Source organism: Dasypus novemcinctus, chromosome 9 (genome assembly GCF_030445035.2).
Source record: "Dasypus novemcinctus isolate mDasNov1 chromosome 9, mDasNov1.1.hap2, whole genome shotgun sequence".
In the NCBI taxonomy this organism is placed as follows: domain Eukaryota; kingdom Metazoa; phylum Chordata; class Mammalia; order Cingulata; family Dasypodidae; genus Dasypus; species Dasypus novemcinctus.
In genome coordinates, this window is record NC_080681.1 from 6,062,526 (window position 1) to 6,350,883 (window position 288,358).

General features: G+C 48.1%; 2 protein-coding genes across 2 annotated transcripts; both read right to left on the reverse strand.

The window, feature by feature from the left end:
• Window positions 1-363: 363 nt before the first annotated feature.
• On the reverse strand, window positions 364-47,365 carry CD101 (CD101 molecule). Its single transcript, XM_058302983.1, has 9 exons — window positions 47,277-47,365; window positions 37,328-37,708; window positions 35,587-36,003; window positions 33,700-34,086; window positions 27,864-28,247; window positions 26,789-27,193; window positions 22,642-23,052; window positions 12,013-12,408; window positions 364-3,047 (listed from the first exon to the last, which is right to left on the reverse strand). Exons 1-9 carry the CDS (start codon window positions 47,317-47,319, stop codon window positions 2,818-2,820), a joined length of 3,054 nt encoding a protein of 1,017 aa, XP_058158966.1. The 5' UTR covers window positions 47,320-47,365; the 3' UTR covers window positions 364-2,817.
• An 8,920-nt stretch (window positions 47,366-56,285) lies between these two features.
• PTGFRN (prostaglandin F2 receptor inhibitor) lies at window positions 56,286-139,404 on the reverse strand. Its single transcript, XM_058302984.2, has 9 exons — window positions 139,282-139,404; window positions 106,196-106,567; window positions 103,232-103,645; window positions 98,225-98,605; window positions 81,643-82,068; window positions 74,910-75,329; window positions 65,532-65,639; window positions 61,142-61,447; window positions 56,286-59,722 (listed from the first exon to the last, which is right to left on the reverse strand). Exons 1-9 carry the CDS (start codon window positions 139,328-139,330, stop codon window positions 59,556-59,558), a joined length of 2,643 nt encoding a protein of 880 aa, XP_058158967.1. The 5' UTR covers window positions 139,331-139,404; the 3' UTR covers window positions 56,286-59,555.
• Between the last annotated feature and the right edge of the window lie 148,954 nt (window positions 139,405-288,358).

A 288,358-nucleotide genomic window follows, 5' to 3' on the forward strand; every position in this document is an offset into this window, starting at 1 on the left:
TCTGGCTGGGTGATCCTAGATCAATCCCAGCCTCTCTGAGCTTTAGTCCCTCACCTATAGAATGAAGATAGCAATCCCTCCAGCATGAGACTGAGACGATGAAAAGCTTCTATATACTTGTAAGGAGTTACTATATCACATCACTTTTTACCAATGTACCGACCTGTGGCCACAGATCAGTTATTCCTGTACATGTTTTAACAGACTAAAAATAATGAGAGGAGACATCACGCCTCATCCACCTCTGTGTCAACCTGTCTTGCACAGAATGGAATCCCACAGATGTGATGAGTGGCTGGTCCACGGTACGGGAATGGTAGAAGGGATTCAGACTTCAAGAGAGCTTAGACTAGACACCAACCCTGAGCGTCCAAGATCGTTTATTAGTCAGATATACCAGATTCAGGTACAGTGGTTCTGATCATGTTTTCCGGGAACATAACACATTGCTAAAGACAGACATTAAAACAGAGCAGAGGTCAGCAATCTTTTCCTGTCGAAGGCCAGATAGTAAATATTTCAGCTTTGCGTGCCACACGGTCTCTGTGGCAACTACTCAGCTCTTCCATTTTATTGCAAAAGCAGCCATGGACAATACATGAACGAGAGGGCATGGCTGTGTGCCAATAAAACTGTGGACAGGAGTTGGCTCATAGGTCATCATTTGCCAAGCCCTGAATATGGGTTGGTTCTGTTGCCAAAGAGGATTGGTGTTTTTTTGTTTGTTTTTAAGGAGGCACCGGGGATCAACCCCAGGACCTTGTACATGGGAAGCAGGTGCCCAACCTCTTGAGCTACATCTGCTCCCACCAAAGAGGATTTATAACATAAAAAGCTGAAATCAAAACTGGGTGGTGAGATAGAATGGGGAAGTTGAAAGCAATGAGTGAAAAATAAAGTTCTCCACTAAGTTTCAAAAAATTAAAGTGAGCCAGTATATAATTAAAGAGTTGGTTTAATGTTAAATGCCCACTGAATTGAATTGAAACAAAGTTTATTGTAGAAGCTCAAAAAGGGGAGAAAAAAAAAAAGACTTTGGGATTTTAGTTGCATGAAAACTCACTATGTACAAAATAGGGCACTCTGGTAGCTTAGAAAGTCTAACGTGCTCTAGGTTCTGTTAACGAAAGCAGAGCATCTGCGCAGACAAGCTCATGACCCGGGAGGGCCAGGCCGTGCCTGAGTGCGGGTTGGCGCACGAGCTCCCCAGGCAGGAGGGAGCACCGAGTCTACCCGGCGGGTCTCTGGGTCTCCGACAGGGCTGCGATTCCGTTCTCCTCCCCTTCAAAATCCCACTTACAATACGAGTCCCTGAAAAGCGGGTGGGGGGGGTCGTTGTGCTTTCCCAAGAAGTCTTAACGTCAGCTTTGTTACCTGTAAGATACGGCCCCTTGCCCGCGGGGGAGAAACGAATGTGTTGACAAGTTTAAGGAAACTTCTGGAGTAGTTAAACGAGGCTGGAAAGGGGATTTAAGGAGCCCGCAGGTCTGCAGTGCAAGGGCCTAGAGCCACCGAGGATGCCCTTCAGAGGAACAGAGTATGTTGGGGAGGACGGGACCCGTGTGCCCGGTAAGATGATTTAAAGGAAGCTGCTCTTGGGAAATGCACATCACCGAGTGTAAACGCAACCCTTTGGGTCACACAGCCCATAATCAGACGTGTTTTCTCCAGCCTGTGGGCGGCACTGACTGACTGCCAATCCTGGCTACGACAAGACCTGAGCAGCTTTTTTTTTTTGGGGGGGGGGTACCCGGGGCCGGGGAGTGAACCCGGAACCACGCACATGGGAAGCAGGTGCTTGAGCCACATCTGCTCCCCGCGCAGCCTCTGAGAAAAGGTGAGGTGAGCACAGGCCCAGTGGGGTGTGCTGGGGCGTTGAGAGCCTCAAGCCCGGACGCTTCCCCGCGCTTCTCTCGACTGAGAAGAGCCCATCCAGGGGAGCCAGGCTCTTAGCGCTGACCCCGGAACGCCTCCCCCAGGGCTACCTCAACATCCTTTCCACTATCCAGGCCTGTCAGGTCAAAGCACAGGCACTGGCTGCAAACCAGGAGCCAGACGGGCCTTCGGGGGGAGAGAGGGAAGACAGGAGGACCAGGAGCGGAGAGGGGCTGACTGAGCACCACTGCATGCAAGTAAAAAAAAGTTTTCCCTCAGCATTGGTTTACTTCCCTCAGCGTCGGTGTAATACATCTTACAGACCTAAAACATTCAGGCTGCAAAAGGTTTCATTGTTTTGTCAAATAACTTGGTGAAGCGTCTGCTCTGCAGAGCTCTTGAGGCGGCATCTGTAGACCGGGAAGAAAACGGGACTTCTGCCTGAAGGAAGGTAGCTTCCAGCTGGGGAGGCAGATCTCACAGACCTGGAGAGCACGTTCTCCACTCTTTATGCCGTGCTGACATCACGCCTCTTACCGAGAGGAAAAAGGTGAGCGGGAGCCTTTGCGACTGGAGCGTTCCGAGCGTTTCCAGGGGAGACAGTGGCACAGGAGGGGCGGGGAGCCGGCCAGGGCTTTGCTGGTGCTCTCATTTCACCGTCCCGGGGCGGCGAGAGGGAGGCTCTCCCCACCCCTCTGTAGATGGGGAACCTGAACCTCAGGAGGCGCGCTGGGTATAAGACGGGGCAGCGACACTGCCGCCCGGGGAGAGGCAAGGGGCGGACGAGGTGACACAAAGAATCCCTCGACGGTGTGAAGGAATGTCCCCTCAGGCCCTTCCGTCACTGCCCGCGGCCACGGACGTGGTGGAGGGCAGGAGCCGAGTTGCCGCCCTCCGGGGCAGGCCAGAGGAAGCAGCGCTCTTCCCCAGCTCCTCCAGGACTCACAGGCCGTCATCTTCCTCTTCCTCTCCACTCCTGCATCCCGCCTGCCTCAAGTCCACCCAGAGGGCCTTTTCTTTCTGGGCCTCTAGCCGCAGCCTGGATAACTTCCTGACCTTCCAGGCTAAGCACAGGAGGGAAACGAGCAGGAGCAGCAGCATAACGAAGGGGCAGATGAACAGGAAGTAGAGTAAAGGGGTCGAGGAGCAGATCCTGGAAGGAAAGGTGGGCTCTGCAACCAAACGGAGAAAAAGGAAAGAGAATAATTAGTTGCCAACTTATTTGTCCTAATCAGTTATAAACACTCTGGGATTTATTTCTACAGGCAAATGCATGTCTAAAAAATGGGGTCACACAGCAATAGGCCCTTTAAGTCATACGGGGGGAGCAAAGGAAATAGAGCTGGAAGAACAGAACGCCTTCACCCCGAGAAGAGGATGCTTTTCCTACGTGCCCCATGCCCAGCCATTTCCAGCCACTGGAGGTTCCAATGACCTACTTAAAGTGAGCAGCCAGAAAGCCAAGCAAGACAAAACAAAGCCTCTCCTTTAATCTTCTTTCCTCAGAAAAGATATCTATAATTCAACCCTTGTTCCCAACCACGTTGCCCGTCCTGCATGTCTAACAGCTATTCCCACGGCTGCTTCTGAGACAAAACCAACCGACCCAAACCGCTGCACTGTCCTCACAATGCAACTGCACCAGGCCCTCCCGGCCTGACCAAGGCTGCCTCTCCAAACTGAGCTCCCATTCCCCAAGCAGCCCCACTCCACTCCTTTCCCGTGCTGCTCGTACTGTCCTCACTTCCTGGCTGCTCAGAACCCTAATCCTCTGGGTCCTTCAGGGCTCAAAACACACTCCTTCCCTCTCTGCCCCTGTCTCAGGAAGCAGCCCATTGTTTTGACCTCTTTCTTCCCGATTAACCATCTCTTTTTTTTTTAAGATTTATTTTATCCCTCCGCCCCCACTGTTTGCACGCGCTGTCTGTTCTCTGTGTCTGCTTGTTTTCCTTTTAGGAGGCACCAGGAACCGAACCCAGGACTTCCCACAGGGGAGGGAGATATCTAATTGCCTGAGCCATATCTGCTCCCTGTTTGTTGCGTCTCTCATTGTGTTTCCTTGTTTGTCTCCTCGTTGGGTCAGTTCATTGATGGCAGCTTGCCATGCCTACTGGTCACTTCAGCTTGCTGTCTTGCTCGTCTTCCTTAGGAGGCACTGGGAATTGATCCAGAACCTCCCATGTGGTAGGGGGGCGCCCAACTGCCTAAGCCACATCCTCTTCCCTTAACCATTTCTTGTATTATTATAGTTACTTAGCATGTCTCAGAGTGCCATTTGCCTCTATATCATCCACAGGACTTAGCACATGTGCTCAATAACTTTTGCTGATCAGAATTAAATTAGATTGATGGGCAAAATATACTATCTAAAGGCATGCTGAAGCAGATGACCATCCACCAGCTGCAATCCACCGGGAAGCACTATGAGACACAGAGAGTGGAGCTCACCAAGCAGCCCTGAAGTGGCTCCTGGCCGCACAGCCAGGCAGCAGAGGTGAGGTAGACCCGCAGACCTCAGGCGCTGGGAAACGATGCCCTTAGCCACCAGTCAAAGGACTGGCTTCACAGCCTCTTGACGGAGAAAGACACACGCTTAAGGGGATGCCAACTACTAAATATCGTCTTCCAAACACATTTATTTATTTATTTTAAAGATTTTATTTATTCATTTATTTCTCTGCACCCATTTTGTTTGCATTTGCTGTGTCCATTTGTTGTGTGCTGGTCTTCTCTTTCTAGGAGGCACCAGGAACCGAACCTGGGGACCTCTCATGTGGGAAGGAGGCACTAATCACCTAAGCTGCCTCCGCTCCCTGCTTTGTTGTGTCTCTCATTGTGTTTCCTTGCTGTCTCTCGGTTGGGTCATCTCACTGCGTCAGCCCATCGCGTCAGCTCGCTGTCTTGCTCGTCTTCTCCAGGAGGCACCGGGAACTGAAGCCAGACCTCCCATGTGGTAGGCGGGAGCTCAGTCGCCTGAGCCACATCTGCTTCCCTAAATACATTTCTTATGACAGGGTATTTAAAATTAGGCTAAGCTGAGGCTAATAGCAGCTGTGGTTTTTTTTTTCAAAATTGTAAAGACATAAGCAATTTTTACCCTAAATGTTAAGCTACAGGATTCATGGGGTTACAGATTCTTAGAGAAGAACACAGGTTTATAGATGATCATTTTGGTCAGCTTCCTGCCACAAGTAAGAATTCCAGTTTTGGCCTTACTGGATTTTATACCTTGGAGAATATCTTTGTGATGGAAGTCAGGAAAGAATCTAGACATTTGTTCAACTCTTGTATTGTGAGGTCCTTGAGGGTAGGCCAGTGTCTTGGGCATCTTTCATTTTGTGCGGTGCTTGGTCCACAGGTCCTCAGTGGAGACTGATGAACGAATGGATTGCATGAGCAAATTCCACACACGGGAACCCACAGGGCCTGCCACGTGTTACATGAACTCAAGACCATCCCTGAACATTAGTCTGGCAGCTCTGGGTAGGACCAGCAAGGAGCTTCAGGGCTTGTTGCCTGGATTTTCAATGGTTTCATTTGTATTCTCTATCCTAAATGTGGTTTTTGTTTTTGAAAGGGTGTGCAATGATAAAGTTAGATTTCTGAGTTAACAACCACTCTATTATTTCCCTGACCCCTCTCCCAAAAAGGCCCTACTTAGCCACGATAATTCTCCCAAGTCTTAATGTGAACACATCTGAAGTCTTATGGTTAAGGAGGAGGAGTGGACAGTAATGCTGAAAGAGAATGGAACCTTAAGTCCAGTGATGGAGAGGAAAGAGCAGCGAATGAGTACCTACATCTCAAGAGCGGGGCTCAAATCCTGCTTCTCCAACTTATTAATATTGACACTAGACAAGTGGCTTTTCCTCTCTAAATCATGAGTTGCCACATCAAGCAAATGGGGATAATAATAATCTCTAGAGTCGTGATGAGATAATGCATAATAAAGCACTTAGCATAGTGCCTCACATTTGTTGAATCAGCAAGCAATAACTATTAGCTAGAACGCTACTGAGAAAGCAAGGAAAATCACAGGCCACCTTCTCCCAAGAGAACGGGCAGAGAGTAAGGCCAGAGCCTGCTGGTTTCTCCCCCAGGGGCCACGGGCCTGACCATGCTCCCCACAGACCAGGCCTCTCCCCAGCCCTCTGACCCCTCTGTCCCCAGGACTGGATGACATCCAGCCAAAAGTCAAATGATTAGCCAGGAGGCTCTGGCTTCCTTTTCCAGTCATGGGAGGCAAAGAAACGTGAGGTGAGAGTCCATGAGGCCCTATCTCACAGTTACTGGATGGCAGTGTGATGATGGGGAGGCGAGACCAGCTGGTGGGAGGAGGACGAAAGCTGGTCCTTGGCTCTTCGGGCACCCAGAGGCTAACCTTCAGCCTGGAGACACTTCCAGAGGGCTTACTGTCTTAACGGGGAGGGGGCTGCTCTGCTGTGGAGTGTTCTGCCATCACAGGTTGACAAAGTGCTCTCTTCACAGCGCGGATTTGGCCAACTGCTAGCAAACTGTCCACTCCAGTGCTTCTAAATTACCCCTTTGGGGAGGGCTGTGTTTGTTCTGGGTCCCGCATTCATCATTTCCTACCATCTGCTTCTCACCCATATCTGGATTAGAATTAGTGACATTCAAAACCATTAAGGGTTGGCAATCTGATTCAATCCAAGTAAGTGCCCAAGCCAAAGGACAAGCCCTGCAAAAGCGCCAAACTGTAATGAGGCCACTTCATCAGGAGGTTTACTTTGTAACTGGCTTTACCTACTGCCAAACATGCCTTTTTGCCAGGACCTCAGAAATACTGACAAGCAGCCGGCTCCAGAGGAGAGGTACGGGATGATGACGGGACTACCAACTCCTCCCAGCCCCCAAACCACAAAATCGGGCAGCTGACCACACCGTGTGTGGCCACATGGGAGAGTTGACTCCCGTCAAAAATAAGAGCAGGGTAAGGTAACCTGATGCAAGTGTGCCCCGCAGGAAGTGCACCCCGACACATCCTGGCGGGCCCAGGTGAAGACTGGCTTGCTCCTTCTTTCACCAACTACTTGTTGAGTTCTATAGGCCAGGCCTTGTTGGGGGCCCTGGGGAAGCACAGATAAAGGGGAGGGTCTCTCTAGAAACCGCAACGTGGTAGGGCACACATCGCCTTTGAGGTCCCATTTTCTAAACAGATCCTTACCCAGGAAAAGCTGGGAAATAATAACAAGTTCCATGGAACTCCAAATAATCCAGTTTCATGAAAGCCTTACAGCACGGCCTATTATTTAGTCACAGAGAATGCTCTAGAAGATGTTTCTATCTGGGGTATGAAGGGAAGGTGAAAAGAAAACAAAAACACGCAGGTAGTAGTCCCTGCCTGGGCTGAGTCATTGGTAAGGAAGTAAGAAGGAGAAGGAAATGCAACATCCGTGCTCCCAGGGGAGTGCGTCAACTTTTCTGCCACCCACTTCACAGTTCTACTTTGTAGTCCTAAAACTAACCCAGCCTGGGATAGATAAATAGAGATGGTGGAAAACCAGGTGAGAAGCAGGAATCTGTAGTGCGTTATACGTGACTTGGCTTTTGTTAATGCACAGAACTGGTACACACCAGCAGGGCAATTACATTGTGATTCCATAAAGGTCCGAGCTTCTTCTATGCGCCAGGCACTGTGCCAGGGCTGGGAACAGACATGGACAGTCTCTGCCTTCTCAGAGGGGATAGTCTAGGAGTGTGATGGGAACAGACATCGACAGAGGGGATAGTCTAGGAGTGTGATGGATGTTAAACACGTTATTGCAGGTGTTATTGTAGATGTTAACCAGTAAAGGTCACGTGGAAGAACATTCTAGGAAGGAGGTAGCATGTTCCCAGCAAGCTACTGGACTGTCAGTCACAGCCCCTGTCTTCCGCCCTGCATCTTCCTCCTCTCTGCTGACTCTTCCCTATACTGTAAATGTCCCCAAGTCCCTGCCATCTTCAAACCAAAACAGAACAAAGCAAAACTAAAACACCTTCACTGAGACCTCTTGCCCTCTGGTTATTGTCCTCTCTTTTTCTCTTTACATCAAAGCTCCTGAAAGAGTAATCTCTATTTGATGTGTCCACTTGCTCACTTCTTAACCCACTGCTGTACGACTTCTACCATTCCTTTTCATGTAATTGCCCTCTATTGCCAAACCCAATGGCTATTTTCCCATTCTTATCTTATTTGACCTCTTTGCAATATTTGAGTCTGTTGACTCTCCTTCCTTCTTCATACCCTCTGCCTTTGGTTTCTCTGATACCACTGAACCCTGGTTCTCCTCTAGCCTCTTGGCCATGCCTCCTCCACCTCCCTGCTAAGTGGAGGTGTATCTCAGGTCCATCCTTGGGCATCTCCTCTCCTCAATTCACATTTCCTTGATGACCTCTTCTGAACTACTGGCCAGAGTTGATGACTCCTAATCTGTAACTCTGGTGCAGATCCCATGTGGAAGTCCAGATGTCTACTGGACAGCTCTCCCAGGTATTCCACGCGCAGCTTTTCCCCAACTCACTCAAAGCTGAAGCCTCCTCCCTCCAAACCATTCTCCTGTATTACCTCTCTTGGTGAGTGGCCCCACTATCCACCTGAGCCAGAAAGCAGGCATTAGTCCTTGATTGTCCCCTTCTGCTCACTTACCCTCTACCCATAGCTAATTGGTCTCTATATCCTGTACCTTATACCTCTTAATACCTAATACCTGTTCTTCTCTCAGTCTGCTCTGGCACTGCCTGGATTCAGGCTTTCATCCTGTCTCATGTGGATTCCTACAAGCAATTTCAAATAATCCTCCTGCTCCAGGTGTGTCCTTCCCCCCGTTCACCTTCATACTGCTCCCAGTGGGAGCATTCTAAAATGCAAATCTGACGCTGTCACCTGCCTGCTTGACATCGTTCAATGGCATCCCATGACTTTCATGACAAAGTTCACCCTTCCTAGCTGCGTATAAAGGATACGTCTGACACCTGCTCCCTCCCCACCTGCCTAGCCTCATCTCTCTCCCTGGTCCCATGAACCAGGCGTCTGCCGTCTGCCCCTCCTGGCAGCTCCCTGACTGTAACGTGAAGCTTCACATCTTGTTATCATCCCACAAGCCATTTCCTTTTCCTAAAATAGGCCTTTTTCTTTCATACTCTGGGGAACCTTCTCAGAGCTCCTCCCCACCCAGCCCTTTCCCAGCCCTGCTTCTTTTACCATCCCCCCGCCCCCCCCAGCATCCTGGGAGTGCTTCTTTCACGGCACGTCTCACGTTGGATTTCATGGCCCCACCAGGCTCTGACTTCTGTGGGAACAGGTGCGGGCATACTCGTTTTTGTATCCTCAGAATCTCAATAAATACTCATTGAATAAATCAAAACACTTATCACATAGACGGATATATACGTGTGTGTGTGTGTGAACCATGTTTGGTGGCATAAGGGAAAAGGGAATTGTTAATATTTGTTGAGCACTTTCGATATGTCAGAAACTGTGCTGAGTACTTTATATGTATTTATCTTACGATCCTCATTTTATGAGAATGCTGAGGCTCACAAAGGGTGAGTAACCAAGGTATGACTTCACAGCTTGTAGGTGGCCCAAGTTAAGCCTACTATTTTCTTATTCCAAATCCTGGGAATGTTTTATCCCACACACTAGCTACCAGCAAGGCAAAGGAACCCAGGCGCTTTATTACAGGGATTTCCTTGGGAATCCTGACTTTAGTTACAATGAAAATCCTCCTTTTGTCAACCTTCAGGTGGTGGCACAAGATTTTTAAGTGTCTTCAATTCTGAAGAATACAAATACAACTCAATTTTTAATGCTTTCTTTCCAGAGTTCATCTTTTTAAAATCTTGCACCTGCTTTACAAGGATTCCACAAACCTTAACAGTGTATGCATGCTATAATGAATCCTGACTGCCTCAGAGATGTGCTTCTTTTGTCACAGAATATAGACTTTACAATGATTATCCATTTATTCAACTGAAAAAAATGCCAAACTGCTGTTTCTACAGAGACTTTGAATCCCAGTGAGAAAATACATACAGAATATGCTCAAGGGTGTTGGACTTCCTATAATCGTTGGAATGGAAGAAAGTTTGATAAGGGAAAAAATTCTGCTTGGACACTTGGGAAGACTGAAGAATGACAGGGGAACAGGACAATGAAATCTCAGGACCGTATCAGATAACTTAGACTTCCACTCTAGAAGCACTGCCAAGGCTGGAAGCAAGCTGTCCCGACTTCAGAGAGCCGTCCCGACAGCACTTTCTCCCTCCTAAGGAGCCCACCACAGCTAGGGATGTGCCTTAGACGTTACCGTTACTGGCCATTGACTTTCCCTGGTGGGGGGCACCGAGATCCTGCCCTCCCTCTCCAGTGGCCCTTTCTACAGTGACTGTGAGCTTATAGTTCACATCTCGCCTTCTCAAACCCACCAGAAAGGAGCAGCTGGGAGAATGATCTGCTTACACCTGCCAGCTCCTTGATCTCCAGGGAAGATTTAGCTAGGCTGGCTGGGAAAGTTTTGCTTTAATTAACAATTGTGGGAAGCGGATTTGGCCCAGTGGTTAAGGGCATCTGTCTACCACATGGGAGGTCCGCGGTTCAAACCCCGGGCCTCCTTGACCCGTGTGGAGCTGGCCCATTTGCAGTGCTGATGCGCACAAGGAGTGCCCTGCCATGCAGGGGTGTCCCTGCGTAGGGGAGCCCCACGCGCAAGGAGTGCGCCCGGTAAGGAGAGCCACCCAGCACGAAAGAAAGCGCAGCCTGCCCAGGAATGGTGCCGCACACATGGAGACCTGACACAACAAGATGAAGCAACAAAAAGAAACACAGATACCCGGTGCCACTGATAAGGATAGACGCGGTCACAGAAGAACACACAGCGAATGGACACAGAGAGCAGACAACTGGGGGTGGGGAGCCGGGGAAGGGGTGAGAAATAAATTAAAAACAAAACAAAAAAACAATTGCTTGATATATGCCCGTACTAAGGTCCAAGGTTGCCCTCTCTTCCCTCTTGGCCTTTTGTACCACATCCCTCCTGAGGCCGTGCAGAAGGCTGAACAGGATGATCTTCCCACGTAAAGTAGGGTCAGCCTCCGGCCAGTGATTAACAAGCAGCTATCTTCCTTGCTGGAGACTGTAAACGAGTTCTATGGGTACACACTGCCATCTTGTTGCCTTTATGGTGAAATGGAAGAGGCACGCCAAACGGCCATCATTGTCAAAAGTCCTGGTTGTTTGCTGCACATAGAGAGACAAGGAGCTTGGCACTTAATTTGTTGACAAGGTCTTTTTTTTTTTGACTTGGAGCATTTAGGTGTAGCTGCTTTTGGTTCAGTCAGATCAAAATATAAATTCACCCAGCTATCTCCCTATTTCTCATTTCATCACAGAGCAGGTCAGCACTCCCAAAGCAGAGCGTCAGCCAAGAGGTAAGGATGTTGACTCCACATGTTATTTGGTTATTTAAAAGGGTACGGGGAAGCAGATGTGGCTCAAGCGTTTGGGTGCCTGCCCACCACATGGGAGGTCCACGGGGGTTCAGTTCCCAGCACCTCCTAGCGAAGACAGCAAGACAGCGAGCTGACCCAGTGGGCTGATCCAACAGGCTGGCACCACAGGCTGGTGCAGCGAGCTGATGCAACAAGATAACACAACAAGGAGACACAAAGAGGAAACCCAACAAGAGACAAGAGACAAGACAAGACAAGACAAGAGCAGGGAGCAGAGGTGGCTCAGGTGACTGAGTGCCTCTCTCCCACATGGGAGGTCCTGGGTTTGGTTCCTATTGCTGCCTAAAGAGAAAATGAGTAGACACAGCAATGTCCACACAGCAAATGGACACAGTGAACGCAGACAGTGAGGAGGTGGTGGTGGGGGATAAATCTTAAATAAATAATAAGGTACAATGCTGACCGCTTTTTTTGTCTGGGAGGCGAGGGAGGAGCAACTCAGATGTCCCTGACATTTAAGTGGCTGTTTCCAAACCTCACGCATACTTTGCTTGAGTAAATAAGTTACTATTGAGAGAAACTTGAGGGAGACTTCAAAGCGTCTGCAGTCTGGGAAGGAAGGCCTAAGAGGGGAGCGAGATTTTCCTGGCACACGAGCTGGGCAGCAAGTTAACCCCTAGTTACCTGAGGGCAGTACCGTGAGCACCGTCTGCCCTGAGTCGTCGGAAGCTTGGCTCACCCACTTGCGCGGGTTTCCGTGCAGCTGCCATTCTTCCACCCTGCACCAGTACACGCCAGCGTCCTGCCTCTCCACCCGCCGGAGCGTCAGCACGAAGGCCGCGGGGGACGCACGGTAGCAGTGCAGGGCCTTCCTGAGCCCGTCTTCGCCATACTCCAGCAAGCCATCGTGCTGCAGGTGCACCAGCTTTCTACGCCCTGAGTTTTCTCTCTTCCAGAACCACGTCACAGAGAACAGCGAAGCTGCGGTGCCAGAACTCTCCAGGTTGCAGTGAATGGCCACCTCTCCATGCTCGGTAGCGTTCTCTGCCCAGTCCCCTTTGGAGACACGCACCTCACTTCCTATGAAACAAAATGGCCATAATTAGAGAAGAACCCAAACTTTCAGCCTGGAGAATTTAGTTCTCACCGGGGAGATCCCATCTTAGATTCTTTAGACAATCAGTACTTCATCTTTTTTTTTTTAAACAAATTGATTTTATCGTACATATTAATAAAGCATACAATTCATCCAAAGTGTACAATCAATGGTATTTGGTAAAATCACATAGTTGTGCATTCATCACTTCAATCATTATTAGGGCATTGCCATTATTGCAATAATAAGAAACAAAAAACAGACCAACCAACAAACAAGAAATTACTCACCTCAATCTCTCTATGCTTCCCTGGCTATACATAGCTGTTATTTCTATTCTTACACAATTATTTATTTAGTTATTAAGCAGTTCTACTGAGATATATTCACATACCATACGATCTATCCAAAGCATATAACCAATGTTGTGCATTCAACACAAAAAATTTTAGAACAATTTCATTATTTCAAAAAGAAAAACTCCACAGCCATTAGCAGTCCTTCCCCAGCCCTACATAACCTCTAATCTAATTTCATCTTTATAAATTCACTTATATTTACATTTTATATAAATGGAATGATACAATATATAACACTTGTGTCTGTTTCTTCCACTTAGTAGAATATTGTTTATTTTTTGTCTGATATTAACATCTTGTAATATTAACATTTATTTGTTCAGCTTCAAAGAAAAAGTCTTATATATACAACTTTACTCATATTCATATTTCACATGCAGTTTTAGTATGCTATAAAGTCCCAAATTACATTTTTTAGCTTTTGATTTAGTAATATATATGACCTTAGACTTTCCAATTAAACCACTTTCATACCCACAAAACAGTACTGCTAGTTACAAGCATTATGTTGGGCTTTCACCTTTTCTATTCATTTCCAAAGATTAACATACATCCTTTTTACCAATTCTGCACAAGTTAACCCTCAGCTTTCCATTCTCTAACCTCATTCTATTTTCTGGTGACCCACATTCAAGTTAGTAAGTCAATGAGATTACACAATACATTTAGATCATAGTAGTGCAATCATGCAGTATTTGTCCTTTTATGCCTGGCTTGCTTCACTCAACATAATGTCCTCCAGGTTCATCCATGTTGTCATACGCTTCACAATTCTGCTTCTTCTCACAGCTGCATAATATTCCATTGTGTGTATATACCATAGTTTGTTTATACATTCATTGATTGATGGACACCTTGGTTGTTTCCATCTTTTGGCAATAGTGACTAATGGCACTATGAACATTGGTGTGCAGATGTCTGTTCATGTCACTGCTCTCAGTTCTTCTGGGTGTATAACCAGTAGTGGTATTCCTGGGTCATGTGGCAAATTTATAGTCAACTTCTTTAAGAACCGCCAAACAGTCCTCCACAGTGGCTGTACCATTCTACATTCCCACCAACAGTGAATAAGTGTTCCTATTTCTCCACGTCCTGTCTAGCCCTTGTAGTTCTGTCTTTTTAATAGTCTCCATTCTGATAGATATGAAATGATATCTCATTGTAGTTTTGATTTGCATTTCCCTAATTGCTAGTGATATTGAACATTTTTTTAATGTGTTCGTGATATTGAACATTTTTTTAATGTGTTCTTTGCCATTTGTATTTCTTCCTTGCACAAATATCTATTCAAGTCCTTTGCCCATTTTTCAGTCAGGTTGTTTGTCTTTCTATTGTTGAGTTGTAGCATCTCTTCACATAGCATTGATATTAAACCCTTATCAGACATGCAATTTCTAAACATTTTCTCCCATTGTGTAGGCTGTGTGTTCACCCTTTTGACAAAGTCCTTTGAGGTCCTTTGAGGTGTAAAAGTATTTAATTCTGAGGAGGTCCTATTTATCTATTTTTTCTTTTGTTGTGTGTTTTTTGGGTAAAAGGTCCAAGAAATTATCACCTACTGCAAGGTCTTTGCTACATTTTCTTCTAGTAGTTTTATGGTCCTGGCTTTTACATTTAGGTCTTGATTCTTGTATAGGGAGAGAGATAGGGGTCCTCTTTCATTAGTTTGGTTATGGATATCCAGTTCTCCCAGAATCATTTTTTGAAGAGACTGTTTTGTCCCATTAACACGGACTTGGTAGGTTTGCCAAAAACTAGCTGGCTATAGAGGTGAGGGTTTATTTCTGGGCTCTGAATTCTATTCCACTGATCAATGTGTCTATCTTTATGCCAATAGCACACCGTTTTGACCACTGTAGCTTTGTAATACATTTCAAGGTCAGGCAGCGAAATTCCTCCCACATTACTCCTCTTTTTAAGAATGCTTTTGGCTACTCAGGTGCACTTTCCTTTTCAAATGAATTTGGTAATTGCCTTCTCTATTTCTGTAAGGTAGGCTGTTAGAATTTTGACTTATTGCATTGAATCTATAATTCAGTTTGGGTAGGATGGACATCTTTATGATGTTTAGTCTTCCAATCCATGAATATGGAAGGCATTTCCATTTATTTAGGTCTTCATTGATTTTTTTTTTAGCACTGCTTTATAGTTTTCTGTATTCAGGTCCTGTACTTCTTCGGTTGAATTGATTCCTAGGTATTTGAGTTTTTGTTGCTATTGTAAATGGATTTCCCCCCTGATTTCCTCTTCGGATTGTTCCATACTATTGTATAGAAACCTTATTGATTTCTGCATGTTGATCTTATATCCTGTCACTTTGCTGAATTCATTTATTAGATCAAGTAACTTTGTTATAGACATTTCAGAATTTTCTAAATATAGGCTCTTGTTATCTGCATATAGTAAAAGTTTTACTTCTTCTTTTCCTATTTGGATGCCTTTTATTTATTTATTTTTCTTGTCTAATTACTCTAACTACAACTTGTAGTACAATGTTGAGTAACAATGGTGACAATGGGCGTCCTTTTCTTGTTACCAATCTTGGAGTGAAAGCTTTCAAGCTTTCCCCATTGAGTACGATGTTGGCCATGGGTTTTTCATATATGCCTTTTATCATATTGAGGAACTTTCCTTCTATTCCTATCTTTGGAAGTGTTTTTATCAAGAAAGGATGCTGGATTTTGTCAAATGTCTTTTCTACATCATTTGAGATAATCATGTGGTTTTTTTTCCCTTCAATTTGTTAATGTGGTGTATTATGTTGATTGATTTTCTTATGTTGAACCACCCTTGCATATCAGGAATAAATCCCATTTTGTCATGATGTATAAGCTATTTTATATGTTGTTGGATTTGATTTGCAAGTACTTCATTTAGAATTTTGCATCTATGTTCATCAGAGAGATTGGTCTGTAATTTTCTTTTCTTGTAGTCTCTTTATCTGACTTTGGTATTAGGTGATGTTGGCTTCATAAAATGGGTTGGGTAATTTTCCTTCCTCTTCAATTTTTTAAGAGTTTAAACAGGATTGGTGTTAATTCTTCTTGAAATTCTTGGTAGAAATTTCCTGTGAAGGCAGTTGGTCCTGGACTTTTCTTTGTTGGGAGATTTTGATGACTAATTCAATCTCTTTAAATGTCATTAGTTTAAGTCTTTGTATTTCTTATAGCGTCAGTGTAGGTTGTGCTTTTCTAAGAATTTGTCCATTTCATCTAGATTGTCTAATTTGTTGTCATACAGTTTCTCATAATATTCTCTTATAATCCTTTTTATTTCTGTGGGGTCAGTTGTAACTCCCCTTTTCATTTCTGATTTTATTTATTTTATCTCGTCTCTTTTTCTCTTTGTTAATCTAGCTAGGGTTTTGATTTTGTTCATTTTCTCTATTGTTTTGTTATTGTTGTTCTCAATTTCATTTATTTATGCTCTAAGCTTCATTATTTCTTCTCTTCTGCTTGCTATAGGAATGGTCACTGTTCTTTTTTTAGTTTCTCCCGTTTTCCAGTAGGTCTTTTATTTTACTTCTTTTTCTTTTTAATATAGGCATTTAGGGATATAAATTGCCTTTGCTGTGTCCCATAAGTTCTGATAAGTTATGTTCTCAATTTCATTCATCTCAATATATTTACTAATTTCACTTGCACTTTCTTCTTTGACTCACTGATTACCTAGGAGTGTGTTGTTCAGCCTCCACACATTTGCAAATTTACCTTGTTCCAGTCTATTATGGATTTCCAGTTTCATTCCATTATCATCTTAGAAGGTGCTTTGTATAATTTCAATAATTTTTATTTTTATTGAGACCTGCATTGTGACCTAACATGTGGTCTATCCTGGAGAAAGACCATGGGCACTTGAGAAGAATGTAGAACCCACTGAGTTTGGATGCAGCATTCTACGTATGTCTGTTAGGTCTAGCTCATGTACCATATTGTTCAAGTTCTCTATTTCCTTGTTGATCTTCTGTCTAGTTGTTCTATGTAATGATGTGAGTGGTGTGTTGAAGTCTCCAGCTATTATTGTAGAGATGTCTATTTCTCTTTTTAGTTTTGCCAGAGTTGGCCTCATGTATTTTGGGGCACCCTAGTTAGCTGCATAGTTATGATTGTTATTTCTTCCTTGTGGATTGTCCCTTTTATTTAATATATAATGGCCTTCTATATCTCTTACAACTTTTTTTGCATTTAAATCTGTTTTGTCTGATATTAGTATAGCTACCTCTGCTCATTTTTGGTTACTGTTCACATGGAGTAACTTTTTCCAATCTTTCACTTCTATCCAGTTTATATCCTTGGGTCTAAGGCAAAACTCTTGTAGGCAGCATAAGAATGGCTCAAGTTTTTTTTCCTCCATTCTATCAGCCTATATCTTTTGATTGGGGAGTTTATCCATTTACATTAAAAGATATTACTGTAAATGCATTATTTACTTCCACTATTTTATCCTTTGGTTTCCATATGTCTTATTTTTGTCTTTTTACTCTTTTGATTATCCTTTCTGCTATTCTTTCTTTTATACTCTCTTCCAAGCCTCTCTCTCCTGTCTTTTTCTTTCAGGCTGCAAGGCTTCCTTTAATATTTCCTGCAAAGTTGGATTTTTAGAATGAACTCTCTTAGTTTCTGTTTGTGAATATTTTAAACGCACCTTCATATTTGAAGGACAATTTTGCTGGCAGTTTTTCTCTTTCAATATCCTAATTGTATCATACTACTGTCTTCTCACCTCCACGGTTTCTGATGAGAAAGCCACATTAAGTCTTACTGGATGTCTCTTGTACATGATGACTTGCTTCTCCCTTGCTCCTTTATCTTTGATATTTGACATTCTGAGGAGTAAGTGTCTTGGAACAGGTCTATTTACTCCAAGACAATTGGGGGCTCTATGCTTCTTGGACATGTAAGTTCATTTCTTTCATGAGAGTTGGGAAGTTTTCAGCTATTTCTCCCTCAAATACTCTTCCTTCCCTTTTTCCCTTCTCTTCTCCTTCTGGAACCCCATGACACGTATGTTGTTGCATTTTGTGTTACCATGCAACTCCCTGAGACCTGCTCTATTTTTTCCATTCTTTTTTCTCTTTATTCTTTTTCCTCTTCATTTTCAGGTGTTCTGTCTTCTGAATCACTTACTCTTTTTCTGTCATTTTGAGACTGCTGTTTTATGCCTCTAATGTGTTTTGATCTCACCTATCCTTTCTTTCATTCCCATGAGCTCTGTTACTTTTTTATTCAGGTTTTCAAATTCTTCTTTGTGCTCACTCAGTGTCTTTTTGATGTACTTTAATTATTTGGCCATATTGTCATTCAACTCATTATTTTGATTTTGGATATTTGCTGTCTCAAATCCTACATTTCTCTGGGGCTTTGATACACTGTTTTTGGGGGCCATTTCTTCCATTTTCTTAGTATGGCTTGTAATTTTTTTGCTGCTGTCTAGGCATCTGATTAGGGTAGTGAGTTTACTCCGATGCTCAATTTCTCCCTCTATTGTGGGGTTTTACTGGTGGGGGCTGTGTGTTACTGCTGTTCTTTGATTCTTGATTCCACCTGTTCTGGGTCTTTAGGATTGTCCCTGTCAGTAACTCAAATTTAGGTCCTGGACCCAGTAATCGGTTGCAGACTCACTTCCTAGGGCTTTGAGGAGGGAGGCTGTGGAGGCCAGAAAAAGCCTCTTATTTACTTTTAATTTCCTCATGCACTTCCTCGGTCTGCCAGCAGATGGCACTCTTTAGCAGCCCTCTCAGTTCAAAGCCAGGTCTGAGTGTGTTCACCGCAGCCGGGACTGGATTATCGTTTACACGTTCCTTCCTGGAGGCTAAGAGCCTACTAGTTCAAATTTGCTCAGAGGCATTCCCAAGGCAAACAATGAGGCGGCCCCGCCTACCCTGGAATGGCCGGTGGGACCCAGCCAGGCAAATTAGTGGATCGAAAGCAGAGTCAAAAAGAAGCTGCTGATGTGGGAGGAGTGGGGGGTGGGGTAAACGGGAAGCGCTTACATTATTTAATGTTACAGTTATTGTGATCTATGCATCTTTAAAAAAAACAGTTAAAAAAATAAAGCCAACTCAGTCTTGGCTGTGTCCCTCTCTCTCCCTTTTCCTGGAGAGGCTGAATCCTTTGTAGCCACAGGCCCCGAGGCCTGGGAATTCGAAAGTGTCTATAGGGTGGGAAGGACGCTGGCATTTGCAACTGGGCTTTTAACTCGTAGTTTTGCCCCTCTCTCCTCCGGGCATTGTCCAGGCTTCCCCAGGTGTCCTAAACCCAAGGAGATTTTTTTTTCCAGGCCATTTCTGCCTGTCCTCTAGCTACTTTTCTGGGAAAGAAGAGAGTCCCGTGTCTTTCCAGTCCACCATCTCCAGGCCTTCATCTTTAACACTTTTCCTTGACCCCTTGTTCTTCTTTCATATTTTCCTAGAAAATTCTCCATATGAATCACTCCAGACACTGGCCTCTAATCCCACCTCTCGCCTTCAGGACCCTGCGCAGCCTCAGCTGGGCCCTCTGCCCTCTGCTTTTACTTCTCCCTGGTCAACTCCTTCGTGGACTTCCCAGAGGCAATATTTAAAACTTTCAGCCCTCCCCTCATTCTTAGCAAATACCCTCTCTCAGGTACCCAGATATCATCTCAGGCTTAGACTGCATTTGGGGTGGGGGAGGCTATCTGGGACATTGGCTATTTTTATACAAGTATTTGAATACCACCTAAGGAGACTATTTAAATGATTGAATCAGACCACGTTTGATTTTGAAATTTTCCCAACCCCCCCCACCCCTACTAATGAGCAGGTGAGGATTTGAAAGGAAGGCCTGAGTGGTTATAAACAAAATAAAGAAATTACGGGATGTGTGAACATTTTTCAACTCCACCACACACATATTTATTAATCTGTCTTTGGAAAAACATTTTTCTCTGCTCCTGGAGTCTTTCTTTTTTTTTTTTTTTTTTTTTAAAAGATTTATTTATTTATTTAATTTCCCCCCCTCCCCTGGTTGTCTGTTCTTGGTGTCTATTTGCTGCGTCTTGTTTCTTTGTCCGCTTCTGTTGTCGTCAGCGGCACGGGAAGTGTGGGCGGCGCCATTCCTGGGCAGGCTGCTCTTTCTTTTCACGCTGGGCGGCTTTCCTCACGGGCGCACTCCTTGCGCGTGGGGCTCCCCTACGCGGGGGACACCCTTGCGTGGCACGGCACTCCTTGCGCGCATCAGCACTGCGCATGGCCAGCTCCACACGGGTCAAGGAGGCCCGGGGTTTGAACCGCGGACCTCCCATATGGTAGACGGACGCCCTAACCACTGGGCCAAAGTCCGTTTCCCCTGGAGTCTTTCTTATTCACCATCGTGCTTCCCTTCCCTTCCCGGCAAAGCATGGGGACATCAGCACATGTGATCCCGCCCCTGCTTCCTCACTTCAGGTTGCGCCCTCCTTTCCTGAAACCCAGCTCCCAGCCCCATTTCCGGACCTCAGCAAAGGTCCTCAGTGAGGGTTCGTCTTCCCCGTCCAAGTGACCCTCTCGTCTTCCTTGTCCTTGCCGGGGTCTTTGCCACTGAAGTTTATTTTCTGCTAGAACTCCTCTTCTTTTGACCTCAGAGAAAATGCCCCTCCGACAATTCTGACCGGTCCTTCTCAGGATCTTTTCCTGGTGCCTGTTCTTTAACCCCCTCTTTAAACCAACTGCCCACCCACAGCCACGCCCACACCACAGGTACGTTTCGTTTATTATAAAAGAATTTGAATTCATTACAAGTGTACTGAACTTGGGAGACGTCACATGAAGAGGTTTTAGGCATTTCTCGATATACTAGAAGTTCTAGCGGCACCAGGCCATCATTTCTACGTGGGAAGCGCTGGCTTAAGTCAAGAAGTAGCTGCCGCCTTGAGAGAGGCGCGTACACACGTTAGGATTTTGGCGTGGGTGAATGGGGGAGAGTGACGCAGTCACACGAATGGGGAAGTCAGAGGCGTGAAGGAGTCTTGGGCGGGGCAGAGCTGATGGTAAATGGATCATGGGTCACGCTGTGTTTGAGGGTCTCCGGGGTACCCGAGTGGAAACTGTACAGCAGGCAGCTGGGTCTAAAGGCCCGAAGCTCAGTACCTCAGGGCTAGGTATACAGACTTGGCGTTACTGGTGTGGGCTATGGGTGGGAGGCTCTTTGTCTCTTCGGAGATAATCTAACTTGTCCTGACTTGTGGGTGTGGGACAGTGAGAGGCTGCAGTCCTGCCCTTGGTGACCGTGGCAATGACTCCAGTCCTGGGAGGCCATTTAGCGATGCAAACTCTATATACATACCAGTCAGTCCAGGGAGACTCTGATGGTGGTGATGCCGAAGCTTAAGGGAACTTGGACCTGGCCTCAAATGGGAAACAGAATATAGCCTGTGCATAAATTCAAAATAGTCTAATTCTGTATCCAAACGTGCCTAGTCTCTAGGAATCCAGTTAAGTGATCTAGGCCCTATGGGTTTTGAATGTTCAGAAAGGATGTAAGACTGAATGTGTATTCAAAGTTGCACCCAGACGGAATGTGGGCAAGATGCTAATTCAAGCTCACCTGAGGTGTGAGCGATATGTTAATTCAAAACCTACCTGGTACTCAGGCAAAGACTTAACTAACAAAGAAAGTGGTTTTCTTTGACAAAAGCACCGTCTGACTCCCCACTCTGTATAAAAGGAACTTGAAAATCTTGTTCCAGGGCTCGGGATGGAAACAGAAAGCTCCTGAGTCTGGCCCCGCTGTCAATAAATCATTTTTCCTTCTCAAAGTCATTCCTGAGTCCTGGCCTTTCTATACGCAAATAATTGAACCTCTCTCAACTTCTACAACATTATCATCTCAAAGGTGGGAGTTTAAAACAGGGCCGTATTTTTAAAGTACTGAGAAAGGAGAGAAGAAGGAAAGCAGACCAGGGGTCTATTGTGAGGAGCGCCCGCATTTGGCCAGGAGAGGGAAAGGAGCCCGAAGAACATGGAGAAGGTGCAACAGAGGGGCAGAAAAAAGTGCCCCCCCCTCTACTTGTTAGGCCCTGCTGTCCCCTGTGGAATGTGAGCTCTTAAGGGCAAGAACAGTGCCTTATTTATCTTTATATTCCCGGGGGCCTATGTGTAGTAATGTTCAGTCATCATCTTACTTTTTGATGTTCCATTGAAAACAGAATATTAAGTTCCCAGCCAGATCTATGTATTTGTACTGTGCTCTTGGACCTCGGCCAGCTCCTGAACTGTAGCTGGGACATTCATTTAATTTTAATCAACACTGGAGGTGACCTAACTAATGCTGAGAGACCTAATCACCACATCGAGACAGCCGCACTCCAAGGCCAACGCAAACGGATGGAACTTCCATTACGTTTTTAAAGATCTCCTGAGGAAGAGAGTCCCTCAGTAAGCCATTCCAACAGTTAACTACTCTTACTTGCCTTATGTTTAGGCAGCCAAATGTTGAAAAGCAATTTCTCCGCACATCCCTATAGAGTTGTACAGTTTCTGTTCGCAGTGGGAGAAATATGCTTCGTATTACTCTTCCTCTGCCAAATTACAGTAGAGCCCCACTGGAATGACACAGCTTGTTATTAGAGAGATCGGGAGATACGGTACCCCAGGTACCGTAGACCAGGCTGCCCGGCTGAGAAGCAAACCCATCAGAGGGACCTTGTTCCATCCCAGCTCCTGAAACCTCAGATTGATTCGCTTTCAGTGACCTCCCCTCTTTGCGAGGGCTACCAGGTCCTCGGTCATTGCTTAGGTGGGCTCTCTTCCTATGACACGGTCATATTTTTACCCTCACATAGTCACACCATAGAACAGTTGCCCAAGAAAAGATGGCAACCCTACAGAAAGATGTGGGAGCACACACTCACGAGATGTACCTGTGGGCCTGAGTTTCAATTCTGTTGTCCCAGACTTCTGTTCTCCAAGCTTGTGCCAAGCACCATCTGCAGACAAGAGCCATTCCTCCACAGTGCAGCGATATTTGCCCCGATCGCTGTCATCCACATTTAGAATGTGCAGCAGAAACGACTCTCGGGAATTTTTCTCAGTGTGGAATTTTTTTTTCCTCTTTGGGTTGTGAATTTCATCCCCGTATTTTATAACATTGGTTTGATTCATTTCCAAGATCCTCAGCCAGGATGCATTAGCAGAAATGGGGGAAAAGTACCAAATAATGGCCAACTGAAGGTTTCCTGTGGACCGGGACAAGATGCTACAATCTATTTTGGTGTTGGAGTTGATGGAGATCTCTTGAACGTGATTGCTTGGATTCACTTTCAGTTTGCTCTCTAAATGAAAGAAATGGAGAAGGTTACTCTTGCTACTTTGCTACAAGATGGAATTTTAAGGCGGGAGGGACATTCGAGGTCAAGTAGGGCAGTACCTGCTCTATCCGTTGCGTGTGTGAATTCCCTCTACAGCAGTCCCCGCCTGCTCGCTCGGCCTCTGAACAGCTCACTCTCTGACAGAACAGTCATTCCACCTTCAGAAAGCTCCACCACTAGAGACTTCTTTCTGAGGCAAACTTGAATTTGGTCTCTCCATAACTTGCAGTCATTGGTCCTCACTCTCCTCTGGGAGGGAGGGGGAGAAGCCTCCTGCAGAAAGGCTAGGCTTTTTCCTGCAGAAAAAGCCCAGTCTCCTTTCCACGAGATAATCCAGCAGCTAAGCATGGATCTCTCCTCCGCAGCGTTTCATGAATCAAACTGAGGGAAAGTGGTCCTATCAAAGCTGAGTGTGGCCCCTCTCCAGAGTACTTATGGACTCACAGCTTGCCAAACCTCGGCACACCTGCCTTCGACACGGGTGAACAAAAGGAAGTCGTTTGGGGGCTCCTGAAGCCGTCTGCCTTGCTGCAGCCCCCCAACGGTGGAGCATCGTAGGGACACAGCGCTAACCACCCTTGAACCCCAGCAGTTTTTCTGCTTAGTCAGAAAGATGAGTGATAAAAAAAACTTGCTTCTAAATTGTTTCCTAACTCCTTGCTGACATCATTCTTTCTTTTGTAACTGTTTATGGATGTTGCCAGTAAGTCCCTTCATTCTTCCTTCAACAAATATTAAGCACCTACTGTATCATGTGTCAGAATATTCCAGACTATGGATACCCTCTCCCATGGGTTCACCATTTAGAGAGAGAGACAAGCACAGGGACAAAAGATTAGAGATTATAGCAGTGTCACACAAATGGGACAAAGATAGGCAGAGGGGCTATCCCAGCACACAGAGGACCCCCTAATCCAGATATGGGGGTGGTGAAAGAACACTTCCAGGAGGTAACTCTGAGCTAAGTCTTTTTTTCTTATCCTCCCCACGCCCCCCGGCATGGCTGCCTTGCCTGTCTGCTGGTTGTCTGCTCGTCTTCCTCAGGAGGCACCAGGAACCCAACCTGGGACCCCCCATGGGGGAGGTGGGTGCTCAGTTGCTCGAGCCACATCCACTCTCCCTGACCTAAGTCTTAAGGGTTAATAAGAATTAGTCTGATGAAAAAGAGGTTAAGGAATTCCAGGAAAAGAAGCACCTTGAACAAAGACTTTGAAAATGAGAGAGAACAGGAATTATCTGAGGAACTGGCAGTAGTTCAGTGTGGCTGGAGCACAAATTCAAAATGCCAAGTGGCTGGAGATGATGTTGGTAAGACATAAAGGCATGCACTGTAAGGGAGCTTTCATGCCGTGCTATGATGTCTGGACATGAGGTAGACATGGAGGAGAAAAAAAGAGCACTTGTGGATGATCCAGTGTAGTAAATTGAATTACGTACCACAATTTAGACAGGTTCTTAATCTTAAGCTTCATTTCTGTGAGCATGAACCTTTTTTTAAATAGGATCTCTGGAAGATTTTATTTTTAGTTAGGATGTGGCCCAACTGAATGAGGTTGGGTCTTAATCCAGATTATTAGAGGCCTTATAAAGAGTACGAAACTGGAAAACAGAGTCTGAGAAAGCCATGGGGAGGAGCTGGCAGTCAGTGAAAACTCAAAGGAGAAAGGAGGGGATATTGCCATGTGATGGGAAATCCAAGGAACCCAAGGATTGCCAGCCAGCCGGAATGCCACTGAACCTGGGAGAGAGCAAGCCTCTACCCTGAAAGCATGAGACGAGAAATGCCCATTGTTCAAGCCAACCTGTTGTGTGTGCATTTGTCATAGCAGTCAGGCAAGCGAAGACCCTCAGGGTTCCGGTTACTGGGAGAGGGGTGGGAAGGGGGCCGTAGGACACAATGAAGGAGCAGTGGCTTTGGAGGGATAATAACAGTGGGTTATGATTTTGAAGGGTTGAATGTTGATGTGCCCTGGAGGCAGCTGGATATATGAGTCCAGAGGTGAGAAGCAAAGGTCTTTGCAGGATAAAGGATTTGGGAGTTGTCAGCACATAGGTTCTACCCGTTGGTAGGGATGAGCTCGTCTCAGGAAAGTGTGTAGAATGAGAAGAATGCATGCTGAAGACGAAACCCAGAGGAACAGTTCTTTTTTTAAAGGAGAATTCTGCACAAGAGAAGCAACAGTCAGAGTTTTATGAAGAAGCCCAAGAAAAGCTTGTGTCTTGGGGGCTGTGATAGGTTGAATTCTATTTCCCTGAAAGATCTGCTGAAGCCCTAACCGCCAGTATCTCAGAACGTGGCCTTATTTAGAAATACGGTCTACACAGATGTAATCAAGTTAAGATGGGGCCTCCCGTGTGAGAGGCAGGCACTCAACCACTCGAGCCACATCCACTCCCCTTCTCTACCACTTGTACATTAACACGTGGAGTAGGGTGGGCCTTTAATCCAATATGTCTAGTTTTTATAAAAAGAGGAGAAGAGACACAAACACAGAGAGGAGAAAGCCATGTGAAGATGGCAGAGATTGGAGAGACGGATGCATCTGCAAGACAAGGACCTCCAAAGTCAGCCAACAAAGGCCAGAGCCAGAAGAGGCAAGGAAGGACGCTCCTCTACAGGATCCAGAGGGAGAATGGCCCGGCCACCACCTTGATTTTGGACTTCCAGCCTCCAGAACTGTGCCTCAATAAATTTCTATTGCTTGAAGCTACCCATTTAGTGGTCATTTGTAAAGGTATCCCTAGAAAACTAACATAGGGATCAAGGAAAAGGAGAAGTTTCAAGAAGAAAGGACTGGGCCAACAATTTCAAATACCACAGAAAGGACAAATAAGTTAAGACAAAAATGATCACATGGTGATCATTACTGTTACCAAAAATATTACTCAGCAGCAGAGAATGAAGACGCTGCCAGGTGTGAGCACCTGCACAGGGTGTCAGGCATGGTGGTAAGCACATTACATAAGCCATCACCTTTAAAAGGCATATCAGCAATTTACAGAAGAGGTAACTAAGGCTTGGAGAAATCAAGGAACTTGTCCAAAGCCATGCTGTTATCAAGAGCCTGACAGAGCTAAATGCCTTCAAAGTCCCTTGAACACTCTACCTGTCCTAAGAGAAAGCAGGTTATGAGAGAAGGAAAATGACACAACAGAAGTCCGCCTAGGTGTGTCTTACCTGTATTCTTTATGCTCTATTACCAGTTGGCAAGGTAGATTGTATTTGACTGTAATCATGAATGCTCTTCCTCTTACACGTCAACACGTTAAAAATAGGTAAATGTCTATTAATGGGATTGGCATGCTCTATAGAGTAGGGGTGGCCATCCAAATGTGTCCTAACTGGTAAGGTCTGGGCAAGGGCCAATGAGAAAGGAAGCCTTGCCACTGCAGCTCGGTCCTGGAGACCCTGCCCTGCCACAGCCTTTAGTTGCTGGGTTGCAGAAAGGCAGGGAAGGCACACGAAGTAACAGTTACTACCAGCCAGGGTGGAAGTATCTCAACGTTTTCACAACAATATGGCCTGCCATGCACACCAAGGCAGTGTTAATTTAACCTGGACACCACTCACCAGAAGGGGCTTACTGATACAGTGCAACCACGGGCGTGGGTATTTTATGTTTTGTTTCTATAACCTACACAAAATTGGAGAAATGTTTAAAAAAAAAAAAAGCAGTTATTAGTTTCAAATGGAACTTACCTGGTAAAGCGACAGTGATGCTCAAAGGGTGAGAGACGGCAGAAGCCCTCACGGGGCTGTTTGCACACGGGGAACTGCTGCCATAAACTTGCACTTTACACTGATACACTCCGGCCTCCTCTTCGGTGGCGTCATGAATGAGGAGTTGAGACTGAAAGGAAGAGCGTGAAACCTTCGTCTTCCTTTGGAAGTGGGACAGGGAGTCCCCCCATTCCACGGTGCCATTGTGGGTGATGCGAATAAGCTGAGAGAAGGCTTGAGACCTAGCTGGCTGGAACTGCCACATCACAGTGAGTGGGACGCTGAGGTCAGAGTAGCCGGCCCCCACCACGCAGGACAGGTCAAAGGTGCCAGTCATTCTCACTTGCGGTTGACGGCTCATCAGATTAACTTTTAAACTTGATTCTGCAGGCAGAAATGGAAACACAACTTCTAAGATGTTTACCAAATCTAAGTACAGTACTTTCAAATTTTCCTAGCTGCCACTGAACCATGCAATTGTACATTTGGAATATCGTATATTTTGAGGATAGAAGTTGATCCACAGTAAAGTCCGTCCTGAATTCTGACCTCCATTTTCCCAAGTTGTCCCTCCTCTAAGACTGTTCTCACCAGCGACAACAAATAGGCAGTGTTTCTCGAGACTGCTGCTTGGACAGCTGCATCTGAGTGGGTGGGGAACTCCCCAGCCAGTGATCTGGCTCCTTCCCTCACCCCCACTCGTGGGTTCTGCATCAGATCCTTCTGCACATGCTGCAAGAGCCCCTGCAATCCCAGGGCTGCCGCTGGGGAAAGCCAGCATGTGGAAGGCTTGGCTACCAAGCACACTCAGTGTATCTTTTCTCTAAGCTGACTCCAAGTCACAGGATTTTGTCTTTAGTCTAGAACAACAACTTACACATTGTATTCTAGAGATGATCTTCATGAAGATGAATAGGTTTTAGTGATTGCTTGGTAGATATGGTGGCCAGAGATGATGCTGTGTGTCCTGGGACACACGTAGCCACAGTCAAATCATAATGCCCCTGCAAAATCAGGGGACTGGACTTCAGGAAAGGATTTCTTTGACACTTACCCAGAGATTTCACAGTGACTGAAATCTCCTGAGCCCAGCTCGGATCTCTCTCCTGGTTCTGGGTCTTCTCGGACACTGTGCACTTGTACGTCCCACTGTCGGTGACGGCGGCGGAGGCGATCTCCAGCTGGAAGGTGGCCCAGCCCACTTTCTCCAGTCTTATGTCCCCACGGCTGCTGGGTCCCCCGTAGGAGGCTCCCCGCTGCAGGGTGCCATCCAGCCCCATGCCAGCCACCAGCTCCAGCTGCGTCTGGTTCCGTGCCAGGTGCCACCAGGTCACGGACAGAAGGCTCTCCGCTCCCCCCGCCCTGCAGAGCAGGACCAAAGCCTCTCCTTCCCACACGGTTTGCTGCTTGTTCTTGGTAGACACTTCCACACTTCTGGCTGTGGATCACAGATTTTATAGCAAAAAAGGTTTCAGTTAAATGAAAAACTTTTCTAAGACAGCGAAGTCTCTCTAATTAGGATTTGATCAGTTTGTGACAAATCAGGTCAGGCTAGTACCTCTTTACCACCCACAGATAAAAGGTGTGATAAACCCTTAGTGGAAACAAGACAGCAGAAACAATATCCGGAGAAATTGTTTATACCTAAGGAACTTATAATTAGCACTTACTTTTATAGATTGGTTAATTCAGCCTTTAAGAGCATCTAGTTGGTCCACTAAAGAAAAGCCCAGGACCAGACGGCTTCGCTGGTGAATTTTACCAGATATTCCAAGAAGTATTATCCTGCTCAAACTCTTTTAAAAAATTAAAGACACGATTAACACTTTCTAACTTAATTCTATGAGGCCGACTTTGCTTTAATACCAAAGTCAAAGATACCACAAGAAAAGAAAATTACAGAATAATATCACTTACGAATACAGGGATTCAACAAACTACTAGCAAACTGAAAACAACAGTGCATTAAAAGAATTATATACCATGATTAAGTGGGATTTACCCCAGGTATGCAAGGGTGGTTCAGCATAAGAAAATCAATGAATGTAATATACCACATTAACAAAACAAAGGGAAAATACCAGATGATCATCTCAATGGATGCAGAAAAAGGATTTTTACAAAACCCAGCATCCATTCTTGATAAGCTACTCAGAAAAATAGGAATGGAAGGAAACTTTCTCAAAATGATAAAAGTGGCTATGAAAAACCCACAGCTAATATCATCCATATTCAATGGTCAAAGACCAAAAGCTTTCTTCCCTGAGATCAGGAAAAACTTTCCCTATTTGTAGATCACGTGAGCCCATCTAAAGAAAATTCTGAAAAACCCACAACAAAGCTACTAGAGCTAATACACAAGTTCGGCAAAGTGGCAAGGTACAAGATACAATGCACAAAAATCAATAGTTTTTCTAAACACTAGTAATGAACAATCTGAAGAGGAAATCAAGAAAAAAAAATTAATTGAAAATAGCAACTAAAGAATCAAATACATAGGAACAAATTTAACCAAGGATATAAAGGACTTGTACACAGAACACTACAAAATGTTGCTGAAAGAAATCAAAGAAGACCTAAATAAATGGAAGGAGATTCCATTTTCAGGGATTGTTAGATGTCAATTCTACTGAAAGCAATTCACAGATTCAATGCAATCCCAATCAAAATTCCAACAGCCTTATTTGCAGAAATAGAAAAGCCAATCATCAAGTTTATACGGAACAGTCAGGGGCCCTGAAAAACCAAAGCCATCTTGAAAAAGAACAGTTTGCGTACTCACACGTCATACTTTTATAACTCATTACAAAGCTACAGTAATCAAAACAGCATGGTCATGGCACAAGGACAGACACATTGACCAACAGAACTGAACTGAGAGTTCAGAAATAAACCTTCACATCTAGGGCCACTGATTTTCGACAAGGGTGCCAAGTCCACTCAACAGGGAAAGAATAGCCTCTTCAACACATGGTGAGGGGAAAACTTGATATCCACATGCAGAAGAACAAACGTGGATCCCTACCTCACACCATGTACAAAAGACTAACTCAAAATGGATCAAAGGCCTAAATACAAAAACCCAAACTATAAAACTCCTAAAAGAAAATGTAGGGAAGCAACTTCAGAACCTTGTGTTACACAATAATTTCTTAGACTTTACACCAAAAGCACTACCAAGAAAAGAAAAAATAGATAAATGGGACTTCACCAAAATTAAAAACTTATGTGCATAAAAGGACTTCATGATGAATGAGAGAAACTAGTTGGAAATCACAGATCTAATAAGGGTTTAATATCTAGAATATACAAAGAAATCCTACAAATCAACAACAAAAAACACAAACAGCCCAACTGAAAAATGGGCGAAAGACTTGGAGAGACATTTCTCCAAAGAAGTTATACAAATGGCCAAAAGGCACATGAAAAAATGCTCAACATCATTAGCCATCAGGGAAATGCTAATCAAAACCATGAGATATCATTTCAACTCACCGGAATGGCTACTATTAAAAATGGAAAATAACAAGTGTTGGTGAGGATCTGGAGAAATTGGAACACTTGTTCACTGTTGGTGGGAATATAAAATGGTGCAGCTTCTGTGGAAAACCAGTTTGGTGGATCCTCAGAAAGTTAAATATAAAATTACCACAGGCCCCAGCAATACCCAAAAGTATTGAAAGCAAGGACTCAAACAGATATTTGTACGCAAATGTGCATAGTAGCATTATTCACAATTGCCAAAAGATGGAAGCAACCCAAGTGTCTTTCAACAGATAAACCAAAATATATCCATTTATGAATACAATGGAATATTATTCAGCCATAAAAAGGAAAGAATTTCTGATACAGGCATCATGTTAAGTGAAATATGCCAGACACAAAAGAACAAATATTGTATGATCTCACTTACATGAAATAATTAGAATGTGCAAATTCAGAGAGTTAGAAACTAGAATACAGTGAGGGTGGGGAATGGAGTTAATGCTTAACGGGTGCTGAGTTTCTGTTTGGCATGATGGACAAGTTTTGGTAATGGATGATGGGAATGGTGGCACAACATTGTGACTGTATTTAACACCACTGAGTTGTATATTTGAATGTGGTTAAAATAGGAAATTTTAGGTTGTATATATATTACCAGAATAAATTTAAAAAGCCATAGAACTGTACAACCCAAACAGTGAACCCTAATGTAAACTATGGACTATAGTTAATAGTATAATGGTAATAATAATCTCATCAGTTTTAACAAAAGTACCACACTAATGCAAAATAATAATAGGGAACATTGTGTGTGTGGGTGTATGGGAACTCTCTAGTTTCTGCCTAAGTTTTCTGTAAATCCACAATTTCTCTGATTAAAAAAAAAAAGAACATCTAGCTGGAAAAACATCTGGTAATATTTTGCAAGATTAATTAGCGTGGGTGTACGAACCTGAAAGCAATGAAGCTGTATTCATACAAATTTTCGGTTCTTTTAAATTCAGACTTTCATACTTCAAAATGACCTTCCTTTCCCTACTTACATTTCCCTAATCAATTTTAATTAATATGTGTTTTGAAAAATGAAGAAACGTTAATTAGATCTGTTCACAATATTACTATTAAAACAATTACTTGGGATACATATTTATATATTTGTTTGTTGGTAGAAGGAGAGTCTTCTTAGGTCTAAAATATGGTGTGTGGTAGACTGAATTATCTACCCCCCAAAAAAGGTCTGTTATTAATCTTAATCTGCTTTCCTGTGGATCTGGACCCTTCGTAAATGGGACATTTTAAAGATGTTATTATTAATTAAGGTGTGGCCAACTGAATCAGGATAGTCTTCAGTCTGTATTACTGGAGCCTCATAAAGAGGAACCAGAGGGGAGCAGAGGTGGCTCAAGCTTTGGGTGCCTGCTTCCCACGTGGGAGGTCCTGGGTTCAGTTCCCAGGCCTCCTAAAAACAAAAACAAAGGAAAAACCAACTCAGGGGAGCTGAGCTACTGTGGCTCGGTAGTTGAGCTCCTGTTCCCACATGGGAGGTCCCAAGTGCCTCCTTAAAAACAAACAAACAAGCAAATAAATGAAAAAACCAACTCAGGGGAGCCGATGTGGCTCAGTGGTTGAGTGCCGGCTTCCCATATATGAGGTCCTGGGTTCAATCCCCAGCCCCGGTGTCAAAAAAGAAAAAAAAGGAGGAGCCAGAAACCAGAAGTCACTGGAACCAGAAGGGCAGACCCAGGAGGGAGGCAGATGCCAGCCGAAGAAACCCAAGGATGTCAGCAAGCCAGCTCCAGAGCACTAGGACTTTGCGGAGAACATACAATCTTGCAGACTGATGCCCTGATTTTGAACTTCCAATATTTCCGTTAGGGAAACCCAGTCTGTGTGAAAGTGTGAAAGTGTGAATGGACAGCTCTCAGATGGGAAATCTAAGACATGTAGAAATGAACATTCATTCAACAAACACTCCCTGTGCAAGGCCTTGCTCTGGGTGCCTGAGGGTGATGCAAAGATCCATCGGGAGCAAGTGTCCTCGGCAGCTGGCCCGTGTTTAAGGCCAGGCCTCTGGGGTCAGAATGACGCTGGGCAACTCGCCAGAGCTCTCGGAGCTTCAGCTTTTTTTCCTGCAAAAACGCGGGTCATACCAGAACCACCTTTCTGCACCGCTGAGGAGACTGGATGAGCGGCACATGCAAAGGCTGAGCAAGAGGACTCGGGAGAGGTTAGTTACCGGCATTCGTGTTATAATGACAGGCATTAGCGAAAGCAGAGGTGGCTCAATGCCACCAAAGAAAGAAAATAGAACTGCAACTAGAAATCTAAATAGGATCTCAATGAAGGTGCAAACTGTTCTTCCCTGCTGAGAAAGGAGTTTAGTCTTCTACTGTTTTATATACACAAACACATAAAGTACAAAGGCAGACTAAGTCTACAAATAGGTACCAAAAAATATTAGCCAATCTGCTTCTAATGTTTGGATGTTAGAGGCCTGATTATGCTTAAGTTGTTTTTTTTTAAATCAAGGTAAAAATAGAGTCACGTAACTGAAGTTTAGAAGCTAGAGGGAAAATTATTACTCCCAATATCACCGCATGAACATAACCATTATGATAGTCTCCGCTCACACCATTTTTTAAAAAGGAGGTTTCTTTAGTTCACTGGGCTCATTACTGCGTCTCGGTGATAAGTAACACACTTGCCAAGTGGGTGTGAGTTATCCATTCCTACTGGCGGTGGGTAAATATCTATAGGCAGAACAATAGCACTCGGTCTACACTTCTAGTAATCCACGTGGGGGTGGTCTAACCATTTCCCGGGTCCACCCCTTGGGGCGGGCCTGGCCGCAGTCTCGGGGCTCCTGACCTGCACACCACGCGGCATTCCTTTGGCACCGTGTCCCACACATCGCGCTTGAGCGACGTTGAGCTACGTCCGGGGGGGGGGGGGGCCGAGACCCCCGAAGCAGAGGCTGAGCGCCGCGTGAGTACGTCAACCGCCCACGCGGTGTGCCCCGAATCCTCCAAAGTCAGACCAAACGTTCAGCGTGAAAAACCGACACCCACACAGTCCCGGGCCGGCCCCTGTGCGCCACGGCGTGGCACCTTCCTCCCTGGCAAGCAGGGCGCCAAGAGGAAACGTCCCCTCGGAGAGGCGCCAGCTAGCAAGCGCAACAAGGATTCCTTTACTCGCCATTTCTCTTTCTCTTCGGGCAGCTGGTCTTCGTGGACTTTGAACGGCATCAACACCCGGCTCAGAGGACCCTAATACGTGCCTGTTTTCTCTCCCACGAGCCCCGGCGGCGATGCCGGCGTGGCTGAGACGCGCCAGCCTTCGTGGGCTCGAGCAGGGCCGGGCGGCTTCCCCTTCCGCGCATGCGCAGCCCCGCCCGCGCCACCTACCTGCGGGCGCGCTCAGGCGCACGCGGAGGTCGGGCGACGGCCGGCGGCGCAGGGCCCGCCAGGGGCCCCCGGGCGCGCGCGCCCCCGCGGTGACCTCGCAGCGGTAGGCGCCCTGGTCGCGCGGGCCCGCGGCCGCCAGGCGCAGCGAGAAGGCCCCGGCGCCGCGCTTGGCCGCCTGCAGCTGCCCGCGGCCCGCGCGCTCCTGGTAGTCGGCGCGCAGGCTGAGCACGCCGGCCGCGTCCAGGCGCGCGATCTCGGCGTCCTCCAGGAACCAGGCGCCCTGCAGCTGCGCGTCGCGCCCGCCGCCCGCCGCCAGGCACAGCAGCTCCAGGGGGCTCCCCGCCGAGAGCGGGCCTTCGGCCGTCAGGGTGACGTGCAGGTCCGCGTCTGGAAACCGAAACAAGCAGGGGTTGAGAGAGAGCCCTTCATCCGTCCTGTCAGGAAGAGTCCCTACCCCCTCGCGGCGTCTGCGGGAACCGCCTCGTCACGTTTGAAGCGCCCGTAAAGCCCCCACAGTGCACGGAGCCACGGATGTCCTTGGCTAGCCCTCAGCTCGCCCAGGAAGGACAGAGGCACGCTTTTCCAAATGCAACCCCAATAAGCCGTCTGTAGGCAGAGATGTGTAAAGTGCACAGTCATGTACCATTTTCATTTAAATATTTCCCTCCGTTGCACGGCTGTAGATGGTGCTCCTTTTTGGTGGAGGATACCAGTGGAATCTTCCTAAGTTAAAAGCACACGTGGCGTGTCCACAGGACTCGCCGAGTGTGTCTGGAGCGCCTGAGGCCAGCAGGGCAATTTCGAAAGGAAGAGAAAATTACTCTTCTTGAAAAAGAAAGAAAATGATCAGCCACCTACGTGCTTCTGAGCAACCCCTCCCGACTGGACTAAAGCCTGAGCAGGGACACGAGGAATCGCAGCGAAGCCTCTCTAACTTGGATGAAAGTGCCAGTGGATCGTGATGCCTGACAGCACTCTGAGCTGGACAGGGGTCAGACAGCAGGAAGGAGCAGCGCTGTGGGAGGCGAGACTTCAAGGGAGAAACCTGAGCTCTTTCGAGGGGCTGACATCTTTCGAGAGAGAAGGCCCTGGCTTGGAACGCCAGCCCCCTGTCCCGGGCCGGAGAGCCGAGGCAGGGGCTGAGCGTGGGTGAGCCTCAGGGTCCTGCCTTCCCAGGGGTGAGTCCTCGCCCCGCCTCCCAGGGAGGTTGTGAGGATTAAGCTGATAACCTGGAGAAAGCACTCAGGGGCGTGGGAAGAAGGTCGCAAAATCCGCTTCCCTCACTGACTTATGGACTCTGTCTAACATTTAATGGATCTTATCTCATGTAAAACCTCCCATGGACTTTTGGCAATGGAGGGTTTTGAGGGGAGCACAAGACTATGAACGTAATTATCAGCACTGAATTATACATTTGAATGTGGTTAAAAGGGGAAATTTTAGGTTGTATATATCTTATCAGAATAAACATTTTTTCAAAAATTCAAGGAACTGCACAACGAACCCTAAGTTAAATCATAAACTATAGCTATAAAAAGTGCGTTAGTCAATTGTAAAAATGTACCACACCAATGCAAAGTGTTAAAAATAGGGTGGTATACGGGACTTCTCTATTTTATGATTCTGTAAACCCATAGGAATCCTCTATTTTATGCATGGTTTTTTTGTAAGCCCATAACTTCTCTAATAAAAAACAAACGATCAAAAATGCCCCATGGACAAGGCCAAAACCGAATGTTCTTCTTAGCTATACTTCCCAAGTGGTCAAAACAAAATTTACTCAATTTTCTAGACAATTTTTAGGGCCAAGAAAATATTAGGAAAAAATAAGATGATACCCCATAAATACCCACCGCTAGGATATTAATGAATTTCCTAAGGTTTTACCTGCAGGCTGAACTCCCAGCGTTGTGTGATCAGTCTGCTTTTTAGTGATAGAAGTCCAGGTTTTATCCGGATCCTGAATCCACTCGATTGCCTCGCAGAACAGCTGGCCTTGATCTGAAGGCTGGACTCGCCCTATGGAGAGCCTGAAGGTGGTGGCCCCCACCTTGTCGAGCCGCACGTCACCTGCCGCAAACCTCTCTGCGTACGAGGACCCAGGGATCAACGTAAAATCTTTGGAGAGGGAAATCACCTGGGTGGCTGGGCTTTTCCCTCCATCTTGCACCAGGTACCAGGTGACAGAGAGGTGGGTGTGCTGAGCTGTGGCTTTGGATACCTCGCAGGTAAGTTCCAGTGGCTCACCTTCCTCTTTACTGAGCGTCTGGGGCCTCATGACGGCAGAAAGGGTATCTGGAATAACTGGAAACAAAGGAATGGCGGTAATCTGCCAGCACAGTACCGATGGACCAGCCTCCGGACGTGATGCTGGCGCCATGGCCCACCATCTGTGAAGCAGACACTTTCAGTTGGTTTTCCAAGAGCCATGTGTTTCCCTATCACCAGTGGGAACACTGACATCTATGTACAGTCTATGGAATTTGGCAGAACTAATAGCTCACCGATGTATGGACCCTGGCTTTGCTTTATTAACCTGTGCTGTAACCGATTTATCTAACAAGACATGGAGTGTCTGACAAGCACTGGGATCTACAAGATCCGGACTCTGATCCTAAATCTGTTCCTATCTGACTATATGAACCTAATCTTTCTGGCAAGTCACTTAAAGTTTCTGGGCCTCAACCTGCTCCTTTATAAAATAAAGCTCATAAATAATCGAGCATAATCCATCAGAGACAGAAATACCATCCTTCCCAAAGGGTCGGTAGCTACCCTACTACTCTACCAGTCTCTCCTTCCTCCAATGAAATCACAGTCTAAGCTTATGTTAAAGCAACACTTAAATTCAATCGGGGAACGTTTATTGAGCACCTACTCAGCGCTATTCACTGTGCTAAGAACTGAGATAAGCTTTCTCTTCCCAAAGAGCTCAGGCTTTGGTAGAAGGGAGATATATAAATATATCCAGCATGTAACTGGATGAATGCTAATAACAGCTGTGTGAGCAGAACAGTAAGAGGAAACAAAGGTGGGAATACAGACTGAGGTAGTCAGGACGAGTTCCCCATAAGAGGTACTATCTGAGTTGGGTCCTGAAGTATATGTAGGAGTTCGCTGAACTGAAAAAGTGCTGATAGGTATTCCAGGCAAAGGAATGAAATGACATTTGCAAGGACCAAGGTCCTCTCTCATAAGTAAATATGCCAGAGAATGGTTGTTTGAGAGTGAAACAATTCCATGTGAATGGCTTCTTACCTGTGTTAACACTAGGTCTCTCATCGAGTCACCACTCAGCTCCCAAGGACAGGTACGGTATGGGGAGAACACTCAAAGCTTCGTCTAATGCTGCTGCTATTATCAGCCTGTAGGCAGCTGTGAACAAGGCTCTGGGAAGACTATGCACTGCCTAAATCTTCACAGCGAAGATGACTGATAAAATTAACATGACCGTTTCAGAGACTATGAGACACCTATTTGTGACAAATCTCCAAAATATACAGAGCTGCATATAGGCTCTTTTACCAAAGCAAATGGAATGCTATAAAGTCGCCTTGCAAGGCACGATGGTGGAGGCGGAAACTCTGGCTTCTTGGGGACTGGCTACAGAAAGGGGCAAACAGCTTACCAGTTAGATCCATCGTTGCACTGTAATTCCCAAAGTATTTTGCATCCGTGCTTGGTGTGTAACACTCATACTTGCCGGTATCCTTCATCTGGAGTTTGGAGATGTGCAAAAGGACCAAGTTGCCCCGGACCCTCTCCACATAGATTTCCTTCTTTCGCACACGCTGTGCATACATTGCGTAAGAGAAGCTGTCATCCTTGGTGCTAACGAGCTGGACTTCCTGTGCTGGGGCCTTTGGCAGGTAAACAGACCACTGGAAATGCTGCTCGGAGGGCCCCTGGAAACCAGTCACGTTGCAGCTGATGCTGGCAGGGTAACCTTCAGCTCTAAACAGGGGTCCTTTCTGAACGTTTACTTGTCTCTGGCCAATGCTGATCTTAGCTTGCAAGTAGGAGAAAGAAAGAGGAATAAAAATAGATTAGCACTCCAGTTCCCAAGGTAGCGCATTATGTAGTTCCCTGTGTTACAATTCTGGTAAATGAGATACAGGTTATTAGCTATCATCAACTCAGATGTTCACCGACTTCTCCGGCTGAGCAATAGTGCAGAGGCTTGATGAGTTCACTGTTCTTTTATAACTTTAACTTCCAGAGTAATCTCTAATCTCTTTAAAAAAAGTTTTAGCATTGTCGATGTAACATGGTCGCTTCCATAAAATTTATCTGTTTATCTAAATCCTTGGATTTTAATGTAAATTCAATGCATGGAAATTTGCCTTTTATACTATTTTTTTAGAAGATCAGTATTTTTTTAATTTTTTTTATTTTTTAAGATTAAAAAAAAAATTCTCTCCCCCCTCCCCCAGATGTCTGCTCTCTGTGTGCATTCGCTGTGTGTTCTTCTGTGACCACTTCTATCCTTATCAGCGGCACGGGGAATGTGTATTTCTTTTTGTTGCGTCATCTGGTTGTGTCAGCTCTCCGTGTGTGCGGCACAATTCTTGGGCAGGCTGCACTTTCTTTCACGCTGAGCGGCTCTCCTTATGGGGTGCACTCCTTGCGCATGCGGCTCTCGTACTTGGGGGACACCCCTGCATGGCAGGGAACTCCCTGTGCGCATCAGCACTGTGCATGGGCCAGCTCCACATGGGTCAGGAGGCCTGGGGTTTGAACCGCGGACCTCCCATGTGGTAGATGGACGCCCTATCCATTGGGCCAAGTCTGCTTCCCTATACTATTTATCAATTGGGAAAATAAAGCACCTACTTCCTCAAGCCTCAAATTCCAGCATACCTGCCACGGAGGCTGTTTGCACAGACGCTGCTGGAGGGGCAAAGTCCACATGCAGAGGCACTTGGTACCTCTTGCTGGTGGGTTGGAATGATTTGTAGCTCTTGGCCAGATGTAAGACTAGCTAAAACGAGCATCTGAAGAGGCAGCCAGCACTTTCTTTCTATACCTTGGATGGTTTTGGGGTTTTGCAATTTTTTAAAAGAGTCACTACACTTTTACTAAAAAGCTTCATTTTAGATTGCTGTAAAGTCTAGCAGGATCTGGAATCAGAACTCATTTTAGATTTTCTCTTACCAAAAGTTTTCGATTGGGACCACTATGGGATGTCTTCTGTGGGAACAAATCTTAAGTATTAGATCTAAAGGAGGAAACTTGATTAAATCATAACAAGGTACAATCAAAATCAAGCATCTTTTAGAAATTGAAAGGTATTTATTTATCATGATTAATAGTGAAAGTTAGTTTATTTTATGTTATGAAAGGACAAAGAATAAATGGTCGAGATCTTTTATTAGAGGCCGAGGGCCCAGTGGAAGGGGAGGGCAGGGTCCAACAGGGAGGGACTGATGGTATTATGGAATTAACAGAGAGGTGTTCATAAGAAAACATGCAAGACACAAGCATATGCTGAATTTAGTGAATCCACACAGACTAAAGTAAAGGAGGGATACGGATGTGGCCCAGGAGACTGGGCTCCCACCTAGCACAGCGGGGAGTCACTGGTTTGGATCCTGGTACCTTCTAAAGAAGACAGCGAACTGGAGGGATGGGCAGGCGCGGCAAGCTGACACAACAAGGTGATGCACCTAGAGATGTGGGGAGGTAATACAGAATGAGAGACACAACAAAGCAGGGAGCAGAGGTGGCTCAAGCATTTAGGTACCTCCTTCCCACATCAGAGGTCCCGGGTTTGGTTCCCAGTGCCCCCTAAAGAAACAAGGAAGATGAACAGACACCAAAAATGCAAACAACGAAGGGGTGGGGAAAAATAAATAAATAAAATAAATCTCAAGAAAAAAAATTAAGGAGACTAGAGTGGGGGAAAAAACAGTGAGGGAAAAGAAGAATGACATCATATACATGATAAGGTTTCGTACAGGCATCTGGGATGAGGACTGTTCTGAGGGCTAATAGAGGGCCTTTAGAGAGGGCAGAAAGCACCAACTGTTGCCAGGTGGAGTCAACTAAAAAGTGCACATACGTAGGCTCAACCCAAAACTGATAAAGCGGACATCACCCGGATCGCCAATCAACCAACTCCAAGGATTTTCAGCAATAAGTTAAAATATAGTAAATTTTCATGTGTTGCAGTTAGCATGATATAATTATATTACATTCCTTTGTAATAAGTACTAGGAATAGAAGTTAAACCACTTTAGAAAATTTTAAATTAATACCTACTGACGTGGTTTGGTGCTGTGTGGCCCCCAGAGAAGCGTGTTCTCAGGCTTAACCCATTCCTGTGGGTGTGGGCCCCTCGTAGGCAGGACTTTTTGAGAAGGTCCTTCAGTTAAGGTGCGGCCCAGCTCAGCCAGAATGGGTCTTAGTCCTATGACTTGAATCCTTGATAATCAGAATGAAATTCAGACAGAGAAAGCCACAGAAGGAGCAGCCGGAAGCTGAGCACCAAGGGAACCCAGAAGAGACGGGAGAGGCGCAGGGAGGCGGCCGCGTGCCTGGCCATGGGACAGGCGAAGGCCCAAGGGTCACCGGCAGCCTCCCAGAGCGACTGTCGTCAAGGGAAAGCATCACTCGAGCAGCCTGGATCTGGATGTTCTCTTAGCCTCAAAACCACGATAATAAATCCCCACTGGTGAAGCTGAACCATTGCATGGTATTTGCTTGAGAAGCCAAAGGAAACCAAAACACCTGCCAAGAAGTTACGCTACCAAGGCAGTGTAAAGCTCTTCAGGGGTGCTGACATACGGCTTAGAGCCACGCCGTAGAGAAACATGCGCTGCACACACGCTACGTGTGGAAGCGTTCAGAGCCGCGCCGTCCGTTATAGCCCCAAACGAGAGGCAACCCCTAGGTCCATCGCTTGTGATATGTTCATAAAATAGAAAACCATACAGAAATGAAAATGATGGAGTTACAGCTATTTGCAATAAGATGGGTAATGATGTTTAGTGAGCAACGCAAAACGCTTTAGAATACTTGTGATGATATAAAGATTGACTCTCCTCATTATAAAGTTTTAAAACTGGCAAAACCACACTATATTGTTTAGGGACACGTGCACAAGCAGTAGAGCCAAAGAAGAGCAAGGAAGCGGTAATCATGAAAGTCAGGGAAGTGACTGCTTGCGGGGCGAGGGAGAGTTTGTGATCTGAGGTGATTCTAAGGTCCTGGTAATATTCTACTTCTCACCTGAGCAGTGATTACATCAGTTTTACTTTGTACTTATTTGCTCAGCTTCAAGTTTATGGTTTATAATATGCAATGTTTTTTAAGAATATGGTTTCTTAGGTACCACTAACCTGTCTCTCTCAGGACATGTTTCTGCAGACAATATTATTTTTGGTGGGTAGGTGATACTTCCCCTTTTCCATTATTTTTCAGGGAGATGGAGATCATATTTGAAAATTTTAAAAACCAACACTTTATTTTCAACTGTTTTATTTGCCAGTTCAATAACTATTTATTCACATGTGTATGGGCTGTCTAAAATACGAAGATGAGTTTGGGAGTTTCTGACTCCTGGATTTTATGCTCTAGCCAAGCAGGATGGTCGTCACCCCTCTCTGAGAGAGATAATAGAAGTGCTTGGAGGGAAGCGGACTTGGCCCAGTGGTTAGGGCGTCCGTCTACCACATGGGAGGTCCGCGGTTCAAGCCCCGGGCCTCCTTGACCCGTGTGCAGCTGGCCCACGCGCAGTGCTGATGTGCGCAAGGAGTGCCCTGCCACACAGGGGTGTCCCCCGCATAGGGGAGCCCCACGCGCAAGGAGTGTGCCCCGTAAGGAGAGCCGCCCAGTGCAAAAGAAAGTGCAGCCTGCCCAGGAATGGCGCCGCACACACGGAGAGCTGACACAACAAAGAGAAACACAGATTCCTATGCCGCTGACAACAACAGAATTGGACAAAGACGACGACGCAGCAAATAGACACAGAGAACAGACAACTGGGGTGGTGGGGCGGTGGGGGGAAGGGGAGAGAAAGAAATCTTTAAAAAAAAAAAAGAAAGAAGTGCTTGGAGGAATCGGAAGGAAGGAGACTTGCATTTGCTTGGCAGGGTTGGTACAGTTCTATGGAAGATGGCGTTTGAGATGGACTTTGAAGGACTAGAAGGATTATGCCAGGGTAAGAAGGGAGACAGGGCCTTTCAGGTGAAAAAGCCTTCATGACAAGACTGTGAGACAAGAATCAAAGACTTGTTGGGGAACAAGGAGTAATCAGTTGGAATGGGAGAGGGTTGCATGGAGGCCAGCAGGAGGAGATAAGACCGGATAGGAAATTTGAGTCCAGAGTATGAAGGACTTGATTTCCATGTTTAAAAGTATGGACTTGATTCATTAGGCAATGAGAAAACCACTGAAAGAGTTTGAATGGTCTTAGGAAAATTCATCTGACCTTTGTGTGTAAGGTGATAGAAACCAGACGTAGACAAGAAATAATTACAGTGCTGAGAAGGAGGTAACGAAGGCAGTAGGGACGATAAAGAAGGGACTGTAAGTAAAGAGACGCTGTGGAAATAAAATGGATAGAGTTTTACAGTGTTTGGAGGTAGTAGGGGTGGGTGGAGGGACAAGATGTAGAAAGAAATCAGAGATAACACCCAGGTTTTTGTGAGGCTGACTGGAAGAATATGGTACTCTTAGCAGAAATAAGATTTCAGAAAGAATTACTGTTGTGTATTCAGGGTAAGGCGGAAAATAATGCACTCAATCCTGAACATATTAAATTTAGGTACTATGGGATAAACATAAGCTGTCCATAAATTCCTGGAAATAAATATATCTCTTTTCTATCCATATATCTCTGTCTATCCATCCGGTAAAGATAAATACAGATTTAAAAAGGAAAAAAAAAAGATTTAATTTTCTCTGGTTAGAAAAGGGAAAGTCTTCTTTCCTCCTCCCTTTTCTCTCAGCATGTACCTCCGAAAATTTGCTGCAAGTTTTTCCTCTGTGCCTTTGAAATGTAAATACATCTTTCTTAAAGATTAAAGTAGCCTCTTGCAAGTTTCACGCCGGGAGAATGTTTCCTCAAGGAAGGAAGCCAGTTCTGTGAGATGTACTCAAGGAATGTTATCTCCCAGTTTCCCGGGAAAAGCTAGAATAACCTTGGGGGGACTCCAGGCTCCAAACTGTAGACTTACTTCTAGTCCTAAAGGGAGGAGGAGTATCTTGAGACCATGTAGGTTAATAGGTTGTGTCAGCTTAGCTACATAAAAGGTAAGCCTTCTGCCTCTGCCATCTCCTTAGTGGACTTTCTGTGAGGCATCCCATTCTGGTTTAATGCTTATTCAATAACAAAATTTGGTTTTCTTTCTCTTCTACCTTTTTAGAGAGGTTTTTTGAGTTGGGAGAAGATGTTGCCTTTAATTATATTTCCCCAACAGTACTTTAAAATCTACTCAACCCCTTGAAAATATTTGTGAGCTAAGCTTCTCCAAGAACTCTGTGATGTTCTCATATTTAGCAATGTCAAAAATCCGAAGCGGTTGATCCAGACTTGAACCCAGACTGGAAACTGCCATCACCTCTGCTGTCTTCATTTGTGTCTCACTGCCTCCTGCTGGTGCCGGCTGGAATGTGGGGAGCGATTTGTGCATGTAAATGAGGGCAATTTCACGTAAATACTGGAAAGTGCCAGGGAATCTAAGGAAAAGGGCTAAGAAGGGCTATTTGGAGAATCTCTGTATCTGGGGGGTGCAATGAGGAACTAAAAGAAACACAAAAGAAAGAGTAAGGGAGGTGGGAGAGCAGCCTGGACAGTGGCTTAGAGACCAAGGAGGCTAAATGTTCCCGGAAGGGCTTGTCACAGCACTGCCAGGTGCTGCTAAGGGGCCCGGGGCTGAGAACTCTCAAGGCAGAGGGAAGTCCATTCTGTGTGATGAGGAAGATGCAGTGGAGACCTTTGTCAAAGAGATTTCGAAAGGGCAGAAGAAACGGGTTTCCAGGGATAAGAAGTAACTGCAGGAAGTATAAACGTCAAAAAGTTTCATGGAGGGCGGTGGACTCGGCCCAGTGGATAGGGCATCCGTCTACCACATGGGAGGTCCGTGGTTCAAACCCCGGGCCTCCTTGACCCATGTGGAGCTGGCCCATGCACAGTGCTGATGTGCACAAGGAGTGTCCTGCCACGCAGGGGTGTCCCCCCGCGTAGGGGAGCCCCACGTGCAAGGAGTGCACCCCTTAAGGAGAGCTGTCCAGTGCGAAAGAAAGCGCAGCCTGCCCAGGAATGGCGCCACACACACGGAGAGCTGACACAACAAGATGACGCAACAAAAAGAAACACAGATTCCCGTGCCGCTCACAACAACAGAAGTGGACAAAGTAGACGCAGCAAATAAACACAGAGAACAGACAACCGGGGTGGGGGGGGGGGAGGGGGGGGGAAGGGGAGAGAAATAAATAAATTTAAAAAAAAAAAGAAGTTTCATGGAGAAAGGAAAGAGAAGAAGATGGACATAAGAAAGAGCAGCTGGACGGGGAGAAGTGGCGAGGGCCGAGATGGAGATGGAAACTTGGTACGTTTATGGGCAGAGGGAAGAGCAGTCATAAGAAGGCGAGAGGGAGGAAGCCAGAGAGAGGATGACACTGGAGGGAGGTCTGAGTGGAGGCCTGAGGTCTAGAACGTGGTTGGGGCGGGGGCGGGGGGCGTGGATTTCTCAGAAGAGTGAAGGAAACGTTTTGGGGGTTCGTGGGCATTTTTGAGGTGGAAAGGAATGACTGACAGAAGTCGATTCAAATGGCCGCACGTTGGGATCGGACACTGGACGCTTTTGTTGTAAATATCTTCTCTGTGGTCCACTTATTGTTTCATGATCATATCGCTCCCACGCCTAAAGGGTAAAATACCTCAAAAGACTGCCCCCTTGCTTTTTCTTTTACTGGACAGAGGGTTAGTTACCTCTCTTTGCACACCACCTCAAATTTTCATTGGCTGGAACACAAATAAGCACTTAGTTAACAATGGAGACACTTTTTTTTTCCTTTTAGTTTTCTTAGAGCCACAATTTTGAAACACTAAGAATTCCTTGATGGTACTGGCTTTCTTAAAAAATATTATTGGGATTGTCAAATTCACCATTTCTTTATTATTTGAGTGGAAACTATTAGGTTGAACCAGATGAAATGGCCTCTATGTGACCATTTTCCATACTCAGAAACAGCAATTTCAAATGGTTCCACCTTATACAAAACCCACCTGGGGAACAGAATATTTTATAAGCAACTTCTCTTCCTTTATACATATAAAATCCCTGTATACTAGAGGAAAGGCTAAACTTCCACCCACAATTAAGTGGAATCTTTTTTTCTTCTTTTTTTTCCCAAGAATAGCATCTCAGTGGGTAAAACAGCCCCCTCCCAGGGCCTCCCATGTTAGAGGCCTGTATTTGTAGGGCAGCTAGTCAGGCTAAGGCGACCGGGCAAGAGCTAAGCCCCAAAGCTAGTTTACCCTTGGCATTGGCCTCTTCAGCACCTCATCTTCGTCAGTACCATCTTCTTATGGGATTAATCAGTTTGATGTTTATTTTTTTAAATGCAACTGGACAAAGTATACAACTGCTAGTGCAATTTATCAGTTGGTCGTCCTTCAGTTTCCTTCATTTCCCCTTTGTATTTGTGATGACACATAGCAGGTGTCCAAAGGTTTTCCAGGTTACTTCCTGATTTATGTAATCTCCACATAAAAACTGTGGTTGTATACAAAACGGGCGTTCAGAATGAGTCAGAATTTGGAAGAAATAAAGATTTAACCCCGTTTAGGTAATAGTTCAAAGGGGTTAAGGAAAAGCTTCCAACTTCCTGTTTTTACACCTTGTTTACTAATGTTCCTTCCCCATAAACCTTCCAGCCAGCTCACAAAGGGAAAAAAAAAAAAAAAAAGAGAAAGAGAGAATTTGTAATTCTCTTATTGTGCAATGGAAGCCCACAAGGCCAAAACACTGTCCAAATGCACAAAGCACACGGACTCGAGAATCAGGCTCAGACAACTGAACAGGACAAACAGAAGCGTGCCAGCCCCGCCAGGATCCTCAGCAGCCCACCTACCTGTCAACACCGGCCAAGCGAGGCTGGTGGCATCGGTCTGCCAGCAGCAGGTCTGGTGACTTCCTCTGCACGCCACCCCTCTCCACCCAAGGCCCTCTCAGAATCCCATCCAACTATCCAAAGTCCCTGGAGACATAAACCCCATTGAACTCAACTAATGTTTATTAAGCAACCCCTTAGCGTTGCATACTCTGCTGGTCTCTTTTCATTCTTTAGCCACGGCCTTGGACACACTGATGACAGCTGGTTTAGCCCCTATATTGTCCCTGCCATTCAAGTCCCTGCACTGTCTCAGTCCAGGCTCTCGAAAGCAGGGGTTCAGAACCTGGGGCCCCCATCGAGAATTAAAGAGTCCATCAATGGGAATGCAAAAAATAACATGTCTATTTTCACCAACCCCTATGGAAAATTGTGTTTTATGAAAGTAGGACAACAAACCACAATGTTATTAGCAATACCTGTGTCTTTGCCACCGATAGCAATCACAGATATTTGCACATCCCACTAAGTTGTTGCAGATATCTTGAAATGTTGTTCATACGCATCACTAATTGGAAGTTTGGTCATGAAGAGACCCCCCTCTAGAGTTTAGCTAATGTGTATAGAAGCCCATAAATTGCTGTATCATGATTTATTAAAAGTATTTTGATAACTGCATTCCAATATGATTTATTTCCCCTGTAATCTTAAGTATTTTATTTTATGCTTTTAAAAATAATTCTGAGGCAGGGTCCATAACCTTTCCCAGATGCCAAAGGAACCCAGGGCACCGAAAAAGCCCTTGTCACCTGTGCTACCTGGTCTGGAACTACTTCATTCCCTGTCCTGTTCATCTGATTCTCCTGTCCACTTCCAAAATTCCCTCCCCCCACCCTGCTCTAGAATGTGTAAATGTCTCCAGCCACAGCCGCTCCGGATGCCTCCAGCAGAGCCAAACGAGTCTTTCTGCCGCCTTTGGAGTCTTTCAGTAGTCAATCCCCTCTTCAGTGCGTAAGTAAAGTTCAGACCCTTCTTTGAGCTTAGCCTAAAACGAGTACATGCTCTCGTAAACTTTCCTTCCACTCGGCCCCATGCCCAGGGTTCCCTGATCAAGTCAGGCATCAGGCATCAGGCAAAGCTTAAGGTCTCTTCTGGGTCTGGGAGCAAAGCCTTTTACTCTCTCTCTCAGGATGGTTTAGCCCAGGAAGATGAAGTAAAGGCAGGGTCAGGCAAAACTTGCAGTCCAAATACACAAACATAACATGAACCAATGTAAAACAAAGAAAACCCAATGGGAGCAGTGCACGGGGCTTCAGTCAAGTCATTTCATCTCCCTGGAACTCAGGGACATCTAGGTAAGCCAAGAACCATGATCGTCAAGTGAAAAAACATCATCAACACCAGAAATGTCTGACCTACTTGCTCCTGCAGAGACCAATTTGTCCTGCTCCATTGCCCAACAACCCCCAGGGGACGAGCTCCAGCGATAATAGAAACACTAGCATTATGAAACTTACTCAGGAAGAGAAGGAAAGATGCCACACGTGGGGTGTAATCCATTTAGACCAGCACAGACCTTTCCTGGTAGTGTCTGTCGACGTTTCTTAGAAGCTGGTGGCAAATGCGATGTTCTTGCTACAAAGGTAAAGAGGAAGCAGTAGTGCGGTTTTCAGTCCACTGAGAAGCAGAGATGGCTGCAAAGAGGCAAAATTGGTTGCTGTATATGGTTCTTTGCTAATCGCTCAAATTGGGGGTAAAAAAGTTATCTTTGTGGTTAGGTAGACAGACAGAAATAAGAGAAGATGAGTCTCATTCCGGCTAAGTGTATATTAAGTAATCATGAGGGAACTGAGAAAAACTAAATAAATCAAGAAGGAACCAGAAATTTCCTTTTCTTGATCCTTACTCCCCTTCCATTTGGGGCAGAAATGAGAGCAGGGACCCAGGAAAATTGGCACGTGGGTTAATATGAGGGGGTGATTAGGGCAATAGGGGAGAATCAGATTTCCTAGGTTTGCACCCAAACTCTATTTTTAGTTTCTATGTGACCCTAGAAAAGTTAATCGACCTTTATTGTCATCTGTGTCTTCTGTAAAATGGGGATACTGATAGTATGTACCCCAGAAGCTTGCTGGGGGTGGTAAATGAAATAACTCACTGGAAGCACTGAGAACAATACCTGGTGCATATTAAGCGCTCAGTGAACATTAGCTACCATTAGCGCCATCCTGGGACATTTAAGTGACTCTTCACAGAAGGGGTCTCGGCACTGAGGATGGGGGAGGGGATGGTACCTAAATGCAGCCGCTGGCACTGAATCCAGGCCAGCCCGTGCCACTCTTCTTGGAAGGCAAGACCACACAAGGGGTGAGCTCACTGAGGAGAGCAGGTCTCAGTTCAAGCCTAGATCTAAGAGCTCGGAGCTCGGGAACAAACGGGTCGGCTGCGGGCTGGGTGCAGGCAGATCCCTGCCTCGTCTGGCCTTTGTTCTCAGGAAGCTTCCAGGCCACCAGATAATCACAATGCCATCGGGCAAGTCCGACAGTCAGTGTGGCATCTAAAGGGGAGGGGGCCTTTGGCGGGCAGGAGGGAAGAGCAGGACGGATCAGGCGGGGCCAAATGAGACAGCGAGAGAGGAAGGTGGCCAAGGAACAGCCGGGGAGAAACTGTCGCATGCAGAGGGATGCACAGGCAGCACCCCCTCCCCTGCCGCTGGAGTAGGTGAAAGCGTGAGCCTGGTGGAAGGGAGAAGGGTCTATCGAGGCAACTTGGGCAGAGCCTCGTGGGCCTTGCATGCCAGGTCTAACAGTCTTGCCATTCACCCCGCTGCAAAGCAAGTTAGTAAGGTTTTTGCAGGAGCATGGCCTGGTCGGATTTTTCTCTCAAATTGAATTCCATACCTACGTATGGCTTACTGGTTGAAAAGTGGAGATGAGAGCCATGGCTAGAAGCAATAGCTGCTGTTACAATTTTGCAGTTGTCTGTATGAGGAATGATGAGGGCTGAATTAGAAGGGATGGATGAAGAAGTGAAACATTTACCGAGCACCCCTCTACGACAGGTACCCTGCCAGGTGCTAGAGATCCATACATAATCTTACGGAAGTTGGTGGTGACAGTGGAGTGTGGTGGAGATGAGCAGGAAACAAATGAGAACATGGATGGGCATCATACAAAGTGCAAGAGGTGAGGCTAAGAGAAACACAAGTACTGTAAAGGGAGAGGCGTAATTGAAGGAGGGAGAGAGCATACTAGATTTAGGGAGAATAGAAAATCAGGGTAATTTTCAGGGGAAAGGTGGCATTTCAGCATAAGATTTCTTTTTCTAGTGGGAACTGCAGTGGAATGGAGTAACATTCTACAAATTTACGTCTCGAAGCCTCTAACCTTTATCCTTATAAATTCTTTCTTTTCCTGTGGTTTTACTCATTAGAAATTATATTTGATCATTAGCTCCCAAGGCCAGTTGACCTACAAATAATAATGCCATTAGTGAAAGGCCCTACATTCCCCCTTTCAAGGTACTAGGCAAGGCTTAATGGATAAAAGAAGTCGAAAACGGGCCCTCCCCTGCAGGAGCTTGGAATCTAGTTTAATAAACTGAACTTAAGGTACAGTAGCCAGGGAAGCGGACTTGGCCCAGTGGTTAGGGCGTCCGTCTACCACATGGGAGGTCCGCAGTTCAAACCCCGGGCCTCCTTGACCCGTGTGGAGCTGGCCCATGCGCAGTGCTGATGCGTGCAAGGAGTGCCCTGCCACGCAGGGGTGCCCCCCGCATAGGGGAGCCCCATGCGCAAGGAGTGCACCCCATAAGGAGAGCCGCCCAGTGCTAAAGAAAGTGCAGCCTGCCCAGGAATGGCACCACACACACGGAGAGCTGACACAGCAAGATGACCCAACAAAAAAGAGACACAGATTCCCGGTGCCGCTGATAAGGATAGAAGCGGTCACAGAAGAACACACAGCGAATGGACAGAGAGCAGAAACTGGGGGGGGAGGGGAGAGAAATAAGAAATAAATCTTTAAAAAAAAAAAGATACAGTAACCATATAAGGCAGCATGTGTTGACTTCCATTTCATGGTTTAGGCAAGAAATATTCTAAGAAGTGATAGGCTAACGAGAACTGTGGGCAGGTAGCAGCCATGGACAGTCATTCAGAAGGGCTGGTTTGGTGTAAGTCCTTGGAGATGTGATATGACTCAGATAGGCAGGGAGGAAAAGAAAGGACCTCCGGAAAGGAGAACTGACCTGTGCCAAGGCCCAGGGGCAAGCATGTGCAGGTTCTATTTAGGGAACAATAAAACTGCAGTTTGACTCGAAGGGAGCCTTCAAAGTACCTCTCGGCTGTTAACTATAATAGCAGTGAGGGGGGCAGATGTGGCTCAAACAGCTGTGCACCTGCCTCCCACATGGGAGGTCCCAGTTTCGGTTCCCAGTGCCTCCTAAAAGAAGACAAGACAGGGAGTAGACACAACGAGCAGAGGACAGGCAGACAGGAGAGGGAGCCATCTCAGGGGGTGGGAGAAATATCAGTGAGACCCGAGGAAACGGGATTGGGTCACCTTTTCAGTTGGAGGAGTTAGGGCTCACCCGCAGGCACCAGCAGTTTAGGCAAGTGCACTGTACCAGTTAGTTACTGCTCTGTAATAAACCGTCAGGAAACGGCGGTGGTTTACAACTACAAACATTTATTTTTGCTCCTGCGCCCAGGGCTCGGCTGGTACTTCTGTTCGTCTGGGCGGATTTGCTCACTGGTTCTCGGTGGGTCAGACGGCAGGACCGGGCGGGCCGGGGCTTGGGCCTGATGACCGTGCGCTCTCCCACGGCTCTCTCACCTCTCTGGCAGCTGGCTAGCAGGAGCAGTTCTTTTGTCCAAAAGAACGTGTGGAAACACACCAGCACTTTTTAAAACTTCCACTTGTACCGTGATTGCTAACATCCCCCAGCCAAAGCAGGTGACACCGCCAAGTCCAAATCCAAGAGATGGGGACAGTCTCCACCTCTTCTGGGAGGGGAGCCAGCAGAGGAACAGGGCGACCGGAGAGGGAAGGGACTGGGCCATCAACAGTCACTCTCCCTTGTGCACCGAAAGGGCATTCTTTTAGAAATAGGCACTGACAGTCATTCCCAGGAGCACTGGGCGCCCCTTATCCACGGGACACATGCAGCCCGGGCAGTGCTGTGCAACTGCTCACTCCTGACCGCTGCCAAAAACATTTTTTCTTCTTTCCATTTTAGCGGCTGCATTTCTGCCAGAATTCAGCAATGACAGGATGATGTCACTTCTTTTCTGGAAGGTAAAAAAAGCAGCTTTCTGTTGTCAAGGAAAAAAAATTAAAAAAAGGAAAGGAAAGAAAGAAGAAAGACCAGTGAGAGAGACAGTGATTCTATTACCTTGGGAATCACTGCACGGCAATGGAATCAGCGGAAAGGAATGTAAAAGCCTGTTTCCTGATTCAGTGGGAAGTAGAGGGCGAGTGCTGGACGAAGCAGCAGAGGAATGTACCGAAGGAAAACTCTGTTCTGGTTCCTGGAAGATTAATGAAGAGAGCTGTATTTTTTCCAGGTTTGGCAGGCTGGAATATAATCCCACCGAATCACAGGAACTGCAGGTATCGCGGCCTCTGCCATGAGCATCCGGGCCCAGGAGATATTGAAGCAGGGACCTTTCACTAGTCAGGATCCGTGTGAGGCCTTACACAGCTCCATAAAATAACTTTCATAGTGTGTGGTACATTTTAGTAATCCCATTTTATAGATGAGGAGACCGAGGCTCAGAGTTATCAGCCATCCTATTCAAGATCTTATGCCTAGATTCTTTTTTTTTTTTTAGGTAGCAGGGGCTGGGGATTGAACCTGGGACCTCGTATGTGGGAAGCCGGCGCTCCATTTGAGCCACACTAGTGCCTCAGAACTGTTCTTTTTTCATGTTTGCTTGTTTGTTTTTAGGAGGCACCGGGAAGTCAACCTGGGAGCTCCCATGTGGGAAGCAGGCGCTCAACCGCTCCCGATGGCTGGATTCGAAGCCGATCTTCTTACTTGGTTCAGCGCTCTTACTATCACACCCTCTAGCTTGTCATTCACGCTTTTCAGAAGGGTGTGTGTGGGGATAGTGAGTGCAGGGGGGAGAGGGGGAGGGAAAAACCCAAGGGGTTAGCAGGAAGCAAATCATTACTTCTCCCCTTTTCCCAATTGAGCACTTATAACTTAGGTGACACCAACTGACTTCAGACTCACAGCCACAGGCAAAGAGCACCGAGGGGCACGCTGGCGGGGACCCAGCCTCCTCCGTCAACTCCATCCAGTGGAGGAGGAAGCCGAGCCAGGGCCCGGGAAGCACGCTGAAGCACTCTGGCCGGGAGGGTGCCACCGCGCTCAGCCCTGCACTCTTCCTTCCTGCCCGCCCAGCCTCCAGGCCCCTCTCCAGGACGGACAGCAAACCAGGTGGCGAGGGTTCCAGGGGAGACACAGGGGGGCGTGAACCACGTTCCCACCCGCAGGGGCAAGGGCGGGGCAGGCAGCCGGGGAGGACCGGGAGCAGGAAGTTGCTTCCTGGAGAAGAAGACGAGCAGCAGACAGGATTGCTAGGTTTTTAGTGAACACCCCCTTGGGAAGGTCTGGTCATGGAACTTCCTGCAAGGAACGACCTGACACCCAGCACTGATTTTTTTGTAAGGGCAAAGGACACAGAATAGGTCCTGAAGCGGGAGAGCAAGAAGGTGTGGTTACAGGGAGCTCCCAGTACCTGGGCTCCAAGTCCCTCCTGCTCCCTTAGGGACAGGCTCCCCTTCACTGCTGGCTGTGGCACCCAAGGGTCTCTACCTGAGTTCCAAACCCCTGTCCTGCCCCACCCGCTGCAAACCTTGGCCTCAGGGGTGGCTGCCATTGGTAACGCTGCTTGGAATTCTTTCCTCTCTCTGCTCCGTGGTCTCCTCCCTGGAGGGTCTTCCCAGGCTACCTCTTTCGTTGCAGCCTTCTCCAGGGTTCTGTCTTCGGCCCTTCTCCCCTCACCCTCCTCCTCTCATCGCCCACCTGTATACTGACAACCACAAATATTCCTCCAACCCCAATTTCTCCCTTAAGTTCTTCTTCCAGACCAGGGATCCAGCTGGTGTTGAACATCTCCTCTTGAGCGTCCTTCAGGGCACGTGAGCTCAGGTCTAAACCTGAAATCACCGCATTTTCTGTCGCTGCTTTGTCCATTGTGGTTGAGTGCACCAAAGTCCCACACTCAGCCTCCGCGCTCCATTTCTAGTTCTAAAGCCCTAGCAGTTCGTCTTAAAATTTTTTGTGGATTCGATCTATCCGCAGCTGTTGTAACTGAAAGCTTCAATTTTTCACCTGGGCTAAAGCAGTCCAACTGACCCTCCAGCCTTGCCTCTCCCCACCTCAGAGTAATCCAAAACGCAAATACACCCACGCACGTTCTTCATTCACGCTCTTAAATGGCTCCCCCAAATAGCTCTAGAGGGTCAAGTCCAAACTCCTCGCTGTGACCTTTTGAGCCGGCCCTGGGGAACGCTCCTACCTCCTTTGACCTTCACCCTTCAGGAGTCCGGAGTCCCTTGTATTTCCCTGCACGTGTCTTACTATCGTTTCCCTCTTGTCCTCTGCAAACGCTGCCCCTCTGCCTCGACTCTCGCCCCACCTCCACCTGCTGTAAATGCCTACTCATCTTAAAGCTTTAACACCTAGGTTTGCATTTCCTACCTTGACACCGTGGACAGAGTTCATCGCTCTCTTCCCTGCGCTATGTCAGTGAACTTGAACTGAATCTTCTATAATTCTACTCACTATAACGGTAATCACAGGCATTGTTTGAATCCCTGCCTCTCCTTCAGGACCATGGATTTCATAAAGGCAGGGTCCAGTTCTGACTCAGCTTTCTCTCCATTCAGTCAATCCTTACGGAATGCCCAAACTGTCGAGGCACGGAGGCAGGTGCAGCGATTGTGAGCACACATGGGCTTTGCAATCAGAAAGATCTGGATTCAAATCTTGAGCTGATTACTTAATTTCTTTGTCTCAGTTTTCCCATCTGTAAGAATGGAGACAGCAGTAGAAACCCTCGTATCTGACATAATTAGGGCTCTGATGACTAGAAGATGTCAGGTAAGGTAAGGAATCATAGAAGGATTCCTATGTATCTTAAACACTTTATTTTCACTTAAACCATGCCCATGTCCAATTATTCAGCAATCGCTCAACACAGGCCCTGGTTTTTCCTTGGAGAATGGGTCTGTTTCCTGTCATAAACCAAAACCATAACAGCTTCTTTATAGCTTCTAGTTTTGCCTTTAAAATGGAGTAAGAACTTAAAAAATATTCATGAGGCCAATGGATATAGACTCCTTCCACGTTTTGGAGATTTACTCCCCCCCCACCCACCCCAATCTTTCTTGGTTGTCTTACCCATACCTAAATTGACAGCATTTTTAAAAAAAAGTAATTTGCCTCCATTGATTCTTTCCAGAGAATTTACCTGTATTGACACCTCCTTCTTCTTTGGCACATACATCTCATTGGTTTATACACTATTCAATTAATTTATGTACTCATAGTAACAAGCACTGTTGGAATAAATAGGTTGGCAAATAAACAGAACAGAAGGGACTCGGGTGAGCCTCACCTCTAGGGGGAGGGGAGAAGGTGCGAGTAGAGCCACCGAGCACGAGAGCGGTTACAAGCCCCCAGCGGTGAGCGTGCCATGCACATTGGCCTTTGGGTTAGAAGAAACAGGGGGGCCAGCAGTTAACAGACTTGTGTAGTAGCCACCTCGGGGCGACCCGAAGAGTGAGACATCTACACGGCACTCATGGTACACAGCACACTGCAAGAATTCCAGCGTTAGTTATCGTCACAGTTAGGCACTGGGGTCACAGGTGGTCAATGTCCCTCCTGTTATAGCCCTTTCAGATCTGGGGCACCTGTCAGGGCATCTGTATTAGTCAGCCAAGGGGTGCTGATGCAAAGTACCAGAACTCTGTTGGCTTTTATGAAGGGTATTTATTTGGGGTAGAAGCTTAGTTACCAGGCCATAAGAGTCCAACTCAAGGTACTATAAGAGGGACTTCCTCACCCAAAGCCCGTTGCAATGTATTGAAGAAAGATGAGGGGGCGATGTCTGCGAAGACTCAGCCTTCCTCCTCCCTCTTAAGGCTCTGTGGGCCCAGATCTCCTGATCTCAGCTGCAGGCTGGCATAGGGCTCAGTTCTCTTCCCGGGGCTCGTTTCTTTCCGGGCTCAGCTTCTCTGTTATCTTGAGAAGGTCAGCTATAGACTATGAGGCTCGTCTCTCTTCCTGGGGCCTCTGCCGTGTCTAAGGAGCCACCTCTCTTCCTCAGTGTTCTTCTCTGTGCGTCTACTTCCCTGTGAAAGCCCATTTTACCAGCCCGCCAAGAGGGTGGGCACGCAATGCCAAGCTGCACTTGGTTCAATCAAAGCCCTAATCTTAACATAATTTAATCAGACACCTCAGCTGAATCTAATACAAAGGGCATCACACCCAGAGAAACAGAGCAGCTTACCAACACAATATCTCTTTTTGGAATTCATCAATAATGTCAAACTGCCACAGGTTCTTTACCTAGTCCCAGCCTCCAGCAACCTACAGGGGAAGTAGGAGTTAGATACATGGAAAGAAGTTTCCAGGCAAACCAACAGTATGTGCCTAGGCCTGCAGGCAAGTAAATGGAAGGTTTCCACGTGCCCGGCACAATGACTAGGACACACAGTAGGTGTGCAAGCAGGCTTTTGTTTTGTTTTTAATTGAAAGCAAGAAAGGGGTCAGTAATAAGTCAAGGGCTGCTAAAGACCAACTCTGACCCCACCAGTGTCTCATGTGAGCAGAACTGTCCTGGTTCGCTGAGAGGCCTGCGACGATGGGCCATTTCCGACCGCACAGCATGAACCGTGCAGTCATCAACTCCAAGAATGTCCTACGGACCAGGCCAGAGCCAATCACCGGGGCACGTCAGTGTCTGGGACACACGCTCAGACCCTGAAGAACTGCTAACGTGAGCTGGTCGCCGCTAGCACACACAAGACACAAGGAACACCCAAGGGGCCAGCTGGAGCGGCCAACAGAGCTGCTTGCTTTCCCATCACGGGGCCGGTACCTTCTGGACCGGTTTGGCTCCAGACCAGGGCATGAGTCAGAAAAGCCATTTTTTTCCAGTCCTGGTCACTGAGCTTTGGTGTGTGTTTCCTCTTCTGCAGGGAGGAGCAATACCTCACTTCTCTCTTTCCTGATGGGACACCTGGAAGGTCCTGAGAATTCACCGGAAGACCGAGAGGACATCACACGCAGCAGGTCCCAGACTCACCTTTCCTCTTGTTGGGGCGGGAACCTCAGCGGTGAGCGCCATTAAACCCACTTCTCTAATCCGCAGTGAAAACCCACAGTGCTGTCCTGTGACTCAAAGGGCTCAGCAGGTGCTAAGGCTGCGAGAGAATATTCAGGCAGGCCCTTCACGCAGAAGGGAAGAAAGACGAGAGGCCAACACCAACGTCCTCACACAACTGCACTTTAAATTAAACTTCCTTTAATGAAATAAAAAACAAACGGTGCGTTGCATAATATCGGTGGTCACAGTATAAAACAATACAATTAGGTCATAGAACATTGGCTATGGACAAAAATACACAAGACCCTTTCTTTGTCTACGGAAAAGTCTGCAGATCCATATGTGCCACACTGAAAAAGGAAGAAAGTCAACTTTTTTTTTTTCTCTCCTAGAGACCTGCACGCAATAGTTACACACTGAGAACTGGGTCAAACCTTGTAGGAGAACTTACCCAACTCCCAGTTCCCTTCTTCCTCTCTGGTCATCAGGGAAGCTAAAAAAGAAAACATTTTCTGAAAGTAGCAAGTCATGTAGTATTGCTTATTGTTCTTGCCTAAAAGGCTCAGTCTTTGGCTCACAGGTGTCTATGACAGAAACCACGGCTGCAGGTGGTCTGCAAAGCAAGAGATAAGAGCCACCAGGGCTGACCGACGAGGGGCCTCCTTTACCAGGATTGTAAAGAGGGAGGAAAACACTCAAATAAATACATTTCTAAGTCGAGATTTAAATCCAGTTGGTGAGTCCGAGTTCCACTGTCCCATGAGGAATCTGAAAAGTTGTTAAAAACAGAGTTCCGGTATTTCTTTTTTAAAAAAATAAAAAATAAAGTGGGGGGCGGGGAAGAGTGAATGTAAACATGGTAAACAAGTGAAAGTAATTTCGAGGTTTCTGTCTCAATGTAGCTTAGGCTCCTTCTGGGGACATTTTTATGATAAGAAAAAAATCCAAACGTTTATACGGTTTTCCCTTTGCTGGGAAGTGCGATTTCACCGTGGATACTGGGGCCGGGCCTCCTGTCATTCGCACAGTGCCTCTGGCAGGAAGGGACATCTTCCAGAAGAGCACTTTGTGGGCAGCCCATTGGGCACAAGAAAAGAGTGTATCTTACACTTTAAAAAGACACATTCAGGCCAGTTTATTGCCCTGGAGGGAACCAGGCCGCGGGGCAATGCCCTGGGTCCAGGGCCGCCTTCCTCCTGGCCCCAGGCGATTGCAGTTTGGCCAGGCCCCTGGGCTAGGATGGGGGGCAACGCCCTAACATTCCCAGTCCCCAACAGCAGGATAGGTTTGAACGGACAAAGGGGGGCACAGAGCACGCGTCCCCTGGTCATGTGCAAAGCCCATCCCTTCCCTCCTGCTGGGGCCTGTGCAGCCACAATCCAGAATCTTCTTTTAACAAAATGCGATACCTGCAAGGGTTCAAAGGGCACCGGCTTTTATTCAGACAGCACCTGCTTATATTTGCTCTCTCTCTAATTCCCGTTTGCATGGTCGTCCCTGACCCACCTCCTCTGAAATAGTGCACCTGCGAGGCGACACGGAAAACGTCTACCTCTAGTGCTGCTGGGTCAGCCTCCTCTTCAGCCGCTCCCTGCCTGGTGGCCGTACCTGCTGCCCGTCAGCTGCTCCCTGCCTGGTGGCCGTACCTGCTGCCCGTCAGCTGCTCCCTGCCTGGTGGCCGTACCTGCTGCCCGTCAGCTGCTCCCTGCCTGGTGGCCATACCTGCTGCCCGTCTCCCAGCGCAGGTCCCGGGGCCCGGAACTCGTTTGTGCTGCTACTACGAGCACGGAATCTAGAGTTCCTATCGCCTGAGTAGACCCCTCAGAGGGCAAGGCAGAGGGGGCGCTCGGTGCACGCCCACCTCCTGGGGCGACAGGGCGGTACGCGTGGAGGGAGGCTGCGAGAGGAGCCGGGGGCCCGGCTTGTCCGGCCAGCTGGGACAAAGAGCCGCACATGAATGGCCATCGTTTTGTATTACTTTATTGCTCAAATCAAAAGAATCTTTTCCCCCTTTGGAAGACAGCAGTGTTGGCGCCTTTGGAGCCAGGATAAAAGCACAGAGGATGGCAGTGTTGGGCGGGAGTCACCAGGGAGCCTCAGGGAGCCCCAGGGGGATGCTTCCGGAAGGCGGGGGCTGTGCAGGGCTCTGGGACCCTTAGGGGAGCCAAGGCTCCAGGGGGGTGGCTGGCGGGGCAGAAGGAGCCAGGGACGGGCAGCGTCTCTGTCGGCCACTGTCCTGTGTCCTGCTGGGAGCAGCTGCGTGGAACAGACTGCCCTCAGACCCGCCCTCCAGGCAGGTGACAGCATGACACATCGCTAGGCCTGGCCTGGGTTCCTCAGAAGCAAGCAAGCGTGCCACAAAATACTCCCTGTCACACTAGGCGCCCGCCTGCCCTGGCACCTTGGGGACGGAGAAAGTCCAGGAAACGCGCGTCCTGCTGGGGAACTCGCGCTCCCTTGGAGTCAGTCTTGCGCAGGGTCAGGTGCCCAGGCAGCCCAGGCGGGAAGCGGCGCGCCTGTGGCCGGTGGAGGCCGAGGAGGAGGGTGGGTCGGAGCGGGCTGGGCACCGGTGCCCGCCATGGGCTGCCCAAATGGAACTTTCCAGAACCTCTCTCCTGCCCTCCCTGGGGCCCCGCGGGGACGGGAGCCTCGGAAACGCTGCTGCATGCTCCCTCCCTGGCCTCCCCTCGTCCTGCCGCAGCCCTGCTCGTGCCCTGGACGCAGGCGGCTGTGTGTCCCTTCCTCGGAGTCATTCTTAAGGCGAAGGTGGCAAGGTAAGGTGCTCGGTGGAGAGCCAACTGTGGGATGCCAGGGCCGCCGTCTCAGCGCTCACATGTTAGGAAAAGAAAATGCAACCGAAATGGAGAGGGGCAGAGCGAGGGGGAAAAAGCCTTTGGGCTCAGTGAGAAGTTACAGACTGCAGGTTTAGATTTCCAATGTCGTCTAAACCCCTGAAACAGGGGTGCCGTGTGGTAGGAGATGCCACAAGTGGCCTTGGGCACCGGTCTGCGTCGTCTCAAGGCCGGGAGCGCTCCTCGCCTGCTGCCGCAGGAGCCAGCTCTCGAGCAGGCAGCCACATTCGCACCCAAGACAAGGAACCCCGAGTGCCACCGCCCCTTCCTCACCGCAACCCCGCGACACTAAACAATATAAACACACGAGAGTCAGAGGATCTATAAACCATGGGAGGAAAAAACTTAGACCAAGGTTAACCATGAAAAAGCTGCAGTCGGGAAAGGCGCCCCTCGACCGTCATGGAAGAAAGTGCCGTGGGGGGGGCGCGCCAGGCGCTGGCTAGCGTGTCCGCGCGTGGACCCTGCCGTGCAGAACAGAGAGCGCACAAGTCCCCGAGACGAGAGGGCCGGACTGCGTGGGTACACGCCTGGCCGTGACGTGCCGCCGGCCCCGCCGCGCTGCCCGGAAGGCCCTCTGTGCCCCTGGCTGCGGCCTGCTAGTCCATCTCCATCGACATCAGCCGGCGCCGCTCCCGCCGCGTCTCCTGTACCTCCTTCTTGCAGCACCAGTGGGAGCTGCAGTATCCGATGAGGCAGGACAGGAGCCCAATGAGTGTGGACAGGCCGATGCCGATCAGCAGGGGGTACTTGAAGGCGGTCAGCACTGGGGGGGACAGAGCAGAGGGGACGTCTGGTCAGGGCCTCGGGGCACACCCCGGCCGCCCAGCCTGCAGCGGGGATCCCCGAGGGGCCCGGCCTCCTCCGGCCCCCGCTTCAGCGTCCACCTTGGCGCTGGGGACGGGAGCAGCTCGTCTGGAGGTGCTGACAAAAGGAGCAAACGTGTCTCCACCCAGGGAGGAAAACCAAGAAAGCACAGAAAAAAGAGATGTCATTTGATGTTTTGAATGTCAACTTGCTTTTCAGGGTTTTGGCAGGGGAATGACTTTTAAAAGTCAGTGTAAGGGCATGGCACATTCAACAGCAGATGCATGCTTAAAAAAATCAATTAGATGCATCAAAAAACTGAAGTGTACTAGGGGAGCTATTTTAAGGAACACTATAGTAAATTAGCTAGCAAAGTGAATAATCGCTTGCTTGCTTGTTTGGTAAATCTGGGTCTTCATATGGAGTTACTTCAGGCGAGGAATTTCTGAGATATGAGTTAGTATCAGCAACCCACCAACATTCCAAATCCCATCTCTCACTCCCTGTAAGTACCAACGCTCCCTGGGCAGATGCCAGGCACGGCGCTCAGCGCTTTACATCTGATGAGGTTTAATTTTCTCATCGGCTCCCAAGAGATCACTCATGTCTAACGAGAGAGTGTCCAGGGCTCAGAAGGGCTAGGTGAGCAGTGGAAGGGCCAGAGGTTCCAACACAGGTTTCCTCTAAACCGACATAGCATGAGGGAAACAAAATCGAACCTTCCTCTCATCTCAGAGGCATCTGGAGTTTAATTCTCTCCATGCAGTTATTCCAATTAGCATTTATTTTCTGAAGCTTTTTGCAGAGGAGAGATGTTTCCCATTAAGTGAGGAACAACTGTCCCCACTCTGGGATGCCCAGGGAGCGGAGGGGTGAAGGCAGCCCTGGTGGTCAGAGTGGACCAGTGAGAAGGAAGCACTCGCCCATCTCGGGGCTCCGTGAATTTTCCCCTCTAGGCCAGTCTCTACAAGGCAAGCCTTGCTCTTCAAAAGCAAAACCAACAGGAGCGCAAGGGTGGCAAGCCCTCAACCGATCGCCCCGCCTGGAGGCCCGAACCCTGCCTCGCCCTGTTTCTCCATCTCTGCCCGGCAGAATTCATGCCAGCCCCAGGACGCAGCAAAGGGGGTTTGCACAGAATTTATGGAAGAGGCAAGGCACTGAAAAGCTTTCCAGGAAGCCTTGAAAATCACCTCCTGATGACGCCAGGCTGCCGAAGCCAAGCCTGCCCATGCCCTGCCTGGGTCCAGGGCTACAGAGAAAGCAGGACAGGCTGGGGCAAATCCCTTCCACCGCGGGGCCCTGGCTGCCACACGTCGCGGTGCAGCGTGGAGAGAAGACCGTCCCCAGACCCAAGGAGAACCGGCCGCGTCACGCTCACCGTCCATCTTCACGGTGACGAAGAGGGGCTTGGCGCGGACCTGCGCCTCCTCCTGCCAGGAGCCCGTGGGCGACCGCACCCACGGCGCCACGGAGCAGTGGTAGTTGCCGAAGTCCTGGTCCTCGGCGCCGTGCACCTGCAGCAGGAACTCCAGCGCGCCCACGCGCTCCAGGCTGACGACGCTCTTCCAGGCCCTCGGGGCCGTCGTCACGATGCCCCTCCGGTCCAGGGAGGACAGGAAGACGGGGGCCTGCTCCGAGCCGAAGGAGTGCACCGCGAACCAGGACACGTCGAAGGCCATGTCGTCTGCAGGTGACACCCCCGCCCAAACAAGCCCGGGTCAGCGCGGCGGGCGGCGGCAGGCGTGAAACCCCTCGCCCAGCCGCCGCGGTCCCACATGCCTCGGGAACACCCCACGACGGGGCTGCGGTTAGGATGCCCACGCCACGCTCGAGAAAATTCCTTGTTCAAGGTCGCCCGGCCAGGAGGCGGCAGAGCGAGAGGCGGGGTGCGGGGTCCGGCTCGAGGCCCCTCCCCGGCCGCCACCCAGCGTAAGGAACCGCAGGGGGAAGAAGTCAGAGCCCAGGGGTGTCTCCCACAGAGAAGAGGACCCACCGAGCTGGCACGGGGTGACATCGCACGCCCCGCGTCCCCAAGAGAGCAGCGTCCTCTGACGTTGCCGTCAGAAGAACCCCAAAGCGGAAGGGCGCGCACGTCGTAAAGAACAAAAGGGACACAAAATAAATGTTAGCGCTGTAAACAGCTTAGATTTTCTTTCTCGGCTGTGTTTTCTTTCTCCCCCTGCCGAAGCGCTTAAGTTCAAAACAAGAGGGAAAAAACCATCAAGCTGAGAAAATTGAACACAGTTTAACAGTCCCAGAGAGCAATGCTGTTCGAATCGTAAAGTACTCTGCAAAATTAACGTTCTAACCGCCTCGGATAAATTAATACGGGTGTGAGAAAAGGAAGGCTTTGACACAAGTGGTAACTGGCAAAGAACGTGAAAATACATCACAAGCTCTCCACCTCTCCTCTGTGCTGGGACCAAGTGGTGGCACACGGGCCAGGCTCGGGGCTGGCCATCAGCTGAGGGGGGCCCAGGACCCCAAGACGCTGCTTTATCTTCAATTCACCCAACAAGGCTCTTTCCAGGAATGTTAAACAACTCGGTTTTTGTGAAACAAGAAATAATGTTTATTCATTTAGCAAAAATACACTAAAACCTCAAAAAGCACATTATACGGCCAATACATTGTTTTCAGATGCCTACCAATTAAAAAAAGAATGCCTGTAAAACTAAAAGCAAGAATTTTGAGCAAAATCACCCAAGTGAATCCTTTTCCACTTACTCTAAAGGCCACAGGCAAACGTCCAGGGCCCCTCCGAGACCACCCCTTTCTACCCTGATGCTCAGAACATCTTCCTTTCCCCCCACCAGCCCCTAGCACGGGACACTTGATTTGCCCCACGGTGGCACTTGATTTGCCCCATGGTGGCACTTGAGCTCAAAGTCTTATTGTCCCCAGTGTGTAAATCCTCTCTCTCCAAGAAAACAAACTCCCGGGGCGGAGGGCGTACAGTAAGCAGCCTCGGGACCTCGCCATGCCAGGGGTGGTTGGCCCCGGACGGCTCCCACGCGCTCAGCGAAAGCCCTAACTCCGCGCCGCTGTGGCCTGCACGCGACGGCGCTCACGGGGGCAGAAGCCCTCACTGGGCTCCCTTTTACTTGTGCCCAGACTCGAACTGCCAATCCCCACTGGGCTGGAGAGTGCGGGGGCCAAGCTCCAGGGCCAGCCGGCCCGAGCTAGCAGTCCAGCGCCACCACTCCTGGCCGCCTGACCTGGGAGAGCCGCGTCAAGTTCACGGGAATGAGGTTTCCTCATCTGTGATTATATTTACAAAAGGCTTTCAGCAGCGCCTGGAATGTAGTACGTGCTCAATGAACGCTGGTCTGCCCTGAAGACCCGGGAGGTTCACGGTCTACCTACCCTCCACAAACCACCTCCTGCAGTGGGTGCTCTCGGTGCCCTGGCCAGATGAGCTGGGGCGCTGGGTCAGGGCTCTCACGCCTGCGCCCTCCTCCGGAGGCTTGCCTTGGCCGGCAGAAGCCACCTCCTGGGGTCAGGGGCGCCCTCACTCTCTGGCTACCCAGCCTGTGGCCAATGGCTGACAAACGTGGGGACATAAAGGCCCCCAGGGGCCCAGACTCCGTGGTCGGGTTCACCCTCCGGAGCTCCTGTGGCAGCGAGCCTTGCTTTGAAGTCCCACGTTTGCCTGGCTTCGTCCCTTGCCCTCTCGGAGTCTTCTGCTGGTGAAGAGCATGCCCTCAATTGCTGTCATGCTTATCCCAGGCTTTGCTTCTGGAGAATTCAACCAGAGACCCCTCCTCCAAAGGGCCCGGGTCTACCCCCCACCCTCCACACAGGCCCTCGGCCCTCCTACACAGCAGGTCCCTTCAAAAAGAGCGCTCCCTCACAGCCCACAGGACACGCGAGGAAAAACTAATTTACAAGCCGTGTGTAATTACTCAGAATCTTCCACCTACACGGTCCAACAGGGCAAAGTTCTAGGAACTGTGACTCCCAAGATAAAAGCTACCTATAGCTTTTGCAATTACGTGGGAGGATAAGACTTTCACATTAAGGGTATAACTGGCGACTCATTAATTTACCGAGAGGTAACATTTAGAGGAGTTATTTTTGTATGTATCATCAACGAGGGTTAAGGTAAAAATGCTATTACGTTATTCCACCTTTTCAGAAGACTCTCCTTCCCCTTTTCCCGGCAGTCTCCTTTCCCTGCACCTTCGTTCTGGCTTCTGAAACCTGCCCTGTGTCCTCACTCCTCCACACGTCAGGAACAGGAGTAGCAGCTCCTTCAAGACCTGGGCACCTCATTCCTCACCCCATGAACGGAGCTGGCGTTAGGTGTCTGTCTTGCTTTTCCTTTCCTCAAGTCTTCCCACTAACTCTCTCCTTTCTCCTACCTCTAAAGCTCACCCGTGCTCAGCTGCACCAACAAAGCCAAGCTTGGAATGAATCCACTAGTCTGGCCAAGTCCAACTCACTGCCTGTTTCTGTAAATAAAGTCTTCCTGGAAGACAGCCGTGCCCACGTGTTTACTTACCATCGACAGCTGCGCTCGTGCTCCACCTGCACCGTTCAGCTGCCACAGAGACTGTCCAGGCTGCAAGGACAAGGCTATTTCCCCCCTGGAGACCTCTGCCATCCCCTGAGCCCGTCGCCACCTGGACTGAAGGTCCCACAGGAGCCCAGGTGGGAGCCGTCCCAGTCTCTGCTCCCGAGACCCCAGCTATGCCCAGTGTCCAGCTCGCGGGGCCCTTCAGGGTTTCCCTGCGGCGTGCTCCACAACCTGCCCCTCCGTACAGAATGAAAGCCTGCTTCAGGTCTTCTTCTGGGGCCACACTGCCAGCAGACTCCACACAGAAGTTTGTGAACCTGCCTAATCTGACCTTTTCAAGGTTCAACCCCGTGAGAAGCTGCAGCTGGGCTTACTACGGGGTAGGGCAGTAAGGAGAACGTACAGGGCCACAGGACGCAGAGGAGAAAGGGGCAGTCCCCAGAGAACGAGTTAGGTTCGTCCCGGGATCTTAGGAACAGGCAGGGCTGGGTACAGACCTGCTTACTAAGAGACGCACGCTGAGTGCATTTAATGACCGTCGAGACCTAAGGGTCTAAGGATGGCGGACAGAAAAGAGACACATCGACCGGCCCCTGAAGGAGGGCAAGCAGGAAGGGCGTAAGAGTGACGGCATCCCACTGACAATGCCAGCCTTTTCTGCCAAGAAAAGATGTACAAAGACTTCCTAAGCATTCCCTCTCTACCAGCAGCCCCTGGTCACCCGCTGCTCCTCGACTCACCTCTGCATCTCTTTACAGCATTTATCACTGGATGGCATGATAGTATATGGTGATTTCTTTCTTTTCTCTCCAGCTAACTAGATTGCAAGCTCCATGTGGACAGGCGTTTTAAGTATTTCGTTCACTCCTCTAGTCCCAGCAGTTAGAGCAGCACTATACAGAAAAGGAGCTCGGGAAATATTTGAAGGGATGAAGAATGAGTGAAAGACGCAAGTGAAGGAGCTGGACTCTGCCGGTGGGTTTAAAACCAGCTTGAATCAGCTCCAGAATTAGCCCAGGGGTCACCCTGGCAGCTCAGATGCAAGTGTTCGGATGTGTTTCTAAGTCATCTAACAGAGAGATGCATCCATTCGACAAGCTAACATCCACTGAGTAGAAAGCATTGAGCTAGGGCAGTTTGGGGACAGAGACAATCCAGTGCTTGTCCTCTGTATCTGTGTAGCACAGTGGGGACAGGAGAAGTATCCACAAAGAGCCACATGGAGAAGGAAAAGGATGGAGAAAAGTACCTGGGTCCAGCGCTGCTCCTTCAACAGTGACGATGCAGAACAACTTGATCAGCTCTCCCCGGATGACAGACGGTGTCTCCGAATGCACAGAGGCATTAAATATCGGACCTGGAAGAAAGCAACGCTGGCCTCATTATTCTCTTTCGCACGTCTATTCACGATTCCATTGTTGGTGCTCTAATAGGCAAGTGACTGCGGCTCCCATTCCTTGGACCTGATCTAGAAACTCATGAAGCAGAACGTGTTCCGGACTTGCTTTTCTTCTGGTTGGAGAGATGTGCGTGAGGCACATCCAAATGAGGGTCATCTTAAAATGACAACCAGGGAGCGGATGGGGCTCAAGTAGTTGAGCGCCCGCCTCCCACACAGGAGCTCCTGGGTTTGGTCATGGTGTCTTCTAAAGGAAACGAGCAAGACAGTGAGCTGACATGATGGGCTGCCGTGCTGAGCTGATGTAACAGGATGATACAACAAAATGATACAAGAAGACACAACGAGAAACCCCATAAGGAGGGAGTGGATGTTATTCAAGTGATCGGGCTCCCCCCTCCTAGATAGGCGTTCCGTTCTGGGTACCTCCTAAAAGGAGATGAGCAGACACAGAGATCACAAAACGAACAGACACAGAGAGCAGACAGCGAGTGCAAAACAACGTGGGGGGAGAAAGAAAGAAATCTGAAAAAAAAAAAAAGTAGAACTCCAAGAACTCTTCCAAAAGAGTTATTTTTGCTTCTGCATTTCCCCTTCTCTGATGATAACCAAAGTCTCCTGTGAAGACACCCCCAACTCTGGCCGTGCAGCCTTGGTGGATCTCAGCTCACGGTGGCTGCCTGGGAGAACGGCAGGATTGGAGGCAGACTCAGGACGCCTCCCGTCCCGATGGAATGAGTGGCCTCGGGTGTCAGGTTGGGTGCCGGGGGGTTGCTCAGAGGCAGAAATCCAGTAAGGAGACCCCACGCCAAAAGGACAGCTCTTTCCTCGAAGTGCAAGGGGAGGACTGAAGGCCAGACCCCGAGAGAGTCTAGATGCTCCCTTAAAACTAGCCAGCAGGCATCTTCAGGACCCGGGGTTTCCCAGACTTTACACCCGCAGCACGAGCAATGAAGGAAAAGGGCTGAATGGGATCCCATCAAAGTGAAAGACGTTCATGCATCGAAGGACTTGATCGTGAAAGCAAAGTGACAGCACAATGGCAGGAAATATTTGGAAACCACATATCCATCTGATAAGGGTTAATATCCAGAATATTTAGAGAAATCCCACAACTCATCAGTTGTTGTATCCTAACCTAAAATCTGCCCACTTCCCTAGTAACAGCTAACGACACAAGACCACAAGTCCGCCCACGAGTCTCTGCCAACCCCCAGCCGCCCCGTAACCATCACTCCTCCTGCTCTACCCCCGCCCCCCTCATTCTCTATATAAACCCCTGCACTTCCGTAATAAATTAGACTTGCTCTGCACTCCAGACTGTCTCCGTGGTCTCTCCTTACCACGTGTCCTCCCACGCCTTAGAAGCCCCGCTCTGGCCCACTCCTCGCCTGGGTCTTAGAGCATCATCGTCGGCCGTGCCAGCCCCTCCGTCTACCCCCGCTGACCCCCGACCCCTCAGGGAGCGAGCAGCCCGTCAATCAGTGAAAAGACAATCCATTTCTAAAATGGGCAAAAGACTTGAACTGGCATTTCTCCAGAGAAGACATATATATATACTAAAAAGTGCATGAAAAGATGCTCAGCATCATTCATTAGCTATTAAGAAAATGCAAATCAAAACCACAATGAGATACCATTCACACCCAGTAGAATGGCTACTATTTAAAAAAAGGGAAAATTACAAGTGCTTGGAAGAATGTACAGAAATAGGAATACTCATTCACTGTTGGTAAGAATGTAAAATGGTACAGCCGCTGTAGAGTAGAGTTCAGTGATTCCTCAGAAAATTAAATACAGAATTACCATCTAACCCAGAAATCCCACTTCTAGGCATATACTCCCCAAAATTCAAAGCAGGGACTCGGACAGATGTTTGCACACAAATGTTCAGGGCAGCATTATTCACAGATGCCAAAGATGGAAGCAAGCCAAGTGTCCATCAATTGATGGATGAATAAATAGACTGTGGTGTATACACATAATGGAATATTACTCAGCCATGAAGAGGAATAAAGTCCTGATACATGTGACAACATGGATGAACCCTGAAGACATGATGAGTGAAATAAGCCAGACACAGAAAGACAGATATGGTATGATCTCACTGATAGGAAATAATTAGAATAAACAAATTCACAGAGTCAGAAGCTAGAGTATAGGTTACTAGGAGATGGGGTGGGGCTAGGAAATGGAGCTTCAACTGCAGAGTTTCCATTGGGGATGATGTTTTGGTAATGGATGATGGTGATGGGAGCACAACGTTTTGAACATAATTATGTTGAATTATATATTTGAATGTGATTAATAGGGGAAATTTTAGGTTGTGTATATATTACTAGAGTAAAATCTAAAGAAAAAAATAACCAGGGAACTACACAACACAAACAATGAATTCTAAGTTAAACCATGAACTACAGTTAACAGTATAATTATAAAATTTGCTCTCCTCAATTGTAACAAATATAGCAGCCTAATGCTAATGATAGGGTGCTATCTGGGAATCCTGTATTTTGGGCTTGATTTTTCTATAACCCACAGCTTCTCTAATTAAAAACAAAAACAAAACGATAAAAACTACCCAGTAAGATTTGTCCTGCACACTTCCCTGAGAATACCACGCCTCCCCCTCCAATATCCAATTCACTTTTATAAAATACCTATTTCCTTTTCCCAAAAGCCAAAAGCTGTTCCTCGGCTGAGCATGCTAAGCCCTCCCAGCACGCTCTGCTCGCTGCGGGGCAGGGGTGCTCCCTTGAGGTTTCTGAGTTGTAAGGTAACGAAACACACATGTGAGCATATGAGGAATAAAGACTGAGTACCTAAACAAAATTCAGGGCTAGAATCTGATAACATTTACCATAGATTCAATTTTATGCATTCCACCAAAGGCGTAATTATCACGCTATTTGATCACTAGGCACAAATAATTGACTTGTTAAATTAAAAAAAAAAAAAGTGTGTCTTACATGAAAACTTCTGAGGCTCTTACCTCCTCCCTAGGCAGAAGAAGGTCTAAGTACTGTATTTTTTTTTAAAGCCCTCATGACTCTCCTTTAGGTGAGAGCATTCTATAACGTTAAGCCAAGCTGATCCTAAGAGCTCAAAGTTTACCTTTCCTAATGCCTAAGATCTAGGAACAAGCAAACCTGAAAGAAGTTCCAGAATACCAATGCTGTGGGCGTCCCCTTGGGTTTCGCAGGAAGCAATGATCAATGGCTCTGGACCCTGATTCCAAAGCTCATCAGAAGGTAGAAATAAAGGTGCGGTCACTTTCTTAATCAGGTCGTCAGCAGGAACCCCAAAGTTGTTTTTTTTTTTTAACTTCTAAAAGAAATGACCATGAGAGTGAGGAGTCACGTAGCCAATGAGACAGAGAACTGAAATGGCTGTCGTGGCAGATGGAACCACAGAGGCTGTCCACGTCCTCCTGCTGGACCTGTGGGTGTGGACTCGTTAGTGAATACGATCTCCAAAGGTCCTCTCTGGAGGAGACCAAGCGAGCCAGGAGGGGCCTTCACCCGTACGACTGGAATCCTTGGAAGAGGAGGCCATCTGGACCCAGCCAATCCGGAGAAGCCAGAGGAGTCAGAAGGACACAGAGCCCAGGTGAGGTGGCCAAGGCCAAGACCCAGCCCACCAGGATGCGAGCCTGCAGGAGGCACGGCTCGCCAGCTGGACTGCTAGCCTCTGAACTGCGAGACAAGAACTCCTGCCGCCGAAGCCAACTGCCCTGCGGTACGGCACGGCCGCCCCGGCAGACCACGCGTAGGGATAGGAGATGCCCGCCTCCCCCACACTGACTATTTGTGTAGAGTGCTGGAAAGGGTGGGGTGGAATTGGCCAGCAGTCCATCCCGGAAGGTTCCGCTCAGCACACACTGGGCTCTGGGCGTAGGCACCACTAACCTGCGTATGTGCGGCCTCCGCCGTTGCGTACGTGCGGCCTCTCACTATTGCATACATGCGGCCCCCTGCCGTTGCGTATGTGCGGCCTCTCACTATTGTGTACATGCGGCCCCGCCGTTGCGCACATGCGGCCTCTCACTGTTAATCATTTACTAGGCTCTGTGCACCCTCAAGCTGCTCTACGCATTAGTTAAATGCCCTCTCTGTGCTGCCTAGCCCTATATAATCTTTGTCTTCCTGCTGTACAGTAATGACCTGACTGGCCATCATCAGGACTGGACGCGTGAGTAAACAAACGTTGCGACTGCGGCTGGCCTCTCCTTGTGGTTTCTTTGGAATATCAAAGTACTCGGTCGGCCCTCCCAGGCTTGACTTCCCTGTGTTACACCAAGACAGTGATACTTTCATTTCAACACGATGAGCAATGAGACAGATGTTGAGATCGCCTTCCCAACACCGAGGACAGGAATAATCGGTGTCTTGCTGGGAGAAGGTGGAGGAGACACGTGAAGGACGGTTGTAGACTAGGGAATATTAGAGGGCCAGGCTCTGAATGGTCCGAGAGCAGCAGGAGGGCCCTGGACTCCAGGGGGTTCACAGGGACAGGAAAGAGGACAGAGAGACGTCAAGGGCTTCTAGACGGCGGTCCCTTCAGTTAGCTCAGCCCTGGACACAGCTCGCTCAGGCCACCCTGGCTCCGCTCCGTCTGTGCAGGGAGGTGGGACCGGGTGAGGCCAGCTGCTCGGCGCTGGCTCGGTGGTGCTGCCTGAGGGGCGCTTCTGGCCTTCCGCGGTCAGCTGAGCGAGCAGGCCAGCAGCAGCCAGGGCGGGGAACGGAGGCACACGTTTTTCTCTGACTAGGGATCTCACCGTAAGAAGTAAAACTAGACCAGGGGCTTTCTAAAGCGCTCAGGGCCCTGGGAGGAGAAGACAAAACGGCACAACAGAACGGATCTGGGGTTCTCTTTAGTTAATTTGAAGTAGCAAAGAGAGACAACTACTTTGGACAGATTTCACTGTCTTTCCTATTTCCAAAGGGAGGCTCCAGCGCTTCCTGGGTCACGCAGTCTGCTCCTCATTTCCCCCTCGGTCATGGCTGTGGGAATCAACAGCGCGTTTGTGCCCAGCTCACAACGAAGACCTTCACTGTGATCAGCTGCTCGTGGAGTGGACTTCCTGCTAATGAGACCAGCAGCGCCTGTTAAGATGGGCCATTATCCCAGACTCAGAAATATTTTCATTATGGTCAATTTCTGTGGTAACGCTGTTTTTGTGAGGGAAGTTGTCTGGTTAATGTCCCAGACGAGGGACTACGGCACAGAGAATTTAAGGGAACAACCAGAGTCCGCAGGGGTCCCCCACTCCTAGCCTGAGAGACGACACAGACTACTTAACTCTTCCACTATAAGCAGACACACCGTGCCCTGACCCCAGCCCTAGGAAGGGCTGTGAGCTGCAGCGCTTTTGAAAGCAAAGCAGTGCCGACCATTTACACGTCATCACCAGGGTTCCCCGCCAGGTGCGTTCTAGCACACATGGTCACTGAAGTTGGCGTTTATCTTGAATTTCTTATAATGTGGAAAGTGCATATCTTATCCTCTTCAGGAGCAAAAAGCAGGCCATAAAATTTTGTATGCACAGCCTGATCTCAACGTCAAGGAGAAAACATGCAAGGGGGAAATTCTAGGAAGACAAACAACACAAACTAACAGGCTGGCTGGAAAGATTAGGAGTAATTCTCTTTTCTTTCTTTGTACTTTGGTCTACTGTCAAATTTCTGTACTAAGGAGAAATAAACATGGTTCTCTAAAAGGCCCAAGCACCTTTCCTCACACTGAAACCATCTTCTCCCTCTGACACTTCTGAGTCAGTAACCCAGGGCAGCTTCTCCTCCTTAAACTGTGAAACCCGCCCTGACAGCTCTGTGCGTTAAATAAAACTAAACTAAAATCGTAAAGGTTCTATTCCATCTGGAAGCTACAGCGAGTTTATCTGTTCCTCTGAAATTGAAAAGAACAGGAGAAACAGAATCAACACCCATTCCTCACCCAGAAATACAACAGGAGTTTGTCTCCCCTCTCCTACATAGTCTAAAAGAAACATCAGATAAGGAATGTGAAACAAGAATGGAAGTAACGCCTACAGGCAGAAAACAGATACTCAAATAAAGGACAAAAACCATAAGATGATCTTATCTTAACACACAAAAAAAGGATTTGACAAACTCCAACATGTCTTCATCATAAAAAAACAAAAACCAACCAACCAAACAAACAAAAAGCACTCAATAAACTCAACCTGACCACCCGCACATTTGAACACCCACAGCCGGCATCCCACGAATGGTGACATAGTGAAAGCTTTTCTCCAAGGTCAGGAACCACACAAGGATACCCGCTTGTGCCACTTTTACTCAGCTCTACACTGGAGGTTCTAGCCCAGGCACTTAGGCAAGGAAAAGAAAGGAAAGGTATTCAGTTTGGAAAGGAAGAAGTAAAACTCTCTCTTTTTAAAGATGACACGATCACGTATTTAATCCTAAGGAATCTGCTAAAAAACTATTAGAATTAATACATTCAGCACAGCTGCAGGATATAAGACTTATAATAAAAAGACAGACAGTCATAGGCATTGGCCAGGATGTGGAGAAACTGGACTCCTGGTACACTGCTAGTGGGAACAGTAAAATGGTGCACCCACTTTGGAGAAAATGCTGGCAGTTCCTCAGATGTTAAACATATGACCTATACCACTTGGCAATTCCTCTTCTAGACATATACCCAAGAGAACTAAAAGCGTATGTCCAAGTAAAAACCTGTACACCAATGTTCATAGCAAAATTATGCATAATAACCTAAAAAAATGGAGGCACCAAATGTCTGTCAGTTGATCAGTGGATTAGCAAAATGTGTACAGCCATACAACGGAATATTATAAAGCCTTAAAAATGAATGAAAAAACTGATACCCGCTAATACAAGTATGAACCTTGAAAACATTTTCCTAAGTGAAAGAAGTCAGATACAGAAGGTCATATATTATATGATTCCCTTTATATGAAATTTCCAGAAAAGGCAAATTCACAGAGACAGAAAGCAGATTAGCGGCTCCCAGGGGCTGGGGGCTGGGGGATAGAGAGCGACTGTGATGCGGTATGAGGTTTTTTTGGGGGGGAGATGAACATTTCCTGGGATTAGATAGTGGTAACAATTGCACACTTAGTGATTATATTAAAAGACAGTGAATTGTACACTCTAAAAGAGTATATTTTATGGTCTGTGAATTGTATCTCAATAAACCTGCTATTAAATTTTTCTTTTTAAAACCCAGGTATACAAAAATGGCCTGTACTTTCTCTGCTCCTTCCAAATCTAAGGGTTTAAATCAGTATTCATCCTTTATTAATTTTAAGGTTAAAAGATGCCAGAAGATTATTTCATTATATTCTACAAAAAGGGATAATAACTCAAAATACTATTAATAGGAAACAAACTTTAAAAGGGCCTCGTGGGAAATGGACTTGGCCCAGTGTTTAGGGCGTCCGTCTACCACATGGGAGGTCCGCGGTTCAAACCCCGGGCCTCCTTGACCTGTGTGGAGCTGGCCCATGCGCATGGAGTGCCATGCCTCGCAGGAGTGTCCCCCGTGTAGGGGAGCCCCACGCGCAAGGAGTGCGCCCCGTAAGGAGAGCCGCCCAGCGCGAAAGAAAGTGCAGCCTGCCCAGGAATGGCGCCGCCCACACTTCCCGTGCCACTGACGACAACAGAAGCGGACAAAGAAACAAAAAGCAGCAAATAAACACAGAGAAGAGACAAACGGGGGGGGGGGGGGGGGGGGGGATTAAATAAATAAATAAAATAAATAAATAAATCTTAAAAAAAAAAAAAAAGGGCCTCGTTGGCCTTTACTATAAATGCTAGTCATCTAATTGAACACATATCTTGTATTCATTACACTGATTCAATGGATTCCTTAATTTTTACAGGTGAGTATGAATTTAGAACTCTAGATTTAGAATCTAGAACTTTTTAGCCAGAACCGAGGCAGATTTAAGGAAAAGATTTGGTATTAAAATCACAAATAATAACATTTCCCATTGATATTCTAAGATTGGGACCAGAATTTTTTTCATCTTCCTGTAACATACATACTCACACACAGAACTTTATCCAAGGATCTTAATGAACTATACAGGTAGACAAGAAATATTTCTGAATATTTGAGATGTGCCTTGTTTCTATTTTTTTTTAAAGTGGCTTTTTCTCTTACAGCATAAAAGCATCTGCTTACCAAAGATAAAATCAATTCAAAATGTCCTCGTTTTAATTAACTTTCCCACAGATAAACACCTCTAGTAACTCTTCTATAAACCCGGGCAGGCGGATGTTCTCATGCATACATACCACAGCAGCCCCGGGGATCTGGCTAATTTCTAGGAAATCTTTTTCCAATCCGAAAGCAGGGTGGGGAACATGGCTGGAGCGCTCATCCCAGGAGGAAACACTGCTCGGAAGCTGGGCTAAGAAGAGCAGCTTTGACCTTCAGTGCAGATTCCGTCCGGTGTTAACTCACAGGCCAGGTAGACTGAGGACCTAGCATGTGACCTTGGCTGGCCCTTAACTGCTGCAATATCTCCTCCCTTTATTCACTTATCCTCTACCATGTTCCCTAAAGGAGCTGATTCTCCATTTACCTCTTAAAAAAAAAATGAAGGCAAGAAATGAAGACACTTGTTCTCGCAAAAACGTGTACACAAATGTTCACAGTAGCATTAGTCATAATAGCCCAAGAGTGGGAAGAGTCAAACGGCCATCAGCAGATGAACGGATAAACAAAACGGAGTGTGGAGACACCAGCAAGTATTATTTAGCCATAAAATGAAGGGAGGACCCACCCCTGGTTCAACATGGCTGAACTTTGAAAACATTACGCTCAGTGAAAGCTGGTCGCTCGGCCCACACGCCGCACGGCTCCATTTAAACAAAGCACCCAGAGCAGGCAGGTCTGCAGAGACGGAAAGTTGATGGGGGGCTGCCAGGAGCTGGGGGTGGCTGGGTGGTGAGGGTGTCGGGCTTGGAGAGGCAGTGGTTGGGGTGACAGCTAAGGGGTACGGGCTTCTTTATGGGGCAATGAAAATGTTCTGAAACCGATTATGGTGATGGCTGCACGACTCTGTGACTTCACTAAAAGCCACTGGATTATACACTTTAAAGGGATAAATTGTAAGGTATATGAATTCTTCCTTGGCAAAACGTTAAAGACGGGGGACCCTGGATGAGAACCCCCAGGTCCCTTCCGGCCCGATCTGAGCCCCCCGCTCACCTGAGGTCTGGAAGTCTATCTCGATAGGATTGGAGAGACCGGTCGCCGCTTCCCGCCACAGGCTGCCTCCGGCGGGGGACCAGGCCGTCACCAGGCAGCGGTACAGCCCCGCGTCGGACACCTGAGTCTGGTACATCCGGTAGCGAAATTCATCCTCCTGCACTTTTTCCAGCACGACGCCGTCCACCCGCGACGCGTCCGTCCAGTTCTCCAGCCTCACCACGGAGTCCCGGTCCAGGGAGATGAGGTACCTGGTCTCGTTGGGACTGGAGAGACCCCCGGCGGGCTTCTCCGCCGTGATGAGCACCGAGTAGCGCGGCGACTTAATGTTCCTGGAGGACACTTTGCAAGTCATTTCGAACGTGTTTCCCGCGGCAAAGAAGGGCTTCAGCTGCCTGGCCTTCACCACGAGCACCGAATCTGCAACGAAGGACCAGAAGGAGGTGAGTTCCAATGGGATCAGTTGAAATGGACACACATCGAAACACAAAACGGTCATTTATTTGCAAATGGCCACGAGAGCTCTTAAAAAAATTTGGAAACCCAGAAAGAAAAGCATTTGTACCTGCAAGCAGGATGAAAGCGACCCCCCTGGATGAAGCAGAGAAGCCTGAAACCACGTAATGGGAAGAGGGAACTGATGGTGAGGATACGGATTTAAGGAGCTTTAACTCCTTAAGAAGCTTTCACCAGAGAGTGAACCCTGAGCAGCCGGGCGGCTCGGGGTTCCGGAGGACATGTGCCTGCAGCTGGGGACACGGCTGGCCGTGACTCCCACATCAGGCTCGGGCGGCCCCCCGCCTCTGAGGTTCCACGGGGCACAGGGAAGGCGCTCCTCGCTAAGCCAGCCTGCCCGCAGCTGAGCCTTTTCGTCGTCCGACGGCAACGTCGCCGAGCAGACCCACTGCTGAAATGACCGAATCATATGCTTTTGGACATCTGCTTCCTTCCATTAGGTTTACACTTTAATTTCAGAGACGCTTTTTTATTTTCATCTTTTTATTTTCAAAAGGAGGTACTGGGAACTGAACCCAGGACCTTGTACATGGGCAGCAGGTGCTCAACCACCGAGCCACACCTGCTCCCAGAGATGTTATTTTAACATTTTGAGCAAGTGTCTATGGCTACATGAACTTGAGGTTTAAGTTTGTCACTCTCTATTTCTTTGTCAAAAAAAAAGAGAGAATTCCTCAGCATTTACCTATTAAGATTCATCGACATTGAAAAGCACAATGTCAGACACTTATAAGGTACTTAAATATTTGTTGAATGGGTGAATAAATGAATCAGAAACATCCTTCCTGTCCTTTAATAAGTCATGAGCCCTATCACCAGCTCAGGTGCAGAGCGAGAGGCTCCTGAACGCTTGCCCCAGCCTGCCAGCACATCTACTAGGCACACGGCCTCTCCAGAATCACTCGTCCTGCGCTTCCACTGAGCAGCCCACGCGCTCGCCTCATTCTTCCGTGTGTTTGGTCATCCATTCATTATTCAAACAAGTAGTCACTGCGGGCCTTCCACATTCCAGGCACGGAGAACACATCAGTGAATAAAGCACACAGAAAGCCCTGCCTTTACGTGTTGGTGAAGGAAGACAAGCTAATTAATTGAGTAAAATCTACGGCATGCTTGAGAGAAGGTAAAGCAGGGAGGGAAGAGAGCAGAGAGCATGGAAGGTGTGTCTGTAACGCCCTTGTAGCTCGTGTCCAGGGACAGGCCCAGGGAAGGTAACACCTGACGGCGATGAGCAGTGAGCTCGGTGTGCATCCGGGGAGTGCTCTAGGCAGGGACAAAAGCGGGCGGGCGGCCGCAGGCAGCAGTGTCCTCGTGTTTGAGGGACCGTGGGAAGGGCCGAAGGGCTGAGGGCGGGGGGCACCGGGCAGGGCTCTGGGTGAGGTCAGAAGGGTGTTAGGGGAGGTAGGCACAGGGTGCACTGGCCACTGGCAGGACTTGGGGTTCTGCTGTGAGATGGGGAGGCTTTGGAAGTTTAGAGCAGGGGAGTCTCACTGCTGATCTCTATTTTAACATGGTTTATTCTAGCTGCTGTGTACAGGGGCAAATGCACCAGTTAGGAGGCGGGCGAGTAATGTCCAGGCAAGAGATGACGGCGGCCTGGAAACAGTGGAGGGTGACGCTAATAAATTTCAAAGAACGAGGAGTCGGGGATGGCCGGGACATTTCTCATCTGAGCAACCAGAACGAAGGAGTCACTAATCGTGCTAGAGAAGCCTCAGAGAGGAAAGGTCTGGCAGAGGAGACCAGAAGTGCCTTTTGAAAAGAAGCTTGAGATGCCCAGAGATGAGGAGAAATGTCAAGGAGGCAAGAGAAGAGTGAGCAGGGAGTTCAGGAAAGAGGTGTGGGCAGAAAAGGTGAAGCTGGGAGTCGCCGGCTGACAGACGGTAGGTAAATTCACGAGCAATGAGAAGAGATCATCACAGGGCTGAGGCTCAATAGAAAGAAGTCCAAGGGAGTTTAACGTTTGCATGTGTGGAAAATGAAGAGGAATCAGCACAGGAGGCTGAGAAGGAGCAGCTAGTGAGGTTGGAGGAAATCCCAGAGAGCGTGAGGTCCCAGGAGCCAAGGAGCAGAAATGCTTCCAGGAAGGGGGATGGTCAACTGTGCTCAAATCTGCTCAGTCAAATAAGAAAGGTGCCACTGGATTCCGCATCGTGTTGCTCACTGGGGATCCTAACAGGAGCGGTGTGGGCAAACCCCGACGACGGTGCGTGCCGGAGAGGACGGGAGGAGGGCAAGTGCAGACCGCGACTGCAGGTAAATGAAACCCTCATCTGTAGAAGGAAAGCGAGAGTAACTGGATGAGTAAGGGAGGTGGGGGCCAGACGAATGGTGGGGAAGGAGGAGCAGGGTAAGTTTAGCAATTTTTTTTTTAAAGACAAGAGACCTAGCAGTGTGTTTACATGCTGAGGGGAAAGATCTGGTGGAGAGAGAAATACTGCCGATGCAAGAGCGGCGACCACAGCTGGAGCTGAGCCTGCCTGCTGAGAAGGGCCGCGCGCTGCGAGGCAGGGTGGGGGAATGTGAGCTCCGCGGCGGGGGTAGGGGGGTGAGGATCCTCTTCTGATGGCTTCTGTTTTCTCCTGGGGAAGAGGAAGCAGGACCAACAGCTGAGAGGAAAAGGCTGGGAGGGAAGCGTTCAGAGATTTGCAGAGAGAGAAGAGGTACGAAATCATCATTTTGGAGAGTTGGGGAGCAGAGGCAGGATGACTTCCAGGCCGTGCTGAGAGTCCCCCGCCCCCCGAAGTTAGTGACCATGGACTTAAAGTGAGACCAGTCAACATGTCTGAGTGTTTTTCTCCAACCACAGTTTGCTCTGTAGATGCAGGGAGGGAGGGAGCAAGAGTTGGATTTAACTGGGCTGTGGTTTAGCTAATGAGTATCATACAAAACGAGGGGCCAAGGCGCAACCCAGCAGGCTAGAAACGGAGGGAGAGTGCGTTGTTTCCCCCCACCCCTCCAGACATTTCTAAGTGAAGGAGGGTGCTATTAATAATTAATTGCAGGATGACAAATGCAAACAGACTTCCCTGGGGGGAAGCAAGCAACTGGGCTCCTGTCTACCACATGGGAGGTCCAGGGTTTGATTCCTGGGGCCTCCTGGTGTAGGTAAGCTGGCCCGCGCAGGAGTGCTGGCCCGCGCAGGAGTGCTGGCCCGCGCAGGAGTGCTGGCCCGCGTGGAGTGCTGGCCCGCGTGCAGTGCTGGCCCGCGTGGAGTGCTGGCCCGCGTGCAGTGCTGGCCCGCGTGATGAGCTTGCCCAAGCTGAGAGCTGGCCTGAGAGGAGTGCTGGCCCATGCAGCAAGTTGGCCCAAGCAGAGAGCTGACGCAGCAAGATGACACAACAAGAAGACACACACAGGAGAGAAAATGAGAGACACAGCAGACCAGGTAGCTGAGGAGGCACAAGAGATTGAGGGCCTCTCTCCCATGCCAGAGGGGTCCCAGGATCAGTTTCTGGTGCTGCCTTAAAGAGAAGAAAAGCAGACACAGAAGAACGCATGGCGAATGGACACAGAGAGCAGACAATGGTGGGAGAGAGGGATGATAAATAAATACATAAATCTAAAAAAATAATAGACTACCCTGGGCAAATGGTCAAACTAAATAAGAGGAAGGGAAGGATACAGTGGAGGAAGGAGGCATCCGGGGGTGGGGCTGATGGACTGCAGCTCCTGGCTGGGTTGAAACACTAGAGGGAGGGACTGGGAGAGACAGCCTCAGACGCCTGAAACTGAGATTACAGGGGGTTTCGGGGATCAGAAGTGAGCCCACCAGTGTGGGAATACGCAGGGGAGGGAACGGTCGAAACAGGCTGGAGGGCATGGAGAGAGGAGGGAAGGAACCAAGGAGAAAAGCTGAGCTCCCAGACAGGAGAGTCACCGTGTGAGCACTGGAAAACTCCCACCCCGGACTTCAGATACCCGAAGCGCGGGGCATCTGAAGCGCGGGGCGGGAGCAGAGCACCGGTACTTTTCAAAAGCTCCTCGGCAACTCTCCTGTGAAGCCACGGAGAGAACCAGTGCTGCCCGTGGAGAGGGAGGCCAGGGAGGCGAGTGAGGCCGGAGCAGACACGAAACAGCTGCTAAAGTCTCAGGGGAGGAAGGGGGAGGAGGCCTGCTGGCAGGAGGGCCTCAGGCAGAGGGGAGAGGTGGGGAAGCTGCAGTGAGGAGCAGGGTGGGAAGTAGAGTGCCATCACTCAGGGCTGGAAGGGACAGGAAGGCCGAGAGTGTCGACTGCCAGACAGAGAGAGGCATATTCCAGATGCGTGCAGGACACAGATGTCCTGATGCCTGAGTGCAGCAGGGTCCCGTGGGGACTGGGGGACGCAGAAGGGCCGGCAGTGAGTCTAGAGGTACGGAGGTAGAGGGCTGCGTGGTGCTCAGCAACGGGGCACGGAGGGCAGAGGAGCCCTTGGGCTTACTGCCGCGATGGGCAGAACACGGATGAAAGACGAGCTGGGGAGCGGATGCAGCTCGGTGGTTGAGCGCCTGCTTCCCATGCACCAGGTCCTGGGTTCAATCCCCAGTATCTCCTAAAAATGAAAGCCTGATGCGCTTAGCCAGATTCCCAAGGCAGTTGTTTCCCTTAAGATCTTGTCACCTTGCCTAGAAACAATCTCTAGAGTGGATGACTGCCCCGAGGGGCAGGCACAAGGGCCCGTAGCTACCCACATGCTCTGCGGCAAGTGCCTGGTGGAAACTCACAGGTGCTGACGGGAGCCAAAGGCCTGTGTGCACTTGGCCCGAGACCACCTGGCCAGGCAACTGAGTGTCAGTGGCTTAGCCCGTGCAGTGTCAAGGCCAGAAACACAACACCTGAAAGAAGACGGCCCTCTGCCACTGGTCACTTCCCTGCTTCTCCCTAGAACGCAAGAAACTCCCCAGCTCGCCTTTCTCCCAGCATCACCATTTTAAAGGGGTCTTAATATATATAAAAGCAATAGGCATTAGCACCCACTCTGGAGACCACGTTTCTTGGATGCCCAGTGTAAGTGGAAACCCGCAGCTTGACCATGCATCTGAAAACATGCCATGGGATAACATAAGCAAAGCGAAACAAAACACAGCACCAGTGCACGAGCAACAAAAGAAAACAGATAAATGGGACCCTCCTCAAAATTAAACCCTTTAGTACCTCAAGGGACTTTGTCAAAAGAGTGAAAAGGCAGCCGACTCAACAGGAGAAAATATTTGAAAACACATATCCGATAAGGGTTTAATATCCATGACATATAGGGAGATGCTATAATACAACAATAAAAAGACAAATGACCTGACTGAAAAATGAGCAAAAGACTTGAAGAGACATTTGTACAAAGAAAAAAATACAAATGACGAAAGGACACATGAAAAAATGTTCAATGTCACTAGCGTTTATGGAAATGTAAATCAAAAGTACAATTAGGGAAACGGACTTGGCTCAATGGTTAGAGCATCTGCCTACCACACAGGAGGTCTGCAGTTCAAACCCCGGGCCTCCTTGACCCGTGTGGAGCTGGCCCATGCGCAGTGCTGATGCATGCAAGGAGTGCCCTGCCACGTAGGGGTGTCCCCCATGTAGGGGAGCCCCATGCACAAGGAGTGTGCCCCATAGGGAGAGCTGCACAATGCAAAAGAAAGTGCAGCCTGCCCAGGAATGGTGCCACACACACAGAGAGCTGACACACAAGATGATGCAACAAAAAGAAACAGATTCCCGGTGCTGCTGATAAGGATAGAAGCGGATACAGAAGGGCACACAGCGAATGGACACAGAGAGCAGGCAACTGGGGAAGGAGGGGGGGAGAGAAATAAATGAATAAATAAATCTTAAAAAAAAAAAGTACAATGAGATATCATGTCACACCTATTAGAATGGCCACACACACAAAAAAACAGGTCGAGGGAAGTGGATGTGGCTCAAGCAGTTGGGCGCCCGCCTACCACACGGGAAGCCCCAGTTTGGTTCCTGGTGCCTCCTAAAGAGAACAAGCAAGACAGCGAGCTGACACAACGAGAGAAACAACAAGCAGGGGGCAGAGGAGGCTCAAGCCATTTGGCGCCTCCTCCCACATGGGAGGTCCCAGATTCGGTTCCTGGTGCCTCCAAAAAAGAAGACAAGCAGACAGCCAACAGACACAGAGCAAACAACAAGGGGGTGGGGGGCGAGTAAATAAAGTAAATAATCTTAAAAACAAACCACAACGGCACAGACCGAGAACAGGAGCGGAGCGCCCACCTTCTGCTGCCCAGAACACGTTGACGGGCTTGGAGAGCACGTCCTTGCTCTTTGCCCAGGTGTCGTTCCTCTGCTTGGCCCAGGCCGACACAGCACAGTAGTAGCTGCCCCTGTCCTCCTCCGTCGTCCTTCGGATCCGAAAGCTGAAGGTGTCCACGTGCTCCTTGGAAAAGATGAACTCTCCGCTCTGGGCCCGCTGCGCGCTCCTCTCTCCATACCTGAGCGTCCAGTCGCCGTCCATGACCGCCAGGAGCTCGCTGGTGGCCGCGTCATCGCTGCGCCGGTCCACCCTGTGGTACCATGACACCGCGAAGCGGAAGCTCGCCTCCGCGCTCCTGGCGTCCACGATGCGGCACTGCAGCTCCGTGGGGTCGTCGGAGAACTCGGGGGCCTTAGAGACGTTCAGATACACCTGGTAGTTTGGTTCTGCACAAGAGAGAAGTGAGAGAAAGCAATCAGAACCACCGATTAAGAGGCAGGAAGAGACGGGGAGAGCTGGTTTATACACGGCACTGCGGCTGGGAAGGCTGGTCTAGGGATGTAAGTGGGAAGGGAAAGAAAGCTAGAGAATAACTAAGGGGCTGAAAAGCACAGGGAACCCAGAGGTGGGTGAGAAAGGGGTTGAGGGGACAGATGCAAGAGCGTCCTTCTGAGAGCGAGAACGGACGTATGTCGCTATTGCAGGGTGGTGGGAATGTGGAGAAGCACGGGAAAATACAGTTAATGCGACTTCTGGACTAGGTAACAGCAGTGCTATAATATTCTTGCATCAATGCCAAAGATGTAATGTGTTAATAATACGGGGGTATGGAAAACACATGTCAAATGTATGCCGTGGCCCGTGGCTGGTGGTAATAGTCTGATGATGTTATCTCATGATCTGTAACAAATGTTCCCGAACGGCGCGGTGTGTCGGTGAAGGCTGCTGCGCTGGAATTCTACACATGTGCGTGACTGTTCTGTAAGCTCACAACTGCCGTAATAAAAATACATTAAAAAAAAAAAAGGAAAAAGGAGGAAACTACTACTCTTGTTTTGACAATTAAATGCCTATCCCATCGGTCACAGTAACAGAAACGCGAGTTTCTGCGTTGGATGGGAAGGATCCTGTAAGAGTTTGTTGTTGTCAAACTTGTTCAACAATGGCCCTCCGCTCCCCAATAAACCTCCCAAGGCCAGAAGTCAAATCTCCCTGAAGAGAAGTCTCGGCGCCTCGAGCCTGCCCCAGGCTGGAGACCGCTGTCAGTTTCCCATTCGTTCTCAGCATCACCTCCTCTGGGAAGCCTTCCTAGATTATGAGAGGGTGGCACTCCTTTTTCTGTGCTCCCATAAGCCATGCATATAACCTTGGAGTCACCACAGTTATTACTCCTTCTTTGAGGTCTCATCCCCAAACTCCAAGTACACTGCCTTGAATGCAACAGGCACCCAATGCATGTTTGCTGCATTCACGCTAAGGTTTTCAGATAAGGCTACATTTTTCTTCCGTAAAACCATGGCTTTCAAGAGAAAAACAATTCTATCGAAACAGAACTTTCCATTTGCTACAGCTACAGTCACATCACCTGCTCCAACTGTTCAGTTTTCTTTAACGTTGCTTTTATTTATGACTCATATGGATTATAAACTGCTGAGGTCAAGGAACTGTTCTGTGTGATTTACACTTCTCCTGAAATTTATAACATCATGACTTCTCCAAGAAATGATTCAGTGGGCCAGGAAATGGAAAGAACTCAAAACCCTCATTCCCTTCAACGCCATCTTCTCCACAAGCATTTAGTTCCAAGGGAGGACGGGCCCTGCGCCGTGTGAAGTTAGGGCAGCGTGCTCGTGCCCGCCGTGCGGGAGCCACGCCGCGTAACGGGGGCTCTCGGGAATGCCGCGGGCTGGTCGAACGTGAGAGCTGGAAGGGCCGTCCAGCCTCCCCCCGGAACAGGCTGGTGTGTGAGGGCGCACAGCTGAGGTTTCTGCCTCCTGGGCAGAGGGCCAACACACCACACTGCACCTCTAGCATCAGCTGACTGTGGGACAAGCACAACCGACCTGTCCTAATACCACACTACGCAGGAGAAAAGCAAGCTGCAAATTACCCTGCCTTCGAGACATTTCAGACGTTTTGTGTGGATTTCTGGAACAGCAATTTGTGTGCCCACAAGGACAAGTGAGTTCAACTACTGGCCAAAGGACCTCACTTCTCCTGGGCCTGTCAAGACTGACCCAGAGGGAAGTGGCTGCAGCTCAAGTGGTTGAGCGCCTGTTTCCCACGTGCGAGGACCCAGGTTCGATCCCTGGTACCTCCTAAAAACCGAACAAAAAAAAACAAACGAACAAGAAAACCAACTCTCACTGGGGAGCTTATGTAGCTCAGTGGCTGAGCACCTGCTTCCCATGTACAAGGTCCTGGGTTCAATCTCTGGTACCTCCAAAAAAAAACCCAAACAAACAAAAAAATCCTGACCCAAATCACCACCACACCAACAACCCTTTCCCAAGCAGCAGTAGCTGTGGCTTATGGAGCCCCAACTCCATTTCCAGCCCAGCACGGAAGGCCCTTCACCGGTGTTATCACAGGAACCTGAACAACAGATGTGAGGCAGGACCGAGTGGTCAAGAGCCAGGGTCTGGAGCCAGACAGACAGGGTTCGAATCCCGGCTCTGCTGTTTACTTGCTGTGTAATCTTGGGCAGGGTACTTAACCTCTCTGGAGCCTCATTTATAAAAACAGGGATAATAATAACAACCTCATAATGTTATTGTGAGGATTAAAAGGTAAAATGTACATAAAAGTGCTTACACTGAGGCTTGGTACACGGTATCGCCATGTGTGTGCACGTGTGTGTGTCCAGATACATGTATACATATGGGTTACATACCAGATACATGTATTTGTGGACTACTATTCATAATTCCCATTTCCTACCTGAAAAGTCAGGGGTTTAAAGAGGTTGATAACTTGTCCTCATAGCTCAAAAGTGGCAGATTTAAACCTGGGGGCTGGATCCTTTCTACCACCTTTCAATATGCATATACTCACCCCTCGGATGAACTAAGCTGCCTATCTTCCAAGCACCACTGACTGATCTAAGGATTCTTGGACAACTGAATGCCAAGCCTGCCAAGAACACTGCTAAGTTCCTGCCACCGGGTGTGAGACCCAGGAAGACAATTTCCCTAATGGGCCATCACGTCAACCTGACTAACCAGTGCCACCTAGAAGACAACGAAGCTACCTGTGGGAACGGTCCTTTTGCCTCCTGATTACCGACTCTTTATAAAAACAAACCCTTCAGGACTTCGGGAAGATGGCATCAGAGTTGGTAGGCAGGGTTCAACTTTCACAAAAAAACAGTAGAGGAAGGGCAAAAAGCTGTCCAACGTTGCTGCTTTGGTCAACAGACCAGGAGAGTGCTGTGCACCTCCAAGAGGAGGAGGGACAGAGAGATGCAGAAGCTGAAATGAATACTGTGAGTCACTAAACTCCAGCAGCTGGGAACCATACCCATCCCCCATCCTGAAGCAAACAGCCTGGATAAAACCCATGGCTCACTGCAGCCAACTGAGAGGGGAACAGACTTCTTCCTCCCTGGGAAGAGGGACAGTGCAGTGGAGGGCGGACAGTGGTTTCTCTTCATTGAGTTTGGCCAGCAGAGACCTCTTTGAATCCTGGCTCTGGCCAGAGCAGAATCACAGGCAAGTAGAGGTTCAAAAAGACACCTTCAAGGAAAGGTTTACTGGTGAGCACCATCTGCTGGCCGACTGGGTAAATGCAAGGAGAAAGAATGCTTTTAGGAGTTGCTCATCCCAGACCCTTGGATCTGCAATGCAATAGCTATCCCTGGCCCTGTTATGATAAATTAAGCTGGGCAATTTTAGAGAATTCAGAATAAGTTGAACTAAAAATCAAAGAAGAGTTGTGAAATACAACTACTAGACAAGAGAGAGAAATTGACCATTAGAGTAAATTCACCAACATATTCAGATGCCTAGATATCAGCAAAAAATTACAAACCATACTAAGAAACAGGAAGAGATGGCCCAGCCAAAGAGCACATCAAAAATCCTGATGAGACACAAGATTTAAGACAAGAAATCAATGATAGTCACACAAGTCTCCTAAATCAATTCAGGGAGTAAAGGAAAATATGATTAAAGAGAGAAAAAAATATTAAAAAGATACTGGATGAGCATAAAGAATAATTTGAATGCTTGCAAAGAAAAATAACAGAACTTATGGGAATGAAAGGCACAATGGATGAGATTTAAAGTATTTTAGAATCATATAAGAGCAGATTTGAATTGATGGAAGACAGAATTAGTAAATTGGAGAATTAAGCACCTGCACTTGAAAAGACATGAGAAGAAGAAAAGAATGGGAAAAATGCAACAGGGTCTCTGGAAATTGAATGACAATGTGAAACACACAAACATATATGTTATCAATGTCCCAGAAGAAGAAGAGAATGGAAAAGGGGCAGAAAGAATATTAGAGGAAATAATGATTGGAGACTTCCCAACCCTTATGAAAAACATGAATATCAAAAGCCAGGAAGGATCACGCAACCCAAACAGAATAAATCTGAACAGACTTATTCCAAGATACCTACTATTCAGAATGAAAAATACCAGAGATAGAGAGAGGATTCTGAAAGCATCAAGAGGAAAACAAGGTATCACATACAAGGGGACCTCAATAAGACTAAGTGCTGACCTCTCCTCAGAAACCATGAAGCCAATCCATTTTTGTACAGAGGCCTGGGCAGGGAGTGGGAAGAAACCACGGAGGCAAGAAGAAAGTGGTGTAATGTATTTAAGGTACTGAAGGAAAAAAAAACCCGCCAGCCAAGAGTTCTTTTTCTGGCAAAACTGTCCTTCAAAAATGAGGTTGAGTTTAAAGTCTTCAAGAAAAACAAAAATTGAGAGAGCATGTTACAAAAGACCAAATTCATAAGAGATAGTAAAGGAAGTGCTATAGCCTGAAAGGAAAAACCAAGGTTTAAAGACTTGGAGAAGTATACAGAAATGAAGACTATTAGTAAACATAACTTAAAAGGTAAAAAGACACAAAAGTAAGATATGACAATGGGAAGCCAAAGGATAAAATGGACAAAGTAATGTCTTCACAGCAATAATACTGAATGCTAATGGACTAAAATCCTCAATCAAAAGATGTAGACTGATAGAATGGATAAAAAATTATAAACTATATGTTGTCTGCAAGAGACTCACTTCAGACATAAAGACATACTTAGGTTGAAAGGGAAAGGTAGAAAAAAATATTCCATGGAAACTGTTACCAAAAAACATGGGGAGTAATGATACTAGTAGCAGACAAAATAGATTTTAAATGCAAAACTGTTATGAGATGAAGAAGGTTATTACTTTTTAATAAAGGGAGCAATTCACCAAGAAGAAATAACTATAAAAAAGTATTTATGCACCTAACATGGGCATCCCAAGATATCTGAGGTACAACTGGCAAAACTGAAGGGAGAAATAGAAGTCTTTACAATAATAGTTGGAGACTTCAATACACCACTCACAGCATTGGATAGAACATCTGGACAGAGGATAAAGAAACAGAGAGTTGAATAATATGATAAATGAACTAGACCTAACAGACATTTATAGAGCATTACACTCCAAAACAGCAGGATATACATTCTTTTCAAGTGCCCATGGATCCTTCCAGGAGAAACCATATGTTGGGTCACAAGACAGGTCTCAAAAAATGTAAAATGAATAAAATTACATAAAGCACTCTCTGTGATTATAGTGGAATAAGGTTGGAAATAAGTAACAGATGGAAAAAAGGGAAAATTCACAAATATATGGAGATTAGACAACACACTCTTAAATAATCAGTGGGCCAAAGAAGAAATTGCAAGGGAATTCAGTAAGTATCTTGAGATGAATGAAAATGAGAATTCAACATATCAGAACGTATGGGGCACCACAAAGGCAGCGCTGAGAGGGAAACTCATAGTCCTCACGCTTACATTAAAAGAGAAGTGCGAAAATCAAAGACCTACCTGCACACCTGGAAGAACTAGAAAAAGAACAGCAAGTTAATCCCAAACCAAGTCTAAGGAAAGACTACTAAAGATCAGAGCAGAAATAAATGAAAGCGAGACCACAAAAACAAAAGAGTCAGCAAAATTAAGTTGATTCTTCAAGATCAACAAAATGGACAAACCCTTAGCTAGACTGACAAAGGAAAAAAGAGAAGATGCAACTGTATAAAATGAGAAATGAGAGGGGGGACATTACAACTGACCCTGCAGAAATAAGAGAGACCATTAGAGGATACTAGGACCAAACACATGCCAACAAAGTACACGATGTAGTTGAGATGGACAAACTCCTAGAAACACACAAACCACCTACACTGACCCTAGAAGAAACAGAAGACCTCAACAAGCCAATCACAAGAGAGTGATGCAGTCATCAAAAACCTCCCCAAAATGAAAATCCAGTACCAGGCAGTTTCACAGGTGAGTTCTACCAAGCATTCAAAGATGAACTAATACCAATCTTACTCAAGCTCAATGGGAGAAAATATTCAGAAACCACATATCAAACAACCAGTCTTATTAGGAGGAATATATTCAGAACTGAAAGGAAGGATATGAACTGACATTTGCACACCAATGGGGTCATAGCAGTATTATTCACAATCGCCCAAATGTCCATCAACCAACTAATGGATGAATAAGATGTAGTATATACATACAATGGAATACTATTGAGCTGTAAGAAGAAATGAACTTGGGATGCATATGACAACAAGGACGAACACTGAGAATATTATGCTGAGTGAAATAAGCCAGGCATAAAAATAAAAGTATTCTATGGTCTCAGTAATATGATTTAAATATGAATAAACCCATGGAGGTAAAATCTAGAGTAAAGGTTATAAGAAGATGGAATGTGGGTTGAGAATGGGAGCTGATGCTTAAGGTATGCAGAATTTTTAATAAAGTAAAAGTGGGGAAATGAATAAAGTTGATGGTAATACATTATAGTGAGTACAACTAACAATCGGATTTATAAATGTGATTATGCCTGATAAGGGTAGTCTGTAGACATAAGTATCAACTGAAAGGAAGCGAGGGAATAATCTAGGGATTTCGGTGGTGGATGGAGACTGTAGTTAATAGTATAAATTTAAGAAGTTCTTTTACAGTATGTTAAGAATATGGTAATACCCAGGAAATTACAAGTAATGTAACTTATGGATCAGAGTTAACAGTAACACTGTAATATTTTTATAGCAACGGCAAAGAATATATCAATTTTAAGGTACAACAATAGGGGGTATAAGAGGGTAAGGGATTTTTCCTTTTGGAGTAATGAAAGCATTCTAAAATTGGCTGAGGAGATGATAGCAGAACTCTGTGATGAAAATGAGAGCACACACTGAGTGGATGGATTATACAAGCACGGGCTGTTTAACAGGGATCCTGTGGTGGAAGATGGACTGTGGTTTACAGGACACACATGAGAGCATTCTCTCAGGAACTATAACAAATACAGAACACTAATACAGGATGTTACTAATCAGGTGGGTTGGGGAAAAAGACACCAAATGTAAGATATTTGCTATAATTCATAATATTTGACAATGCCCTTTACTAGTTTGTAACAATCAATGCAGGGTGTTGGTGGTGGGGTGTTGAATGTTTGTTCTGCAAGCTCACAGCGTTCACGGATGTACGAGGGATATATGTCAATAAAATTTTATTTAAAAAAAAACTTCTGAAGGAAAAAAGTAAACCCTTCACTCCTTCATCGTTTACATCCATCCCTTGAGCACATTCTTCCAAAGTGGCACCTTTTCAGAACCTGTTGGATGACACGTGTTTGAGAGGCGGGGACCTGACAAGCGGCAGTGCTCAGACCGTGGAGCGCATGGCAAAGGTGTCAGAACGAGCTCCCCGCCAGCCACCAGCGCTCTCGCCCTCTCCTGGCCACCACCCCCCAAGCTCCCCCACCCAGAAATCAGGGCCCACCTGCTCCCCTGGGCTTGGGTCTGGCCCCAAACGCTGGCACAGAGCTGTGCTCCCGGCACCTTGCCTTGACGGTGCGACGGAGTCCAGAAATTCTCCTCCTCCCCGCTCCCCTCCGCCAAGGCACGAAAGCCCGCTCCAGAGAAGCCCAGCCGCCCCCCTGCCCAGCGCCTGTGCACTTACGACGCTCCCGCGGCGCCTGTGCCCTCGCCCCCTGCCCCTCTCCACTCTGAGGCCACCTCCTCCAGGGCCTCTCCTGCGCTCCAGGCACATCTGAGGCGGAGGAGAGTGACAGCCTTAGGGCCATAACACCCTGGGCCGCCCTCGCTGCCTCCAGCCAAGGTCACTGTGTTACAGTAACACCGATCCATGGCCAGGCTGACAGCCCTCGGGTCCCCTGCCCAACCACCCTTCCGCCGTCTTCCTCCTCCCACCGGCTGAATGAAGAGCACACTCTGGGAAGCGGATGTGGCCCAAGCGATAGAGCCTCCGCCTACCATATGGGAGGACCCGGGTTCGATCCCTGGGGCCTCCTGGTGAAAAAGAAGAGAAAGCGTGCCCACGCAGCAAACCGGTGCCCACGCGGCAAACCGGTGCCCACGTGAGTGCCCGCGTGGCAAGCCAGTGCCTGTGCGGTGAGCCAAGTGCCCATGCGAGAGCCACGTGGCGAGCCAGTGCCCGCGCAAGTGAGTCACGCAGCACGATGACGATGCACCACAAGAGAGACAAGGGGAGTCAAGGTGAGGCACAGCAGAAACCAGGAACTGAGGTGGGGCAATTGACAGGGAACCCCTCTCCACATCAGAGCTCCCAGGATCGAATCCCAGTGAATCCTAGAGGAGAGAGAATGAGAAGAGAAGACAGACAGCAAAAACAGCCGGGGGGCGGGGGGGGGGCACGGACACGGGACCGCAGTATACATAAATAAATAAATAAACAATAAATCTTGAAAGGAGATACGAGCGCACACCCCCCAGCCTGTCCTAGCCACCCCACGAGTCCGCCCCGCCTGTGCGGCCCAGGGGCCCACGGGCTTCCTGTGCGTTTTCCCGACTCCTCTCCCAGGGCAGCGCTCTCCGTTTCCTAATGCTGCATGTGCGTCTGGCTTCTCGGCCTTTCCCCCCGCTGATTCCTCGTAAGCTGCCGAGTAAATGACTGAACGGGCTCCCCTGTTCCGCGCCGCTCCCCGCCTGTCCAACCCGCCTGTCCAACGTGGAGAGATAAATGGGCGTCCAGCGGAGCGGCAGCAGGGGTGCGTCTACTTGGAGGAATTCCCGGTTGGCGTGGGACAAAAATCCCGTCACTGACCCGCTGGGTCTCCTCGTTCTCCCTTAAAACGAAACATTAGACTTTGGAAATGCCTCAGTTCAAAGGCCGAGTCCAACAAAAACAAGTGGAGTCTGGGTTTGTGCTGACAGGGGCCACGTTCTCGTGACTTCAAGACCGCGCGAAGGTCAGGAGGACTCTTCCCAGCTTTGTGGGTCCACTTGAGACCTCAGCTCCTGGAGAAGTTACCGACCTACTACGTTGACGGTGGGAATACAGATGGGTTCTTCCTTCTTTTCGTTTTTGGTGCACGTGTAGACATTTTCCTTTAATGCTGTTTCACAATTTTAAAAATTATTTACAGAGATGGTGTCTCACTCAGCATCTTACTCTACAAATGCTCACAGAGCTCCTACCTCCCACCAGGCTCACTGCTCTCCAGGGATTTTAGCTGAGCCCTGCCTTGAACTTCAGCTACTGGCCCTTCTGTAGGCTCTTAGAGGACTTGCCCTCCTCAGCCCTGCGTGCTATGCACGCGGTGCTGTGTACATCAGAGACACTAACAGACTTGTTGAATTGAACTAAATTTACTGTTTTGCATAAAAATGCTTATTTTTGACATAAGCCTTCCACTTCTGATTACTGCTACATTCTGTTTGCTCTCATCAAGAAATGAGCTAAAAATGCAATGGTGGTTATGGTTTAAAAATGCTTAAAGACGCATACTAAAGTGGTGAGATGAAATGATGACAGGATGCTTTAAACTCCTCCAGAAGAAATATAAAAGTGTGGGGGCGGTGGGGGTGGAGATGCACGAGTGTGTCTGGAGGAAGGAAGAGAGATGAAACAAGATTGGCAAAATATCAGTAACTGTTGAAATAGGATGGTTCTTTTTACTTCTGTGTGTGTTTGAACATCCCCATTTAAAAAGTTAAAAACAAACAAAACCAGCCCACACAGGAAGCCCTTCTACGGATCCTGAGTTCAACCCCAGCACCACGGCCAGCATTCCAAGAAGTGGGAATCCCGCTTCCTAATCTGGCTCCCACGCTGGTGTCTGCTCCTGCCGCTATCACCTTCTGAGCTAGAGTCCAACAGAAAGACTTCGCTCTTTGAATAATAAAGCCTCCCATGTTAGAACTTTCAAAACAGGGGAAAGCATCCAGAATCATCGGCCAGCTTTTAAAAACCAATCACCTGTGCCTGCCGGGTGCAGGGACTTGGACTGGGGGCCTTCGCACGGCTCACCTCCTTTTCCTCTCCCAACAGTTCTGTAGGGAAGGGAGGTATTATCCCCAACGGACAGAGGGTAGTAACAACAACCGGCATTAGCCGAGCGCTTTCTAGAGCCCAGGCACCGTGCTACTCGCTTTCCTTGCATTCTTGCTGAATCCTCAAAACAACCTTTTGACTGCGAGAGCTACTATTTTCATGTATGTGTCCCAGATAAAAGCAGCAGCAGCCCAGAGGAGCTAAGTTAGAAGACCGAGGCCTGGCAGCGTGTTTGAGTGGAATTACAGGTGTGCCTGGCGTCGCCACAGGCTGAGCGGCACGACCGCATGACATTCCCAAGGTCATTAACGCTTTCTCAAAGCCTGCCGTGTCCCAGGTGGCGAGAGTGATGCTAACAGCCGAGGCACTAATCCTCAACTGTGGAGCATGGGGCCGTGTTCCAACACCCCCTTGGAAACTGAACTTGGTACAGCCAATTAGATGAACGGACCCGGTGCACAAGTTACAGGAATGAAGAGGACGCGTGCCCCTCCCCTGCTGAGGGCACGGCTTTACTATCGTGAACTGTGCGTGGACGTTGGAGGCACCTGAATGTGTTGACTAACTGTCAAAAAGATTTGCCCCTGTCGTCATTTGTAAAGCAATTAAATATTTTCCACCACTTAAAAAGAGAAGGCTATATTGAAGGCATCAGGTTGACCGAAATGGGCCAGGCACAAAAGGACAAATACTGGACGCTCTCACGGATATGATATTATTAGAATATGCAACTCCAGAGAGTCAGAAACTAGAATACAGGTGAGCAGGGACAAGGGTGGGGTTGGGAAGGAAGAGTTAAGGCTTACCTGGTACAAAATTTCGGTTGTGGGTGAAGGAAAAGTTTTGGTAATGGCTGGTGGTGATTCACACAACACTGTGAATTATATATTTGAATGTGGTTCAAAGGGGAAATTTTAGACTATCTATACATTACTAGAATAAAAATGTAAGGAAAACAACGTAGGACTATATTACACCAACAGCCAGCCCTAATTTAAGGTATGGACTATAGCTAATGGTATAATTACAACAATATTCTTTCATCAACTGCAACAAAAGTGCCACAGTAATGCACGGTGTTAATAATAGGGAGAACTGTGCGCATGAGGGGGCAATATATGGGAACTCTACTTTTTTGCGTGATTTTTATGTAAACCTACAACATACTCTAATAAAAATAAATTAAAAAGCTGAAAATAAAGTGCTATTGTTTTAGGGGGCACTTGATCCCACCCCACCCCCTCAGTGGAACCATCCTTACAGGGTTCTACCAGCACTTGCCGATTCAGAGCAAAAAAAATAACGTCATTAGAAAGGAACACCTACGTCCCACCCCCAAAGTAACACTCACGGTTTCTCTCTTCCCAGAGAAGGAAGAGTGAACTCCCAGATCTGGGGGTGGGGGCGGGGGAGGAGCTGGGCAGGATGGGGGGCAGGCGGCTCTCCCCCGACCAGGGCTCTCCTTGGGGCAGCTGCGTCAAGCACACACCTGTTGCTGGGCTCCTCTGTGCTCTAAGCCCGACTCTCCAAGTCGCGGATGTTGGGAACTTGGTGGAGAAGGACATGTTATATACCACCCCCTCCAACATGAGCAAATCATCACCACCACTCCCAGGGAAATGAAGCACTTAAGTGCCCGCACTTTATCGACGTTTCCCCACTAAAACAAGACCAGAAACATCAGGTGACACAGCTGCGATGACATTCCCAGAAGGTGGTGGAGAGAGTCTCTAAGGCTCGAGCTCTTACGCACATGCACTTCCGCCTTCAGAAAGAATCCTGGGCAGACCACTCTTAGGAAGTGCCCTTAAAATTCTACACATCTACAGCCCATCTCCCACAGAAGGCACAGAACTCTAAAGTTCCTACCAGGTACTCAACAGATTAACAACTCCTAAAGAAAAAGAATGAGCTTCCTCACCCGCAGGCAGCTGGAAGAGGGGATGGTCCCAGGGCGGGGAAGAATGCAAATCAGGTTCTTAAGCCTTGGGGGCAGAGTCAGCTCTGCCTCCCCTCTGCGCCTCCCCGTCGGAAGCCACGGAACCCTCTCCAATTAGCACCACAGAGGTCTGGTACTTCAGGCAGCGAGCTCAACCGTGAACTGATTAGTATCCAACTCTTGCCAAAGGCTCATTTAAGACATCTGATAGCGGGGAGAGGTGGCGTAATGGGCAGATTAACTGGCCATTCCTCTAGATTCTCTAAGTCCTGGCCACATACTAAATTGGATCAACACAAAGCAACACTTGTCTGCCATGGTAATTCAGCTTCTTACAGAAGCTCCTTCACACACTTAAGATTTATGCCCTTAGCTTTTATAGAGGCTGGATATAAGAAACATCCATTTAAACAATCATTTAGGGTCTTTTGTAAAAGAACAGTGGAAAGCACTGTCCATTATGTTCTCCAATGCCCCTTAAATGAAAAACCACATGATGAATTCAGTGCCAAGAAAAAGTTTGTCTCTCTGAAAGAGTTGGTATGTTTTCTTTCATCGGGTGAGAACTGTATAATCAAATCTCCTTTCTGCCTCAACTCTCCAAAAACTCGGAGGCAAATTCAAGGCTCAAACAGAGTAATTCATCCCAACTACCTTACAATACCTATTCTTGGATTTATTATTATTATTATTTTTGCCTCTTTTGACCTTGATTTTATTTTTATGTCTCCTTTAAAATTGGGCTTCATTTGCAAGCAAACTTAAATCTGTTTCCTCTCCCCTTCATATAAATAAGACATAAATCCTAAGTAAAAAAGGCTTTTTACCCTCTACAAAATCAACATGGTCACAGCTGCTGCGCGCTCCTGGACTTGCCCGTGCCATCCCCGCCCAAGCCCTGATCGGAACAAGAGGCGACCCCAGCCGGCTCAACCCACTTCACCCGTGGCAGTGCCCCAACCCCGAGCACATGAGCACAGAACCGCCCAGCTTTTAGGAGTCTGCGCTCCAGGGTTTCAAGAAGTGACATTTATGCCCAAGGCCCAAACACTTCCACGTTAAGAAGATGACAATACTTGGAACTCACTTACTCGGGACCACCATTCTCTGCAAGTCATCTGAAAACATCTCTTGAAATCAAACCAAGAAGCATTAACCGCTAGGGGAGTCTCTATTTTCCAAGGATGGTTGCTGCAATATTCCCCACCCCACCCGCTCCTCTGCAGTGCAACCTTGCCACTGCTCTCCCAGGAAGAGACCGGGGCTACTTCTCCACTCCCTTGAATTTGGGCAGATCCTGTGATGACTCTGACCGACAGCAAACAGCGGCAGTGCAAGTGTGCCTCCCAGGCCTGGCGAGTGCCACTTTCTGCCTCGTGGAAGGCAGGAGCCGTGGAAGAATGAGAAGCCTACACCACATGGAGCGGTGCTGGAGGACGAGACTCCTGTGGCAAGAAGAAGGCCCGGGAGACGCGCGCGGAGCCTTCCCGAGGTGGGTCCTGGTTAGGGCCCCAGCCCTGACCGCTCTAGCTCCCGCCACGTGGACCAGAGGTGAACTCCAGTTGAGCCCTTCTCAGAGTCCTCGCCCTGGAAATCACAGGCAAAACAAAAACTTCCGGGATGAGATTCCAGATACAAAATAAGATGACCCATATAAATAAAGTTCTCGCACGCCGCCGCCCCCCTGCCCCGGCTTCCAGTCTCTTTCTGGCCACTTCGCCGTTACTTCCCCCAGGGTCTAGCCCCACACGGTATTTGGCAGGGGGGCTACATCCGCATACACACATCTAGAGACACCCACACAGTGTCAGGGCAGGGAACAACTGGGGAGGCCCTGGAGAAAGATGAGCTGCTGTCCTCACGCCCGATTCATCTCCTGACCACTGTCCAAGCAGCTGCGGCGCTGTGAGTCACCGGCACAGGAGAAAGAGGGAAGAGAAGAAAGGAGAATGCAGTTGTTTTCACTCTACTCATGCTCCTGGGAGGTTTACTCACGTGAGGATATCTGAGAAACGTTCTACGCGTTGAGCATTATTGCTTTCCCGGCAATTCTCCTGTTTTCCACGCACATATTTTAGTATATATAATTCACATGCTGGTACTGGTTTATTGATCCATTAGACCAATACTTATTGAGTGCTATTATGTACAAGGGCAGTTACAGGCTTTCTCAGCGTCCAGGAGGAGCCCTGCGGTGCCTTCCACGCAGTGGTTCCGGCATATTCTGCAGGAAAACAATGGCAGGATCCTTCGGCTGATGACCGAGCCCTTCCCACAGCTTAGGCCTTCGTTTCCTCTCCGTCTCTGGGGAACACAGTCACCACGAAGCCCTCCCAGGTAAGGGAGCTCCCCTCCCAGGAGCCCCCCTCCTGCCGTGGACAACCCCCGCCTCTCCCCCAGGGCACGGGATCAGTGCCCCAGGACTTCAAGGGAGCCTGCAGCGGGAGCGCAGCAGCGCTTTCTCAAAGCACGAAAAGTGCCCGAGCTGCGGTTCAGAAGCGGGGGGGGGGCAGGGGGAATGTGGCAGCACACACAGGGCCCTGAGGATCGCAGCTGGACGCCAACTCTCCACTCCCGATGAGAAATCTCCTTCTGGTGCCGACAACATCTGCTTTATTTTGAAGGTTGCTAAGGAGAGCTCTGGCTGGGCCAACACTGCTGCAGCGCAGACCTTCCCAGCGAGCCTCTGCTCGGGTTGGGGCGGCGGGAATGGAAGCGCACCCCACGAACACAGCCCCTTCACTAGCGGAGCCACAGAGCGCGCCCTGCTGACGGGCGGCCGCAGGGTGCCCTGCTGACGGGTGACGGGCGGGTGACGGGCAGTCGGGTGACGGGCGGCCGCGGGGCGCCCTGCTGACGGGTGATGGGCGGGTGACGGGCGGCCGGGTGACGGGCGGCCGCGGGGCGCCCTGCTCACGGGGTGACGGGCGGCCGCGGGGCGCCCTGCTCACAGGTGATGGGCGGCCGCGGGGCGCCCTGCTCATGGGTGGCGGGCAGCCTGCCTGGTCTGAGTTGGAACCAGACTGTACCTCCCGCTCACCAACCTCTTCTTTCCTTCTTCCCGCCCCCTCCCTCCCCAGCCACCAGATAGAAGCTACTTGGGAAGAGGCGGGCATTGAGTCCCCACTCTTCCAGGAGGGTAAGTAGAGTCCTGGGTCAGGGCAGGAGGAGGCTTAGGCCGACAGAGGAGGACGTTCTCTCCTGGCCTTTAAAGATCCGTTTCATCTCCTCCTAATAATCATAACAATGCAGAAGGCTGCCACCAGAGCCAAAAAAAATTTTTTAAACCCAAAATAAAAAACCTCATAGAATGAGTGGGGGGCCCATCCCCTCTTAGTTACAATGGGGTTGGGAAGCGTCCACAGCCCCTTCCTGCCTAGTCTACCTGCAGTTACAAGATAGTAACAAAAATTACGAAAGCCTGGTCCAATAGCTTAGGAAAAAAGAGACAGGAAGAGAGGAGTAGAAAAGGGAAGGGCGTGACAGTGACCTTGGACAGGTTGTTACGGGATGAGGGACGAGGTGGTCACCCGCTGGGGGCCACTTTGCTCCTCCACCGTGGAATTGTACCTGGTAGGAGAGAGCCCACCAAGGGGCCGGGGAAGCGGGAGGCTTTTAACTGGTATCTGCAAAAAACTCATTTTCGGATTCCAGGGCATTCAGTGAATTCTAATGCTGAAGAATGTCTTCTCTCTCCCTGAGCCTGGCTTGGGTAAAAAGCACCACCTCCTGCTAGAGAATGCCCAGGAGTCCAGGAAACAGGAAGGAAGAGTGGCTGCTTCTCCCTCCAACAGAGAGCCGCGCACCGCTGCCCCTACCTGGCAGGTCTTGACAAGAGGAAGCCACGCCCCCTCGGACGAGGGCACGGAGACCACTGAGGTCACCCCATCTGAACCTGCCCTTTGCCTGCCAGATGCTACTGCAGCCGGCTTTGCTCCCAGCCCAGCTTGGGATCTAGCCCCGTGCCCCTCACGGCAGCGGTCAAAGGCCACTGTGCACGTGGGCCGAGAGAATGCCAGCAGCATGCCCACTGCGCACCTGACGCCTCCAGGTGTTCCGAGGGGGAGGAGCCAGAGGGCCGAGCCCCCCCAGCACTCACCTAGCCGGGTCACATCCACGCCAGCGGGGGCGGACTTCGCCTCGGCCACCTTGTGCCAGCTCCTGTTGTGCCCGGGCACCCAGAGCGCCACGTGGCAGAAATAGTAGCCGGCGTTCTCCTGGCTGACGTCTCGCACCAGCAGACGGTAGGAGCGTGCGTCGACGTGGCTCAGGGCCACGCGCGGAGAGCTGCGCACCAGGGAGTCCCTGTCGGCCCGCGCCAGCAGGTGGAGGCCGGGCAAGGCGCCATCAGGCGTCCTGCTGAAGAACCAGGCCACCTCGGGGCGGACGTCGTCCCCGCGGTCTGTCGTGACGTTGCAGGTCAGGTCCAGCTCCTTCCCTTCGGCCACAGACACGTTCCTGGCCACGGCTGCTCTCAGGACTTAGAGGAAAAACAAATACATCTTAGGAAGGCTGGGTCCTGCCTGGCCCTTCGCATCCCTCCCTTCCGGTCATCTGCTTTGTGGCTCTTATTGGAATTAAACTTAGAAGCCTTTGGACAGCGGTGTGTGAGAAATAGTTACAGAATAATTAAGGACACGCAACCCATTTGTTTTTATTCTATAAAATTAACAAGAACAGCACATACATGGTATCTGTCAGGCACTGTTCTGAGTGCTTCACAAATACTAATCTTCAAAACAAACCCTGTGAGGCAGGTACTGCCGGTATCCCCATTTTACGGATGGGGAATCTGAAGCACAGGGAAGTTAAGTAACTTGCCCAAGGTCACACAGCCAATAGGCTGCAGGGCAGGAATTTAAATCTAGACAATTTTTAATGGCCTCCATATTGTTTAAAAAGATATCTGCTGAAGCATGGTAAAACTAAAATTATACTTTCTCCTTGTGTATAATAAGGCTTGGGAGACTTTACAGAGAAAGGACAACTCAATTCTGACTGGTAAATATTGCCAATTGGGGTCTGGGGACTAGAGGCTGGAGGTGGGAATAAAAGCGAATCCAGGGTAAAAGAGGGAAAAACCCTAAACAGAAGGACCTGGGATGTCAAACCAGACAACTTTCCTAATGAGCCAGGTCTTCAAAATATAACATACCATGGAGCAGGTGCAGCTCAGGGGTTGAGCACATGCTTTGCGAGTACAGGGTCCCAGGCTCAATCCTGGTACCTCCTAAATATATGTATCTATAAAATACAATCAGAGCATCCCTACTCCATGAGACACGCCCACCTTAAAATGCAGCAGAAAACATATACCCTAAAACCAAACGCAGTGCTCTAGGGATCATCCACGCACTGCCCTGTCTCGTTAGTGTGGGTAATGAAATGTGGCCAATATTGAGACGCAGCACCGAAGTACTTCATGTCCCCGTCTCGAGAGAGATCTAGTTTCAGCATTCTCCTGCCAAGGCTTTTGACACAGAAACACTTTACTCTATTCAGGGTTTTTTTTTCAGAAGTTAAACAGCTGTAATCAGAGCAGGGAAACATTCAGCTGACGACAGTGCTCTGGGCACCACGACTTAGGTGATAACTAACACCTCCGGGGGAACCCAGGTGGAGACACACTCTCCGTCTTCCAGCAAGAGTCGCTCAGCATCAGCTGCCGTCCTCACCAGCCTGGCAACGAAGGCTGGTGCCTGGTTCAGAAAAGAGCCAAACCAGAAGCCCCTGTCTTCCAGTCTAAATTACTTCCACATGAACATTTTCAAAGCTTGACAACATTTGAAATAAGCGTTTCAAGGCCAAGTTCAAGATGCACCTTTACAGAAGGCAGAAAATGAGATAGGCACAGTATTAAAAAAAAAGAATTTAGAAGTCCAATTTCTCTGTCAATTGAAAGGAAACTAGAGAATAATTAGGTAGTGTGTAATAGTGATTTTGGTGGTGGATGATGATCCCAGTTAATAGTATAAATATAAGAATGGTCTTCTTTTACGAAGTGTTAAGAAAGTGGTGAGACATGGGAAAATTACAACTAATGTAACTTATGGACAATAGTAACATTGTAATATTTTGCAGCATTGGCAAAGAAGATATTTCAGAACTAAGAGACAACAACAGGGGGCATAAGGGAGTATGGAAATTTTCCTTTTGGAGTAAAGAAAACACTCTAAAATTGACTGCGGTGATGACAGCACAACTCTGTGAAGACAGTGAGAGCCACTGAGTGTACACTTTGAGTGGACTGTACAAAGCATGGGATTGTATAAAACAGGGAATCCTGTGTAGAATGAATGGGATTGTGGTTAACAGGACAAATAAGAAAACGTTTTCTCTTGAACAGTAACAAATATATAATACTAACATAGGGTGTTAATAATTGGGTGGGTTTGGGGGAAAATACGCCAGACCTAAGACACCGGCTATTGTTAGTAGTAACATCTGACAATGCTCTTTCATAGTTGTAACATGTTTCACAGCAAGGCAAGGTGGTGGTGGAGGAGAGATGTATGGGAGCCTTGTATGACGAGATGCGTGTTTGTTTCGTAAGTTCACAACTTTTATAATACATTCATTATTTTTGTATGTTCATGTACGAATGATATATTTCAATGAAATTTTATTTTAAAAAATTTGTAAAGTCCATTTCTCACCTCCTCCCTCCCTCCCTCCTTTGGAAAGGCCAAAGTAATCGAGGGCCTCTAGTAATCGAGGGCCTCTTCTGAGAGGACTCAGCAGGGCAAGGGCAGCCGTAGCCTGGTTTTGTAGTTAGGGCTCTTGGTCAGACACCCCAGAACACGACTCTCTGCCCCCAGCCATCGACTGGACGAGAAGGAAGCCTTCTGCGGCAGTCACGTCTGTGAAGAAGTGGTCACTGGACAGCTGCGGATCCGCGTATGGAGAACACGGGCTCTCAGCTACAAGAACTACTGGCAGGGACGCGTCCTCCATGGTATACGTCCCTTGGTGATTTTCTCCCTGCAAGTCACTGACCGCAGGTCTCGCGCCGCCAACCTCCTTTTCTGCTACAGTTCTGATGTGGGGGAGGGGCACAGCTGGGGGACAGGACAGAGCAGGACGAAGTGGGGGAAGAGCCAGTCCTAAGGACACATAGTGCAAGCGGGAGCTCAGACAGAGCCTTCGGTGGGGCAGGCTTTCTCCTACTGGATACAACTGGATACATAAATTAGACACCAAGATTTGCATCGGTAAAGGGGGGAAGATTTCTGTATAGGTAACACACCAGTGTTGCTTAAGTACCTTTGTGCCATTTATCCTAACAATGTGATCAGAACATGTAAGCAGCCAGCTAGGGACAGTGCAGGTGTTGACAAGAAGAAAAAGAAAAACTCTGCCTGAAATTTAGTGTCTCCCTCCATTAAGAAAGCAAGCAACAAATCAGGATAGGATTACTTAGGACTTTGCCCCAACAGAAATCACAGGTAGTTCATATCGCATCACAGTTGTTGCAATTATCCTGAAACAGCATTTCCACTCACTGGCACTTAGTGCATTACTAAAGAGGCACAACACGACAGCATAACAATCATTTTAAAAAATATTTTGATAACTTCAATACAATTGCTTTCCTTTGTCATTCTATATATTGTGTTTTCTGCATTAAAACATGTTAATTCTAAGAAAGGGTCTGTGGGCCTTCACCAGACTGTCAAAAGAAGCCAGTGATACAAAAAAGATTCTGAAAAGTGAGAGCCAGATGTAAAATTACCTGCCTAATAGGCTCAGGGTACTCAAATCTTTTAAGTCGATATTATAGGTTTTGTGGCTTGTTTGAAATAAAAAAGTATCCTTGCAGTGGAAAACCCTGAAGAAAAAGGTATCTTGCTGCAAATCGGAAGCTCTCAACCCTCCTGCCTCACTAAGTGGCTGCTTGATGCCAGCTGAATAGCTGCAGGTGTCTCAGGCCAGACCACAGGCAGATCGCTTCAGGTAAAGGCGGCCTGAGCGCCTGTGCCACCCGCAGCCAGGACCGACAGCCCCCGCTGCGGCCAGAGCAGCTCCCGCCTCCTCCACGGCCCTGCTTCCGCCACCTCCTTCCGCCAAGCCCAGCTCCCGGGGGGTGGTGGGAGGACAGAGAAAGCAGTGGGGCAGAGCGGCTTGCGGAGGCAAAACAGTGTGCACTGTTTTCAGCTTTCCTTCCCATCGGAGCAACAGAGCACCCCCACGCTTAGGCCCGGGAAGGGGTCCAGCAGGGTCCCCCCGGTGTGCACAGCACGCCGCAGCAGCAGGGCAGCAAGCCACACACGCCCGTGCCCCTCCCACGTCCCCTCGCGGCGGTGTCTAGGCCGTTTCACTGAGGCTGGAAACGCCCTGGGGTCTGGGAGAGACCCTCAGACCCCAGGGCCGAGCCCAGAGCGGAGCACCTGGTGAGTCCGTCGTGCTGGCTGAGCCGGAGTCGACCGTGGTGGTCTTTCTTATTTCCCTTTCATTTTTACGGGGTTTCTAGAATGCCCTTTGTATTTTCTTAAGTGCCTGTCCCAGGAACCTTGTTTCTAAGGCTGAGTCCCAAATGACAGGGCTTCCTGAGCAGACCCCCAGGCTGGAGGCTCCCGGGGTATGAGCGAGAAGGGGCTGAGCCCCCGAAGTCCTCACTAATGGGGGACAGCGGGTCACGGGGGAGCTGGGGGGCAAGCCTGGAGGACCCAAGGAACACCTGGGGATCCCCAACAGCTGTGGGGTGAGAAGAGGCAGGGCCGGGGGTTCAGGAAACACCAAATGAGAAAAAGCTAAGGCAGCAGGGGTGAGGGGGGGCAGCTCCAGCCCCCCGAGCGCCAGGCCCGACCGCGCTCCAGCCGCAGGGCGGCTGCACCTCCTCTTTTAGTGAAAGAATTGTCTTAGTCACGTATGCTGCAGCTTCCCACAGGTACCAACTCAGGTAAAATGCACCTGCAGAGCACCACTACAGAAACCCTCCCCCAACCGCCTGTGCCACCTTCTCCCTCACGCCCAGTGGTTAGGAGGCTTTGCAAGGGGGGCAGAAATAATTGCCAGGAAAGGCTGGGGAGCCCAGGCGCGGTTCTTTCTATCACCGGCGGTCGAAGGGCACGGCGGCACCTGCCACGCGAGCCTTCCCGAGACTCACCTGTCGGCTGGATCGCCACGGAGGCCACGTCCACCGTTTTCTCTTGGATTTCCTGCCAGGTGCCCTGCTGTCCGATCCACTCGCTGACCACACACTGGTAGGTGCCCTGGTCAGCGGACAGGGCTCGGGACACGGAGAGGCGGTAGATGTCGCTGCCCACGGTGTCCAGGCGCACGTCGCCGCTGCGGCAGCGCTGCTCGTAGCCCGGGCCGGCGCGGAACCGGCCCTCGTAGGTCAGGGAGAGGACGCTGCGCCGCGCGGGCCCGCGCTGCAGCTCCCACTGCACCGAAAGGTGCGTGTGCAGGGGCGAGGCCGTGGACGCCGAGCAGCGCAGCTCGAAGGGCTCCCCTTCCCGCAGGCTCAGGGCGGCCGCGGGCTGCTGGCCGGCGCTCACGTGTAGGGCGTCGGGGAGCACTGTGGGGGGAAGACAGAGAGCTGCAGGTGCACCGGCCGCCTGCTCGGCTGACACGGCCGCCTGCCAGGACTTGCTGGCCTTGAGCCCCCACGGCTGCTGTGACCCGGAGAGCTCCCTCCTCCCTGGCCTAGCTGGACACCTTTGTGCATTTTGACACCTCTATCCTTACAAGTGGCTTCCTAATTGAAGACAGAAAAGTAGAGGCACAAACAAAAGCCCTGCTAAGGGGCGCGGGTGGGGCTCAGTGGCTGAGTGCCAGCTTCCCACATACGAGGTCTCAGGTTCAATTCCTGAACTCCTGGGCCTCAAAAGAAAACAAAACAAAACAAAACAAAAATCCCTGCTAGAAGTGTGGGGAAAACTCTGTCACCAATGCCTCGGGTATGTGCCCCTGCCATCCTTAGAGGAAGTTACTTTCCTCCTCTATGCCTTGATTTCCTCATCTATTAAAACAGACCTACCTCGCAGGGTAGAGGTGAGGGTTAAACGAGTTAAAGAATTGCCCGGAGCGGTGCCTGGCACTTGGCAATTACTATGAAATGACTGGCTATTATTATCAAACACTCATCTGATTAGGACACAGGCCTGGGCAGTTAAGGCAGCAAGAGCCAGAGGGGACAGGACGGCGTGAATCACCCGTGTTCAGAGACCTGGGAAATGCCCAGGAATGACGAGGGCACCAGACCGCACCCAGGGGATGGACACGTGCCAGAGGATGCTGAAGCCGAAGGCCTTGGAGCCTCGTGGAGAGCTGGGGCTTCGCCAGGCTTAGGAAGGGGGGCTCCCGCAGCACGCGCTGCGCAGAAGCCCCCACACGCCACGGGGCCTGGGCCTCGCCACCAGCTTTTCCTGGGGCTGGATAAGAACATCCTCCAGCACCGCTGCTCCTCTCCTCTGTGGTTTTCCCCCCAGCTCCACTCCCAGAACGTATGCCGCTGTCCTCGAGGAGGGCTTACTGTGGATTCCAGAAAGAGCCCACACCTGAGAGGGACACAGGCCCATTGCCACGCTGGTAAACGCCCGTGTGGACCCCTCAGCCTGGGAGCTGCCTACCACGACTCGGGGCTCGAGGCCAGTTCACCCGTCGGGGCACACGGGAAAATGGGCTCAAGCCGAAGGCCAGGTGGGCACTGGACCGCGCCTGGAACCACCCAAGGGGGCCCCAGAGCAGCCAGCCCGTCTCTCTGTCTCTGACCGTCCATCTGCTTCCTTGACCCAAGGATGCCTCCTCTCAGTCCTGCCTTCCAAAGGCCGGGAAGAAACAAAAGACACTGGGGGAAACTCCGCTGCCGTCCAAGCTTCCCCGTGAGAACTGGCAGGGGAGCAGGGGCCGGGCTGACCTAACGTGTCCTTGAGGAGCACAAAAGCCACGCAGAGTCAGCTCCAGGGCAGGGAGATCTTACCCCACCTTCTTTAAAGAGCGTATTTGGGATTTTCTATATGAGTAAGGAAGAAGTAATGGAAGAAGGAGAAACCTGATGTTTCAGTGTCTTAATGTGCGTGACGTTGTCTCCCCTCCTGAGTCTCCTGAGGAGCAGTATCTGACACGGTCTCCATCTACTAATCTCCACCATCACCCACGTCTGTAAATACGTTCCTACTCTGACGTAAACCCTTTTTGGAACAAGGCATGATACAAACAAATGCATAAGTAAGTACCAATAATAATAACAGTAGCAATAAAAATGTTTCTGTTTCGCTAACCCAGAACTAAAACGGTCTGCTCCTGCTGTCTACCTAATTAACTAGGGGATTTTAGGCAGGTGACTAACCTACGCTCTTCCATTTCTTCACGTGTAATTTGGGAAATACCATGCCTCTCATCTTCATTGGGTTCAGATAATGGAATGTGTGCGTAAATCTAAAAGAACTCGGAAAGTGAAAACACAGCGCAACATTCCAGCCACGGATCGTGTGATCACTGGCACAGCTGGGTCAACTTTGCGCCCCATCTGAACCTGGCAGTGACCAAATCACTCCTTCTCTGCATACAACCCGTAACAACTTCTGGTACCAAGCGACGTTTAATTACGGAAAGCCGGCGGAAGACAGGAACCTAAAGTCTCTCTCATTCCCACGGAGAGGAACCCCATTGCCGTGACCACTGCCAGTCACCGGTCACCTTCATGGAGCGTCCACCACGGCCCCATGCTAAGGCCCGGCACCCGGGACTCGGGCTTCTCAACTCTAAGGCCGGTGCTGTGCCACCGACGCAGAAGCGGTGCCTCGGGAGCCACGTCACGCGCCCACGGCCTCACAGCTGGCGAGCGGCAGGGAAGGGCCAGGGCCTGGGCTGGCGGAGCTCAGGCAACCTGGCTCCAGGGCAGGTTCTCCACTGTCACAGGTGTCGCCCGCAACCCACAGACACCGAATGGCCCCTGAGCATGCCGCGCTGAACGGGCCTGCCCCCAGGGCACCGGGTCCACCGCTGCCGTCAATCAGGGACCAGCTACTACTCCCCGGGACACGAGGGCACGGAGCCCAGGGGCGCCCCTCAGCCCCGTGGAGAGGACTGGCCGCCCCGCCGACGCGCCCCGCGGGCTCCGTACCTTCCACCTGCACCGTGGCCTCGTAGTTGCCCTGCACGGTGGCGTCGGTGCTGGGCGTGGAGCACCTGTAGAGGCCCTGGTCCGAGGGCTGCACGTTCTTGATGTGCAGCTCCACGGCGTCGTTGGTCGTCCTGCTCAGCAGGATCTCGCCGCGCTGCAGCCGGCCCTGGTAGAGCTGCGCCGCGAAGCCCGCCTCCCAGGTGCTGGCCAGCGCCACGAAGCCGCCGCCCGCCGCCGCCGCGAAGCTCCAGTCGAAGTTCTGCTCGCTGGGGCCGTCGTAGTCGCTGACGTTGCAGGGGATGACCAGCTCGGTGCCCGCCACCCGGACCAGGCTCCCCGCGGGGACCCGCACCACGCGCCCTCGGCACAGAGCTGCAACGACAAGGGGCGCACGCGGGTCTTCGGCCACGGCCTGCATGAGGCAAGCGTGGGCCTGCCCGCGGCACAAGGGCAACCCCCGGGGAGCGGGCGAGCCACCCAAGTCTGCAGAAGGAGGCCGAGTCCGTTCCCAGTCCCGCCACGGAACCCCTGAGACGACCGCCTCGCTCGCGGCCAGGGTTCAGGGAGGAAGGAGCGAGCAGGAGCAGGCTGACGGGCCTCGCCACCCCAGCGAGGGTGCACCTGCAAAAACCAGCCCAGGTGCACGCTTGCCGTGGCAACAAAACGAGTCAGGACTAAGGGACTAAGGGCCACAGGCAAAGGAGACCTCCATTCCGTCTGCTCGTAATCCTCTGTTTCTGCTCTGGCAGTTGATGAAATGGGCACTTGATGAAAAAGCCCATTTTCATGCTAGTTCTACCATGGAAGGTTCTGGAAATATTAATTCAAAACAAATACATTAAAAATCTATTGTAATTCCTCTGCTATGAATTTATGGAACAAATGTAACTGAACAAGTACACAAAGGATATCTGGTGTGGTGGTGTTTGAGATAACAAAAACTCTCAGCCACCTGTCCGTCACTAGGAGGCTGGTGAAATAAATTAGCATACATCATATACTAGAATACTATGTAATGGGTAACAATATAATTTGGGACAAAAGTCAATACTTCTATATCCACTGAATTCTTTTTAAGCAATATAAGAAAGTTACAGGAAATAATTAATTGTATGATTATTATCTGATTACATTTGCAGAGAAAGAACTATAAAGAAATGGATAAACATACATTTTTACGATGTTATATGCATAGAGATTTTTAAAGGAAGGCATATATTACTTTTCCCTTTTAAAAAAGTAATGATTTAGTTAAAGACGGGACATGAAAGAAAAGACATTGGTGAGCAAAGGAAAGCTTAATTTTAACGATGAAAATGATAATAATCTCTTCACTAAATGCCACTGAAAAAGCCTCATCTTGCACCAATAAAAGCTAACTCAGTAACAAATAAAAAGGAGACTAACAGGGGCAGATGTCACTCAGTAGCTGAGTGCCTGCTTCCCTCACACGAGGCCCCAGGTTCGATCCTAAGTACCTCCTAAAAACGAAACAAACAACAAGCCAACAGATGAAAAATCCAACTCAGGGGAGCCATGTGGCTCAGTGGTTGAGCACCAGCTTCCCACACACACAAGGTCCTGAGTTCAATCCACAGCCTGGGTACCTCAAAAAAAAAAAAAGTAGGCTATCCATAAGCCTGCAGAGCTTCTTTAGTCTGTGACTATTTAATATACCATTACCCCTCAATGTGATGCAAAAGTATTTCAGGTTTCGTGTGAAAGGACACAGCTAATCAAGTATTTACATTTCTGCCCATTCTGTATCACCCCCCCTCATCCCTGGAGACTACTCCCTGGGGCTCCTGAGATGGAATTTACTATGATGGATGCCAATTTTTAAATCCTAGAGGGGCCTGCTGATAAAATGATTTAACTCTGGTTATCTGACATTGCCTATAAATTAATTTTAAAATATGACGACTCTACCAAGTATTAATTTTCTATTTTCTGGCTCATTTCCTTCTTCATACCCCTTGCCCTCATCTAAATTCAGAATGAGGATGCGGAAGCAAAAAGGGAGAGAGCAGAGCGCCCCACCTGGCTGGTTGCTGGCTGGTGGGGAAGCAGCCACTGGCTGCAGGGGGTCCCAGGGCAGGAAGGGCAGGGCATTCCCTTCTCCAGGGGCAGGTGGCTCGCTGGCCCCTGCAGGGCCCTCGGGGACCCTCGCCTGTGAGTGCTGCCCTTTAAGAAGTCTTCACTGCAACAAACCCCAGCATAACTGTGTAGTACATTCACTGCCTGAGCTTAGCGTTTCAGTGCAGGTGCAAGGAACGTGTATGGCTCTTTCTCGAGGTCCTATGCACGAAAGCAATAAGGCAGACAGGAGAAGGCGCAGGCCATGAAATCGAGGAGACCCAAGCTCCAAGAGACTTCCCTTAGCTCTGGTTTCCCCATCTACAAAAAAGGGCAGGAGGGAGTCAATGAGATGATGAGAGAAAACGCATCGCTAAGAGCCTGCCACAAAAGTGAGGGCTCAATGAAACAGGAACTTCTATTATTTCTTTTCAATTTGGCATTTTTACCATTGTCGCTCATTTTTCACTGGTTTGATTCATGCTCTTCAAATTCTGGGATACCACCCATTAGTGCAGGGGTTCTTAACCGTTTTTGTTCCATGGACCCCTCTGCTAGTCAGGTGAAAACCAGGGACCCTCTGCTAAGTCTATGCTGTACTGTGTATTATTTAATCACACCCGCACCAACATGTCCCCACAAGAATGACGTGTTTCTGAATTTCAAGTCAAGCTCACGGACCCCTTGTTAAGAAGCCCTGTAATAGTGGGCTGGGCGATGAAGTTAGTGTTTATGATGAGCGTGGTGTTTTGTTTGTTTAATGAAATTCAAGATATTTTCATGATGAAGAGTGTATTTTCATTTGGGTCAGGGTCATTAGAAGTTGAGAAACATTTTTTCGAAGCCATTCTTGGGGAAACGGACTTGGCCCAGTGGTTAGGGCGTCCGTCTACCACGAGGGAGGTCCGCGTTCAAACCCCGGGCCTCCTTGACCCGTGTGGAGCTGGTCCATGCGCAGTGCTGATGCGCGCAAGGAGTGCCCTGTCACGCAGGGGTGTCCCCCGCATAGGGGAGCCCCACGCACAAGGAGTGCGCCCCGTAAGGAGAGCCGCCCAGAGCGAAAGTGCAGCCTGCCCAGGAATGGTGCCGCACACACGGAGACCTGACACAACAAGATGATGCAACAAAAAGAATCACAGATTCCTGGTACTGATGATAAGGATAGAAGTGGTCACAGAAGAACACACAGAGAATGGACACAGAGAGCAGAAAACGTTGGGGGGTGGGGGAGGAGATAAATAGAAAATAAATCTTTAAAAAACAACAACAAAAAACAAAGCCATTCTTGCTTTCTCCACCCTTTATGATTTACTTCTAAAAGGGAAAAAGGAAGCAGCCATAAAAGAAATATTGCAGGGACAGTGTGGATGGACTCTGAGCAGGGAGCTTAGCTGCTTCCCGCCCCAGTCCAGCCAGGGAGGGTCCAGAGCTATCTCCAGTTCTAAGAAAAGCTTCTGAACCCTAAATTGCTCTTCTTTAAAATGAAATAGTTACTGGTGCTGGTAACTCAGAAGAACTTAGGGCCTCACTGCTTTCTGGGGCGCATGGTAGAACCAGAAGCCTGCTAGAACACCTGCTGCCTTCCCAGAGGGAACGCAGTGCCTGCAGGACGACATCCCACTGCTTCCAGCAGACTCGCAGCAGACCTGCCCAGCCCTCCCTTCCTTCCGGGAACCGCCTCTTGGCTGGGCTGCCCAAACCACGTAAATCCGAATCCTCCCAGGCTCTGCTGCTGAGGCTTCTAAGGACACTTGCGCTTTCTTTGGAGTAAGAAGATGGTTTGCTCCGATTTACTCAGAAGCGGCACGTGGGCAGCCCTCCTGGCCACACAGGTCGTCGGGAGAAGAGACGGAGGCCAGTGCGGAGACCAGAGAGCGGAGAGAACACGCCTTAGTGCCCTGCAGGCAGCGCCCCCGCCCCGGAGCCAGCCCTGCCCTGCCGTCGCTGCCCGGGCCCCAGCCACACGCCCGGCTCTGCGCACACACAGATGCTTCTCCTGGGCAGGTCAGCTCTTGCCCTCCACCCCCGCTCCTGTCCCTTAAGGTGATTTCTGCCCCTGGTGCTGGCTTCCTAACACAGCTACCCAGCAGTGACCAACACTCTGAAGCCATCATCGCCACAGTTTGAAAAAGGGAAAGAGATGATCACTTTTTTAATATTTAACTTTAGAGACGAAACCATCTAATTCCAATTTCTCCCAATGAGACTTTTCAGAAGGAAGAAGGACCCTGTCGAGCCCTTGAGAGACGATCCAGCCTGGTGCTCGACCGCTCTGTGCCCCGTTTCCCCACCTGTGACGTGGAGGGTCGCCCGCCCGCCCCCCCCGGGCTGTGATGAGGATCGAGTGAGCCGAGGCATCCGTGGCACCTGCGACAGCAGCCGGCACGGGGGGACGCGCCGTGTCCACTCACACCTTGCTTCCCTGCAAGGGTCCAGAGGCATCTTAAGCCCGCCAACCCTCCCCGTGCCTGACCTCAGCGGCGGGGCAGCCTGCCCAGCCGCGCCCTTGGGCAGGGACAGCAGCCCTCCAAGGTCCCTATCTTCATGCCTGCTGCTCCCTGCCTTACTCTCCAATCCTCTCCCACCACCGCCACGCCGACCTCAACACAGGACCCGCGCCACTGCACCCGAGAAAAGCCCGTAACAGCTCCTCGCTGCCCGCAGGGCAAAATCACCACCGCGCGCCCCACCGCGCCCCCCTGGCCCGCGCCGGCCCCTCGTCGCAGGACTGCGACTGCTCCCGCCAGCCTCCCGGCTCCACGCCAGCCTCTTCTCGGCCCAGCAGCCGGAGGGACCTTTCTGGAGCGTTTGCCGGGCTGCTCTGCTCAGAACTGGCCGGCCACGCCCCCTTGTTCTGATGACAGGTGGAGACAGCGCAGGCTCCCCATCCGGCTCCTTCACTTCTGGGACCTCCTCTGCTCTCCCGGCTCCCTGCACTGCACCCCAGCCCCGCTCCTCGCTGATGGCCCTGGAACCAACCAAGCCCTTTCCAACCTCAGGGCCTTCCCATGGCTCCTCGGCCCAGAGCACAACCGGACCTTCGCCCTGCTGGCTCCTTCGCCAGCCTCAGACCTTTGTCCCACGGCTCCCTTCTCAGCCAGGCCTCACTGACCACCCTAATCCCTGCTCCTGCGAGGTTAGGACTCATCACTGACACACGTGGTGGGCGTGCCTCTCTACTGCCGATGCTGTTCAGTGTTGGCTCCCCGCTTCAGTGTAACTTCCTTACTAGCAGTCATTTTGATCCGTTCAATGCTCAATTGCCAGGGCCTTGAACGGGGCCTGGTATACAGTAGTTGCTCAATAAATGAATGAATGAATGACATACAGAGCATTTGTGAGCTGGCCCAGGGCTAACAGTCCAACTACATCTCCTGCCATCCTCCCACTCTCCCATGTTTATACCCCAACGAAACAAACCGCCCTTGGTTTTCTGAAAACGCCCTGCCCTCTCCCGCTGCACTGCCTCTGCCCCGGGCTTCCCTCACCTGGAACGCGCTCCCACCCATCTCTGAAGAGGACGCTGGGAGAACAGCTGTGGCACCACCTCTTCCCGGCAGCCCTCCCCGCCTCCCCTGCCGTCACTCGGGCACTCCTTCCTCCACGTTCCAACTCAGCCTGCAAGAGCACACCTCGCCACTGGCTACGCTATCGTGCCTCTGGGAAAAGCAAGGCAGGTGTGAGCAGATGCTTGAGAGATCAAATCCTGATCTGAAAAGATATAAACCAGAGCAGAGTCTTGCATGCAGATCTACGAAGTCCTGTCATCCGTGTAAATCAAGATTTTAAATTTTGGTTGGAGAATTTCAACTTGCCACCAGCAATCTGGCATTTAGGGAAGATTTCCTTTAATATTGTTAAATAACAGCTAATGATATTTAAAAATAAGTGTAACTTGTAAGAAATAAAGCATATGGCTCTTTTCAAATGAAAATGAATATCTACAAAGCCACACATTGCCAATTTTTGTCAAAAGCTCTCTCAGTAACAGTTGATAACTGAGGGAAAAAGAACAAAATTTTCCTTTGGTTTTCCAAGTTTCCAAGTGTTTCAAATTAGAGTTTCAAACACTTCTGTTTCTGAACTGTATTGGTTTAGCTCTCCATAAAAAGTTTTTACTACATTATACCTTAAAATTATGGCTTCGTTTTTTTTTTCCAGGGGTCAATATAAGAAAGCTTCATATGACAAAAATTACATTATCAGCCTTAAAAGGACTACTGAGGACACTATTGTGTTGTCTGGTGACACAAGAAGCTGAACAATAAAATCCCCTTAAAATTTAGTACCAGAAAAAACACGCTTGTTGATGGATCATTGTGTGCTCTTTCCCAGAAAACAGAAACTATATAGATACCTCTTGCCTCTCAAGCCAGGAACCACACAGCCCCAGAGTACCTTGGACGCGCAAGACAAAACAAGGGTACTTTAATATCCGCATTACACAGCGCTATTACAGTGTCCAGGCCAAACCTTCAGCAATCCCAATTACTAGCGTTTCAGCACCACGTTGCAATGCCTGATGCGCTTAGAGACCTCCTTAGGCAAGCCTCACCACCTCTCCCCTCCATCCCACCGCCTCCTGTAAAGGTTAAGTTCATGTGTCAACCTGGCGAGGTGATGGCGTCCAGTCGTTTGGTCAAGTAAGTACTGGCCTGATGGTTACTGGGAGGAGACTGCGTGGATTTCAATCATTAGTCAGATAATTCCATCTACGGCTCGTTGCATCCAATCGACAAAGGATACCGCCCTCAGCTGAGAGGGTCTCCTCGTCCAACCTCTTGGAGGTCTTAGAGGCAACCTTGAGGCTACCAGCAGTAGAAGGGGGCTTCTAACTCTTCTCCAGCCAGCCATCCTGTCCTGGGGATTTCCACGTCAACCTCACTGAGCTTCCAACTCGCAGCCGGTCCTGTGCAACTCAGGCTTGCCAACCCTCAAGGTCGTATGAGCCAACTGTGATCATAAACCTCATCCTGTCAGGTGCTTCTCGGGAGAATCCTGACCAATACATCTCCTGACTACTTTTTAAAAAAATTTTGCCTAAAACTACAAAGAAGAAGAAAAAACCTAATATAATTATTGCTGCTAACTTCACCTCTCTTTTTTCTATCCCAGTTTCCAAGACCGTCTTTCCTTAACATATACAAAATTCAGGGAAGCGGATTTGACTCAACGAATAGAGCATCCGCCTACCACATGGAGGGTCCAGGGTTCAAACCCCGGGCCTCCTTGACCCGTGTGGAGCTGGCCCATGTGCAGTGCCAATGTGCGCAAGGAGTGCCCTGCCACGCAGGGGTGTCCCCCGCATAGGAGAGATCCAAGCACAAGGAGTGCACCCCGTAAGGAGAGCTACCCCACGTGATAAAAGTGCAGCCTGCCCAGGAGTGGTGCCGCACACAGGGAGAGCTGACACAGCAAGATGACACAACGAAATGAGACACAGATTCCTGGTGCCACTGACAAGAATACAAGCAGACACAAGAACACACAGCGAATGGACACAGAGAGCGGACGACTGGGGAGGGGGGAGAGAAATAAGTAAAAAATAAATCTTAAAAAAAAAAATCATTTCTTTTGTGCCTTGGCTTCAAAAAAGTCCAGCGCTACATACGATGGTCAACCATGGCAACCATCCATAGTTTAGTTTCTCACAGTCATCTCCTCTCTCCATCTCTTCCTCTGCTCTTCCCGTGGCCCTTGTCCTTTTGAACTTGCTCCCTTCTTTTAACATATTTATTGCACCTGGATATGTATTTCATTGTAAATTGCCTGAAATATTTTGTGGGGGTGGGGAATGAGTAGGGTGTAAATGCCCAAACACCAATAATTGAGATTTCTGCTTTCTGCCATAATAAGTGTCCCTCTCCCCTGAGAACACTAGGAAAGACAGAAAAAAGGAAAGAAAGAGCTAAATGAAGGCATTGGGGAGCCAAGCTCAAGGCGACAAGGTCACAGAAACGCAGTGACATGGGCCCTAGGCAGTCCAATGCTTTTTCTCTCGAGACGTTTGCCAATTTTTAAGTGGTGTAGGTGAGAGGCGGAGTAGAAATTAGTGGCTCAAAGCTTCCAGCAGCTCACGGGGCCAAGATGACAACAATCAATAGGACAAAAAGTGGGAAGAGAGGTGGGATGAATGGAGTGTAAATGTTCCAAAGGTCTTGCATTATCCGAGAAGCAGAAAAAGCCCCAATTTTCAGTAAATACTAAAAAGTCAACAATACATGTTCTAATCTAGGGGCTCCTAACCTTTTTTGCTCCACGGACCCCTTTGCCAGCCAGATGAAAACCACGGACCCCTTACTAAGCCCACCCTACACTGTGTGTGATTTGATAAATATATCACACACACACCCACACGTCCCCATAAGAATAATGGGTTTTTTTTTTTAAATTTCAACTCAAGCTCACGGACCCTTGGCCAATAACCCCTGAAATCTCTAGAGTGATCACAAAAATGAAAGAATGTATAACCAACAAACTAATGGGGATGTGGAATAATAAAAATACTTGGTGAATCAAAGAAACCATAATTTCAGACAACTATTTAAGCATTTCTCAAATGTTTATCCTGTCATGTCCCTTTGCCTGATTGTCAGACCGTCAGACTTCTGTCAACAACAAAACTGAGACAGAGTAAGAGTGGGAGTAACAATGTGCCCGGGACCTCCTCTACGGCAGGTACACAAGCGACCTCAAGCCACAGATCCCGAGGGTCGATGTCAGCACAGGCACGCTGTACTTTCTGGAAACCTACAGCTTCTCTACTAAAACAACACAAAACACACATGCACACGAAATACTACACAGGTTTGAGAAAACCAAGACTCAGAGAAGTTCAGTACAGCTGAAGGTCAAACCAGCTCCTACGCCAGGACTTTAACCTAGGTTTATCTGACCTGTACAACCCAGCCACAGATGGGCTGGGCCGGTTTGCCTCCACCTGCTTTGCTGATATTACCACCTGCTGCTGCTGCTGTTGTTTTTCTCTTTATTCTGAGTAGGAAGAAGAAAGAGCTTGAAATTCTCTAGGAAATATCTCAAATCTTCCCAGGGCAACCAGAAGCAGAGAAGGAACAAAGTAACTCAGAGAGGAGTTCACGTAGGGAAGAAATATTGTATTTTCTCCATATGAAGTAGATTGAAGAGAAAAAGAGAAGAAAAGGTTAACAATAAGCTTTTGTTTCTTCAAAAATTTTTTCTGACCCACCAACTTCATCACTTTAAGTGATACCAGCCCTAACATCATCTACATTCAAACTCCAAAGAGGGGAGAGCATTCCTCTAAAATCATAGGGGAAGGAGTTCTGCAAGTCCTCTGCCGGGCTTCTCAATAGGACAGATAACTAACAACCAAGAGTTAGTTATTTACAATTTACTATTTTCCCCACCGTTGGAGTACTCAGAGAAAGTTCAACTTTCTTCCACCACATGGAACGGATGGGAGTAGGCAGAACAAAACGGCAAATTTTCCAAAGTAAACAGAGAGACACATTAATGGACACTAAACTTTATTTATGTACCCTCTTCCTTATGACATCCATGGGAAACAGAGTTTATTCCTCAGGTCATCACCATTACTCTAAATCAAGACCTGCAGAGTACGGCATATTTGCAAAGGATTTTTGTAATTGTCTCTATTCTTGCTCAAATGTTATCATCTCACCAGCTGCCCAGGAGTAAATAATCTGACTTTTCAATCTGAACCATCTGTAAGATAAGTATCAGCAGTCATAGGACCTCGTGGGACAGGGAAGGCTGAAATACTGAAACTGAAAAAGTTATGGTGAAAAGGATGCCCACATCCCCTTCCCTGGCACCTTACAAGGCCTGTAAGAGGCTGGGGGCCCGTGGATTTCCACGTGGAATTCCCAACCCAGACGTGAGCGTGCCCTTCAATGAAAAAAACCAATACACAGAAGCTCGCACTTCGTAAATCCTTACAGAGCCGTTACTGGAGGGCCTGACTCAACAAATGAGAAACCTCTGAGTCCCCAAGGCAGCCACTAAGAGATGTGGCAGGAGGGGATTGCACCAGCTTTCACCCAGTCCCTGAGTGACAAAAATGCAGTATGCACACATTAAACAGTTACAGCCAGCAGAGAATGCGTCAAGTCACACATGGCACTACTCAAGCCCATCTGAAAGCAAACAAGGTTCTACCGGAGCAGCCTCATAATCATTAAAAAAAATAAAGGTTCAGCTAAGACCTCAGAGATACACCAGACAAATGTAAGATGATATTACTCAACAAACACACATTGTACAAGCAGCCCCTGTGCTAAACGATAGGCGAGAAAAGTAAATCGGCCTCTGGATCTTTTAAGGCATGTATGGCTTAAGAGTCACAGGTATACATGAAAATTGTTAGATAGGAGATAAGTAACTAAAGAGAGTGTCGAAAGAAAGCCATGGTGTTTCCATCTGAAGGGATCAGTGAGAGTTTTATGTAGTTTCCACATCTGCAGTGAGCCTGGAAAAGCACACCGAATACAAGCTATGGACTCAGATGGCAGTAACATTATGACAGCGTTCTTTCATCATTTGTGACAACTGTGTCACAACAATGTAGGGTGGTGGCGGTGCCGGGATGTGTGGGAATCCTGTACGGTATGCGTGGTTGTCTTGTAAACGCACAACTTTGCTAATTAAAAAAAAATTGTTCTGAGCCTTTGAAAGATGTTACGGAGGGGCAGCTGGCGAGGGGACGCCGAGGCAGAAGGTCAACAGAGCTGGAGGACAGCGCCTGAGCACGGCCAGAGGAGGGGCGCGCCGGCGCAGAGGTGGGAGTGCCGAAAGGCTGGGTGATTAAAGCAGCTGTGGGGAGCAGCCTGGAGGAGACACAGGCGGCCCAGGGGTCGGGTGGGACCTCTAGGAGATGAAAGGAGAGGAAGAAGGAGACAAGGGCAATGCAGGGAAGGGAAAGGCGCCGCTGGGAGTCCTGCTGGAGAAGGGCAGCCCTGGGCGCGGAGGTCAGAGAGAAGCCGAAGGGAGGCTGACAGCTGGTCAGGGAGCCTGGTGGGGAAAGTGAGCTGGTGACATGGGGACAAGCTGAAACGCCTACCAGGCAGCTGGAATGAAGTTCCCAAAAGATACAGGAGCCCAGAGTGAACATGTTGAAGAAGGAGATGAAGAGATCTACATAAAGGTGAAGATGTGGGGGTCTAAGAGGTCACCAAGCAAGAGGGTAAAGAGAAGGGGGGTGGGGGATAAAACCACGGGTGCCTGTATTTAAGATATAAGCAGTGGGACGTGGATGTGGTTCAAGCAACTGAGTTCCCGCCTACCCATGGGAGGTCCCAGGTTCGGTTCCTGGTGCCTCCCAGCGAAGATCAGCAGGACAGCGAGCTGACACAATGGGCTGGCGCAGCATGCTGACATAACAAGATGACGCAACAAAGAGACAAAAGAAGGAAAACACAATGAAAGACACGACAAAGAGAGAGCGGAGGTGGCTCAAGCAATTAGGTGCCTTCCTCCAACATGGCAGGTCCTGGGTTCAGTTCCGATGCCTCCAAAATAAAGATGAGTACACAACAGACACAGTAAAGCACAAACAATGAGTTTGGGGGGGGGTTTAAAAAAATAAATAATAAATCTTAAAAAAAAGAAGAAGCTATAAACAGAAGAAAAATAGTTAGCAAGCAAAAGAAAAGGAACAGTTGCTAGCTAGGAAGCAAACCAGAAAATTCTTATGTCCTAGCAGCCATCAGATACGAGAATCTCAAGAAGGAAGGGGCAAGAGTACCACCCACGGGTTTACTTAAAGACATCTGCTTGCACCTGCTCTACTGCAAGCTCCATTCAGGAAGGTTCTGTTTCCTATTGATACCTGCATCCTATACAACATCTAGAGCAGAAGCCCGTTATGTTTCTGGCTGAAAAAAAGGAACCAGCAAGTATCAAACCTGCAGAAAAGTCAAAGAAGTTGGGTGCTGAGAAAAGACAACTGAATTGATGACTAAGTGACCACCAGTAATCCTCAGATAAGTATATTTTCTTGACTTCATAGAAGTCAAGTGGAGAGGATGAGCCAGGAAAAGGGACTAATCAAAGATGTGAGGAAGAGAAGGCACAACTATAGAAAGATCCTGAAGCAGAAAAGAGGAGATGAAGGGCACAAGGAGAGGTTTGCCTTGGAAAGTCAGCTGCTAAGTTCCTCTGAGCACCTTTTAGGCACTGGGGTCACGTGGCCAAGAGTCCCTGTTCACAAAGAGCTTGCCTTCTAGTAAGGAGAGAGTGAGCACTGATAAATGCTATCAAGATAAAGCCGGAAGAGAAGCAGATGTGGCTCAAGCAACTGGGCTCCTGTCTACCATATAGGAGGCCCAGGGTTCGATTCACGGGGCCTCTGGGTAAAGATGACCTGGCTCACGCAGAGCGCTGGCCCACGCAGAGAGCTGACACAATAAGATGACGCAACAAAGAGACACAGAGGAGCGATGACAAGAGACACAGCAGACCAGTTTGCTGGGGTGGCACAAGAGAATCTGCGCCTATTTCCCACTCCAAAAGTTCTCAGGATCAGTTCCCAGAGCCGCCTGAAGACAAGCAGAACTGTACAGAAGAACACAGTGAATAGACAGAGAGCAGACAGCAAGCCCAAAAACAATGGGGGGGGGGGGGGAAGAATAAATAAAATAAATAAACCTTAAAAGAAAGAACATAAAGGCTTACTGCCATTTTGGAGGTGGAGAGTAAGACAGAGAAGAGCCAAGGATGCCCAGGCTTCCGGTTTAAGCATCTGGGTGCATGGCGATGCTATTTACTAAGATAAGAAGTAACCACAGGGAAGCAAATTTGTATCAGGCAAAGCTGGAATTCTCTTCTGGCTACTTTAAGCTTGAGGTGTCTATTGGGCATCTAAGTGGAGGTGAAATAGAATAGGGAGTTGGATACAAAAGTCTGGATCTCAGGGGAGAGGCCTCAGCTAGAGATATTCACTGAAGATTCATCAGCACACAGGAAACAATGTTACATGATTCCGTTGCTGGATGGCTCTGGGTTCTGGGCTTCCGGTTTCTTGGCTTCTGTCGCATAAAAGAATTGAAGGACATGCCATAGGGTAGGCAAGGGAGCAAAGAGTTTATTAAGGCACAAGAAAACGACAAAAGTACACGGTCCAAGGCATGGATTATGGGCTACTGCAGGGTGAGCTGCAAGGGGGACCCCAGGCCAGGGCTTTTTAAAGTCTGTGTGCTGCTCTGATTGGTTGTCCCACCTGTCAGTTCTCAGGGGGCCAATGGGGAGGCCTTTTGAGGGATCCAGGGCTTGCCTGGATCTCATTCCAGGTTCTCCCGGAATCTCTCAGGAGGTTTCCGGGTGCGGTCTCATGGCCGTGTTGTCTGTCAGCCATGCTGTCTGCCGGCCATGTTGCCTGCTGGGTCTTTAGCTGTGACCCAAGCCTTCCCTTTCCGTATACTAACCTGCCTCGATTCCACGTACATGAAATAGCTAGAATAAGCAAATGCAAAGAGAGGGAAAGTAGATTAAAGGCTACCAGGGACGGGGGAGGGGAGGGAATAGGGAGTTACGGCTTAGTGGGCCCAGAGTTTCTGTTTGGGGTGATGAGAAAGCTTTGGTAATAGATGGTGGTGGTGGCGGCACAACATTGTGAATGTAATGGATACCAGTGAATCGGGCACTTAAAAATCATTAAAATGGGAAATTTCATGTTATATATATGTCACCAGAGTAAAATTTTTAAAGAAGAGTCACCTGCACAATGCCGGTTTTTAAAGTACAGGGCTACAAAGGCAAGGGGGTACATAGAGGAGAAAAGAGCCCAAGACAGAGCTTGATACCTCACTTTTCTCAGAGGTTAGAAGGAGAAAAGGATGGGTGAAAACACAGAAAAGTCCTGAGGTGAAAAGCTGGAGGCCCCTCATGTAGGCTGGTCTCCACTGTCTCAATAAACCAGCAGAGAAGATGCTGAAGGCTGTGGAAAACTTTACATAAACATCACAAAACGAACCCAAAGGAGTGCTGGTGCAGTAAAGACACCATGACTGCTGGAGCCGTGGGTGGGCAGGTCTTGAGGTTTCCTCTAGCAAGATGCTAAGGCTCAGGCTCTGAGAAGACAGGTGGTGTGGATTACTCACACACGCACGAGGAACGGCAAAGCAGACCTGGCAGAGGGTGCTCCGAGGGCAACAAGCTCACTGCTGAAATGCTGACCACCAGGGTCTGCCCTGGATTTGGACCAAGGAGAGTGTGACTGGCCTGGGGGACTGGACAAAGAGGGCAAGTTCAAGACCAAGGAAATCCCAAGGAGGACTCAAAGTAGTGAAGGGAAGAGCCTGGGGTCCCAGAGCGAAACATGGGAGCAGACCATGGAAAAATGGAAAGGATTCTGAGGGATGACAAGGTCCCGGGTGTGGCCTCGTATCTCACAAAGTCGGCTATTCTCCCCAGGGGCAAAGATCACCAGAGGAGAGGCGTTCCAAGTCCTGGCTTGCAGCTAGCTGCAGGAAAAGAGGGAGTGGCAAGGCGGTTACTAGGAAGTGGCCAGCAGCAGGGCTGAAGAAAGGTGGGTCCAGTCATTTAAACCTGGTTCGCAATGAACAATTCAATGACAGTTTCTTTATCTAATGTCATCTGGAGTCATTCACACCCAGTCATCTTCTTTCAGCTCTCAGACCGGGATGAGCAGGAGGGTAAGTATCTAGTTCCCCAGGTCAAATGAGAACTTGGTGAGAGAAAGATGTGGCACTCCATTAGAATGGACAGGCTCTTCGTGATCAAGGCAACTTTGTTTAGCTTTTGCTGCCAAGATAACTATCACCTCGCATGCTCTAGACAGCAGTGGCAAGAAAGACGAACGAAATGCAGTGCCACCAGCGACTCAGGAACACCACCGCAAGCCACTCTGAAAGACCGGACCATTCTCTGAGCTCCTTAGCAGTGATGCACTAGATCTTACCGCTAGCCATCGCCTCCACTGCCATGGCCTCTGCGAGGTCCTGGGAGGCTGGAGTCATGCCACAACTTTCAATCTACATTATAGTATTGTAGGCTTTTGTACCATGTCAGGTTGGCTAGGCCAAACTGCATTTTTCAGAGTCCAGCTGCCTGTACAGTTTCAGACTAGACTTGGACTAAATCAGGGGGTTTATAACCAGGGTCCATGGGCCAGATTTCAGGGGGTCCATGAGCTTGAATTGAAAGTCAAAAAAACATTATTCTTACGGGGATGTGTCGGTGCAGGTGTTCATATAGTTATTAAATAATACACAGTGCAGTGTGGACTTAGTGTGATTTTCCTTTTGATGTAGCGTGTTCTGAGTGCAGTGGATTACTGCCTGCGGAAAAGGTCGATAAGGATGGCGGAGATGGTTTAATGACGCCGTGGGAAAACTCGAATTTCTAAACAGTTGCCAGAAATGACCCATTCGAACAGACATTGAACCGTGCTAGGTTATCAGGTATTGAAATTATGGGCAAGTTGTAAAACATAATTTTGAATAACCCTAAAATTTAAAGACAAGCTGATGTTGAATGTCATAGAATTATCTGCTGCTACATTCTGAGAAGGGGTCTTTGGTTTTCACCCAACTGCCAAAGGGGTCCTTGGAACAAAAAAGGTCAAGAGCCCCTGGACTAAAGAGAAATTCATGAGAGAACTGGGAGGTGGACGTCCGGTAGCGGGCATCACGTTCAGGGGGTCATCACAGTTAAAGGTGACGAAAGAGACGTAGACACACCAGTGGGTGACAGTAAGGGTCGGCTTCTCCTCACTTTTCTTAGTGCGCCTCTTTTCCTCCGTACTGACCAACAGGACCCCAAGACCAGCAGACGCTTGGCTGCAAACTCAGACGTGAGGCTGTGAAGAGGCCGGAACCCTTCCACAGGCCCACGCCAGCCTCCCTTCAGTCTCTCTCTGCCTGGCTCCCAGATTCCTCCGCCAGCTTAGCCTTGTCCACCCTTGCCATCTTCAGGAGGGCTGTCGGTGGTCCTTCCCTGGCCTCCAACTCCCCCACCAGAACTTCCCTTCCCCAGCTCCTCCCATAATGTGTAAGGCCGAACCCCTCTAAGAAATGCCTTAGGCCACATAATAACAGTGGGTGCAGTTCTCTGATGGAACCCTAGCTGATAACAGTCAACTAAGCTCTGAGTAGACAACTCTGCCCTTCAGGACTCGGTAATTGATAAAAACCACACTGACATTTATGGTTTTGCTTTGCAGTTTGCAAATCATGTTCACATGATTTAATACTCAACCTTGAAAGGATTAAATAAGGAAACTGGGGTTCGGAGAAGTAATATGACCAAACAACAACATCAACAAAGGAGATGCAAAAACCACTTTGAGGCAATCTACACTGGTGAGGAGCCAAAATAATTCAATAACCATGAAATGATTTAAACAACTCTGTCCAAGGACCACAGACAGAAAAAGCTGAGGCAAGATCTATCTACAAGGATTATTTCAGAGCAATCTATAAAATTAACAGCTGCTGGAGGCCCAAGCACTGCCCTGCATGCCTCGCTCTCAGCCATTTTCACTCCTCTCCCTGGCTTGGCCGACGCAGCCTGCCAAGTTCTGTGGGAACACCTGGTCCGCCTTTCAGCCTCCAGTTTAGAGATAATGAGGGGGCGGGGCCACTGGGTACATAGATTCAAACTGGATTTAAACTCTCGTGTGGGCATGATAAGCCCCTGAGAAAACTGTTGGTGAGATGCTCCCCTGCCCCTACCTGGGACAGCTCTGTCACCTCCCCGCTAATTTACTGTTTGCTACACCCCTTTCTGCTCTTCCTTTTCCCCATCCGTCCCTCTTCCCCGATGACGCTCTAAGCCTGCCCTGGACACTGGCAGGCGTCGTGCCCAGCTCCCCCGGTGGGGCTCACGTGTCCCTGGTGAGTGACATTGTTTGGCTTGCAAGGAATTGAAGAGAAAAGAGCTCTGGGTCCACATGCTCTTTAAGGAAAAAAAAAAAACTTTTATAACAATCTGACATTCCGTTCTTTCATTCGGCAAGTCTTCGCTGGACACCTACTGTGTGCAGACCCAGACCAGCAGGTGAAGCTGATGAGCCAGCACCTCGCGAAGGGCCAGGCTGATCAGGATGGCAGAGCAGAGCCGCTTCACCGAAAAGCCGTAAAGAAAGGACTTGGAGAATCTTCCAAAACATTAAGAAAACAAAGGAAACGAGGGACTTAAGAGTATTCCAGGGAATCTAGGCCAAAAAAAAAACAGCAATTCCCCTACTCCATGGGGCTTACTCCTCAGGTGACACCCAAGGCCCTTCACAATCTTACAGCTTTTCTCTCTAATCTCACCCCTTTCCCACTAAAGACCAAACAACTCAACTCTCCACACCAGCCACAAACAGTTCTCTTCATTCCTTAAAGGCTACCATGTCCTTACAAATGGGTATGCTTCTTGACTGGTGCCGTTCTCTCTACCTGAAACAAATTACACACGCCTCCTCTGCCAGACAGAAACGTACTGCTCATCAGGACCCAATGAGGCGGCGGACCTGGCCCAGTGGTTAGGGCGTCCGTCTGCCACATGGGAGGTCCACGGTTCAAACCCCGGGCCTCCTTGACCCGTGTGCAGCTGGCCCACGTGCAGTGCTGATGCGCGCAAGGAGTGCCCTGCCACACAGGGGTGTCCCACGGGCAAGTACTGCGCCCCGTAAGGAGAGCTGCCCAGCGTGAAAGAAAGTGCAGCCTGCCCAGGAATGGCGCCGCACACACGGAGAGCTGACACGGCAAGATGACGCAACAAAAAGAGACACAGATTCCCGTGCCGCGGACAAAGAAGACGCAGCAAATAGACACAGAGAACAGACAACTGGGGTGGGGGGGAAGGGGAGAGAAATAAGTAAGAATTCTTAAAAAAAAAAAACAGACCCAATGTGTGCACAGCGAGTCCTCACTGCTGAAGCTTTTCCAGATCCTTCCCCCAGCTGGGGCCCCACCCCAGCTCAGCACACGCCAGGCCACCAGCACGGCCACCCCAAGCTGCTAGGTGGTGACCCTGTGGCTCGTCCCCCATCCCTCGCTCAGGGAACTGGCGAGCGAGTGGCTGCCATCACCACTACCTCCAGGAGCTTCCCGGATCTGGGAGCCAGAACTGACCTCGGGGTCATCGTCGAGGTGTGCGAACAGGAGTCACTGCATCCCCCTACTTCAGAAACGCCCCTCCTCAAGTCCCCAGCACCTCGGGAAGCGACACCGTCTTAAGCGTGCCAGCCGGAATTCTGCCCCATCAGGGTCCACTACCATTCTGCCCTGCGGTTAGAGACCCCAGCTTCTGGGTGTTCGGGGTCCTGGCGGCAGGCTTCTAATCCAAACGGGAATCCAGAGCCTTGAAGGACACTTAAACAGGAAGAGGGGTGCGCACTGGTAGAGGAGCACGTCAGCTCCTTTTCCTGCAAAAGCACCTCTGCCTAAGTAGCCCCGAATGCCCACCCTCTGCTCTAAAACGGGGGTTTTAAATTCAAAGAAACACTATTCTTGTGGGGACATGTCGGTGCGGGTGTGACCTATTTATTAGATAATGTGCAGGATAAGAGAAGCCAACGTGGCTCAGTGGTTGAACACCAGCTTCCAGGGTTCAACTTCTGGCCTCAGTACCTAAAAAAACCCATATATACGTGTATATATCGGGAAGCGAATGTGGCTCAAACGATTGGGCTCCCACCTACCATACGGGAGGTCCCTGGTTCGGTTCCCAGTGCCTCCTACAGAAGGCAGTGAGCCGGCAGGACGGGCAGGCGCGGTGAGCTGATGCAACAACTTAGCAAGAGACGCAAGGAAAACATAATGAAAACTACGACAAGCCAGGGAACAGAGGTGGCTGGAGCGATCAGGCGCCTCCCTCCCACATCGGAGTTCAATTTCGGGCTCAGTTCCCAGGGCCTCCTAAGGAAATAAGGAAGATGAACAGACACAGCAAATGCCAACAACAAAGGGAGAAATAAAATAAAATAAGTCTTTATAAAATAATAATAATCTGCAGTATAGTGTGGACTTAGTAAGGGGTCCACAGTTTTCACCTGACTGGGAAAGGGGACCGTGGAACAAAAAAGGGTTACGAGCCCCTGCTTAAACCTACAGCATTTTTTTTTTTTTTGGTCTCTAACAATCCTTGAGCTCTTCTCCCGTGCTTCCTCTCTTCCAGAGTGTATGTCATGCCTCTACAGCTAGAATGCAAGCTGCAGGAGTCCAGGGGCTGCGTCCACATCTTTATGTGCCCAGAGTTCTAAACTACTGCCTGGCACAGGGAAGAATACAAATAACAGCTCTGAGCTAGGGAGGCAGCACAACGAGGCACACGCCGGGGGCAGCGGCACCAGCGCCCCTCCAGACGCAGGTCAGAGCCGGCTGCGTGCTCGAGCAGCAACAACAAGCAGACACCCCAGGAGTGGACCACAGCAGCCACCACGGGGCACCTGCAGCACGCACTGGAGCTGAGGACGCCGGCTTTTCCAGCATGTGGATAACCAAGACGACTCCCAGGAAGGGAGAGGGTGCCAGCTGGAGACAGGGAAGTTTGTGTTCACCCCACAAAGGAAGGAAGGGGTGGAGGGGCCGGAGAAGCCAAGGATTATTGTGTTTTCCACACAAGCTGCCAAGGGGAAAAAAAAACAGAAGAAAATCCACATGAGGAAGGATAGGGCTTTCTCATCCCTTCTTTTCAGTGTGCAGACTTCATTTTCTCCTCATTTACCCCCCAAACCTCTATCTTAGAAATGACATCACAAGCAATTCTTTTTGACATACTGTGACAGAAGCAAAAAACAAAACAAAACAAAAAAGACAGTGCACGTACTATGGGGTCAGAAAGCACAGAGAACCTCTGCTGCCCCGCTCCGAGTAAAGGCTGGCGCTAGAGCAGATTTTATACCTGCATGTTAAGCTCGTGTTATGTGTGCAGATGATGGACAGTCATTCACTCACAGGCCTTCTAAACGCATCACTTCATCATCAGACTTGAGTTCATACTGATGGGGAACAGACGGGGCCCCGCTGCCAGTCCGGGGTGAGCCAGACAACCGAGCACAGGAGCACAAAAGGACGGCCGTGCTCTAAGGAAAGGACGTGGCTCGATGAGCGCGACAACAGAGGCGCCGGCCAGCCCGGCCACGCTAGCCGCACCTCCGGGCCAGAGAGCGCTCTCACCTCTCCCGGGAAGTGGAGCTTGACTTGAGAGCAAAATGATCAAACAGTTGGCAACAATTCCAGGGCAAACGAGAACCAAAGGGAGGCAGTGTGTGTAAAGGTCACATATGGCATTTCCAAGAGTGCGGGATGCTGGGGAAAACGCCACGGAAAAGGAGTCGTCAAAACTTGACTACGGGGAGCAGGTGTGTGTAGCTCAGGGTTTGAGCGCCTGCTTCTCATGAACGGGGTCCCGGTTCAATCCCTGGGACCTCCTTAAAAAAAAAACAAACTTGACTGTGGGCTTAGTTTTCATGTGCTTTCACAAAGGGTTTTGAGGCCTGAAGGCCTTAAATGAACACATTTAACGGAACGCAGAGCTTGCCAGATGACTGCCACTTTCGTAGGCTCAAACGCACGTCCTCCGCGGGACCGCCACCTTCAGGCGGGTGGTAAGCTAACTCGGTCTCACCACCCGGGGCCACAGCCACGGGCGGCAGTGGATGGCACCTTGCTGCGCCTGTGACGCTCTCAAGGTGGGGTAAGAGCCCCTTCGCCCAGCTACTCACAAGCCAGGCATGCACTGAGCTTTCTGGACTCATCTCAGCGTTTCGGATCAACGTCCTTGAGGAATAAACTGTTATTAAAGTGGGACTCCAATGAATAGATCACGTGATGGCTTAAAACCGCCTTTCCACAGGAAACCAACTAAAAATCCTCCTTCCTCCCCTAAACCTGGTCTGTGGTCCCCATCAGGTGATAGTCAGTGGAAGAAATGCTCTGAAAAACGACCTAAGGGGAGCGTCAGGAATTGCTTCCTGAGCTGTCATCCTGTAGAAGCACCACCTGAAACACATTATGGCCTGACTTGTCATCTAACTGGGCAGGCTGGCTCCCTGGGAGCCCCAGGACTCCCCAGTGTGGGATCTGAGGACCTGTTCACACACTTCCTCTCCACCAACCCCCTCCCCAGGGTTTAATATACTTATCCTCTGAGGCCCCTCCTGCTTTTCCAGCTCAAGCCAGCCAATCCCCGAATGGGAGGACAACCTGGCCGGTTATCTCCCCCACCTCTGAGAAGCCACGCCCATCATCTTCACACCTGACATGCTTTACCTGCCCCTGTCCCACCTGCCCAACGGAGCTCCTTCACATCACCTCCTGGCCTCCATTTCATCCCTGTCATTCTGACAATGCCCACTCGCATAGCCATCTAATAAGTCAACCACTCAGACCTTTAACAAGCACTTGCAGGGGAGCCGATGTGGGCCAGCAGTTGAGCACCTACTTCCCACAATGGAGGTCCTGGGTTTGGTTCCCGGTGCCTTCTGAAAGCAAACAAACAACAAGCAAACAAACGAAGAAGCCGACTCAGGGGAGCCGGTGTGACTCAGTGGCTGAGCACCAGGCTCCCACGTATGAGGCCCTGGGTTCAATTCCCCGCTCTGGTACCTCAAAAAAAACAACAACAACAAAACACCTACAGACCATTCTGCTGCCCTCAGAACGCCAGGAACAACAGATGCCGATGTTAACAAGACGGGACCCAAGGTACAGGACGAAGGCCTCGTCTTGCAGCGTAGTCATAGTTGGCCGCAACTTCTTTACTCCTCCAAGGTCACAGCGACAGTTCACGTCAACTAACATTACAAAGCACCCACCACCGGCCAGTCTGCTGGGCCCTGGGGTCCTTCTTTTTTCTGTTGCTACCATAGTACCTTCTATTTCCTGTGCCCCGACTGTAGACGTACCTCCTGACTCTGCATGTAAGATGGTGCTAACAGGTGCCTCTTCCCTCTGCCTCTCCTCTCTCACCCCTTTCTAACGTCCATAAGCTACGCCTTTGTTCCAAATCTACATTTTGTTCTGTAAATGTAATTAAATCGTCCATAGATTGATTCTAAAGCCAATCCAGAGTTCTGCGGGTGGTTTTTCTTTTTTTTTTTTTAACCATGTTAAGTATTGACTCTTGTGGGCCACAGCAGGCCCCAGATGGTAATTCCTCTTTCATGAGTTCAGGTTCCGAGCCCTGGCCACTCAGGGACCAATGTTCAGCGCTGTGTTCTCAACCTGGAAATTATTGTAGGGATTTGCCAGCCAAAGAGGATGGAGTATAATGTCTTCTAATAAAGAAGAAACCGTGTGGATGTGCCAACCTTCAGTAAACGGAAAAATGAGTATCTGAGCCAAACTTGTTTTGTTATTTTGTTATTGTTGTGCCTTTTTTTCCCTACTCCCCACTGCAATATAAGTAAAGTGGCAGTGGCAGTGTACTAGACAGACCCCAACTCAGCTAACATTCTGTTCTTAGCGCATCCTAGAGAGGCAGGGCATTTATAAGGCATCAAATATCACCACTTTATCTCCAGGACAGCACAAGATAGCCAGCTCTTTCAAACGCCCCCCAGAACTGACTGCCAGAGGATTTTTGGTAAGCCTCAAGGACACTGGCATCCAAGATGAGCGAGATAACAGCACGGGGCTTAGCAGCAGCAGCAGCAGCAGCACCACAAGGGAGCCAGGGAAGGCGGGCAGCAGCCCACGTGCAGTGGGGACTGAGGCTGTGAATGCAGACTGCTACCAACACTGCGGGTTTCCCAGAACGTGTCCTTTTCATTGGGACTGTGTCCAACACCAGTTCAAACTTTCCCTTTCAGACGAAGGGGAATAAAAGGAGGTCCCAGGAGCAGATGTAGCTGTGGTTGAGCGCCTGCTTCCCATGTACAAGGTCCCGGATTCAATCCCTGGTACCGCCTACAAAAAATGTACTGCAGAGAAAGGAGGTCCCCAAACACTGGGAACGCATTTCTTGATCAATTAAGGCCACTGATTGGAGTGTTATAAAATCCAAAGGAGTGTCGCTTTCTGGACGTATCTCCAGATGCCTGCATCTCATCCTGCAGTGATCTGGAATGTTTAAGGAAAAGGAGAGCCCACAGGGCACAGCCATCTACCAGGCTCTTCCAGCACTCACAGGCTAAACGTGGAAGAGAACACGAGCCCCACTGCCGGAGCGTTGACACTTGATTACTGAACCAGCTTACTCAAGGCTGACATCCTCAATCAAACTACAAGAAACAGCCTGTCCGCCAGAAATGCTTTATTGGTTTTACTGTTTCTGGGGAACCCTGACTTTCCCCCCAAATCTGCCTGACAGCCCAGTTACCCTGGTAGTGAGGACACGTGCTAGATTCCAGCATACCCCCAAATCCATGTCCTTTCCAGCACCTGTTCACCTTCCTTGGAAAGAGCATCTTTACAGATGTGAGCAGTTAAAATGAGGCCATTCTTAGTTAAGACGGGCCCTAAATGCAGTGACTGGCGTCCCTGTAAGAGAGGAAGAGGACACAGAGTCACACACAGAGGGAAAAGGGCCTAAACAGACTACACAGGACCCGGAGCGATGGAGGTAGAAGCCAAGAGCATCAAGACTGCCGGCAACCTCCAGAGGCTGGGAAGAGGCCGGGACGGCACTTCCCCAGTGCCTCCACAGCTGACACCTTGATTTCAGGCTTCCAGCTTCCCAGGACTACGAGAGAATCGGTTTTAAGCTACCTCGTTTGCAGTACTTTGCTAGAGCAGCTCTGGGAAACTAGTGCAGGGCACTTCCGTAACCTGGAGAACTGGTGGAAATGCCCACCCTTCACAGCACAGGAAAGGAGCTGGAGTGAGAAAGGAGCTGCTGACCCAGGGACAGAACAAGCAATTCCAAGATCCCCCCTCGGCACCCACCCCTCGGTGGAGGAGGGGCCAGGCAGCCGCGAGGACGGAGCACGGGCGGAGGGCAGGAGAGCTCGGCAAGGTGGGCCAGGCGCCCGGGCAGCTGGGGCTGGGCCAGCAGCCCACATGGCCGGCAGCGGGGGTCAGCATGGATGCGAGGAGTGCTGGAGACGAAGGGGGCCTTTGGGATCAGCTAGCCCTACCCCTTATGTTACGGGGACTAGGAGCTACTGAGCAACTTGTCCAAGGTCACAGAACCAGCGAGGGGAGTAACTACAGCCAGAATCCAAGCCTCCTGTCCGAAAAGACAAGGAAACCAATGTTACCAGATTTTTGCTAATGATATCAATTTCCTCCCACGTGTTTGAAGATATCTTTTGATGCTGAACAATCTGGACTCACAGAGGCAGAAGAGGGTGGCGCAGGTATGAGCCCACACCTGGAGCCAGAACACCTGGATGTGAATCCCAGCAGCTCTGCCGTTCTCTGTGTGCCCTCAAGTAGGAGAGCCACCTTTCTGTGACTCAGTTTCCTCATCTATCAAATGGGGGTAATAGCAGTACCTATAGCATGGGGTTAGGAGGGCTACTGAATGAGTCCACCTATGGAAAGTGGAGTGCCTTGCACAAAATAAGTGCTAAATATAAGGGGTCGCTATTACTGGGGGAGAAAATAATCCCGATTGGTTCCTTCCCAGCATACCTGTCCCCCAAACTCCAATCACCTTAGTCACGGGTTACCATCTTTTTCCTAAAAGCACTGGGGGGAGCGGAGGTGGGTCAAGCCAGTGGGCACCTCCCTCCCAAGTGGGACGTCCCCAGTTCGGTTCCCAGTGCCTCCTAAAAAGAAGACGAGCACACAACGAACAGACACAGAGAGCAGACAGTGAGCACAGAACAACAAGGGGGAAGAAATAAATACATAAAGTAAGTCTTTTAAAAAGCACCTGGGGCTAATGCTTCTAAAGCGTTTCACTGTTGTCTCTGTCCACTCAGGCCCATTCTAATCAATATTAGGGCTAAATTCATCAAATGGAATAAGCGACAAAAGAAAACTCCAGATGATCCTTCTTTTGGCTACTGCCCACACAGCCTAGCACCACCGCCAGATTTCAACTTCCAAACCCTCCAAGTCAGAAGCTCTCCCTTTTTGACCCTGACCTCTTCTGTCTCGCCGACCTCCTCCCCTGGCCCTCTTTAGATGCCTTCTCACCCTCTTCACACCCTCTAGTCCCTCAATCCTCGGCAGATTCATCAGCCCCTGCAGCTCCACTCCCCCTCACTCACCTGCCTACCCCACCTGGACTTACAGGCCAGCCTTGTCTCTGAGGTTCTCACCAGCACTAGATCCCTCTGTCCTTTACTCTCCCACTCTCATCCCATGGCAAGACCACACCACGTCCCTCCCTCCCGCTCCCAGGCTGCCAAACTCCGTAGGCTGAAGTCGTGAGGCCCGGCTCACCGTCTGCTCAACACGTGCTGTCTTCCCACGGAGCTCAGCCCTCGCCTGCCCTCCTCCAGCCCTGACTCTGCTCATGGCCTTTGCCAGAGAAGTTAAGAAATGTGGCCAATGAACAACAGGTGGTATACACACAGTGGAACAGTATTTAGCTGCAAAAAGGAACGAAGTTCTGATACATGTTACTGCATGGATGAGTCCTGAAGACATCATGACTGAGTGAAATGAGTCAGACACAAAAGGACAACTATTGTATGACTGCACTGATAGGAAATACCTAGAATACGCAAATTCATAGAGACAGAAAGGAGACTGGAGATTACCAAGGACTTTGGTAGGGGGGGATGGGGAGTTATTGCTTAGCGGGTACAGAGGTTCTGTTTAGGGTGAAGAAAAAGTTTTGCCAATGGATGGTGGTGGTGGTGGCACAATATTGTGAAGGTGATTAATACCACTCAATTTTACACATGGAAGTGGTTTAAAATGGTTTAGGGAGGAAGGAAGGAGGGAGGGAAGGCGGGGTCCCTAGCAGGTTCCCACTGCTAAGAGCCAGGATTCAAACAGAGGGCTAATCCCAAAGCCTGAACCTCAGTGTTTTTCTCTACACAGTGATTTTCAACTAGGGGTTTGGTGTGGGAAGGTTATAAAGGGCACAGATCGTTTTGAGTCACACATATAATGGTTAATTTGTAAATCAAACTACTGAAATCTAAGCAGACAGGAATGAGAAAATGTGGGCTCTAAAAAGCCCCCCAAAAATCCCTACACTGGAGACCACCAAACAGCCCAAGACTCCAACATAGTTCCCACTCATCCACATGGAAGAGTAGGCTAATCCCAGCCATCCACACGGAAGAGTAGGCTAATCCCAGCCATCCACACAGAAGAGTAGGCTAATCCCAGCCAAACTCGTGGAAGAGTAGGCTAATCCCAGTCATCCACACAGAGAATAGGCTAATCCCAGCCACCCACATGGAAGAGTAGGCTAATCCCAGCCACCCTCATGGAAGAGTAGGCTAATCCCAGTCATCCACATGGAAGAGTAGGCTAATGCCAGCCACCCTCATGGAAGAGTAGGCTAATCCCAGTCACCCACACAGAGAATAGGCTAATGCCAGCCACCCACATGGAAGAGTAGGCTAATCCCAGCCATCCATTTGGAAGAGTAGGCTAATCCTACCCATCCATATGGAAGAGTAGGCTAATTCCACCCATCCACATGGAAAAAGACATCCAGAGGAAGACGAGGGGAGGTTTTTAAGATGTGCAGAGAATGGATGGGAACACACAGAGGTCTAGCTGGTGTCGGGGATTCTGCGGCCACCCTTGGGGGCGCAGCGACTTCACACCCGCACCGCCCCCACCTCTGCCTTGTCTCCCACTCGCCAAGGCCAGGGCCTCCATTGAGTCCGCCTTCCCTGGGGCCGCGCCCAGCGGTGGTCCTTGCTGGTCCCTCTCGAGCCCCCTCTCCACTGCAGTCTCCCAGGGCCCCTGGAGGCCTCGGAGGCCCCTTGGTTCCTGCTCAAGGGGCCTGGCCCCGCTGCCACCGTGATCTCCTGGTGGCACCCTCGGAAGAGTGGGCTACGCTGGCTGTGCTCACGGAGCTCCTCCCCCCACTCCCTCCTGTCCCTCCGTGATGGGGCTTTCTCCTAACGATCACCACAATTTAGTCTCCAGAGCCAAGGTCTTCTCTTTGGTCTGTGTCTTCCGGTGTGCAGCAGCCTCTGACCCACCCCTCTTTTACCAGCTCCACCCGCACCCACCCCGGGAGGCTCCCAACGGCACCCTCTCCTGGCTCCTCTCCCACCTCCCTGGCCATTCCTTCCGCGCTGTCTCTTCTCTGTCCTGCTCCTGGTCGCAGCCGTCCCCAAGGGCCAGTCCTTGGCCTTCTCCCCGTCATCCGGGCAGGGCTGGACTCAGACACCACCCTCCAGGGCATCTACTGCGTCCTGTCCCAGCATTTCAGGGCAGAGCGGAGCCTGCTTTCTTCCTTGCTGAACCCCCAGCACTCAGAAAAATGCGTGGCATGGAGGGGTGGGCACTGGCTCAAGACTCGAGGAACAAATGAACGAGCAACTCATCCTATCGTCTGAGCTGCGCACCTGCCAGTCTCCAAACAGCCCGCCCCAAGGCTGGGGTGAAGGGCTGCGCTTCCCAGGTGAAAGGCGGGGCTGCCTATCCTCCTGGAACCCCAGCAGACAGGAGACGACAGCATCTGCATGGCTCTCTGGGTAAATGGGGCGTCCAAAGGCGGCGCTGGCCAGTGGGAGCCGCCGGCGTCTGTGCAGCGGCACATGTACCGCCCACCTGAGGCCCTACGGTCCCTTGCCATGGTGCTCTGCTGGGAAGTTCTGGCCAATTTCCCACCCAAATGAGAACAAGGAAGAGCCGTTAGCAGGACCTCCTTGGCTTGGTCTCGCTTTTAAGATCTGAGAAGCAACCCACCTGTCCACACACTGCCTTACTTTATTAGGATTCAAAGGCAGCACACATTCTGAGCTGTGCCTGGGACCCCTAAGCACACTGCTGCTCTTCCTGGTTCTAAGTCAAGTTCACCCTAGACTTTGCAGCCGTACTTCCCTGAAATATCCCAAGAGATGCAAATGCCTTCACGTTCTCTGCTTATCAAGGTGTGAAACAGGATGCCATTAAAGTGCCAGAACATCATATTTAAACTTGAATCATGCTGCTTAGTGACTCCATCATCTAGCACAAACACTTAGGGAGTAGTGTGGGGAAAATCAGCATTCGAAGAACACAAACGGATGCCCGGTTTACAGCGCTGTCATCTCTGGTCCACTGGATCTCACGCTGCTGGGGCACGACGGCTGCCGACTGGGCGGGATGCCGTGGCTTCCCAGACCACAGTTGGCGTGGGGAAAGAGCGCCCAACATCTACAGCCACCGACTGCGCCAACCGCAGCGCCTCACCTTTTCTGTACGATAAATTAGGAAGAAATTTTGCCGGTGCCAAGTTATTTTCCCCAAGCAGAGTCAAGTGGCCTTGTTACCGTGCCTTTAAGAAACCAACGCAATTAAACTGAACAGTTATGAACTGCACTGACAGCTTCCCCCAACCTCATCTGAAAAAGTGAGGCGCACACACAGACAAGCACACACCTTATTTAGCTGCCAGACGCAGCGCCAATAGGAAAGTGCACAATCTAGAGGGGAAACGGCAGCTCAGCAGCTCATCACTAAAACAAAGTAGTCCTCTAAATGCCCACCAGCCCCGCGGCCTCGTAAGGAATGGCCAGTGACAAGGAGAGCTCCTATTCAGCAGGCTAATAAGAATAATTACAGCCAGGGCAGGCATTCATCAGCCTGGCAGATACAGGAATTCTGTTAACAAGGCTAAAATGAGTGCCAAGCACTCTCTGAAGGCCACGGCACCTCAAAGCCCGTTAGGCTGGGTGGATTCAGAAGGGATCCTCCTGCCAGCCGGCCTCGTGCTCGCGTTCAGCCCCCTTCCTCCGTGCAGACGCGGGGCCCTGCGAGGGCGCTCCTCCAAGAATCACCTGCCACTTCAGGAACGGTGTCTGGGCCGTGGTCACCTTAAGCCCTCCCAAACATAGCTGTGCTTCTGCCTTCAAACCACGATTATCCTTCCTCTCCTAGACCAGTCTCAAGGAGCACACAGCACAAGGTCACGGCCAACCCCAGCCAGCATTTCCTCCGCAGAAGCAAGAGGGAGACCTGGGATCAAATTCCGCCCGGCTCTGGAGTAGCGACCTGACCCTGGGTAAGTCGCTTCGCTGATCTGGCATCAGTTTCCTCATCTGTGACATGGGGGATATAACAGCGCTTCTTTCCAGGTGCTGCTGTGAGGATTAAGTAAGAGAATGGAGGTAAGAGCCTGTCACTTGAATTGCACGCTATAAATAGTAGCTATTATTACTCGGTGCCTACGAGGTGCTGGCTCCTGCGAAGCAGTTCTGAGAAAGGAGCAGGCAGAGCACTGCACAGACAGACACACACGCCGCGTGGGAGCGGCCACGGCGGAGGGGCCTGTTTTCCTTTCTCCTTACCTCCTTCCCCGCTGGCGGCTACTGGCTTCCCACCCGGATCTCCCTTCTCCCGCGGGGGCTGGCACACGGCTGCCCGGCATTGCCCTGCCTCCCCGGGGGCTGGTGCAGCGTGGCACTCGACACTCCATGCGTGGATGCCGGGTGCCACTGCCACACTCAGGCCCGCGGCCTGCCGCACCGCCTCCCCCGGGCGCCCGCTAGCTTCTCGGGGCTGCAGCAGCGCGGAGCACAACCACCGGTCCTGGAAGCCACGGGCTGGGGACGGCGGAGCCCGGCAGCCGGGGTGAGGGCGTGGGGCAGGGCTGGTGCCCCCACCCCCATCCCAAACAGCCCCGGGCCTCCTGCTGTCTGAATCGCTGGGCGCTGAGTCTATCGGAGCAGCGTCGCCTTCCTAATTAATACAGCACCCTTCCGCATTATTATAACTTTGAAATAGAGATGCGAGACGTTTGTAACTTAAAACCTAGTCTGAGGGATTTTAAAAAATAAAGACACGAAGTGACAGCACATCTTACTCGTTCTCCACAACCACTGTGGCTGCCACTCTCCAATTCACGTTCCACACCGACGCCAGAGCTGTCCTCCTCCAACACGTGCCACTGTGTCCCATTCTCCTCCCTCCCCTGCAAACCTTCAGTGGCTATTTACTGCTCACAGATAAAGGGACAAGTATGTATTTATTCAGAAGGCTAGCCAGTATTTATCAAATGCCGACCATGCACCACGCAGCCTATTAGTAAGGGGGTACTATAGTAAGCAAGACCGACAAGGGGGTCCCCGCCCCAAGGGGCTACCACCTGGGTAGGAGTCAGATGAGGGAACAGAAGATGACAACGTGCTAAGTAAGTACTGCGCCCGGAGAAGCCCGGGCCACCCGGCAGCCCCCACGGGTCCACGCCCACGCCCCGTGGCCCCGGCTTCTAGGAGGCCGCGGAGCCTGCGGTTTCTCCCTCACTGCATCCTCCTCCCGCTCCAGGCCCAGGAACTCAAGCCCCGGGTGGGAACCAACCACGAGCTTTCACTCAGCCACTCTGTCCTCCCCGGAGCCCAGAGAACCCTTTCGCTCTTCCTTTCAACTGTCTTTATTCTCAAGGCCCAGCTCCTCAGCAGAGCCAGCCCCAGTCCTCACGTCAAGGGATCACCCTCTCCACTTCCCCCCGGAACTTGGTCTCTCTGTCAGGTACTCCCTTCTGCCGCCCAGGGAGCTGTCTCAGGGTCCGCCCACTCGAGGAGCTGCGTCCCGGGCATTTGTCTGCAGTTGCCCGTACTGAATGCACTCTTAGGGGCACAGTGGGCACTTGAGAAATGCCGTATGAAATGGACGGACAAGACAGGGCGCGCACAGGTAATGGAAGGGACAGCCTGCTCTGCGAGGCCGAGTAGGTACTGGAGTGACGGCAGCGGGTGGACTTAAGCACGCTTCATGAAGTGCATTTTAGGGACTAATGGAAATGCACAGGCAAGGAGAGGGGAGGAGGAGGGCACATCCCAAGGCCCCCCGAAACGGAAGGGCCGGAAGGTTCTAATATAGTCCATGTAAAGAATAGCGAGCAGCTTACCTAGAATGAAGGGTCTGAACCAGTGAAGGTTAGGGGTGGGGATGGGGAAGAAGGGGGGAAGGAACACAAGGAAAACATAAGGAACCAACGAACAAAAGCAGGAACCCCAAAAAAGTGATCCTTTAGAAAAGCGATGAGCCGAGAAAGTCAACCAGGAAGAGGGCAGAAGCCACCCCCTACGGGGACTGGGCTAGGGCGGCAGATGCAGAAGCGGAAAGAAGGGAGAAGCATGAGCCCGTGCTAGGAAAACGCACAGAACGGAGGCACTGCGTGAAGGTGGCAAAGATAGCAGTGACGCCAAGGTCACGTCCAGGCTGCGACACGGGAGGAAGCGCGACCTTGCGGATGGCCCTGCTAAGGTTCAGGACCAGTGCTGGGCTCGAGTGCCTTAAACAGGAAGGGCTTCCTAGAGGAAGCCTGCAACCACAGGCGTGAGAGTCTGTGGGCGCAGCTATGATGTGGACCATCAAATTCAGACAACGGTGGGAAGAAAAGGCGCTCGCCAACAGCACTGCAGAAATTCCCTGTGTGGAGCCGACACGAAACGTCCGGCCAGGGCAGGACCCGCTGGTGTAGAACCGAGACCTCCCCAAGCTGTCTTTCCTCACTTCTGCTGGCTTCTGCCAGCCTCTCCTTGGCGCCTTTCCCTTTTCTTCCTTACCATAGTTACTCAAGGGCATTCTTTTCAAACTTCCACCTCACCCCAGCCTCTTAACTGGTACACAGGTTGCGCACTGCACAGCTCTAGGGGACTCAATCACACAGACTATGAAATGAAGAGCCGCTCCAAGATTTGTGCAGTGCACAACCCTAGGTCGTAGCCCTGCTTTCCTGAAACACATGAATCAATTAACGGGTGTAGGTTATCTCCCGCAGCATGCAACAAACAGGACTTACAAGGGTCCCAGAGTGGAAGGGGAAGATTAAAAGCACTAGGATCAGAGACCACAGAAGAGATGCCGGGAGTTTAAGGGAAAGGGCTGGGAGCTCTCTGCATACAGGTGGTACCTGAAGGCAGGCGGCTGGATGAGCCCTTAGGAAATGAGAAGGACCCTCAGAGGTGAAGAAGAAAACACAGCTGCAGCCAGAAAGCCCGGTGGGCCAGCAGCAGCAGTCCAGGGGCTGGGTCAGCCCGAGGGGAGAGGCTACGCAGGCCTCCCCTGGGCGCCCTCCACCGGGACATAAGTGGAAGGAGCCATGTGCCCCGACGCAGCTGGGAAGACCCCCCCGGCTCTGCAGTCTGCAGAGCTCTGCCTTCCCTAGGGCTTAGAAGCGAGCCGCCGTCAGCGCCAAGCAGGATTCGAGTTGTCCCGGGGGCCACTGACCGAAGGCATCCGTGAGTGGCCCAGCAACTAAAGGCGAGGCCCGGGGTGCCAGGCACTGCAGGCCCCAGGTCCTTCTGTGGCTGGTGCGGAAAACCACGTGGATCCCCGTGAAGATGGAGCCCGTGCAGGGAGCGGGTGGGAAACGGAAGAAAAGGCTCCAAAGCTTCCTGGGGGCGGGGAAGGGCGCCGGCCCCAGGACCGCGCGGGCACCCGGGGCGCCGGGCGCGGGAGGCCGGGACAGAAAGGGGAGGCGAAGTAACAGGTAGGAAAAGTTGGGGAAGCCGGGGCTCGGGGGCTCCGCGTCCACGCGCCGGCGGCGGCTCCCCGCACGGCTCCGGGCGGCGGCGGCAAAGGAGCCGGCCGCGCGGGAATGCGGGCAGGCTGGCCCGCGGCTCTCCACGGCGCGCTCGGGGCCGCCCCCGGCCGTGGGGGAAGCAGGCCTGGGGGTGCTCCCCCTCCCGGAAAGGGCAGCTCGCGGGGTGGGCGCGAGCGCAGGGGCTCGCCGGCGGCGGCGGGGCGGGGAGCCCGGGCTCGGGTTTCCGCCCTCCAGCCGGGGCCGCGCGCGGGGGCCGCGGGCACCTTCCGGCCCGGGAGTTCAAGGTGAGCGGGCTCCCCGCCGCCAACAGGTAGGGAGGGCTGCGGGGGCGGCGGCCCCGGGCGCTCTCCAGCCCCCCGCGGGGCGAGGCTGGGCCTCGCGGGCCGGCGACCTGCCCAGCGCGCGGGCCCGGGGGGATCGGCGCCCCGCTCGGGACGGCCCCCCGCCGCCCGCCCCGCCCGGCCCCGCGCCCCAGGCCCCGCGCCGCGCGCACTCACCGAGCGCCAGCAGCGCCAGCAGCAGCGGCCTCGGCGCCGGGCGCCCCATGCTCGCCGGGCGGCGCCGCGCTCCCCGCCGGCCCGCCGCGCCCCGCGCTCCTCCGCCGCCGGCTCCGGCGGCGCCCGAGCCCGCGCTCCCCGCCGGGCCGCGCGCCCGCTCCGCTCCCGCTCGGCAGAGGAACGCGGCGCTGGGCGGGCGCCCCTCGGCGCTCCTCCTCCCGCCTCCTGCCCTCCGCCCGCAGGCCGGGCCCGAGCCGGGCGCGGGGGCCGGGCGCGGGGGCCGGCCCGGCGGATCCGAGCGCGCAGCCCCGGCCGCGCCCCGCAGGCAGAGGCAGCGCCGCCGCGCCCGCCCGCGCCCCCCGCCCGGCGCCGCGCCAGCGACACCCACGAAGTTCCCCGGCCCCTCCCCGCGCCAGGTAACCGGGGAGCGCGGGGCCGCCCGCTTAAAGGGGAGGAGGCGCCGGCGCCCCCACCCCGCGGTCAACTTTCCTCCGACCTTTAAAAGTTGGCCTAGGAACGACGAGTCTGGAAGTGCCGTCCCTTTAGGCCCAGCCCGGGACACCCGTGGTCGCGGCACGCGGGAGCCACCCACGCGTGTCGGCGAAGCCCGCGGCCCACCCCCCTGAGCGAGCTGAGCAGCGCGCGCTCCGGCCCCGGCCCTGAGGAGTGCTTGGAGGGCTGGAAGGACAGGGCCTTTCCAGGCCACGGACCCCCGTCCTCTATTTTACAGAGGCCCAGAGTGCTCAGGTGACTCCACCACGAGGCCCGAGGACACGCAGCAAAGTGACAGGACCAAACCCAGGCTTCGGGGAGCCTCTTGGCCACCCTGAGTCCCCATTCCCCCCAGGGGGGCCGCGGCACTGCCCAGGACAGCTTCCCACCCCCCTCTCATTTCGAGCCCCGGGGGTATTAATAGCCACAGGCCCTCCTGTGGAATGTCCTCTCGGGGCCTTACAGTTCATTGTTTCAAGGGGACACAGCTGGTTGCCAGTACAGACTGTTTCCCCCTACAGGGGGGTTTTGCCATTTTGATTTCAACACAAAAGACCCCACGATACTGGGAAAATATTTAGTATTCATTGTTTCAAACTTCCCAAGGATGATTCAGACGTACAGAGAGCTGTGCCCCTGGCCACTGCCCCACCCCATTAATATATGCAAAATAAATCACAGATGTTACCGGGGAAACTGCCCAAACGAGGGGAGGGGTTCACTGCTTTTACGCTGATGCATCATTATTTCCCCTAACAAGGGTTTTATTTCCACTAGCAAAGAGATGACTAGCCAGGTCTGAACCCTTTGAAAGAAACTTAAAATTCATTCCTGCCTGCCGGCCTTTGCCAACGGTGTTCACCCACCTTGCAGCTGCCTTCTCCTTCCCATCCCCACCCTTCCTTAGAATTTCTCAGTGAAGATTCTTTGTTAGTTTGTTTGGTTTTTGTACCAGGGCCTGGGAGCTGAACCCAGGACCTCGTATGCGAAGCCAGAGCTCAACCCCTGAGGCACATCCGCTTCCCTGAGTTGGTTTTTCCCTTTGTTTTGCTTATTGTTTTTTTTTTTTCAGGAGGCTTCTGGAATTGAACCTGGGCCCTCCCAGGCGGGAGGTAGGCGCTCAATCGCTTGAGCCACCTCTGTTCTCCTGGGTGATGTTTTTCAGTTTAACTCAACCAGCCTCGAATGCGAGCCTAAGGACTTGGAAGATGAGGGGCTACAGAGAGGGGTCATGCCAGCTCCTGTGCTCAGATTTCAGTTCATCCCCTTCTTTCTCCACCTTAGCCACCCACAGCTGGCTTAAAGTCGGACCCACAGCCTGGGCCACCGATGGTGTACAACTTGGCCTGTGTAGGCCCTGCGAGCACCCATCTCTGTCTAAGAAAGAAGGGCCTTAGAGGCTGTCCCCTTCATTCTCTGTCCCCTGTGTTCCTGCAGCATCTACTGATGCCTGCTAGAAATTATGGTTTAGCAGACAAGTGCAAGCCTGAGAACGTGCCTGGCACATAGTAGGTCTTCAGTAAATATTTATAGAGTGAATCGATGCTGGGCACCGGGCTTGGACCCCGGGTCCCTGCCCTCAGGGTACTTACAGCCGGGGGAGGGAGGGAGGGAAATGTGTGAAGTGGGTACACACGTGCATCCTGACTTAGGAGGCGTGGCAGCACGCACGCGGTACTGCAGGGACAAAACGGGGCAGCCGTGAGTCCTGGGGAAGGTCGTCAGAAAAAGCGTCGAGGAGGGGAGGCCTTTGACGTGTGCCCTGGAAGATCAATCAGCACGTGTAGGGCTGTGAGGCGCGGGTGAGCCTTGTACTCTCATCCGCGGAGACGGGCGTGCTTGGCTGTGCCAGCAGGCTTCCCTCCCCAGGTGTTACTAATGAAAGGGGTATCTTACAATTTTGGAAATAACAGCTCGGAGTTGAAATGGTGAGAATAAATAGGACTGTCCGGGGAGAACAGGTTGAAGGAGAAACGGAGCAGGTGACCTGTGGGTGGTGGGCAGTCAACGGGGTCACGTGGGCCAGCTGGAGACCATGCCTAGAGCAGGAAATGAGTGGGAATTAATGGAATTCCAGACTGCAGGCCTTAGCCACCACGCCCTTTCCACGGGATAGGATAGGTTTCTCCAGCACGCCCAGGAGACCAGCACGGTTTGTTCATTCCTGACTTTGCAATCTGATGATGCGCTTATGATGAAAGCTATTTATTTGCCAGCGAAAGCCCTGAACCAGTTGTTCTCCCTTTGGTTAATCTGCGCTGCCTGCCCGGGGCAGGAAGACAAGACTCGCTCCAGCTATTCTCAGCTACGCCCACCCCCAAGGAGGACCCGTCCTGTGTGGGGCGTCCTTTGCTGAGTCACCAAGACGCCCTGGAGCCTGGGCTGTGGGCTCCCGGTGAGTTGTGGGCTCCTGGTAAGTGAGGGTGTGTTAATGCGTGGAGGCTCTGCCCTGGAGGCGGGGTCCTCCTGTGCCCTCAAGCAGGCTTTCCTTGGAGGTTAGGCAAAAACACCCTGTTATTTAGCCTTGAGAATGGATTTGCTCGGGTCCTGATGCTGGCGCAGGCTGGCTGCGCTGGCTCCACACTTCCGCCACCCGGGCACATGGACCACCTGGGCCCCTGCTTCCGCGGAGTCGCAGGAGTGCGTTCAATGCATGTTCCGTGCAACTCGTCGTGTTCATTCGAAATACTCTGCCTTACGGGGGGCGAATGTAGCTCAGCGGTGGAGCGCCTGCTTTCCAGGTACAAGGTTCAATCCCTGGATGGGAAAAATATATATATATATTCCCTGTTTTGTTTCCAAATATGTGTTTCCCTTTTTAAAGTTAAACGAGACTATTTAATCAAAAAGAAATTTTAATTTTAATGATCGAATCAGAGAGTAGAAATAAGAGTGAAAAGGGGCGGGGGCGGAGAGGGGCAGCCTCTGTTTCCCGAGGAGTGGGTCGTCCGGTGGCGGTGGGGCCACGGGGACTTGGGCACTGCCTGTCTGACAGGCGTCCCAAACGGCAGGGGCCTCCGCTGTTGGGATGGGTTACGCATGGTCTGCCCAGAGGCAGGTCTTGCTCTGTAACCTCCCAAAGACCCTTCCTCTCCAGAAGACTGAGCCGGGAGATGGTGGAGAAAGGGTTCTCAGATGACCTAGAACCGTCCCCACTCCACTTCCGCCAGCGGCGCAGCCTCCGCTGGAGCGTTTACTCCTACTGGGGGCAGTGGGTGGAGGAGAAACGAAGAAAATGGAAGGAGGTGGGGCTTTTGCAGGAAGAGCTCTTTGCAGAGCAAGGCATTTTTATTTTGTTGAGAGTATACAAAACCTTTGCCCTGGAGGAGATTATAATCTAATTTAATGTATCAGAAGACCTCGAATGGGAAGGATGAGAAGATTGATGTCAGCAGAGCAAAGGAAATAGAAAGGGAGGTAAGGCGATAAGACAGGTAGGAGCCGTTGTGTGTGGTAGTCTGCAAACAGGCTGTCATCTGGCTGAAAATATCTCCTAAAATGAATAAAGGCAGCCGTCCACGGGGAAAGATTTTAGAAATAGCTGGAGGAGACTGCGGGATGTTGGAGCAGATTCTCTATGTTGTAGGGCCCGGACGGCCAAGGGTGGTGGCACCCGCGAGTGCTCCTGTGGACTGGCCTTTGCTCGCCCAGCCTTGTGCCCTGGCTCCGAGCTCCAAGTGCCCGCGGAAAGGGGCCTGGCTACTCACACATGCAGTGCCTGGTCCTTCTTCCCTCCCCTGCCATCTCCCCATCAGTCTTTCTCATCCTACTTGAGCTCCACTTCTGGGTTAAACTGGGATATTATCTTAAGTTCTAGGCACTATTTTCTTTTCCTCCTCACCCCTTGTTGTTTGCACTCTCTGTCAGCAGTTGGGTCTGTTTGCCTTCTTTATAGGAGGCACTGAGACCTGAACCCAGGACCTCCCATGTGGGAGGGAGGTGCCACCTCCATTCCCACTTGTTGTGTCTCTTATTGTGTTTCCTCATTGTGTCTCTTTTTTGCATCATCTCATTGTGTCATCTCGTTGAGTCAGCTCTCTGTCTTGCTCGTCTTCTTTAGGAGACACCAGGAACCAAACCCAGGACCTCCCAAGTGGTAGGCAGGCGCTTAACTGCTTGAGGCACATCTACTTCCCTAGGCACTACTTTAAACAAATCAATTTTGTTGATACATATTAATAAAGTATACAGTTCATCCAAAGTGTGCAATCAATGGTATTTGGTATAATCACGTAGTTGAGGCTCTACATTTTTAAATACATCCAGAGTAGGGTTGCTAGCTACAATACAGGACACCCATTTACGTTTGAATTTCAGATAGTGAATAATTTGGGGGGATAAGGACGTCCCACATATTCGGTATAAGCATACTTACACCAAAAAATTCCTGACTGCTGCTCTGAAATTCAAAGCCACCTAGGCTGCCTGTATCTTTATTTGCTAAGACCAGATCCCTCATCCAGACAGGAGGGAGCTTATCTGGAAATGGTTTCTTCTGGAAGACTCGGTGATGACAACGTGGAGATCTTAGTAGTCCTCTTCAGATTGTTTTGGAGGTTTTGCATTTTAGACAAGAATAGACTTGCTTTAGGGTGTTACTTTGAGACACTGGGTAAAAATTGCGAAGAGGCAGAACTGGCCTCGTTGTGATAAAGTTAGCTCAGGGGTGAGGGGCACCCCATTAGCAGGATGGAGCTGCTCCTCTAAAAAGCACTCAGCCACAGGGCCGACTTCTACCTGGTCACGACCTTAGGTGGGCCCTGGACATGCTGACCCGTGAGGGCAGTCCTTTCCAAACTCAGGATCGCGTGAGTTATCTAAGCAGACCACTCTTTTTGTTAGCCCCTCTTCCCACATTTTCTCTGCCCTTGCAAGCGCCCCTCTCCAGCCTGCACTCAGTGAGTGGGTGCCCCTTCTGGCTGGGCTGGTGTGTGCTCAGCCCAGTGCTTTCATCTGCAGACGGCACAGCTTTATCTGAACTTCATATGGGACGACGACTCCCGCCGTCTACCGGCTCTACTGGAAGGAAGGACTGACAGATCAATTCTACAATCAGAGGCTCATTTTTGGTAGACACCCCCTAACTTTTAATCACTTTGTAGCTCATCCCTTCTCCCAGCAAGCCACTTAGTGACGGCGTATATTTTGCAACTTCGTCTTCGTTGGAGAGTACACAGGGAGTGGCACAAGCAGATTTTACATGCCTGCTTTAATTTTTTTCCAGGCTCAAATTATCGTGCCCATGCTTTGTGACACAGAGTGCACGGGGCCTTAATCACCCGGTTACTTCTGAGTTAGAAAAAATTACTTTATTTTTTACTATTTATTCTGAAATAATTTCAAACATATAGGATTGTTGCAAAAATAATACCAACCTCATACAGAGAACTCTAAAAAACAAAACAAACAGAAAAAACCCCACACACATAGGAAGCGGACTTGGCCCAGTGGTTAGGCCCGTGGGAGGTCCACGGTTCAAACCCCAGGCCTCCTTGACCCGTGTGGAGCTGGCCCATGCACAGTGCCGATGTGCGCAAGGAGTGCCCTGCCACGCAGGGGTGTCCCCCGTGTAGGGGAGCCTCATGCACAAGAAGTGTGCCCCGTAAGGAGAGCCACCCAGCGCGAAAGGAAGTGCAGCCTGCCCAGGAATGGTGCCGCACACACGGAGAGCTGACACAGCAAGATGACGCAACCAAAAGAAACACAGATTCCCGTGCCACTGACAACAACAGAAGCGGACAAAGAAGACGACGCAGCAAATAGACAAAGAGAACAGACAACCGGGGTGGGGTGAGGGAGGGAGGGAAGAGAAACTAACTAAATAAATAAATCTTTAAAAAAACAAACAAAAAAACCACTACAACCCTCAGATAACCAAATCCACCAATTTTAACAGTTTGCCACCTTTGCCAGCTTTGCCATATCATTCTATGTTTAAACTTTTGAGAGTAGGTTGCACACATCACGCTCCTTGAACACATAATACTTCCACATACATTTTCTACAAACAAGGATATCCCCTTATGTAGTTACTGTAAAGGCTATTAAGTTCAAGAAATTTAACAGTGACTTAAGCTTACATTCTATATTCCAATTTTTTCTTATGTCCCAAAAATGTCCTTTTGAGCCTTTTCTCCTCTGTTCTTAGGTCCTATGTAATATCATGTATGGCATTTAATTATCATTATCCCTTTAGTTTCTCTTTATTTTTAAATTGCGGAAACATGTATACAACATAAATCTTCCCATTCCATCACCTCCCAAGCATACCCTTCAGTGGGATTAATCGCATGCACTATGCTACAGTCCCCTCTTCGCTTTCCACTACCAGAGCTTTCCTTTCACCCCAAACAGAAATCCCTCACTCAATTTGCATTAACTCCCATGCCCCACTCCCCACCCCTGGTAACATGTACCCTACTTTCCTTCCCCATGAGTTTACATATTCTCTGATATTTTCTTTGTGGTTACCATGGGGCTTAAATTTAACATCTTAAATCTGTAACAATTTTCTTTGCTTTGACACCAATTTAATTTCAGTAACATATATAAACTATGTTCCTATACTTCTCCAGCCTTCCCCCATAGGTATTTCTTGTTACAAATTACATATTTACACATTACGAGTCCCAAACTATTGACTTATCATTACATTTTATACATTTGCCTTTTAGATCCTGTAGGAAATAAAAAGTGGGGTTACAAAAAAAAATACAATAGTCCTGGCATTTGTTTACCCGTGTCATTATCTTTACTGGAGATCTTTCTTTTTTCATGTGGCTTCAGTCAGTTGTCCAGTAGCCTTTCCTTTTACCTGCAGAACTCCTTTAGCGTTTCTTTTAGGGCAGGTCCGGTGGTGATGAAATTTCTCAGTTTTTTTCTTTTTTGTTTTTTTAAAATCTGGGGATGTCTTAATCCCTCCTTCATTTTTGAAAGACAGTTTTGCCAGATTCAAAATTCTTGGTTGGCAATTTTTTGCTGTCAGCACTTTAAATGTGTCTTTCCACTGCCTTCTTGCCTCCACGGTTTCCAATGACTAATTAGCCCTTCGTCGTATGGAGGCTTCCTTGTGGATGTGACATGTTGCTTCCACCTTATGGCCTTCAGAATTCTCTCTTTATCTTTGGCATTGAACAGTTTAATTATAACATGCCACGGCTTGGGTCTTTTTGGGTTTATCCTGTTTGGAGTTCATTGTATATTCATGTCTTTCATTAAAGTTTGGAAAGTTTTCAGTCATTATTTGTTTGAATATCTCTCTGCCCCTTTCTCTCTTCTGGGATTACCACAAAGCATATATTGGATATTAAAAATTTTATTAATTAAAAAAAAAAAAGCATATATCGGTATGCTTGAAAGAGTCCCAAAGTTTCCTCAGGCTCTATTCACTTTTTTCATTGTTTTTCTTTCTACTTCTCCGACTAGATGATTTCTATCATCTTATCTTCAAGTTCACTGATTCCTTCTTCTGCCAACTCTAATCTGTTGAGCTCCTCTATGGAAATTTTAAGTCTGTTACTGTGGTCTTCAGCTCTGTTGGGCTTCTTTTACAATTTCCATCTCTGTTGGTATTCTCTTTGTGTTCATCTAGTGTTTTCCCAATTTCCTGTAGCTCTTTCTCCATGTTTCCTTTAGCTTTTTATATTTAGAATTTTTTTTTTTTAAGTCTTTGTCTAGAATTTCCCATGTCTAATCTTCCTCATTGATGGTTTCTAAAGTTCTAATCTCCTTTGTCTGGGCCATCACCTCCTATTTCTTTGTATTTTTGTAATCTTCTGTCGCACTCTGGGCATTTTGCACACCGATGTTTGTAGCAATATTATTCATAATTGCCAAAAGATGGAAATAACCCAGATGTCCATTAGCTGATAAATGGATAAACAAATTGTGGTTTATACATATGACAGAGTATTATTCATCTGTAAGAAGAAATGAAGATGTGAAGCATTTGACAACATGGATGAACCTTGAGGAAATTATGCTGAGTGAAGCAAGCCAGACACAAAAAGACAAATATTGTGTGATTTCACCATTAGGAACTAAATATAATGAACAAATGCAAGGAGTTAATAGCTAGACTAGAGGTCATGAGAGAATAGAATGAGGGTAGAGAATGGGAGCTGATGCTTAATTTGTGCAGAATTTTTATAAGGTTGATTGTAAATGTTTGGAAATGGTTAGAGGTGATAGTAGCACATTACAGTGCATGTAATTAATAGCACTGATATGTGGCTGTGGTTGTGATTAAAAGGGGAAATTTAGGGTTATGTGTGTCACTAGAAGGAGAGCTAGAGGATGAAACATGGAACTCTACAGCATAGTGAGCCCTGTTGCAAATGAACGTGGTCGATAGTACAGATATAAGAATGTTCTTCCATGATTTAGAACAAACATACGTGAATATTACAAGAAGTTAGGGTGGTGTATGGGCAGAGGTTGAATGGTTATAGAGAATGGGGAGTTGATGCTTAATTTGTACAGATTTCTATTTAGGTTGGTTGTAAAGGTTTGGAAATGGATGGTGATGATGGTAGCACATTATCACGAGTGTGATTAACAGCACCGAATTATATAGGTGAATGTGGTTAAAAGGGGCAGTTGTAGGTTGCATATGTTATTAGAATAAAAATTTGAAACATAAGATAAGGACTGTATAACACAGTGAATCCTATTGTAGGCAATGGACTATAATTAATAGTATAAATGTTTTTTCATGAATTATACCAAATGTACAACACTAATACAAGGTATTAATAATAGGATGGCATATGGGAAAAAATACCTTGGGTAAATAACGGACTATAGTTAAAATAGTATTTTAATATTCTTTCATCACTTGTAACAAAGGCACCACACTAATGCAAAATTTGAACAATAGGGGAATATATGGGAACGCAGCATTTTTTTTACATGATTTTTCTGTAAACCTACACTTCTCTAGTTAAAAAGTTAAAAAAAATAGGATGCATTTCACAGGCCTAGGTATTGGGTATTGTAAATGAGGTAATCCATGTAAATTGCTTCACACAGTGCCTACCACATAGACTCTCTCAAGAAATGCTAGCAGCTACTGCTAATAAAAGTACAAATATAAAAAACAGCTATCAACAATTGTTAACAAATGTTCCACTCCAATGCAAGGTATTGGTTGTAAGGGAATCCTGTATTTTATGAATAGTTGTTCTTTAAACCCACAAGTTCTCTAGTAAAAAGATGTTTTTTAAAAATGTGAGCGTTTTGATATCTTAGTGTGTTATCACTGGAATTTAGACTGTTGGGTATCTGTTTCTTAAGCTTGTATCCAGTTAGTGCTTGTGACAGAGCTTTTCTTGAATGCTAGGAGTTAACCAGAAACATAAATAAATAAATAAAATCGGGGCGGGGGGTGGGGGGGCCTCTCCCCTTTGCAGGCCGACTTGTGTGGGGTTCTCCTGCAGAGCACAGCCGTACAGCGAGTTTGGAGGATAGCCCCCGGCCCCAGCGCAGGGGCTCCTGGCCCTTCCTGCGCGTCCATCTCATCTTGGGCATGCGCCGTGTCTTGGGGGTGTGTGTTTGGATCTACGAGCCCCCGTTTACGCAGTTCCGAATGCCCTCTCTGCTAGGGACCAGTCTCCTCACAGTCCTGGCGCTGCACTGTGTGTCCCGCAGCAGCAGCCACCTGCCCGCTCTCCCCCAGTGTCGTCCCACTTCCTGCAAGCTCTGGGACCGAGCGTCCCTGCGGCCACCAGCAGACAGGCCAGACACTGCCGCTCCTGGCACGTGCACCAGGGTCACTCTGCTCCCCCAGGACCAGGGCGAGGGGCCGCCCTGACGCGGCCGAGCCAGCGAACAGGCAGGAACAGGCTGGTGCAAGCTGCTTTGCTGTCAAGTAGGCTTTTTCTTGCTGGGGTGCTTGCCCCGTTACCGCCATCTTCTGTTTCCTGGAGTTTTGAGAATGGTATTTCTGCCAGGTCTTGCTGTTGTGTAAAGTTTCTGTTGGTGCACGGAGCCCTGAAGCTTCTCACTACACCATCTTTTAAAAAACAGAAGAAAACAAAAAACTTTATTTTTGAAGAATCCTTTTAGAGTTCAGAAAAGTTTCATCAAAAATATAAAAGATTCCCATACACCCCACACCCTCCCACTCTCACATTTGCCCCTATTAATAACATCTTATATTATTGTGGCACACTTGTCACAATCGATGAACACATATTGAAGCATTGCTGCTAACCACGGTCTATAGTGCACATTATGGTTTACACTTCGAGCTGCACAGTTTTATAGGCTTGGACAAAATGTGTGATGTCCTGTGTCCATCACTGCTGTTTTATGCAGAACAATCCCAATGCCCTAAAAACGCCCTAGGCTCCACCTCTTCTTCCCTCCCCCTCCCCTCAGAACCTCTGGTGACCGCTGTGTTTATATCAGCGTTACGAGTTCTTCCATTACTACGGTAATCAGAAGCCTCCTTTGGTCCACGGTGGCATTCCCCTCTTGGGTTTGTTCATTCCTCAGCCTTGAGGACTGTGGGGTGGGGATGCCCACTCTGCTTCAGATTGAGAGGCGCAGGTGGAAGGAGCTGTTTTGCTTGCAGTTGTCCATACTCTCTGATTTTTGGGTTGGGGTTGTCCATCATCATGCTTTTGTCAGTTGTCCTGGGTGAGTCCAGTGAACTGGAGAGCAGGTGTCGGTTGCAATTCTGCTGAGATTGGGGCTCAACCAGCATGTGAGCAGACCGATGATTTAAGTCTCTGGGACATAATGTTTAAAGGGTATAGTGCTAATGATCGGTTTTGAAAAAGTGGTAGAAGAACCACGTTCACCACACCACCTTTAATGTTCTCACTCAGCCTAGTGTTTCTATCTAGGGGTTACTTAGAGGTGCCTCAGCCAGGGGTTGAACCTGAGACCGCTTATGTGGGACGGCAGCACTCACCCACTGAGCCACGTCAGCTCCCGGGCTTGGTGGTTTCCTTTGTTTGCTTTTGTGTTTAGGAGGCACCAGGGATGGAACCAGGCCCTCCCGTGTGGGAAGCAGGCGCTCAGCCCCTGAGCCCCATCTTAATCCCAGCTATACCATCTTGATCCCACGATTGTTGTAGGAGGATGCCGGGTCCCCTGACCATGAAAACACGGAGCCCCACTTCTGAGCAGCGGTAGGCTGCCGCACCGTGGCTCCTGCCTCTTCCCTGGAGGCGGGCAGGCCTGCCCCAGTTGGCTGACTGATTACTAGGGCAAGGGACTTGGTGCTTACTAGCTACCTCACACAGGCACTCTCTGGATGGTAATTTCAAATGCACAGTCCCTGGATATCTTTTAAAAGCTCCGTCGACGGAAACAATATTTATGGAAGATTACCTGAAGTAAATGCAGTCAGTACATTCTTCCAGGTACCCTAAAACTGCCCCTAAATTGTGAATTAAGTAGCCCACCAGTGAGCTTGATACCTAGATATATCAAATCAGTCTCTCCATAAAACTGCTTTTACTGAATTGCATTTTGTCATGATGCCATGGGCCTGGATCGAGGGATGCCCTAAAGAGCAGCTGTATTCCCTTTGTCATTGCTTCGGTTGGCAGGACGGGTTTACAGCTGCTCCTCGTTCCTTCAGGACGTGTCCTCTCCTTTTAGGACCCGTGAAGCACTTTTACTCTGGGCTCAGTAGGTACCACGGATCCTTGTGCTCTTCTTAGCAACTGATTTGTGTTTACCCACCGATTCTGTCAATATTGTAACTGGCAGTGCTTTCCTTTGCATGTGAGAGGCTGAAAAGCTTGTCGTCGAATCTGGGGCCTCCCTCGAGCAAATGAGTGGGACTTAGAGCCTGAATTTCGTGCAGCCTCACTGCCAGCTGAGTTGTGCCCCGCTGCCATTGTTTTCCCTTTTCCCCATTTTGCTGTTTTTCATTTCCATTTCTTGTATTACATCCATGCAGTTGCACATTTTCCCTCCACTTCCCGGTGTAAACTTGTAGGAGGGCCATACCTCCTGCCCTTCAAGAGCCATTTTAAATGCAAACTCCTTATTTGCAGATTAAATACAATGCGGTAATGACCGCAAGGGGCTCTACTTGCAGGGAGGGCTGGGACGTGATTAGGCTGTGTCAGCTGCCCTAGAACTAGCGCGATGGGAAAGGGCACTGCCACCCGCCGGTCACATGACCTCCCGAAAAAGGACGTCGTTTCCAAGAGCAGCGGACAGCTGCCTTCCTCCCCTGCCCCTCAAAGCGCCTGCTCATCAGTCTGCGCGGGGTTGGCAAATATTAGACTCCGTTTGCTTTCTCGGAGCACACAATGGCTGGGGGGTTGGCGTGATCTGGGAGTGCCCCGGGCGGTGTGGAAATCTCAGCTGCGTGGTCGCTTACCTCGGTTCTCCGCAGTCCACGAGCTCACGTCTCAGAGTGCGGCCCGCAGACTCCGCGCTGCCCCTCACTCTTCAGCACGTGCTCCTCCGTCCGCGCCCTCTGCAGTGCCCTCACACTGCGCCACCCGTGGCTGCACTCTTACCCTAGGTTCCCCTGAAAGCAAAGCTGAGCGAGACACCGGCTTGGGTTTACATGGGAAGTGTCCTGAGAGCGCAGGCCGAGGGGCCGGGAGAGCCACCGGGGAAGGAGAAGCAGCTGCGAAGCGCATCCCTCGAGCTGGGTGCCACCGCGGGCGCGCTGCAGCATCTGCTTAGAGTCGTCCCTGGGGGACAGGGGGCCTCAGCCTTACCAGCTGGGTTGACCCCACTCCCTGGTCTGCACCTGCCCAGGCTTGGAGCCCCGATGCAGACGAGAATCACAGGTGTGCTGGCTGCGGACCACGGCGGCACACGCCCAGGTGTCCCCGCGCTGTGCGGCAACTCCAGGAGACGCGAGGCCACGCGCCCGGCGGCCTCCAGAGCTCCCCTATTCCCCCCCGGGCCGCCTCGCTGTGACCGGGGCTTTTAGTCTCCGCATCTGCTGTGTGTCTCATAGTCATGCATCTGTCTTACAGCCGTGTGTCTGTCTGCCCCACGAGAGCACGAGCAGAGGCTGTGTCCCACTCAGCTTTGTGTTCCCGGTACCCAGCGCAGTGCCCGGCACCCAAGAGGTCTGCCCAATAAATAGTCCAGCAACAACAACTAGAACGCTTCTACTTTTACCTCTTTTCTGCACTGGAGGAAAATCTTGTAAGATTTTATTTGGGGGAAAAATAATCCCAGGCCACTAGTCCAGCCCCTCATTTAACAGAGGAGACATCTGAGGCCCAGAGAGCCTAAGTAACTTGGCCAAGATGACACAGTATATGTGAAAATGATTGTGGAATATTAAAATGATTCCACAAAGCATGCCAAATGCAGGCAAGGGAGCAGGCTGGAGTTACCGTGTGAATTATTAGCACTTCAGTTGGAGGGTATGGCCACCTGGGTGCTGGGTTTCAGCAGGAAATTGCTTAAAGTAAATGAACTTGGAAAGTTCCTGAGCTCTGTTTAAAGAGGTGCATGGCTTGAGCGAGGCTCTCTCTTCTAGGCAAGGAAATTTGCCCTCTGAAAACACATTTTCAGGTAATGTACCAAGGACTTTGAATCAGTATGAACTGCTTTGGCATCCTCTTCCTCCAACCTGTCCCGCTTACAATGGCAGCTATAATTGAGAGTGGCATTTAAAAAATAAAATGATGAGGTGTGGATTGTATCACTGTCTAAAAGAATGATAAAAGGCCTCTCCTGGCCCTCCCCTTTTCCTGGGCTCCTTTTTGACCTCTGAACTCTCCTTCTGCTGCAGTCTTTGGCACAAGCGTGATACACAAAATGCCAGGAATGGTCAAAGATGTATGACAGAAACAAAACCAAAATAAGTGATAAATAAAAGTTTCCCACTTTATTGCATGCTAGGACAAAAGCCAGGGAAACACTTTATATTGGGGGGGGCGGGGAGGGAGGAAGGCTGTCATGTAAAACAGCGGTTCCTGCCATATGAGAGAGTTAGGATTTATTTGAACAGACATATTAAACTTTTCTTATTTGCCCAGACATAGGTCAACACTGCTCTGGAGAAGAGAGGCTGGTATAGCATTTCCACAGTCCATGATACTGTGACAAAAAAGCACTTGGGAAGTGTGTTAGTCAGCCAAAGGGGTGCTGATGCACAATACCAGAAATTGGTTGGCTTTTATAAAGAGTATTTATTTGGGGTAGGAGCTTACAGCTACCAGGCCAGAAAGCGTAAGTCACTTCCCTCACCAAAGTCTATTTCCACGTGGTGGAGCAAGATGGCTGCCGACATCTTCCAGGGCTCAGGCTTCCTGGGTTCCTCTGGGCTCAGCTCCTCTGTTTCCTCCACAAGGTCAGCTGTAGACTATGAGGCTCTCTAGGCTTTGCCTCTCTCCACAGGGTCAGCTGTAGACTCTCAGGTGAACAGCTCTGTCTCTCTCCCTGGGCTTTCTGCCATGTCTAAGGAGCCGTCTCTATTCCTCTGTGTTCTTTTCCTGACTCAGGTCCTCTCTTCCTAGGGCTTGCTTCTCTTTCCTCTGTGTGCTCACTTCCTGGGGCTCCAGCTCAAGACTCCAGCATCAAACTCCAAATCAAAATTCCAACATCAGAAACCCTCCACTCTGTCCTCTGCCATGCCTTTTATCTGTGAGTCCCCACCCACCAAGGGGCGGGGACTCAAAGCCCTAATGATGTGGCCCAATCAGAGCCCCAATCTATAACTTAATCACACCCAGGTACAGATCAGATTACAAACATAATCCAATATCTACTTTTGGAATTCATAACCATATCAAACTGCTACAGGAAGTATAAGGCAAGACACCTGCTTCTCATGGGTAGGGCCCCTTTCTAAAAGTTGTCCTTCTGGCACTCACCTGAGCCAGAAGCTCAAATGTCATAGGATGAGGAAGGGCTGGCCTTTTTGCTCGAGCAATTTATAGTAAAGGTTAAGAGACCCGGGTGTAGAGTCAATCCACCAGACGGAGCAGGCCAGCTCTGCCACTCCCAGCTACCAGACCTTGGGCAAATTATTTCATCTCTCTGGGACCCAGTTTCCACCTCTATAAAATGGAAAGAATGGCAAATTTATGGAAAAGCATTGTTTGGGGATAATCGAGAAACCAAATAAAGCATGTATGTCGTAGAAGCTGTTGGTTGTCGCGCACTGTGCCTGCAGCCCCCCCGCGTGCACACAGCCAGTGGTCTACCACGAGGAGTGCTCTGTTGCACAGTGCGGCGTTGCGCTGCGTCGGTCCTCCTGCCAGGCGCTGTATTTCCAGCTCCCTTTCCATCTAGATGTGACCATGCGACTAGCTCCTGCCAGTGAGTGCGAGCAGAAATGACGTGTATAACTTTGAGAGTAGTGTGTGTGGGAGCGGATGTGGCTCAAGCGGTTGAGCTCCCACCTCCCACATGGGAGGTCTCAGGTTCAGTGCCCGGTGCCTCCTGAAAAAACAAACAAATAAATAAACAACAAGCAAAACAATTGAGAAAAACATGAGGGCAGCCGATGTGGCTCAGGGGTGGAGCACCGGCTTTCCACATTTGAGATCCTGGGTTCAACGCCCAGCCCAGGAACCTAAAAAAAAAAAAAAAGTAATGGCTGTTAAGAAGTGTGGCTCCTTGATACTTTCTCCCCCATCTGTGCATTGGAGGCAGAGACCCAAGATGGTAAAGCCCCAATACGGGGGGGACCATGAACCCCCAGATCTGCATGTGGAGGAAAGCTGCACCCTACCAGGCACACCTGCACTGTTCTGCTCTGAGAGCAGAACGAGGACCACGTGCCTCGGGGCGCTGGCCCGTCCCCACCCAGTGGGTGAGTCCCACTGCTTTAAGCAAGAGCTCTCCAAAGCGCTAATCGCTCCCCGTGTGAGTTCCATCCCTTCTCAGCGAGTCATTTAAGCATGAACATGTGACCGGGGGGATGTGAGGGAAAGTCTACTGGGCGGTGTTTGGAAAGGAGTCCTCTTATATTAATAAAACCATTGTAGCTTCCTGTGATTAGTGGTAATACATAAGCTAACCATTCGCATCTTTATGATGGGCTTTTGGTCTTTTTTAGAACTTTTAAAGCTTCACTGAGGTATAATTTACATACACTAGACTTCACCAGTTTGAAGTGTACAGTTTGATGACTTTTGACAAGTGTATACAGTCGTGTAGCCATCCCCGCAATCATAAGGTAGACTATTTCCACCTCCCCCCGCGTTCCCCAGGGCCTCTTTGCAGCCCGCCCCGTCCGCTGCACCCCGACCCTGACAATCACGACACGGTCTGCTTTCTATCACGACATTTTCACCTTTTCTAAAGTTTCGTATAAATGGAGTCATACAGAGACAGTCTTTTCTGCGTGACTTCGCACTGAGCACAGTGCTTTGGAGGGTCCTCAGCGTTGCTGCGTGCAGCAGCAGCTCAGTCCCTCTTACTGCTGCAGAGGATTTCACCGTGCTCCACAGTTTGTGCCTTCAGCACTTGGCGGTCATCTGGATTTGCCTCGGGTTTTGTCTACGATGAATAGAGGTACTGTGAATGCTGGCGAGCAAGGTTTTGTGTGGACTTGTTTTCATTTCTCTTGGGAAAATAACTGGGTGTGGAATGGTTGGAGCACATGGTTGGTTGGATCACAGAACCTGCCAAACTCTTTCCCAAGATCACATTTTGGAATCTATTACTTTGTATTCTCACCAAAAACATGAGAATTCAGTTCTTCCACACCCTTGTCAACACTTGGTATTGGCAGACTTCTAACTTTAGTTGTTCTAGTGGGTGTATAGTGGTATGTCATTGTGGTCTTAATTTGCATTTCCCTAATGACTAATGATGTAGCGCATTTTTCATGTGCTTATTAGTCAAATGTGTATCATTTTCGGTAAAGTGTGCATTCAAATATTTTGCCCATTTTTAAATTGAATTACCTGTCTTCTTATTAATGAGTTGTAAGTGTCCATTTTCTATGTTCAAAACAAGTCCTTTACCAGATACATGTTTTGCAGATATTTTTCCAGCTTATGATTAATGTATCTATGGTATTTTTCCATAGTTTTACTTTTACTTTAAATGTAAAATTGCACTTTACATTTAATGTGCAATTTTAGTAGACAGCATACAGTTTAATAGACAGCATTAGAATACCCATTCTGAGAATCTCTGACATAATTGGAATATTGAATTTAAATCTGTCATCTTATTTTTCTTTTTGTTTCATCTGTTCTTTTTCTGATTTTTTTTTCTTCCCTCCCCCTCTCCCACCCTGCCATTTTTGCTGTGTCCATTCACGATGTGATCTTCTATATTTTTCTTTTGGTCTTCTCTTCTTGTCTTTTTCCTCTAGGATTCACCGGGATTCAATCCTGAGGACCTCTGATGTGGAGAGAGGTTCCCTATCAATTGTGCCCCCTCAGTTCCTGGTCTCTGCTGCGCTTCACCTTGACTCTCCCCTTCATCTCTTTTGTTGCGTCATCATCGTGCTCCGTGACTCACTTGTGCAGACACTGCTCACCGCGCGGGCACTCGGCTTACTGCACGGGCACTCGGCTCACCACGCGGGCACCGGCTCACCACATGGGCACTCACGCGGGCACTCAGGTTGCCATGCAGGCGCTTGTGCGGGCACTTGGCTCACCGCACAGCACTGGCTCGCCACACAGCACTGGCTCGCCACACAGCACTGGCTCGCCACATGGGCACTCACGCGGGCACTCAGGTCGCCATGCAGGCACTTGTGTGGGCACTTGGCTCACCACACAGCACTGGCTCGCCACATGGGCACTGGCTCGCCACATGGGCACTCACGCGGGCACTCAGGTTGCCATGCAGGCGCTTGTGTGGGCACTTGGCTCACCGCACAGCACTGGCTCGCCACACAGCACTGGCTCGCCACACAGCACTGGCTCGCCACATGGGCACTCACGCGGGCACTCAGGTCGCCATGCAGGCACTTGTGTGGGCACTTGGCTCACCGCACAGCACTGGCTCGCCATGCGGGCACCGGCTCGCCACACAGGCACTGGCTCGCCACATGGGCACTGGCTCGCCACATGGGCACTGGCTCGCCACACAGGCACTGGCTCGCCACATGGGCACCGGCTCGCCACACAGGCACTGGCTCGCCGCACAGCACTGGCTCGCCACACGGGCACTCACGCGGGCACTCAGGTTGCCATGCAGGCGCTTGTGCGGGCACTTGGCTCACCGCACAGCACTGGCTCACCGCACAGCACTGGCTCGCCACGCGGGCACTCACAGGGGCACTCGGCTTGCCATGCGGGCACTGCACAGGCACTGAGCTCGCCATGTGGGCACTCATGGGGGCACTCGGCTCACCTCGTGGGCACTCGGCTCACACATAGGCATTCGGCTCACCTCGTGGGCACTCAGCTGGCTCATTGTGTGGGCGCCCACATGGACACTCAGCTTACCATTTGGGCACTTGGGTCACTGTGTAGGCACTCGGCTCACCACACGGGCACTGGCTCACCACGCAAGCACGCTTTCTCTTCTTCTTTTCCATCAGGAGGCCCCAGGCCATATGGTAGGCGGAGGTTCTATTACTTGAGCCACATCTTCTTCCCTAAGTATTGTTTTATTTTGTTTTTTAGTATCCCATTTTATCTCTTCTTTTGGCTTCTATTTTTTATTTTTTTTAAGATTTATATATTTAATAACACCCCCCCCCATTGTCTGTTCTCTGTGTCTATTTGCTGCGTCTTGTTTCTTTGTCCGCTTCTGTTGTCGTCAGTGGCACGGGAAGTGTGGGCGGCGCCATTCCTGGGCAGGCTGCTCCCTCCTTTGCGCTGGGCGGCTCTCCTTATGGGTGCACTCCTTGCGCGTGGGGCTCCCCTACGCGGGGGACACCCTTGCGTGGCAGGGCACTCCTTGCGCTCATCAGCACTGCGCATGGGCCAGCTCCACACGGGTCAAGGAGGCCCGGGGCTTGAACCGTGGACCTCCCATGTGGTAGACGGACGCCCTAACTACTGGGCCAAGTCCGTTTCCCTCTTTTGGCTTTTAGTTATACCTCTTTGCTCTTCTATTTTTTTTTCCCCCACTGGTTTCTCTGTGTTTATAATCTGCATCTTTTTTTTTTTTTTTAAGATTTATTTATTTATTTCTCTCCCCTTCCCCCCCCCCACCCGGGTTGACTGTTCCCTGTGTCTGTTTGCTCCGTCTTCTTTGTCCGCTTCTGTTGCTGTCAGCGGCACGGGAATCTGTGTTTCCTTTTGTTGTGTCATCTTGCTGTGTCAGCTCTCTGTGTGTGCAGCGCCATTCCTAGGCAGGCTGCACTTTCTTTCCCGCTGGGCGGCTCTCCTGATGGGGCGCAGTCCTTGTGTGTGGGGCTCCCCTGCACAGGGGACAGCCCTGCGTGGCAGGGCATTCCTTGCGCGCATCAGCACTGCGCGTGGGCCAGCTCCACATGGGTCAAGGAGGCCCGGGGTTTGAACCGTGTACCTCCCACCACGTGAAAGATGGATGCCCTATCCACTGGGCCAAGTCCACCGCCCAATCTGCATCTTTAACTTGCCATCGTCTACCTTCTTGTCATTATTACACCAGAGCCTATAACATTCTATTTCCATTTCCCCTTCTCCTCCTCTCTGCTATTGCTTTCAGACATTTTTGCTTTCTCTCTATATATTATAAATCTTCGGTGTGTTATTTTTATTTTTGCTTTAAACAATCAATTATCTTTTAAAGAAATCTTAAAATAAGAAAAATGTCTTTTATATTTATCCACACACTTACCATTTCTGGCATACTTCATTTTTGTGTGTAGATCATAATTTCCCACTGGTATTATTTTCCTTCCATTTGAAGAATTTCTTTAACATTTCTTATAGAGTAGGTTGACTGATAATAAATTCTCTCAGCCTTTGTTTGCCTGACAATATCTTTATTTTGCTTTCTATTTGAAGGATATTTTTTACTCTGAACATAGATTCTATGTTGTGAGGTTGTTTTTTCTTTCATTCTTCTTTCTTTAAGCTTAAAGATATCATTTCATTATCTTTTGGTAAGCATTGTTTTTGATGAGATGTCAGCCCTATTTTCAATGCGAATCTTTCTCTGGTGCTTTTAAGATTTCCTCTTTATCGCTGATGTTTAGCAATTTTATTATGATATGTTTTACTGTGATTTTTCTTTGTGTTTATACTATCTGAGGTTTAGTAAGATTTTAAGATCTGTGGGTTCATAATTTAAACCAATGTTTGAAATTTTTTGGCTCTTATTTCTTCAATATTTTTCTGTTCCCACTACCCTTTTTCTCTTTCTGGGACTCTAATTATACATATGTTAATCTACCTGATATTATCCCACAGGTCACTTTTCAGTCTTTTTTTTTTTTTTTTTACTATATGCTTCAGTTTGGATAGTTTTCATTTCTATCTTCAAGTTCGTTAATACTTTCTTCTGCAGTATTTAATATGCTGTTAAGCCCATCCAGTGAAATTTACACTTGAAATATTGTATTTTTCAGCTCTAGAAGTTTCATTTCATCCTTTTTTGATTTACATTTATCTCTTTATTATCTTCATGTTTTTTTGAATTCTTGAACATAATTATAATAACTGTTTAAGTTCCTTTTGGATAATTCTACCATGACTCAATTTTAAGACTGTTTCTATTGACTAATTTTTCTCCTGGTTATAGGTCTCATTTTACTGGCATCTTTAATATTTTTATTGGATGCTAGGAATTACGAATGTTATCTTGTTGACTATCTGGATTTTGTTGTCTTCCTTTAAAGAATGGTGACTTTTGTATGGGAGGCAGTTAGGTTACCTGCAGATAAGCTTGGTTTTTGCATGTGATTGTTTTAAAGCTTTGCTAGGGCAGGCAGCCTTTCCTCTACCTAGTTTAACCTTACTTCTAAGTCATAACCTTTCTTGGGTCTCTATTTGTGGTGATTTGGAGCTATGTACCCCAGAAAAACATCCTCTTAAACGTAATCCATTCCTGTGGGTGTGAATTCTTAAAACTGGACCTTCTGATGAGGTTACTCCGGTTACGATGTGGCCCGGCTGAATCAGGATGGGTCCTAATCCTATTACTGAAGGCCTAGTAGAGAAGGAAGGTCACAGAGGGAGAAAGCCAGAATGGGCAGCCAGAAGTTGAGTGCCAGTGAACCCCGGAAAAGAAGGGAGAAGCCAGGAGAGGCCACCAAGTGCATTGCCATGGGACAGGAAAGCCGAGAGCCCCGACAGCAGGTTGCTGAATCCTATGGTCTTCTGAGAGGAGGCATCACCTTGAGGATGACTTGATTTTGGACATCTCCTAGCCGCAAAACTGTGGGCCAGTGGGGGGCAGATGTGGCTCAAGCAGATCTGCTTCCCACATGGGTGGTCCTGGGTTTGGTTCCCAGTGCCTCCTAAAAACAAAAAACAAAAATGAACAACAAGCAAGCCAACAAGGAGGCCAACTCAGGGGCGCCCGTGTGGCTCAGTGGTGGGGCGCTGGCTTCCTGCATACGAGTCCTGGGTTCAGTCCCTGGCCCCAGAACCTCAAAACAAAGAACAGAAAAACAAACCAACTGTGAGCCAATACATTGCTTTTGTTTAAGTCAACTCTTCCTTGGTATTTGCAGGAGCAGACGGAAGGCTGAAACCCTGTTGAAGGCCGGGTGTTCAGTAAAGACGCTCTACTCCAACTGGCTGGAAGACAACCCTCATCCGTGTGTGGGTGCTGGGAATTGCTCGGCTTACATCTTCAGGAGTTGTTTCAGCGCTTGGCCTTGCGGGGTTTTACTCGAGCCTACACAGTCTAATATTCAGTCAAAGACTTCAAAGTTCCCTTCCTACCATCGCCGAGGGTTCTTTCTTTGTGTTGCTTTCTCCTCTCTGCTACTTGGCTCCACAAGTTCCAACCTCCACCTCCCGAAGCTCTGACCTCCGTCTCCTAAGCTGAGGGGACGGCCGTGCTCTGCTCGGTCCCCTTCCGCCTGTGGTCCAGCAAGTCCCTCCAGGGGAGAGCTGGGGCAACTGCAGCGTCACCTCATTTGTTTCCCTTCTTTCAGGGATCATCTTGCATGACCTGCATACGGTGTTGGAAAACAGTTTCCTGTATTTTGTCCAATTTCCTAATTATTTATGGTAAGAGGGGCAAGTCTGATACCAGCTACTCTTTCATGACCAGAAGTAGAAAAGTCTCTTTTTTCCTAAAAAGACACATTTCCTGCCTCCCTCCCTCTGTTCCTCCCTCCCTCCTTCTATCCCTCCCTCCTTCCCTCCTTCCTTCTTTCTCTCTTTCTTTTCTTTTTTTAATTTTATTTTATCTTGGATGCTGTGGTGATTGGTTGTGGTGCTGGTTATATGTGAGTCACATTACAGACATGAGGTAAAATATGACCAGGATGCCCAGGAACAAAGATGGAAATGCCGTAGGCAGCACTCAGTAACACTGTTAATCCACTGACTAATCAGCCCTGAAGCCGCCGTCCTTGGGAACTCATTGCTATGAGGAAGACAGACAATAAAACAACTATCTGTCTATCTGTCTAGCAGTTGAATTGGGGCTTTGGTGATTTACAGTTAAAAGCATCATAATTAATACAAATTTGTGTGCTAATGCAATACTAATTGCTAGTAATTGCTCAGAAACTCAGTAACTGTTAGTAATTAAAAAATACAATTGTGGAGCATATGTGCCACATAGATAGTATAGTAAGAATTATATATATTATCTCATTTAATGTCAGAGCAGACCTAGGAGGTGGACAATATTAACCCCATTCTACAGGTGCAGCACTACAAGCTGGGAGAACAGCGCCTTTTCCAAGTTCACTAACCTTGATCTACGGCTCAGCCAGAATTCAACACTAGGCCTATCTACTGTCCAAGTTAAACTACTGTGAAACCTTCCTGATACTGGTTTTCAAGTCCCTTGACTTAATCTAGACCATAGTTCTTTTCACTTAGAAGGAGAAAATGATCATTGAATCATAAAAATGGGGGTGACGAGAGGGAAGCCAGGAAATCTGAATGTTAGCCCAGTCTTCGTGAGGAGAGGGGAAATACTCACCTGCGTGCCAAATCCTTACTTCCTCTGCCTATTTGTGAGGGCAAAGGTTTGCACACTTTATTCTAAGTCATCACACCAGCTTAATCATGAATACCTCCGTCAAAAACCTAAGCACTGGGAGCAGGTGTGGCTCAGTGGTTGAGCACCGGCTTCCCACACATGGGGTCCCGGGTTCGATCCCCGGTCCTGGTACCTAAAAGGAGAAAAACAAAAAACTAAGGCAGTGAGAAACTAGGAATTAGTTAGGTCCACCGAATCAAGAGATCCAGCTGAAACACCAGCCAGGAAGTATCTTGAAGGCCACCTGAACTGAAAGAAGGTTTCGAGGCTGTGTTAGTGGCACAGGAGTTGGGAAACAAAAGGAGCTGGGGAAAAGCCCCCAGGAGTCATGGCCTGGCTATTTCAAAGGTGCTGGCAAGAGTTCACAACCCCTGAAGTCTTAAGTCTGCTTGGAATGCACAGGCGTCATGCTAAGACTTTGAGCAATGTGAAAACGGAAATGGAGATGCGTTCTGGGGGTCAACAAGCCCTGTAAATCCTCTAAACCCTTATCTTAGCCAATTCGGTTAAAGGAAAGTTGCTGAGACCTGTTAGCAGCAGAGAGGGAGAGAGAGAACTCAGGAGAAGAGGGACAGAAGCCGGGCATGCTGCGGTGAGGCCAAGTGCAGGGAGCTCCTGCTTTAGAAGGAGAACGTTACTGTTCACGCGTTTGCAATGATCGCCTCTAGTCAGACTCAAGTCAGGAAGACGCAAAAGGCCAGAACGGGACATTTCTGCCCCTCGCTGGTCCCTTTCCACTAGACACAAACAAGAAACCCGGGGTGAGTGAGGAGTGAACACACATCACAACGAGGCGTGTCGAAGGGTGCAGGGGGTTGGTGAGCAAACAACGGGAGGCCTGGAGACGTGCCCTTCTTTCCACCAATCCCAGAAACCTCAGAATGGCCACGACTTGGGGAGAACCCGCTTCAGAAGTGGGGAGGAGCTGAGAGAAATCCAGGCATGACCGATGGAGTGAAAAGAGCAACTCAAATTGCATTAGACATGGATGAGAACAGGGAAAAAGGAAAACAGAACTTGCTGCTGTGCTGGGACGGCGGTGACTCTTGAGCGTTGGTTATGTCAGTCCCTGGCTGTTCAAGAGGCATCCTGTGGTCGCAAGGCCGGGTTCCTGGGAATTAACTCCCTGCCCTGGGGGCTGGTGGCACTTTAAATGGATCCTGAGAACAGAGCAGCGCCCTTGCCACGTTGTGGCCTCTCCTGCCCTCGCCGCCGCCTGCTCACGGCCTGCTCTGGGGCGGCCTGGGCTCCCAGGTTTGGCCACCTCTGAGTTACCGCCTGAGGGGCCGTTTGCAGAAATGACCCCTGCCTGGGGCCCGAGGAGCCGCTGGGTGGCAGCCCACACAGCACGGCCTGGGGCCGTCCCCTTCGCGGCCACACGGTCAGCGTGGACAGTGCCTGGGCCCAGCAGTCCGCTAGGTGTGGATGACACGAGGTGACACACAGCGCCTCCTCCAGCTTCACCCCACCTGGGGGCCACAGAAAGGATGCTCTACCTCCTCCATCCCCAGACTGGAAGGCCACACCCCTTCCCCCCAACAAGGAGGACCTAGAGCTGCAATTGCTTGCGTCCTGCACTCCTTAATTACATTGAAAATGTTTTAAATGAAATGAAGTGAAACGTACTAAGTAATTGATTCATTCAGTCAGTCAACAGCATCTATGGAGAATTTATGTGCCAGCACTGCACTGGCAGAATACAAAAGTGAGTGAAAAATACTGCTGCTCCCAGCCAGGCCACCATCCTAAGGGATAAACACGGTCTTATCAAACGAGCGTGCTTTCCCTCCTAGGTAGAAAACCGCGCACGGGTGCCTGAAGCCCGCGCCCCCTTTCTAAAGTCTTTAGCTGCTCTTGGTCCCCTCTCCCCCTGTGCTCACAGCGTCCGTGTGTCCCTGCATTAGCACAACGCTCTCATGGAACCACTGGCCTCTTCATTCATCTTCTCGTCTGGACTCGGAGCTGCCTGATCCAGCCGTCACCCCTGGACCCAGGGCGCTGGTGACAGGTGGGGGACGGGGGCAGAGCCAAGCTCCTCAAATCGTAGTCCGTCCCAGACCTATTTCATCAGAATCCGCACCGGGATCCCAGGCGGTGAAATCTGAGCAGCCCTCGGTTAGAGGTTCCCATAAACGGAGGGCGAACACGTTCTGGGGTGTGTGTTCACACGTACGTTTTGTGGATTCTGAGCACCCCCAAGGTGAGGATTTAAATGACAGTCTCGGGGAACCTGCTCTCTGGGCTCTCGCGCTGGCTGTAGACTCCCATCTTCCTCCAGAGCGGTGGCTGAGCTGGCTGCTGTGAGAAGCAGGGCAAAGGAGCCGCTCAGACCGGGCTCCCAGCTGGCTTGGGTGTGGCTTCTTGGAGGACGCTGCTCCCAGATCACATCTTATTACCTCAGCAAAATCGTTCTGGCAAAATCCCTCTTGCATAGTAAAGCTTTCTAGATTCCGGCTGACAGTCTACTTTCAAAGACAATCGCAGAGAGCCGAGTGCGTGGAAAGGTACCTGGTTAACAAACTTGCGCCACGGCCGACTTCAGTGTCCTCGTTTCCCAGAACAGAACCAAGACCCAGCGAAAGATTTGGACACTAGGGGCCGAGTCTGAGTGGACCTACCTTGACCTCCGCATTACCCTGGTGGTGGCAGAAAAAGTGTAACCCAAGATCCCGCAGACCAGCGTGTCAGCCCTGTCTAGACGAAGGCTTTCCCAGGCAGGGAGGGACCCCCGCCGCAGTCTGAATGTTACCGTCATTATGTCAGAGGCTTGGGTTTGTCGAGAAGCTCAGGTTGGGGCATGTGGTGCTCCAGCAGGTTTCGGCCACGCAAAGCAAGGTGCAGCCTTGGGTGCCAGAAACCCTTCTGTGGGAAATTAGGGTGGCCTCGTCATGTTAGAAATTGCTTTTAGCCTCACCCTGGTGGATCCTCTCAAAATGGAAAATTGGGGCGTTTTCCCAGCCTCAGTAGGGCGTGCTTTCCTTGAGAAGGAATAATATGTAATGCCATGTTACTAGCAATTGGACAAAAAGTATTGCAGGTATTTCCTTGTTGCAAAGAAATCTTTAGCAGTTAAACCAGAAAATGCCTGCTTGGCGGGGACTGCTTGGGGTTCCTGGAAAGCTCTTCAGGGCAGACCCCTGAGGCCAGACCCTAGCGCAGCCAAGAGGTATTCCCTGCTCCAGGAGGCCAGCGGCAGCTGCTCCTGCGCCGCTCCCCAGGGCCCCAGATGGCTCAGTTTTCAATCAAGCAGTCTTCAGTCAGTCATCAAGGTCCCTTTCAGCTCTAAGGCTCGATGAGTAAGTCATCAAATATTCATCGAGCAGCTAGATATTCCAGGCACTCTCCCTGGCACTGTGGAAGCGCCGGGGTGTCTTCTGTCCCTCCCCTGGCCTTATCTGAGAGGCCAGTGAAAAAACCAGAGCAAGGCGTTCTCATTTACTCAACGTCTTCTGCAAAGCATTGTGAGCGAATTATTTTTTTTTTCCAGATAATTGAAGCTTACTCTATCAAGGGCCAAGATTTTATTGGAATTGATTTCGATGGAAATCTTTCCAAAATACGTTACTCTGGACTCTGTTTTCTTGATGCGGTGGTACTGAACATTACGCGGCCTTTCTTTAATGTTTTAGGGTTACTACTCATTTGCTCGACAAGTATTCATTAAGGGATTTTTGGTTGACCCTGAAGCTACTAGGAAAACGGTGACCTGGGCGTGAGTCCTACTCCGCCAGCAGCTTCCAGAGAAATTAGCAGGCTATGTGAAGTTTGCCATAAAAGGGTAAGAAGAGAGGGGCACTTGATCTACTCAGGACAGGCTTCCAAAGGGGTGCCCTGCAGGCTGAGGGAATGCATGAGCAAAGGCCAAGAGGCAGCCGAACTGAGGAAAGACGCGGTGAAGACTGGGACGGGGCCGCTGGGGGAAGGCGGGGTGGTGGTTTGTGCAGGGCACCTGGTAAAATCAAGACTTCAGGCTGGAAACATGACAGAGACAGGACACGAAGACCCTGCTGTGCTGTTTGATCAAACTGGATCATCTCCTCTCCAGTCTGTGTAAACACAATTTGACTAATCAATGGGCAAATATTTATTGGCCACCTACCAAATGACAGGCAATGATCAGAGCAGCTAACATTTATTGAGTGCTTCCTCTGTGCCAGACACTACCCTAAAGCACTTACCTCCTTAGTCCTTGTCATGGTTCTAGGAAGTGGGTATCAATCCTACGCCCATTCTGTGGATGAGGACAAGGAGGCCCGAGAGCTTGGGCCGCTCCGCACTGCACACACCTGGTGTGGAGTGCATGCTGTGCTGGGTGCCGTGGGTGGTGAAGACATTTCTGGGGGAGACCCTTGCCCACACGTATGACGTTTTCATGACCTACCCCCGGAAGTCACGAGCCTTAACTTCTGCCATCATCTATTGATTGAAGCAGTCGAAGATCCAACCAAGTTTAAAGAGAGAAGACATAGACACCCCAACGTCACGTGGTCAGAAGAGCGTGTAGGAGGGGACCCACTGTGGCCGCCATCTCTGGAAATTGCAATCCGCCTTGGGGTACTGTGGAAAAAGGGGCTGTAGCTGGAAAGCTCCACCCACTGCTTGCCTGGGCACCTTTGACGTCGGCAGACTCTAGCCTACCAAGCAGTGGTGGCAGCTGGGGGGCAGCTGCAGTGGTGTATGCCCGGCTGTGAGTGGGGGAGGCAGTAGTTGTGGTGTGCGTCCTTAAGAGTTGATTGCGGGAAGCGGATTTGGCCCAACGGATAGGGCGTCCGTCTACCACATGGGAGGTCCGCGGTTCAAACCCCGGGCCTCCTTGACCCGTGTGGAGCTGGCCCACGTGCAGTGCTGATGCGTGCAAGGAGTGCCCTGCCACGCAGGGGTGTCTCCCGCATAGGGGAGCCCCATGCACAAGGAGAGCCCCGTAAGGAGAGCCGCCCAGCGCGAAAGGAAGTGCAGCCTGCCCAGGAATGGCGCTGCACACACGGAGAGCTGACACAACAAGATGACACAACAAAAAGAGACACAGATTCTGGGTGCCCCTGACAAGAATACAAGCGGACACAGAACACACAGCAAATGGACAGAGAGAGAGACAACTGGGCGGGGGGGGGGGGGGCGGGAAGAGGAAAGAAATGAAAAATTAAAAAATAAAATCTAAAAAAAAAAGTTGATTGCCTCTGAGTCACCATCTTTTCCTGGGAGTAGTAGGCTGTTTCAGGGAGAATTACAAACGTGGTAGTTACCCTGGAAGGCTTATTTAGGAAGGGTATATCCTAGAGAGGACTGGAATTTCTGCTAATAAAGTAGATGAAAGCTAAATATATTCAGCCAGAAGCAACCGCACTTGCCTTCCTCATTTGCTGGTGTTCCCCAAGCAAAGAATGTGTAAAAGAAGAGAAATCCCTGATGGCCAGATCTTTATGATGGCAGCAGGTGGCCCGAGAAGTGAGATAGGAAGAGAGAAGGTCAAGCAGGTAAATTGCAGAGGATCTCAAACATTCATCTAAGGGGTTTCATCTTCTCGCTGAGATCGGTGGCTTCCAAACATTTTTGATTGTGCAATCAATTGGTATGAAATTTTCGTGCACTTCCTGTCAAAATGAGGATCAGTCCCTGCTGTACTAATACACTGATATTTAAAAATATGCAAGAATAGGCATTAAAGCAGATGATGTCAAATACCTTTCAAAGAAAAGCCTAGGATTTTTTTCTGCACCCCAATAGATCAGTGCGCACACATCCCACGCTGGAGACGACCTGCTCAGACCACAGGAAAGCTCGGAAGGCGCGTTACTCCTGGGAGAGGATGCTCAGAGTGGCCTGGGAGGAAAACGAAGCTAGTGGAGGCAAAACGTGGGCAGGCCCTCGCTCTCGCTGTGGTTTGTTACCAAGAGAATCTATTATTCAAGTGTGAACTCACCTGCTCCCTCCTCGTTTTCACATCTTCTTCCTTTCCCGGCTGTTCAGGGTTGGATTACTCATTGCATGGGATCATATACTGAACCAATTACACCGATATCTGTAGACCTGCGACGCTTCAAATAAAATCACGTCTCATTCTGTCAAAGCTTTTTCTTGATCCAGCCTGAAAAGATAGCCCTTCTGTCGTCCTCTGTTACTGCATTCCACAGCTTTTCTCATCACCCAAATCTCGATAGCGTCCTTTCTCCGGCGCTTGTTGGAACCTCGTGAGTCACCCAATGGGCCCATACGGCGGTCTGCGTAGGAGAATGTCCGATAATATTGTGTACCATGCGCTGAGCGGTGTGAATACGCACAGCTGCTGAATGTTAATTCCCTCCGCAGGCTTGAAAACACAAGTGCCAGTCCACACTGAAGTTCTGGTCTGGTTGCCTTGCCTTTATTTTTTTCCTTTTGGGGTACCGGGACCTTATATGTGGGAAGCCGGCGCTCAACCACAGAGCCTCATCAGCTCTGCTAAGTAGGTTTCTTCTTTGTTTTTGATTTTAGGAGGCACTGGGAACCGAACCGGGACCTCCCATGTGGGAAGCCGGTGTTCAACCCCTTGAGTCCATTCCCCATCTTGCCCTTTTGGTCACCAGTAAAGCCTTCACTGGCCGTGGTTGGCGCATACTCTCGCACTGGTCATGGGGTGGCTCTCAGCCTACCCCTTGCTGCTTTACTGGTTCCATTTGTTTCACCCGCCGCTGCTGAGAACCAGGCATGACTCGTTATTCAGAGTCTAGTTGGGGGGCTTGATAAGGGTGGCAGTGATCCAGCCAGAGCCTTGCTTGTGAACTGAGGGTGGGCCAAGACCAGAGTGAGGCGAGTCAGGTGCCTGGAGGAGGCTCTCAAGCTCCGGGTCCAGTAGGTGCAGGGTCAGCGCCTGAAAGCAAGGGCCTCCTTAAGTTTTCCAGCCTTTGGCACCTCGCTTGCCTCACCCTAATCCTAGCCTTACTTTAGGGACCCCCTTGCCTCTCTAAGCTGGCTTAGTGCTCAGGATTGAGCTTTGAGGACTTGGGGAGAAGGATCATTTTTCCACCAGGATTTAACTGAATCCCATCTGGTTTAAGCATACACCAGATTTTAAGGTTTTCCCATTAGCCCGGAACGGCGGAGCCCAGATGGGTTGGGAATGCAGTCTGCAGTGATTCCGAGTTTTAAAATCCTCTCTCTAAGCCTAGGGAAATGAAATAGCAGAGGTTAGGGGAGGGGGGGCGCATCGCATCTTGTGCACATCCACGCATGTCATCGTGAGCCCTGGTGCCCGGTCAGTGGCTGAGCATTTGCATCCCATGCCTGTCTCCTGTTGGTTTAGGGAGCCTTGGCCTTTCTGAGTTCTGACCAATGGGCCATCTGTTCCCAAGTTAGGGCAAGTCTGCTGCTCAGCCTACCTCTTTTACCTATGCCATTTGTAGCACAGTGGCCGGCACATTTTGAGCATAATTTCATTATTCATCCTTTCATGTCTTCCAATCTTTTCTGTAAAAAACAGAACTAAATGAACTCCTTCCAGCTCACATACTTCTAACCTTCAAGTAAGGTTGTCAGAACAGTTCCAATGGCCCAAGTTAAGCAGCCATCGTGTCTCTCTGGACACAGTCAAAGCATTCAATAAAAGGGAGAAAATGGGAACCAAGATTTTTCCCCCCTTGTTAAAGGGTGGCAAGCTGGAAACAATCTAAATGTCCAAAATAGGGGACTGGCTAAGTCAATTATGGTAAATCAACTTGAAGGAATGCTATGCAGTAATTAAAATAAGAAAATAGCTTTAGGAAAATATGTTCATAACACAATGTTATACTAGGGGAAAAAAGCCAGAACACAGAATTTTATGTTCACCATGTGAAATATGTGCGTGCATGGACAAGGACTGAAAAAGCAAGCGTAAATAAAATTGGTTGTGTTGGAATGGTGAGGTTAGTGGTGACTTCTTTCTTCTCATTTAAACATGCCTGTAATGAAATTATTTATATAAATGATACGATGTTTTTTTTAAAAAATTCCTAAGCATTGTAAAGCTAAAGCAGATACAACAGAAAGTGGGAGGTGGATAGGGAAGTTGGAGGGGAGAGAAGGGGCAGAGAAAGGTGGAGAATAATATGGGGATGCTGTGTTTCTCACTCCGCGTAGTAGGGAACCTACCTGGAAAGAACAAGAATTCAAAGTCTAAGAACAGTATTTAAATGTATAGTGAAAAGCAAAAGAATGGAAAACAATATAATTGACAAAGCACATGAAGAGGCAGGACATGGGGACACAGTCTAAATGAGCCCTCTGTGTGGGGAGACAGTCTAAATGGGCTGTATTTCTCAGCATTCATAGCATGGTGTTAACAGACATGGAGTAATGTAGGTAAATCAAGAAAGAGTGGTATAAGCATCAAGCTTATAATTATGATGTTATCCACCAAAAGACGTAAAAACCAATTCTTGTGATCGCCTTTGGGTGGAAGAGAGGTTTGGGGAATGAAGCAGGAAACTTTTTCCTTTTCCATTTCATACCATTCTGCACCTCTTGAATTTTCAAACCAAGTTCATGTATTAATTTTATAATAGATATTCCTTATGCAATTAAAAAAAGAATCCTTAAGCCCTTTGAAAAGCATTAATGACGGGATGAAGCCTGGAGATTTGTGTTGTCCCGGGAGTGGACAGATTCCATGCAGGGAGGCTGGAGTGTGGGCGCTGCTCTGCCGCTTTCTGGCTCTGTGAGCTGAATATAGTCACATCTCACCATCAGCTATCCTAAGACTGGAAGAATTAGTATACGTATAGTGCTTAGGAAAGTTCCTGGCACGGGCAAGCGCTCAGGAAATATGAGTTTTCATAATTATACTGTGGAAAAGTCCTAGGCCTAAAGCCATATGGGTCTGGGAAAAATATATAAATAAAGCCACAGGAATTGCTCTGGCCTGATCGCAGCCCCTTCTTGTGAGTCTTCCGGTTGGTTCCGAGGGGCGGCAGGGATGTCTGGCGACTGGCAGGGTGGGCGCTGCCTTAGCTGGCTGGCGAGAGGCGGGTTGGCTCTTCCAAGGACACGGAGGCCCCTGCGGCTCCACAGGCGGGGGCTTCTGCTGATGCCCGGCTGGCGCGGTCTCCTGCCGGGCCCCCGGTCCCACCCAGCAGTACCCGGGTGCCCGTGCCAGTCTGCTCTGTGTCCTGCCACCTCCCCTGAGGGAAAGCACGCCTTTCACTTTCTCGTTTTTTAGGAGGTACCGGGGCCTGAACCCGGGACCTCACGCTGGGGGAGCGGGCGCTCAACCGCCGGGCTACCTGCGCTCCCCGCCGCGCGCTCTTCCTGGGTCTGCAGCCCCCGCCAGCTCCCCTCGGCAAAGCTGAGCGGCACACACCGCCTCCTTCCTTCTGCCCCTCCGGAAACCCGGCCCGGCTGAGGACGCCGCGCAGGCGACTCCGGCGTCCGCCCAGCGGGCCCGCAGGCCTCCCTGCCGCCCCCAGCCGCGTCAGGGGCGCAGGCTGGGAGGCCGCGCCGCGCGAGGCCAGGCGGCACGCGGCCTGGAGCAGCCCCGCTTGGGGGCGGGAGTGGGGCGCGGGCGCCCGGAGAGCCCGGGGCGGAGAGCCCGAGGCCGCGGCTGCGGGACGCGCGAGGAGGCGGCAGGCGGGGCGGCGCGCGCGGGAGGGCGCCCCCGGGGACGCCGGGGCCCGCGCGCCGCTAGGGGCCGCTTCCGCGCCGGCCTCGGCCTCCCCGGGCCTCCGCCCCCACGCCGGCTTCTCAAGGACAACAAGGGGGCGCGGGGCCTGGCGGCGGCGGGCCGGCGCTGTCCCCCAGGCACAGCCGTGTCGCCGCGGCGGGGCGCTCTGCGGGGCGGCCTCGGCGACTGGCTCCTCCGCAGGGGCGCGTCCGAGGAGCGGGGCGCCCCGGCCAGCGCCGCGTGGAAACGGCCGCCGGGCAGCCCTCGGCCGCGCGCAGGCGGGAGCCGCCCGCGCCCTTCCGCGGGGAGCAGAGCCTGGGGGGCAGCGCACGGCTCCCGCCTCTCCGCGCGCCCCTCCCTCCAGCCCCCGCCCCACCCCGGACTTCTCCTCGCCTCCCGAGCCATCTCTAAAATTCATTTCACTCTTTAATTAGATTTCATGGAGTCAGGGATTGGGAGGGGTGCCGGGAAAGGCATTCCTCTGACCTCTTTCTGCGGAGAGGGGGAATGCTGTTGATAGGGGAGATGGGACAATGGTTGCTATGGAGACATATTCCCAGACATACAGACACACACTCATTTTAATGCCCCCCCCCCCTTTTTTTTTCCAGCAGGGGAAGGATCCAGTGCCCTATTTTTAGTGTCAGATTTCAGCACAACAATTCACTTTCATTTCCTCACACACACACTGCTGGGGTTTAAAGTAGGTCACATTTTCTAACGGTATCAAGAGCTTAGATCTGTCTTGCTTGAGTAGTGCAAGCTTCCGCAGAAGATTTTACTGATGGAGGCACAGATCTCAGACTTGTCTTGGTACAGCTTTCTTTCATCGTTGTTTGACAAGCATTAGAATAGGCAGAGAGAATAGCTGTAGGTGAATTTACATTTTAAAGCCTAATGCAAAATGTCTAGGCAGTGATAAAAGCAAGGGGAGGTATAGAAATTAAAAATGACAAATTTGTCTGTTATTCTGTTATCAGATTATCAGTGATTGTTATAAAAATATTCCTTGAGTGCCAATACAGCACAACCCGTTGGGAAAGAAAGCATTCCTGACTGGTAGCTGTCTGATTTAAATTGTTGGCCTTTGTTGTAGATTGACTGGGAACGTCAGACTATATCCAGTTTGGGGTTTTATTTCTGTAGCTTTTCAAATTGCAATTTTTCAGTGTTTCTGTCTACACTACTCGCTGTGTGATCTTTGCCAAAGCTCACCGTGGTCTTTCTGTGTCTAGAATCCCCCACTGACTGGAGTCAGCACTGGATGTTCCCCCAGCAGAGCTAGCCCTAGGGGAGAATGCCAGGCCGATCAACGGTCCTAGATACACACACATCCGGGATCCGCCTGCACCTCCCATTCCAAGACGGCAGCAAGTCTAGGCTGCTGCAAGACAGGCCCCCTCCTCTTCCCTTAGCACTCGGTGCTTATTACCTGGACCCTTTTGATTCTGATGGGAGAGTTATTTTCACACGGGCGGAGACCCTGGCTTCCCTTTCCTAACACTGAGTGGGAACTGTCTGTGAGTAGAACCAAAGGATACCCCATGGTCCACAGCTTTCCGCAAATAATAGCCTAAGAGAAAAGAAAGGCTGGAATGAGAGAGTGAGGGGTGAGGATTTTCTTGTTTGTTTGTCTGGCTTTTGTTTATTATTATTAGTGAAAAAATGAAAATGTTCTAGTAACGATTGAAGTGATGAACACACAACTATGTGATGATACCAAATACTACTGATTGTACACTTTGGATGAATTGCGTGCTTTATTAATATGTATCAAAAAAATTGATTTGTTTAAAAAAATTTTGAAAAAAAAGAAAAAAATAGCCTAATAGAAAAAGAAAGACTGGAAAGCGATGCATCAAGATAGAATACTGGCAGTGGACTTGGCCCAGTGGTTAGGGCGTCCGTCTACCACATGGGACGTCCAAGGTTCAAACCCCAGGCCTCCTTGACCCGTGTGCAGCTGGCCCATGCGCAGTGCTGATGTGCGCAAGGAGTGCCCTGCCACGCAGGGGTGTCCCCGCATAGGGGAGCCCAACGCACAAGGAGTGCGCCCCGTAAGGAGAGCTGCCCAGCGCGAAAGAAAGTGCAGCCTGCCCAGGAATGGTGCCGCCCACACGGAGAGCTGACACAGCAAGATGACGCAGCAAAAAGAAACACAGATTCCCATGCCGCTGACAACAACAGAGGGGGACAAAGAAGACGCAGCAAATAGACACAGAGAACAGACAACTGGGGGTAGGGAGGGGAGAGAAATAATTAAATAAATAAATCTTTAGGGGAAAAAAAAAAGAATACTGGCAATTTCACCCTGGGTAGTGAGAGTTCAGTAGACTTTTCTTTTCTCCTTTATAGATTTTTTGTATTTTACAAATTCCAGTGGCGCATGCATTACCTTCTTGATCAGAAATAAAAGTAGTAAAAACCAAAAACAAAAATGAAAACCTTGTGTTGAATGGCTATTAGGCAGTCCACTGCTACCCTAGGAGCCTTTTGTGTATAATCTGCCCAACCACACCCTGAGATAAGTATTAAGATTCCCATTTAACAGGCGAGGAAACTGTCGCGGAGAGAGTTTGCTCAGAGGCACACAACTAGCAAAGGGCAGAATGAGGATCCAAACACCAACCTGTCCGAATTCAAACCCAAGCTCTGACATCCAAACCACAGGCTCCACAAATAATTGCAGCTACCATTTATTAAATACCTACTAAAGGCCAAACATCATATGTATCATTAATATATATCACATCAAATCCTCACAACGCATAAGGTATTTTTTTTTCGTCTTCATTCTACTGTCAGTAAAAACCTATGGTCAGAAAGGTTAAGTAATTTGCCCAAAGTCCCAGAGTAGAAGTGGGTGATATCTGAATCTGGGTTTGTGTAAAGCTCATAGTGTCTCCCCAGGGCTGTGGGCTCAGACTGGAGGATTGAGAGAAGCCTTGAAAGGGTGTTCTATGAAAAAAGATGCCCTATTGCCATACATGCAAGATTCTGTTAGTTGAAAACTCTGAGTGTGACTCTCTAGAAAAATTTATTCTCCTGTTGTGTAGATCCCAGAAAGGCTGCAGCAACGTCTCTTACCAGGCAAAAGCCTACGCCAGGAGGCCCTTAGCCGGCCGGTCACTGGCATGGTGCTGTGCTCATGAGACGTACGCAGCCTCATGTCCATCCGGCTCTGCGTTAAGACTGCTGCGCTCTCAGCACCAACGGTGCTTGAAACTCTGTAACCGTCACTCCACCCTGCCACTTAACTGATTGATGGGTTGGTGACTCATCAATCAATTATAATATAAGTTGGATTCCAAAACCTTCAAATAAGTTTTTCTTTTTTTTTTTTCAGGATAGTGTCTGATACTCCTGGAAGCTGGATGATGCTCAAGAGTTGCTTCAGGCATCATCCAAATATTTCTTCTATTTATTTTCATAATTGTATATTGGTTTGATCTTTGTCCTCAACCACCCAAGCAATGACAAGATTCAAAGGATGGTGGACTCATAAGATTCAAAGGCTGGAAAAAGCCTGGGTCCCTGAATCCCTGAATTCCTGAATGGTTACGTGAAAGAGAAATACATTTTTAAAATCAGAGTAACTAAATGCTTAGGTCTAATTTTGGTAGTAGTTTCTTCTTCTCTCTATAAAACCTAAAGTTGGTACCAGGAGTGGGGGACTAGCACCCCCAAACCCTAAAATCCATAAGCAGCAGCAGAGTAGGAAACTCAAGCTAGAGCTAACCAATTTTCAAAATGTTAGGAAAGTGGTAAGGGAAATGCTCTCTGCCTTTGGCCTGCCATCTAAATCTACTAGCATTGTTCCGGGAACTTAATGGTGAAAAAGACAAATATTCTGACCCTCAAAAGCTACAGTCAAATAAGACGGGTCCCAACCAAGTAAGTTCCATTGAAAGCTCTGTGCTAAACAGCTTAGCTGTTAGAATCTAATTAAAGATGTTGCTTACTCTCCAAAATTTATTGTTTCAGTTGGTCTTGAGTAGCTGCCATTAAATTGAGAGGGGGGATGGGCAGAGGACAAAGGTTTATAAGTAAAAGACCAGAGCCCTCAAGTTTCAAAAACCATATATAGACAAAACCTTTGCTGTGGCTGCTGTTGCACGGAACCAAGAGAAAGCAAATGGAACAGATGCCTACTGAGTTTTTGAGGGAATGACATTGCCAAAGCAGTCCTAGTGCCTACAAATCTTCATCAGCAGGAAGCAGACTATGAAACCTGTGCAGCCTTCCCCAAGGGCGTTCTCACTGATTTCTGGCTCAGATCTGGCCACGGAGGACAATGGACACAGAAGATCCTCCAAGAAGGGCGCTGGCAGACCTCTCCTCTTGGAGAAGGGTGTCTATTCTTGCCCAGCTGGATCTGACATCTGCAATATACTGTGACTTTTGGAGATTTTCCATTTTTTGAATGGTAGTTTTTATTGTGGATTTCCTGTTCTCTCTCCGTCACGCTATCTGTAGTTTAGTAGAGAACAGATAACTTGTCTTTTAAGTTGTGGTTTGCAGGACTGTAGAACAACATAGCTGGACTTAAAGAGGAAGACTTGATTTTAAACTGGATTCAGCCCCTTGATAAGACTTCTTCCCTTTAGGAGGGACCTTGTCCTGAGTAAGAGAAGAGAGGTACATCGGTATGTCTGGGAAACTACAGGGACATAGTGTGGCAGAGACTGCTTAATTGTCCCCAAACATTTGTTTTCCTTTATTCTATAGTATTAGAACCCTTAATTTTTATGCAGGCATGTGGCTGATGGCAGACTCTGTTTCTCAGTCTCCCTGAAGTTATGGCTAAGGTCTGGGCAATTGGATGTAAGTAGAAGTAGTAGGAACAACTAACAAGTATTCTCAGAGAGAGAGGATGTACTTTTCTCTTTACCTTTTCCTTTTTTCTCTTGGCCGGAATTGGGATGTAAGTGGTGGAGTTAAAGCAGCTCTTTTGGACCATGAAATGACTTGGGAAATGGAGACTGTGCAAGGCAGAAATATAAAAAAAGGAATCTGCGTCCCTGACGCTGTGGAGTACTTTACAGACTGTGGATTACCCATCCAGTTACATGAAAGATAAACTTCCATATTGTTTAAGCCGCTACTTTTTAATATTTTTTTGAGCAGGGTGGGAGTTGGGGCAGTATAGTTGAGGAGATTTCAATCTGCTGTCAAACCTAATCCTAACTAATACATGAGAAGTAACTTTTTTCAGTTACTCCGGTTTCCCTAAAGTAAATAAATTTTGGAGGCTGAAAACCAAACATGGTTCAGAGAGGCAATAAGTTTAAGTAGTGCCACCTTGTGCTCTGATACATCCCTTAGAGGAGAATCCCATGCTAAATGAACTCGAATTCTGTTACATCACAATTTATATAGTCTCTAGGAAACAATAATTTACATTGTAATTATAAACACAATTGACATTGACTCTAGGAAACAATAATACCTACCCCTCTATGTGCTGAGACATGGATATTCAGACACCCGGACTCATTTACCTCTCTGAGTTGTAGCCAAAGGGCTTGTCTGTAGAGCCTTCTTATTAGACAACCATCCGCCAGGCTGGTGTAGAAAAAACTGCCCATTGGCTTGGGATATCAGTGGCTCTGGAAAATGACTAAACCATTCCAAACTATTTTAAAAGTAAATCCATTTTTAATATCCCAACAACTGTTTAAATTTTGTTCCAACTTGTTTGGTATGAATCTATTTTTTACTTTTTAGCTCCCTGTACCCTCATTGACTTCAGTTTTTATGTGGAAATTCTTCTATTTTATTTCTCCCAAATTATATTTTATTGTATAATTGCAGTTGTAGCTTGCCTCTGATTCTACATAATTACTCCATCACCTCAGTATAATATTGATTCAGTGATTTTGGTATTGGTGAATTAAATATTGCTCATTCCTTTCTTGTACAATGATAATGCTTGTTTATAAAACTGCTCTGAAATTACCAAGGGGAAAGAGCTATGTCAAGATAAAGTGCTGCGTTGTTCTTCCCTTGGAAAGATGCCTTGGCTCAGATTTGAACTTGGGATATGAACTGTAAACGGTTTTGCCAAGAGTCCTCCACTTCTGATGTGCAGTGCTGCATGAATGTCTGCCTCCAAGCCAGGGCGTTATGAAACTTGAGGGGGATTGGAAAGGAGGGCTGGGCAGGAAAAGGACGGGCTTTACTCCAGGACTATTATGCTGGCATTGTACCTAGAAATGGAAGCTGAGCTCCATTTCTCCCTCTTTCCCATCTTTCCTCCTCCCACCTTCCTTGCCTCTTCTCCTTCTTTCTAGATTTTCCAGTTCCCTCCTTCCCTCCCTCCCCCCCCCACCTACCTTCCTCCCACAGATTCGTATTAAGCTTTGTAGTAGCTAATATTCAAAGAGAGACAGTGCCCCTCAAGGAACATGGAGAGGCCACGTGTCAGCGCTCCAGCCAACACCCCCAGTGGAACTCCCAGCCACCAGCCAGCACCATGTGCCAGCCACGTCTTGTGGATGGCTCCAGCTCCGCTTGCCATTTGACTCGAGCCACAAGGAAGACCCACCCATGGGACTGTGAGCGTTATACCTGTTTCAAACCACTGTGTTTGGGGATAGTTTATGATGAGGTGACAGATCATTAAAACAGGCACTTACTGGGAAGCGGATGTGGCTCAAGCAGGTGGGCGCCTACCTACCACATGGGAGGTCCCAGGAACTGGTGGCTCCTAAGGAGGACGAGCAAGACAGTGAGCTGACACAATAGGCCAGCGTGGCAAGCTGACGAAATAAGATTATGCAATGAGATCATGCAACGAGGAGACACAACAAGAAAACACAACGAAAGACACAACAAGCAGGGAGTCAAGAAAACACAACGAAAGACACAACAAGCAGGGAGTGGAGGTGGCTCAAGTGATTGGGTACCTTCCTCCCACATGGAAGGTCCTGGGTTCGGTTCCCAGTGCCTCCTAAAAAGAAGATGGGCAGATGCAGAGAGCAGACAGCATGAGCAAACAATGAGGAGGGGTGTGTGTGAAATAAAGGTAATCTTTAAAATAAATAAATAAATCTTTAAAAAAAAAAAAAGAAAGAAAGAAAAACCAAGCACTTACTATGTGCCAGGCACTCTTCTAGGATCTGGAGCACGAACAAAACAAATGAAAAACTGCCTTCATGGAGTCACTTGCCAGTGGGAAAGACAGTCAATAAAAATGATAAGCAATAGTTATAAAAGCCAAGGGCATAAAATAAAATAGAGAAGGAGAATATGATGTATGGTGGGATGGTGAAATTTTAGGTAGGGTAGCCAGAGAAGGGGTCACTGAAAAGATGATTTTTGAGGAAAGAACTAACGGAAGTGAAAACGTTAGTCTGCCCTGTGGATTTCTGGGAAGAGCAAATTGAGCTTCAAGGCCATGAAGTAGGAGTGTGCCTGCTACGTTCTTCAACCAACAGCAGAGGCCAGGGTAGCTGGGGCAGGGGGAGGGCGGGGGAGGGAGCTGGTGAAGAGGCGCAGGAGGGCGGGGAGGGTGAGGGAGGGAGCTGGTGAAGAGGTGCAGGAGGGTGGGGAGGGCGGGGGGGGGGAGCTGGTGAAGAGGCGCAGGAGGGTGGGGAGGGCGGGGGGGGGGAGCTGGTGAAGAGGCGCAGGAGGGCGGGGAGGGTGGGGGAGGGAGCTGGTGAAGAGGCGCAGGAGGGCGGGGAGGGCGGGGGGGGGGGAGCTGGTGAAGAGGCGCAGGAGGGCGGGGAGGGCGGGGGGGGGGGGAGCTGGTGAAGAGGCGCAGGAGGGTGGGGAGGGCGGGGGGGGGGGGGAGCTGGTGAAGAGGCGCAGGAGGGTGGGCTATGACCGGTAGGCTCCTGTCCTCGGAGGAAGGACTGTAGACTTCAGGCTGGGTGAGAAGGAGCCACCGGAAGACTGTGAGCAGAGGCGTGACTTCAGACAGCTCACAAGTTTGCAAGATCACTCTGGGTGCTCTGTGGAGAAGGACTAAGAGAAAGCGAGGGCAGAAGTGCCCTGCTGGGGGATTTGGTGATAGTGCGGGAGAGAGATGATGTGGCTGGGATGGCGATGGCAGCAGCATAGTGGTGACAGAGAGGTTAACCTCTGGGTTTATTTTGAAAGCGTTGTCAGTGGTGGGCCAGACTTAGGTTGGGAGAGAAAGAGCTGCGTCAGGGATGGTACCAAGACCTGAGCAACTGGAGGAGAGAAGATTCCATTAATTGAGATGGAGAATGCATTAGAAGGAAGAGTGAGGGAGAATATCTGGTACTTCCTTCTAAATGGTTTCCTGATTAATTTTCTCCTTCTCTCTTTCTCTTCCTTCCAAGCAGGGATGTCCTCTAACCAGTTCGAGATGCAAATAAAGTGCCCAGTCAGTTCCTAAAATGCATCATTCAGGACCCCACGTGTTGGCAATAGCAGGAAATCCAAACGGTCACTCTTGTGCCCCTTGCAAATCTAAAACCACCTTCCCTTGTACGTCCCAGTGAGCCCAGGGTGCAAACAAGTGTCCAGTCCGGGCGGCGCCATCCTAGCTGCTTCCTGGGCAGGGAGGTGCTGGCCAGCAGGGGTCGTGCCCAAAACGTGGAAGCCGGGCAGAGCCCCCTCCTCCTGGACAGCGCTGGTGCCGGGAGCGCCCCGGCCTCGCTGGCGGCCGCCTCCTGAGGGCGGGACCACTCTCCAGAGTGTGCTCCGTGGTGGGCGCTCCAAGCAGACCCCCAGGACTGCCAGAGAAGGCACCCTGGACTCCCGCCTTCTGTCCTTCCCTAGATTCTGGGCTTCTCCAGGGGCTACGTTAGGGGTTTCGCAGGCATGTGACGGCACAGATTTGGGCAAAGGAGAAATACTGCCACAGGGTGAACTGGAAAGCTGGTGGAGGAAACGGCAGCTACAGAACTTAGCAGATGAGCCTTTCCAGTGGAAGAATTTCAGGAAGTTGAAGCGATTCCAGCATTGCTCACGGCTGGAGAAGAGGGGCGGTGCAGACTCGCCTGCCCCAGCTGCCTCATGGCGGTCCTTTGCCGACAAGCGGTCCTTCGGGGTTGTGCTTCCCTCGTCGTGAGGGCCTCCCGCCCTCGACAGCCTCGCCAGTGAGTAATGAGTGAGCAGGTCCTGAGGGCTACACTCAGTGCTGTGCCATCAAATGGTAAAAACAAACAAAACCCTGCCGTCTGGGGGAAATGGCTCTGGATGGGAGCACCGGCCAATTTCCATGGTGTCAATACTCCCACGAGGCTGATTTAAGAACCAGTGTGGTATCACTGAATGCAGAGTTGAGAATGCACAGGAGCTCATCATTACAGATAGAAATTTTTACTATACAGATGCACTAGATGCGAATCACCTCAAGAGCATAGAAAATAGTAAAGTGTATGTCGATAGATATAGACATGAAAGGAATGTAAAATAAATAGGAAGTGATGAGTTTGAAGGGCTTATGACCTTCATTTTAATATAATTTATTTAATTGGGAGTTCCTACAATTCAATATTTAATAATGGCTCTGTTTAACAACAGCTTGCAAAATTCCTGGGGCTTTAACAATCGGTTCTATTTTTTTTCTTTGAGAAGTTGTGGGTTTACAGAAAAATCATGCATAAAAATCATAAAACACAGGGTTCCCATCTACTACCCAATTATTAGGCCTTGCATTAGTGTGTACATTTGTTACAATTGATGAAGACACATTTTAATAATTGTACTAGTAACTATAATTCAAGGTTTAGCTCAAGACTTAGTGTTTGTATTCTGCATTTCCATACAAACCAATTTTAACAATTGGTTCTTTTTTATTTTTTAGGAAGTAATGAGGATTGAACCCAGGACCTCGTACATGGGAAGCAGGTGCTCAACCATTGAGCTACATCCACTTCCCAATGAGAGTTGTATTTTTAAAAAGATTTATTTATTTATTTCTCTCCCCTCCCCCCCCAACCCCAGTTGTCTGTTCTCTGTGTCTATTTCCTGCGTCATCTTCTTTGTTCACTTCTGTTGTTGTCAGCAGCATGGGAATCTGTGTTTCTTTTGGTTGCATCATCTTGTGTCAGCTCTCCGTGTGGGCGGCGCCATTCCTAGGCAGGCTGCACTTTCTTTCACGCTGGGCGACTCTTCTTATGGGGCATACTCCTTGCGCGTGGGGCTCCCCTACGCGGGGGACACCCCTGCGTGGCACAGCACTCCTTGTGCGCATCAGCACTGCGCATGGGCCAGCTCCACACGGGTCAGGGAGGCCCGGGGTTTGAACCGCGGACCTCCCATGTGGTAGACAGACGCCCTAACTACTGGGCCAGGTCGCTTCCCTGTATTTTGTTGTTTGTTATGTTTTCAGGAGGTACCAGAGATCAAACCCAGGACCTTGTACATGGGAAGCAGGCGCCCAGCCACTTGAGCTACATCTGCTCCCCAACCATGGGTTCTTGCAAGTCAGTCTGAGCCAGCTCCAGATCTCCACAGTCCTACTAGCCAACTCTTTTGTCCACATGCACAGCCGCTTCCCTGGCCTCAGGCTGGCCAACGGGGGTGGGATGCGGACGGGCGCCAGCATTTGCCACCTGCCGAGGAGCCAGCCCACACTGGTCTTAGTCGCTCTCCAGCCTCGTGGGAATTTTATTTCCCTGGCTCTAAGTCATGCCCTGGTGCCAGATTGCTCCGACTATGATCCTCAAGGGCAGGGGCGTGCACATTAACCCTTCCCCACCCAGGAGGCACTGCGCTGTCATGCCCACTGGTTCTTCATTTCCAGGATACCCAGTTCTGCATAGTAAGGGATAGAGGAGGTCTGAAAACAAAGCACAACAAAAAGCTGGGAAGAGAGTGAGAGAAAGAAGACATACGTCACACCTTCTCCAGGACAAAAGGTCTACTTGCACTAGCTCTTATAACTAAAAGATACTGAGGGTGACTTGTCACTGAGCAAGGACTATCTGCTTCAGAATGATGTACTCTTCTACAGGACAATGGAACCGACACTATTGCATTTATGTAGGCAACAACAGGAAGCCACTTAAGAGATTCTTCATAGAACAAGGAGGATGCACTTAAATGTGTTTTTCTATCCTTGAATCAACCTCCATCACAGGAAAGAAAACACAAGTTCAGTCTCTCCAGCGCAGCCTTCCAGGCAAGCCGCTGTCCCCTCCCTCTTCTCATCTTCTCTCTCCCCTGCTCCTACCTCTTCCTTCCTTCCCTAAACCTTTACCCAGCGCCTTCCTTAAAGCACGCTCCAACGCTGGGTACACCGAGATGAGGAAGAGGAGAACCCACTCTTGCTCCCCTTCTCTTCTGTCTCCACAAATCTGCCAACGTGATCTTTTAAAAATGCATATCAATATATAATCCAGCTTTCCCCCATCCCCTGCACTTCCCTTGCCTTCCTTTCACTTTTGGTCTTCAGAAAATATTTATTGGCTCCCTTGTTTTCTTCATTCATCAAAAAGAACCTGAACCAGGGAGCTGGCTCAGGCCGGGTGGGCCCGCGGGCGGGACCCGGGGGTGTGGAGGCCGGCTGAGACCGTGGAGCCCACGCTGGAGGAGGAAGGAGCAGTTGGGAACAGGGGGAGCGGGAATACACTTCATGGGGTTGGATGGACACTGGAGTTGGTGTCAGCTGTGGCTGAAATGTATATCGGCAGACAGGAAGAGGGATGTAAATGCGTCTGTGTGTTCACACACATGCTTGTATGCGCTAGCGCTGTCTTGAAAGAACCCAAGAGGACTGACAGCTCAGGAGCAGCGGGCGTCCGAGTGCTCAGCTCTTGGTTTGCCACACCGTCTCCACCACAAGGAGCCAGGGGTCTTTGGACGAATGGCTGATTCCAGGGCCAGGTCAGGTCAAGGACGAGATGAACCCAGAACATCTTATAGCACCAGAATGTAAGGAATTTCTCCAAGAATGATGAAACCGTCAAAAGGACCCAGACGCCAGCCGGAAAGGGCAATTTGAGCATCAAAATAAAGACAAACCATAGAATAAAATAAGAGCCCGTGAGTCCACACAGACACGGTTGGATAAATGAACAAATGAGAAGCAAATTACTTCTTACAGCAGCAAGTCAACTAATGAAAGTCGAAGAACGTATAGTATTAGAAAATCACCCTTTGACAGTCATCAGCATAATAAATAATTCAGGCAAGAAATGTTGACGGAGGGGAGCAGATGCGGCTCAAATGGTTGAGTACCGGCTTCCCACAGGGAGGTCCCAGGTTCAGTCCTGTTATCTCCTCAAAACAAAAAAACAGCAAGCAAACAAAAAAAACCAACTCAGAGGAGCTGATGTGGCTCGTGGGTGAGCACCAGGCCCACAGATGAGGGCCCGGGTTCAGTCCTCAGCCCCCAGTACTGAGGGGAAAAAAAAGTCAGATGGATGGTAGGTAAAAATGGGGTGAGGAATGGGATTTTATGTGGCCTTATGTATCTTCATAAAATATGTATTTACTACTAGGTGGGAGTTCCCTAGTCACCCCTGGATTCTGATTTGGACAGGCTGGGCCCTGGAATATGCCTCAGTAACCAGCACCGCTTTCCCCACCACACCCGCCCCGTGTCCCCCGCAGGGGCAGAGATACACATTAGCCTAGTGGAAGGGCATCTGAAGCCCGAAAGAGCAAACGGATGGCCTGGGTGTCTGGTTAAAGTGCAGAGTGCGGTTCAGTCGTGGGAAGAGCAGGGCTGAGAGGCCTCATTTCTAACAGGCTCCCAGGTGATGGAGAGGCTGTGGGTCCACAGACCTCATTCTTTGTCCAGGGGAATAATGGTATGGTATTTGAAATTTTTTTTTCTAAGGAGGCACCAGAGATCGAACCCAGGACCCCATACCTGGGAAGCAGGTGCTCAACCACTGAGCTACACCCACTCCCCAGTGAGAGTTTTGTTTTTTTTTATTAGAAGATACAGGAGTTTGAACCCAGGACCTCGTACATGGGAAGCAGGGGCTCAACCACTGAGCTGCATCCGCTCCCCCACGTTTGAATTTTAGAAAACAATTTCTAGCAGAAGATCTAGCGAGAGAGTTTAGTCTGGGCGCCATAGGCTGTTAGATGCTGATGGTGGGTTGCATAGCCCAGGCTCCCGGAGGTCAAGTGCCCCCACCGCCTCTCTGGGGCATTCCTGGAGGTGGGCAGCCGTGCTGGCGGTGCTCAGGCAGACGCCCCGGAACTGCCCCCGCGTCGCCACGGCTGGCTCCACCTCTCTGCCGCCTCTGTGTCTCTCACGATCTCCCCAGTTCCTGAGCCCCAACAGCATTTCATGGAAGGATTTTAAAACTTGTTTCTAGACGTAAGCACGGAGCTGCAACGCTTCTGCTGGCACAGGGCGAGAACGATCGCTAAGGTTTACCGAGTGCAGACCCTGTGTGAGATGCTCTAGGCATCGCGTTCCATTCACACCTAGGGCAATCCTTCCAGGAAGGACGGCTGCTGCCCACTCCACACAGAGGAGGAAACCTAGGCCCAGAGACGCTGAGGAAGGAGCGAGAACATGTGTGCTGTGAGCGCTGGCAGCGGGACTGGAGCGCGCCCGGGACAGCGTTCTGTGCCCAGAGCGAGAGCCGGCTCTTAAAAAGAGCAGCCAGGGAAAGGGGTGCCCAGGCGGACCCCAAAAGAGCACATCCAGGTCACAAACATTGGCATCGACCTGCCAGTGGAACGTGTGCCCGCTTGGCTCTGGGCACTTGGCTGCCAGTGACATTTACAGCTTCACATGTCTGATGTCCCCCTGCATCTCCCTGGTGTGATGGCATGAGCCGGGAGGAGAGGCTGGAAGCAGCGGTTCCTGGAGAGGTGGGCAGTGGGAGACGCCACCCAGGTGCCCACAGCAAGGGGTGCATTAGCCTGTCGGGAGTTTAAAAATCATAAAAGCAACTACAAGGCATCTGTTTGTATTAGTACAGGGAGCCATGGCAATCCTAAGTGATGGCAGCGCCGAGCCGGGCGCTGACTGTCCCCCCCTTCGGGGCATCCTCCTTCGAAGAGCTTTTTCCAGGTGAGGCAGTGCCTTGGAAATGACGGATGCTCAGTAAACCTTGTATTGAAAAAATGTAAACTTGAACTCGATGTAAAGGTGGCCCCCTGAAACCTGGGCTCGGGCTCTCCAAGGATGTGCCTGGGTGTCACCTTCAGGGAGGGAGCCTCGTGGCACGCAGCGGGGGCCCCCCCTGTTCCAAGAGGAAAACGGAGGCCAGCGCCCGGGAGACGGAGGCGACGCGGGGCTCTGCGGGAGAGGCACTGACAGCCGCCTGCATTGTCCACTCTGCCTTGGCGGTGGGCGGCAGGCACGCCACCGAGTGATTTTATTTATGTATTTTATTTCCTTTTTGGGAAAACCCGCAAAAAAATCACCTCATAATTCAGAATATTTAAGGACCCATTAGCTCTCGGGTTGGAATCCCAAGGGGAGCTCAGTGCTTAGAAAAGCCTCGCGCTCCTGCCCTCCACTCTCCAATTACCCAGCTTAGTGTCATGGGGGCTGGCCGGCAGGCTGAGGAGGGGGGCCTCGCCGAGCTGGGGGTCACCTCATGGATGGCTCTCCAGAAAGCCGCTGCTCTTGCTCCACTGAGGGTTACGACGTGGGCGCGCAAAGGACTAGCGCTTAGGAGCCGGAATTCAAATGGGCTGAAGAGCCCCTGGAAGCAGAGGGTGCTGGCCCCCGACAGGCAGCCCCCCACTCTGTCCAGGACCAAGGATGGAGGGAGATAATGGGATCGGCTGGACAGGGCCCCAGCAGCAGCCACCTTTCCCCGGGAAGTTTGTCCTTCTAGAGACTGGACTCATTTGTATTCTGCCCACGACCGCGTCTCCGCCCGGAGGTGGCCTCATCCATGGGACGGGGGCAGGCCCCCGGGCCTGGGAGCCGAGCAGCGCAGCAGGTGCAGCCGGCAGGGCTGGAGGGCGCGGGCAGCGGGGCGCCGCCCCCACCCGGGGGTGTTCAGTGGTGACCTTGGTCGCCTCCTCTGGTGCCAGCCTCCTTGGTTCTCGCCTGCTCTCTGAGCCAGCTTCTCCAGGCTTCCTGTCGATTCTGTGAAGCACTTGGTGGCTCTCCAATATTTCTTTTTCCCCCTGCTTAACAGAGTCAATTTCTCGTGTCAGAAACCAAGCACCCTGACAGGTACAGCATCTGTCCCTCCAAGACTCGGGAAAGCAAGTTCAGGGCTTAACAGGGAGAAGGAGAGACAGGAAACAGCAGAAGTGGGATAAAGAAAGGAAAGGAGCAGAAAGGCAGGGCATTGGGGGGCGTGGGGAGAAGGGAGGAGAGGAACGTGCTAGCGGAGAGGTGCGGGAATCCAGGCTGGCAGGCAGGTGCAGGAGCCGGAAGGGGTCTTTCACCTCCTTAGAACCCGTAAGAGGAGCCTTGAAGCAAAGTGCCAAGTGTCCCCCGGAGGTGTTTTGCCTTTCTATTTCCGTCAGACAATGTGGTTTAAATGGTTTTATGTGACTGTTTCAGGAAAAACAGTTCCTTGATTGGGATTTGCTTCTAGAGATAAATGAAGGTTGCAGCTTTTACTTTATATGTTTATCAGCTGTGCTGCATGCCTGGAAGCACACAGATATATGGGCATGCATATGCATACTGCCATCTGATAAATATATGCATGAGAAAAAATGGGTCTTGGGCTAGTTATGGAGGTGGGGAAATTTTATGTAACAAGGCTATTTTATATCTCAAAGGAAAAACATGATTTACTATGCCACATTAGCATATCATTCATCTTCTTGGGAAGACAGAATGAAGAATATTTGACAATTAATAGAAATCATAGGAAAAATTATGATTAAGTGCCATCTGCTGGCTTCTATGAGTTTTATTTTTATGTAGCTTCAAGTCCTGTCCTCATAATTATCAAACATCTCTCTCCCTCTTGCTTGTTTCATATTTGGTCTATTCATGAACATTCCATTTTGCAGGTACATGTGTGGAGGGATGTGTGTGCATGTGTGAGTGAAAACTAATTTGGGAGAACAAATTGATCTTACCGAAATTCATTTTCTTCTAAATTCTGGTTTGAGAAAGTAGGCTAGGGTTTATTTTAAAATTCGGTGTTAGCACAGATTGCAAAAGATCTGTGTGCTTAGCATGGGGCTAGAAAGGGGAAGGCATGGGAACGGTTCTTTGAGTGGCTTCTCTCTTGGGTTTCAGCCCTCTCCTTTGAGAACGGGTGTGGTTTACCTCTCGAAAGCTCTCTGTAGCTTAGGGCAGGTCAGAAATCGCCATGCCTCATTTTGATGACATTGCAGCTAGCCAGCCTCTAAGCACTCAGAAGTCGGTGGAAAAGTAAACAGGTTTTAATGAACATATTTGACCTCCTCTTCTGCGTTTAGCTCTGGAGCCAGGACTGGGAGAGCTCAGCCGGAAGTAGGTCTTGCTGTTAGTAAATTACCCTGACTTGTGTTTACACGGTGAGTCAAGAGGCATAGGTCAGCTTTCCCTCTCTCCAAGGAAACCCTTAAGCTGAATATTTCTCTGGGTAACTCACATTCCAAGTCCTTTTTTTTGTGCATGATTAATGAGACTGATTGTCAGTGTGTCCCGAGTAATAATAATAGCTAGAGTGCCCACGAGGTAGTGGGAACCATGACGGATTACTTTTGAAAGTTTCTGAGCATTGATCTCTTTTTATTTGAAATCAGTCTTAGAATTTCAATAGCATGTAATGTCAAATGAGTTTCTTTCCCTTATTTATTTTTTTAATGTTATATTTGACAGGTAAAAAGAATATAAGTATACAGCAGGGGAAAATGAATGATTGGGAGGTGAAGAATTTTCTTATTTGTTTGGTTCTTATGAGTATTATTATTAAAATAATGAAAATGCTGTAATAATGATTGAAGTGATGAATGCAAAACTTTGTGATTATACCAAATACCATTGATTGTACATTTTGTATGAATTGCATGCTTATAAATATGGACCAATAAAATTGATTTGTTAAAAAAAAAAAAAGAGGGAAGCAGATGTGATCAAGCGATTGGGCTCCCGTCTACCATATAGGAAGTCCAGGGTTTGATTCCCAGGGCCTCCTGCTGAGGGCAAGGTGGCCCATGTAGAGAGCTGGTCCACATGGGAGTGCTGGCTGTGCAGAAGCTGGCGCAGCAAGATGATGCAATAAAAATTAAACAAAAGAGACACAGAGGAAGACAATAAAAGATGCAGCAGACCAGGGAGCTGAGGTGGTGCAAAAGATTGAGCACCTCTTTCCCACTCCAGAAGGTCCCAGGATCGATTCCCGGTGCTGCCTAAAGAGAAGACAAGCAGACACAGAGAACCGACACAGAGAGCAGACAGCAAGCCCGAAACAACAAGGTGGGGGAGGAGGGAGAACTAAAAAAATCTTTCGGTAAAAAAAGAATATAGGTAGCATTTCTGCTATAATGCGTAGTAATAAAATGAATACTCATTAACTGGACTCATTTGTGGAACCATAATCCCACCAGGTACTGTTGCACTGTGGTAGACTCTTTACATGTGCATTAGTCACATTCTCACGCTTATGAGATAGGTCTTGTTCTCCCCGTTTTCTAGATTAGTAAACTGAGGCTCAGAAAGAGAAAGCAACACCTCACTCTCACACAGCTCGTGGGTAGGAGAGATGGCATGGCAGAGCTGATCAGGGCTCAGCAGTATCCACTGCTCCTCACAACCTCCTTTCCTCAGCCCGAGGACAGTGCGACGGGCCGTGACCTCTCTCTGGCCAAGGATGCACCAGCGTGCCGTTTCTGGGCACATAGCATTGTACATTGCCCTGTGCCTGGAGTCCCAGGTGGCGTGGCATTCCCGAGAGCTCGTCCCAGGTGTAGCAGACACTGAAGTGTTTAGCTCCTCTCCCTTGTGCTCTCTACTCCCGTTCACACCAGCGGCTTCTCATTACAGACACCTGCGACCCTTTGCTGACGTGGGCCAAGCAGGTCAGAACGTCCAGGGAGAGGTGCCCCAGGAGTGGAGACCCTCCTTGTCTGGTGACAGAGCCTCCCTTGAGTGGGGCGGCTGTGAGGCATGTTCGACTGTCATGCTGAGAGCCACCTCCACCGGGGCTCACCTCCCAACTGACGTGAAGGTACAAGGGTCCTGCCATCTTGGCCCAACGTGGACTGTTCACGCTCCAGAGTGCCCTGTGGGGCCGGCCAAGGCTGTTGTTGGGCCACATCGCAGCTCGTCTTCTCCCTCCACACAACCCCATTTCCTTCCCCGCTTTTTCAAAGGCACTGACCCCCTAATAAATATCCGATTTCCTTTCAGAGTCAGCTTTCCAGGGACTCCAGCCTGCCACACTCTATCCAGCTGGATCCCATCTGCCATGTTGGAGCTGAACTGCGAGGGAAAACTAAACCTTTGTTATACTGAGTCAGTGATATTTCAGGGTTAATTTGTTACCACAGAACAATCCTGACTGAAAAGAGGGATTTGAATTTTTTCTCTCTCTTATTTCCCCCGCCCCCATTGTCTGCTCTCAGTGTCCATTCGCTGTGTGTTCTTCTGTGTCTGTTGTATTCTCATTAGGCAGCTCCGAGAACCCATCCTGGGGCCTTCCGGAGTGGGAGAGAGGCGATCATTCTCTTGCTCCACCTCAGCTCCCTGGTCTGCTGAGTCTCATATTGTCTCCTCTGTGTCTCTTTTTTGTTGCATCATCTTGTGCATCAGCTCTCCGTGTCAGCAGCACCTCTCCTGGGCAGGCTGCTTTCCTGCGTGGGGCTGCTTCATGACATGGGGGCCACTGCTTACATGAGTTCATCCCCGTGTGGGGTGACGCTCCTTGTGCGTGGCAGCACTCCACGTGGGCCAGCTCACCCCATAGGCCAGGAGGCCCTGGGTTTGAACCCTGGACCTCCTATATGGTAGGCGGATGCTCTGTCTGTGGAGCCATATCTGTTTCCCAGGATTTGAATTTAAATTTGTCCAGCTCCAGTGCCCGAATTCTTTCTAGTTATCACTCCATCTCCTGAAAATGATGGCTCCTCCTATGGCTTTGGTTGGCAATTCTGACATCTGTTTACATTGACTGAATTTTGGTTTCTCACTCAAGTTGTGTCCTTTGATCTTCTTACTTGTCCAGGAGACAGATGAGGTCACATATGCAGATTTAAGAGTGGGTGAGGTTTCAGGCTGTTTAAGAGGCTTGGCCAACTTCCCGTGGGAGGCTGGACACCCAGGCTGGGACTGGCCCCTTTTGGCGTTGCTTGTGTGCCTTTTCTCCACAGCTGCAGTTCTGGAAGAGGGGTTGCGGTGAGGGGCGCTCCTTAACACACAGAACATGGTGCTTCCACACATTTTTAAAAATTATTTTTTATTTTTGAAGAAGCTTTAGATTATATGAATGTTACACAAAAAACATAAGGGATTCCCATATGCCCCCCACTTTCCCCCGTTAACAACTTCCTTCATATTGTGGTACATTTGTTACAATTGCTGAACCCACACTGGAGCATTGCCACTAACCATGGACTACAGCTTGCATTGTAGTTTGCACTCTGTCCCGCACAAAATACACAATGGCCTGTATCCGTCACTACAATGTCATGCAGGAAAAATCCAGTGTCCCAAAACGCCCCCATATTACACCTATTCTTCCCCCTCCCATCCCTCAGAGCCTCTGGCGGCCACTGCCATTATATCAAAGATAAGAGTTCTTCCATTGCTAATAATAAGGCTATAGCAGAATAATAATAAGTCTATTTTAGTCCATTGTTCATTCCCAATCTTGAGGATTTGGGGATGGTGATGCCCACTCTGCTTCTAATTGAGAGGGGGCTTAGATCCCATGGGGCAGATGGATGGAGTCATCTTGCTTACAGTGGCAGACTCTCTCTGTTCCTTGGGATGGGCATTGTCCATCATCGTCTCCTTGTTAGTTGTCCTGGGTGAGTCCAATGAACTGGAGAGCAGGTGTTGCAACTCTGTTGAGATTCAGGGCTCAACTGGCACACAGACGAACCAAAGTCTCTAGACATGTATTTATCAAGTATAGTGCTAATGACAGGTTCAAATAAAAGGGGCAGAAGGGCCATGCGTAGGGGACCTATAAATGAGTCTAACTTTGTTACTCTGGGGAGCATAAATTCCAAAGGAAGCCCCCCCCGGCAAGGAACCGAAATCCCAAGCTTAATTGCACACATTTTTAAGGCAACTGCTGTGTACCACACACTAAGGATATTAAGACAGATAAGAAACCCCTGTTCTTAGCCTCTTCCCGGAGGTAAACAAATAGCTACAATGTGGTGTTATAAGAATGAGTGAAGGGGCTCAGAGAGGGGGGCCAGGTACCTGACCTGAGAAATTCAGGGCCAGCATTCTGGAGAAATCGGCATTTAAAGAAGATCTTAAAGGCTAAAAGGCACTTGCTGGTGGTGGTGGTGGTGGTGGTGGTGGAATTCTAAGCAGAGGGAACAGTTCACGCACAAAGGCACAGAAACATGAAAGTGAGGAATTTGGTGTGACTAGAACCAGGGGTGTGAGGCAACAGCAGTGGGTAGGTCAGGACTTAGCAAACCATCGGGTCTCTAGATTTTTTTGTGCAGCTTTAGGGACTTAATTTATCAGAATTATTTTCTAGGAAGAAGGTGGGAATGCCTCTCATTTATTGAGGAATTAGCATGAGCTATATAGTTTACAGAGATTATTTCATTCATTCCCTGTTAGAGCCTCATAAAATAATATTATCTTCATTTACAGATTATTGTGCTTGTATGAGATGCCACCTCTGGCGGCAGAGTCGGGGATGAACTAGAATGTGGAGTGCCTGAGGGAAGGGAGACATGTCTCTTCCTCCGAGAAGAGTGCCGCTATTATATTAATAGCTCTGGCATAGTAGAACAAAATATCGAAATATTAAATGATCTGCGTCAGAACTTAACAAAACACCAAACGTTTAGCCCCCCTTTTATGATTGGCTCTCCTCCCCCCTCATACAGTGGCTCACACCACTTCTTAGTCCCCTATTATGAATCATCTGTGTTGTTTCTGTAGCTCCTTGTCTCATCAAATGGCTCCAAAAGAGGATAGAGTCCATTTCTGCATTCACAGTTTATAATTTACAGCTTCGCCAATACCAGCCAGTCCCACGCTCCAACGACGAAGAGGAAGCTCCAGTGTAACACCACCTAACTACACATATTCATGGTGAGCTGCGCTATAAGTCCGACCACTCCTCCACCCCAGGTGCTTAACTGGCAGCCAATGATGGGTAAGATCTCCAGAGGGAAACAACCTAAGACAGGCGCAGTGACCCGGGAACCATCCTCGATATCACGACTGGCTATGACATTCCAACATGCTTGGCTGGTAGCCAAAGACAGGTAAGATTCTTAGAAGAGAACAACTTAAGACAGGCACAGCCACCATAGTCAGCTTCAAAAATAATAACAATACTGAGGAATTGTAGGCATGCAGCAATAGCTCTTCCTAAAATGACCGATAACGCCAAATGGCATCGGCTTGCGCTGCCTTTCCTGCGTGCACCAAACTGAAGTCTTCCTCTTCCCCTGGTAACAAGAATCCAACAGCCTATCAACATCACCACCGTGCCACAGCCTATAAAGATTTGCCACGCCGCACCAACCCCCTCTTCCTGCCCATGTAAGCTGTAGCATTTTCTCAATAAACCAGACCTGCACCACGAGCCTGTCTCCAGAGCAGTCGCTGTGTGTGAAAGTCTCTGCATGCCCTTAGGCACCTCGGCTCCTCTCCTGGGCCCTCCTCAGCCGTGGTAACCTCGGGGCAGTGGTGCGCCCTCTCCGGTCCGGCTCCTGCCGACTGTCTCCACGCGCCCTCTGTCTCCCCCACTCCAGCGGGGTCGAGTGGGCGGCATAAGTGGCTGAGCAGGAAGTAGGCAGCAACGGTACATTGATAGAGCAAACCCGCTAGCCCCGCCCGGCGAGACCCCGAGGAAAGGAGCAAGCCCGGGAAAACAGCAACAAGGGAGGATAGTTTAAGAAGTGTGTGGTATCGCAGGCAAGAAGGGAAGAAGCCCTGGGTAAAGGGACACCAGAGGGAGAGAGCAAGGTTCAGGTGCCTGAGCTGGTTCAATGGACTTGGTGACAGAATGGCTGAGGTAGAAAGCTGGGAGACCCACGAAAGGGGTCAGTGGAGCAGCATTCCTGCAGATAGACCAGACAGGGATTTCTATTGAGGAATTGGGCATGTGGGTTTGGAGATGGGGGAGAGGCCTGGACTGGCCATAAGATTTAGGATTATTGAAAAATGAGTGCATGGCAGGGTGAGCGATAGAGAGAGCTTGGGCATTGGAAAATAATTGCCTGGTATCAAATTCCAGTTTCTTTCCCTCACTCGTGGTATGGCCTTAGGCAAAGTACTCGGTGACCTCGGTTTCCTCATTTGCAGAATCGGGGATGATAATCCTGACCTCATGGGGTTATAGCGACAGCATTTAGAATCCCTAGTAGAATGTCTAGAATATAGTAAGTGGTCAACAAAAGGTAACTGTTACTTGGGTGAGGGGAACAGAACACAGGAGAAGAGCAGGTGCAGTGGAAAGGAAGCGGATGCGGTTGGAACCCTGGAGAGAACAGCGTCCTTCAAGGGGAAGATGGAGAAGAAGAAACCAGCAAAGGGGCCGAGAACGAGCAGCCAGAGAACCCGATGACAGCAGTGTCCTGGAGGTAAATGGAAGAGATCTTTCAAGAAGATGGGTTTAGCTCCTTTTTCCCAGGTGACAGACCTGCCTATCGTTCCAGCTGTCCTGTTTCACTTGAGTGAAGGGAGTATGTCTTAAAATGCAAAGCTTCGAGTTTTCACACTGTATTTCTGAGCTACAAATGACTGTCGATGTGTAACCTGATGTCTCAACCCCTGGTGAGAAGAGTCAATTCTTTGGTGCTTACCAACTCGAGGCTGCACCGGAACAGCTTTCGCTTTGGGCTCTGCCGCTTCTTTGCAGAAAATCCAAGAGCAGGCAAACATGCTCACTTCACGGCAGTACCTTAGGGTCTTGCCATTGTAAATGGGTCTAATGTGATATGACAAGAACAGAAAAATTGGATATAAATTTATGTTTGTGAATATGCTTTTGTTTCACATGATGCATTTAGGGTATGTACCTCCTTTTTTTTTCAGGTATTAGGGCCTGGGGACTGAACCTGGGACCTTGTATGTGGGAAGCAGGTGCTTGACCACTTAGCCACATTGGTTCCCCTGAGTTGGTTTTTTCATTCGTTTTGCTTGCTGTTTGTCTTTGTTTTGTTTTGAGGAGGCACCAGGAACTGAACCCAGGACCTCCCGTGTGGGAAGTGGGCACTCAACTGCTTGAGCCACAGCGGCTCCTCTGAAGCTCCTTTTGTAGTTTTTATTTTTACTATTTAAGTTGGGAAATGATGCCGAATTTTTAAATTTCTTTCATCAATGTGTTCCCTTCAGTTTTATATATTGTGGTAGATATTGATGTGTGTATCAGTATATACTGATACACATACAAACACACACAAATACATAAACAGGAAGGGATGAAAAAGTAGGCTTTGCATTCTCTATAGCCTCTGCAGAGAGATCCTAAGCAGTGAAATCTTGGTGTTGTGATGTACAGAAATGGAGAAGAGTGTTACATCATATTTAAGAATAATTAAAAAAGAAGATGGTTTTTGCTGATATCAACATTTAGATGAAGGACTAGCAGTTCACAGAAAAAGAAATGCACATGGCAAACAAATATATGAAAATATGTTTAATCTCAGTCATCATTAAAGAAGTGCAAATGAAGATAAGAATGAGGTACCACTTTTCACCATTCAGTTGGTAATGGCAACCAAGATAAGTTATGTCTAGTGTTGGCCGAGGTGCAGATGCTACCACAGCCATGGCAATGCACGTTTGTGTCATTTTTTGGAGAGGAATTTGTCAAAATACATCCAAATTGTGACTGCACACATCCTTGACTGGACATTACAACAAACTCACAAGCAGACAAAGATACATTAATATCTTCAATGATATTCTTTATGCCATTGTGCAAAATAAAAGAAGAAAACGTGAGGCATAAATGTCCACCAAAAAGGGATTAGCTAAATAAAATGTAGTGCAGCCTTAGAACTGGGTGATTAGGAGAGAGCAGGGATTGGGAAGTGAAGTAGAGGATGTGGGGCAGGCTGAGGGAGAGCGTGTGTTGTGTGTGTGTGTTTTGGCAGGTGAGGTGAACAGGGACTGGAGAGGAACATGCCAGGCTCATGGTGAGGGCTGGTGAGATTGTGGAGGAGTCATGTCAAAACACAGCTTTGTTTTGTTTGAGAAGGGGATGGGGAGGGAGAGAAAGAGATGCTGATCCTGTGCAATGCGCCCCTTCTCCCCAGTCCCGTCCATTTTTTTTTCCAAAGGTTTTTTTTTACCTGTTCCCCCCATTGTCTGCTCTCTGTGTCCATTTGCTGTGTGTTCTTCTGTGTCTGCTTGTCTTCTCATTAGGCGGCTCTGGGAACTGATTCTGGGACCTTCAGGAGTGGAAGAGAGGTGACTGCTCTCTTGCGCCACCTCTGCTCCCTGTTCTGCTACGTTTTCTTATTGTCTCTCCTCTGTGTCCTTGTTGCGTCATCTTGCTGCACCAGCTCTCTGCGCTGGCTGGCACTCCTGTGCTGGGTGGCTTTCCCATGCAGGGCAGCACTCCTGCGCTGGTCCGCCTTCCCATGTGTGCTGACACTCTGCGTGGGCCGGCTCGCCGCGTGGGCCGTCTCGCCCTCACCAGGAGACCCTGGGCATCGAACCCTGGACCTCCTATATGGTAGCCGGGAGCCCAGTTGCTTGAGCCACATCTGTTCCCCATTTTTAATAATACTTTAAGAGCCGGCATGGGTTTGGTGAGATGAGAGTTCTTGTGCATGCCGGCCAAGGGACTCAGTTTTGTGTTAAAGATAGATGGCATGGGGCCAAAAGAGAGCCAGCCCTGTACTCGAGGTCGGCCACCCACGTCTGGTCACACAGGGCTTGTGTGTGCGTAAACATTTTCTTGAAGTGCACATAAGAATCTGTTACCAGAGTTACCTCTTGGGGGTCAGACAGGGAGGTGTCTGGTGGAAGTGGACTTTTACTATTCAGTTTATATCCTTCCACACTGTCCTACTTATTTTACTTTAAAAACTTTTTATTTTGTCAGATGTCACTCAGACAATGCAAATAGAGAATAATGACGAGCCCTAACCAGGCAGAGAAGCTGGCAGACAGAGTCTCAACGATGCCTCTGATTTGCTACTCGGGTGACTGTGAAAATGACAGTGGTTCTCCCAGAAAAATTAGGGCAAAGAGATAGTGTTTCCAAAAAGGTCTGGCTCTGACACATTCCGGGAATTATAAAATTCACACATTGTAGATAAATTACTATTTGCTGTACTGTGTACATATTCACACTGCATGTAAAGGAGGCTCAAAAATGTTTGTTGGCTTCAGTCATATTGAAAATGTTTAGGCCTTTGTCCAAAGTTAAGCTACACACGTATACTCTCATTTGACTGAATTTTAAGGGAACTATAACACAATTAAGTATGAACTGCTACTATGTGTAGCAACCTCCTCTGCATTTGGCATCAGTACCGCACCCTACTCTACTAACCACTGTCCTCTGCCACCTATTAAATCGAAACAAGAAATTCAAGGCCAGATGACTCGCCCACACGATGCGCAGTCGTCACATACGTGTTCTTTTCAGGAGATGTGAGACTCGCACAGCGATTCTGCGAGTTTCCCGTTCCTTTGGCTCTCGAGGAACCTGATGCCTTTTGCAGACTCCAGGAGTTCCTGGGGAAATCCAAGGCCTGAAAATTTCCATTTCGAAAGCAGTGTGGCTGTTTGCAACGCTGCTCCCCTCGGCCGGCTGCAAGCAGAACTGGGAAGGATCGCGCTCGCCTGGCGAGGAGTCCCGCACAGATGTTCTGAGTGACGCAAACTTTCCTGGCTGCCCCGCCAAGCCTCCTTGTGAGCGGAGTCCCAGCGCCGCGCCCGCCCCACCAGGAAAGAGCTGCTCCCTCTCTCCCCCTCCCGTGCACCCCCTCTTTGATTTCCCCCTCTTTGGTGCCCATTTCCTGGGCTTATTGATCTGGTCAATTAAGGATTATCCTGGCCACAGTAGCTCAGCGGGGCACCAGATTCTACCCCACCCTCCTCCAACGTTTTGTTAAAATAATTTTTGAGCATTCAGGAAAGTTGAAAAATTGTACCGTGAATACCCCAGTGTATCTCACTGCCAAGATTCTAAGGCTGATATTTCACCCCACTGGTTTTATCGCATGTCCAGACACCTGCTTTCAGGCCTTCTGTTTTCAGTACCACTGATGCCCAGCAACCACATCCTGCTCCTGCCACATCCACAGAGCTCTTTCCTTCCTCAGCCCGCACTCATCTCTTCCTTCTCTGAGCTTCTATGGCAATTATGAATTTAAGTGCATAATTTAGTGATTATTCTATTCAGAAGGGCACTAATGTCTAATACCTGCTCTGTGCCAGGCCCTGGGCCAAGCCCTTCACACCCATGACCTTGTTTAACTCTTATCCAAGGAGATGGATACTATTTTCTCCTACCTCATCCTGAGGTGGCTCGCTCGTCTGTCTGCTCGTTGCTTTTTTTTGTGCTCGTCTGCTCGTTGTTGTTTTGCTCATTGTCTGCTTGTGTCTGTTTTTTTTCTTTTAGGAGACACCAGGGACTGAACCTCCCGTGTGGAAGGCAGGTGCTCAACTACTCAAGCCACATCTACTCCCTGCTTGTTTGCTTTGCTTTTTTCCCCCCTTTGATGTCTGCTTGCTGTCTGCTCATTGTGTGTTTGTCTTCATAGGAGGCACTGGGAACTGAACCCGGGACTTCCCATGTGGGAGGTGGGCACTCAACCACTTGAGTCACATCCGCTCCCTGGATATTATTATAATTCTTAATTCCTGGGTAAGAACATCAAGACCCGGAGAGGTGAAGGGGCTTACCCAAGTTATTCTTGGCTAAAACAGTTTCTATAAAGAAATTTTAAAAAATTATATAAACACAAAATATTGTTGTATTTGAGACATAAAATATACAGTTATATTTAACGGCTCTTGTCAACATTTAAATAAGACAGTAACCATAGTCTGCCATCATCAGAAGTGTGTTTCGGGGCAAGCTGTTTTGACGTGACAGCTTGGATGCTGCCATTTTGACATGGCTGTTTATGTATCTACATTCAATTCCCAAAAAAGATTTTTGTTATTGTGGTTTAATGTCAGCCATTTGTACCATTTCATTTTTTTCCCCGGAAAATCCAAAGTTCCTCATTAGTTTTCCACTGTTGCTTGATGAAATTTCCTGAGTATTGACTGACTTAGTATAAATAATCTAATAGAGGATTCTGGGCAACAGTCAAAAATACCAGGCAGTTTCATACTCATTTTACTATCTAAAGACAAGCCATAAAACTTTCAGCTGACAACAGCTGGGGAGACCCTGCTCCCACCAGCTACATAGTTGCACAGTACACCAGGAACAGTGGCAGCCATTCAAACACTGCACGAGACAAGGCATCTTAAACACCATCAGTTAATATTGATGTCAAGGATGGATTTTGGAATGTGAGGTCTAGAGAAAGGAAACATGAGGGTCACTAGAACAAACTTGGTATTGCCCAAGATCAGTTCCCACAAACCCTCCACCCTCTCCATTTTTGTAGGAGTCCCCTGCTAGGAAACCAATCTACATATATATTGATCTAAATTTATAAGGCGTTTTACAGTTTGCAAGGCATTTTTGTAGAAATTATCAGTCTTGAATTCCCAACAACTAAGAAGAAGACAAGCTAAGTATTACTATTATTATTTCTAAAGATTTATTTTTTTCTCCCCACCCCCTTGTTTGCACTTGCTGCGTCTGTTCATTGTGTGCTCATCTTCTTTTTCTTTTTAGGAGGTACCAGAAACCCAACCTGGGACCTATCATATGAGAAGGAAGTGCCTAATCACTTGAGCCACCTCTGCTCCCTGCTTTTTTGTGTCTCTCATTATGTTTCTCCTCCTTGTGTCTCTTGTTGTGCCATCTTGTTGCATGAGCTCGCCGTACCAGCCCATTGCATCAGCTCACTGTCTGGCTCATCTTCTTTAAGAGGCACTGGCAACCGAATCCAGGACCTCCTCTGTGGTAGGAGGGAGCTCAATTGCTTGAGCCACATCTGCTTCCCAGGCTAAGTATTATTATTCCTATTTTCCTGAGGCTCAAAAGTTAAGTGACTTAACCAGGATCATCCAGATGGTAAATGTTGCAAGGGTTGGAATGCCAGAATTCTGAACTCTGGGCAACTTTTCTTCCACTTCATCAAGCAAAGACGGGGACTTGGAAGTCAAGGAGTCTTGGATCTGAATCGCATTGCTGCTGCTTCTTAGCTGGTTCTGTGCCCTTGGACCACTGACTTAACTACTCTGAAATAGTTCTCTGTGAAATGAAGATAATAAAACCTACCTGGATGGGAGTTTTCCTTTTGCAGTAATGAAAACCTTCTGAAGTTGACTGAGGTGGTGAGAGCACAGCTCTGTGATGAAACTGGGCGTCCACGTTGGGGTGGATTATACAAGGCATGGGACTGAACCCTGTGGTAGATGATGGACTGTGGCTAACGGTACAGATATGAGCATGTTCTTTCACAAACAAATGTACAGCACTAATACAGGCAGTTAATAACAGGGCGGGGTCTAAGTTTGCCAAAGGGCTGCCAATGCCAAGTACCAGAAATGTGTTGGCTTTTAGAATGGGAAGTTTACTAAGGTGAACGCTTACAGTTCCTGCCATGGAATGTCCAAATCAAGGCACAACCAGATATACCTTCTCACCAAAAGCAGCTGTTGGAGATCCCAGCGTCCTGCCTGGGGGGAAGCAAGATGGCGGCGATCTCCACTGAGGTGCCTGCCTTCCCCTGCAGACGCTGTGCCTCCCAGAGCTCAGCTGTGGGCGGCCAGGCACAGGGCTGGCCTCCCTCAGGGCTCCCCTCTCAGCCTCTGGGCATCTCTGCCTTTCTGCAGCGTGGGCAAACCAGGAGTCCTTCCTCTCTCTGCTTGCTCCTTTCTCTTCCAGGGCAGAATCAAAATGGCGGCTTCCTTTCTGCAGTGTGTCTCCATTTCCATAAAGCCCCAGCCAGAGGGTGGGCACTCCTGAGTCACGCCCCCACGATGCTGTCCAGTCAGAAGGGTCTCAGGCCTGCAGCAGTGGAGTAGTTAAAAAACATGATCTTCTCCTTTTGTGGATTCATAAAAGAACTTCAGACTTTCCCAGGTGGTTTAGGGACAAGAAACACCAAATGTAAGCTGCAGCCTGGGGTTAGCTGTACTAGTCTGATGGTGTTCTGTCATCGCTTGTAACAAATGTTCCACGACAAAGCAATGCGCGGGTGGTAGGGCCGTGTGTGGAGTCCTGCGTGTTAGGCGTGATTGCTTTGTAAGCTCGCGGCTTTTCTAATTTAAAAAAATCAATAACTTGAAAAAAACGAACAGCAAGTAAAAAGCAGATTTTTTTCTTATTAACAAATAAACATTTGAATAATGAAAAAAAATGACAGCCAAAAAAGACCTACTGAGTAGGCCTGAGGTAAGGATTATATTGCATTATGTATGAAACGTGCTCTGTATACAGTAATCTATATGAAATTTGTTATTTTGTGTATTATCTGTTGCTTGTTGTTATTAATATGCAGGTAATCGGCTTACTTGTGGCAGCATTTATTTTATTTTACTAAGCTTTTTATGATGACATTTTCAAACATATGCTAAGTATCCTTGAATATAATGAATATATGTACAATGAAGACCCATGTACTCATCGCCCAGCTTCACCATTTATCAACGGAAGACCCATCTCACATTACCTACAACCTCTATTCCCCACCCTTCGCTAGATTATTTTTAAAATCACACATGTACATATCTAAGAAATAAGGACTCTTTAAAAATATGTCCACAATACCATTATCACATCCAAAAGAAATTAACAATAATTCCTTAAGACCATCCAATATCTAGTCAGCATATTAACTTCCTGATTATCTCATAAAAGCTATTTTATCTGACTCAGGACACATTGCTTTTGGTGATATTATTAAGCTTTTAAAATCTAAATAACGGTCCCCTTGCCTCTGGCTTCTTTTTTTATTTGCCGTTTATTTGTTGAAAAATGCTGAGTGATTTGTCCTAAAACATTGCTCATAGTTTGGATTTGGCTATTGCATCCTTGCGGTATCTTTTTTTTTTTTTTTTTTTGAGGTACCAGGGCCAGGGATTGAACCCCAGACCTCATATGTGGGAGGCTGGCGCTCAACTACTGAGCCATATGGGCTTTTCCCAAGTTGGGTTTTTCATTTGTCATTTGTTTTTCAGAGGTGCCGGGGATTGAACCCCAGTCCTCATACGTGGGAAGCAGGCGCTCAGCTGCTGGAGCTACATCTGCTCCCCGTGGTGTCTTTAACATGCTCCTACATCCTCAGTGTTTGTATAAACTGGTGATTGTATCTACAGGTTCAGTCAGCTTGGGATGAAACATTTGCCCCAAATTCTTACCTGGGTGGTGCTATTTCCAATTTCATTACATTAGGAGGCACAGAATGTTCAGTTGTCTCTATTTTTGTGACCTTAAGGCTGATCAGTGAGTTCACAGAGTGAGGAGATCCAAGTTTTGTGGAGGCCAACTCTTAAATTTGCGGGACTTCCTTTAAGAGGGAAAATTCAAAATTACAAACACAAAACCAGGCGCGATGCCTTGGAAAGAGCCCTTGCAGGTGACGAGGGCTGAGGCCTACCCTCTATCAGCTCATGCCAAGCCCAGCGGAGGGTCAGGTGGCTGGGACAGGAGGGTTTCCTTAATTTTATTATGGTTATATATAAAAAATAAATGTGTCATTTTAATCATTTTAAGTGCAAAATTCAGTTACATTAATTACATTTACAATGTTGTGCACCAAAACTTTTTCAGCACCCCAGAATAGAAACTCTTTATCCCTTAAATAATACCTCCGCCCTCCCGCCCTCCCCAAGACCCTATTAAACTGTAATCGACTTTCTCTCTCTATGAATTTGCTTATTCTAGGTATTTCATTTAAGTAGAATCATACAATATTTGTCCTTCTGTGTCTGACTTATTTCACTCAACTTGATGTCTTCAAGGCTCATCCAAGAGGCGGCGGACCTGGCCCAGTGGTCAGGGCGTCCGTCTACCACATGGGAGGTCCGCGGTTCAAACCCCGGGCCTCCTTGACCCGTGTGGAGCAGGCCCATGCGCAGTGCTGATGCGCGCAAGGAGTGCCGTGCCACGCAGGGGTGTCCCCCGCGTAGGGGAGCCCCACGCGCAGGGAGTGCGCCCCGTAAGGAGAGCCGCCCAGCGTGAAAGAAAGTGCAGCCTGCCCAGGAATGGCGCCACACACACGGAGAGCTGACGCAACAAGAAGACGCAACAAAAAGAAACACAGATTCCCGTGCCGCTGACAACAACAGAAGCAGACAAAGAAGACGCAGCAAACAGACACAGAGAACAGACAACCAGGGTGGGGGTGGGGGGGGAAGGGGAGAGAAATGAAAAATAAATAAATCTTAAAAAAAAAAGGCTCATCCATGTTGTAGCATTCATTGGAATAGTGTTTGTTTTTATGGCTGAAAACGATTCCATTGTATGTACATACCACATTTTGTTTATCCGTTTATTAATTAATGGACACTTAGATCACTTCCACCTTTTGGCTATTGCAAATAAGGCTGCTATAAACATTGGTGTACAAGCATGTTTGAGTCTCTATTTTAAGTTATTTTGGGTATATAACTAAAAGTTGGGTCATAGGGTAATTTTATGTTTAACTTTTTGAGGAGTCACCATATTGCTTTCTACAGTGCCTGCACCATTTTGCATTCCCACCAGCATTATATGAGGGTCCCAATTTCTCCACAGCCTCACCAGCATTTGTTATTTTCCCTTGTTTAATTATAGCTATCCTAGTGGGTATGAAATGGTATCTCATTATGGTTTGATTTGCATTTCCCAAATAGCTGATGATGTTGAGCATCTTTTCATGCGCTTACTGGCCATTTGTATATCTTCTTTGGAGAAATGTCTATTCAATTCTTTTGCCTATTTTTAAAAAGGGTTGTTTGTCTTTTTGTTATTGAGTTGTGGGACTTTAGACAAGAAACTTTTAATATGAGAAATGATTAACTAGTAAGAGAGGATTTGCAAGTGTGCACCCCAGGAAAAACATGTTCTTATGCTTGCTCCATTCTTGTGGGTGTGGACCATTGCAAATAAGGGCTCTCCAAGAGGTTACTTCTGTTAAGGTGTAGCCCAACTGAATTAACATGTTTTTGTTGTTGGGTTTTTTTAAGGAGGTACAGGGGATTGAACCCAGGACCTCATCCATGCAAGGCAGGTGCTCAACCACTGGTGCACACCCGCTCCCCAGGATGGGTTTAATCCTATTACCGATAGGATTATAGGGAAGGTCACAGGGAGAGAAAAACCCACAGCGGAAGCAGCCGAAACCAAAGTCAACAGAACCCAGAGAAGCCAGGAGAGGCTGCCATGTACATCACCATGCGACAGAAAAGCCAAGAGAAAAGAGCCGCCAGCCTCCGAAAGCCACAGGCTTCAGGGAGAAGCACGGCCTTGATAACACCTTGAATTTTGGACTTCTCCTAGCCTCAGAACTGCGAGCCAATAGCTCCCCATTGTTTAAGCCGGCAGCCTGGTGTTTGATTAGCAGCCAAAGTGAAACTCTAAAGCATAGAGGAGAAGTAAATAAGGAATCAGTCCCCACTTCTAAGGCTGAGCACCCAAAGCAGGGTCAAACCTGGGAGAGGATCATTTGCCCCCAAGGATGAGATTCCGTGCTCACTGCAGAGGTGTGGTTGTAGGCAGCTGGGTGGCGGCTCCCGCTGCGGAAGTGCTGCAGGCACTTGCAGGCAAGCAGGGGCCCGAGGTGCTAACAATCTCAGGAGAAAGCTGCCCACGGGCCTGCCCGTGGGGCATCCTCTGTGGTGCTGGCCTCTGTGCACGGCAGGAATAAGCCAGAAGGCTCCCTGGAGCCAGGAAACCCCTTCCGCCTGCAATTCCCCACCAGCGCCCTCTACTGACAAAAGCGTATCACTGTGCCAGCTGGCCAGAGCAGACAGGCTCACGGGTCCAGCTCCACCGTCACAAAGCGGAGCAAAGAAGGGTGGATAAGGCGGTGAGAGGCAATAAGCTGATACGCAGCCTCCAGGAAATACAGTCCATAGGCAAAGACAGGCTGAGCTTGATTCTTGCCCTTTATTTACCAGCCTTCTGAAGGAGTTAGTTCTCTAGAATCCAATAGAAATAGTGATTTATATTGTTGTTGCTATTTTGAAAAATGATGAACTAATGATTTTTAATATATTTGCAGTGTTTCATCCATTGCAGTCATCTTTTATTGGTAGCATGTAACTTAAACTGATCAGATGCCTGAAGAATGTGTGTTTTCTCTCCCTCAATGTTTACGGGAGATGCGATTTTAAAAAAAACCTAAACATTTCAATGCATTTGGATACAGAAGTCCTTATAGCAGAGATATCTATCGACAGAGGGATCAGAGATGGGAATTTCATTTCTTTGGGCTCAGGAATTACCCTGAAACACGTGGAAAGTCTTGACCTTGAATGCCTGATAGCTTTGATGTAGGGAAAGCAGCTTTGTTGATCACGGATAATTAGACTGTCCAAGCTTCCCGAGTGGTGTGTCACAAGCCATGCAGGCCTTCTATGTGTGCTGTGAGGTGAAAAACGTCAGGAGCCATTGGATTAAATGACTGCGGCAGATCGTATTTCCCACAGTCGGCAGAAGCGTGCCTTCTACAACGTGGCCTTGCATTCCTCCATCAAGAGGTGCAGCCTAATGCCACGCCCTTGAATTTGCTCTCTAGGGACCCATTTGCAGAAGGCAGTGGAAGTGCTGCATGGCCTCGGAGGCCAAGTCACAGAAGACCTTCTCCTCCTGCCAGCACCCCTTCTGAGGCCCAGCTCCGCTGGAGGAGGCGTGCGTAGGCTCTCCAGGGCACAGCCAAGACAACAGGGCCAGTGGCCAGCCCTGGGAGGGGCCATCGCGGACATCTAGCGCCCCCAAGCCTCCAGAGGACGCCAGCCCCCGCCAGCAGAGGAGGCAGCCTTACGAGGGACCCACGTGAGAATTGCCCATACATGTTCATGACCCGCAAAATCAGGTGCCATTTAATCTGGTTGCTTTAAGGTGCTAGGATGATTTGTAATTAAGCAATCGTGACGAGGATAAAGATCTCGAACTTCTTTCCTGCACAGTTCACAAATCAGGATTGCGGATAGTCCTGTGGGTGATAGGTATCTTGCCGAGGAGGTTAAACAGAGGGACCTGCTTCTAAACTCGGATTTGAGGCCCACGATAGGCATCGTGCCTCCTGAACTGCCTGTCTCCAGGGTCTCCAGGGCCCTTCTCTGGCCACTCTCAGGGGTCTGCCGCGCTCCTACTTGCTCTGCTCAGTCGCAGGACGGGCCCAGTGGCTTTCCTCCTAAGGGAGCTTGTAGTTCTAACCCTCGGGAGAACAAATTTCTTGCTAGGACAGTGGGAAGTGGAAGAAGGAATATGCAAATGAGCATCCAAAAACCTGAGTCCAGATTAATTAAGGAAATTATACGATAACTTTAGCCTCAGTTTCCCCGTCTGAAAATGGGAAAATGAATCTGTGTCCTATAGAGAAATTGGGAGGATTAAATAAGATCATAGCTGCGAAAGTCTAGGGGTTTCGATCCACTTGTTTGGGCTTCTTTTACTGTTTTTATGCCTTTTCATTTTCTTAGAACATTAAAAAAATACATAGAAAGCACAAAAAAGAAAAATCATTCTTATTCCCACACCTGGGAGTTACCACCGTTAACATCTCATTTACTTTTCATTGTTTGTTGCTGTTTCTTTTAAAGAAAACTCACTCTGTTGTGTTTGAGAAACAGAGAAGTACATGCTTATTAAAATTATTTAATTATGTAGAAAAGTGCCCCCAGATACGGAATACTTCATGAAGACATACGCCGCCCTGTACAGGGGAAGATGATCATTAATCTTCTCCGTATCATTCTAGTGATTTATCTGCATGCTCCAACAAGCACCCTGGCCTAGGTTTAAATTCTAAAATGTTACTGGTACATGTGAAGAAATTCAGTCGGACGATTGCCACTCCCCTGGCCTTACGGATGTCCTTTAACCTCGGGTCAGTGTTTGAGTGAACTGATCACCACTCTGGCTGCACCCTCGTGTTGTCAGGAGGCAATGTTCTCTAGTGTTCTAGTCCAAAGGAGAAGGTTCTCTGCCACCGCCTTCTCCCTTGCCTCTTTTTTGCAGCCAAATGTCCTCAACTTCATTCCACATCCCCCGGCCTGCTCAGCTGGACAGATTCTCTAACAAATTACACTGTCAGTCCTATCAGAACCAGATTTTACACCTGGTCGGAGTTTGGTGGACCGTGGGGCGGGCGCAGGGTCGCCAGCTCCCCATTGTGGATTGGCAGGCGCATCTGTCCTCTTGTTTTAGACTGCCCCTCTGGTGTGGGCCACGGTGGCAATCCACAGCCACAGCTCGACTCTGCTTGTTGGGACTGCGTCCTCCTGCCACCTTTGGTACCCTTCCAGCCTCTCCCCCAGCCTCTTTCCTGTGGGTCGGCGCCTTTTCGGTGCCTGTGGGCAGTGGTTGCTCTTGCTAGGCACAACAAAACCACCTCGGATGGGGGAAAGCGCCCTTCACTCCCTGCCCCTCACGGAGGACCCAGCTTGCATTCCCTGGGGGTCCTAGGAGTCCTCCTGGCTCCGCGTGCGTGTGAACAGGTACTGGCCGATGTTCAGAGATCTGGATCTCCAGACAAAACTTGACCTGGCACTTCTGTGGGAACTGGTCCTGAGTCCTGGCAGGTGCTGGCTGCTTAAAGGGGAAAGCAGGCCTCTCCTCTCATTCCCAGCTAGTCTTTTTTAAAAAAAAATTAATTAATTAATTTATGTCTAATGTTACATTAAAAAAATATGAGGTCCCATATACCCTCCTCCCCCACCCCCCTCACCCCACACCTCCCATAACAACAACCTCTTCCATCATCATGGGACATTCATTGCACTTGGTGAATACATCTCTGAGCACTGCTGCACCACATGGTCAATGGTCCACATTATAGTTTACACTCTCCCCCAGTCCACCCAGTGGGCCATGGGAGGACACACAATGTCCAGTAACTGTCCCTGCAGCACCACCCAGGACAACTCCAAGTCCTGAAAATGCCCAACATCACATCTCTTCCTCCCACTCCCCATCTTCAGCAGCTACCATGGCCACTTTCTCCATCTCAATGCTACATTTACTTCCATTACTAATCACAATAGTTCCAGAACAGAATATCAGTAAGTCTACTCTAATCCATATTCTATTCCTCCATTCTGTGGACCCTGGGATGGTTATGTCCATTCCACCTCTGTATCGAGAGGGGGCTTAGATTCCACTTGGATGATGGATGCAATTCTCCTGCTTGCAGTTGTAGGCACTCTTGGCTCCCTGGTGTGGTGGTTGACCTTCTTCACCTCTCTGTTAGCTGGCCAGGGTAAGTCCAATAAACAAGAGTGTAGGAATTGCAAGTCTGTTGAGGTTCAGGGCCTGGCTATCACATGGACAGTCCGGAGGTCCCCTGAGTATACATTAAACCCCAGCGCCAACCACAGGTCCGGTAAAAGTGACAGGAGAGGTTTGTGAACAAAGATCACACCTGAGTCCAACTCTATCACACTCAGGAACACAAACTCCAAAGTAGGGCCAACTGACATGGCACTGAAGTCCATCTGCCATGACCATAGAACCTGTGGGTCTCTGTAGCCCTCAGAAGAACCAATACCTGGGGTTGGAACTACTTTAGCTGTTTCTGGGACTCTGCTGACATGTGTGTAAGGGTGACCCCTCTGATGACCTCCTGGTTCTTTTTTGGAGACTCATAGCCATATAGACTCATTTGTCCTTTCCATTTCCCCCTTTTATTCAAGGTCAAAAAGCATTTTTAACTCCTGATATTACATGTAGGCTGAGATATTCTGCTGGTCTGAGTTGACCCTTTTATTGAAGGTAGTTCTCCAGCTGAAGCTGGTACTTGGTAGTAATCCCTCGGTGCCAGAGAGGCTTATCCCTGGGAATCATGTCCCATGCTGTGGGGAAGGCAATGCATTTACATACTGAGTTTGGCTTCGAGATTGACCACATTTAAGCAACATGTAGGCTCTAAGGAGGTAACTCTTAGGCACCCTGCAGCTCTCAGCCTAGTTTTTATTTCGGGCACACAGGCCCACAAGCATAGTCATTAGCATCAAGGGCTCATTGTTGGACCATCCTTCCTTATTGGTCTTAGCCATTGCACTTGGGGGATTGTTGCTGTTCCATTAGGGAATGCGCCAGAGCTCCCCGGCCAGGAACTCAGCACTCCCCCAGCCGTCGTTCCCAACTTTAACCATTATGAAAATATCCAAACATTTTTATGCACCCTGCACATATGCCCTGGAGAACTCCCTCCCAACCATGTGCCCCCCCCCAACCAATAACACCCCACACCAGTATTCCTCCCCTGCCACCATCAAATGCCTCTGTGGTCCAAAACCTCCCTGAAAATGAAGCCCAATATATTGCCAGGGTCCATTCATAGTAAAATGGGATATAGTGATGGGTTTAAAGGTTAGATATAGAGTATACTAATTTAGAAAAATTAAAGTAAAAATAAATGGGGGTATCAAAAAATTTTTTTAAAAAAGCTTTGTTCTTGATGTTTTGCCTTCTATCACTGCAATAAGTGTTGCCCTGTATGCACATTGACAAGGCAACTTCTTCATCTCTTACTAGGTGTCTACATCCTTTCTTTTTCTTTTCTTTTTTTTCCTAATTATTAAGATTGTCTTCACAAAAGTTTTAGACCACAGTAATTCATATATACAATATACAATACTCCCACATATTCAATATCAGACACTTTGTCCCTTATCCAGCAATAATCTTTTTACATGTTCATACTATATTTACTGCAACTGATGTACAGATATTGAGACAATAACTTTCAAACAAGATTACACTTGGGTTTACATTGTGACTTATATTTCAGACTATACAATTTTCTAAATTTTTAGTTATCTTATGTTTCACATTATGATTTACATTTTAGCCTATAGGCCCCTATACTTTTTTGGTGTAATTTAACATGTCCTATATCCATCCTTGCATAATCTTGTGGAACACTTCCATTGCCCCACAGTTACACTGATTCCACCTATTCAGTACCTCTTTCCCCCTCCCCTCAGGGCCCACAGTGACAGTCACTCTTCACTGCTTGCAGGGCCATGTTCAGAGATAATTGCAACAATGCTGAGGGCTTGACATGCTCGACTGCCCTAATGCATTGGGAGCCACTATTTCTCTCGAGAGATACAATTCCCTCTATTTGAGAACATCAGTCCTCCCTAGGATGTGGGTATACCTTCACTCTCATTGTATGGGTCTCCATCCAGTGATATAACCCACTGTGACAAAATGAGCATTCACATACTCCCTAGAAGCCCGTCCTGTGTCAGATTAGCATCTTAAAAGGTAACCTTCCTTATTATATTTTTGAAAAAGTTTTCTCAACAATATACTCTCAATCACATACCTGATAATCTCCTATGTTCATATGTCCCCCACCTTTTCCCCAATTTCTTGGGCCATATTACCCATCCTCCCCTCCTTAGCCCCCCTCAAGCCCACAAAGCCCCACCCAAAGGTATCCCTGTGCCCCCATTTTATACCTTCCCTCTACAAATACTTACCTCCAGCTTATCAGAGATTTCATCCAGGTAGGTGTCAGCTTGCAATCTTTCTCTACTTGCCAAATTCTTTTAAGCCTATCTTCCAGTCTCTAGCTCTCTGAGGCAGCTTGTTTTACTTATTTCATATCATTGAGTTCATGTAGTATTTGTCCTTCAATGCCTGGGTTGCTTCATTCAACATAAGGTTCTCAAGATTCATCCACGTTATCACATATGTTTGTAGTGTATTCGTTCTTAAAGCTGCACAGTATTCCATTATATGTATATACCACACTTTATTTATCCATTCATCTGTTGATGGGCATTTGGGTTGATTCCAACTTTTGGCAATAGTGAACAAGTGCTATGAACACTGGTGTGCATATATCGGTTTGTGTCCTTGTTTTCAGTTCTACCAGGTGTACATCCAGCAGTGGAATTGCTGGGTCATATGGCAAATCTATAGCTAGTTTTTTGAGAAACCACCAAACTGTCCTCCAGAATGGCTGGATCCTTCTGCGTTCCCACCAGCAGTGGATGAGTGTTCCCATTCCTCCACATCCTCTCCAGCATTTGTAGTCTTCTGTTTTTTTTTTTATAGCTGCGAATCTTATGGGAGTAAGATGGGGGTATCTGTTTGTTGTTTTGATTTGCATTTACCTAATAGCTAGAGATTTGGAGCATTTTTTCATGTGCTTTTTAGCCATTTGTATTTCTTCTTTGGAGAAGTGTCTGTTTAAATATTTTTCCCATTTTTTAAAATGGGTTGTTTATCTTTTTATTTTCAAGATATAGGAGTTCTTTATATATGCAGGATATAAGTCTCCTATCAGATATATGGTTACCAAATATTTTCTCCCATTGTGTAGGTTTTCTTTTCACTTTCACGACAAACTCTTTTGAGGTGCAGAAGGCTTTAATTTTGATGAAGTCACATTTATCTATTTGTTCTTTTGCTGCTCATGCTTTGGGTATGAAGTTCATAAGCTGTTTCCTATTACAAGGTCCTGTAGATGGTTCCCAACATTGCTTTCCAAAGTCTTTATGGTCTTGGTTCTTATATTTAGGTCTTTGATCCATCTTGAGTTGATTTTTGTATAAGGTGTGAGTTGGTAATCCTCTTTCATTCTTTTACATATGTATATCCAGTTCTCCAGGCACCATTTGTTGAAGAGACCATTCTCTCCCAGTTGAGAGGGCTTGGTGGCCTTATCGAATATTATATTACTGTATATAATTACTGTATATGAGGATCTATATCAGAGCTCTCAATTCAGTTCCATTGGTCAGTGTGTCTATCCTTGTGCCAATACCGTGCTGTTTTCACTACTGTAGCTTTGTAGTATGTTTTGAAGTCAGGTAGTGTGATTCCTCCAATTTCATTTTTCTTTTTCAATATGTCTTTGGCTATTTGGGGCCTCTTTCCTTTCCAAATAAATTTCGTAGCATATTTTCTAGTTCATTAAAGAATGCTGTATTGATTTTTATTGGGATTGCATTGAATCTGTAGATCAGTTTTGGTAGGATAGACATCTTAATAATATTTAGTCTTCCTATCCATGAACAGGGAATATTCTTCCATTTATTTAAGTCTTCTTTGATTTCCTTGAACAGTGTTGTGTAGTTTTCTATGTATAAGTTTTTTTACATCTTTAGTTAAATTTATTCCTAGGTATTTGATTTTTTAATTTATTATTGTAATTGGCATTTGTTTCTTGATTTCCTCCTGAGATTGCTCATTATTGGTGTACAGAAATGCTACTGATTTTTGCACATTGATCTTACAACCTGCAACTCTACTGAACTCATTTATGAGTTCTAAAAGCTTTCTTGTAGACTTCTCAGGGTTTTCTATGTATAGGTTCATGTCATCTGCAAATAATGAAATTTTGACTTCTTCCTTTCCAATTTGGATGCCTTTTATATCTGGTTCTTGCCTCAGTGCTTGAGCAAGAACTTCTAAGACAATGTTAAATAGAAGGGGTGATAGTGGGCATCCTTGTCTTGTTCCTGATCTTAGAGGGAAAGATTTTAGGATTTCACCATTGTAAATGATGTTGGCTGTGGGTTTTTTGTATATACCCTTTATCATGTTCAGAAAATTTCCTTCTATTCCCATCTTTTGCAGTGTTTTTATCAATAAAGGGTGCTGTATTTTGTCAAATGCTTTTTCTGCATCTATAGATGTGATCATGTGATTTTTTCCTTTCAGTCTGTTTATAGGGTGTATTACATTGATCGATTTTCTTATGTTGAACCATCCTTGCATACCTGGAATGAATCCCACTTGGTCATTGCATCTAATTCATTTAATGTGTTGTTGAATACGATTAGCAAGTATTTTTTTGAGGATTTTTGTATCTAGGTTCTTTAGAGAAATTGGTCTGTAATTTTCCTTTCTTGTGGTGTCTTTATTTGGCTTTGGCACTAGGGTAATGTTGGCATCATAGAATGAGTTAGGCAATGTTCCTTCTGTTGCGATTTTTTGGAAGAGTTTAAGCAAGATTGGCATTAGTTCTTTCTGGAATGTCTTGTAGAATTCACCTGTGAAGGTGTCTGGCCCAGGGCTCTTCTTAGTTGGGAGGTTTTTAATGATCGATTCTATCTCTTTACTTGTAATTGGTTTGTTGAGATCATCAGTTTCTTCTTTCATCAATAGAGGCAGCTTATGTGTTTCTAGGAATTTGTCCATTTCCTCTAAATTGTCCTTCTTGTTGGATATAGATTTTCAAAGTATCCTCTTATGATAGTCTTTATTTCTGTGGGGTCAGTGGTGATATCTCATTTCTTATTTTGTGTATTTGTATCTTCTCTCTTTTTTTCTTTGTTAGTCTAGCTAAAGGTTTATAAATTTTATTGATCTTCTCGAAGAACGAGCTCTTAGTTTTGTTTATCTTTTCAAGTGCTTTCTTATTTTCTATTTCATTTAGTTCTGCTCTTATCTTTGTTCTTTCTTCTTCCTGTGGGGTTACTTTGTTGTTTTTTTATTAATTCCTCCAAGTGTGCAGTTAGTTCTTCAATTTTAGCTCACTCTTCTTTTTTAATGTATGAATTTATCGCTATAGATTTCCCTCTCAGTACTGCTTTTGCTGCATCCCATAAGTTTTGGTATGTTGTGTTATCATTTTCATTAGTTTCAAGGTAGTTATTAATTTCTTTTGAGATTTCCTATTTGACCCACTGTTTTTCTAAGAATGTGCTGTTTAATTTCCATATCTTGTTGTGAAATCTGGGTCTCTGGCCCTTGCAGATTTCCAGCTTCACTCCACTGTGGTCAGAGAAATTGCTTTGTATGATTTTGATCTTTCTGAATTCACTGAGACTTTCTTTGTGGCCTAGCATATGGTCTATCTTGGAGAATGATCCATGTGCACTTGAGAAAAATGTATATCCTGCCGTATTTGGGTGTAATGTTCTGTATATGTCTATTAGGTCCAGCTCCTCTAATAAACTGTTCAAAGTTTTTGTTTCTTTATTGATTCCCTTTTGAGATGTTATGTCCAAAGTTGATAGTGGTGTATTAAAGTCCCCCACTATAACTGTAGAGGCATCTGTTCTTTCACTTAGTTTTTGCAGTGTTTGCCTCACATATTTGGAGATGTCCTTGTTAGGAGCATAAATGTTTATGGTTGTTCATTCTTCTTGAAAGATTATCCCTTACACTAATATGTAGCGTCCATCTTTGTCTCTCACAATTGTTTTGCATTTAAAGTCTATTTTGTCTAATATTAATATAGCCACTCCTGCCCTTTTTTGGTTATTGTTTGCTTGAAAGATTGTTTTCCAGCCATTCACTTTCAACCTCCTTGAATTCCTGGGTCAACCTCCTTGAATTCCTGGGTCTAAGATGAATTTCTTGTAGACAACATATAGATGGGTCATATTTCCTTATCCAATCTTCCAGTCCATGTCTCTTAATAGGTAAGTTTAATCCATTGACATTTAGTGTTATTACTTTCAAGGAATTACTTACATTAGCCATATTTTCTTTGGATTTGTGTTGGTCTTATGTTTGATTTTTTTCTCTCTTTTTATAGTTTTAGTTGTTCTTACACTCTCCTCCAACTCTGTCTCTCCTGTTTTTTTCTTTCCTCCTGCAGAACTCCCTTTAGTATTTCTTGAAGGGCAGGTTTCTTGTTGGCATACTCTCTTGGTTTCTGTTTATCTGTGAATATTTTGAACTCTCCGTCATTTTTGAATGCTAGCTTTGCTGGATAGATTATTCTTGGTTGGAAATTCTTTTCTTTTAGTACCTTAACTATATCATACCACTGCCTTCTTGCCTCCAGGGTTTCAGATGAGAGATCAGCACTTAATCCTATGGAGCCTCCCTTGTATGTGATGGTTTTCTTTTCTCTTGCTGCTTTTAGTGTTTTCTCTTTGTCTTGTGCATTGGATAATTTGACAAGTGTATGTATTGGGGTAGGTCTGTTGGGATTTGTGGTATTTGGGGTGCGTTGTGCCTCCTGGACATGTACATCCATCTCCCTCAATAGGTTTGGGAAGTTTTCAGCCATTATTTCCTCAAACACCCCTTCTGTACCCTTTCCCTTCTCTTCTCCTTCTGGGATGCCTATAATGCTCGTGTTTGTGCATTTTGCATTGTCTTTCAGGTCCCTACCCTGCTGGATTTTTCTATCTTTTTATCGATTAATTCTACTATCCGTTTAATTTCAGATGTACTGTCTTCCACATCACTAATTCTTTCCTCTGCATCTTCAAATCTGGTGTTATCCACTGAGAGTGTATTTTTGATTTCTTGGATTGTGCTATTGATCCCCATCATCTCTGTGATCTTTTTGATCCTGATCACAATTTCTTCTGTATGCTCTCCAAGTGTTTTCTTAATATGCTTAATCTCTTCCTTCACTTCATTGACTTGGTCCATGATACATGTTTTGAGAGCTTTAATTATTTGTTCAATGTTCTACTTCTCTTCTGGTTTTTAATTTGTTCATTGTATTGGGCCATATTTTCCTGATTACTGGTATGGTCTGTAGTTTTTTGTTGCTGTCTGGTCATCATTTTATCTTGTTGGGTTTATTCTGTTGATTATCTTCTTATTCTAGCCTTGGGGTTTAATTAGCTGTTGTTTTTGTGTGCATGTTAAGTCTTCTCTTTGTCATTTTTTTCTTCTTATTCTTTTTCCTTGTTGTTGGCTAAGTTCCCTCAAAGGAAAATATTAGGTCCAGAGAATGCAAAAGGGGTAAGAAAAGAAAAATATAATAGTAGTATTGATAGTGAGTGTTAGCAGAAGAACCATGTGAGATCTAGGAGAATGGATATAGAACTCATGGAAGCTGTTATGACCATAAAAGAGTGGAGTCCCTATAATGAGATATTAAACTGAATATGGGGAGGAATATACTATGAATTAAAAGGTCAGTGTGATCAGGAGAGAGGGAAAAAGAAAAGAGTGCACAATAACATAAAGAGTGAATAAATGATAGAAAACAGACTGGAGGTATTAGAGATAAAAAGTCAGAAATATTGGGGGCTAAACAGAGAGAGGTGGAATGTAAGGGAAACAATAAATGATGGAGGAGAGAATGATGTAAAGGAAAGGGGATCATGTCGGAAGCCAAAATCAGTACAAACAGAAAAGAGAAAATTGAGGATGAGGAAGTACAGCAAATAAGAAATGTTGTAGGGAAACGGACTTGGCCCAGTGGTTAGGGCATCCGTCTACCACATGAGGGGTCCGCGGTTCAAACCCCGGGCCTCCTTGACCCGTGTGGAGCTGGCCCACGTGCAGTGCTGATGCGCGCAAGGAGTGCCCTGCCACGCAGGGGTGTCCCCCGCATAGGGGAGCCCCACGTGCAAGGAGTGCACCCATAAGGAGAGCCGCCCAGCGCGAAAGAAAGTGCAGCCTGCCCAGGAATGGCGCCGCCCACACTTCCCGTGCCGCTGATGACAACAGAAGCGGACAAAGAAACAAGACGCAGCAAATAGACACAGAGAACAGACAACCAGGGGAGGGGGGCAATTAAATAAATAAATAAATCTTAAAAAAAAAAGAAAAAGGGGGGGGGAAGGAGAAAGAGAGAAGAAAAAGAAAGCAGAGAGGGGAGAAAAAAGAAAAAGAAAAAAAAAAGGGCAATGGGGGGGATAAAGAAGAAGAAAAAAAACAAGAAAACAGAGCAACAAAAAAGACCAGACAAGGCCGCAGGCAAAGAATCCTCTTTGCAATTGAATAAACTGCTTAGGAGTCTGACCTTCCCCCTTTCTCCCTTCCTCACTTCCCTCTCTCCCAGGGCAGCAGGAAGGCTGCGTGAGGGCTCCTGTAGGAAATTCAAATGGGTCTCTGGTGAACCAACTCACCTGAGAAAGTAATGACTCTAAATTTCTCAAGAGAATACCCGCTCCTTGCCAGGAACTCTAAATATGCTATTGGAAGCTGTAAAGCACGTCCTCCTGTCCCTCTCCTTAGGTGTGCTGCAAGGGGCTGGTTAATTTTCTGACTCCACCTTCTTCCAGACCAAGTTTCCTATCCCGGGGTGTTAGGTAAATTGGGCTCTCTCACCAGATTCGCCTCCTCTCTCTTCCTAGGCTCTCCCCAAGTCAGCTAATATCTCCTCCAAACTCAATAAAAAGGGGGGGACCAGAAAATTGAACCTGCCCTCCTGGGCCCCTCTGCACCTCCCACCTAAACTCTCCCACTTCCAGAGTTAGTCCGCATCTGGAGGGCAAGGGCAATGCCGGATTCCGGGAGTGCTGGGCTCGGGGCCTGGGAGAATGTGGACTCGGGGTATTTAGCAGGGGCCGCGGGGTTCAGGGGACACAGGCTTGGGGTTCACGCATTTGGGGGACACGGGGCTTGGAAACCCCGCCCCACGACGTGCAGCTCTCAGTGAACGCCTTGGCTCTTAGCACTAGGAGGGGAGGGATTTACCTTCCACGGCTCCCGCGTTCAGCCTCAGAAACCTGCAGTTCTACCTTGAGCAAACACCAGTTCCGCTGCCGTCTCTCCAGATCGAGGTCCAGACACCGCCGCCCTGCAGGTTCCCGGGACAGCCTGCTGCGGCAGGACTCGGTCCCCACACGCCGGGCTCTGGTAAGAGAGGTGAGGACGGTGTGCTTCCTCAGACGCCGGCTTGCCCCCCTTCCTTGCTCCCCCGGCTAGTCTTGCTACCTGGGGTTCTTCCCCCCACAGCTCTGCGCCTCTCAAGACTAAAAGAATTTTCCAGAAAAAAAATGGACCTAGAAGGTACTTAGCTCTCCTCGTCTTCTTTCACTGGGCATTTTTGGAGTTCCTGCTTATTTCTCCCCTAGTCTTCTCCAAACTCCCCCATCCCCCGGCCCCGTGGCTGCCGGCAGAGTGGTACAAACAGCTTCAAAGGGCCCCTTTAATGCCAAACCTTTGGAGTAAATCCTTCTTTCTCCAAAATTTAGTGTAACTGTTGCCCAAGAACTGAGGTAGGAGAATCAAGTATTTAGAGACCTGAGGCAGGTGGAGAGTCACGTACCTAGACACCTGGGCCAGGTGGAGAGTCAGGTGTTTAGAGACCACCACATGCAGAAGGACCAACAGTGGCCATTTCCGGGAAAGACACCTGCTTGCGTGAGATAGAAGCCTGAGGCTGCAAACAAAGACTTAGCTTACCTGGTAGCCCACCCCGTGCCCGAGGACTTACAAACCTCAGAGTGTGCTTCCCACTTGCTCCCTCTCCTTCTGCACTGTTCGGTAACCATCTTGTGGCCTAGTTGGGTCCTTGAATTCTTTCCCGCGAAGCCGCCTTTCCGATGTCAGCAGAGTCGCAACCCCTTGCACTCTTGCCAGCGCACAGCAGACTAATAACTGGAGTCGCCTACCAGCAGGTTGTTTTTCCTTCCCCCACCACCCACGTTTTGCTGAGCCGCGGGCTGACATTCGCCCCGGGGGCGCTGGCAGCCAGGGTTAGGCCTGAGGAAAAGGTCCTTGATCCCCGACCTCAGGATTCAGAAGGCACCGCCTCTAGTGGGAGCGAAGAGACCTGAAAGGACGCGCAAGAGGCAGGACTGGCTTCTGCGCCGCGTGTCCTCCCACCCCCTCCACTGTCCTCCGGCTCCAGACACACGCCCCGAGAAAGAGCACAGGGCACAGCCTCGGGGCAAAGGGTTTCGAGGTTCTACCAGCTGTGCAGGAGCCAGAAGGGCCGCCCTCACTCTTATCCCCCACCAGAAGTGGTGGAGGGACAGGACCCAAAATAGGGTTGCCTTGGAGACGCGGGGCGCTCCCTGTCTGGGGTATCGGGCACTGCGCTGACATGCCTGTGGGCCTGCGCTGACATGCCTGTGGGACGAGGGGTAGAGAGGGTGCACGGGCCGCTGCGGCACGAGACAGCCACGGAGGGCCGCGGGGGGCGACCAGCACGACCCTTCAAGGCCGAGCACGAGGACAGTGCCTGCCAGGAGATCCCGGAGAGGACCCGCTGGCCAGAGGGGCGTGAGGCTGCCGCTCCGGGTGTCGCTGCCGGGGAGGAGTCAGCAGATCTGGCCCAGGAAGGGCCTTGCCTCGTCTGAGCTGAAAGGCACGGATGGCAGGAGGCCGGAGGGCAGGGGCACAGCTCGGCCTGCGGGGAGCCAGGGCAGGGGAGGTAGGCTGCGTCGCTCGCCTTGTATGGGCCCCTGGAGTGGGGCGGGGGCGGCTTTAGACTCCCTCGAAGCTAAGAATCGAGCCTGGGGGAGGAAGAAAACTGAAGAAGCCGTTTGGACTGTGAATATGAATTGCTCAGGAAAGCCAAAGCTGACCGCGTACCCTCCAGCGCCGCGTGAGAGTGCGGTGCGGCCCGCTCCCCTGCGGGCATCGGGTCGTCAGGGACAGGGGTGTCAAAGTGAGGTCCAGAGGCACAGGGGATCCCTGCCACCCCCTCGGGGGCCTATGAGGTCAAATCGACTTTCACAGTAACATAAAGATATTTTTTGCCACCATTAGAGGATCCTCGGTCCCCCACTGGCTCGTTAAGAGACAAGAGACAAAGTCATTTTCCCGGGCGCATGTCTAGACCACCATCTCCCTGTGGCTGGGGTGACTGAGTTCCAGCCACCAGGTCGGAGCAGAAGTGCTGCCCACCGCCCCCACGCCTGGTCCGAAGTCCTCCCAGCGTGACCCCAGGTGCTCCCTCCCCTCTCCGGCTGGTTGGAAGGGGGTGACACCCTGTCTGAGTGTGCCAGGCTGCGACAGGCGCCTCACGACGGGCTGACTTCCACGGGGGGGGGGGGTGTTGGCTCGTGGCTCCAAGGCTGGAGGGCGCGGTGTTCTCTTGGCCCACAGTCCTCACGGGCGCGGCAAGACCCAGTTGTTAGGGCGCTGTGCTGGACTGCACGACGCTGGGAAAATTCAGTGTAACTCTTGCTCTCTTGTCGGCAGGCACGCGGGCTATGGGTTAAACATTAACCAGATTTAGCGCTACCGAAAGTGGGTAACTGCACTTCCTGTCCTGGTATCTTCACTCCCACCTGTGGTTATCTGTTATCTGCGTGTCACATCCCTCGTTATCTGTACCTTCACATCCGTACCCCGCCCCCCCGTCCTTATCACCCCAAGATTGCCTGACCCCAGGTTCTAGTGTATTTTAACATTGACCGAGGAAGCAAAAACTAATTTTTCCAGACCCTTCTTAGAAATGTCGCCCTAACGAGTAAGTGTAAAAGCTGTGAGAAAACCCTTAGCGGGAGGCTGATTGGAGACTGCGTATCTTCAGTCTTCCACCAGCGCGTAAAGCCGCGTCTCCCCCCTCGCCTGGGTCAGTGTGGCTGTCTCTTTGGCTGTGGTGAGCAAACGAGCCCAGCCAAGGACCACCCCAGCCCCTCTTCACTTGTGCTCTTTGGCTTTCCTGTCGCACTGTGATGTCCTTTCCTTTCTCTGCCAGGTTCTTTTTTTTTTTTTTTTGAGGTACCGAGGCTGGGGATTGAACCCAGGACCTTCTCTGTGGGAAGCTGGTGCTCAGCCACTGAGCTCCCCTGAGTTGGTATTTTGGTCTGTTTGCTTGTTGTTTGTTTTTGTTTTTTTAAGGAGGCACAGGGAACTGAACCTGGGAACGCCCGTGTGGGAGGCGGGCGCTCAACCACTCGAGCCGCACCCATCCCTTCCAGGGGCTTCTGCCTTCTGGCTTCCTGCTCCGCCCTGTGGCTTCCTCTTAGGTCTGCATTTCTTCTGCTTCTAAGGGACTTCGGCCATCCAGATTAAGACCCAACCTCATTCTCTTGGGTCACACTTGAAAATAACATCTTCGGCAGATGGAGTCACACCCCAAGGAATGGGGATTAGATTAAGAGCATGTCCAAATTGGGGTACACACTCCGTCTCCCACCCAGCCCCACCCAGCACAACTTTGGGGACAGCCTGCTGGCAATGGCAAGCAGGGAGCCTGGATGCCTGAATCCCTGCTCGGGAGAGAGCCGCCCGTCCAGGAACCCCACACGGATAGCGCAGGGGCAAGAAATAAATGTTCATGGTGGTGAATCACTGCGCGTTCGGGGGTGCCTGCTGCTAATACAGCAAGCTCCCTGCTGTGGGGACCGAGGCCGCCTGTCCAGAGTTAACTGCTGCTGTCAAATTCAACGCATGGCAAGTGTGATCTGAAGAATCCCTTTTGTTTGGCAGCCCTTCAGGTTTTGACATCAGTTGTTATTGTGCTGCATGACAAGTGGGCATCAGTGATAAACAGTTCACACAAACGGCTGTAACGGCTTTTGCTTCTTTAAAGACAAACTAATTTCCCCCTCTCCTTCTCCCTCCAGCACCTACTTGGCATCAATCAATACTTGTTTCTGATCCCGTGCTCAGCATCGTCCTTGCACTGTGACGGTGAGAGGCACGTGATAACTGAAACAAGGCAGTCGATAGTTCAGATGCACTCTAGACTGGTCAAATTAGGACTGGAGCTTGCTTTTGGGGCTGGGTTCTCCTCTTTAATTTCGGGAGAGACAAAGTGGGATCTAAGAATGCATCAACCAGGATGGAGAAGGGTTCAACACTGTCATATAGGAGGTGACTGAGAAACTGAAAGAAAAAGAAGCTCAGAGAAGACATGGTGACTCTCTTAACCTATCTGAAAAGCTGTTATGGTGAAGAGGAATTAGAATTATACTCTGGCCCCAAGGGGCAGAAAATGAACTAGCTGGCTGAAACTCCCGGGGAGAAGATTTCAATAAGGAAAGAACTTTCTAACAGGGCAAAATATCCACAAAGGGAGTAAGTCTGTACTGAAGAAGGAATGATTGTTGATTTAAAGGAAGGAATAGAAAAGAGGAAAGAAGAAAAGAATTAACAGAGGTTTTTATACAAAAGTAACAACACAGTTCTGGTCTCATTTGCTGAAGGTTGGAAGCAGTGATCTGCCTAGGGCTAACATTAAGGCAGCCTGCTTCATCTTTTGGGAATAAAACACTCCTAAAAACTCTTTGGTTATGCAAATATAGAACAATGACCCTCCTGGAGAATAACAGGTTTGACAGCCTGCTTGTCTGGAGCTAAACTGTGTTGCATAATAATGAAAAAAATTTTTTTCTTTTTTTTGCAGGAAGAGTTACATCTCTACTGATTAGGTTTCTGATGGAAAAATGCTTCTTTCCTAATGTGGATTTAGACCACATGCACTCTTTATATATCCTGACTTGTCCTTGTGGAGGTGTGAGTGTGAATTCTGCCCCAGCAGCTGTTCACAGGAGACTCAGAAGATGGCAGGTGGCTGGGCTAGCTATCACCCTGAGCTGAGTAACAGATTACACTCTTTTTTTTGTTTATCTATCTATCTATCTATCTATCTATCTATCTATCTATCTATCTATCTATCTATCTATCTATCTACCTACCTACCTATCTATCTATCTATCTATCTATCTATCTATCTATTTCTCTCCCCTTCTCCCCCCTCACCCCAACCCCAGTTGTCTGTTCTCTGTGTCTATTTGCTGTGTCTTCTTCTTTGTCCGCTTCTGTTGTTGTCAGAGGCACGGGAATCTGTGTTTCTTTTTGTTGCGTCATCTTGTTGCGTCAGCTCTCTGTGTGTGTGGCACCATTCCTGGGCAGGCTGCACTTTCTTTCACACTGGGCGGCTCTCTGTATGGGGCACATTCCTTGTACATGGGGCTCCCCTACGTGGGGGACACCCCTGCGTGGCAGGGCACTCCTTGCGCGCATCAGCACCGCACATGGGCCAGCTCCACACGGGTCAAGGAGGCCCGGGGTTTGAACCGCGGACCTTCCATGTGGTAGACGGACGCTCTAACTACTGGGCCAGGTCTGCTTCCCAGATTACACTCTTTATATCCCACTCACTTTCCAGAAATGAATGAGCCAGACTTGGGAAAGTACTGATGTCCAATAGTTTGCTTCTGATGGATTTATCTGGAGGGTCTATGTCAGCGTATCTCAGAGACTGGCCCACGGATGGATGCATTCAGTCTGCAGAACTGTAAAACAAGCTCTCGGTAATCAGTCACCATCAGATTAGAAGCACAACGTCATGGCATGGTCACGTACCCTGTAGGTTCCTCCAACAAATCTCTCCTTCTCCACAGAGGTCCCCACCACGATGGTTTTCGTGATTACCAGCCCCGTGCTGTGTATCTCTAAAAACCATTTTCTTAGTGTTGCCTGTAGTTTTAACTCTGATTGAATAGAATCCTATTCCCTGTATCCTTCTTTGATTTGCTATCCTTACTCATGATTCATACTGTATCTTGCTGTTTCATTCCTTTGTAGTGCTGATTAGTATTCCACATACCACAGTTTATTTGCACATTTCTACCTTTTTGTTATTATGAACATGGTTCTATGTTCCTGTGCACGTCCCCTACCTAAAGGGCAGTGGTTCTCAAATGTGATCCCCAGCACCAGATCACCTGGAGACCAGCTGGAAACGCACATTTTCAACTCTCACTCCAGCCTTCTTCAATCAGAAATGCCGAGGGAGGAGCCGAGCAGTTTTTCACAAGTCCTCCAGCAGGCTAACATTTGAGAAGCGCTGCTCTCAGCTCTACATTGTCAGTTTTTGATTCTTTCTGTTTACAGGTAGTTATGTTCTATAAAGTCACCACAAACACTGAATCAGTGAAAACTGAACCACTGGTCCTAGAGGAAAGACAGGATTAGGTTCTGTGAGCTTCTGATCACAACAATTTTGTCAACTGATGAATATATAATCTTGTTTCTGTTTAAAGACGCCTTATTTAATACATACTGTTGATTCATTAGCATGGAATTCACGGCCAACAGCACTGTAACTCAGGCCTGAAAAAAGTGTATTTAACTCAGATAGTTTTTCCATGAGTCACGTCACAGCCTTTTTGAACTTAGGGACACCAGACAGCACTTCAGCACTACACTTGGGGGCCATTTTAAACAGTGAAATCGCCAACAAAAAGCACGAAAGTTAGAGCAATGTGGCTCAAGTGTACCACAAAAGGAACACTTGTTTACACGCTGAGAGCTGAAACAAGAAGGCAGAGGATTGTTTGACCTCAGCTGGGAACATGTGTGTCAGATGACTCAAAATTTTTGTCACTTTGTTCATGGCCAAGAGCAAACATGAAAGCACTACAAGTGTTGATTTGGGGATTACAAATACATTTTAGCCATCAGATAAATTCATAAATACAGAATTCCTGAATAAAGAGGATTAACTGTATGTAGGAGTGGAATTGCTGGGCCTGTGTTCAGGTTTTCTAGATAAAGTTGATCTGGTTTCCAAAGTTGTGTACTTCATCAGCAGTAACTGAGAGTCCCTGTTTTTCTAAACCCTTGCTCACACTTAGTATTAGTATTTTAATTTAAGCCATTCTGGTGGATATGAAATAGTACTTCATTGTGGTTTTAAGTCACTTTTCAATAATGGGATCGAGTATTGCATCAGTCAGTGTTTCAGTCTGCTAAGCTGCCGAGCGTAGATACCATAAAATGTGTTGGCTTTAACTATGGGAATTTATTAGCTTACAAGCTTACAGTTTTGAGGTCATGAAAATGTCCAAATCAAGTCATCATCAAGACGATGCCTCCTTCCTGAAGCCCAGCTGCTGGACTCCTCTGTCACATGGCGAGGCACATGGCAGTGTCTGCTGGGCTCTCCCTTCTCTGCTGGTGTTCTTACTTTCAGCTTCTTACTTCCATGGCTCTATCTCTCTCTCTTTCCACCCCATTTATAAAGGACTTTGGTAAGAAGATTAAGACCCACCCTGGGTCATGCTTTAACTGAAATAACTTATTCGAAAGGTCCTACTGACAATAGGTTTACCCCCACAGGGATAGATTAGCTTTAAGAATATGATATTCTGGGGGTGCTTACAGTTCCAAACCACCACAGCTAGAGTGTCCACAGGAAAAATATGGCATATTCACATGAGAATAATTATGTGCGTGGGGGGATGCGCATGGAGGGGTGATTATTAACACAGGTGAGGGCTGGTAAAGGGACATACCAGAGATATGCAGAAAATGAGGGCTAGCCACAGCAAACCTGTCACTACCCTTAAGCTGAAAAGAAGAAGAGACAGTCCCATAATGCAGGCTACCTTCTGGGAGCACTGGCTTTCTGTAAAGGAATATAGCTAGTCCAAAGCAACTTCTCTCATGGAGGTAACTAGGATAGCACCCCTGGACCTCACATGCCTCTTCCTCTGAACTCATGTGGAACATCCCACAGAATGGGATGATGGACCTGGAGGGGCCAACAGACAACATCTAGTCTGATACCAACTTTTTTTTTCATGTTTTTTTTTTTTAATCGATTTTGGTTTCTTTTGCAGGTGAAGTGCTTGTTCAAATCTTTTGTCATTCTTTTCTACTGCATGTCTGCCTTTTTCTTATTCATTTGTAGGCATTATTTATATGTTATTAATGTATGTCCATTGTCAATTACTTGTGTTGCAGAAATCTTTTCCCACTGTGTGGACTGTCTTTTTGCTCTCTAAATGATGTCTTCTGATGAACAGAAATTCTTAATTTTAATGCAGTCTAATTTTTCAGCCTTTTTTTTTTTTTTTTGGTGGTTAGTGCTTTTTGAGTACTAATTTAAAATACTTTACTACCTTAATGTCATGAAGACATTTTCCTTTATTAATGTCTAGAAGATTCACTATTTGCATCACAACATTTAGGTCTGATGTTGACACACTTGAGATGATTTTTTGTGTGTATTATAAGGCTAGAGACAATATTCATTTTTTCATATGCTTATCTAATTGACCATACCTCATTTTTTAAAAAAGACTGTCCTTTTCCCACTGCTCTGCAGTGTTATTTTGTCATATATTAAATGTCCATACAGGCATGGGTCTGTTCCTGGACTCTCTATTCTATTCCATTAGGTTGTTAGTGTGTTCTTGCACCAAGAGTCACAATGTCTTGATTGCTGTAGCATTAAAATAATCTTGATTTCAAGGAGAGCAATTCTTTACATTTTGTTCTTCTTCAGGTAAGTCCAGGTTATTCATGGACCTTTGAATTTCCATATAAGTTTTAAAATGATTTTGTAAACTTCATCCCCAAAAATCCCTGCTATACATTTGTTGGAACATTCATTAGGAATTAATTGCATTTATAGGTCAGTTTGGGGAAAATTCACAGTTTCACACTGTTGAATCTCACTATCTATGAACATGGCATACCCCCTCCATATATTTGGCTATTTAATTTCTCTCAAAAATATTTTATACTTTTCTCTAATTCTTACATATGATTTTTAAAAGGAGGAACCAGGGATTGAACTTGGGGCCTCATACATATAAAGCAGGTGCTCAACCACTGAGCTATACTCACGTCCCATATATCATTTTTAGATTAACATACATAGTTTATATATTTGATGTTGTTAAAATACATATTTTTAAAATTTAACTTTCTAATTATGTTGCCTAAATACAGAAAAGCAAAATATTTTTGTATGATTATTCTGTATAAGTAACTGTGCTGGTAATTTACCTTAAATTCTTTTGGATTTTCTGTATACGATTATGATCATAATTACAGTTTTATTTCTTTTTGTTACCCTAATCCTTATATCCTAATTTTTTTTCATGCCTTATCACACTGACTAGTATCTTAAGTACTATTTGGAAAAGAAGCGTTGAAAGTGAATTTTCTAATGTTGTGCTACATATGCTGTAGTTATTTTTAAAATACTTCTCAGTGTACTGAAGTTAATCTATATCTAGTTTGCTAAAAGGTTTTTAAATTAATTTCAATTGTACATCAAATATAATCAAATGATATAATTATATGACTTTTCTCCTTTCTTCTGCTAAGATGGCATATTACATTTACTGATTTGTTAGTGTTACATCAATTTTCATTCCTGAATAAAACCAACTTGGTCATGATGTGGTATCCTTTTTATATATTGCTGGATTTGTTTGGCTAAGATTTTGTATGATTTTTACATCTGTGTTCGTAAGTGAGATTGCCCTAATCCTTTCCTTTTTTCTTCAAGACCTAGTCAAACAAGCTTGGAATCAAGGCCCGACTGGCCTTATAAAATGAGTTGGAGAGTGTTCCTGGATTTTCGACTGTCTTAAAGAGTTTTTAAAATGTTGACACTAAATTTATTCCTGAAGTGGTTGGTGAAATTTGCTGGTGAAGTTATCTGGGTCTGGATTCTTATTTGAAGGAAGGTTTTCAATTATCAACTCAATTTCTTTAAAAGTTTATATTTATTAGAATTTTTTCTTTCCTTTGTCAGTTATGGTAAGTGGTATATTTCCAGAAATTAATATTATTTTATCTAAAATTTCAAATTTATTAGCTTGAAGTTTTCATGACATCCTTTTATTATCTTTTTAAAATTTGCAGGCTCTGTAGTGATGCCACCCTTTCAATTCCTGACATTGTTTATATTGCCTCCTTTTTTTCTTGATCAGTCTTGCTAGAAGTTGATCAGTCTTACTAATGTTTTCAAAGAACTGACTTTTGAATATGTTGAACTTTTTTATTGTATGCTAATCTTTTATTTCATAAATTTCTGCTTTTATCTTTATTATTTGCTGATATTTTCTGCTCTTTTGGGATGAATGCAAGCCTTTTCTCTTTCTTAATATATGCATTAAAAGTTGCAAATGTCATAAGCATGGCTTTACCTGCATCCATAAAGTTCTATTACTGTTGGTTGTAAATATTTTATAATTTCTATAGTAAATTCATCCTGTATCCATGGATTCCCCCCCAACAAACATTTTGGGGCAACATATGGGAGATTTTTCTATCTATATTTTTGTTATTGACTTTTAACTAAATTGCATTTTGGCCAGAGAACACTCTCTGCAAGATTTCCGTCCCTTGAAACTTGTTGAGACTTGTGTTATGGCCAAACATATGGTCAATTTTTCTAAATATTTTATATGCAATTTTTAAAAATGTGTATTTTATAGATGTTGGATATAATGTTCTAGATATTTTAATTAAGTCAATTTGCTGATAGCAGTTTTTCATACATTCTAAATCCTTACATTTTATTTTAATTTGCTTGTTCTATTATTTACTGAGGTGGAGTATATTAAAACCTCTGTCATTGTGGGATTGTCTATTCTTTTATTTTGGCAGTATTGGCTTTATACATGAAGCTATTTTATAGGTGCATGAAAATTTAAAATTTTATATCTTCCTGGAGAATTGAATTTTATTGTTGTAAGGAGTACCATTTAAAAAAAATTTTTTTTGGCTACTAATCCATTTTGTCCTAAAACTTACTTGGCTTGATTTTTATTAGATTTTACATAGCATATTTTTTCCATCTATTTAAATTCAAAATTTCTGTAGCCTATGTTTAAGTGGTCTGTTATAGGTACTTTATTAAACCAGTCTGGCAATCTTTATCTTTTAATTGAAACATTTATACCATTTAAATGAATGTAATATATGCTTATATATTTGTCCTGCTACCTCTGTACACCTTTAAAATTTATTATTAGGTACGGATGTAGTTCAGTGGTTGAGCACCTGCTTCCCACATACAAGGTCCTGGCTTCAATGCCTGGTACTGCCTAAAAAGTAAATAAATGAAATAAAAAGAAAATAAAATTTATTACTAGATAGTTTATATATTTTGATACAGTTTAAGTGGTGTATTCACTTACCATTTACTCTGTATTCTAGCATTCCCATTCCTGAGTAATTTTGCAGAGAAACTCAGGGACAGGCTCACAAGGGGATGCATGGGCATATATCCATCACAGTATTGTGGCAAGAAATTGTAGTGATTGTGGAAGCAAAACAGCTTCTTTGTCCTAATGCCATTATGAGCGTGTATGCCACATCTCACCGTTGGTGGGACACTTCGCACCCAGAGATAAACAGCAAGAGCAAGTATAACGAATGACCGAGTGAGCTGTCAAGCTCTGCTCCTCAGAACAAATGAAAATCTTAAGCGTGCCCATATGTCACTGTTTGACCGAAGGAACCAGCTCTGCCCTGACTTTTGCCAGGTTGATGTCTGAAGACTGCGATGGCATCCAAGGAGAGGAAAATCGTTTGAAAAAGAAAATGCTGCTTTTCCACCAGGCACGCATGAATGAAAGCTGTGTAATCTTGGTTACTTGGTGCGTTTTATTTAAAATAGCTGCTGTGCTTTTTATTTGACAAACCAGTCCTTCCAAAGGCTGACTCCATTGTCCTTTTCGCATGTGAACATCTGCTTTTCGTTTCTAAATACTTTTGTCTCTGAGTCGTCTTCTCCCATAACCCAGCTTTCTATAATAAGCAAGTCCGACGTGGTGGATACAAACCCTGGAACGCAGCTGTAAAAAAAGGAGGAGCTACATACAAGAGCATACATAGATATTTAAAACATGATGCTGAGTAAAAAGCAAACGTGTCAATAAATAAAAAGAGGATTCTTTCATCCTCAAAGCACTTGCAGGATATAAGCGTCACGCGGGCAGGGACTTTCGTCTGTATCTTTGTGGCTGGCACATGGAAGACCTGCATCACCTATTTGAGAATGTTTGTTGGATGAGTCCTCATTTTACAATGTGGAAACAAAGCACCGAGGCGTGTTGCTTAAGCCACCCACTGAGGAGGTCGCAGAGCTGGGATCCCCCACACTCTCAGCGCTGAACTTCATTGCCGCTAAGTACAGTTAGCACCAGCGAGCACAAAACGGCACTATCATATTTCAAAACCAATGCAAAAGGTATTTGAGTGGGTGTCTATGTGGTGGAGAGGGGAAGGAAGTCAGGATCCGGAACAAAGGAAAGAAAACTAAATAAAACATGGTTTTTTGGAGTAATGGAAACATTCTAAAATTGACTGAGGCGATGGCAGCCCAACTCTGTGATGAAACTGAGAGCCTCTGAGTGTACACTTTGAGCGGACTGTACAAGGCAGGGGACTGTCCAGTGGTGGGAGATGGGCTGTGGTTGATGGGCTAAAGATGAGCACGTTCTCCCACGGACGATGACAAATATCAACTAGGAATACAGGGTGTTAACAATCGGGTGGGTTTTGGGGAAAATACACCAAACGGAAGATTTGGGCGATAGTTAGTAGTAATATTTGACAGCGCTCTTTCAGAGTTTGTAACAAATGTTTCACAGCAATGCAAGGCGGTGGCGGTGGGGAGATGTACGGGAGCCTTGTGTGACCATACGCACGTTTGTTCTGTCAGTTCACTGCTTCCACTACACATTTATAGTTTACGTATGTTCATGTATGAATGATATACTTCAATAAAATTTAATTTAAAAAACACAAAGCCTTTTTTTTCCTCATGAAAGATGAGACATATGAATAACTCAACTCCTTGCAACTCTGCCCCCAAAATAAATAAATTACAATTTTATAATAACAAATAACGATGAATGGGAGGTGAGAAAGTAGAGACAGTGGCTAAAAGCAACTCTCTCAAAAGGTTGTGCTACGGAAGGGAACAGCAAATGAGGCAGTAGTTGGAGGAGAATGAGATTAGATTTAAGGGAGGTTTTTTTTCCCTTTCTTTATAATACTTTATGGAGCTATAATTCATATGCATATAATTCCATCTCTTTAAAGTGCACAGTTCAACAGTTGCTTAAAACCTCATAGTCAGAGAGTTGTATAACCATCACCACAATCAATTTTAGAACATTCTCGTTACCCCAAAAGGAAACCTGCCCTCCTGAGCAGTCACTCCCCTCTTCTCCTCAAGGTCTGCAGCCCTAGGCAATCACTACTAGTCCACTGCCTCACTTACATCTTTGTCTATTCTGGACATTTTGTGTAAATGGAAACACACCATGGGTGATTTTCGTGGCTGGCGTCCTTCACTTAATGTTTTCAAGGTCCATGCATGTCATAGCATGCATCAGTACTGCATTTCTTTTATTACCAAATAATATAGTCATTTTCGTTATGGATATATGGCATTTTATTTATCTATTTGGGATATTTGGGTTTGTTTCAACTTTTTGGCTATTATGAATAATGCTGTGTATAAGTGCCGGTATGAACATAAGTCTTTATTTCCCCTGGATATAAACCTAGGAGTGGAATTGCTGGGTCAAACGGTAACTCTATATTTGACTCTTTTGAGGGATGATGGACTGCCTTCCAAAGCCGCTGTGCCATTTTGCATTCCCACCAACTCTGCGCGACGCTTCCCATTTCTCCGTATATCCCGGCCAACACTTGCTACAATTTGTCCTATTGATTAGAGCCACCGTAGTGGGTGGAAAGTGGTCTCTCACTGTGGTTTTGATTTGCATTTCCCTGATGGCTAACGATGTTGAACATCTTTTCAGATGCCTTTTTCTTTTAAAAAATGGGTGAAAAAAGAGTGTCGTTTGTAAAGTGAAGCAAATGACCTGAGAAAGAGCGAGCTTGATGCTGCAGGAGATGCTGAGGGGGTCTGTGGTGCAGAGCCGTCAAAGAAGGGAGAGGGCATGCGGGCTAGCCTGAGGCCCAGGACCTGACCTTGACAGGGGAGGAGGGGCTGTTCAGCCCTGGGACGGGAGCGAGGACCGCGACGCAGGGAGCGCGGGGACTGGTAGGGAGGTGAGAGTGTTCCCATCGGGTAGCGTCTCCTGTCTCCATGAAGTATGACGTGAAATCATCAGCTAAGGTCATGTGGTGACAGAGAGTGTGGAAAGTTTAGGGAAAGAGCAAGAAGACAGGAAGTCGCCGCTAGGCGGGTGGGAAATCAGGCCTTCGGGTGCACACAGTAGGCACGCAGGCAGCCCTGAATGCCCCGTGCAGGCCGGAGAGCCTGAATGAAGGTGCAGCGCGCCAGCCCGGGGGCGGGTTGGGTCTAGAAGCATCTGGCGGGTTGGACACGGACAGCCGTTACCGAGGGTCAGCCAGGGGGAGGGTATAATCGGGCACCTATGACACAGGAGAGAAGGGACAAGGGCATGGAGGGCGTTTGCAAGGGGCATTTATCAGGCTAAACCAGGAACTCTAAGCGGGGCAAAGAGAGAGGCAAACACAGAAAGGACTGCTGCGGAGTGAGCTGGAGGGCTCAATGCAGTCAAATAATTATGGCCACAAGAGCACTGAAACCAACGCGGAGGGCAGGAAGTCAGTGGACTGTCTGAAGGGAGCTTTCAGAGCTGGTGCAGTTCTTGGTGATGGCAAGGTCTAAACTGACTACAGGGATAAGTGGGCTGAGAGAGCAGACATGGATCAGGCAGTTGGGCGCTCGCCTCCCACACAGGAGGTGCCAGGTCTGGTTTCCGCTGCCACCTGAAGAAGACAAACAATGAGCAGACAACAAACAGACGTCAAACAAAAACAGCAAGTGGACAATGAGCAAACAACCAGCAGACAGCGAGAAAAACAAAGGAGCAGGGAGTGGCTGTGGCTCAAGAAGTTGGGCAACCGCCTCCCACACGGGAGGTCCCAGGTTTGGTTTCCGGTGCCTCCTAAAGAAGAAACAAATAGGCAAAGGGCAAACAACGAGCAAAAACAACTAGCAAACAGACAAGGGAGCCCTCTCTGGGGTATGGGTGGAGAATAAACAGCTGACGGAGTAAATACAGCTCAAGTGGTTGAGCGCCCGCTTTCCCATGTACAAGGGCCGGGGTTCAGTCTCTGGTACCTCCTTAAAAAAAACAAGAAAGCCACTCCCATTGGGGAGCAGGTGTAGCTCAAGTGGTGGAGCACTTACTTTCCAAGTAGGAGGTCCTGGGTTCGATCCCTAGTACCTCCAAAAAGAAAGAAAAAAAGGCTGGGGTGGAGGTCAGAGGTGGGAGGCGAGCAGATGGAGGACCCCAGAGGCCAGGATGCTGGGTGCGTCCCCGGCGGTCCTGGAGGGAGTGACCGTCCCGTTCTCAGTCCTGGGAAGACATAACGCCCAAGACGGGAGGCGAGGCCTGGACGGGAGGGGGGCAGTTGCGCTCTCCTCTCCGTGGGCCTTGGGAGCTGAGCCAAGGCTTAGCGGGGGGTGGGCGGTGGGCGCTGGGGCTGTAAGCGATTCCGGCCTCAGGCGGGGGCAGGAACGGACGCCTCCCGCTGAGAGCCGCGGGCAGGGGGAGCGCGGCCTCGCGGGAATGCCCCGGGCCCCCGCGCTGCAGTACCCGCCCCGGCCTGCAGGCGGCGGTCCTGTTCAAGGGCGCCTGGTTTCCCCCTCAGTGGGGAGCGGAGGGCAGAGCCCGCGCCCACGCCTGGGGGAAGGCGTCAGGGGACGCGACCACCGAGGGTGCGGCAGGGCAGGCGGGCGGCGGGGGCCGGCTGGGGCAGGGGCCCGCCAGGGAGCGACTCCCGGCGGCGCTCAGCAGCTGGGGACGGAAATGCGGAGGGACACAAGCCTCCTGCAGGCCGAGGGCGCGGGGGCAGGCGCCGCCGTTCGTGTCCACGTGGAAACGCACGCTCGTTTGCAGGGGCTGGTGCAGCCGCCGCAGGGGTCCGCTCAACGTCCAGGCAGCCCGCGGCCACAAGCCCCTGCCCCGCCCACCCCGCCCCTGCCGCCGCTTGCTCAGTGGCCTTCCCGAGGCTGCTCCCCCCGTTCCTCTGCACGCCCTTCCCCCAGGAGAGGGAGCTTGGGGGCTAGAGGCGGACCCTCACCCCTGCCTGATGGCGCGCCTCGGATACGGCTGGTGACCTTACTCTGTGGCCCTCCGCCCTCCCTGTTTGCACCAGTTTGCTACGTAAGGACCTGGGTGTGCAAGGACCTGGTGTGCAAGGACCTCAGTGTGCAAGGATCTCGGTGTGTAGGACCTTGTTATGTATGGATCTGGGCATGTTAAAACCCAGATGTGCAAGGACCTGGGTGTGCAAGGGCCTGAGTGTGCAGAGCCTTGGTATGTATGGATCTGGGCATGTAAGAACCCAGATGTGCAAGGATCTTGGTGTGCAAGGACCTCGTGTGCAAGGGCCTGGGTGTGCAGAGCCTTGGTATGTATGGACTGGATGAGCAAGGACCTTGGCGCACGTGCGGAGCCCAGGGCACGGGAGCCAGGCCTGGGACACTCGGGGTCGGCCGCCCTGTCGGCCGGGCTGCTCCGAGCGGAGGGCAGGCCCAGGCCGGGAGGCGTGCCTGCCGGTCCCCATCGGCCATCAGACTGCCCTTCGTGAAGTTTATGGCCTCGGCTGCGTCCAGCCCTCTGAGGTCTTGGGCTGTAAATGATTCCAGAGCTGTCCCCCTGCTCCTGGCCCAGACCCCCTGGGGAGTGGGTGGAAGGGGGGATCACACTGAGCACCCCCCCCACTTCCCCGTGTCTGCCAACATCTAGTTGAAAGGAGCATCCCGGTGGCCGTGTGACGCGCAGGGGGCTGCTTCGGGGAGATGGCGGGACACGAGACCAGGCCTTCCTGGGGCCTCAGCTGCTGGCGCTTGAGTCCCCCGCGCCGGCTCTTGGTAAACCAGGGGGGCGGGTCCCTGCGCAGGGCCTTCCTGTCCCCTCCTCCAGCTCCATGTGTCCCCGAGGGCCCTGGGGTTCGCACACTCAGCTGCCCCGCGAGCGGGAGAGGAAGCCGGGGCGGCTGGAGATGTGCTCTGAGCGGGGCTGAGAGGAAGGCGCCCGGGCGTTGGCAAGGGGACAGAGGGAGGCGGGGGGAGAAGGGGCAGCGCGGGTCCAGGGCAGCCGGGGGGAGGAGTGCTCAGAACGCGGGAGTCTTGTCATGGGGGAGTAAGGCATTGGGAGAGGCGGGGAGGGTGGAGGGCGCTGTGATTGCTGGGCGGGTCAGGCGACAGTGAGGTCCTTGTCGGCCAGTCAGAGTGAAGGCTGGGCCTGGACCTGAGCAGAGAGAATCTAAAAGACCCAGAACAGAGAGGTCACGTTCCTGAACCTGGCTGGGGGGCGTGGGGGGGTGGGGTCAGAGGCCAACGGGAGGCCACCCTTCCCCAGGTAAGGCTTGCGTTCTCAATGTCCCTTTGTGCTCGGCTCAGTGTGAGGGACTGTGCTTGCAAGAGTGTCCCCATCGGGCCGTCCTGGTCCCTTTAGGGGGGTGACCTCTCTTCCTGCAAGTGCTGGGCTCCCGGAATCCTCTCTTGAAGGTCAAGTTTCTCGGCTGGTGTTCCGGTGCCCTGACATGTGTCGCCCCCTCCCACGCCAGCACGCTTCCATTTCAGTGTTGACTCCCAGGCAGATGGGACTTCCGAGGTCACTCGACGGTCTTTCACAGCCTGGACAGGTGGCCATTCAGCCTGAGGACTTCCAGAAACAGGGAGCAACTACCTCACTCTGCATTCATACTAAGTTTGGGCACCTTGAATTTTCCCTAAGCTTTTCTTTTTAAACATGAAGGCAGCAAAATCTATTTCTAACTAACGTCTACTGATTTTACTGAGAGTCACACTGAATACATGCCATGCTCTTTCCAGTATTGCAGTCCTTTAAATGTTTTTAGGGTTGCTCTCATTTCCTAATAAGTCCTCCACTTTCCGAATAGTTTCAGTTCCTTCAGCCATATCTCTCAGGAGCAATTTCCTGATCACTTGTCTTCCCAGTTGCTCTCCTCTGAATATGCATCAGTTTTTCACTTAGCTATTTTGGTTTTTATTCACTCATATCCCCCACTTCATTCTAAAAGAGATTTTGAAGGAGCTTTCAAAAGCATAAATCATGCAGCAGGATTATAGAAGTAACGAATGCGAGAAATATTGGTCCAAAGTTAAGTGTAGTACACAAGTGCATGCATTATAGATCTCTTTTGAACTTACTGGCAGCCAAGGCAAAAAGGGAAACATGGGCAGTTATACAATTTGGTTTCTTATTATAACAGCAGAGTGGGAGCACAGCTATTCGTGGCTCTGGAAATGAAAGGAAGATTTCCCCCGGGTCCTTCTAAAAGAGGACAATTTTCTTAACGATAAATATAATAGCACATTTACTCAAGCTGTTTTCTGTAAAGGCATCTCTCAATGTAGACCTAGTCTTTAACTCCAAAGCCCAATTTCAATAAAAGCGTATGATCCAGTTTGTTAATGTGGCAGTTGATACAATGTTTCAGACTCTATCTGGTCAAAGAAAATTACAAGGAGATATTTCTGCCTGTGTTGAGACACTCTGTTTCTATTAACGCCACCTAAAATTGCCTTCGCCTTTGAGGCAGCAGCGTCAGCGTCGCTATCGACTCTTTGTTAGCATTCTGCTCAGACCTCTTCCTGCCATTGCGACAGGCGTGGAACTGACGCCAAGCTGCTTTCAGCTTTTGTGTGTGCAATTGATTTTTTGAACTGAAGTGCTGGACTACTCTGTTCATCACTACAAAATTCCATCTTGTTAGGTTGCCCGCATTTGTGCTATGCTGTTCGTAGCCTTTGATTTGGATGATGTCAGCCGACATACCATATTTCGTCTGTTTCTAGTCTTCTTCAATTGTGAGATGCACCATTTTGTAAAAGTTACTGCGAAGAAGGAAGAAACACGGCCGATTAAACTATGACAGGTAGTCGATCGTATGACGTGTCTGATTTCAGAGATGTTAAACGCTTGTCTTAGAACTGGAGAGCTGTGGTATTAGAAACCCCCAGACCCCATCACCTGCAATTTGTTAGTGTATCTCCTATTGCACTATACGTTCAACAACCAGTTATTAGGTGTCCACAAAGTGCAGCCGTTGATGAAAATGTTCAGCTGACGGGGACCCAGAGAGAGTCTAGTAGACTTCTGCTGGGGAGCACCTTGGGTTCTTCTGATCATTTGTTCGTACATTCATTCACCAGATACATGTTAACTTGTTCAGTGAGGGCACAGCAGACCCAGGGAACAAAGGCGAAGAGGACCCGTCCTTCAGCCCCTCCCGGAATTCAGACACTGGTGCCCACCCGAGCTCTCCGCGCCTGCTTACTGAAGCCGCTCCGAGTCCTTAGTGGACCGAACTATCGTCCATGTCAGAATGAAGCTCCCTCAGGAAACTGACCCTACGAGGCTTGGGAAGGACGGGAGGAGGCCAGGACCTGGAGGGGCCCCTTAGAGGAGCACCACGCAAGCAAGTCACGATGCCCGAAGGGTGGGCGGCATCCAGGCGTGACCAGGAAAGAGCCGGGCTTGGGGTCTCCAATCAGGAAGAAGTGGACAAGAGGATGCTGTCGAAGCTCAGGGGTCAGGCAGGCGGGCAGTGGACATCGGAGGGTCGAGGATGGGCCACCAGGCAAGAGCCCACACAACAAGAGTGGCATCTGCAGGGTAAGGCGCCCAGGAGCCCAGTCCACACTTGGTGTTTGGACGGGGGCCAGGAGGCATAACCAGGCACTGAAGAGCCCTGGGAAGGTGGAGAGGTGTGGCAGGTGTGGGAAGAGGCGGCCTCCTCAGGGCAGGGAGAGCTCGGACCTGGCCTCGGTTTGGAGCAGGGGGAGCTGGCCCTCTGGGCTGCTCGCACGCTGCCAGGAAGACCCGGGGAGAAAACGGGAGAAGGTGGGAATGAGCGCAGCGCCAGCGCTCTCCTGACGTGCGGCGGGGCAGGTGGCTAACCCCCTGTCTCTGTGCTCAGGCCAACAGGAAGTTGAGGGCTGTGACACAGGGACTCTCAGCCGGGTGTGGACTCAGGAGTCAGGGCCGAATGGGCCGGTGGGTGGCAGATGGGATGGGAACTCACAGCTGTGAGGAGCTGCGGAGGCAGGGGTGGGGGATGAGGCCGTGCGGCCTCGGTGCTCCTTCACCCAAGGCCATCCCGCTTTCATCGTGTTCTGAGGTAACCATCACGCTTGCAAGGTGTAAGGTGCGCCAGGTGATGGGAAGGGCTTGAGAAACCAGTGAACACCAGCGTCTGATGAAGAAGGTAAGACCCAAACTCAAATACTTCAGCATTTAAGAGGAAGACTTTGGCAGCTACAAAACAGAAGATGATTCAGCAGTGTCCCTCCGACTGCACTGATGCTAATCTGGGGCAGACCAAATTTTCCGTAAGTGTTTCTTTTTAAATATTAAGGAAACAAAATCTATTTCCATCTAACTTCTACCGATTTTACTTAGAATCACACTGAATAAATGCCACAGCCTTCCTGCTAGACTGGTTCTCTCATCTGCCCTCTCTGCGGTTCTCTTCCATATGTGGGGGTTTTAGGAATGGTTACACATGAAATAGGCCAAAAAAAAAAAGAGCCAAGGACCAAATTTATTGAGCACTTATTATGTTCAAAGCCTCAGGCTAGAATTACGAAGATATGAGAGACATTGCCTCTATCTGCGTGTCTTACAATTAGTTAGATCTTCTCCCTGTGGTTAAAAAGGGTCGACCACCCTTAACGGGACAAAGGACTATCTTTCTTTAGCGAGAGTTAACAAGTGAGTTCATAACGGTGGCTGAGAACAGCAAGTGTCAGTTTAATGCAGAGCATTGGTCTTTTCCCCAGCCAGAGTGAAATAGCAATGTAATGCACTTCGACTTCTTTCTGAGTGGAGCCTGCTGCCATTGGATGAAGCTGGAATAACTTCATTTTTCCACTTGCTCATTTATTCAACAGGTTCATGTGACTTGGTCGTGCCCTGTCGCTTTAAAGGAAACACTGCTTCCCTCTGGTTTGGGATTTTTCATTTTAAAAGGAAAAAGACACAAGACCTAATAAAGTTGTCACTTGAAATACAAGCTTTACAAGGGTGAGGATTCTTAAGAGTTATATTAAGGTCTTCCTATTTGTAGGTAAGCCTGAAATACCTGAGCGTTTTCTCTGCTGGGCCAAAACTTACTTTGAAACAAGGTAATAGGGGGAAGCAGATGTGGCTCAACTGATAGAGCATCCACCTACCATATAGGAGGTCCAGGGTTCAAACCCAGGGCCCACTGGCGCATGCAATGAACTGGCCCATGTGCAGTACTGCCGCATGCAAGAAGTGCCGTGCCATGCAGGGGTGTCCCCCACATAGGGGAGCCCCACGCCCAAGGAGGGTGCCCTGTAAGGAGAGCCACCCCGCGTGTAAAAAGCATAGCCGCACACATGGAGAGCTGACGCAGCCAAAAGAGACACAGATTCCCGGTGCCACCGAGAATGCAAGCAGACACAGAAGAACACACAGCAAATGGACACAGAGAAGACAACGGAGGCGGGGTGGGAAGGGGAGAGAAATAAATAAATAATAAGTCTTAAAAAGAGAAGAAGAGCAAGGTAATAGGTCAAGACTTGGATTTTCGTACTTTTCCGGGAGGGCAGACACAGGTCCCCAGCCCTAGAAATTCTTCCCGGGATCTCACAAAATTTCACTCAGTCAGGAGGGAGGACACTGACGTTAGAGACAAGAACCTGCTGGACAGCTATGCGGGGCCAGGCTCTGCTCCAGAACCGCAACCGCGGGGAGAGAGCCCAGAGGCCGCACCTGATCGCTCAGCGCCTCCTAAGCACGTCACACACAACGCCGCATTCAGACCTCACAGCAACCCTTGGGAGAAGGAGTATTACCTCCCCTGGTAACTTGCCCAGACCCGGCTAGAGTAATACATATAGCTGGAATTCAAACTGACACCAGAACCTCCACTCTCAGCCAGTGCTTTTAAAAGTCTTAAAACCACCTTTTCCTTTGCCACATTTCCCTTGCCCAAACCAAAGCTCTAATTTGCAGGGGCAGTGGGATGAGAGGATTGCCTCATCCATATTTTCAGAGCCTAGTCCATGCCTTCACTTTGTAGCAGAAGTACAGATCTCCACCAGGATCATTTTTCTAACTTACTCGGCTGTAGCAGTTTGATATTATTTATGAATTCCAAAAACAGATACTGGACTATGTTTGTAAACTGGTCTGTTCCTCTGGGCATATTAGATGGTATTAAATTCAGAGGTTTCACTTTTACTTGATGAAATAAAAAGGCTTTGATTTGGCCCCGTCAGTAGGACATTAAGTCCCCGCCACTCATAGAGAAAAGCGACATGGCAAAAGAGAAAGTTAGAGTTTTAATGCTGGAGCCTGGGAAGTAAATACACAGGGAAGCAGATATGTGAGGAAAGAGAGGAGGCTCCATTAGACACAGCAGAGGTCCCGGGAAGAGAGACGAGCTATTTACCTGGCAGTTTACAGCTGGCCTTGTGGCGCGAGCAGAGCAGCCGAGCCTGGAGAGAAACAAGGCTTGGGAGAGAGACAAGACTTATCCCAGCCTACTGGAAGAAGTTGGGACCATGGAGCCATGAAAGGAAGAGGAGGGGAGGCAGCTGTGGCTCAGGCAGTTGGGCTCCCGTCTATCACTTGAGAGGCCCTGGGTTTGCGTCCTGGGCCTCCTTGCGAAGGCAGGCTCTCCCACAAGCGCCACCTGGCCCACAGACGCTGCGGGGTGCCACCCAGCCACCCTGCCTGCAAGCGCTGCAGAGCGCCAACGCAGCAAGGTGATGCAGCAAAAACAATAAATAAGGGAGACAGGCAAAAACACAGAAGAGTGCACAGTGAATGGACACAGAGCAGACAGCAAACAAGCCGCAAGGGGGGGAATAAAAATTTAAAAAATTTAAAAAGGAAGAGGAAGGCTAATCCCTCACAGACATCGCCCGCCATCTTGCATCAACACGTGGCAACAGACTCTGGGTGAAAAGTACCTCTTATGGTACCCTGAGTTGGACTCTTCGGGACCGTGTGACTAAGCTTCTACCCCAAATAAATACCCTTCATGAAGACCAACTCTTTTCTGGTATTTTGCATCAGCACCCCTTTGGCTGGCTAATACCCTCTGCTTAATAGTATCAATGAAGGAGTTGAAAACCAGAGGGGTCATCGGGCCCCTGGAATTGGAAGGATGGGTGTCAAGGGTCACCACTGGCAAGCAGGCAGAAGCACAGCAGTCCTGTTGGAGTGTCCTTGCCTTCTTTTGTTTTTCTTTTCTGATTTAGATACTGTCCTCATCCCAGACCTATCACACTAGAGATGCTGGAGAGCAAACGAAGACAGAGATGGACCCCACTGAGCTGGTTCCTTCCCTGCTCCTTCCCCAGGACTGCAGACATTTGGAAGTCATACTCCCTTGATAAACAACAAAATCATTTTAAAAGGTAACACATGATGTGGCCTTCTGTAATGGGACATGATCGGCTGGGGCTCGGACAGCCTTGGGAACAGTAGACTCATCTGACCTGCTCCCAACATAACCATGGCTGCTTGGACCCCCCCATCCCATCCCGCTTTGAGGTTCAAACACGTTAACGCGTGCTGATGGACTGGGGGGCTCTAGGTGAGCCTCGAGTGAACCTCAGTGGCTCCTGAGGGCGAGCACACCTTCAGGGAGGGATGGTGTGGCCCTAGGTGCTAGAGCCCACCCTGTCCCAGGATGCCTAGGAGGAGATAACCACGGTATCCGCAAAGTGCAAAATAACACCTTGACTGTGTGGAAGGTGGGCCCTGGGGACTGAGAGCATGAAGTTCAAACCAGAATTCTGTGTGTCTTTTGGCAAATTACCTAGCCCCCTCGAATCCTCACCTCTAAAGTAGGAATGATAAAAATTATGTCTGCCTCAGAAGCTGTTTGAGGAATCAACATGGAATAATTAATGTAAAGCGCTGAGTACCATGTCGGGCGCATAGTAGGCTCACCAAATGTTATTTGTAAAACCACTATCACCCAAATCGGAATCCCTTGGAATTTTGTCCATTTCATTGTGGGACTCTCCTTCTTGATCTGAGCACTTCTTGTCTCTTGAGGATTCGTCTTCATCCTGGAGAGGTGGCCAGTTCCTGCCCCAGAGGCCGTGCCAGCAAGCGAGTCCTAGGAGAGGCTTACAGAGGTGCCAGCTGAGCTCCATCTCCAGTGCCTACTGCCAGGGTGAGACGGTGGCACGGGAAGCCGATGAGACCAGGGAGGACGCCAAGTGATCAGCTGACTGGCGCACATCACCCAAGCCCCCCACCTTCCCCGCCCCCAGGGTAGGGTGGATGCAAGTTCCGGCTTTCCCAGCAGGGGGCAGCAGGTTATCAGCACTGGTGTAAAGATGTACCCCATGACGGAAGGTGTGAAAAATAGGGCGGTGCATTACTCAGGGTTCTCTAGGGAAACAGAACTGACACGAGATATCTGTAAATAGTATGTGTATTAGTCAGCCAAAGGGGTGCTGTGCAAAATACCAGAAATTGCTTGTTTTTTACAAAGGGTATTTATTTGGGTTAGGAGCTTAGAAACCAGGCCATAAGCATAAGTTACTTCCCTCACCAAAGTCTATTTCCACGTGTTGGAGCAAGATGGCTGCCGACGTCTGCCAGGGCTCAGGCTTCCTGGGCTCCTCTGGGCTAAGGTCCTCTGTTGCCTTCACAAGGTCAGCTGTGGACTATCAGGCAATGGCTCTGTCTCTCTCCCTGGGGTTTCACCTTAAGCTCAGCATCAAATTGCAACATCAAAACTCCAACATTAAAAGCCCTCCACTCTATCCTTTGTCATGCCTTTTATCTCTGAGTTCCCACCCACCAAGGGGCGGGGACTCAACGCCCTAATGATGTGGCCCAATCAAAGCCCTAATCATAACTCAATCATGCCCAGGTACAGACCAGTTTACAAACATAACCCAATATCTGTTTTTGGAATTCATAACTATGTCAAACTGCTACAGTACACAATTTTATAAAATGGTCTCACGTGACCGTGGGGATGCACAAGTCCGAATTCCATAGGGCAGGCTGCACACCAGGGGCTCAGACCAAGGTCCTTGTTGAGTTTCCCAGGAGACGCTGGCTGTCTGAAGTAGAGATGGGGATTCTTTCTCTCAGTGCTGAAATCCCTTCCCCTGATGGATGAGACGTCACTCTCTGCTGATGGTGGCAATCTGCTCAGTTGATTGTGGATATAATCAGCCACATGTGCAATCAACTCACTAGTGCTTAAAATCCATGAAACACCCTTATATTATAATACAATTAGCCCAGTGCTTGCTTGACCAAACAACCGGGCACCATTACCTGGCCAAGTTGACACATTAACCTCACCATCACACAGCTCTAGTCATTCATTTACACATCGATATAATATTTCATTAAATGAATATACTACAGTACATTTATCCTTCTAATGCTGATGGACTTTGCATGGTTTCCAGTTTTTGCTGCAAGAGTCATGGTTTTGCCCATGGCTCCTGGTACACCTATTAAAATGATACAAATGATAAAAGGAGACATTGCAAAAGAAGGACAATTGGGAATATCACTCATAAACTTAGCATTATTACTGTTGGGAGGGCATGGGAAGTAAAAATAGGGAGGGAAGAATTGGTGTAAGAGAGCTAAATCTTCATCTGTCACAGTAGTAAATAAATAGATGATGTCTAAAATTTTTAAATTGAAGAATAAATATTGGAGGCAATTATCTAAATCAATAGCTAGTAAAGGTAGTAGTGGCTGCCTTTGTGCTGTGGACAGGAGTAGAACACTGAGGGCCAGGGAATTGGATTTTCTCATTATCAGTTAATCAGTTTATTTTTTAACAATGTCCATGTATTATTTTGGTTAAGCAATAAACATAAGAGAGGAGTTCCCCAAAGACAACTTGGAGTAGATAGGCAGGGCTCAACTGCCTCATAAAAGCTGTTCAAGGGAACTACATTGGGGATCAGCAGACCAGGACAGTGCTACACAACTCCCAGGAGGGCGAGGGACAGAGAGATGAAGAACCTGAAATGACAGCTGTGAGTTACTAAACCCCGCAGCAGCCAGGAAGGCCACTGCCCGCTCCCCCAAGATGTGTAGCCTGGATGAAATCCCTGGCTCTCTGCAACCAATTGAGGGGAACAGACATCTTCCTCCCAGGAAGAGAGAGGGTGTGGCAGAGGGCAGAGAGTGGTTTCTTTTCCCAGAATTTGGCCAGCAGAGCCAACTTTGAATCTCAGCTCTGGCCAGACCAGAAACATGGGCAAACAGAGGTTGAAAGAAACACCTCCAAGGAAAGTTTGGATGATGAGCACCATCTGCTGGCCAGCTGGGGCACTGCAAGTAGAAAAACTGCTTTTTTAGGTCTCTCTTAGCCTGAACTCCTGGGAGAAAATCTGTACCCCTTAGTGAGTCCCTGGCCCAATTTTGATAACTTAAGCTGGGCAATTTTAAAGATTCAAAATAAGTTGAACCAAAAGTCTGAGAAGAACCATGAAAAAATAACTCACTAGGCAAGAGAAAGAAATTGACCATCAGAGTAATTTCACCAACATACTCAGATGCTTAAGCATCAGCAAAAAATTACAAGCCAAACAAAGAAAAGAAAGATTGGCTCAGCCAAAGGAACAAACCAAATAACCTGATGAGATGCAGGATTTAAGACAACTAACAAAAAATAATCACACAAAGCTCCTAAATCAATTCAAAGAATTGAAGGAAAATATGACTAAAGAGATAAAGGATATTAAAACAACACTGGGTGAGCATAAAGAATAATTTGAAAGCCTACAAAAAGTAACAAGCTTATGGAAATGCACAATGGATGATATTTAAAAATACATTAAAGGCATGTAACAGCAGATTTGAACCAATCAAAGACAGAATTAGTGGTATCTAATCTGAACTTGAAAGGGCAGGAGCACAGAAAGAGAAAAGAATGGAAAAAAATGGAACAGGGTCTCAGGGAATTGAATGACAACATGAAACAGACAAACATACATGTTATTGATGTCCTGGAAAGAGAAGAGAATGGAAAAGGCGCAGAAAGAATATTTCAGGAAATAATGACTGAAAACTTTCCAACTCTTATGAAAGACATGAATATTAATATCCGAGAAAGACAACACACTCCGAACAGAATAAATGAGAATAGAAATATACTGAAACACACACTATTCAGAATGGCAAATATCAGCGATAAAGCAAGGATTCTGAAAGCAGCAAGGGAAAAGCAAAGCATCACATGTAATGGAACCTCGATAAGATTAAGTGCCAACCTCTCATCAGAAACCATGGAGGTGAGAAGAGAGTGGTGTGATGTACTTAAAGAGTACTTAGAGAGAAAAACTGCCAGCCAAGAATTCTTTATCTGGCAAAACAGTCAGTGAAAAATGAGATTGAGTTCAAAGTCTTCAAGACAAACAAAAAATGAGAGAGTATGTCACCAAAAAGCCAGAATTACAAGAGATACTAATGGGGATGCTGCAACCTGAAAAGAAAAAACAAAAACAAGAGACTTGGAGAAGAGTGAAGACATGAAGACTATCAGGAAGGGTAAATTAAAGGGTAGAAGACAGACAATGGTAAGATAAGACAGCGGAAAGCCAAAGGATAAAGTGGACAAAGCAAAGAATGCCTTTACAGTAATAACATTGAAGGTTAATGACTTGAACTCCCCAATTAAAAGACATAGACTGTAGGATGGATTGAAAATTATTCTCCATCTTTACACTGTCTATAGGAGACTCCGCTCAGATGTAAAGACACAACCAGGTTAAAAGGGAAAGGTTGGAAAAGGATATTCCACACAAAAAGTAACCAAAAAAGATCTGGAGTAGTGATACTAATGTCATACAAAATAGACTTTAAATGCAAAACTGTTATAAGAGATGAAGAAGGTCATTATACATTAATAAAAGGGGCAATTCACCAAGAAGAAATAACGCTAATAAAATTTATGCGCCTAACCTGGGTGCCCCAGGATACCTGAGGCATATACTAGCAAAAATGAAGGAAGAAATAGATGTGTCTACAGTAATAGTTGGTGACTTCGATACCCCACTCACAGTATTGGATAGAACATCTGGACAGAGGGTCAGTAAAGAAACAGAGTTTGAATAATATGATAAATGAGCTAGACCTAACAGACATTTATAGCGTTACACCCCAAAACAAATGTAGGATATACATTTTTTCGAGTGCTCATGGATCCTTCTCCAGGATAGATCATATGTTGGGTCACAAGACAAGTCTTAATAAATTTTAAATGATTGAAATTATACAAAACACTTTCTCTGATCATAACAGAATGAAGCTGGAAATCAATAATGGATGGAAAAAGGTAAAATTCATAAACATATGGAGATTTAAAAATGCATTTGTAATTAATCAGTGGGCCAAAGAAGAAATTGCAAAAGATTTCAATAAATATCTTGAGATGAATGAAAACTACACAACACATCAAAACGTGTAAGAGTGGAGCAGGTGTAGCTCAGTGTTTGAGCACGTGCTTCACATGTACAAGGTCCCGGGTTCAATCCCTGGTACCTCCCCCCCCCCAAAAAAAAAAAAAAGCAAAAGCAAAACAAAACAAAAAAAATTATGGGGTATGGGATACCACAAAGGCAGTGTTGAGAGGGAAATTTATAGCCCTTAATGCTTACATTAAACAAAAAAGAAAGCTAAAGTCAAACACATAATTGCACACCTGGAGTAACTGGAAAAAGAACAGCAAACTATTCCCAAACCAAGCCAAAGGAAAGAAATAATAAAGATCGTGGCCAAAATAAATTAAATTGAGAACAAAAAACAATGGAGAGAATCAACAAAACCAAAATTTGTTTCTTTGAGAAGAGGAACAAAGTTGACAATCCCTTAGCTAGACTGACAAAGAAATAAGAGAGAAGATGCTAATAAATGAAATCATAAATGAGAGGGGAAGTATTACCACTGACCCCACAGAAACAAGAGAGATTGTAAGAGGATTCTACTAATACCTGTGCCCCCAAAACCAGACAACTTGACAAAATGGAAAAATTTCTAGAAACACACGAACAATATACACTGACCCTAGAAGAAATAGAAGACCTCACCAAACAAATCACTAGTGAAGAGAGTGAAAAAGTCATCAAAAACCTCCCACAGATGAAAACCAGATGGCCTCACAGGTGAATTCTACCAATCATTCAAAATGCTCTAATACCATTCTTTTTCTTTCTCAGGCTTTTCAAAAAATTGAACAAGGAGAAACTCTACAAAATTCATTCTATGAAGTCAACATCACACTAAAACTAGATAAAGATACTACAAAGAAAGAAAATTACAGACCAATTTCTCTACTGGATATAGTTGCAAAAATTCTCAACAAAATACTTACAAACCAAATCCAAAGCACATTAAAAGAATTATATACCACAATCAAGTGGCTTTTGTCCAAGATATGCAAGGGTTTTTCAAAATAGAAAATCAATTAGTGTATTAAAACACATTAATAAATTGAAGAAGAAAAATCACACAGTCTTCTCAGATGCAGAAAAGGCATTTGACAAAATACAGTATCCTTTCTTGACAAAAAACACTCCAAAGGAAAGAAATAGAAGGAAGCTTTGTCATTATCTTAAAGTGCATATATGAAAAACCTACAGCTAGCATTGTACTCAATGGAGAAAACATGAAAGCATGAGATCAGGAACTAGACAAGGATGCCCACTGTTACCATTGTTACTCAATATTGTACTAGAAGTTCTAGCTAGAGCAGTTAGGCTAGGTGAAGAAATAAAAGGCACTGAAATAGGAAAGAAGAAGTAAAACTTTTGCTGTTCATTGATGATACAGTCTTATAATGTATCTAGAAAAACCCCCAAATTGTACAACAAAGCTACTAGAACTAATAGACAAGTTCAACGAAGTGGCAGGCTACAAAATTAATAAGCAAAAGTCAGTAGCGTTTCTATACACTACTGATGAGCAATCTGAGAAGGAAATCAGAAAAAAAAAAACCAACAACCTCCGTTTATAATAGTGACAAAAAGATTCAAATGCTTAGGAATAAATTTAACCAAGAACCTAAAGTTTTCTGTATTCAGAAAACTACAAAACATTGCTAAAAGAAACCAAAGAAGACTTAAGTAAGTGGAAAGGCATTCCATGTTCATTGACTGGAAAACTAAATATCATTAAGATGTCAATCCTCCCCAAGCTGATTTACAAATTCAATGCAATCCCAACAAAAGTCCCAACAGCCTATTTTGCAGAAATGGAAAAGCCAATTATAAATTTATTTGCCAGGGTAACAGGCCACAAATAGACAAATATGTCTTAAAATAGAAGAATGAAGCTGGAGGACTCTCACTTCCTGACTCTAAAGCATATTGCTTACCTACAGTGGTAAAAACAGCATGATAATGGCATAAAGATAGACATATTGACCAATGGATCTGAATCAAGAAGTCAGAAATAGACCTTCACGTCAACAGTCGAGTGATTTTTGACAAGGCTGTCGAGCCCTCCCAGCTGGGCTGGAAGAGTGTATTCAAATGTCCTGGGAGAACAGATATCCATATCCAAAAGAAAGGAAGAGGACCCCTATCTACACCTCATACAAAAATTAGCTCAAAATGGCTCAAGGGTCTAAATATAAAAGCTATGACCATAAAACTCCAAGAAGAAAATGTAGAGAAACATCTGTAAGATCTTGAGTTAGGCAGTGCTTTCTTAAACCTTACACCCAAAGCACAAGCAACAAAAGAAAAAAAATAGATGGGACCTCTTCAAAATGAAACACCTTGGTCTTCAATAGTCTTTGTCAAGAAAATGAAAAGGCAGCCTACTCAATGGGAAAAATACTTGGAAACCACATATCTGATAAGGATTTGATATTCATGTTATATAAAGAGATCATACAACTCAATGAGAAAAAGACAAACAACACAATTCAGAAATGAGCAAAAGACTTCAATAGACATTTCTCCAAAGAGGAAATACAAATGGCCAAAATGCATATGAAAAAAAATTCTCATTATCCCTAGCTATTAGGGAAATGCAAATCAAAAAACTACAATGAGATACCTTTTCATACCTTACAGAATGGCCATTATTTTAAAAAGCAGAAAACGACAAGTGCTGGAAAGGATGTGGAGAAAAAGAAGTGCTCCTTCGCTGTCGGTGGGAGCGTAGAATGGCGCAGCCTCTGTGGAAGACGGTTTGGCAGTACTTCAAAAAGCTGAACATAGAGCTGCTGTATGATCCAGCCGTCCTGTTCAAGGATGTGAACGCAAGGATGTGAACTAACATGTGCACATCAATGTTCATAGCAGCATTATTCACAATTGCTAAATATGGAACCAGCCCAAGTGTCCACCAGCCAATGAGTGTATGAACAAAATGGGGTATATACATATGATGGAGCACTATTTCGCTGCAAGAAGAAATGAACTCGGGATGCATACGACAACATGGGTGAACGCTGAGGATATTATGTTGAGCGAAATAAGCTAGACACAAAAGAACAAATATTGTATGGTCTCACTAGATATTATGAGTAAACTCACAGAGGTGAACTGTAGAGTATAGGCTACTAGGAAATAGAATGTGGGTTGAGAATGTGGGCTGATGCTTAATATAAGTAGCATTATTAATAAGGTTAATTGTAAAAGTGTGGAAATGAATAGAGTTGAGAGTAACACATTATAATGGGTATAATTAACACTGCTGATTTGTAAATATGATTGTGGCTGAAAGGGGTAGTCTGCGGACATAAATGTCAATTGAGAAGAAACTAGAGAATAGCATAGGGAATGTGTAACAGTGATTTCAGTGGTGGATGAAGACTGTGGTTTATAGTATAAATATAAGAATGTTCTTTTGCAAAGTGCTAAGATATGATGATACATGGGAAAATTACAACGAATGTAATGTACACGGACTATATTTAACAGGAATATAATATTTTGTAGCAGTGGAAGGAAGAGTTTATTTCAATACTAAGGGACAACTATGGGGGATAAAGGGGATTGGGATTTTTCCTTTCGGAGCAATGAAAACGTTCTAAAATTGACTGAGGTGACGACAGCACAACTCTAATGAAAATGAGAGCCACTGAGTGTACAGTTTGAATTGAATGTACAAAACATGGGACTGTATAACACAGGGAATCCTGTGCTGGATGGCAATGTGGTTAACAGGACAAATACGAGAACCTTTTCTCCCAAAAGATAGCAAATATATAATACTAATATACAGTGTTATAATAATAATTGGGTGGGTTGGGGGAAAATACACCATATGTAAGATACGGGCTATAGTTAGTAGTAATATTTTGGTTTTGTTTATCTTTCTATTGCTTTCTCTTTTTCTATTTAATTTCATTTATTTTTCTCTCCTTCCCTCCCCACCCCATTGTTTGCGCTCTTGTGTCCATGCACTGTGTGACCGCGTGCATTCTCAGCGGCATCAGGAATCTGTGTCTCTTTTTTGTTGTGTCATCTTGCTGCATCAGCTCTCTGTGTGTGCGGTGTCACTGCTGGGCGAGCTGAGCTTTTCATGCAGGGCGGCTCTCCTGGTAGGGTGCACGCCTTGTGCTTGGGGCTCCCCTTCGTGGGGGACACCACTGCATGGCACAGCACTCCTTGTACACATCAGCTGGTGGGCCAGCTCACCAGACGGGCCAGGGGGCCCTGGGTTTGAACCCTGGACCTCCCGTGTGGTAGGCGGATGCTCTATCAGTTGAGCAACATTTGCTTCCCAGTAGTAATATTTTGATGATGCCCTTTTATAGTTTGTAGCAAATGTTTCATAAGAATGCAAGGTGTTGATGGCGGGAAGATGTATGGGAACCTTGTCTGATGATATGCATGTTTGTTTTGTAGATTTTACGATACATTTGTTTATGTATGTTCATGTATGAAGAGTATACGTCGGTAAAATTTTATTCAAGAAAAGAAATAAGCATAACATTTAGAGCTTTCAAATCTGTAGGAAGAAGAGTGTTCTTATATGTTGGTGGTAGGAGTGAAAAATGAGACAACTTTTCTGAAAAATATTGTGATCACTTCCATCAAGAGCCTTAAAATATTCACAGCCTATGATGAAGCAAGACTGTGGACTTGGTCTGGAGATGCGTGGTAGGGGGTGACCACAGTGTTCTCTTTAAACTCGGCTCAATTTTTGTAGCAAGACTGAACAATTTAAAATTCTTTGCATGCACGTGCAACCTCGTTACTGATGGTACATACCTGGCCCCTCCGAGAGACAGCTGTGCTTACCTCTTCCTGCTTTGTGCCTTGAGTAAAGGCACAGCTTTCTGAAACATAGCCAAGATAAATTACACTCCTTATTTGTCATGGGAAATTACCTTTATTGTGTGTAATTTTTACTGTATTTGAGACAATTTTTGTGTGTGACTAGTTAATTCTGCAGACTGTGTCATACATTGAAGGGAACTAACGTCTGTGACAGTGGACAGTGGACATAGCAGCTGCACCATTCCGTCCTACACGTAAAGAAATCTGGAATTATGCTTTTCAAACCATATGATGTGTGGTTATAATTTTCTTAGCATTTCTTCGTGAAGAACTAAAATATAAACTTGTTGGTATAAAATAAAAAGTAACAAAATTCAAAAAAAATATTCCAGGAATGAATCCTTAGGGGAAAACTAGAAATGCAGACCAAATTTTATTTTTGAAGCTGCATAGCATAATGTTATTTGTAATAGCAAAGTGTTAGAAACAGCTTAAATATCCAATAATTGGGGAATTGCTACATGAATGTACAGCTATGCAATAAAATGTTATTCAACTTTTAAAAGTGTTTCTAAAGAATTTTAATTATGTGGAGACATGCCAACAAAATGTTAAGTGAAAAAAGCAGGGTACACAGTTAGCTAAAAAGCCTTATATCAAATAAGTCCAGATAAAAGACTGGTAGGAAATATACTAACACATTAACACTGATTATCCCTGGGATTAAATAAATTTTATTTTCTTCTCAACTCTCCTCAGTTTTCTAATTTTTCTTCAATTAGCATATATTACTTTTTTTTTTAGGAGGTGCCTGGGATTGAATCCAGGACCTCGTACCTGGGAAGCAGGTGCTCAACCCTTGAGTTACACCTGCTCCCCAACGTATATTACTTTTATTAGCAGAAAGCCCGTTGTTATTGTTTTTAAATTATTTTAAAAGAAATGGAAATAATCTTGAAGTGAAAAATATTTTGCTGCAGAGCAAAACCTGCTATTGTGCAGCTAAGACAAGCTGGAGGCTGCCCATTGCCTGTTTCAAGTCTTCCTGGAACTGCTGAATGATGATTTCCCACTTTGCAGTCAGCTAGAGTTAGGAACGGAACAAAATACAAATGCAAGGTTTCGCTTTGCATAATCGTTTAGCTCATCACGGTCTTGGAACATGTATTACTTTTTACCCAAAAGCTCTTGGAGGCAGTGGCATTTGTTGTCCTTTTCGTGTTTCTGAGTCTGTAAAGCTGGTCCATAGGACTCTATGAATTCTTAGACTGTTGACCTTACATTTCAGGTAGCAATGAACAGGTAAAGGATGGTATTTTCCTTTATGGCTATTTAGGCCAACCAGCTAGACTTAGCCTGTTTACTGATTTTTAAAAATATCACTAGTTTTCTTGATTATAATTTGTAAATAAATATTTAAACTGCCAGTAAAAGAACGGTGGTTTCAGCATGGGGCACTGGAGCATATTTTAATCTCCCCCAAATCCCAGTAACATGTCAACAGAGGCGCTAGCGTGGCACTACGAGGTGACCGCAGCAGGAGAGCACTTCCTTCCCTCTGGTCTGGCCCTTCGCCCACTTGGTTCAGCGAGGCAGCCAGTGGGTTGAGGGTGGGGGGCCCAGGGGTGTGCCTTAGTGGCCCTGAGGGTCCAGCTCCCGGCACGCTCAGGCCCTTCTCTCTGCATGGCAGCTGTGCCCACGACAGCTCCAGCTCTGCCCTTAGGAAATGGTCTTGCTGCCCTGTGGCCCCTCCTCAGCAGCTACAGCCTGTCCTCACCCCCTGCCTGGGAGGCCACTTAGAAAGCTGGCCTCTGCAAGTTCTCTTTGCCACCTGCAGGCTGTGTGCTCCTGGGAGCCACACCCTTGTGGAAGAGACCTGAATTTCAACCTTGTGTGTGGGATGCCTCTCTCTCTCTTTTATTTTAGGAGGTGTCGGGATTTGAACCTGGGACCGCATACATGGGAAGCAGGTGCTCAACTACTGAGCTCTATCTGCTCCCTGAGGGATGCCTCTCTTAGCCCTTAGTTCCTTTGTAGCCCATTCTTCCCCAGTCTAAAGGGAGTGCTTTCCACCCACCCCACTTGCCACTTCTGGAGCCCTTAGAGTGCCCCCCCTCCCCCTAAATCCCTAGATAACCATTTTTTGCTATTTAACAATTCTTTATATTAACTTTTCCTCTGTTCAAATTACTGGCTGGTTTCTGTCTTTTGATATAGTGCAAGGGCTTAAAACGGGGCTCAGGAGAAACGACTCATTTTTAAAGGAGAGCTTCACCGTTTCCTTCTTTCCTCAACTGCAGGAACGCTAATCTCCAGTGTGGTAACCCTAAGGCAAGAGGATTTCTCGGTGGAAAAACTGACTTGAGGGAAAAGACCTACAGCTCAAGCACTTGGAGGCTCCCACTTGCTAGCCCTGGAGCGAAGTTCATCGATTAACATGCACCGTCTAGGCACACAAGCAGCTTTTTCGTTCCTTTCTCACAAATAGGCAGAGATGACTAAACATCTCCAGGCATCTGAGGAAGGTCTCCATCACGAAAGACAATTTTAGTAATAACATTTTAGTAACCAAAAAAAAAAGAGAGAGAGAGAGAGAAAAGAAAAAAATCAGAGATAATGCAGAAAATAGAGGAAAATTTTTTTTTAAATTCTGGAATTAGTTTTATTTGAGGCATCAATAGATATAGTATCTATAAAATAAAAAAGACAACTGCAAAAATGAGCATTCAGACAAGGAGAAAAAACTTTTGAAAATTAAAAATATGATAATAAAAAAAAACTTAATAGAAAAGTAGAAGAAAGTTGAGGCAATCCCCCAGAAATTAACAAAAAGACAGACATATGAAAAAAATAATCCCCTGAATTACAAAAATCAGTGCATCAATCCAGGAGGTCTACTATTTGACTAATAAAGTATTCTAGAAAGAGACAGCAAAAAAAGGGGATAAGACAATTTCAAGAAAACAATACAAGAAAATCTCTTCAGCCTGAAGGACATGAATTTCCAGATTGAAAAGCTCCCTCTGAGATCCCTGAGCAAATAATACCAAGATACATAATTTACTAATTGTAAAGTTTTAGACAATTAAATAACAGAGAAGATTATAAAAATCAGAAAGCCATTAGACTTTTTAAAAATGAAGATGTATTTATTTCTCTCACCCCCCACCCCACTCCTGTTGTCTGCTCTCTCTGTCCATTCACTGTGTGTTCTTCTGTGTCCGCTTGCATGCTCAGTGGCACCAGGAAGCTGTGTCTCCTTTTGTCGTGTCATCTGGCTGCAGCTCTCCGTGTGTGTGGTGCCACTCCTAGGCAGGCTGTGCTTTTTTCACACGGGGTGGCTCTCCTGGCAGAGCACACTCCTTGCACATGGGGCCCTCCTACACCGGCGGCGCCCCTGCATGGCACAGCATTCCTTGCACGTGGCAGCACTGCACGTCAGCCAGCTCACCACATGGACTAGGAGGCCCTGAGTTCGAACTCTGGGCCTCCTATATGGTAGGTGGATGTTCTATCAGTTGAGCCACATCCGCTTCCCATATTAGACTTCTAATAAGCAGAGGAGTGCCTTCACCATTCTGAGGAGAAATGATTACCAACTTATACTCGGTCAAACTACCAATCAAGTGTGAGGGTTAGCGAAACACATTTCCAGACATACAAATCTCAAATATCCCACTCTCTTACTTTCTAGGAGGCTAACAGAATTCCCAGGCTGACACATCTATAGCAGGAGGCAAGCACAAAGAACCCCAGGACGGATGTCTGAAAAAGAAAGGAAAATGATGGATTACTTTATGTGTCTGCCTTGCTGAGAGAAGTTTCAAAACTTGGATAGAGAGTTTGGGAGAAGAGTTAGTGGTAGAGCAAACAAAAATATGAAGCAGTTATTTCCAGGACATTTTTTAAAAGTTATATAAAAAAGAAAATTAAAGGTCCATAATGCAACAACAACAACAAAAACAAACACCACAATACAAAAATGGACTTGAATAGACATTTCCCCAAAGAATATATAAATGTCAGTAAGCATATAAAAAGACGCTTAACATCATTAACCACGGGGAAAAGGCAAATCAAAATCACAATGAGAAACACTTCACAGCCACAGGGATGGCTATTATCTTAAAAACAGAAAATGAGGGTTGGGAGTATTCCAAGCAGTTTTTAAACATTTCTCTCACAAAGTTCTTTTTTTTTTCCTTTTTTTTCAGGAGGTACCAGGGATTGAACCTGCACCTAATACATGCAAAGCAGGTGCTCAACCACTGAGCTACACCTGCTGCCCTCACCTAGGTGGTTTTAACCACGTGTGAATTCCTGCTCCCCTTCACACGTGTGCATCGGTGAGGAGCCACGCAGCTTCCCCAGATCCGGGTAAAGCCCTTTGAAGTGTCTGTACCATGTCAATGCAGGAAGGAATCAGCATCTGTAGATGTCCCAAGTCACACCGCTCCTTCCTTCTTTGAGTCACTATAAATGGGAATGATACTTTTGTATCAATTAGGGCTGCAAGCAAACAGAAGCAGTCTCTGGCTTATCTGAACAGAAAGGAATTTGTCAAAAGGATAATGTGTAGTTCACAGACTCACTGCCAGAGTTGGGCAACCTAGATGAGTTGAGACCCAGTCAGGAGCAGTCCTCCAAGTGATGCAGCAGGGCTGGGCTGCTCAGGTCACTGCTGCCACCTCACCAGCACTGGATGCTACACTTGTGCCACCAGTCCTGCTGGAACCGTGGCCCTGGCAACTCAAGCTTGCTGCAACCCCTAGCCCTGCCAGGTAGGACTTACTCTACTTCGCCCCAGTCCCTATCTCTTCACTTCACGAGCTCCCATTTCAAAGTTTTAGCTGCAAGGGAGGCTGGGAATGCAAGTATCTGATATTCCACCACATAGAACAGGAGCTCTGATTCTTACCATGACCCATAAGTAAGAAGCGCCTGCCCTCACCCCTCACCACTCCAGACAGAGAGGAAGTTCAGACGTTCAGATGCTGGTCGGACCAAAAGAATGAGAAAGAGAGAGAGATAAGGACTTCTATTTGAGGGGATATTTTCTATACCATAGGATGCTCTAAGGATAACATGAGATAATGAGTATGAAAGTATCCTAGCAAATGCAAAATGGTAAGTGCCATCATACTTATCATTTTGTCATGCAATTTTAGATCTATAATTAAATAGCGATTATTTATACAGAGAGAGCTCCTATGATGATGTCATTAGGGTTTTAGAACCCCAAAGATTTCAATACTAAATTATATTCAAGTGGTTTTCATTAGCAATAAACACTTTCTATAAAATTTAAAAATCTTGGTCACAACTCCTAATATTTTACTGGTTTAATTTTCTGTTCAGATTCATACCATTTACTTATTACACACTATCATTCAAAAATGAAGCTGTTTTTATGTGCACCATAACTTTAAATAAGATTATGAAAAAGTTTGAATCTTATGTTAGCCAGTCAATGTCCGGGTTTTGAAGGCATAGCACTGAGCAAATCCTGATTAAACAGAATAGAAGGCATGAAACATCAGTTTTTAAAAGATAGCTTATCTTAAACCTAACCTAACAATACTCTTCAGTTAACTGCGCTACAAGTGTTAAAAGGGAATAGATGGTATCCTGTATTTGTTTCAAAGTTGAATCATTAACAATATCTAATAACTGCTGTCATTACTTAATTGGTTAGTATTTTATGAGGAGAGCAAGAATAAATGGGGTCTTCAGACAATATAGATCTCTACTATTTGGAGAAAATACATTACAATTTCATGGTAACTTTTGATACTAGGATATTTTAATCTATGTCCTTTTACTAAATTTCATGTAACTTAGTTTTTGTTTCTGGTAGAGGTACGTTCATTTTCAAAACAATAAATCTTATTTTGTTTTTCATATTGATTCCACACTTGTTTCTGTTTTATCTATGACACAATCTGCAGTTGAAAGACCAGTGACATTGTTACTGTACTACATCACCACAATGATTTTATTGAATTTATTAAAAATATCAGTAAGATATATAAGCTTGTGCAAATGTATTTGAGAGATATTTAGCTAAGGGAATTTTTAAAAAAAATTTATTTCTCCCCACCCCCTCAGTATTTACACTTGCTGTGCCTGTCCGTCGTCTTGGTTTCTTTAGGAGACACTGGTACTGAACCTGGGACAGCCAGTGTGGGAGAGAGGTGCCTAATCGCTTAAACCACACTGTTCCCTGCCTTTTGTTGTGTCTCTTGTTATGTTTCCCTTCACGTCTCTTGTTGCGTCAGCTCGCCCCGCTTGCCCATCCTGCCAGCTCGCTGTCTTCTTTAGGAGGCATCGGGAACTGAACCATGGGCCTCCCATGCGGTAGGTGGGCACTCAACTGCTTGAGCCACACCTGACTTCCCAAGGGAATCTTTTTATTAGCTCCCCCCAAAGTGATCTCTTACCTCATTTGGATCATTGTACACACATTCCACCTCAAACTTCACCATGGAAAATTACAATTTGGAACTCACAGTCCGTAGCATTACAAAAGTCCACGGTTTACAGAATGTCTCAGTCAGGCCAGGCTATATGTGTGGGATTTTCCAACACTGTTTGGAAAGGTGATGGCATTTTCTTAGAAGCTGCTGCTTGTCTCTGCAGCACACAATGACTCACTGAATGCATTGTAGCCTCAACATTTGCATGTGCTTTGACTTGTGCTCCCAGTACTTACGGCACTGCATTTTTGCCAATTTATTTGACAGAGTATTAAAACCGATCCCAACAATTAAAATACCTTCTCCTGTTATATAATAAATCTTTCTTGTATGAACCCGCATGATCATGTATCATCAGGACAAGCAAGAGGGACCTACAACATGACTCCTGTCCAGTGACCTTTTTCACTTCCAACTAGAAACAAGCTCTGACAATATTTAAATATCACATACCAGAATGCGTTCGAGGGGCTTAGGCTCACACAAGAATGGAGACTTTGTCACTCTTGTACACATCTGTCAAGGAGTGCTTAGCGCAGAACTAAATCTTGGGGCCAACTTCCTTTAAGACGTCAGCAACAGGATGCAGGGGACTTTCAATGAGTCATTAATTTGACATCCATTGGCCCCTTTGTGGATAGAATTTAGAAGAAAGGTGGGTTTATTTTCATGGCTAGGACTCATTTTAGGGATGGCATAAAATGCAGGGCAGCTGCCTCGAAATTCTGCAGCCTAATCACCCCGTGCCCTCTGTTTACCAGTGAGGCAAGGCGAAGGTGCTGTGCAACTGGAAATCCAATAGGCTCTCCAGGGTTTGAATTGGCCCTCAGTGCTGGTGTCTGGAAATCCATCATTCTACAGAGACACGGGGCTTTGAGCTGAATGAATAATCAGCGCGGTTTAGAGAATTCGGCACAACAAGTATTTATTGAGTGCTCTGTGAATACACAGTGCTCAGGACCAGGTGCTGGGGGAGGGAAGGACCCAGGGTGGGAGGGAATAAGCAACAATATATAAACTGCTTCTAATCCCCAGGACCTTTCCGTCTCTGAGAGATGAAACACACTTAGGAAGAAAGGAGAAAATACGAAAGACAGTGTTCACTGTTTAAAACGATGAGCTGGATGTAGATGCGGGTCAAGGTCAGACCCTGTGGCCTTGGCCTGGGGGTTGGGCTGGATGGAGCCTGGGAAAGTCTGGAGATCACCAGGAGAAGGGTCCCTCGTGCAGGGCGAGGTGACGGGAGGTCTGCATTAGGGCCAAGGCGGCGGGAAAGGATAGAAGGATGACGTTGAAATGCCCCTCGGAGCGTTGGCTGCCATGTTGAAATCAAACTCCTATTTTGACAATGTGGATTTCTGCAGGCCCTCATACAAGTATATCATTGTGAAATGTCTAAAGTCCTTTTGGTTCTGAGCCAATTTTAGCTTCATAGACTCTATCAAAACTTTCCCCACGAAAAATCAAATCGAGGGCTTCTTGGTGGGATATTTCTAGACATGATGGGATTATCACAGAAAAGAAAATAAATCTTCTTGAAATTTATACTTATGATGAACAGAGTTATGTGATGGAATAGGACTATGAAGGAGAATAAAATGAGAGAAAGAGATGGCATTTTAGGGATTAAAATGATCTTTTCAACATGCAGGTTGTTTTCAAAAAGTGCTTTGTGGCAGATATTACTTGGGTCCACCATTATGTCGGAATCTCTGGCCACTCCAGACTCACACTTGCCCACTCCTCTGGGGCTATGTAGAGCCCCCTGACTATCTTTGAACAAAGCAATATGTATCACTTCCAGGAGGACGTTTCTAAGAGCAGGTGCACAATTCTCCATGCCCCTTTTCTTCTGCCTCCCTGACCAAGGAGGCTGATAATCAGATGGAACAGCTGAGGACAGTTGCGTCTCTATCACCTTGGACCACTGAGGCACCACATGGAGGATGGTTGTCCTAGAAAGTCACCATAACCTCAGTGGATATTGCATGAGTGAGAAATGAACATTTGCTGCATTAAGCCATGGAATTTGATAGGCTAGTCGATCCTATGCTGACTGGGGCAGCACTTGACTTTTCCTTTAATTTTCAATTTAAAAAAATATTTGAATCTAACTCAGTTGGCTCATTGGTTAGAGAAGAATTACTAGTGGACAAAGCACACAGGTTTAATCTCCATACAGATCAGTTAACTTCATGGTGAGAAGAACTGTTTTAGGAGTCTACGGAACTCAAACCTGTGTGCCTTCTCAGATGCCTTTGATTGCCTCCCAGTTTCCAAAGGCACTGCTTACATCCCACCACCATCACCAGATTCACCAACTTTTAATATTTTGCCACATTTGCCATAATGTTCTGTCTGTCTTTTTGCCTATTTATCTATTTTCTAAAATATTTGTAAATCATCTCTCTGATAAGGGTTTAATTTCCAGACTACATAAAGAACTCTGTGTAGGTTTTTTTTTTTTTTTAATATTTTCTCCCATTGAGTGGGCTCTCTTTTCACCTTTTTTAAAAAAAAAGATGTATTTATTTATTTATTTCTCTCCCCCCCACACACCCTGGTTGTCTGTTCAGTGTGTCTATTTGCTGTGTCTTCTTTCTCCGCTTCTGTTGTGGTCAGCAGCACAGGAATCTGTGTTTCTTTTTGTTGCATCATCTTGTTGTGTCAGCTCTCCGTGTGTGTGGCACAATTCCTGGGCAGGCTGCACTTTCTTTCGCGTTGGGTGGCTCTCCTTATGGGGCACACTCCTTGCACATGGGGCTCCCTTACACGAGGGACACCCCTGTGTGGCAGGGCACTCCTTGTGTGCATCAGCACTGCGCATGGGCCAGGTCCACATGGGTCAAGGAGGCCCGGGGTTTGAACCGCGGACCTCCCATATGGTAGGCGGACGCCCTAACCACTGGGCCAAGTCCGCCACCCCCTGTGTAGGTTTTGTATTATTTTTGCAACTGTCCTGTAAATTTAAAATTATTTCAAAATAAAAGTTTAAAAAAATCCTCAAAACATAATGATAACTATATACATAATAAGGTTCAATAAAATTTTGATCCCCTTCCAAAAATAAAATAGTGCAGCAGGTAAACCTTGACCAATGGGAACCAAGAGATAGGTGAGCGCCAAGCAGATAATTTTCCCCCTTCCTTTCTTCCTTCCATACATGGATTTTTCTTGCAACAAAGCCAGAGAAAGTCCCACCTGTAGTGCAAACATGCCTGCTGAGCAACCTGCAGTTTTCTTCATGGCTCCTTATAAAGCTTTGACCACCTTGATAAAGCATCACATGGCACCACTTCACATTTTTCCTTGCCTAATTTCCCTTTTTCTGCATCTTTAACACCCTGGCCTTGTACCTTCTGAAAAGGTGGCAGTGCCTCAAATCCTTCTTTAGGCACTGTAGAGAGACTGGGACTGAGACGATGAGTCTGACTTCACTCCCAATGCCAGACAACAAATTCACAAAATTAAGCCCTGGAATCTCTATGCTTCACAAAGGACCTGAATTAGAAGAGGTGGGAGGTCAAAGAGCCTCCTTTTACTCCATTCCTTCTTACGTCTCTGATTTCCCTCTAGGGCATTATTTGCTTCTTTCTGAAATGAATGTGTTTCCTTCTCTCTCTTACTCTGTCTCTTTCTTTTGCAGTTGTAGGTTTACAGAAAGTACAGAGTTCCCATTTACCCTTCTCTCTCACACGATTTTCTCCATTATTAACATTTTGCACTAGTATAGTACTTTGTTACAATTGATGAAATAATATTATTATAATTATGCTATTGACATCAGCCCACTGTTTACATTATGGTTCTTCAATTTGTGTGTTCAGTTCTATGATTTTTTTGGTGGTAACTTATTAAACAACCTAAAAATTTCCTTTTCATCCTTTTTCAAATATACAACTCAGTGGTGTTAATTACACTCACAGAATCATGCCTCCATTATCACCATCCATTGTCAAAACTTTTCTATCACCCTAAACTCTATAGCAGTTAAATAAACAATAACTCCCCATTCTCATCACTCACCCAGCCCCAGTAACTTTTATTCTAATTTCTGACTTTATGAATGTGCATATTCTGATTGTTTCGTATAACTGAGATCATACCATATTTGTTCTCCTGTGTCTGGTTTATTTCACTCAATATAATGTCTTCAAGGTTCATCCGTATTGTCACATGTATGAGAACTTCCTTCTTGTAGCAGAGTAATAGTCCATTGTATGCAGAGATCACATTTTGTTGGTCCATCATTCATCAGTTGTTGGACACTTGGGCTGCTTCCACCTTTTAGCAATTGTGAATAACGCCTCTGTGGACTTCAGTATGCAAACGTGTGTTGGAGTCCTTCTGCTTTCGGCTCTTAGGATTGTATACCCAGAAGTGGAATTGCCCAGCCATATGGTAATTCTATACTTAACTTTCTGAAGAACCGCCAATCTGTGTTCCACCATTTTACATTCTGACTGACAGTGAATAGTGTTATTTCTCCATATCCTCTCCAATACTTATTATTTTCTGATTTTTAAAACAAGCAGCCATTCTAGTGCATGTGAGATGATATCTTAGTGTGGTTTTGATTTGCGTTTCCCTGATGACTAATGACACTGAACATCTTCTCATGTATTTTTTGGTCACTCATGTATCTTCTTTGGAGAAATGTCTATTCTAGTCTTTTGTCCATTTTTAAATTGGATTGCTTGTCTTTTTGTTGTTGCTTTATAGGAATTCTTTATATATCTGGATATTAAACCCCTATCAGAAATATGATTTATAAATATTTTCTCCCATTGTGTATGTAATCTTTTTACTTTCTGGATAAAGTCCTTTGTTGTACAGAAGCTTTAATTTTGATTAAGCCCCACTTATCTATCTTTTTATTTGTTGCTTGTGCATTGGGTATAAAATCTAAGAAACCACTGCTTAACACAAAGTCCTGAAGTATTTACCCATGTTTTCTTCTAGGAGTTTTATAGCTTTAGTTCTTATACTTAGGTCATTGATCCATTTTGAGTAAATTTTTGTAAATGGTGTGAGATAGGGGTTACCCTTCCTTCTTTTGCATACGGCTATTCATTTCTCCCAGTACCACCGACTGAAAAGATTTTTCTTTCCCCACTGAATGGACTTGGCATCTTTGCCAAAGATCAACTGGCCAAAGGTGTGAGGGTTTATTTCTGATCTTCCAGTTCTATTCCATTCGTCTGTCTGTCTGTTCCTGTGCCAGTACCATGCTGTTTTGTTGTTGTTATTGTTGTTGTTCATTTTTATTTTTTAAATATATTTCAAATTTATTTTTATAAGATACTTAGATTACATAAAATGTTACATAAAAAAAAATAGGGGATTCCTATATGCCCCACTCCCCACACCTCCCACCTTTCCTCACTTCAACAATGTCTTTCATTAGGGTGGTACATTCATTGCAATTAAACACATTTTGGAACATTGCCACCAATCATGGATTATAGTTTACATTGTAGCTTACACTCTCTCCCACACAATTCTGTAGGTTATGGCCATATATATATAATGACCCATATCTGCCATTGCAATGTCACTCAGGACAAGTCTGAATCCTGAAATTGTATACCTCTTTGTCCCACCATGCTCTTTTGATTACTATTGCTTTGTTAATAAGTTTTTAAATCAGGAAGTGTGAATCCTCTAACTTTGTTCTTCTTTTTCAAGATGATTTTGGCTATTTGGGGATCCTAACCCTTCCGTATGAATTTGATGATTGGCTTTTCCTTTTCTGCAAAGAAATCTGTTGGAATTTTGATTGCAATTGTGTTGAATCCGTATAGTGCTTTGGGTAGAAGTGACATTCTAACAATGTTTAGTCTTCCAATCCATGAACATGGAATGTCCTTCTATTTATTTAGGTCTTCTTTAATTTCTTTCTGCAATACTTTATAGCTTTCTGTGTACAAGCCCATTATATCCTTTATTTGCCTTCGTTCTTGATGTACAGTTTTTCTAGATATAGGTCAAACTTGACAGTTATTTCTTTTAGGAATTTGAAGGTCTTATTTTACTGTCTTTACTGGTTTACATTCTTGCTGATGATGAGTCTCTGACAGTCCTTGGTAGGGTATCTGTTTTTATTCTCTAGCTGATTTTATTTTTTTTATTTTTTATTTTTTTGAATAATCTGATTTTATTTGATTCTTTTTTTTATTGACTTTGTAATAATATTACATTAAAAATATATATGTGAGGTCCCATTTAACCCCACCCCCCCACCCCCCCTCTCCCCCCCCCAACAACACTCGTTCCCATCATCATGACACATCCATTGGATTTGGTAAGTACATCTTTGGGCACCTCTGTACCTCATAGACAATGGTTCACATCATGGCCCATACTCTCCTCCATTCCATCCAGTGGGCCCTGTGAGGATTTACAATGTCCGGTGATTACCTCTGAAGCACCATCCGGGGCAGCTCCATGTCCCAAAGACGCCTCCACCTCTCATCTCTTCCTGCCTTTCCCCATACCCATCGTCCACCATGTCCACTTTTCCCAATCCAGTGCCACCTCTTCTATGTGGACATTGGATTGGTTGTGTCCATTGCACCTCTATGTCAAGAGGAGGCTCAGATTCCACATGGATGCTGGATGCAATCCTCCCATTTTCAGTTGTAATCACTCTAGGCTCCATGGTGTGGTGGTTGTCCTTCTTCAACTCCATCTTAGCTGAGTGTGGTAAGTCCAATAGATCAGATTGTAGGTGCTGGAGTCTGTTGAGGCTCAGGACCTGGCTATCACATTGTCAGTCCAGAGATTCAAATCCCCTAAATATATCTTAAACCCCAACATTAACTGCACCTCCAGCACATTAGCATGAAAGTCTTATGAAGGGAGATCCCATCTGAGTCCAGATTCATCACACATAAACACCATTTCCAAAGAGGGGCCATCTGCCCTGGTAGTTAACCCCATCGGCCATGACCATAACTCCCATGGGTCTCTTTAGCCCTCAAAGGAACCAATATCTGGGGGTTGTATCTGCTTTATCTGTCTCTCTGACTCTGCTCAGTTGTGCATGAGGGCAATCCTTTTGCCAGCCTCCAGACTCTTTTTTAGAAACTCGTAGCCATATAAACTCATTTCTCCTTTCCATTTCCCCCTTACTTTAGGTCAAACAGCATTTTAAAGTCATGGTATTTTATGTAGACATGGATATTCTGTCTCTAGCTGATTTTAAATGCTCCTTGCCTTTGGTATTCTGCAGTTTCACTGCAATGCATCCAAGTATAGGTTAATTTTTATATCTTGCTCAGGTTTTACTTTTCTTCTTTGACCTAAGGATTCAGGTCCTCATCAATTCTGAAGAAAAAACACTTGTATAATATCTTTATAAACGTCTCTTCTCTGATAGGGGAAGACTCTCTGAAAGTAACACTTCTGGCCTCTCTGTCTGCTCACTCTTCCTCTCCAGGGTGGGAAGATAACCTAGCCAACGGGTGAGTTTGGGCTAAGTATCTCAGCTAAGCCTTGTGCTTTTTCTCCTTGGAAGCTACCTAAGGGAGCAGACATTCCTCTCTGCTCCCCTATGCTAAAGCTTTCCAGGGAAGATCCTGTGTAAGATGGAGGAAAAGAGGTAGGACTTCAGTTGTCCAGCACTTCCAACGATGGAGTGGGTATGTGTGCTTAATTCTGAGGTACAGTATTAGAAAGGCTACTGTTAACACATCTTTATTCAACAGTTTTCATAAGTAGTTGTATTAGTCAGCCAAAGGGGTGCTGATGCAAAATACCAGAAATTGGTTGGTTTTTATAAAGAGTATTTGTTTGGGGTAGGAGCTTACACCTACCAGCCATAAAGCATAAGTTACCTCACTCATCAAAGTCTATTGCCACATGTTGGAGCAAGATGGCTGCCGACGTCTGCCAGGTTCAGGCTTCCTGGGTTCCTCTGGGCTTGGCTCCTGTTTTCTCCACAAGGTCAGCTGTAGACTATGAGGCTCTCTAGGCTCTGCCTTCCTCCACAAGGTCAGCTGTAGACTATCAGGTGAATAGCTCTGTCTCTCTCCCTGGGGTTTCACCTTAAGACCAGCATCAAATTGCAACATCAAAACTCCAACATTAAAGGCCCTCCACTCTGTCCTTTGCCTTTTATCTCCGAGTCCCCACCCACCAAGGGGTGGGGACTTGGTGCCCTAATGATGTGGCCCAATCAAGCCCTAATCATAACTCAGTTAGGCCCAGGTACAGATTAGATTACAAACATAATCCAATATCTATGGATTATGGAATTCATAACCATATCAAACTGCTGTAGTAGTAAACTGTGCATTTGTGACTCCATTTGCCCAACTCCTATGTACATTTTTCAATCGGTTCTAAACATAATAGGGAATAGAGTGTCATTGGGTGATCTTCCCCTTAAACCCCAAACTCCCTCAGTCCCTCTATTCCCTTATTCTGCTGCTCTAATTAGGGATATGTTAGACCTCATTCTATTTCACGGCTCTTAACTTTCCTTTTATATTCCCTACCTTTCTGTCTCTCTCTCTCTCTGCATCCTGGGTCATATCTTTCAGTTCAACAACTCTCTTCAGCTGTATATAATCCATTGTGTAATCCATCCCCTCTTTTTCAGGAGGTACTGGGGATTGAACCCTGGACCTCATACATGCAAAACACTCAACCGCTGAGCTGCATCTGCTCCCCTAGCCCATCCCTTTTTTTATAAAAAGATTTATTTGTTATTTATTCCTCCTCCCCACCCCCGTCCCATTAGCTGTGTATATTTGTTGTGTGTTCTTCTATGTCTGCTTGTATTCTCACTAGGAGGCTCTGGGAACCCATCCTGGGACTTTCCAGAGTGGGAGAGAGGCACTCAATCTCTTGCACCACCTCAGCTCCTAGTTCTGCTGCATCTTATTTTCTCTCTTCTATATCTCTTGTTGCATCAATCTTGCTGCGCCAGCTCTCCACATTGGCTGGCACTCCTGTGCAAAGGCAGCCTTCCCACGTGGGGCGGCCTTCCCATGCATGGCGGCACTTCTGCGCAGGGCTGCATTCCCACATGGGCTGGTACTCCGTGTGGGCCGGCACTCCGCGTGGGCCAGCACTCCATGTGGGCTGCACTCTGTGTGGGCTGCACTCTGTGTGGGCCGGCACTCCGCGTGGGCCAGCACTCCATGTGGGCTGCACTCTGTGTGGGCTGCACTCTGTGTGGGCCGGCACTCCGTGTGGGCTGGCACTCACAGTGTGAGCCAGCTCGCCCTCACCCGGAGCCCCTGGGCATTGAACCCTGGACCTCCTGTATGGTAGACGGGAGACCCATTGGTTGAGCCACATCCATTTCCCCCCATCTCTTTTTAATAATGCCCTTTTCCTTGTTTATGTTTTAGTGACTTTTCTTTCTTTTAACATTTTAAAGTGTACCGTATTTCTAATACCTGAAATCCTAGGTCACCTGCTTCTGCTGGTTTTTGTTTTGTTTTATTTTTACTGATTCCTGCTTGTGGTAACTTGTTTCCTTATGTCTTGTCTAATTTTGTGATGTGATCTTGTGGTTGACTGAACTTTATTTGTAGGAATCCTGAGAGACCTGGGTTGAGGATATGCCTTCTAGAGGCAATTGGTGTTTGGTGTTTGCCAATGCTAGTCATCATGTGCACTACCAACACAGAGGCACTTAGGCGAATTTCTCAGCTTGTGGTTTCATGAACTACATAGGTAACGTAGATTGAATCACAAACTCAAAAAATTTTAAGAGTGAATTTTTTTCTAGCCTGACCCTGGGCTGAAAAAAAATCCCCTTGATGTCTTCCATTGTTTTGAGCAGCTTTACTCTAAACCACCTGTTTTAGTTTCCCAGGTTGCTGAAAGCAATATACCATGAAACGGGTTGGCTTTTCACAATGTGAATTTATTAGCTTACAAGCTTACAGTTTCAAGGCTGTGAAAATGTCCAAATCAAAGCCTCATCAAGGGAGGTGGATGTGGCTCAAGTGATAGGGTTTCCACCTACCATTTGGGAGGACCAGGTTTGATCCCTGGGGCCTCCTGGTGAAAAAGAAGAAGAGAAAGCATGCCCGCATGGTGAGCCGGTGCCCACACAAGTGAGTTGCGCAAGATGATAACACATCAAAAGAGAGTCGGGGGAGAATCAAGGTGAAGCACAGCAGAAACCAGGAACTGAGGTGGTGCAATTGACAGGGAACCTCTCTCCCCATCAGGAGTCTCCAGGATCAAATCCCAGTGAATTCTAGAGGAGAATAAATGAGAAGAGAAGACAACACAGACAGCAAAAACAGCAGGGTGGGAAGGAGGGAAAGGGGGAAAATAAATAAAGGAAGAAATAAATATTTTAAAAAAACACAAAAAACCTCATCAAGATGATGCTTTCTTCCTGAAGATTGGATGCAGGTGATGCTGGACTCCTCTGTCACATGGCAGTATCTGCTGGTCTCTCTTCTCTTCCAGGTTTTGTTGCTTTCAGGTTTTTGCTTCCATGGCTTTTTCTCTTTGTATTCATCTTGTTTATAAAGGATCAGAGTAAAGTTTATAAAGGACTAGAGTAAGAGGATAAGACCCACCCTGAACCATCCTTTAACTGAAGTAACCTCATGAAAACCTACTTACAATAGTTTTATACCCATAGGAATGGATTGCCTTAAGAACATGATACATACAGTTTCAAACTACCCCACGATCCTTTCAGTGAGGATCTACAACTATATCAACATTATATGGGGGTCTTGGTTCCAATTCCCACCTTGATATGGAGCCAAGGCCTTAATTTCATTCTTTACACAACCATGACACCAAAAACTCTAGGTTATAGAGGTCCGCAAATGCCCCCAGAGGCAGCTACAGCTTCGAATTCAGCTCATCACTAATGTTTCTACCTCCTGCTCTATTTTTGTAGAAATTTCACTATCTTTTTGTTTTCAGGATCTGTTATGCCTTTCAAAGGAGATTTGATATATTTCTTCCAGCATTTCTGGTACCTTGTAGTGGGATATTTTCTCAGGATTTTGACCATCATATTGCCTGAAACAGAAATCTCCGGAGCGCTCACCAAAGCGAGCGCAGAAAATAGTATTGGTTGATTAACACCGTGGCACACGGCCCCTCTTGCCATGATTTGTGGCCACACAGCATGATTGAACAGCTTCCTGTTTGGGGAACTTCCGACACTTGGACTTGTGCTTCCCAACTGGAAGCCAGAACTCATCTCCCAGCCTCCTCTGCAGGTGTGGGCGGTAGGATTCACCTGGACTCTGCCCCTCACCTGCACCCGTGTGAGACTTTGACTAGTGAAAGAGCAACGTGCAGAGCAGGGGCACAGGGGGCCCATTTTTGGCAAGAAGAGCAGCAGTGTGCCTGGTTTTTCCAGGGAGCAGTGACAGAAGTTCTGGCATGGGATGCCCAGCACCCCTGTGGGCACTTCAGTGCTGCCCCATGTGGTCCTTGCTGATACGACCCTGTGACAAGTGTCACCCTGACTTCGTAGCTTCCAAGTCTCATGCTCTGGCCCTCCCAGAGAGTCTCTGTGTTACCTGTTCTCCTGTAATAAATTCTTTTCCTGCTTACACTAGCTAAGCGGGTGACAGTGTTTTCAATTAAGGACTCTGATGGATACCCTGTGGATACAGTGATGGGAAGAGGTTTAATTATGAAGACTAATTCCACATGCTACATGTGGAAATCGATATCATTACTTATTGTACCACCTCATTGAAGTCCGTGAGAAGGTTTACCAACCCAGATTATCAGAACACTTGTTATTTTATTTAGAAGAGAAAAATAATTTAGAAAACTTCCCTTTCTTATCAACACTTTTACTTCAAAGGTTTTAAAAAAAGTAGGCAGGATTCTATGGTTTGGTTCAGACTTAGGGGTATAGGTGGTGTGTGTGTGTGTGTGTTTCAAGTTTAGCTTGATCTGTGGTTGAGTTAAAATCAGAAATGAATACGTGGGATTCCATGTACTTCCTGCCAAGGGCATTATTACAACGATGCAAAGAGGCCAGCATCATGGAGATAAACAATCACAGTGATTTTCCACATGATATCCTCCGACACCTCTGAAAAAGAACGACTACATATCTCATTTCAATTCTCATTTCGCCACTGCTCCCTCTGCTTGGAATTTCCTCCCCTTCCGCCTCCATAAACCTAGGTTATATCTGTCCTCTAAAGTTCCCTCTTAATGCCACTTCCTCCATCAAACCTTCCTTTCATCAAAGCAGAAGGAGCTAACATCTCCTTTCTTTGGACTCACATCTGTCACCGACACACAACTTCTTCCTGTGGAAGGTGGTCGAGTCAAACAAGAATGGTTTTTCATTGCCAGTTCCAGGAGTGTCCATCTTCAAGTCTGCGTCTCCTTCAGTTCAGGAGTTAGCTGGTGAATGAGGGTGGGGGCAAGGTAGGAATGGAAAGGCCACCAAATCCATGTTCCATCTGGCCGAGGACACGCGTGGAATCATAAAGAGCTTGAAACCAGCTCTTTGTTTCTGGGTCAACCGTGATAATCCAGAGCAACCATGGTCCGTGCTATGGTTTCCCTGTCTCTTAATTTGTTCCACTTCAGTGCATGGACACAGGGCCTCATTCCTAAGCCTTGGGTCCATCACAAAGAAACTAGTTGGGGGGGCCGCAGAGCCATTCCCTGGGTCTTCTCCCTGCTGCCTTCTTGACCTGCTCTATGCAGTCATCTTAACCCTTTCCTTCCAATCACCCATCCCCATGCCATGCCTTTTCTTGGTCTAAACTTCCGGAGGGCTTTCAGTCATTCTCTGCTTTAGTTCCTGCTTTTGGATTGGGGAGGAGGCATTTTGGATGCTGAAGTAGAAGAAAGGAGAACAAGAAGTTCTTATGGGAGACTGATCGTCAGATGGAATATTTAAATTTAATAAAATCTTCCATAAAGCAAGTATTAACCTACTCACATATCTCCTATATCTTATTATTATTATTATTATTTAGGTGGTACCAGGGGTTGAACCCAGGACCTGGTACATGGGAAGCAGGAGCTCAACCACTGAGCTACATCTGCTCCTGATGAGAGTTAGTTTTTTCACCTCTTTGTTTGTTTTGTTGTGTTTTTAGGAGGTACTGGGCATCAAATCTGGGACCACATACATGGGAAGCAGGTGCTCAACCACTTGAGCTACATCAGCTCCCTGTATCTTATTATTTGAAAAGACTGTCTCTTTTCAAGACTTGGGTCTCATAACAAAAAAACTCTCCTCTGTTATTGTAGCCCTGGCAGGCTTCCTTTCTGGAAAGAGGAGGAGGGCTGAGAAGGAGGACAAAACCTCTGGCTAAAACTTCAGAATTTTGTGAGAATGAGTTGTTCCTTACACATTTCTTTGTACATAGTAGATTAACAAATATTTGTTTAATGGATAGATGGATTACAGAGCTAATCCAGCAGAAAAAAAATCTTCATTTGGTGTTTGATTAGTACATATTATGCCTTGGAATACTGAAAAAAAATTTTAAGGACAAGACAAGTTCTCGGCATGACTTAAATCATCAGGAGTTTTGTACCCACTGTTATGGGTTGAATTGCGCCCCTCCAAAAGATATGTCAAAGTCACAACCCCAAGGACCTCAGAATATGCCCCTACTTGGAAAGAAGGTAATTACAGATGGAATTTGTTAAGATGAGGTCCTACTGGAGTAGGGTGGACCCTTCGGCCGACACAACTGGTGTCCTCACAAGAAGAGGAAAGTTGTGCAGACAGATGGGAGAGCACCACGGGACAACTGATGCAGAGGCTGAAGTGCCGCAGCCTCCAGCCACGGAGTGCAGACGAGTGCCCGCAAACCGCCAGACGCTGCGGAGAAGTCAGGGACAGGCCCTCTCCAGGGTCCAGAGGGAGCCCAGCCCTCCCGACAACGCGAATGCACATGTGTCACACACAGACCCGGAAGACGCTGCACGTCTGCTGTTTTAAGTCACCCGGCGTGTGGACCTTGGTATGGCAACCCTAGGGGGCGGAGCCGCCGACCTAAGGCGCCCTCTGTGGCCTGCGGGACACTGGACACCCACTCCTTTAGTCGTCCCCCGCAACCCAGCCCTGAAGTCAGAAGACTGACCTTGACTCCCTGCTCCTCCTCTCTGCCTGCCCCTTCCAGGGACCTCCCATCACCTCCCCTCTTGCTCAGCCCAACACTTTCCTCCTCTATAACTTGCTCCCCAATAGGAAAAGGTCTGCTTTCAACCAGATTTGGACTGAAATTGCTTCAGATAAAATAACTAGGTAATTCCAAAAAATTGTAGATGCTTTCTCTGAGATTCCACGGAAGAGGGACAGCCTAGATGAAAGGAGATTCTAGAGGGACAGGGCTTCATCCGAGGGCGTGGACAACCCAGGCTGCAGGAGAGTCAGGGGAAACTGATTAAAGGGTCCACCTGAAGCTGCCAGCTGGAGAACGTTGCCCCTGGTCTTCTTGCTAAGGTGACAGCAGTAGCAGGAGCAGGTAGGGGGCTTCGCCTGAGACACTAGCGGTGTGAGGGAAATCGCAGAAGCCAGCTGTAGCTCCGGGAGTGTTTGCCTTAGGATTCAGAGCGGGGCTTGGAGCTTAACAGTTGCTTGTGGGTGCTCAGAGACAAACTCCACTGCAGCTGTCACTCACGCCCTGGTGTAACCCCAAGGCTGACGAGACTCGGAAAGCACATGGTGTGTGCACACGGCCACTGGATGGCGAGTGTTTGCAGGCCAGTTACATTTTTCATCCCTCTAACCCCAGTGCCTTCCATGGTACCAGGTACACTAGATGTTGGCAGGAAAACATTTACTGAAGGAATGCATGGACAAGTAAATGAAGAGCACACCTCACATTCTCCTGGTCTTCTGAACTGATAAAAAAGAGAAGCAGCAGAAGAAAAAGAAGACGACAGCAAGGGAGCTTTCGAAGCTGTACTTTCTAAGTGATTTTATAGGTGCATTAATTAATGGCAACAAAAATCCAGAACTGCCTCGTGTTGCCATGTCCCCCCTTTCGAGATCAGCCGTGTTTGCGTGGTCAAGGGCCCCTGAGGAGGCGGCGTCCAGGGAAGGGGCCTGGGGGGGCAGGACCCAGAGCAGGGGCTCGGAGCCTTCCCTGTCCCCGGGACCCCTCTGCCAGTCAGGTGAGAGCCACGGACCCCCTCCGAGGTCCACACTAGACTGTTACTATTCAATAAACAGACCGCCCCCGCACCAACGCGTCCCCCAAGAGCAATGGGTTTTTTGAATTTCAGGTCAAGTTCACAGACCTGTGGTTAAGAACCTCTGAAGAGAGAGAGGGACCCATCCTCCCTCCAACCCACTGCAGCCCTCCTTCACTACACGTTTACCGACCGCCTTCCAGGGGACAGAGACAAATCAAAAACTACTCCAGCAGCCCAGGGTCTCTCTCCCGTGTAGTGTGATGTGTGTGGAGCAGCAGGGCTCCCAGTGCGTGATGGTGGGGTGGAGGGGGCGGTGGGCATGGGGTGGCAGCGGGCCTCTGCTCTGTGGTGCATTTCGTGATGGCCTTGCAGGGGCTGCCCTTCCGCAACGCCCGCCCCGCGCTCCTTCTCCAGCCTTCTCGGCCTTTCTGCACGGGCGGGTGATCCCTACGGCCTGGTCCCCTGGGCCGCCTCGCCGCGGGGCTTCTGCTGAGGGTGGCCGGGGCAGGCAACGGGGGGAGAGAGGCTGGGCCGCCCCTGCCCGGGCCCTGCCACGCTGCTGTGGGACCGGAGCTGTGTCCTTCTGAGATGATTACCCTCCCAGCCCCCAGCTCCAGCTCCCACTGGGCCCATCCCTTCTGGCCCAGGGGTGGTGACAGCTCCCCGCAGTTCCTGGGGCCTCGGGGGCTCCACTACCTGCCTGTCCCCTTGACCCGCCCGCACAGCCGTAAGTGGCCCTTTCGCTGAAGTCTCTTTGTGGCTGCGCCGTCTCAGGGAACTCTGCTTCCTGCTGGCACCCCGACTGGAGGAGAACGTGTCGACGTCACGCGAGGAGCATTTTCCGCTGAAAACGAGAACATCCATCGTACTGGCTCTTCTATTCCTCAGTGAGAGGTTTCTCACTTTCACCGCTTTCCTGCGCACCCTGTTTCCCTGAGCTCGTCTCTCGGCGAGGCCGGCGCTGACAGCAGGGCCCGCGGCGGGCGGTCCTGGGAGCTCCGTGGGCGCAGGGCCAGGGCTGTGGGCCCTGGGCTGAAGTTTCTAGAACTCTGCTGTGCAGGGCTCCAAGGCAGGGTTCCCACAGCCCAGGGCCGCGGGCAGAAGAGCGGGTCTCACTGTCCCCAGCCCCGCAGGAGCCTGAGAGGATGCCACGCTCTGCAAGAGCTGTGACCACAGTGTGTCCTCCAGTGCTGGGAGCAGGGCTCTGGGCCAGCCAGTGCCACGTTCCTTACACACCTGCTGAAGTCCCCGGAGGACACAGGCTTCCCCGGAAATTGCACGTGGTCTGGGAAGGCAAAGCCCTGGTGTGAACGTGTGACTGCGCTTCCTGTGAGGGCTGAGATGATGGCATCTGGTCCTGTCCTGTCGCCAGGCACAAAACCCACCAGCACCCACTGTGTAGGTGTACGGGTACCTAGGCAGGGAAATGAAGCTGAACTGCCCGTTGAGTTCCCCTGTGGTGGACGCTTCTGAAGCAGACGGCAGAGCTGCTGCCCTCTGGGGAAGCACAGGGCACCCTCGGCGCTGGTGGCTGAAACACACTGGCTTTACACTCACCGTGCCATGCCTGGGCAGCTACCACGTGCGGCACTGCACAGGACCCGAGCTAGTGCACTGGATTCTTCTACGCCTGTGGCATCGGTGTGGTTCTCATCCTAATCTTGTGTGTCAGAAAGCTGAGGGTCAGGGAATTAAGTGATTTGCCCGAGGTCACACATCCAGGCACGATGGCACTGAGCCCCCAGCGCTCAGCCTTCCGTGCCACTGCCCCCTCGTGTGAGCAGGGAGTGTGGTGGCTGCACTCCACCGCACCTGTGGGTGGGCCAGGACACAGCCAGGACGCAGACAGACGCAGCCAGGACACAGCCAGATGCAGCCAGGACACAGCCAGGACGCAGCCAGGACACAGCCAGGACACAGCCAGACGCAGCCAGGATGCAGCCGGGATGCAGCCGGGACGCAGCCGGGATGCAGCCAGGACACAGCCAGTATGCAGCCAGACACAGCCAGACGCAGCCAGGACACAGCCAGGACACAGCCAGACGCAGCCAGGATGCAGCCGGGACGCAGCCGGGACGCAGCCGGGATGCAGCCAGGACACAGCCAGTATGCAGCCAGACACAGCCAGGACGCAGCCAGGACGCAGCCAGGACGCAGCCAGGACGCAGCCAGGACGCAGCCAGATCGCAGCCGGGACGCAGCCGGGACGCAGCCGGGACGCAGCCGGGACGCAGCCGGGACGCAGCCGGGACGCAGCCGGGACGCAGCCAGGACGCAGCCAGGACGCAGCCAGATCGCAGCCAGGACGCAGCCGGGACGCAGCCGGGACGCAGCCGGGACGCAGCCGGGACGCAGCCGGGACGCAGCCAGACACAGCCAGGACGCAGCCGGGACGCAGCCGGGACGCAGCCGGGACACAGCCGGGACGCAGCCGGGACGCAGCCGGGACACAGCCGGAACGCAGCCAGGACGCAGCCAGACACAGCCAGACGCAGCCGGGACACAGCCGGGACACAGCCGGGACGCAGCCGGGACGCAGCCAGGATGCAGCCAGACACAGCCAGTATGCAGCCAGACACAGCCAGGATGCAGCCAGGACGCAGCCAGGACACAGCCAGGACACAGCCAGGACGCAGCCAGACACAGCCAGGATGCAGCCAGGACGCAGCCAGGACACAGCCAGGACACAGCCAGACACAGCCAGGACACAGCCAGACGCAGCCAGGACGCAGCCAGGACACTGCCAGACACAGCCAGGATGCAGCCAGACACAGCCAGGATGCAGCCAGGACGCAGCCAGACACAGCCAGGACACAGCCAGGACGCAGCCAGGACGCAGCCAGACACAGCCAGGATGCAGCCAGGACGCAGCCAGGACACAGCCAGGACACAGCCAGACACAGCCAGGACACAGCCAGACGCAGCCAGGACGCAGCCAGGACACTGCCAGACACAGCCAGGACGCAGCCAGACACAGCCAGGATGCAGCCGGGACGCAGCCAGGATGCAGCCAGACACAGCCAGTATGCAGCCAGACACAGCCAGGATGCAGCCAGGACGCAGCCAGGACACAGCCAGGACACAGCCAGGACGCAGCCAGACACAGCCAGGATGCAGCCAGGACGCAGCCAGGACACAGCCAGGACACAGCCAGACACAGCCAGGACACAGCCAGACGCAGCCAGGACGCAGCCAGGACACTGCCAGACACAGCCAGGACGCAGCCAGACACAGCCAGGATGCAGCCAGGACGCAGCCAGGACACAGCCAGGACACAGCCAGACACAGCCAGGACACAGCCAGACGCAGCCAGGACGCAGCCAGGACACTGCCAGACACAGCCAGGATGCAGCCAGGATGCAGCCGGGACGCAGCCGGGACGCAGCCAGGACACAGCCAGACACAGCCAGGATGCAGCCAGGACGCAGCCAGGACACAGCCAGGACATAGCCAGGACACAGCCAGTATGCAGCCAGACACAGCCAGGATGCAGCCAGGACGCAGCCAGACACAGCCAGGACACAGCCAGGACGCAGCCAGACACAGCCAGGATGCAGCCAGGACGCAGCCAGGACACAGCCAGGACACAGCCAGATCGCAGCCAGGATGCAGCCAGACACAGCCAGGATGCAGCCAGGACGCAGCCAGGACACAGCCAGGACGCAGCCAGACACAGCCAGGACACAGCCAGGACGCAGCCAGACACAGCCAGGACACAGCCAGGACGCAGCCAGGACATAGCCAGGACACAGCCAGGACACAGCCAGATCGCAGCCAGGATGCAGCCAGACACAGCCAGACGCAGCCAGGACACAGCTAGGACGCAGCCTGGTAGGAATGACCAAGACGTTTGTGGAAACCAGAGGACCTGCTCCTGCCCTTGTGCCTGCAGAGGGTGCCAGCCCCACTGAGGGGGGTCCCTGAGGAGGGATCGGTGAAGAGGGGTCCCTGAGGACAGCTCCCTGAGGAGGTCCCTGAGGAGGTCTCTGAGGAGGTCCCTAAGGATGGCCCCTGAGAAGGTCCCTGAGGACGGCCCCCTAGGATGGTCCCCTGAGGAGGTCCCTGAACAGGTCCCTGAGGATGGCCCCCTGAGGAGGTCCCTGAGGAGGTCCCTGAGGATGGCCCCCTGAGGAGGTCCCTGAGGAGGTGCCTGAGGACGGCCCCCTGAGGAGGTCTCTGAGGAGGTCCCTGAGGATGGCCCCCTAGGACGGCCCCCTGAGGAGGTCCCTGAGGATGGCCCCCTAGGACGGCCCCCTGAGGAGGTCCCTGAGGAGGTCCCTGAGGATGGCCCCCTGAGGAGGTCCCTGAGGAGGTCCCTGAGGATGGCCCCCTGAGGAGGTCCCTGAGGAGGTGCCTGAGGACGGCCCCCTGAGGAGGTCTCTGAGGAGGTCCCTGAGGATGGCCCCCTAGGACGGCCCCCTGAGGAGGTCCCTGAGGAGGTCCCTGAGGACAGCCCCCTAGGACGGTCCCCTGAGGACACTCCCCCTGGACTTCCCCAGGCAGACTCCCTTGGGCCCTTCCCCCGGGCTGCTCCCCTGAGGAGACCCTCCCTGGGAACAAGGACCTCCCAGCTCTGAAGAGGATAGGTTTCTCTTCCTCTCCCAGGCAGCTCTAGGAGGCCACCTGCAGGGCCCGGCGGACTGACGGCTGCTCAGGAGGACACCGGGCTGCGGCCCTGCCCGCCCCAGACCAGCCGCACAGCTCTGGGTTCCGAGGCCCAGAGCACTGTGAGCAGGCAGGGCCTCAGGCAGAGCTGAAGCCCCCTCCCCATGGGACTCATTCACCACCAAGTCACCCTCCCGCCTGCCATTTCCACACGGCAGCATGGGTGCCAGAACACTCTCCCACCCACTCGGGGAGACTGCGCTCCCCTGGGCGGGTTCGCCTCCTAACAGCTCAAACCCTGCAGCCAGAGGTGAGCGGCCTCCCTTCTTCAGCAAACATAAGCGGCGTTCAGGCCCCATTCGATGTCCATTGCCACAAAATGCAAGGAAAACAACAAACTGTGCAGAATAAAAGTGTCAGTGAGGAAACGGGCATGGCATTTCAGTCACTAAAAAGTTAGTATCTGTTTATTCATCTTGAAAAGCTAGTCTGGCCATTCTCACATGGAGTTCTCGACACTCAGTTTGCTCACCACTACCTCCAGCTAAAAAAAGAGAACGTCGATGGTGGAATTTCGGTTAGCCGCTGATGGTACAGGAGCCAGCTGAGGGGGCAGCGGGGCCTCCTAACTCCTCAACGACCCCCCCAGTGGGCCTCCTCGGTCCATGTGTGTGTCCTCGGTACAGGCCCTGAGGTACAGAGCCCTGCGGATTTTCCTTCACGTTCCTCAGTCTTCACCGAAGACGGGCAAGCAACAGCGCAGGCTAAATTTCTGTTCTTTTGTTCCCCTTGCATTCTTAGGGGAACAGCTTCCTAAAAGGGAAGCAACAGTTACCCTTGGAATAAACACCAGGTCTCACCAGCCTGCATCCTTGTTTATTCACAGTTTATCGGCCTCACAGGGCAGACGTTGACACAGCGGCCAATCTCTGTGGGCCTTGTCCGGCTGAGGTTTGCGCCCTGGTGGACACGTTGATGCGGGGTCCACTTTTTCATTCACACCTGCTTATCTAGCAACCTTGCTTCAGGTGACTCTGGTGCCAGGAGGCTGTTACTAACGTCGTGCCATTAGGGCAGGTGTTGCCCTTTCGCCCCAAAAGCATCGTATAAAGCCAGCCTCAATGACCTGCCCTCCAGGGCAGCTAGAGCTTCTGTGGGCCGCTCTCTGGCGGGAAACACATCTCTCTCTTTTAAAAAAAATACATACTTTTTATTTTTGTTTTTCAATATACTTAGATTACATAAATGTTACATAAAAAATATGGGGATTCCCATATGCCCTACTCCCTCCCCCTCCCACGCTTTCCCACAATAACAACATCCTTCATTAGTGAGGTGCATTGGTTACAATTGATGGACACATTTGGAGCATTGCCACGAAGCAAGGATTATAGTTTACATCGTAGTTTACACTCTCTCCCACTCAGTTCTGTAGGTTGTGGCAGGATATATAATGGCCTGTATCTGTCATTGCAATGCCATTCGGGATAATTCCCAATGATAATTCCCAGAATGCCCCCGTATTATGTCTAATTTTCTCTCTCCCCTCAGAACCTCCAGTGACCACGGCCTCCACATCAATGACAAAAGTTCTTCCATTGCTAGAATAACTGTACATCTACAGTAAAATACCAGTAAGTCTGCTCCAGTGCATCGTGCATTCCCCAGCGCTGAGGGTTCTGGGATGGGAGACACATCTCTGAACACTACCTGCCTTCCCCCAAAGCCCTCTGAGTTCGGATGTTCTGCCTGTTGATGGTGAGGGCAGAAAAACGTGAAGATATTCACGCCGAGGTCTTCGTTTTCTGGGACTCGCTCTTCTATTTCCCCAAGACCGCCGCCTGCGGGGATTGGGCAGTGCGAGGGGTGAGGACCGGCCCCGTGTGCCTGGCTTTCTCCTGGCTGCCGCCTGCCCTGTTCCTCCCTCGGCAGGTCTCGGTCGCAGGTCTCGGTTGTCTCCTCGGCTGCAGGTGCAGCCCTGCGCCACTCCCAGGAGAATCCTGAGCAGCCCGTGGTGTTTTCGACTTGAGAAGAACCTACCACATTTCTGCGGTACTTCAGGTCAGGCATGTGGTTCCTAAGGCCCTTGGATCCCAGAACCAGTCCTAACCGTGCAAATAGCGTCTAAGGACTAAACGAATGAATTTGTTAAAAAATATTTATTGAGCATGTATTGTGCCCAGCACCATGCTAAAGCACTGGCAATGTTTTAGTTTGCTACAGGACGCCAAGCAGTATACCAGAAATGGATTGGCATTTACAGTTGGGATTTATTAATGGAAACGCTTACAGTTCTGAGGCCGTGAAGGTGTCCAAAGTAAGGCATCATCAGAAGAGGCTTTCTCGCCGAGCTGCCCCGGTGGCCCGGCCCGTCCGCAGCAGCACCTGCGCTCTCAGCCTCTGGGTTCCTCTCGGTCTCTGCAGCTTTCCTCTGTCTCTGGCTTTTTATTCATCCATTTATGAAGGACTCCACTTGGGGGATTAGGACCCACCTTGGGTCATGCAACCTAATCAAAGGTCTTAACTGCAGTAATTCAATCAAGAGTTCCCAGACAATAGGCTCACACGCAGGAATGGATTAGCCCTAAGGACGTGATTTTCTGGATTCCACAAAAGTGTCAAACTGCCCCAGGTAATTCAGAGGCGAAGGAGAGAGACCCAGAGCACAGCCTGGCCCAGGAGGCAGGCGCTAAGCAAGTGACAGTGCTAAAATTTTGGAAGGGTTTCAAAAGGGTTTGATTGGGGTGCTGTGGAGAATTCAGGAAGGGGAGCCTCTACTCTAGACTACGTGTCCAGGAAGACTTCCCAGAGGAAAGATGTCTAATTTGGGACATACACAATTGCTAAATAAGACAGCAGGGAGAGCATGTGCAAAGGCCCAAAAGTGAAAGAGCGGGACCTTTTCCACAGGGGAAATGGAAAGATGGATTTTAAGCAGCACTATTTTGCTAACTTGAAAAAAAAAGACTAGGGCTTATTCACTGCTATTCTAAAGAAAGCAGACCATACATTGCTGTGATATTGCAGAAATTGCTGAGCCCCAAACTTTCCACGGTCTCATTCCTATAACCTAAATACCAACTCCACGTCACATAAGCATACCATAATATTCTTGGTCAGGGAATGAAATCAAACTGGAAGAACAAAGATCTAACTGTTGCTGTTAATGGTATTTCTGAAATCTTTGTCCCTAGTGCTGCAATTGTTTCTGGACTCTGATTTCTACAGTATTTGTGTAGACAGTTTTTGCTGATTCCACTTTTGGTTTCTCTTTGAATGTTCTAATTGTCTGCAATAATGTCTCATTATTGTGGAACGAACAGCGTTGATTTACCCACCCAGCATTGATTTACTAGCCCTTTATTTAACTTTTTATTTTGAAATAATTATAGACCCAAATAAAATAATATATAGAATCCTATGAACCCTTCACTCAGCTTTTCTCAATGGTGATATTTATATAACACTAGAATAATATCAAAGTCAGGAAATAAATGTTGGTACCATACCATTAACTAAATTACAGATATTATTCAGTTTTTCACAATTTTTACATGAACTTGTGTACTTGTGAGTGTGTGTATAATTCTATGCTATTTAATTTCATGCATAGATTCAGGTAATCACCAGTAAAATAAACCCTTCATCACCATGAAAGAACTCCCATGTGCTACCCATTTAGAGTTGCTTTCACCTGGAAACCACTCGCCTGGTGGCAGTACTGTTTTTAAGATGTCTGCTTGTTGCTGGCTGCTCATCTAGTACATTGCTTCTAACTGCCACATAGAATTCTGTTTTGTGCAACTACATTTTACTTATCCATTGTTCTGGTCACAACCTAGATTACCTCCAACTCTTTGTAAGAGCAAACAATGCATCTGTGTGGGTGTTTTTCTAAGATGTGTACTTCTAAGACTGAATTTGTTGGGTCAAAAGCTGTATGAATTCTTGACTTGACTCACCACTGTCAGATGGCTAAAACACATCCCTTTGACCAGAACCTAAATACATGGCCACATCCAGTAGCAAGGGTGGCTGGGAAATGTAGTCTTTAACAGATGACTATGTGTCCTGGTAAACTTTTATCTGTATAAGGGGACCAATGCGTATTCACTGCCAGATCTTCTGTTCCTAGGGTTTTGATCAATTTCCTTTTCATATACTAATATAATTAAGATTTTTCTCCTCCAGGCTATTAATGTTGTAATTTTATTGGTAGTTTTGTGTTTTTTTTAGTTACTGAAACTGGGACCTTGTATGTAGGAAGCCAGGGCTCAAGCACTAAGCCACATTGGCTTCCCCTGTGTTGGCTTTTTTGTTTGTTTTTGTTTTTCCTAGGCGGCACTGGGAACTGAACCTGGGACCTCCCATGTGGGAAGCAGGCGCTCAACCACTTGAGTCATATCCGTTCCCAGTAGATTTTTTGTATCTCTTGGATAAGCTTTACTTGAGCATGATATATTCCTTTTTTTAAATATCATGTTAGATTTGGTTGTTAATATTTCATTCAATATTTTTGCATCTACCTTCATAAATGAAATGGGTTTATATACACATATATATATATTTTTTTCCTTTTTTTTATTGATTTTGTAATAATATTACATTAAAAATATATATATATGAGGTCCCATTGAACCCTACCACCCCCACCCCACCTCTCCCCCCCCCCCCCCCAGCAACACTCCTTCCCATCATCATGACACATCCATTGCATTTGGCAAGTACATCTTTGGGCACCTCTGCACCTCGTGGTCAATGGTCCACATCATGGCCCTTACTCTCCCCCATTCCATCCAGTGGGCCCTGTGAGGATTTACAATGTCCAGTGATTGCCCCTGAAACACCATCCAGGGCAGCTCCATTACACATATATTTTAAAGATTTATTTTTATTTTATTTATCCCCCCTTTGTGGCTTGCTTGCTGTCTGCTCTGTGTGTCCATTCGCTGCATGTTCTTCTGTGTCTGCTTGTCTCCCTTTGTTGCATCATCTTGCTGCACCAGCTCTCCATGGGCAAGGGCCATCAGCTCTCCACAGGTGCCAGCCGTCAGCTTTCCATGGGCTCAGGCTGTCAGGTCCCCCCTGGTGTGGGCAAGCTTGCCTTCACAAGGAGGCCCTGGGACACAAACCCAGGGCCTCTCATATGGTAGGTGGGAGTCCAATCGATTGAGCCACAGCCGCTTCCCAGGTTTATATATTTTAAATTTTTTATATTGTTCTTATCTAGTTTTTTGTTTGTTTTAATTTTTTTTTAATATTTATTTTTTAAATTTATTTTTCTCCCCTCCCCCCTCTTGTCTGCTCTCTGTGTCCGTTCGCTGTGTGTTCTTCTGTGTGCGCTTGTTTTCTTGTCAGCGGCACTCGGAAACTGTGTTCTTTTTTGTTGCGTCATCTTGCTGCATCAGCTTTCCGTGTGCGCGGTGTCACTCTTGGGCAGGCTGCACTTTTTTTGCACAGGGCAGCTCTTCTTACAGGGTGCACTCCTTAAGTGTGGGACTCCCCTATGCAAGGACACCCCTGAGTGGGACAGCACTCCTTGCACGCATCAGCACTGCGTGTGGGCCAGCTTACCACACGGGTCAGGAGGCCCTGGGTTTGAACCCTGGATCTCCCATGTGGTAGACGGACGCTCTATCAGTTGAGCCAAATCTACTTCCCTCTTATCTAGTTTTGAAACTTTGATTATATAAACTTCATAAAATGAGTTGTGCAGTATTCACCCTTTTTCTATTTTTGAAATTACTTGTATAAGAATAGGAATTAGCTGTTCCGTGAACATTTCATAGAACTCACAAGTAAAAATGCCCTGGAGATTTTTTAAAAAGGGAGATTCTGATAAGCATATCAATTTATTTAATGCTTTATAGTTTACTCCAATTCTGTATATCCTTTTGTTCCAATTTTGCCTTTTATGTTTTTCAAGAAATATAGTGATTTTCTCTAGTTTTAAAAATATCTTAGTGGCATGCAACCGCTTGAGCCACAACCATGCCTCTGTATCATAACTTTTTTTTTTTTTTTTTTTTTTAAAAAAGATTTATTTATTTATCAGCTGTGTGTGTGGGCCAGCTTGCCTTCACAGGAGGCCCTGGGAATTGAACCCTGGACCTCCCATATGGTAGGCAGGAGCCCAATCACTTGAGCCACATCTGCTTCCCTGTATCATAACTTTTTGATATCCACTTACTTTAAATGCACTGTATTCTTTGTTTTATGTGCATTTTCTGTACATTGTTGGATCTTCGTCCAATTTTAAGTGCTCCATCTTTTTTTTTTAAGATTTATTTATTTATTTTGTATTTATTTCTCTCCTTCCCCCCCCCCCCCAGTTGTCAGCTCTCTGTGTCCATTTGCTGCGTGTTCTTCTATGACCGCTTCCATCCTTATCAGGGGCACCGGGAATCTGTGTTTCTTTTTGTTAGGTCATCTTGTTGTGTCAGCTCTCTGTGTGTGCAGCGTCATTCTTGGGCAGGCTGCACTTTCTTTTGCACTGGGCAGCTCTCCTTACGGGGCGCACTCCTTGCACGTGGGGCTCCCCTATGCAGGGGATAACCCTGCATGGCAGGGCACCCCTGCATGGCACGGCACTCCCTGCACGCATCAGCACTGCGCATGGGCCAGCTCATCACATGGGTCAAGGAGGCCCGGGATTTGAACTGCAAACCTCCCATGCAGTAGGCAGATGCCCTATCCATTGGGCCAAGTCTGCTTCCCCAAATGCTCTGCCTTTTTTTTTTTTCTGTTTAAAATTTCTTCAATTTTTAAAAGCAAAAGCAATTACAAAAAGAAAACAATTCATTCAGAGGGATTGTGTGTGCTTACAAGTGTCTTCATGTGGCCTTTCTCCAAGTTTCACCACCAAGGACTTGGTGAGAGCTGGCAGGTCTGAGCAACCCTGGTGACTGTTCTTTCCACCATGTCAAAACCTGAGCTAAAACATGCACCAGCTGACGATGACAGCGGAGGGTGGCAGGGCTGAGGACCCAATTTTCATTTCCTAGGCTGGTGGAGAGCAAATAAATGTGGTTCCAAAACTAAATGAGGAGGGTCAGAGACTCTTTCCAGCCTTACCTGATGGCTTCTGGAGAAAGCAAGCAAGTGTCACAGGAAAAGTGTTGGGTGGTGATGGTGCAGAAGGGGACTTCAGGGGGAGGAAGGAGAAAGCAGCACCCCTCAATAAAGGTGTATGGGGGGGAAGATATGGGGAAAGCCCGAAAGAATTCCTCACCAAAAGCCAATTTCAGAGGGGAGCAAATGGGGTTACAATCTATTCTTCGGCCAGGGGTGGTAGTGGGGGGTGAGGGTTGGCAGGTAGGATGATGGTTTGGAAGGGGGGAGTCATTTAAGACTTAAAAAAAGAAACCGGGGGGTGAGGATGAAGCACCCACACACACCCAGCAGTAGTCCCAGAGGCTACAACCTGAAACCTTCACATCTAGTCTAATAAGCCACCCCAATCTGGAGGGCTGATGCAGGGAGGGAGGGCAGGAGGAAGGTAGGGGAAAGGATGGGGGAGAAGGCAGAGACCCCAGGAGATGTAATCGGCAGCAAGGTGATTGTGATGTGTCTTTTCACAGTTGAGTTAGATGTGCCCCACCAGTTACGATGGGAACCAATTTAAATATACCTTCTTGAACCCAGAAGTTCAACTACGTGGACAGTGGCTACACTTGACAGTATGATTTGTTATAGCACAACTTATATATTTCAAATGGACAAAAAATTAGTAGCATTTACAGTATCTTAAGATAAAATGCCTTTGAATGGAGCTTCCTTTCCTTTGAGGTCTACAAGACGTATCTAGAAAATTTACTGCTGTGGAAAATGAAGACTGCTTAAATCGAATGGGGTGGGGGAAGGGCCTGTGGTTTTTCTTTTTGATTAATTGCTGTAACACTGTCCTTCAGGTGGCTGAGGGAGTTTCACATTTTCTTTAGACATCATTAGGCACTGAAGCTCTTGCAGGACAACTTTGATGCTATATGAATTCTGCCATTTTGCTAGCACTGATATGGCTCTTGGGTTCACCACTCCATTAGAACTATTAACTCCATTCCTATTAATTTTTGTTACAAATCTTACAAAGGGGGGTGCTTCTGGGTATTTAGGTCCACATTCTATTTTAAGGCTGTATATTCGGTTTTCATAAATTGTTCTTGGAGGCCCAATTATCATCCCTGCCCATCTTGTAAGTGTCATGTCTTCATCATCTTCTAGACCCCAGCTAACTGTGCCATCTCCTACTCCTTTCTGGCCTTCTTCGAGTCCTTCCAACAGTCGGAAATTGCGAGGGACTTTCACTCCCGAGCCCGTGGTGGCTGCCACCTTGCGTCACTGTTGCTCGAAGGCCGGCCCCTTCTTCCAAATGCTCTGTCTTTTGATTGGTGGTTAAATTATTACCCATTTATATTTACTATAATCACTTTACTTCAGTACTTATTTCTGACATCTCCATATTTTCTACTAATTATATATTTAACCTTCTTACTTTTCACTGAACAGATATGATTTCCTTCTGTTGGCTTAAAAATGCATTTTACTTTTGTTGTTATGGTGATTGCCCTTATCTTAAGACATATAGTTATTTATTTTTTTATCTTGATTTATTGAACTTATTGATACCTATTTCCTCCCTCTAACAAGACAAGTAGTTATGTTTCCTCACTTCTTTGAACTCTCCTTTCCTTCCTTCCTCACATACCCAATCCATACAACATATACACACATACACATACTACTGATATAGCAGATAGAATTTTAGTTCTGGAATCTTATGAATATAATTTTTCCTTTGTCTTTTCATTGACCTTTACATTTTTGGACAACCAGTTTTGCTGAGATATTTGACCAACCTAACTTTACATTTCTTGACAGCATCCTGTTGGATTTATTCCAAGGGTATTTTCAAGGTGAGTTTTTGTGTGGCACAGTTTCTGAGGTTTTGTATGCCAGAACATATTTTTAAAATATACAGAACGTTTTTAATGAAATCCTCACATTTTGATGTCAATTTGGCTGGATATAAAATTTTATGTAGAGTTTTTTTTTTATCCTTTCAACACTTTAAAAATATCACTTTTTATGTCTTCTTGCATGCAAGGTTGCTGCTGAAAAATCTGATGTAAATCCAATATTTGTTCTTTTCTATGTGACCTGCTTTTCTTCCTGAAAATATTTTTAAAAATTTTCTCCTAGTCTTTGATGATTCTAATTCACAAGAATGTGTCTAATTACAGGGTTTTCTCTCTCTCTTCTATTTGATTCCATAGCATAGTCTCTGTTTTCTCCTTTATGATTTTTTTCTCCAATGGGTTTGCTATTATCTGAATGTTAGCATTTTTATCCTTCATACCTCTTAGCTTTTCTTATATTTAAAAATATTTCTTTTTATGTTCCCCTGCCTTCTGTGAGAAGTCTTTCAGATGTATCTCTTTAATTCATTTGTTAGCTGTATTTACCTTGCTACTTCTCTTAGCTGTTCTGTCTTTTGTTTCAACTACTATGTTTTTCATACCTGGTATTTCCACTGTGTTGTTCTTAAAACATATTGCTAACATCGCTCTGATCCAGTTCCTGCTCGCCAGTGAACCAGCTTGCGTCCTGCTTCCTCCCTCTAACATTAACTCTTGGGAAACTACGGAAGAGAAAATAAAGCATGGATATGGGAAATCAACATAAAAATGGAGAGAACCCAAAGAATACTGGAGACTCTGTGAGCCAGAGTAGGGGAAGGACCATGGAGGGGCAGGGTACCCGCCATCTGGGCAGAGAGGAGCCTGAGAAGCAAACGCAAGGGCAGGCCCGAGAGAGCATGTCCACGCCACCCCTGCACCTCTGAGCCTGCCCGGGCTGTCCTCGTCACCACGACCCTCAGCAGCCACAGGCCAGCGGGCCCGATGGGGGCAGCAGGGAAGCGAGGCCGTCTGCAGGCCGTGCAAAGGCTGTTGAAAAGTAACGAGACTGAACAAACCATGGCTGTTATCCATACCCATTATTGGTGTGGATGGAGAGGGTTTACACATAAATGCATACCCATGAATCGCTGACCACAGGAACTGCCTGATGGAAAAGCAGCAAATAAGTGTGATCCATGCTTCTGCCTGGTAGTTCGTCCTTTCTCCCTCCTTAAACTCGTCTGAAGGGACGCAAACCGAGCCTGAAATTAGGCCCTTCCAGAACACGTTAACACGTGTTTCCCTCCGGGAATTCTTGAGCTCACGGGCTAAAATAACGAAACACCTGAGTAACGGGATCCCCGTATAAAACAAACACTGAACAACATCAGCACACAAAGCAGAATTACAGGAACACACAGACAAGAACTTAAGATAGAAGGAATGACGACATTTTTTGAGATTCCATGCAGTGTGAAAGCTGAACCGAAGCCTCTTTAGGAGACAGAAGCGAGACGACGTGGTGTTTCACTCGATGAGGGGAAAGGGGGTTGTCGGTGAAGGAGGGATGTCAAGAACGACCCCTGGGATAGAGAGTTTTGTAATTTTGATAGTGGTGACAGTTTCACAGGTATATGCATATGTCCAAACTGCAGAATTGTTCACTTTAAATATATGCAGCTTATTGTATCTCAGTCATACCTCAACCGAGCTGTTTAAAGCCAACAGCTGGGTTTTTAGCTAAGGTAAATGGGTAGCTCACGAGAAGTTCCATGAAACAGGGACGACTGAGCAGGGGGATGACCGTGAGTCCATTCATCCAGTAGACAGGTACTTACGGGGAGTACAGTTTGTGTCAGGTACTAGGTGCTGAGAATATAACAGTAAGGAAAATGGACAGCTTCCTGCCACAGGGAGTCCAAGAGTTTTGTTTAATTTGGAACATGCTTTGTTAGGGGGTGCCTATGAGACATGCAGTGAAGATGTCCAGTTGGTATTTGGATATTTACGTCTAGGACTCAGGATTCAGA

Bases quoted from the DNA above. Each gene is read 5' to 3' on its own strand.
- CD101 (XM_058302983.1), bottom strand. From the start codon at position 47,319: ATGGATTACACCCCACGTGTGGCATCTTTCCTTCTCTTCCTGA. The intron at 36,004-37,327 runs GTAAGCTGTTTG...CTTTGTTTCCAG, and splicing joins TGCAACGATGGATCTAACTG to TTATTCCAGATACCCTTTCT. The intron at 12,409-22,641 runs GTACATCTCGTG...TTTGTTTCATAG, and splicing joins ATTGAAACTCAGGCCCACAG to GAAGTGAGGTGCGTGTCTCC.
- PTGFRN (XM_058302984.2), bottom strand. From the start codon at position 139,330: ATGGGGCGCCCGGCGCCGAGGCCGCTGCTGCTGGCGCTGCTGGCGCTC. The intron at 75,330-81,642 runs GTGGGCGCTCCG...CCTTCGTTGCAG, and splicing joins CGTGTTCTGGGCAGCAGAAG to ATTCGGTGCTCGTGGTGAAG. The intron at 59,723-61,141 runs GTGAGCGTGACG...TGTCCCCCCCAG, and splicing joins CGTCACCGTGAAGATGGACG to TGCTGACCGCCTTCAAGTAC.